Below are 243,793 nucleotides of genomic sequence, written 5' to 3'. Positions count from 1 at the left end.
TTCTGTCATACATCAACATGAATCGATTATAGGTATGTCTCCTCCCTCTTGAACCTCCCTCCTCCCCCCGCAACCCCGTTCCACCCCTCTAGGTTGAGCTCCAGGTTGAGCTCCTTGCATCATACAGGAACTTTCCGCTGGCTGTCTGTTTTGCATATGGTAACATATGTGTTTTAATGCTACTCTCTCAATTTGTCCCACCCTCTCCTTCCCCTGTTGTGTCCGTAAGTCTGTTCTCTATGTCTGAGCCTCTATTCCTGCCCTGTAGATAGGTTCTTCAGTACCATGTTTCTAGATTCCGTGTATGTGCATTAATATATACTTGTCTCTTTCTGACTTACTTCAATCTGTAAGGCTTTAGGTCCATCCACCTCACTAGAACTGACTCAAATTCATTCCTTTTTATGGCTGAGTAATAGTCCACTGTGTATATGTATCACAGCTTCTTTATCCCTTCATCTGTCAGTGGGCATCTAGGTTGCTTCCATGTCCTGGCTATCATAGCTAGTGCTGCAATGAACATTGGGGTACATGTGTCTTTTTCAATTATGGTTTCCTCAGGGTATGTGCCCAGTAGTGGGATTATGGTAGTTTTATTCCTAGTTTTTAAAGAAATCTCCATACTGTTCTCCATAGTGTCTGTATCAATTTACATTTCCACCAACAGGGCAAGAGAGTTCCCTTTTCTCCACATCCTCTCTAGCATATTTACATTTCACAACATGTAAAATTCTAATTAAATCTTCAGAGGAAAAAAATACATAAATATAAGGCTATTTTCTCTCCATACCCCACAGACAGTCTTACACGCATGCTCCTTTTTAAAATGTTCTTAAATTCTTTTATTTCATGTATTTATATACCTTACTTGTGGATTTATATTCCATTTTGTTCCACATAGCCATTTTAAAACTACTTAACCTAATTTCATTCTCACTGACATTTCCCCCATCCATTCTCAAGTTTATTTAAAATGTATCTTTCTATACTATGCACACAAACTTACCACCTACGCTCCTTGAAGTGTGTGTACTGTACTTGAAGGTTCTCACCTTCAGACAAGGTCACATCTGACATTGATTTATCAAAAAGCAGTTGAAAGGAAAGAGCTTGGTCTTTTAGGTCAGAGAATCCCAGTGTTCCTTTTATCTTGCTTTTCTGTCTCAGGAAGTGTTTTGACCTTAAGCAGCACCTTATAAAGAGCAAGGACTTTAAATGTAATGCTAGAGGTAAGTTAGTTCAAAGGTTCTTCAAATGCTCCTGGAGGTTACCTTTGTTACATGTAATGTCACATAAGCAAAAAATACTCAGAAAGAGGAACAGCCACATTTCAATTTTTATTTGTGGACGTTGGGTTGCTTTTTAACCACAGGTTATTCCCATGACTTTCTCAAATCCATTGCTGAAGGACAAACCATGGGCATCTTTGCATTGGTACAAACTAAAACCTTTCACCACCTGATAGGAAGAGGAATGTAACTACTTTTTCTGCAGTTTCTGTGTGAAATGATGCAGTTTCCAGTGAACGGGCAAACTAAAAACACGTCCCCAGGTTGCAAAGAGTAAAGATTGTAGACATCAGGCACTGGAGCTTTTCCCAGAAGACACGTCCTTTGGCAGGCATTTTTGCTAAATTATGAGGCTGAAACTATTGGCACAAGAAACATCATTCTGTGATTGGCTAATATAATACAACAAAACAATGATTTCAACTTGAACCACTATGAACATCCATACAGTGGTCAAGGGAGTTCTTCCTTCAGTTTCAACGTGGTCCTGGTCGTGAACTGATGTTTCCAGGTACGTCAGGGGCACTCAGGGCAAGCATCTCGTTCACAGTGCACGGGTCTCCTCCTCCAGAGGCAGGGTGGTCCTAGATCAGCCTCTCTGCTGCAGGGGCGTCCATCACGCTCCACATCTCCACACGAGAGCCGTCCTTTTCCTGACGGCTCGGGCTGTAGGAGCCCTGGGTTGCCCTTTTGTTGGAGGCGAGAACAGAAGCCACCACTGCCAGAAAGAGGATCAGCAACAAGGCTAATGTCACTGAACCGATGGCGGTGAAGACGTCCGACAGCAAGTCATCTGCCAACTGTGAGGATGGAGATAATTGTGACGTGAGTTACAGAGCAAAGGAGAATGGCCAGGACAAGCAACTATTCTGGAATGAAAGTCAAGCAGAGCACAGGTACCACCTTGTGCCCAAGAAAGACTAGATACGGAGGGACATTCAGGGCTTCTTATTCCCAGAGCATGAGAATGGGACCATGTCTCTAGTGGTTAAGGTCTGGAGTCAGGAAGTGAGGCACAACATCTACTGAGTTTACCGTGTGTCTTAGTCTCAGTGACTGAGATCATTCATCTGACATCAAGGCCAAAGGATGAACCCACACATAGCCATGCACGCATGCTCAGTCACTCAGTCTTGTCTGACTCTTTGCTACGTCATGGACGGTAGCCCTCCAGACTCCTCTGTCCATGGGATTTCCCAGGCAAGGAGACTGGAGTGCGTTGCCATTTCCTCCTCCAGGAGATCTTCCCGACTCAGGGATCAAAGCTGTGTCTGCTGGGTCTCCTGCATTGCAGGCAGATTCTTTACCCCTGCAGCACCTGGGAAGCCCAACCCACAGTGTGATTGTAAAATCGTTTCCAACCATAGGATCCGGCTGCTCACAGTCTTTTGACTCCCGTGCAAGAAGTTCTGATTCTGCACTGAAAGAATGGTTGTTTTACAGCCTTTCTCAGGAAATGAAGCAAATTAAATCAGTTGGGCCTCATGGGAAAGATCCAAGACAAAGGATGGGCTGCAAGGCTCTGGTTTGCACACTCACCACTTTGATTTGGATTTGATGTGACAACTGAACGGTTGTGAACACACTCGTGCTCCGTGTGGAGCCAGACCTCACGAAACAGGAAACTGGAGGAAGAGCCCCTCTTGGAGGAGCTGGGTCCGGGACTCTCGAGGGCGGGCCTTGGACAGAGGGGTGTCTCTGATGCTGACCGCAACGTGTTTGCCAAGCACTTTTTGTCGTTGGGTAAAAGACACTGATCGGGTTGCACAGAAATATTAAAGACAAGACACAGTTGCTATTTGAATTTTTAACGGGCTTGCAAAGAAATATTTCTGTCAGGGTCAACAAAGCAGAAGTAGACCACCTTCTCGTTTAGCTTTCCCTAGGACCCATCCCCTGTTCCCTAACCGAGTTACTATTATAAACGTAATCTCTGTTACTCTAATATCCTAGGGAATCTGCAACACTTTGGCTTCCCTTTGTGCGTGCGTGTGTGCGTGTGTGTGTGTGTTGTTGTTCTTCACTGTGCTTTGGTTTAAATCATTATACGGTCAATATATTCCTATGATACTGTATCTCTTCATAACACTGTCTTGTATTCACTATGTCTTGTATTCACTTGTTCAAATGTGGTTCATTAGTTTCTTCAATCAACAATATTTATTGACTGTCTGCTATAAACATTGAACTGAGCTAGGAAATACAAATCAAAGGTAAGCCAAAATTTGATATCTGGAGCTGAGATTGTGGACATGGGCAAATGGAGGACACACACACGCACACACACACAGATAATCATATCTTAAACACGTGTTACGGTAACGTCATACATGATCTACACGGGGTGTAGGTAGAGTAACAGTGGAGGGATGCCTGTGATGACCTTTTGAAGGATAAATGAGCATTCAAATATTTCCCTGAGGAGGTGCTCAGCACATGAGGACGTGAACCGCAGTGAAGGCGTGGTGTGCCCCCTCCCTGACTTTACTTCACTGTGAAAGATGAAGGGGAACTCCCTCGATGCCTCGGGGTGCGACCCGGGAGCCGACCTACATACCTAAGATTGCAATTCCGAGCTCCAGATAAAGCGGGGGCTGAAACAGCTGGCCTAACCAAATCAGATAAGATTCTCACTAAACTCTGGAGGGGAGCTGAGGGCGTCGGGGTTTGAAACCACCTCTGGGAGGCCCTTTGCTTTTGAATTCCCATGGTGGAAAGGCCTTATTAGCTCTGCTATTCTTCAGCTGGGCTTAAAATACACAGCCCCGGAATGGATCCTTTGATAATGGAAACTGCTGGGATACAGGAACCGACAAGGCCGCCAAGTGCGGACCGTCCTGGAAAGCAGCGGGAGTGCCAGGCCAGGCCTGTTTCGGTGGGTTGTGCTTCTAATGCTGAGCTTTTGAATAACCTTTCTCAGAAAAGACAGATTCCAAGCTAACTAAAACTTTCATGTAAAATTACTTTTTACACGGCTTATGCCGCAACCTGTACTGTTATGCTAACGTCCTGTTTATGAAATGTACACCCTCTTTATGAAATGTATGAAATGTACATCTTTATATGAAATGTACATTTTATATGTGATCAAATTAAACGGTGACGAGCTGAACTTCCTATCTGCAGAATAAAATAAATCAGTGTTTCATTTTTTTCCCCTGTAGAAGATTCGTTCTGAATCCCTGACTGGTTGTGGCTGAATGAGACCCAAGGAAGGGTGCACGCTGGCGTTCTGAGAGAAACGGCCAAAACTTCCTTTGAACCGTCTCGCCTGGGGCTAGGCTGAAACACACTGGAAACATCAGAAGCTTTTTCCCTGCAATTCCCAAAGAGGAATTCTAACTGTGATTCTTCTGAGGGGAGGCTGCAAACAGAATGTGCTCGCTAAACAAGCAGAAGTGGGTTTGAATCCGGTTTTGCCACTGTATCCTCCGCGCGTCTCTGCTGTCTGCCCGCCCCGCCTGTGAAGCAGGGGCGACAGCTGTGTGTCTGAGACTCGCTCCGTGGCATAGAAAACATCCAGGTGTGCAGAGCTTCTCCGAGGGCAGGCCCAGAAGGGAGCTCAGTCCCGTGGTCACCCGTTTCTCACTCCCCAGACTGAACCTTCCCGGCTGATCACCCAGGTCCTGCCTGGGTGCCGGATCACCCATCAGATGCCTCCCACTCTGGTGCCGTGTCAGGATGCAGTGCCCAGCCTAGGAGCCGGGGTGGTGGGGGGCGGGCACTGCCCTGGAGCTGGCCAGGGCCCGAGCCGTCTGGCCAGTGGGGCCCACCGCCCCCTGGCTAGCTGAGTGCTGGACAGTTCATCTGACTCTGGAAACACAGGATGAACTGGCTTGTCTGGAAAGGAAGAGCAACAAGACCCCTTGTGTCCTCAGCCCCAGAATCCGCCTGGCACAGTATTTAGGGCCAACACAGAAAACTGTGAAAACTACAAACACAGCGGGCGGAGCTGGAAAAACGGGACATTTTTAGAGACTTGACCTCCTATTTCCAGGAAAGGTGGTGAGGATGTAGAGCTCTGACCTGAAGCGAGGAAATTCTAGGACCAAGGTTGGGGTTACCCACCTAGGTGCAAGTTCTTCTCAAGTACGTCTGTGGTTGAAAAAAGTAGAAATGATGGGACTTAGAAATTGGCTCCTGAGAAACACTAGGGGAGAGTGAACTCCCCAAATCCTTCTTAGAATTCAGTCTATATGTCAGTTGTGTGGAAATATGTGGAAACAGTTGAAAATGAAGAGTAAAAATATTCAGATGTGCAGTTGCTTATGGGTCATATTCCAGCTTCCTTGTCTGAGTTTCTGAAATGTGTGTGTGTGTGTGTGTGTAGTGTTACACAAGTATATAATGATACATCAGGTGCTATTATGACTGTTATTAATTAATGGGAAAAACACTTTAAGGATGTTATGTTTTTTACAAAGCCAGTTATAATATTTACCTTCCATCTATGTATCTAAAGTGAAACAACGAAATCTAATTCTCACAGTTCAAATTTTTTTAAAAAATGAAGAGAGAGTGCAGTCCTTGTAAATTACTGTTGTAACAAGTAGGTCTTCTATTTGGTGGATTGTAAAACCCTCCCACACAGACCTGGGTCCTTGAACTATCTCTTATCAGTGAATTGCTAGAAACAGCCGTTTCCATAGTAATATTGAATATGTGCCAGAACTCTGTTTTTAAAATGAATATTGCTGCAGTGGCCAATTTTCAACCACAAATACACTGTCCACTTTACAGTTATAAGGGCAGGGGGAACAGGGGACCAAGGGGCCGAAAGAGGGGCCTGGGCAGTGTCCAGCCCCAGGGAGTGGACCACCCAGCAGGGCTCCAGTCACCTCGTAGAAGGCTCAGGACTGGGGAGGGTGGCGGCCACGCGGTGGGGGGACCCCCTCCAGGCAGCCCCCGGCCACTGGCTCCAGGGGACTCTCGGAGGCACCTGAGCTGAAGCCCAAGGGCATCTTCTCCTTGGCACCCCCATCTTCATCCACTGCTTCTCCCAGAAAACACACAGGCTGTCTGAGGAATCAATAGTCTTTCAAACCAATTCTCACCAAGTAATTACAGTCCCTCACACCTCCATGGGGTGGGGTGGGGCGGCCTCTTGACAGCCTGGGACAGACACACAGAGCTACATGAGGAGGTTCAGGGCACCACTGCCCTGGGGGAGCTGCCCTGGGGAACTTCAGACGTGACTTCCACATCAGGCCCTGTTGAAGATGCTGGGATAGCTCCTGTGGAAGTTTGGTGTGGGTTCACGGCTGACAGGGGGCTTCCCAGATGGCGTTGGTGGTAAAGAACATGCCTGCCGAGGCAGGAGACAGAAGAGATGCAAGTTCAGTCCCTGGGTGGAGAAGATCCCCTTGGAGGAGGGCACGGCAACCCACTCCAGTATCCTTGTCTGGAGAATCCCAGGGACAGAGAAGCCTGGCTGGCTACAGTCCACAGGGTCACAAAGAGTCGGACACGACTGAGCGTCTAAGCACAGCACAGCACAGCACATCCTTATGCTGAGCTGAGGGGTGCTACAGTCGTCCTAAAGGGACACAGTAATTCCTGCCTTCAGCAAACGGTCCTTGAACACAACCTCTGAGTGAGCCCAGCGGCACCTAGAGTTTGGTGGGGAGCCGGCAGGCCCCGCCCCGTCCATCCAGGACTGGGTCTGGAATCCTCCTGATGTCCCACAGGCTCATTCCGGTGAGGACGCCAGGTTTTCTGCAGAAGGACTGATGCAGCTAGGAGTCTGGAGACCTTTGCTTTCACATTTCTCTCTCCTTGAGCAGGTGGTCTCAGTGATATAATTGTTTTCCTTGGAACGCAAGGCCTAGTGAATAAAACTTCTCTCTCTCTTCGCCTCATACAAGAACCAAATCCCAGTGGCCCCAACTCGGGTTTCATGATGTTGCTGCAAACTTGCTGTGTGCAGATAATCGCAGCCCTTTCTTGGGTCGGGGAAAGGGGTCACCAGATGCTGTAGGCAAGGAAACGTCTAGCTGGTAGGTGGGGATCGTCGCTTCCTGTCGCCTGCGCTGGTCACCCTCGTTGACTGCTGCCAGCCTCATCTCTCCCTGGCACGTCGTGCCCCGTGACACCTACACAGGTCAGGAGTGTCTGTCCTCCAAGTGTGGAAGCTCCATCAAGGGGCAGCCCCACCCTTCTGCCTCCCAGCACCTGGACTGGCCTGGGTACCCCCAGGGACCCCATGGCGAGTACCACTGGGCATAAGGGTTTGCCCAGCACACAGAGCTCCCCTCCCAGGATTCCTGCAGGGGGACACCCTCAGCCTGCGTCCAGCGGAGGATGAGGCGGCTGCTCTCTGACTCTGCTGAAGGGCAGGCGCACCTCGGAGGGGCTGCGGGCAGACCCGAGGGGGCAGATGGGGAACCACGTGGTCAAGGGGTGAAGGGGCCATGAAGACACTTGCTGACTCTTCCTTTTTGCAGAATCAACCACAAACAACTCGTCTGCTTCCAGCTTCTCCTGTCCCTGGAGCCCATCAGGCGGAGCTACTAAGCCCAGCCACCACAACTACTGAGCTGTGCTCTGGAGTCTGTGTTCCATGATGAGAGCAGCCACCGCAATGAGACACCCTCACACCGCGAGGAAGAGGAGCCTCCGCTCCTTGCAACTGGAGGAAGCCCACGTGCAACAGCGAAGACCCAGCCCAGCCAAAAATAAATAAATAAATGTTTTTTATAAACCTCTTATTTTTTTTTTTATTTGCTTCCATTTCCTGGTCAAGGTCATCATCAGCTGCGGCCTCACTAGCACCTTGCTCTCCAGCAAAGTGACCTTCTTGACCAGCCCTTTTGTGAATAGGAACCTCCTCCCCGACCCCTTCTGCAGACCCCTCCTCTATTCAGAGCACGCTTGGGCTTGGCTGCCCTCTGCATTGCCCCTGAGGACCCTTCGTGATCCCCCTCCTGGGGTCTGTGTCTCTGTCAGCAGAGCCCGGGGCTTCAGCAGCGATGAGACGACCTGTGACCCCACCTGCCCGGCATGACCTGCCCCAGGCACTTGAACGTGCTGCCCTGATCATGAAGGGTTAGGCCCCTTCCACCCCCCCACCCCCGCCCCCCGCCCCTCAGAACTGCAAGGATAGGAATCCGTTTCCTCTGGAACTTTCCAACAGGCAAAGTGCAGGCTTTGCACAGACTGGCCGATCAATTGTTCCCGACTCACCCACTTGAAGTGTTCATGGCTCTATTTCACGCGTCGATTCCATCCTTTCCAGTGGTGGGAAGACTTCTTTACAGCCAGGAGCTCGGCTGGTGGGGACCTGCGTGCACGCAGCTGTTCCTGCGCTCATTCACGCACTCCTGTGTGGTAACTGAACGCTTTCCCCGTCTCCGGCAGTTCACTGGGTCCTGGATCCTGTGTGGTTACTGAACGCTTTCCCCGTCTCCGGCAGTTCACTGGGTCCTGGATCCTGTGTGGTTACTGAACGCTTTCCCCGTCTCCGGCAGTTCACTGGGTCCTGGATCCTGTGTGGTTACTGAACGCTTTCCCCGTCTCAGGCAGTTCACTGGGTCCTGGATCCTGTGTGGTTACTGAACGCTTTCCCCGTCTCAGGCAGTTCACTGGGTCCTGGACACACAGAACCCAAAGGTGCGGGTGCTGTCTTGCTAGAGCTGACCGTGGAGTGATGGTCCTGGGCGGGGGCGGCTACACAGATCACCGCAGTTCACGTGAGGGGGGCTCTGGTGGAGGCCAGCACCAAGGAAAGGGAAAAGGGGGACAAAGTGGACTTCCTGACATCTCCCAGTTTTCTTAAGGGGGGCTGCGAGGAGAGCAAGGTAAGGAAAGGCGCTGAAAGCAGAAGGAAAGAGAGATCCTTCGAGAGAGGGGGAGCAGGTGGCAGCCTCTCCAGCTTGCCTGGGAGGCTGGTGGGGAGCGTGCTTCTTGCTTCTGTAGAGCCCCGCGTGAGAGAAGCAGCAGTCACGTGGCAGGAAGATGTCACCCAGCCTGGGTGTGGAACCCAACCCGAGTCTGCTCCAGGAAGCTTCTCTCCCCTCCCTCAGCGAAGCGGAAGCCAGAATCTCAAGAGCAATTTCTATATATTCTCTGTGGGTTTTTTCCCAGCACGCCTGACCTACACCTCTTATCAGAATGGCATCAGACTCGCATGCCAGGAGTCCTCTACTGACCAGGGTTTTGTAGGACCCAGAAGGACTTAAATTTCTTTCTACCCTTTCTTTTTTGCTATGGTGTATAGATTTTTAGAAGGTGACTGATAAGTATGCCAGTTGATTTTACACAGCATTTCAAAAGCAAGAGAATATCCAGCAAACAAGTTAAAAGGGCCTGGGGACTTTTGAGATTAATTGATACTAAAATGACAACTAACATCTAAATGCAATGGACTGTATCCTGAATCAAAGTAAATAAATAAATCTAAAGGACAACTGGGGCCAATTAGAGAAATCTGAACATGGGTAGTATATGAGATGGTCAATTTCATGAACACTTACTAGTATATGGGCTTCTCAGATGGCGCAGTGGTAAAGAATCCACCTGCCAATGCAGGAGACTCAAGAGATTCGGGTTCAACCCCTGTGTCAGGAAGATACGCTGGAGGAAGAAATGGCAACCCACTCCAGTGTTTTTGCCTAAAAAGTTCCATGGACTGAGGAGCCTGGCGGGCTACATCCCATGGGGTCGCAAAGAGTCAGACACGACTGAGCGACAGAGCACTCACATTAGCATGCAGTTCCAGCTGTTGCTGCTGCTGCTAAGTCGCTTCCGTCGTGTCCGACTCTGTGCGACCTCATAGACGGCAGCCCACCAGGCTCCCCTGTCCCTGGGATTCTCCAGGCAAGAACACTGGAGTGGGTTGTCATTTCCTTCTCCAATGCAGTAAAGTGAAAAGTGAAAAGTGAAAGTGAAGTCGCTCAGTCGTGTCGGACTCTTAGAGACCCTGTGGATTGCAGCAGAAGGAAGTCCTATTTCTTTGGAGACATTTGCTGAAATATTTAGTGGCAAACATAGGGTCACAAAGAGTTGGACATGACTGAAATGACTTAGCATGCAAGCAAAATGTTATAACTTCTGCACCCTACATTCTAAAGAAGGGGCAAAAACATACGTATCCAGAGGTAAGAAAGGGAACAAAATACTAAAAAAGTTGCTGTAACTGGGTGAAGGGCATGCATGTGTTCACTGCATTATTATTTTTTTTTCTGATTTTCTTTAACTTTCATTTCCCACCCCCCCAAATCATGGAAAAGTAATGTTTTAAAAAATGATGGTTCAGATCAGATCAGATAAGTCGCTCAGTTGTGTCTGACTCTTTGTGACCCCATGAATCGCAGCACGCCAGGCCTCCCTGTCCATTACCAACTCCCAGAGTTCACTCAAACTCACATCCATCGAGTCAGTGATGCCATCCAGCCTTCTCATCCTCTGTCGTCCCCTTCTCCTCCTGCCCCCAATCCCTCCCAGCATCAGAGTCTTTGCCAATGAGTCAACTCTTCGCATGAGGTGGCCAAAGTTTCAGCTTTAGCATCATTCCTTCCAAAGAAATCCCAGGGCTGATCTCCTTCAGAATGGACTGGTTGGATCTCCTTGCAGTCCAAGGGACTCTCAAGAGTCTTCTCCAGCACCACACTTCAAAAGCATCAATTCTTTGGTGCTCAGCCTTCTTCACAGTCCAACTCTCACATCCACACATAACCACAGGAAAAACCATAGCCTTGACTAGACGAACCTTTGTTGGCAAAGTAATGTCTCTGCTTTTGAATATGCTATCTAGGTTGGTCATAACTTTCCTTCCAAGGAATAAGCGTCTTTTAATTTCATGGCTGCAGTCACCATCTGTAGTTATTTTGGAGCCCAGAAAAATAAAGTCTGACACTGTTTCCACTGTTTCCCCATCTATTTCCCATGAAGTGATGGGACCGGATGCCATGATCTTTGTTTTCTGAATGTTGAGCTTTAAGCCAACTTATTCACTCTCCACTTTTGCCTTCGTCAAGAGGCTTTTTAGTTCCTCTTCACTTTCTGCCATAAGGGTGGTGTCATCTGCATATCTGAGGTTATTGATATTTCTCCCAGCAATCTTGATTCCAGCTTGTATTTCTTCCAGTCCAGCATTTCTCATAATGTACTCTGCATATAAGTTAAATAAACAGGGTGACAATATACAGCCTTGACATACTCCTTTTCCTATTTGGAACCAGTCTGTTGTTCCATGTCCAGTTCTAACTGTTGCTTCCTGACCTGCATACAAATTTCTCAAGAGGCAGATCAGGTGGTCTGGTATTCCCATCTCTTTCAGAATTTTCCACAGTTTATTGTGATCCACACAAAGGCTTTGGCATAGTCAATAAAGCAGAAATAGATGTTTTTCTGGAATTCTCTTGCTTTTTCCATGATCCAGCGGATGTTGGCAATTTGATCTCTGGTTCCTCTGCCTTTTCTAAAACCAGTTTGAACATCAGGAAGTTCACGGTTCACATATTGCTGAAGCCTGGCTTGGAGAATTTTGAGCATTACTTTACTAGCGTGTGAGATGAGTGCAATTGTGCGGTAGTTTGAGCAGTCCTTGGCATTGCCTTTCTTTGGGATTGGAATGAAAACTGACCTTTTCCAGTCCTGTGGCCACTGCTGAGTTTTCCAAACTTGCTGGCACATTGAGGGCAGCACTTTCACAGCATCATCTTTCAGGATTTGGAATAGCTCAACTGGAATTCCATCACCTCTACTAGCTTTGTTCATAGTGATGCTTTCTAAGGCCCACTTGACTTCACATTCCAGGATGTCTGGCTCTAGGTCAGTGATCACACCAGCGTGATTATCTGGGTTGTGAAGATCTTTTTTGTACAGTTCTTCTGTGTATTCTTGCCATCTCTTCTTAATATCTTCTGCTTCTGTTAGGTCCATACCATTTCTGTCCTTTATCGAGCCCATCTTTGCATGAAATGTTCCTTTGGTATCTCTGATTTTCTTAAAGAGATCTCTAGTTCTTCCCATTCTGTTGTTTTCCTCTATTTCTTTGCATTGATCGCTGAAGAAGGCTTTCTTATCTCTTCTTGCTATTCTTTGGAACTCTGCATTCAGATGTTTATATCGTTCCTTTTCTCCTTTGCTTTTTGCTTCTCTTCTTTTCACAGCTATTTGTAAGGCCTCCCCAGACAGCCATTTTGCTTTTTTGCATTTCTTTTCCATGGGGATGGTCTTGATCCCTGTCTCCTGTACAATGTCACAAACCTCATTCCATAGTTCATCAGGCACTCTATCTATCTGATCTAGGCCCTTAAATCTATTTCTCACTTCCACTGTATAATCATAAGGGATTTGATTTAGGTCATACCTGAATGGTCTATTGGTTTTGCCTACTTTCTTCAATTTAAGTCTGAATTTGGCAATAAGGAGTTCATGGTCTGAGCCACAGTCAGCTCCTGGTTATGGTGAAAGTAATTCCCCTAAACCCCCAGTTTCCAGATCTTGCTTCTTTCACTGTTTGTTCCTCTGCTACTTCAGGTCTTGTGATTTCTCTCTCTGCTATAATTTTACTGCCCAGTAAATCTTGTTCCCGTCAATGGTTTTATCTCCCCTGCCAGACACTGAGACATTAATGGATCACATCACACACCCAGTTTCATCACGGAATTGGCCTTAACCACCCCCTGCCGGAACCTAACACGGTGCCAGGCACATGGTAGGCGTTCATGGTCTTTCTCACCATCTCCTGGCACCATCCTTCTTGACCTGAAAGCTGTTGTTGTTGTTCTAAGTCATGTTTGACTCTTTACGACCCCATGGACCGCAGCATACCAGGCTTCCCTGTCCTCCACTATCTCGCAGAGTTTGCTCAGGTACATGTCCATGGAGTCGGTGATGCTATCTAAAAGCTATACCTTGGCCCTTTCCTCACTCAGATTATGTCCTTCTTACCAACTTTCCTCAGTTGGTGAAAAGCTGCTATTGATTCATTCTCACATTAGGCAGGAAAAGAGAGTGCTGAATCCCCTACATGCTTATGGCTTATCACATGTCCTTTCTTTTTCGCCAGAGGTAATCTAGTCTATGTCACCATATTTATTGCCCGAAAATCAAAACCAGTTGCTAGAGTAATGAAGGTCTATTGGTTTGTGTCGGCTTAATCCATGTCAGGGGGGCTTTAGGGGCGTATAAGGATAATTTGACCAGCAAAAGGAAAGCCATAAAAATGATCAAAAAGCTAACAGATATGCTGAGAACACCAAGCTTATTTTGCTGAGGATTTATGGCCAACTTATCAGAAAACTATTTGGTCCAAGTCGACATTCAAATCGCTCCCTCTGTAATTCAGCAAAGATTCCAGCCTCCGGAAAAAAAAAAAAAAAAAAAAAGCAGCCTCTATAATGAGATACCCTGGAAACCCCTAACTTGCAGCACATGGAGTTTAATTTTCAACAGTTGTGAGATGGCAGTAAACCCAGCTTTGGAATAACCGGCTCCACTGATGCCTCAGACCTGCAATAAATTAATGGAGTGCGGAGACGGACTGCCACGCCTCCTCTGACATACCCACATCCGCATTTATTCATCAAATGGAGCTTAAATGTCCGACCTCCCTCAGATGGCACTGGAGCCAGGGCCTGCGGGGTCCCGGCAGAAGTGGGTGCCAAGTCACTGGGCTCTGCCACACGAGGTCAGCTGTGCCCCGGGCCCAGCCCTGGAGGCTGTATTTTATTGACCAGACTCTAGTTGGCTTCCCCTTGTGTAGGTGATAAAGAGTGGCATCAAGTCACCCGTGTGAAACACATCACTTTAACTCTGACAGCTTGTCATTGAAGGCCTTGTTTATATAATCTATTGTGCCATTTACTCTATTCTTATTTTAAAAAACAAACATAGAAATAAAAACCCTGCCTTCCAGTGTTTCGTGGATGGATGTCCTGTACCTTCTCTTAAATAATCTCAGAAGTAGCTATTTCTATTGTCACTGTCAGTTTACATCAACTGATCAGACTTTCAGTTTCAGAGTTGGCCTCGCAGAAGATGAAAGCTGGATTGTGTGCTTTAATGAGAAGTCTTTCAGGGCATAGCTTCTCCCTTCGAAATTGTTTGAGAATTGCTATGTCTAAACAGGTAAGAAGCCTGCCATGCTGAGGTTGGCCAGATCTGAAGCAAGCATTCTTAAATCTGTGAGCTTGTTGCCACTTAAAACACCAGGGTGTCTTACCACTAACCTCAAGAAACAAGAAAAAAGTCAAATAAATAACCTAACTCTACACCTAAAGCAACTAGAAAAGGAAGAAATGAAGAACCCCAGGGTTAGTAGAAGGAAGGAAATCTTAAAAATTAGAGCAGAAATAAATGTAAAAGAAACAAAGGAGACCATAGCAAAAATCAACAAAACCAAAAGCTGGTCCTTTGAAAGGATAAATAAAATTGACAAACCATTAGCCAGACTCATCAAGAAACAAAGGGAGAAAAATCAAATCAATAAAATTAGAAATGAAAATGGAGAGATCACAACAGACAACACAGAAATACAAAGGATCATAAGAGACTACTATCAACAATTATATGCCAATAAAATGGACAACATGGAAGAAATGGACAAATTCTTAGAAAAGTACAACTTTCCAAAACTGAACCAGGAAGAAATAGAAAATCTTAACAGACCCATCACAAGCACGGAAATTGAAACTGTAATCAAAAATATTCCAGCAAACAAAAGCCCAGGTCCAGATGGCTTCACAGCTGAATTCTACCAAAAATTTAGAGAAGAGCTAACACCTATCCTGCTCAAACTCTTCTGGAAAGTTGCAGAGGAAGGTAAACTTCCAAACTCATTCTATGAGGCCACCATCACCCTAATACCAAAACCTGACAAAGATCCCACAAAAAAAGAAAACTACAGGCCAATATCACTGATGAACATAGATGCAAAAATCCTTAACAAAATTCTAGCAACCAGAATCCAGCAACACATTAAAAAGATCATACACCATGACCAAGTGGGCTTTATCCCAGGGATGCAAGGATTCTTCAATATCCGCAAATCAATCAATGTAATACACCACATTAACAAATTGAAAAATAAAAACCATATGATTATCTCAATAGATGCAGAGAAAGCCTTTGACAAAATTCAACACCCATTTATGATAAAAACTCTCCAGAAAGCAGGAATAGAAGGAACATACCTCAACATAATAAAAGCTATATATGACAAACCCACAGCAAACATTATCCTCAATGGTGAAAAATTGAAAGCATTTCCTCTAAAGTCAGGAACAAGACAAGGGTGCCCACTTTCACCATTACTATTCAACATAGTTTTGGAAGTTTTGGCCACAGCAATCAGAGCAGAAAAAGAAATAAAAGGAATCCAAATTGGAAAAGAAGAAGTAAAACTCTCACTATTTGCAGATGACATGATCCTCTACATAGAAAACCCTAAAGACTCCACCAGAAAATTACTAGAACTAATCAATGACTATAGTAAAGTTGCAGGATATAAAATCAACACACAGAAATCCCTTGCATTCCTATACATTAATAATGAGAAAACAGAAAGAGAAATTAAGGAAACAATTCCATTCACCATTGTAATGGAAAGAATAAAATACTTAGGAATATATCTACCTAAAGAAACTAAAGACCTATATATAGAAAACTATAAAACACTGGTGAAAGAAATCAAAGAGGACACTAATAGATGGAGAAATATACCATGTTCATGGATTGGAAGAATCAATATAGTGAAAATGAGTATACTACCCAAAGCAATCTATAGATTCAATGCAATCCCTATCAAGCTACCAACAGTATTCTTCACAGAGCTAGAACAAATAATTTCACAATTTGTATGGAAATACAAAAAACCTCGAATAGCCAAAGCGATCTTGAGAAAGAAGAATGGAACTGGAGGAATCAACCTACCTGACTTCAGGCTCTACTACAAAGCCACAGTTATCAAGACAGTATGGTACTGGCACAAAGACAGAAATATAGATCAATGGAACAAAATAGAAAGCCCAGAGATAAATCCACGCACATATGGACACCTTATCTTTGACAAAGGAGGCAAGAATATACAATGGATTAAAGACAATCTCTTTAACAAGTGGTGCTGGGAAAACTGGTCAACCACTTGTAAAAGAATGAAACTAGAACACTTTCTAACACTATACACAAAAATAAACTCAAAATGGATTAAAGATCTAAACATAAGACCAGAAACTATAAAACTCCTAGAGGAGAACATAGGCAAAACACTCTCTGACATACATCACAGCAGGATCCTCTATGACCCACCTCCCAGAATATCAGAAATAAAAGCAAAAATAAACAAATGGGACCTAATTAACCTTAAAAGCTTCTGCACATTAAAGGAAACTATCAGCAAGGTGAAAAGACAGCCTTCAGAATGGGAGAAAATAATAGCAAATGAAGCAACTGACAAACAACTAATCTCAAAAATATACAAGCAACTCCTCCAGCTCAACTCCAGAAAAATAAATGACCCAATCAAAAAATGGGCCAAAGAACTAAATAGACATTTCTCCAAAGAAGACATACAGATGGCTAACAAACACATGAAAAGATGCTCGACATCACTCATTATCAGAGAAATGCAAATCAAGACCACTATGAGGTACCATTTCACACCAGTCAGAATGGCTGTGATCCAAAAGTCTACAAATAATAAATGTTGGAGAGGGTGTGGAGGAAAGGGAACCCTCTTACACTGTTGGTGGGAATGCAAACTAGTACAGCCACTATGGAGAACAGTGTGGAGATTCCTTAAAAAACTGGAAATAGAACTGCCTTATGATCCAGCAATCCCACTGCTGGGCATACACACCGAGGAAACCAGAAGGGAAAGAGACACGTGTACCCCAATGTTCATCGCAGCACTGTTTATAATAGCCAGGACATGGAAACAACCTAGATGTCCATCAGCAGACGAATGGATAAGAAAGCTGTGGTACATATACACAATGGAGTATTACTCAGCCATTAAAAAGAATACATTTGAATCAGTTCTAATGAGGTGGATGAAACTGGAGCCTATTATACAGAGTGAAGTAAGCCAGAAGGAAAAACACCAATACAGTATACTAATGCATATATATGGATTTAGAAAGATGATAACAATAACCCTGTGTACGAGACAGCAAAAGTGACGCTGATGTATGGAACAGTCTTATGGACTCTGTGGGAGAGGGAGAGGGTGGGAAGATTTGGGAGAATGGCATTGAAACATGTAAAATACCATGTATGAAACGAGATGCCAGTCCAGGTTCAATGCATGATACTGGATGCTTGGGGCTAGTGCACTGGGACGACCCAGAGGGAGGGTATGGGGAGGGAGGAGGGAGGAGGGTTCAGGATGGGGAGCACATGTATACCTGTGATGGATTCATTTTGATATTTGGCAAAACTAATACAATTATGTAAAGTTTAAAAATAAAATAAAATAAAAAAAAAAACAACAACAAAAAATAAAATAAATTCGATTATATTTAAAAAAAAAAAAACAAAACACCAGGGTGTCTTACCACCAGCAAAGATAGAAATCTTCATATTGGGAAGGCTGGTTCAAGTAGTATTTAGTTTCAGAACACAGAGTTCTTTCAGAAGTCAAGCATTCAGATTCCAAATAAGCCTTTTGGTAAAGTTCTATAGGTTTTACTGTTGGCACAATTAAAACACAAACATGAACACAAGAATCTTATGTCTGATGTTGCTAATAGTCTACCTGCTGCTGCTGCTAAGTTGCTTCAGTCGTGTCCAACTCTGTGCGACCCCATAGACGGCAGCCCATCAGGCTCCCCCGTCCCTGGGATTCTCCAGGCAAGAACACTGGAGTGGGTTGCCATTTCCTTCTCCAATGCATGAAAGTGAAAAGTGAAAGTGAAGTTGCTCAGTCATGTCTGACTCTTAGCAACCCCATGGACTGTAGCCCACCAGGCTCCTCAGTCCATCAGATTCTCCTATCTGGGGATAATGATCTGTTTACATTAGTATTGAGGCATGGACAGTTTTCCTTCTTGGAGAGACAAAAATAAAGTCTAATAGCATTTAACTCTTAGTCTAAAAACCCTGGCTTCCTCGGTGGCTCAGTGGTAAAGAATCGACCTGTCAATGCAAGAGACCCAAGTTTGATCCCTGAGTTGGGAAGATCCCCTGGAGTAGGGCATGGCAACCCACTCTAGTATCATTGCCTGGGGAATACCATGGACAGAGGAATCTGGCGGACTATAGTCCATGAGGTCACAGTCAGACATGAGTGAGCAACTAAACAATAACTAAAACCGTGCTGAACTACAGCACCCTATCTCTACGTACTAATATAGTATAGAATTTAAGAGCCCAGTATAAAATGAGATCAGACTCTAGCTGTGATGGTTACTTTACATTTTTGAAGCTCTAAGTGTCTGGACACCTGATGCAAAGAGCCAACTCATTGGAAAAGACCCTGATGCTGGGCAAGATTGAAAGCAGGAGGAAAAGGGGGTGGCAGAGGACAAGGTGGTTAGATAGCATCACCGACTCAATGGACATGAGTTTGAGCAAACTTCAGGAGATGGTGAAGGACAGGGAAGCCTGGCGTGCTGCAGTCCATGGGGTCACAAAGGGGTGGACACGACTGAGCAACTGAACAACAGCAGCAAAGTGTCTGGACACAGTAATTATGGTGTTCGGCCAGCCTGCGCCACCTTTTGAAAGAACGATCGAGGAGACCCTTGCCTGAGAAGCTCTCTGCCTTCCCTACAGAGGGCTCAAAGGACAGGTCACGCCCTCCCCTCCTGTGGCCACTGACTAATTTCTAGTGATGTTTTAATAAAATGGAGATCAGGTTCTCTGCTGCCTACCCAGTTCAGAGACCTTTTAAAGAAGAAATAAGATAACCCAGCTAATTTATTTAATTCCATTCTGGTTTAATAATTTGCTGTTAATATTCTAAGAGTGTAAAGCTTTTCTCTGTATTGTCTTTGCTGATCACTGTACTGTCTCATATTCTATGTCATATTGAAATTTTAATTATTTACATTCATTTCCACCCGCCCTGAAGTTTAGAGTAATTGCCCAAAGAATATCCCCCTTACTAACTTAAATAATCTGAAACATACGGAAATCTTGTTTGCTAAACCCCCAAAGAGACTGAGAACTGAGAATTCGGACTGTAAACTAAGCCTCTTCAGTCTCCTTGCTTCTTTTTCCCAGACCCTAGACTAACACTCCTCTCCCTTCCTGTAAAGACTATTTCCCTTGAGTCTATAACTTTTCTGTTCCACCACCATTTAGATGACTTGTCCTCAGGGACGTGGCTCTGTTAAGAGCCCCAGGAAGCAAGCCGTGATTAGTCGCCAGGCTTGCGAAATCCTCCCCCGTTCTGTTTACGAGGACGGCTGCCAACCCTCCAAAGGCTGGCTCCGCACCCGTGTTCTTTTCAGGGTCACTCTGCTTGCAGAGCGCAGATTAAACACGCAGCCTCGGGACTCTCGTTGCTGTGAGGAGAAACATTTACATTCCACTGACAGCACAGGGTGTAAAAGGAAGCCATCTGCTCTGATTTAATGACTTCAGGAGTAACTACGACTCCGAGACGAGAAAAAGTCACAGCACGGCTCACCTCAGCCCAGGGCTCTTCTGTGAGGCAGACCTGGGGAGGAATCGCCTCCCTGTTAGGAGGCATTTTCATCCTGAGAGGTTCTCAGAGGTTGGCCCTCTACCCAATGGTTTCATTGTTCTCTTTTATTAATGGTTCTTTGCTACAGTTTTGTAGGGCTCTTTCCCTGGTCTTAGGAACCTGGAATAAATCTACTATTTCTAACATAAAGGTGACAAGCAGGTTGTTGATTATTTGTGCATTCCACCCAGGCAATTCATCTGTTCGATATCCAGTCCATTTTCTACAATGAGATCAGCTGTAAAATATTGATACTTCGGAACGAAAAGGTGGGGTGTGTGTGCTCAGTCCTCAGTCACATCTGACTCTTTGCGACCCTATGGACTGTAGCGGGCCAGGCTCCTCTGTCCATGGGATTCTCCAGCAAGAATACTGGAGTGGGGTGCCATTTCCTTCTCCAGCTAAAAGGTGGTGAACAGGGGAAAAAAGGAAAAGTAATTAAAACCTGAGGATTTAATATGTCCCTGGCCTCTGCCATGCCATCTCAGTTTAATCTTCATGATTGTCTAAGGATACAGAGATTGTTGCCCTAATTAAAAGATCTTTTAAGCAATTTGTCCCAAGTAATGAATTGCTTAAGCAGCAGATCTGGTATCCAAATCATCCGGGTTTGTTCACTTATACACAGATGCATCCTGGGTAGAGCACTAGGTAGATATAACCCTAAGTTTACCCTGAATTTCAACCAAGTTCCCCTTATTCGACATATTTACCCACTGAGAGATGAGTAATAATAGTTATTTTATATTCAGATCTCTTGCTATGGACAGTGTTTACATAATCAGCAGTGCTTCTGTTTACCGGTGTTGCTCTAATTTTTTAGGACTTTGCACAACAAAATGCTGCTGCTGCTGCTGCTAAGTTTCTCCAGTCGTGTCTGACTCTGCGCGACCCCAGAGACGGCAGCCCACCAGGCTCCCCAGTCCCTGGGATTCTCCAGGCAAGAACACTGGAGTGGGTTGCCATTTCCTTCTCCAATGCATGAAAGTGAAAAGTGAAAGTGAAGACACTCAGTCGTGTCTGACTCTTAGTGACCCCATGGACTGCAGACTACCAGGCTCCTCCGTCCATGGGATTTTCCAGGCAAGAGTACTGGAGTGGGGTGCCATTGCCTTCTCCAGCACGACAGAATAAGCTCCGACAAAAGTAGGCTGATGGGTGGAAGCGTTTTTTTCTGTGAGTTCTAGGCAGGTGCCTGGCACACAGCAGCTATCTGGGAGCAAAGCTGTCTCTCTAAACAGTGCCTGCATAGATGCTGAAAAATTCAGCAGAACAAAGAAAGGGACCCCTAATTCACAACTTTCAGTCCTATGCTTTTAACAGCCCAGCATGTCTACCAAGAAACAAAGCAACGCAGGAAAATCTCCCAGGGTTGTTGCTTGTATGAAACAGCCCTTGTGCTACCCTCTGGTTTTAACACAATGTTATCAGGCAATGATTAAGAAGGTAGCTGTTTCCTCGCTTTGCAGTGTCAGAAAACAAGGTATCAAGCCAACAACTGCCTTTGGAGGTGCAGCACTCAGATCGCAGCCAGGTATCGCTTCCAAGTGTAAATATTAACAGCAAAGGAGAGGAGGCGATCTCCTCTGGCTCTGGGCTGCCTGAGCTCAGCAGATTAACGTGACACTCCGGCCTGATTTGCTGAGATGCAGATAATTGAGCTTCTTGTTAACGAGTTTCCATGTATTTTTTTTTTTAACTCCATCAGCAGGTTCTTGAATCAATGCCTGGATTAGGTTTGACTAACATCAGCACAATTGACTCTGATGGAAAGTTTAAAATTTGTAATTAAAAATTGCACGTCCATTTACTAGTTTCCAAGTAAAAGGAGTTAAGCCTTCTGGAAGCATTTATACCTAGTTTGCCAGAACATATTATTTCTTCTGCCTCTGCTTGAATGAAGGAGTCCGTGATGTTTTTAGGATGCTTGACTGAAAGAGTCTGTGATGTTTTAAGACACTGGGTAATGCTTAGGGGCAAGTGGAAGGAGGCCTCTCACGTTTCACCCACTGCCAAAGGATTTAAGGTCTTCATAGTTTGGGTGAATGACAGAGTGGTTTTCATACTCCTTTTGAGATGCTGGTAAAGAATCTGCCTGCAATGCAGGAGACGTGGGTTCAACCCCTGGGTTGGGAAGATCCCCTGGAGAAGGGCATGGTGACCCACTCCAGTATTCTTGCCTGGAGAATCCTATGGGCAGAGGAGCCTGGAGGGCTACAGTCCACAGTGCCGCAAAGAGTCGGACACGACTGAGTGACTAACATTTTTGAGACACTAAGTTTCAAAACTATTACATAGGAGCTCTTATTTTCTTGTAGATTTTTAAAAAATGGCCTCAGCATTGTTTACATGAAAACATGCTTGCATCCTTTTCTCTATATAAAGTATATAAGCATGATTTACAGTTCCTGTATTCAATAAATGCCAGCTGATGAGGATGGTGATCCCAGAGTCCCTCAAATGCACTTAAGCTGTCTCACTGCAATGGCATACCCATAAAAATCTGACACAAAATGTGTCCAGATATGTCTCTTTGCAGCTCCATGGACTGTAGCCCTCCAGGCTCCTCTGTCCATGGGATTCTCCAGGCAAGAATACTGGAGTGGGTTCCCATTTCCTCCTCCAGGGGATCTTCCCAATTCACGGATGGAACCAGAGTCTCCTACATCCCCTGTGCTGGCAGGCAGATTCTGCAGCACTGAGCCACCTGGGAAGCTTGTCCTACAGCGCCATGTACAAAATCAAGGATGGCAGCACTGCCCATCCTTGCCCAACATTGCCCAAATGTTATAAAGTCTACCTGCTTTTGTTTGTAAGAACATACTCTGAATTTGTGTGGCAAAAATTCTAATCAGCATATTCTTGGCTATGGAATCCTATTCATCACACACTAATGTCTTAATGTGTGGTTTCAAGATCTATACTCTTCTATATTTAGAAAGCTGTATTCAAACAGAATATAGCATCTTCTTCTTTTCTGTCAACTTCAAAGTTCATAACACATTGTATTTGCTCAAATTCTTTCTGGCTGAGTCGACAAATTAGATAGCACTGTAAAACAAATGCAGAAGCGAACTCGACAGATGACGGGTAGTGCCTGATCTATCCAGGTGACACTCGGCTTACTTCTCAGGAAGAGAGCATGGCCTGGTTGGTCTGTGCATCAAGACTGACCTGGACCTCACTTTGAACTCGGAGAACTCAGCAGGAGCTGGTCATTGTGACTGCGATCCAGGACCACTGGGATGTGGACAGTTCAGTTCAGTCGCTCAGTCACGTCCAACTCTTTGCCACCCATGGACTGCAGCACGCCAGGCTTCCCTGTCCATCACCAACTCCCGAAGCTTGCTCAAAGTTATGTCCGTGGAGTTGGTGATGCCATCCAACCATCTCATCCTCTGTCGCTCCCTTCTCCTCCCGCCTTCAATCTCTGCCAGCATCTGGGTCTTTTCCAATGAGTCGGCTCTTTACATCAGGTGGCTAAAGCATTGGAGCTTCAGCTTCAGCATCAGTCCTTCCAACGAAGAGTCAGGGTTGATTTCCTTCAGGGTGGGCTGGTTTGATGAGGACATCAGTGAGCAAATCCTGAAAACGGAACTGGACCAAGGATGGTGCTCTTGTCAAATCCGCTTCAGCCCACAGGGCTGCGTGAGTCAACACACAGGACCTCCCCCAATAATTTACTTGAACAGGGAGCCACTCAAATGCTTTGCCCTCTGGAAAGGCACATGCCTGTGTGATGCTCACAAAGGGCCTCCCAGGCTCCTTGCATCCCAGAACGCCTTTGTACAAAGGCGCTCGTGGCAGGAGCCCGCCCCCTGCCGGCCAAGCACTGACCGTTACTGTCCCAAGGCAGAAGATAAATGGCACACGAGGACACAGAGCCTGCACCTCCTGAGCTCAGCCCGCGAGGTGACCGGGAGCTGAAAGTCATCACTTAGGGCTCCGCAAATGCAGTGTTAAATGGGATGCTTACATTGGTCACTACGATTCAAGAGCATCTATTTTGGTAATTTAAGTGGTGATTTAATGTGCATCCGTGCGTGCTAAGTTTCTTTAGTCATGTCTCACTCTTTGCAACCCATAGGCTATAGCCCGCCAGGCTCCTCTCTCCATGGGATTCTCCAGGCAAGATGCTTATATTGGTTACTATAATTCAAGGACATTTATTTTGGTAATTTAAGTAGCGATGGAATTATCTCAACTCAAACATATAGGACCATTACCCTCAGGAAGCTGCAAATTAGAATAATTTACATACTGTCCGCTGTGAATATCTTTAGCATTCACAGGACCTAATGGTAAAAACAAATAGGTTATTCTGGATTCCATGGGGGCCCCAGAGCAGATACTACAATCTTTGTTTACAAGATTTACATTTTTCATATTCTCCCTGGAAATGTTCAAAAAATTCCAGAGTTACCTGGATATCGTCTGTCTCGTGAAAAACTTGCATTTCTGTAAGTTATATATGTCCATGTGCGTGTGCTAAGTCGCTCAGTCGTGTCCGACTCTTTGTGACCCCATGGACTGTAGCCCTTCAGGCTCCTCTGTCCATGGGATTCTCCAGGCAAGAATACTGGAGAGGGTCTATATATAATGATGTCTGTTTCAAACCGCTATTTTATAATTAAGAAACGCTAATATCTCTAAACTGTTCAGGTAGGGTAGTCTGAAAAACAATCTCCAGGTGTTGTGTTTATAAATTAGGACACTGAAACCCAAGACAGTGTTTTGAAGGAAAACCAGTGATGAGTCTGAGTAAATCATTTAACTGTTTGGGCCTTAGTTTTTGCATCTGTCAAGTGTCAGTAACCTTCCTACTGATATTAGGATTAAATGAGGTACTGCTCATGGCACACCTGTGGTCATCAAGATAGCTCAACATCAGAGAAGGCCCAGATCTTGGTGAAAGAGATACGAGAGGGCTCTGGTCAGCAGGCACCTGAGCCAGTGGGCTGCCCATGTCCCGAACTGGTAACTCTCCCTGGCAGTTAATGGTCCTCTTTCAGAAACTCCAGGCTTCCCTTGCTCTGAAAACAAATTACACTAACCAAAGAAACGCTCGAACCACCTCTATCTTGGGGCTTCCCTGGTGGCTCACATGGTAAAGAGTCCATCTGCAACACACAAGACCTGGGTTTGATCCCTGGGTCAGGAAGATCCCCTGGAGAAGGGAAAGGCAAACCACTCCAGTATTCTTGCCTGGAGAATCCCATGGACAGAGAAGCCTGGCGGGCCATAGCCCATGGGCTCACAAAGAGTCGGGCATGACGGAGAGATGGGAATACCAGACCACCTTACCTGCCTCTTGAGAAACGTGTATGCAGGTCAGGAAGCAACAGTTAGAACTGGACATGGAACAACAGACTGGTTCCAAATAGGAAAAGGAGTACGTCAAGGCTGTATATTGTCACCCTGCTTATTTAACTTATTATGCAGAGTACATCATGAGAAATGCTGGGCTGGAGGAAGCACAAGCTGGAATCAAGATTGCTGGGAGAAATATCAATAACCTCAGATATGCAGATGACACCACCCTTATGGCAGAAAGTGAAGAAGAATTAACGAGCCTCTTGATGAAAGTGAAAGAGGAGGGTGAAAACATTGGCTTAAAGCTCAACATTCAGAAAACTAAGATCATGGCATCCAGTCCCATCACTTCATGGCAAATAGATGGGGAAATAGTGGAAACAGTGGCTGACTTTATTTTTCTGGGCTCCAAAATCACTGCAGATGGTGACTGCAGCCATGAAATTAAAAGATGCTTACTCCTTGGAAGGAAAGTTATGACCAACCTAGACAGCATATTAAAAAGCAGAGACATTACTTTGTCAACAAAGGTCCATCTAGTCAAGGCTATGGTTCTTCCAGTAGTCATGTATGGATATGAGAGTTGGACTATAAAGCAAGCTGAGCACCGAAGAACTGATGCTTTTGAACTGTGATGTTGGAGAAGACTCTTGAAAGTCCCTTGGATGGCAAGGAGATCCAACCAGTCCATCCTAAAGGAGATCAGTCCTGGGTGTTCATTGGTAGGACTGATTTTGAAGCCGAAACTCCAATACTTTGGCCACCTGATGCGAAGAGCTGACTCATTTGAAAAGACCCTGATGCTGGGAAAGATTGAGGCAGGAGGAGAAGGGGACGACAGAGGATGAGATGGTTGGATGGCATCACCGACTCAACAGACATGGGTTTGGGTGGACTGCAGGAGTTGGTGATGGACAGGGAGGCCTGGCGTGCTGTGGTTCTTGGGGTTGCGAAGAGTTGGACATGACTGGGCAACTCAACTGAACTGAAACTGAGCAACTAACACTTTTCATCTTCATCTTGGTCTATTTTATAATGATTTGCATAACTGGGACATTTTAAAAAGTGAGCAAATGCCTTTCTAATTTTACATACTTCAAGATGATGAATGATAGCTTTATTAGTCTATTGCCTCAAAGAATCTTTTTCGTGGTGCTGATCCAGGGAATTTGCTCAGTTTTTAGAGAAGGGAGACTTAATCTGATTAAACTTGAACCTCCTCAGACCAAAACATGCCTTCAGTCATTTGAGAAAAAAGGGGGAGAGCATCACAGGCCTGAAAAATCCTCAATTAATGAAAAAGAACTTTAGAAAGATTCAAATGAAGGGGTTTTTTTTTTGGCGGGGGGGGGGAGATGCTTAAAGCAAAACTTAGTAACCCAGAACTATGCCTAGAGACATCTTTAATTAGCAGAAATCAGAAATCAGGTTAAAGAATATGTGCCTTTAATAAGTTAGAGAAAAACCAACTCCCCAACCAGGCCTATTCAACAAAATGTCCTGCCCAAACAGCATAATTTAAAGAAAAAAAAAAAACAAGAATATCTAGAACAAGGAGCAAATTGTATTAGTTTGAGTTCCAATAGGAAAGAAGAAGTCTGAGAATATCACTAAGGTGTTTCCATCAGTCAAATACAACCATCATTAAAGAAAGGTGCTACTGGTTTTGGTGGGAGGGAACCCTTTAATCAGAGTGAGGGGCAGCCCGTGGGAAATCACAACCTATTGAAAATAATTTAGAGGACGGCATGGTGCCAGCCCAAATTGGGTTATTATGAAATGACTCTTTCCTGCTCCGGCTGGGTTTCAGACAGAAGCTGGACGATCTAATCTGTAATCTAGCCCTCGCTTGAATTTATCCGATTTTACACCCCACCACTTCCAGCATTCTTCGGCATCCTGGCCAGGGCTGGTCCCTCTTTGTACCTCATATTGTCCAAATTCGGTTCCCACCATCACATCTTTACTCCTGACCTTTCTTCTCTCTTGAACGCTCTCCCGTTTTCTGTTCTGCAAATAATCTTCCTCATGTTTTATGGCCTAGTCGAATTCCCATAACCTCCTTGAAAACTCCCCCTCTTGGAATAACTCGCTGTGACCAAACTTCTGTAATTCATCCTGTGCTTTCACTCAGCCCCATAAATCAGGGGCTGTTTTCCATATGTCTTGTGGCTTCTCTTTCTCTTCCAGAACCAGATTGCTGTTTTATTGACATTCTCGGAGTAGGGATTATGCATCTCCCTGATTCCCTGTCCCCCTCCTTCCCTCCCTGTGTCCTGTCCACTCTCAGACACGGGGCAGAAACGCCTGTTTGACGCTATGGTCACCTCCTTGACTCTCAGCGGGCAGGGACAGCAGCCACTCAGCCATTTTCGGCCTCAAGGTGGGACTTGTGAAAGGACAGGACTCTGGGCTTCCTGCTGGGAGGCCCAGCCGGTCAGCTCAGCCCACGGGAGCAGTCTTGGAAGACAGAGGTGGCTCAGAGGCAGGGTGACCTAGCGGGGAGGAGAAGCTGGTGGACGGCTTACCCCTCAGGCTCAGCTGAACTCGGAAAGCGGGGAACAAGTGGAAATCTCTTCGAGAGGCTTTTCTTACAACCAGTGCTGTGAAAAAATGATAAGCCTTGGTCGTGCTAATGGTGTTCTTGGGGCAAATACAGGCCATTTCATCCATGTCCGTGGTCTCCTGGGGCAGCCGTCAGGCACCCTTCCCCTTGAGAACAGCTCTAACTTTGCTGGGTCCTCCTGGTCTCCTGGAACCGCCTGAATTTCATCAGCACCTTTTCCTCTTTCACTGCTTGGGGCTCCTCAACAATCTGTCCACTGTTTATCATCTTGTAGGGTCAGTGCCATAAATCTCCTTGCCTCTCTCAGACCTCTAACCCTCCTCCCATGACCCCGAAGGAACTCGATGCTCTTACACTTGGTCTTCAGGGTTCCTTTCTCAGACTCTTGCAAATATCAAGATGCCATTACACAAACGCCTTACCATCGAGGCCAGGTGTAATTATGAACGCATTGCAGCACATCTCACTGAAGAACTCAGTGAAAACCTGGGATTCCGAGCTCTCTGCTAATAGCACACAACTTTACTTGTGACAATTTCTTCTATGAGAACCAATTTATTCAGCCCTTTGGCAACAAACAATCAAACAAAACAAAAAAGACGTCTGGGGAAAATGTGCTTTTTGTGTTGTTAAGAAAATTCCTGCTCATTCTGTAAGACCTGGGTCAATGATCTTCTGGGAGAAACTTTCCCTGCCCTCCCCTCCTCTGTGCAAACCACGTGCCACCCACCATTCCTTTGTCCATCCATTCATCCCTTCAGTAAGGACTGAAGCACCAGCTCTGACAGGCAGGGCAGCCAGGCCCAGACCTTACAGAGTTAAACAGCCTTCCAGGAGCTCACGGGCCGGAGGACTCGGCGGACACATCAAGCTGTCTGCACCGCTGCTCCCACATATGTGGGGCACAAGCCCCAGAGCCTGAACACGGGTCTTGCACCTTCCGAACTGGATCTGCTTGAGAAAGGCACTTAACCTCGGACTTTGTGTTCTCATCAGTAACATGGGAAAATTAATATCATCTAAGTCTTGGGACATTTGTGACAAATAATAAAGATAATGTGTGAGAGGACCTTAGGCATAGTGGCTGGCTCCCAGGAAGGACTCTATAATTAATAACCTTCATCAGTGTTATCATTATATGTTACAACGGAGGTGTATTTGGGAAGATGTGGGAGCTTGAAGGCCCCCTAGTGTTGATGGGGGAAGGCAGAAAAGAAAGGAAGGCTTCAGTGGCAACTTTGAGAATATTCATACTGGACCTGGCAAAGAAGGATAAAATGAGAATTCAAAGAGCAAAGAATTACATTTTCTTTAAAATGTCTTTTTTCAAAGTTGCAACTGTGGTCAGCTTGTTCTGGGTTTAGAAGAGGTGAAGGCATGGATTTTAACAATTCAACACACTCATATTTGAAGAGAAGAGAACTTAAACTCCTCTCCAGAATCATTGGTTTTGAGGGGCCCTGTCCATCCTGCTGTAAATGGAATGCTTTCCTAAAAGCAAGTGAGTGAGTGAAGTTGCTCAGTCATGTTCAACTCTTTGCAACTCCATGGACTGTAGCCTACCAGGCTCCTCAGTCCATGGAATTTTCCAGGCAAGAGTACTGGAGTGGGTTGCCATTGACTTCTCCAGGTGATCTTCCTGACCCAGGGATCGTACCTGGGTCTCCTGAATTGCAGGCAGACACTTTACCGTCTGAGCCACCAGGGAAGCCTCCTAAAAGCAAAGAGGAAGTCAAATTAGATACATACTGGAGGGCTGCCCTGAGGCTGTCCCCGGGTGTCCACGTGACTAAGTTACAAGTGAGCGCCCATGTCTCTGTGAAGCTAAGCTTCCTCTGGGAAAATGGTTCAGGAAAGAGCCAATTTATATCAAATTTCACTTCAACATGAATAATAGGGTTTCTGTGCATTTGGTTCTTGGATGGAAATAATGTTCCTCTGTGGGAGAATGTGGGCTTCCCCAGTGGCTCAATGGTAAATAATCTGCTGGCAATTCAGGAGATGTGGGAGACTCAGGTTTGATCCCTGGCTCAGGAACACCCCCTGGAGGAGACCATGGCACACACTCCAGCAATCTTGTCTGGGAAATCCCATGGACAGAGGAGCCTGGACAGACACCAGGCTACAGTCCATGGGGTCGCAAAGAGTCAGATTCAACTGAAGTGACTGAGCACAGTGGAAAGCGTGGATCATTGATCCTCAAGATCCTACCATCACCAAAGAGGTTACTAATGACCAAGATTAGACTTTTTCATTCTGTGAATTTGGTAGGAAAACTGGACAGATTTTCGGTACATAATATGTGCCATCATTTATATCTTAATAACTGTGGGACAGGCTTCACACACACACACATACACACGGTGCTCAAAGTTAGAAAACGCCACTCTGAACTCATCTTAAAAACACTTCATTCGTTATATCAGTAGGTTCTTTAATATTCATTACCTACTATACATGATATATATAATGCTGCCTATTGAAAACCTCAAAGGAATATATGAGCTTTAAAAAAAATGTTTTCTTAAGGTTTTTTTTCAGCTTCCTAGGTGGCACAGTTGGTAAAGAACTTGCCTGTCAATGCAGGAGACTCAAGAGATGGGGTTCAATCCCTGGGTTGGGAAAGTCCCCTGGAGGAGGAAATGGCAACCCACTCCAATATTCTTGCCTGGAGAATCCCATGGAAAGAGGAGCCTGGTGGGCTACAGTCCATGGGGTTGCACAGAGTTGTACATGACTGAGCATGCATGGAACTAGAGTTATTTCACTCATTCATCAAAAATTAATACGTAATTTACCACTTCGAATAACAAGTATATGGATATCTCAAATCTCCTTCATAACACAGTCTTGCTATTCATAGGATTATCAAAAAATGTTAGGGGAATTGAGTGAAAATAACATTATTCAGAGTTTTATGTGCAACTAAAGTCAGGCAGACAATAAAATGATCATATTCCAAATGATTAAATATGTTTCATTGCAAATAGCCTATTTGTTTTCAGAGGAGCTATATTTAGTATGTTACTTCTTTCCTCTATACAATTAGTTTCCAACAGATTTCCATACTACACGAAACAATCTGTGACTCAGTGATTACAATGTGAGAAGAAGATAAGACCCATGATATCTTTTGTCCTTTTAGAAGGAAAGAATTCTTTCTATTTCTATCAAGCTTCAGTCAGTCAGTCAGTTCAGTCGCTTAGTCATGTCTGACTCCTTGGGACCCCATGAACCACAGCATGCCAGGCACCCCTGTCCAACACCATCTCCTGGAGTTCACTCAAACTCACGTCCATCAAGTCGGTGATGCCATCCAGCCATCTCATCCTCTGTCGTCCCCTTCTCCTCTTGTCCCCGATCCCTCCCAGCATCAGAGTCTTTGCCAATGAGTCAACTCTTCGCATGAGGTGGCCAAAGTACTGGAGTTTCAGCTTCAGCATCATTCCTTCCAAAGAAATCCCAGGGCTGATCTCATTTAGAATGAACTGGTTGGATCTCCTTGCAGTCCAAGGGACTCTCAAGAGTCTTCTCCAACACCACAGTTCAAAAGCATCAATTCTTCGGCGCTCAGCCTTCTTCACAGTCCAACTCTCACATCCATACATGACCACTGGAAAAACCATAGCCTTGACTAAACAGACCTTTGTTGGCAAAGTAATATCTCTGCTTTTCATTATGCTATCTAGGTTGGTCATAACTTTTCTTCCAAGGAGTAGGCGTCTTTTAATTTCATGGCTGCAGTCACCATCTGCAGTGATTCTGGAGCCCCAAAAGATAAAGTCTGACACTGTTTCCACTGTTTCCCCATCTATTTCCCATGAAGTGATGGGACCAGATGCCATGATCTTCATTTTCTGAATGTTGAACTTTAAGCCAACTTTTTCCCTCTCCATTTTCACTTTCATCAAGAGGCTTTTGAGTTCCTCTTCACTTTCTGCCATAAGGATGGTGTCATCTGCATATCTGAGGTTATTGATATTTCTCCCAGCAATCTTGATTCCAGCTTGTGCTTCTTCCAGTCCAACGTTTCTCATGATGTACTCTGCATATAAGTTAAATAAGCAGGGTGACAATATACAGCCTTGACGTACTCCTTTTCCTATTTGGAACCAGTCTGTTGCTTAGGAAAATAATATTCATGTAATACATATATGAATCAGGAAAGTTTCAAGTAGAAAAATGTTAAAAACCAGTACCAATTTCAAGTCAGTTTTCTTGATATTTAAATTTGTTCAAATATAAAATCCCCAAAGTGTGCCCAGTTTTCTACATTTACTTTCACAAAAAAGATCAGCAATGGATTCAATGAGCTGCACACTTTTTTCCCAAACCCAGTGTAAGTCAGTCAAGAAGAAGGTCCATATAAGAATCTATACATTCAATTCTTGAAAAAAATTGGGAGAAACTAAATTCATGTTATGTTCAACTAGACAACATCATGATATTCACTTGCATACTAACTCTTTTGTTTCATTAATCACGACTCTATTTTTAATAGATGAACCAATGTTAAAAGTTCTTGAGTAAAAACCAACAGGAATAACAAGAAAATAATCGTTAACATGGTGTGATCAGCTTCATTATTCATCTTGAGTCTTTTGTTAAGTTAACTGGATTGTAACACAGAGACTTGCTTTCTAAAATGATCTGTGAGGACTTTCCAGTGGTTGAAAATTGCCTGGTGATGCAGGGAGTGCAGGTTCAATTCCTGCTCAGGGAACTAAGATCCCACATGCCGAGCAGCTACTAAGCCTGTGCCCCACAACTAGAGTCCATGCACCTCAGCAAGAGATCTCACAAAAAGCCAAGAAGATCCCATGTGCAATAACAACAACTTAGTCCAGAGAATGAAGGCAATCCTGCTATTTGCAACAGTGTGGATGGACTTTGAGGGCGTTGTTGCTGTTGTTGTTGTTCAGTCGCTCAGTCGTGTCCTACTCTCTGAGACCCCATGGACTGCAGCACACCAGGCTCCCTTTCCTTCACTGTCTCCCAGAGTTGCTCAAATTCACGTCCATTGAGTCAGTGACGCCATCCAACCATCTCATCCTCTGTCATCCCCTTCTCCTCCCACCTTCAATCTTTCCCAGCATCAGGGTCTTTTCCAATGAGTCAGTTCTTCACATCAGGTGGCCAAAGTATTGGAGTTCCAGCTTCATCACCAGTCCTTCCAATGAATACTCAGGACTGATTTCCTTTAGGATGGACTGGTTGGATCTCCTTGCAGTCCAAGGGACTCTCAAGAGTCTTCTCTAATGCCACAGTTCAAAAGGATCGATTCTTCATCATTTAACCTTCTTTATGGTCCAACTCTCATATCCGTACATAACTACTGGAAAAACAAAAGCTTTGACTATGCAGATCTTTGTCAGTAAAGTGATGTCTCTCCTTTTAAAAATGCTATCTAGGTTTGTCACAGCTTTTCCTTCCAAGGAGCAAGCATAGTGTGTGGCTGCAGTCACCGTCTGCAGTGATTTTGGAGCCCAAGAAAGTAAAATCTGTCACTGCTTCTACTTCTGCCTTAAAGATCAGGTGAAAATGCCCCTCTTCTGTCCTCCTGTAGAGCTGGCAGTGAGTTCCATCCTAACACTGACCCAGGAATTCTTCTCCCCTGCCAATCTGCATCCTCAATGAGACCCTCAGCTTGTGGGCATGTGCTTCATCTAATCCACTGTTGAATTCTCTAGTCCACAGCACAGTACATAGAAAGTCTTTATCAGCATTTGTTGAATAAATCAAAAAATAAAGTTGAGAAATGAAGTAGTCCATATTACTAATGATTTTGGTGGTTGAGAATAATTTTCATAGTTTCTTCACTGATATTCTTCCTAAATCACTAAACTCAAATTTTATGTATCACCATTCCCAGAAAAGACTCCATTTAAATTTTGTAAAATTAAAGCTGAACAACTTCTGCTGTAATACTCAGATATGGCAAAGGGATCTTTAAACATAATTCAGTGAAGAATTAGGAAGGTGAGAGATATTGGTTGCCCTTACAGTGAAAAATATGTATTTATGAAAGGCTTATCACAATCCCTGGTACTGAGAAGTTTCTCTGAAGTGTTAAATTCGTCTTTCTGTGCTGTCAAAACACTGATTTCTCCAAACCTCCCTATTTTCTCAATTTTCCCTGTTCTCCAAAAAGAAGGGTGATAAAAACCACATCCACACACAGGAGGAAATGGCATGGCCCAAAATAGACACATAGCCTTGTTTAGTTCAAATGCTGAACCTTAAAAACGAGCAAAATGAAGCATTTCTAACTCAACCACTAAGGTTATGTTTCAGAGGCAGGGTCTAGAGGAGCCTGTGTAGATTTCTGTCACTCAGGTGAGATGGCCCCTTCTCAAGAGCCAGGTTAACTGGGGACACTGCACGTCCCCAGTAGGAACAATTAAGGATGTCATCAACTTGAGAATCCCAACTAGAGGAATATCTGGACATAGGGGGAATGTACGTGGAACTCTGACCTAGACGGGCACAGGTGTCTACCTGCAGGAACACGTCTGGGGGAAGAGACCACATTCACGGAGATCAGCACAGGTTCTTCTGTGTTTGCCGCGCGTGTGTGTGTGTGTGTGTGTGTGTGTGTGTACCTGCGCATGCACCAGACTTGTGACCATCTTAGCCTGCAAGACACAGTCAAGGCAAATGAAGACAGATATCACAAGATGAGGAGTAGAGACACAGAAACAATGGTTTTATTTTTCCGTGCAAATGTGCAAAAGCTGTAGTCACACACAATGCAACTGAAAACACAGAAGAAGACAGAGAAGAGGACAGGGTTTTAGGTCAGATATGACAAGACTGGGGAAATGGAAAAGCAGCTGACAATTACAGCGACGACAGAGGCACTAGAATTGTATGGAGAAAGAAATGGTGAGTGACTCAGAAATATATCTGGAAGGAAACGTGTTATATTTGGAATGACCTGTAAGTACATAATTACACATACGCCCAGGAGGGAGCAGATGTGAAAACTGTATGTGTGGTCTTCGGCTATAATCAATTTTATGGTTACTTCAGATAATTTGGGAAAGCAAATATTGATAGGAAGGGTTTCTCCAGGTCTCTTGTCAGGAAATCTAACTTTGCAGCAGATCAGCTGAGATGGTGGGTTAGCACATGCTGTCTGGGGGTGAGGGGGTGGGGAGTAGAAAGGAAAGAAAACTTCAACATGAGTTTCTCCAGTTTAGTGCCTGCCAGCACTCCACAGCACAGAAATTTGCTGCATAAAATCCTCTATAACTATTGAAAAATGAGACTGAGTTTACTTCCTTTGCTTTTATAGTACACTAATTGTAGTTTTGATGTCATGCTATATTTAAATTTAGCTTGTAATTTCCACAGGAAAACAATTTTCTTAACAAAAAAAAAAAAAGAAGGAACTAAATGAGTATTGGATACCACCCAATGGATAAAACACCCTCACATTTTCCAACCAGGGCAACTCTTAAAGACACAAATGCATTTACAAAATGATATTTGGCGGACCTTTGTTATTATAGTTGCTTTCCGAATTAATTCATAAGATCAACCTATTTTCCCTTTAAATGAACACTAATCATGGCTCCTTGGGAAGGTATGTCCACACTCATACACTTAGCATAAATGACGGCAAGTCAGCGGAAGCAATAAAAATACTAGTAAATAAAGTTACTTTCTAATTAATATATTATATACTGTACAAAAGCTAAGCAAGAATATATATTAATCTTTGCATACCTTATTAATTTACTTGGTAAATACATCACTTCATGTACTTATTAAAAAATCATAGTGCCAAATATATTTTGATTATAATATAGGTCTATGGGATCGCACAGAGTCGGACACAACCGACGTGACTTAGCAGCAGCAGTATGTTTTCTCTTCAGAAATATAGTGAGAGGATAAATTTACTTGCAAATTTTAGAAAAATAGGCCTCCAGGAAATTCAAGTTTTATAAATTCTATTTTTAGTATATACCTATAGAATAGCATTTCTCTTTTTAAAATATGTATTGAAAAGCAATTGTGATTAGTTCATTTGATAGGAAAGTCAATAAGCTCATAAATTTATAAGCAATTAACAAAAAGTTATTTGTATAGAAAGTATTGCAGGAAAAAAAGAAACGGAAAAAAGTTTTATCTGTCATTTTTTCTGAGGAAGAAAGGTTTTATGGAATTATAAATTACACTGGTAAGGAGTAACTTGAGAACTGATACCAATTATAACAGAAAAGTTTCCTTCTACATTTGGAGGGACTTCATGGGATTCTCCACTTTATACATATTTTTAACTTACCGGAGAACTGGCAACACAGCATAGATGGATAAAAATTTTTTAAAAAATCTAATTTTCAAACTGTTGTGTCCTGAATAATATATGGGAATGAAAGGACAAGACTGACTGAGGATGAGGGTGAGGGAGGCTGACTTACTCCGTAAAGGTGCCCATGAGAGCGGGTGTGGGAGAAAGCACTCTCTCACCACAAGGGTCCTTCAGATACAGATGCGCTTAGAATGATGGCATATTTGTACTCAATATTCTCGACAAGGAGACGTTTCTGCTTGTATTGAGAACAATATTGCTTTGCATTTGGAGCCAAAATAAGTAAATATTTGCTACACTTGTAAAGTGCTTTGCAATATGCTTAAAATAGGCCTTGAATTTAGTTTTCAAGATGATTAAATTTCAAGGCATATCCTCAAAGTCGTGGTTTCAGGTTTGGGAGCGCTCAGACGCAGTCAGTAATCGTCCTGGTCTCCCCACTCGACCATGGGCTCATCATTCAGGCGCAGGATGAGGTAGGACAGGAGCTGGAAGAGGTTCTGCCAGAGCAGCAGCGAGACGTAGAAGGAGAGGCCGCTTACGTCCAGCTCGCAGCGCGGTCCGGCGAAGGCCAGCGCGCACACGCACCGGAACCCGTTCAGCAGGTCGTGACACCGGCCGCCGTGCAGGCAGGGGTCGGACGCGCACTCGTCGATGTCCTTGTCACACCTTCAAGACAGAAACAGCAGAGACCGGGCCCCGGCTCAGTACACGGGCCGTGACACGAACAGGGAGGGAGAGCTTCGGCCTCACCCACCCAGACCAGCGCAGTGGGACCGGCCAATCCCCACGCCCTTCCTGCGAGCCCGACAGCTGGGAGGCAGCCCTCCAAATGCCTTTCACGGATTTTGGTTTTAATGAAAATAATGTGCGCACACACACACACACACTGTTAATTAGAATGAGAAAACTGGTGCAGATCTTTAGAAACTAAAGCAAAACGGAGCCATGCATGAGTCAATTTCAGTTTCCCTCTCAAGAGTTAGTGTGGCTGCCACCTTGTAAAAAGTTCGGTTTATTGGGGTACATGGGAACCAAGAGAGGGAGCTGTGTTTTTTCAGCTCAGCGTCTACAGAGCAGACCTCCCTGGGGCTGTGAGGGTTCTAAAGCGTCAGTGTGCCAGGCGCGGGGGAAGCCCGTGAGAAGCAGAAGAAGGTATTCGGTGTATTCCGGGGGCTTTGGGATTATTTTCCTTGGGAATTCCATTTTACACACACAATATATATATATATATATATATATATATATATATATATACACACACACACACACACACTATATATATATATATATATATAAAATGCATGAGTGCTAAACAGTCATGTCCAACTTTTTGCGACCCTGTGGACCATAGCCCACCAGGCTCCTCTCTCCATGGGACTCTCCAGGCAAGAATACTGGAGTGGGTTGCCATGCCCTCCTCCTCCAAGGGACCTTTCCCACCCAGGGATCGAACCTGCGTCTCTTGCATCTCCTGCATTGCAGGCAGGATCTTTACCACTCATTCATTTGGCTGCACCAGATCCCAGCTGTGGCACGTGGCTTCTTCGCTGTGGCTAGCGGGATCCTTAGTTGCCGCCGGTGAACTCCTAGCTGCAGCACATGGGATCTAGTTCCCTGACCAGGGATCCAACCCCAGGCGCCCTGCATTGGGAGTACGGAGTCCTAGTGACTGGACCACCAGGGAAGTCCTGGAGATTCCATTTTTAACAAAAAGCCAAAGTAGATAATCAGAAGATTGCACTTGCTAATAAATTGGTTTCATAGCTAGGTTGTAATCTTTCCAAGTCCAGGTAGAACGACTTTCAAAAGCCAAAATTTTCCAAAAACAAGTGATGCCAATTCTAAGGTAACTGAAACTTTCCTCTTCCCTGGAGCACTGTCACTTTTCACCCGATTTCCATCCACCGAAATTGCTTTTCTGTGCATTCACTGATTAACTCCCCAGTCCCTTATTGAGTAGATATTGAGCACATGCCACATGCTAAAACCTCTACTGGGCCTGGGGATAGAGCGGTAACTGAGGCACCTCTCTGACTTTGGGAAATTCATACAAAATCATAGCTTCAAGAGTCTCTGCAGAGCAGCTCATAGAGGTGAAGTTCACGCCAAGCAGTTTTTCATTCCCCACCTCTGAAGAGGTAAGCATGTGCGCCTGGGTCATCCACTAATCCCCAGGCTCAAGAAATGAAGAGAGGAGGCGGTGGGTGGGGCAGGGCCTCCCCAAGGCATACAGGAAAAAAGATTTCGTCCCAGAAAAACAGCTCCTTATCCCGCTGGATACCAAGCATAGCTGGGACATTCTGTTTCCTTGCTTTGGCTCAGGCTCCCGGGCTCGAGGAGGCCTCTCTGGTTGGAGCAGAGCAGAGCTCGACGGCCGGAGGGAGCCTGCCAAGTCCTCCCTGCCCTGGGTGGGCCGGAGCATTCAGAGCATCCACCACGCACAGCCTGCCGGGGTGACGGCACAGAGCTGGAGGTCAAACCCCACGGCAGAGGAGGCGGTCTGTTAGGTGACAGCTTTCCAACGTCTCTGGGCTTCGTGGGAGCCTCACCTCCTGGTCCTTGGGAGGCTGCCCAGTGCTTTCCGCTTTTCCCCTAGTTATTCTTTCTCCATTGCTTATCTACTTCTCTTTCGAACTGAACAGCACACAGTATACACACAACGATCATTATAAACATTATTGGAGCTTTCGTTAGAAGTGATTAATGGGCAGGGAATTAAAAAAAATAAATCCATTGCCATCTAGTGAAATAACTAAAGACAGAGAAGGACTTTGAAAGCATGGAATCCATGGAACACCTGGGGACTATTTTAGAAATTCATTTTCAGTGGAGAAGTTTATCTCGGTGAAATGATTCCTGGGAGAAGAAGGAGAACGTTGAGCTTGCTTTTCTTACCATATTTGAAATCAACAATTTGGAGGTTAAATGTCAGATACTCTTTTTTTTAAAAAAAACAAATAATGTTGGAGGAAAGGGAGACATTTACTATCAACAGGCACAACGTGCAGGCAGCAGAGAAAAATAATCCAAGGCTTTGGATGAGGTCTGTGCTGTCGTCATTAAACATCAGTTAATCAACAGAATAATAACAGTGAGCACTAAACTGTGCCATCGAGGCAGAAAGGAACCAGCACTTAAATACACAGTTAAAGCATTGTTCAAAGTTCTGGACAAGAAAATCTTTGCAGTATTTTGGAGATGGAATCTGAGGCCAACCGAATGGTCTCTGGGTTCATAATATTATTATGGTGCATGCGTGGAAAAAACCGGTGCCATGAAAAGCAGAATGTGGCTTGAGGTAACATCCCCTCCATATACACAGATTCTCTGACTGCCCGTGCCGCTTAGAGCCAGCCACTGAGAGCAGACCAAGAAAGCAAGGACCAGCCTTGTCACTGAACGCTGGAGGGAGAAATGCAGGTGTGGCCACCCTGCCTGCTGTTTGCCAACATGGCCAAAGAGCTGTGTCTGTAAGAGCTGTGTCTGTGTGGTGCCCGAAGCACTAGCTGAAAAAGAGAAATTCCAGTTAATCCAAACTGCAGTTGTCACGGGGCAAAAACGCACCCATTATTTCACTAACTGCTCTTCTGGGGAAAGTTAATTCGGTCAAAATCGTTTTGTCCAAGGTGCTGGATTGATCTACTTTGTTCAACGGAGGAAGCCTGATCCGAGAACAGTTTATCTAGCCCTGGACGGTGTAAGAGATGGAGGAGGACTCTTTCCCTTTTCTTTTAGTTGTTGCAAGTAAAGATTTGGTCATATGTTTATGCCAGAAACACCCTGGAGATGGGCAGAGGCTCTGAAGGTAGCCTGACCTGGCTGCAGGACAATCTGAATCAACAGCTGACCTCTCCCTTAACCTCTCAGCTTCAGTTTACACAAATGCAGAAGGGATATAAAGACAATTAGAGACAGTATTTGTAGGGTGCCTGGCAGAGCGCTAGACAAATGGCCAAGTGTTTGCTCTCTGCTGTTACAGTGCGTCTTGTAGAGTCTCGGTTTGGCACCATTCTGGGGACACTGACCCCTCGGGAATCTGACGAAAGCTACCGGGTGTGCACTTTTCAGGGGGCACTAGTGGGTAAAGATCCCGCCCGCCAAGGCAGGAGACGTAAGAAACGCAGGTTGGATCCCCGTGTCAGGGACATATCCTTGAGTAGGAAATCGCCGTCCACTCCAGTATTCTTGCCTGGAGAATCCCATGGACAGGAGGAGCCTGGCAGGCTACAGTCTGTGGGGTTGCACAGAGTCAGATGTGACTGAAGTGGCTTAGCACACACACCTGCACATCTTTGCCCTTGAACTCACCTCAGCAAGTCACATGCATATACAAACATGCCTGCATTTTCAGCAAGTCATAGATTGAAAGCAGTAATCAATTCCACGTCAACAATCCCAGCATTAGGTGCAGAGGAGACAGAGGGTTTCTCTGGGAACAGTGGAGTCATCTGGATAAGGTATGTATACTTTTTGTGTTCTAGGTAAGTCCACGGGGCAGTCTTTAAGGTATATTTTTTTTTACCTCAACAACACCCACATTTGCATCATGTGTTAGAGTTAGTGGGAGAGAAACATGAATCCAGAGTATTTCTAAGAAAGAAAAATATCACATTTCACATTTTTCAGAGACATATTTCCCTAGTTAAAGTCTTGGCTCATAAAGTGTCCTTGACTTTGACCTCAAGGGTAATTTTTCTTTTTTATTTTGACTCTGGCCAGACCTATACTAAAGCACAGATTTTCCTCTGGGAACTGAGACGAGAAAGCGGACAAGAAACACACTTCGCATCGTCTCACTGTTGTCCGGCCCGGAAGGGCCTCCTGTAAAGCTCTGCTGCGACTCACCGTTCCCCCGTAAAACCTGGCCCGCAGGCACATTTCATTTCTCCCTGGAACGCCGTGCAGTTGCCCCCGTTGAAGCAAGTGAGGTTGGCCTTCTCATTCCCACAGACGGTGGAGGGTAATCGGAGGTATCTAGGGAGAAAAAAGCAACAGTCACTGCGGTTCATCTTGTTCATTCCGTTCAAGAACACTTTTTTAGAAAAGTCCGTGTATCTTGTCCTTGCCAAACTAATGAGGTGCTCAGGCCGACTGAGCTACAGACGCTTAACTGTGCTGTTTTGTACACCGATCACTCTTCGGTCCACAGGTCCTGCTGGAGGGCGCTGTAAGGAGCGTGGCTATCCATCTTCCATTTCTACCCAGTGCTCATTCATGAGATAAGATCTGTGCCGGGGGGTTGGCAATAAATTTAGTGTAGAAACTCGCTATGGCTAGATTAGCTGCTGCTTGGCTAATAAATCACATCAGGCCACAGGAAAATTGCATCTCTATAATCGTCAGGAAAGAAAGGCCAGGACTGTAGTACCCAAGCATTCGTGTGATTTCTCCGCTGCCTCTCACAGCCAAACTCCGGTTGCCCCGCCAACACTTGCTGCCCTCATCCAATAATTCATGACTTAGCAGAAGGCAAGCCAAATGCTGTCCAGGAGGTTTGTATATAGCACTCAGTGGAAAGTACATGTGAATTCAGAGTGTGGCTCTTTTGTTTAATAACACAACTTTATATATTAAGGAATGCCTATAAAAGCCAGTACAAATTGTTAGATGCTAAGCAGAACTTTACTACCAGGTAAAATCCAGGGCTGTGACGGGGCTGGTTAAAAAGACTTTAAAGTGCTTAGGTCCTTAACTACACTGTGCGTGTTGTGCATTCAATCAGATAAATAGTTAATATTCAAGAAAGATAAAATGAGTTTTATTTTGTTCTGCTCAGCAGACTGCAGCTAATATGGAGAAAGCAGTGTATGTAGTAAGTATGTCTCTTCCCACAAGAGCTAATCAATTTGCCTTTAAAAAGAAAATATCATAAGGATTTTTCAAAAGAGCCAAAAATGTCAACCAGCTTTGGAAGAGGTCAATTAGCAATGCAAATAGGAAGCTTTGTATACGTCTTAACGTTTAATAAACAATTTTTGAATCTCGTTAAAAAGTACTTTTGAATCAAAACTTTACTCTTTGAAAACTTGGCTTTGATGAATTAGGCAGAAAAAAACACTGGAGCACTGGTTCCTAGGCATATATGTGTCTTTTACTTTTCCAAAGTCACCACAGCAGTACTATTAATTTTGATCCTGAATGTCTCTTGCTGTTAAGCATTCAGTTTACCTGTTGACAAATGAGTAGGTTAACTTATGAAAAGTCATGTTTTATTGGAATGTCAGTACTCAGCAGTCAACCTTGTGTCTTGCCTTCATAGGCTCTGAACAACAATATTATGGAGACAAAAATACATCTCCTTGTAGCTGTGACTACGTGTGTGTCTACCAGGAGATTTATCCAGTGAAGGCACCACCTCTGAACTACTATAATGTCTCCAGGCTGCCAGCCCACTCCGGGCATTCTTGTCAACATCCTGGAAACTATTACTTGCTGGAAATAATAGTCTCATGTTCCTACGTGCGTGCTTAGTCACTTCAGTTGTGTCTGACTCTTCATGACCCCGTGGACTGTAGCCCTCCAGGCTCCTCTGTCTATGGGATTCTCCAGGCAAGAATACTGGAGTGGGTTGCCATGCCCTTCTCCAGGGGGTCTTCCCAGCCCAGGGATCAAACCCACATCTCTCATGTCTCCTGCATTGGCAGGCGAATTCTTTACCACTGAGCCGAAGCCTACATACATATATATTACATGTACATATTTATGTATATAATTGTATTGTCCTTTGACATTTTGATTTTTATCTTACTGGTTCCCTCATTAATTCATGACAAAGTCATCAAAACATGCTCATTCTGAGAGTCATGAATTCCCATTTTGAAAACTATACTTTAACATAGGCTTTTCAGAATTTTGTAAAGTTGACCTGCCTGAAGTGACCCAGGGCATTCTTTCAGGGGTAGGAGTCATGCTTCCTCCTGCAAAACCAGAATTCAGCTCTTGTATTGGTTGTCACTGTATTTATTTCCTGCGGCCTTAAGGCTCGGACTCCAGGGCCTATAGTTCCCGAGACATACTCTGACTGAGGTGACTGAGAAGACATTTTGTTTGAAGTATGTGGTCCAAATCCTGTAGAAAGTGCTGGCAGATGCGATCCTGTCTGCACGGGACTGAACTGTCATGGCCGTGACCATGAGCCCCTGCTCAGCACAGCGTACTGAGTGTACCTGTGCACGTGAGCACACCTCCAGACACGCTTTATGTGGATGTAATGCTCACCTGGCCGCTCAGAAGATAAAGAATCTGCCTGCAACGAGGAGACGCGGGTTCGATCTCTGGGTCGGGAAGACCCCCTGGAGAAGGGAATGACTAACCCGCTCCAGTATTCTTGCGCGGGAAATCCCATGGACGGAGGAGCCCAGCGGGCGACAGTTCACGGGGTCGCAGAGTTGGACGCGATTAACGCTTAATGCTCACCTGCAGAACCTTCCCGTGAAATTTCCGGGACAGCGGCAAGAGTAGCCGTTGGCGTCACTCACGCAGGTGGCCCCGTTTGCACACTGGTGATGCTGGCAGTGGTCCACCTCCGACTCGCAGTTCACACCGGTGAAGCCAGGCTCACACCTGCAGTGATAGGCTGTCCCGCCGGGGGCGGAGCAGTTGCCGTGGATACAGGGGCTTGAAAGGCATTCATCCACGTGGAGCTCGCAGTGCGGCCCCGACCGCCCCGCGGGACAGGTGCAGCGGTGGGAGCTGTAGGTGTCCTCACAGCGTCCTCCGTGCAGGCAGGGCCCGGAGCGGCAGGCGTCGAGCTGCAGGCAGCCCGTCTCCACCGGAGGCCCGGAGACTTTGAGAAACCGCTCCTCCTGAGGTCTGTTCATCAAGCCACGGACGTTTTCAAAGTAAGAGAGATAGAGGCCGCTGATTGCTATCGTGCTTAGACACCCTCGCAGGGCCCGCGTGCTGTCGCTAGCTCGGTCACCCACATAGACGTCTGTGTCATCCTTCAGGAAGCTGAGGCTCCCAGCAGCGACTGCGCTGGTCACAGGAGGCGTTTGTCCGTCTACCTCCATCTGCCACCTGGAGGCCTGGGCCCCCGGGTCTGTCATGGAGATGGTCACCTGGTACCACACGCCGTCGCTCACGGGCTGCAGACTCGTCAGACTCAGCGTGTAAAAGCTGTTGCCGCTTCGCAGTTGAAATAACAATCGGGAATCCTGAATGTGAATACGAAGGAATTCAGGCTCCTTCTCTGCGTGCAGTATGATCGCGTGGGCATCCCTCGTTCTGAAACCGAAGGTGACGTTGGTGAGCTCTCTGGTGATGTTCCCGTTGCTCCTGAATATTATCTCACGGCTTTGTCCATTAAAAACAGCATTTGCGATACCTAAAGAGAGAAGGCAGTGTCAGTCAGCAACTTGACTAAACCTGTAACATTTGCTTCAGTTCAGTTGCTCAGCTGTGTCCGACTCTTTGTGACCCCATGGACTGCAGCATGCCAGGCTTCCCTGTCTATCACCAACTCCTGAAGCTTGCTCAAACTCTTTTGCTTAATTACCTTTATTAACATGAATGATCAAGACATTATTACCATCATGTATTGATTGATATGGGATAGGCACTCTGTTAGTTGTCTTTATATTACTTTTAATACAAAGTTCTTAAATACAGGTTTATTATTAATATCATTTCTATTTTATAGAATAAGAAATTGAGATTCATAGAAGTTAAGTAATTTTTTAGTGGTCAAATGGCTAACAGTTAATGAAGACAGTGTCAAACCTGGATGGTCTGACACCAAAACCCGAATCATATATTTCTTTTCCATTGAAAGGGACTTCCCTTGTGGCTCAGATGGTAAAGCATCTGCCTCCAATGCAGGAGACATAAGTAGACACGAATTTGATCCCTGGGTCGGGAAGTTCCCCTGGAGAAGGAAATGACAACCCACTCCAGTATTCTTGCCTGGAAAATCCCATGGACGGAGGAGCCCAGTAGGCTATAGTCCATAGGGTCACAAAGAGTTGGACACACTGAGCGACTTCAGTCGAATATCATTTCTATTTTATAGAATAAGAAATTGAGATTCATAGAAGTTAAGTAATTTTTTCGTGGTCAAATGGCTAATAGTTAATGAAGACAGTGTCAAACCTGGATGGTCTGACACCAAAACCCAAATCATATATTTCTTTTCCATTGAAACGCTAATACATTCCAATATTATTTTACTTTGGTTCCCACCAATAAAGCATTGATTACCCATTTTATACATCAAGAAACTAAGCACAAAGCAGTCTCAAGTCTAGCTATGGTTACACAGTAAATTAACAGTGAAGACTGGCTTCTGAGTTAGCCGACTGTGTGCTCAGTCATGTCGGACTCTTTGCAACCCTATGGGCTGTAGCCCCCTGGGCTCCTCTGTCCCTTGAATTTTCCAGGCAGGGATACTGGAGGGGCTGCTCTTTACTTCTCCAGGGGATCTTCCTGACCCAGAGATCTCACCCACATCTCTTGTGTCTCCTGTACTGGCAGGCAGATTCTTTACCACTAGTACCACCTGGGAAGCTGACCATGAGACACTTAAAAGTAGCAGTCTAAATGACTAATTTACTATCTGCAAACTCCAATTAAGTGTCCAGTTACCAATCTGTGCCTAAGAGTAGTATTCTGTGAAATGGGCAAAATCATACAACCATACCATCTGCTCCACTGCATGGCATGTATACACGATCACATATGACCATAGCACTTTGGAGCAATCTTATTGGGTTTTTCTATTGAAGTATTTTATCTCTTAAGTCAGTTTATGATCTCCTTTAATACATTCTTGAGAAAACAAGAGAAAGAAGAACTGCTTCAGCTTTCCACCTAACCTATAAACCTGGCAAATTTGGATCCACTCTGCTTTCTATTCTGTTATAATAGACTATTGTTGAGTTGCTCAGTTAAGTCCAACTCTTTGTGACCCCATGAACTGCAGCACACCAGGCTTCCCTGTCCTTCACCATCTCCCAGAGCTTGTTCAAACTCATGTCCATTGAGTCAGTGATGCCATCCAACCATCTCGTCCTCTGTCATCCCGTTCTCCTCCTGCCCTCAATCTTTCCCAGCATCAGGGGCTTTTCCTAGGAGTCAGCTCTTCCTATCAGGTGGCCCAAGTACTGGAGCTTGTATGGATGCATTGGATGTATGTGGATGTTATAATGGATGCATCGCCCTTCTTCTCATCTGCATAATAACAGAAAATACATCTACTGTTCTCTGCCCCTGGCTCCTGACCCGAGGCTCCAAAAATCCTGGTGAATTCCTAAATGATGAGAGCATGGCACTGGGAGCATGTGTGTTGTAATGAGACAACTCTGCCTGGGTTCCTGAATGGAGCCTGGCTGCAGGCTGGTCATCAGGAAGACTGAGCCACGACTAGAAGCTTGAAACTCTCAGCCCCAGCCCATCCTCTAGAGAAGGACGAGGTTGGAAAATGGGGTTAATAATTAGTCATGCCTACATAAAGAAGCCTCCACAAAACCCCGAAAGTATGGCATTTAGAGAGGTTCCAAGCTGTTCAACACAGGTACACTGGGACGGCCACGCACCCCATCTCCTCGGGACAGAAGCTCCTACACTGGGGACCCTCCCAGGCCTCGCCCTGTGTATCTCCTCATCCAGATGTCCATCTGGGGCCTTTGCAGATCTTTCAATAACCTGGTAAGCCAGTAAGTGTTTCCCCGAGTTCTGTGAGCTGCTCTTGCAAATTAACTGAACCGAGGTGGGGATAGCGGGAATCTCAGATTTACAGCTGATTGCTCAGAAGCACGAGTGACAACCTGGACTTGTGGTTGGCATCGGAAACGGGGTGGGGGTCTTCTAGCAGGACCAAGCCCTCGGCCCGTGAGACCTCACACTACGTCCGGATGGCATCGGAAACGGGGTGGGGGTCTTCTAGCAGGACCAAGACCTTGGTCCGTGAGACCTCACACTATGTCCGGATGGCATCGGAAACGGGGTGGGGGTCTTCTAGCAGGACCAAGCCCTCGGCCCGTGAGACCTCACACTATGTCTGGATAGACAGAGTCAGAGTTGCACTGAACTGTGATAACTTGAGGACACCCAGCTGGTGCTGCAGAATTGCCTGGTCAGGGGGAACCTGCACACATCAGGCGTCAGAAATGTTCTCAGTGGGGTCCTAGTGTCAAAGTCAAGGGGAATCACACAGGAGGGGGACCGCTGGGCTTTCCCTAATCGGGTGGGAAGCTGTAGGTTTTCCTGCACACACCCAAGCTCAGCTCTCACAGCCATGCCTCGGGTCCCCTTCATCTCCACCTTCTTCATGGAACCTCCCCCTGTACTGCATCATCATTTTCCCTCCCCTTCCTTCATTTCCCAGCAGTGCACAAATAGGCTGCAATTGCACATGAAAACCTGAGTCCTACCCTGACTTCCACCTACCCTCTTGCATTTTTATTTCTCTAGTTCCTTCTCTGGCAAAGCTTTTTCCGAATAGTTTTATATTCACCTTGTCTCCACTTTCTCATCTCCCATTTTGCTTTTTAACATCTTCCACTGAGACTTTGGTTCCCGTCACGTCACTGAAACCACTCTTGTCAAGGTCACGGAGGCATCAGCATGACCCGATCCAACAGGCAACTCTCTATGCTCATTGTCTTCCAGCTTTCAGTAGAAATGAACCTCACAGCACTGTCTTTTGCTCACATGTGCAGCACCACACCCAACCTCGAACACTTCATATACAGACTCTTCCAGCTATTCCTCAGTGTTCTGGTTTCTACTGCTCTGCAGAGCAACGTACCAACCATTCCTGAGCCTGAGACCCCACTGCTTACCATCACGTCTAGAAAGATGCCCCAAGTCCCACACACGGCGGACAGAATTTTCTGTGGCCCAGCCCCTGACCGACTCTCCAGTGCCATTTCCGGCCATTCTTCCTCATTCACGTGCTACAGCCACAAAAGCTTCCTGCTGTTTCTTGAAGACAACGCGCTTGTTCACAAAGCGTGTCTTTTACCCTTGCTGTTACTTAGACAGGATATTGGCCCCTGCTGGTCCCACACCCACCTCTTTCTCAACATAATGTGTGCTCAAATGTCACCTCCTCTGAGAGGGTTTCCCAGCCTACCCAAGTGTTTCCGTCCCAAATCCACTCTCCTTTCAATTATTCTGCTTGATTTTCTCCATAGCATCTTCTAACTATTTGAAATTGTTAAATTTTCTTTAACAATCCAATTAAAAATAAACAAAATAAAAAATATAATAATGTAATAGTGGTGAAAGTGTTAGTTGCTCAGTCATGTCTGACTCTGTGCGACCCTCTGGACTGTAGCCCACCAGGCTCCTCTGTCCATGGGATTCTCCAGGCCAGAATACTGGAGTGTGTTGCCATGCCCTACTCCAGGGGGTCTTCCCAACCCAGGGATCAAACCTGGGTCTCCCGCATTATGGGCAGACTTTTTATATAATATATAAAATATACATTTTATATAATAATATATAAAATGCTCATATTTTATATATAATACATAATAATAATAAAATAAGTAAAAAGTTTCCTACTTGTTCCTGGTCTTTCCTCACTAGAACGTGAACTTTTACGAGATCTTGGACATTCTCTGTCTAGGTTCTCACTAAGCCTTGTGCCTGGAACACTGCCTGGTATACAGTAGGTGCTCAGTAAATATTATTAAATGAATAATATATGAAAGTAACTCAGTCCTTAATTCCGAAAAGTGAGATAATGATTAGAAACCTCAGCATGAGTAAATTCAAGTGGATTATTTGACGGGATTAACATTGCTCTTGATTTTATTGCTTTTGACTGTGGTGGATCTTTTTTTTTTTTTTCCCCAGCCAGGTTGCAATTAGTGAGGAAAAGAGCAAGAAGTGTCTCATTACATGCTTTAACATGTAACATGTTAACATACAGGTTAACATGACAAACCTCATTATTCCTCCAGCTCCTGAAGGAAGGGTGGCGTGTCATGCTGCGTAACTCGTCTCACGGACATGCTGACCGTGCAGAAGTCACTCCTTGTTGTCTGAGTTAGAACCGCCGTGCAGGTACTATTTATACTCTGCCCTTCCTTCAGGGAACTTTATCATAATAAACACGTCTCTATCTAAGGTGGGTTGTAATTTTTAAGTCTCTCTTTTTTGATAGGACACACAGATAGAAACAATTAGGTACTAAAGGCGAATTTGGGTAGTTACTCTAGCAGCACTATCTTCTCAGCACATCTCACTCAAAAAACATACCATATGGTCACGAGATCACATACAACAGAGAGAAAGTGATCTAGGGGTGATATCTGTTGGATAGGAAAAGTTCCCCCTCCTACTGATTTCCCTCCCCCCCTCCTTTATTAAGATAGATCATATGTCAAAAATGTTTATGAGACTCTGTGAAAGGTCAGAGGCAAACTTTCTCCTCTCTCCGCAGAGGCAACACCTAGCAATGAAGAGCCCTCCATGCCTTTCCGAGGTGTCCAAATCCTTCACGTGAAGACAGAGGCAACAACACTCACCCGGGGTGTGGTTCTCACACCGCCACTGTTTTTAGAAACCCTTTTCTTGTTTCCCTATGAAGGCATTCAGAATGATTTAAACCCTTTTGTAGAACATAACTGGGACAAACAACTTTAGTACTTCCATCAAAAGAGTAATAATGAAATGAATAAGTAGTAAACTATTTTAAGCAAGCAATTCAGAGTGTCGAGCAAGGCAAAAGGTGGCATTAAAATTCTGCGTCATATCTGAGGCCTGACCTCATTCTTTATGCAAATTCATCATGCTTTATTCATGTGTGTAGCATGCGTTCATGTGCGTGTGTGCTAAGTCGCTTCAGTCGTGTCCCACTCTGTGCAACCCCATGGACTGTAGCCCACCAGGCTCCTCTGTCTATGGGGTTCTCGAGGCAAGAATACTGGCGTGGGTTGCCATGCCCTCCTCCGGGGATCTTTCCACCCCAGCGACTGAACCTGGGCCTCTTATGTCTCATTGGCACATGGGTTCTTTCCCACTAGCGCCCCCTGGAAAGCCCCACGTGTAGCGCATTATTTCTTAAATCTGAAACATGAGGGTATGTGTATTCTCCAAGAAAAGCTCCCCAAGTATATACACAATGCAATACATTTCACACATCACCCGATAAGTTGATATATCATCTTAAAATACATAAACATCAAAAGTAAATATAAACTTGTCCTCAGTCACTTTGAGGCTCAGTTGTTGTTAACAGGCCTGAGGGCCATCTACCCTCTAGCTCCAGACTACTATTTTAGTTCATTGTTTTACAAGGTATTTTATATATTTTTAAACTTGTGTGCAGGCAATGTGCTTTAAGTCTAGAGCAGTTAAGTGAAACTATTGAGTTAAATTGAAGAAAACAGATATTCATTAAACAAGTATTTGCTGACAGCCTCCCATGTGTTTGGCAGTATTCTAAATGCTAGGAGTAAAGTAGAAACCAGAGAGAATGCCTCCTTCTCTTTCGAAGCGTATATTCCACTGAGGAAAAGATGACGAGCAAGTGAACAAATACCTATAAAACGAAACACCCAAGGATGATAAGAGCCACGAAGAAAAATGAAGCCGCAGAAGGGGGCGTTTGGGTAGGAAAGGGGATGAAGAGAAGAGGCAGCCTGTGGAGCTGTGGGCTGGGAAGGTTCAGGGTAGAGGTGGTGGTGGGGGGAGCCTGACTGATGGGGTGAAGGCAAGAACACTGGACAGTAAGACGTGAGGAGCACGTGGAGGCCAGCTCCCGGAGGGGTTCTCCCACCAGGAAAGGGGGGAACATGGGAGGCAGTTGGTGGGGATGGCGGGGGGCAGGGATCATCCCCCAAGGGAATCAGGGGAAATAGTTTGTGACGAGGATTTGACAGTATGTTTATATGCTGGTGGGAGAACTGATGATGCTGCTGGCGGGCGAGAGAAAAATTTCAGAAGCAAAATCACTGAACGAGGCAAAGAGACGAGAGTTGAGTCCAAACGTGAAGGGTGGCTACAGACTGAACTGCGCATTATCTCAAGTAAAAGAAAAGGCAGACCATGATCACTGTGTCGCCAGCACGTAGACATGTCAGAATTGTGAGGAGAGCATTCAGCTTGCTGACACTTGGGAAACTGCTGAGTGGTGCTGCATTTGGGCAGGAGAACTGCTCCGACTGAGGGAAATACTCACTGCACACAGGAACTGAGTGCTTAACGTGTTCGGCTGTCTACACACAAGGTTGTACAACAATCACACACACACACACAGATTTATCTGCTCTTCCAGCAGACGTTTTATCCTTGTTTTACAGAGGAGGCCTTAGATTATGGAGGCAGGTGAGCCACTGGAGGCCTCATAGCTAACCGATGGCAACAGGCTCACTCTGGTGCTTTTGCTCTGCATAATCAGCAAGGAGGAAAGAAAAGCCAAATATCAGCCTTATCTTTCTCTAGAAATCAGCCTTACACGATCCAGGATGTAGGTCTGGAGTTGCTATGGCCACCATCTCCCCACCCCCCCGAAACCCAGGGGCGGGATATGTCATGAGGTTACCCTGGTTGACTACACTCGTGTTAGGCTGGTTACACCACCCCTCATGCTGGGGGAAGCAACCACAAGCTTCTCTGCTGAGCTGGGTGTATCTGTGCTCTTCTTCTGGGCCGACTCATCGACCAACTGAAACGCCCAACTGGACTGGATGGTGAGAAGTTAAACTGCACCTACATTCGAAGCCTCGAGGCAGCCGCAGGCACTGAGCGCCGGGAGGACACGGGCCGAGTTCACACCAGCGCAGCTCCTGGCAGGCCTTCCCGGCTGTGTTCGCAGGGCAGGAGCAGGAGAAGTCGTCCCACAGCGGGTAGCAGATGCCTCCGTGGTGACAGGGGTTGGGCTGAGTAGACAGTAAATCACAGGTGTAAGGAGCTCTGGCAGCTAAATGCGGAAAGGAGCCAAGCGAGACCCCGAATCTGTTCATGTTAACTTCCTACTTATTTACGTATCGAACATTTTTATATCTGTTGGCTGGTAAGTAGAATAAAACTTACTGCTACCATCAAAAGGAAAAGGGAAATAAATAAAAATATATAATATTGATCTCCTGTAGCACAAGGGAGATTTTCAAAGGTGTAATAATAGTCTCTATAATTTACAAATTACCAAACACTTTCAATGACACTAATGATCTTTTGAGTTAGAGACTTTACCTCTCGTTTCTCCTGGTGAGGAAACTGAGGTCCCTTTCATTGTCCAAGATCCTGTGTGTGCTTTTGTGCCTGCTTCAGTTGTGTCTGACGCTTTGCCACCCCATGAACTGGAGCCCACCATGCTCCTCTGTCTATGGGGTTCTCCAGGCAAGAATGCTGGAGTGGGTTGCCATGCCCTCCTCCAGGGTATCTTCCCATCCCAGGGATTGAACCTGGGTCTCTTATGTCTCCTGCATTGGCAGGTGGGTTCTTTACCAGGGAGCCACCTGGGAAGCCCTTCCAAGATCCTATCAAAAGCCAAACGGTGAAGCTGGTACTTAGATCCTCTGGGTCCCCATAGAGCGACACCTCTGCCCTCCAGGAGCCCCACCTCTGAATCAGAAACATACTGTTATCATCTGAGTCCTCACAAGGTTGCTCACAAAGTAATCAAAACAGAAGCACTGACAAAGGAATCTCTGAGAGCTCCATCTGCACTTATGTCCATCACTCTATTAACATGTCATCTGGGGACTTCCCTGGTCCCTGGTGGTCCAGTGGTCAAGACTTCAACTTCTAAAACATGTGGTGTGGGTTCAATCCCTGGTCAGGGGATCAAGATTCCACATGCCTTGAGGCCAAGAAACCAGAGTATAAAACAGAAGCAATATTGTAACAAATTCAATAAAGACTTTAAAAATGGCCCACGTCAAAAACAATCTTAAGAGACATTAAGGAGAGGGTGGGATGATTTGAGAGAATAGCACTGAAGCATACATATCACCATATGTAAAACAGTGACAGCTGGATGCATGACGCAGGGAACCCAAAGCTGGTGCTCTGGGACAGCCTGGAGGGGCGGGAGGGGTGGGGTGGGAAGGGGTTCAGGAGGGAGGGGACACAGCGAGGACAGGGTCCGTGTGAGTAATCCTACCTCACACAGGTTGTCTCCGGGGCAGCCTTGGGTCACATTGACAAGAACGGCACTGTGGGCTGCGCTGCTCGTTGGATTTGGGAAGAATTCCAGGTTCTCGTTGTTTAGCCTCATATCTTGGATACAGCCTTTGAAGAATCCACCACTAACCTCAGTCTCTCGCCTGTCAGGCAGTCCACCAACGTAGAGGACATCTCCTCTTTGGAGTTTCCACGTAGGAGCAGAAAGAAATCCTAGATTTTGTGACGACTGATACAGTTCAATTTTATTTGGCTTGATTTTCAAAGATACCAAGCGGACATTTCCGTCGCTGAGAACAAATGTTACTAGTAATTTGGGAGAACCTGGAGTCAGCATCGCTAGCCTGCCATGCTCTAGCCAGACACGGAGGTACTGGTAAGTGCCGTTTCCTAGAGCTAGGAGCAAGCCGGTCGGATGGCGTGTTCGAACAAACATGGAGAGTGTGAGGTCCTCTTCGTAATCCTTGTTGAGATGAAAAACAGCATATCCAGGAGAGTCATCTTGGCCAAATCTGCCTGCCACATACTCTTTAATATCAAGACAGAGGAGGAAAAACCAAGAAGAAACATCTTAAGATTCACAAGTAAAAAAGCAGCAAAAGATTATATATATATATATATACACACACACACACACACACACACACACACACATATATATATTGCAATGCATATATGTTGTTGTTTCTTCACTCAGTCGTGTTCAACTCCTTTGCAACACCGTGGACTGTAGCCCGCCAGGTTCCTCTGTCCATGGGATTTCTCAGGCAGGCAAGAATACTGGAGTGGGTTATCTTTTCTTTCTCCAGGGGATCTTCATGACACAGGGATCGAACCCATATTTCCTGCATTGTCTGGTGGATTCTTTGCCACTGAGCCACCAGGGACACCCATAATGAATACACACACACACACACACACACACACACACACACACACAAATACAGCCATATTTTTTAAAGTTCATGACAGATTTATTCAATAGAATGACAATTTAACCTGACTTTCTGAACTTGTGGGTTTACTTTATTCTGAAAATTAGATTTCAGTGTATAGTTTATAGTTGAGGTCCACCGATCACAAGGAGGAAGAGAAGATTTCTGCACTGATGAAACTCCACGCCTCCTCCTCACTGCCCTGAAGAGGTGGGACTAAAAGAAGGGAGACCAGACAGTACCCTGCTCCAGCTCGGCTCTGAGAAGTCTGGGGGGCAAGAGCTCTTCCTCCAGGACATGTAAGCAGGCTATTTGAGCAATCATTGTCTTTGCTATATGGGGAGCATCCTCAAGCAAGTGGCATTAAACCTAATTATTCCTTGCAAAGGACGGAAATCAAGAATTAGATTGGCAAATCCTCACTTGGGAAGATAGCCCTGACAATAATAGGAGATGAGGCAGTTGAACAAAGGAAGAGGAGGACTCTTCCTCCTGTCGTCCTTGGTGGGTAAAGAAAGGCGCGGAGCTCACAGAAGTTGGACTCAATCCAAAAGCTGAGTTTTGAACTCACCCAACATTTCCTGTGGACAGAGAGGTTTCTAATGCACGGACGTGGCGACACTATGGATGTGCCTCACCACAAGAAAACCCTTGAGGAGCATGAAAATGAATGGACGCGGACCTTCAGAAGCATCGATGATACAGTAGAAACAAAAGTTTTCGTACTCCTAAAGCTTATGTTCCAGCTGGGCAGAGGTGATGCCGTATGTCAGGTGGTGACAGGTTCTTCAGTATAAAATAAGTCAAGCAGACAACGGGATTAGAGAGAGCTGGGGGTGGGAGTGGAGCCAGCATTTTAAATGGAATCGTCAGGGAAGAGCTCTGAGAAGGTACTATTTGAGCAAAACCCCAAAGAAAGGAGAGATATTATTGCAGAAATACAGGAAAGAAATGACACTGGCTTGGATCAGTGGTCATGGTGGAGATGGGGAGAAGTGATCAGATTCTGGAAATGTTTTGGTAGGACCAACAGGATCTTCTGGGGCAAGTTCATCTCCAAGGTGTTTGGTCTAAGTAACTAGAAGCATTGAATCTCCATTTGCAGAGATGGAGGAGAAAACAGGAGGAATGGGTTTGGGTTGGAGGGAATGGGATTCCATATTAAATTTAAGATGTCCTATTAGATATCCAGGTGGAAGTGTCTAGTCAGCAGTTAGATACAGAGGTTCAGGGAAGACATTTGGCGCGAGCCATAGTAATTTTGGATTTTCCAGTGTACACATGGCTTTTAAAGCCATGAGACTAGATGTGATCACCAAGAACATGAATCTAGAGAGAGAAGAGGTCCAAGAACTGAGCCCTTAAGCATCAGACATGTGGACGTAAAGGAGCCGATAAATGAATACTGCTGCTACTGCTGCTAAGTCACTTCAGTCGTGTCCAACTCCGTGCGACCCCATAGATGGCAGCCCACCAGGCTCCCCCGTCCCTGGGATTCTCCAGGCAAGAACACTGGAGTGGGTTGCCATTTCCTTCTCCAATGCATGAAAGTGAAAAGTTAAAGTGAAATCGCTCAGTCATGTCCGACTCTTAGTGACCCCATGGACTGCAGCCTCCCAGGGTCCTCCATCCATGGGATTTTCCAGGCAAGAGTACTGGAGTGGGGTGCCATTGCCTTCTCTGGATAAATTAATAAGATAGAAAGAAAACCCAGAGAGTGATACCCCCAAGCCTAGGGAAGGAAGGGTTTTCAGGAGGAAAGTAAAAGAAAAGTAAAGCGAAAGTGAAAGCCACTCAGTCATGTCTGACTCTTTGCGACCCCATGGACTATACAGTCCAGGAATTCTCCAGGCCAGAATACTAGAGTGGGTAGCCTTTCCAATCTCCAGGGGATCTTTCTAACCCAGGGATTGAACCCAGGTCTCCCACATTGCAGGTGGATTCTTTCTCAGCTGAGCCACCAGGGAAGCCCAAGAATACTGGAGTGGGTAGCCTATCCCTTCTCCAGCCAATCTCCCTATAACAGGAGTTGAACCGGGGGTCTCCTGCATTGTAGGTGGATTCTTTACTAGCTGAGCCACCAGGGAAGCCTTTCAGGAAGAGGGGGTATTCAACTGTGGTAATGGTTGCTGAGCAGTCAAGGCAGGTGAGGACTGAAACTTGACTGCTGGATTTGGCAACCTGGAAATCACTGATGCACTAGACAAGGGCATCACCTTAAAGATATTGCCATCTTCAAGTCTTCGCATCCCCATCCTACCAGGAAAATGGCATATTCTACCACCTTTAAATGATGTCATATGGTTCCATTAAAGCTTGAACAAAGGTGAGACATATTTTAGTTTAGCTGAACTACAGTGAAACTTGCTCCGGCAACCACTGTGTCTGAAGACCTCCTGCATAAAAGGCTTCATTTTCAAAATTTCACCTCGATTTCTTACAGGATCATTACAGCTGGAATCTGCATTTGGAGACCACCCGCTCCAGTGAGCTACAGGTGGCTTTCAAAGCGCGCCGTTAGATGTAACAGTCCGTTTGAAGAGGCTAACATCTCTGAACACACAGCAGCGCTTTCATGTGAGATAAAATGTTTAATAAGGAAAGCTGGCTCTTGAAGTTCCCGAGGTTTGGGAAAATGCACAGAATCGCTCAGCTCAGGGGTGGTCCCCGCTGGTCATCCTGGGACGCCTACGGCATCACTTTGTGGATCCAGATTAAAAGCACAGAACACAGAGCGGTTGCTTTCTCTCAGAAGCTTGACTCTTCAGCAGTCCTGTTCTCTTCAGAAGTCACAAGCACATAGTCAGAGCACGTGATTCAGTACATGATTTTAGAAGCACCTGACGCCACACGTGACTCGTCTGGGGACACGGGAAGAATGATTCTCGTATGTGTTGTTGACGTGTCCTAGAGAGGGGTGACAAATACGGCTGAAAAGTAACTTCAAGTCTTAATGATTGATGGACTGCAACAAGGAGAAATGTATTGAGAATAAATAAAAGCCACTTGGGTCTAAACGCCCTTCACTGGTTTAGGGTGGAAGAAGCAGAACTCTGCAACACCATCAGTGAGAACAGCTCAAAGTGAGCCTATCACAGAATGCGGCTGCCCAAAGGTCAATGTGGTCTTAGGCTGCAGAATAGAAGAACGTTCTCCAGAATGAGAAGGTCACAGTTCCATGGCACTCTGCATTCTCCGACTCATCTAGGAGCCAGATAAGCACATTTATTCCCAAGCAAGCAAGCAGCCGACGGAGGGGCTGAAAACGAGCCCCTGAGGAAAGCACTGGAAGAACCTGGGTGTGTTCAGCATGATAGGCATGATGGCCTCGACAGTACAAGACTTGTCTCCAAATATTTGAGTTCTCATGGAGAACACATGTAAGCAAGATTGTCATTGGCTTCAAGAGTTACAGTGCAGCCAATGAATGGAAGGGGAGGTCATCCTACATTATTTCAGGACCAAGAAACAACTTTTAGGGGATTTCTGGGAAGATGGAGGATGAAAGGGTTCTCACACCTGGCGGTGTATAAGCAGAATTCTGGGCCACTACACTTGGCATGCACAGCTGTAAGAAACTCAGTCATGGAGTGAAGGACATCCTATGCCTAAGAAGCTCTAATTCCAAGAGGGTAAGAGTCTCAAAGTTTAGGTGTATAACTGAAGATAAAACATATGTCAATTGCCTCTGTTAATGAAACATCCTCTAGAAGGAATGAGATCAGTGACACGTTATACTGAACAGTATCTTGGAAGCTCCCCGTTCCTGGACACAGCAAGGATGACAAGATAACACTGATAAGGAGCATTAAAAAATGATGCCAAAGGAATCATGTCCATGCTTCTAAGTGTCTAAGCGTAGACACTTGCAGACAAGTTTTGAGAAAATTTTCTCTGAACTCTTCTTATTGTGAGACACTTGATTATTTTTAAATGATCAGCTTTACAATACAGGAAGCCCCTCTGTCTTCCCTGTGTATTCAGCCAGCTAAATTCTCCCTCCAGTCTGTCTGTTCCTTGCAATGGGTACCATGTTTGGGAAACACTGAGCTGGGATCAAGACCTGGGTGAAGTTCCCCTTGTACTTTTTAGCACATCTCCCTGCTCCTGAACGTCTGTGCACAATGACAGAAAGGTTCCACGTTGCCCCATGTAGCTTGCAAGCATCTTCTGCGATGGAATAAACTCCCCAGCAGACATTCCTCAATGATGACAGCAAATACAGGGCATTTTGGGGCTTCCCAGGTTGCACTAGTAGTGAAGAATCTGCCTTCCAATGTAGGAGACTTAAGAGATGCGGGTTTGATCCCTGGGTCGGGAAGGTCCCCTAGAGGAGGGCATGGCAACCCACTCTGGTGTTCTTGCCTGGAGAATCCCATGGACAGAAGAGCCTTGTGGGCTACAGTCCATGGGGTCACAAAGAGTGAGACACGACTGAGCGGCAGAAAGCACACAAGGATGCTTTGGATTTATGACTAAGAGGTGATATCCGAAATATAACTTTTCTTAAACTTATACCAAGAATTTCAGAAAGAGAAGACTTTACAGAATTTACTCCCTAAAGAGACATCTTCTGAAGCTTTTTCATGAGGATTAACCAGTTTCAAATAGTGAAGGGGTGGGGGCAGCAGGGTGGGGGAGAAGGAACTTGGAGGAAGACAGGGGACAGGTACCCAACTCAGGAACTGGGTTTCAAGACTGTGAGTTTTCCAAGTTGGAAAAAAATAAAGCAAACCAGAACCCACGAGACTGGCATCTCTTGAATCTATTTACCAGGACAGTTAGCATCACTGCAGTCAGTAGTAACCTCGTGGGTCACTGCACTTGGAAGCTGGTCAAAATGACTCAGCATCTGTTTGTTATTTTGTATATGTAGGAAAAATATTGCCTTGGGTCAATTAGATTTTTCTTCAAAAACTGAACATTGCTGCAGTATAATTTCTCCCTTTCTCCTTTAAAAAAAATCTCAAAACAACTTGCCATTCCATTTAAAATATTACTTAGAGCTAGTAGATGCCAGACCTCATTGTCAAGCAGGTCCGTGATTTGTAATGAATATTGTGGTCAGGGGGAGACCCATGAATAGTGTCTAATAATTCTCAGCCCTTCATACATGGAGTAGGGTATACACCAAGGCTGGTTTCAATTTCACTTCATATAAAGCACAGAAGACTATTTACCAGATGTCGTCCCTTTTCAAATAACTCTCAAATCTTGGGGTGAATTACAGCTCACTTCAAAGCAGTCTGTTGCAATTACCTTTCCGACATTTTCAGTGCAAAAGAATCATAATAAAAAGAAACAGGTATATATTGATCACTATCAACAGCGATCTTTGGAACGATGTCGGAAGTAAGGCCTTTGAAGTGCATTTCAAACTCATCTGCTAGAGAAATTACATCAATTAGTTTATGGCATCTACCCAGTTTCCATGTTGTTACTTTTTAAAAATATTTTCTTTCTTGGACACGTAAGTAGAATACCTGTTTTCTCCAATGCAACTCTTAAAAATACACCTTTGAATAAAATTGGTGGTTTATAAAAGTGCTAAACTGAGGCACGATTTTGGAGCAAGTGTGAACTGCATAGAAAGGAGGGCAAGAAAGTAACTGTTTCTTAGGAAAGAAACTCCTACTACGCACGAGCCACTGAGCTATATGCACGAGCCATTGAGCTAGGACTTGGTATTGACTAGTTTCATGGCCTATTCTTCAAAAAGCCTGCTTCCCTTTCAAGTAAAATATACAATGAATTTCTGATACACCACAAATGATAAGATTGTAGCAGCATTTTGTAAACACCAAGAAGGAAACCCGCTTGGATGGGAGCTGTGGGCTTAGTTTTCGCTTCTCTGCCTGGCTGAAACCCTGGCGTGGGACGCATTCACTGAGATGGAAGTAGTGCACACCCCCAGCCTCTTCTGTTTCCCGTCGGCGGGCAGCCAGCAGCAGCGTCCTTTGGGGTCATCACCGCCAGCAGCAGCCTGGCCATTAGGCCCCCGGCCCCCCCCAGCCCCCAGCCCCCTCACCTCCGTGACAGCTGCGGCCGCGGTAGGGCCTGTAGCACTCACACTGGTGACCGAGCCACAGGTTGAGGCAGCGTCCTCTGTTGCGACAAGGCTGGCTCTCACACCAGTCCTTTCTGGCGCAGCCTGCCTTGACGTTCAGAGACTGGTCAGATGAGACGTTCTCTGCGGTGATGGCATTCGAGTCCAGGTGCACGTCTTGGAGGCAGCCTACGAGCGAAGGTGCGGATGGTATCCTATAGACGTTAAGCAGAGCATCACCACTGTGGGCTCTTCCTTCTGGCAAACCCCCCAAAAAGGAGTTCTGGAGAGCACACGCTGATGACCCATCACTTTCAAATGGAGAAGGAGCCCTAGCAACGCATGTCCCCATGCAAGAGTCATCGCGCAGGGCCAGGGTCACAGCCTCTGCAAACGTCGCCTCCACCGTGTGCCACCCTCCGTCGCTGGTGTCGTGGGGGATGAGCAGGACCACCTTCGGCCGATCGCTGACTTGAACGGTCAAGTGGACGAAGCCAGCCAGCACCTCCAGCATCACAAACGCGTCCCAGTCACCCCGGAAGAGCAGCAGGGCCGCCGGCTGGACGGTCTGGAACCTGAGGGCTACGGTACAGCCTGAGTCCTGGGCCAGAGCTGAGCCACTTGAGACCCACAGGAAGCCACTGCCCAAAAAGGACAGCGTGGTGACGGTTCCACACCGTGACCCGGTGTAGCCAGGGGGGCACAGGCAGTTGAATCCGTGCTGGCCGTCGTGGACGTGGGGGACGCACGTCCCGTTGTTTAGACACGGATGATCAGCACAGCCCAGGAGAATATCAGAGCAGTCCCTGCCTCCAAAGAAGACTCCAGAATGGGGATCAAATGGGCAGTGGCAAGTGTAACCCTCAGGCGAGTTCTCACAAGTGCCCCCGTTGCGGCAAGGGCTGGACGAGCACTCGTCCACGTCCTCTTCACAGTGGACTCCTGTTCAAGGACAGAGAACAGACCTGAGTTACATACAGTCAGATCGAACACAGACACCTCACATCATCCTCATGTGGAATCTTGCGGAGGGGCAGACGGGCTCAGGTTTAGGGCTGTAACAGAGAGAAGTGTGAATCATGATCGAGGGTATGATCATTCTGCCTGTGAGTTGCGTGGAAGTGCCGTCACAGCAAGCCTGGAATTCTTCCTCTAGAAATCGGCTCCTTGCCATGTAGAGTGGCTGACTCAAATTATCACCGACAGACACATATGTGACACTGAATTTTTTTTAAAGAGAGAGACTGCTATTGGGATCAAATCTAGACACAAACTATTTGTTTGGGGACTTAATTCCCAGATATGGTTTATGCCACCATGGGCTGCTAATTTCACTCTGTTCTACTTGGGAACAGCAATCTGCCTTCTCCATTTTTGGCAACTCCCCATAATCCCTAGCAGCTTCCCCGGTGGCTCAGATGGTAAAGAATCTGCCTGCCAATGCAGGAGATGCGAGTTTGATCCCTGGGTCAGGAAGGTGCCCTGGAGGAGGGCATGGCAACCCACTCCAGTATTGTTGCCTGGGAAATCCCATGGACAGAGGAGCCTAGCCAGCTACAATCCACAGGCTCGCAAAGAGCTGGACACGACTCAGCAACTAAAGAACAAGAACATAATCCCTAGACCAACAGACAGTGCAGACGCCTCTCTCTGCAGAGGCTTCTGAGGAGAATAGAGGATCCCCTCTCCTGCTCACCAGGATTCTAACATAAACTGTGAAAACTATCCAACAACAAGCCCTGGGTTCTAGCTTCTTCACTTTCTTTAACTCTTCTTCCTGACTCTCAAGTCAAAAAAATTTTGATACCTAATTAGAGAACTCATAGAATTCATTTAATCCAAGTAACAAAAAGAAACATAACACTTTGTGAGATTGATGGTTGCGGCTTTTTACAGAAGTTCAAATGCACAAATGCTGCTAACAGAAACTGACATGTGTGTAGCACTTACACAGTTTTGCCAACACCGTGACCCACATTGTGCGTCTGTACTTACTGAAAGGTCCAGCTAAGGTAGTGAGCAGGTTACATTTACTTTTTGTGTCTAGGTCTTCTGACCTACAAAACAGGGTTAATAATAGTACCTGCAGCATAGTTCAGTTCAGTTCAGTTGCTCAGTCGTGTCCGACTCTTTGCAACCCCATGAATCGCAGCACGCCAGGCCTCTTGTCCATCACCAACACCCGGAGTTCACTCAGACTCACGTCCATCAAGTCAGTGATGCCATCCAGCCATCTCATCCTCTGTCGTCCCCTTCTCCTCCTGCCCCCAATCCCTCCCAGCATCAGAGTCTTTGCCAATGAGTCAACTCTTCACATGAGGTAGCCAAAGTACTGGAGTTTCAGCTTCAGCATCAGTCCTTCCAAAGAAATCCCAGGGCTGATCTCCTTCAGAATAGACTGGTTGGATCTCCTTGCAGTCCAAGGGACTCTCAAGAGTCTTCTCCAACACCACAGTTCAAAAGCATCAATTCTTCAGCACTCAGCCTTCTTCACAGTCCAACTCTCACATCCACACATGACCACTGGAAAAACCATAGCCTTGACTAGATGGACCTTTGTTGGCAAAGTAATATCTCTGCTTTTCATTATGCTATCTAGGTTTGTCATAACTTTCCTTCCAAGGAGTAAGCGTCTTTTAATTTCATGGCTGCAGTCACCATCTGCAGTGATTTTGGAGCCCCCCCAAAATAAAGTCTGACACTGTTTCCACTGTTTCCCCATCTATTTGCCATGAAGTGATGGGACCGGATGCCATGATCTTCGTTTTCTGAATGTTGAGCTTTAAGCCAAATTTTTCACTCTCCACTTTCACTTTCATCAAGAGGCTTTTGAGTTCCTCTTCACTTTCTGCCATGAGGGTAGTGTCATCTGCATATCTGAGGTTATTGATATTTCTTCCAGCAATCTTGATTTCAGCTTGTGTTTCTTCCAGTCCAGCGTTTCTCATGATGTACTCTGCATATAAGTTAAATAAGCAGGGTGACAATATACAGCCTTGATGAACTCCTTTTCCTATTTGGAACCAGTCTGTTGTTCCATGTCCAGTTCTAACTGTTGCTTCCTAACCTTCATACAAATTTCATGAACAGTAGGAAAAGGCAAAATGATAGGATACTGAAAGAGGAACTCCCCAGGTCAGTAGGTGCCCAATATGCTACTGGAGATCAGTGGAGAAATAACTCCAGAAAGCATGAAGGGATGGAGCCAAAGCAAAAACAATACCCAGCTGTGGATGTGACTGGTGATAGAAGCAAGATCCGATGCTGTAAAGAGCAATATTACATAGGAACCTGAAATGTCAGGTCCATGAATCAAGGCAAATTGGAAGCGGTCAAACAAGAGATGGCAAGAATGAATGTCGACATTCTAGGAATCAGCAAACTGAAATGGACTGGAATGGGTGAATTTAACTCAGATGACCATTATATCTACTACTGTGGGCAGGAATCCCTCAGAAGAAATGGAGTGGCCATCATGATCAACAAGAGAGTCCGAAATGCAGTACTTGGATGCAATCTCAAACATGACAGAATGATCTCTGTTCGTTTCCAAGGCAAACCATTCAACATCACAGTAATCCAAGTCTATGCCCCAACCAGTAACGCTGAAGAAGCTGAAGTTGAAAGGTTCTATGAAGACCTACAAGACCTTTTAGAACTAACACCCAAAAAAGATGTCCTTTTCATTATAGGGGACTGGAATGCCAAAGTAGGAAGTCAAGAAACACCTGGAGTAACAGGCAAATTTGGCCTTGGAATACGGAATGAAGCAGGGCAAAGATTAATAGAGTTTTGCCAAGAAAATGCACTGGTCATAACAAACACCCACTTCCAACAACACAAGAGAAGACTCTATACATGGACATCATCAGATGGTCAACACCGAAATCAGATTGATTATATTCTTTGCAGCCGAAGATGGAGAAGCTCTATACAGTCAGCAGAAGACCAGGAGCTGACTGTGGCTCAGATCATGAACTCCTTATTGTCAAATTCAGAGATAAGTTGAAGAAAGTAGAGAAAACCAATAGACCATACAGGTATGACCTAAATCAAATCCCTTATGATCATACAGTGGAAGTGAGAAATAGATTTAAGGGACTAGATCTGATAGATAGAGTGCCTGATGAACTATGGAATGAGGTTCGTGACATTGGACAGGAGACAGGGATCAAGACCATCCCCATGGAAAAGAAATGCAGAAAAGCAAAATGGCTGTCTGGGGAGGCCTTACAAATAGCTGTGAAAAGAAGAGAAGTGAAAAGCAAAGGAGCAAAGGAAAGATATAAGCATCTGAATGCAGAGTTCCAAAGAACAGCAAGAAGAAATAAGAAAGCCTTCTTCAGCGATCAATGCAAAGAAATAGAGGAAAACAACAGAATGGGAAAGACTAGAGATCTCTTCAAGAAAATTAGAGACACCAAGGGAACATTTCATGCAAAGATGGGCTCAATAAAGGACAGAAATGGTATGGACCTAACAGAAGCAGAAGATATTAAGAAGAGATGGCAAGAATATACAGAAGAACTATACAAAGAAGATCTTCACGCCCCAGATAATCACAATGGTGTGATCACTGACCTAGAGCCAGACATCATGGAATGTGAAGTCAAGTGGGCCTTAGAAAGCATCACTACGAACAAAGCTAGTGGAGGTGATGGAATTCCAGTTGAGCTATTCCAAATCCTGAAAGATGATGCTGTGAAAGTGCTGCACTCAATATGCCAGCAAATTTGGAAAACTCAGCAGTGGCCATAGGACTGGAAAAGGTCAGTTTTCATTCCAATCCTAAAGAAAGGCAATGCCAAAGAATGCTCAAACTACTGCACAATTGCACTCATCTCACAAGCTAGTAAAGTAAAGCTCAAAATTCTCCAAGCCAGGCTTCAGCAATATGTGAACCGTGAACTTCCTGGTGTTCAAGCTGGTTTTAGAAAAGGCAGAGGAACCAGAGATCAAATTGCCAACATCTGCTGGATCATGGAAAAAGCAAGAGAGTTCCAGAAAAACATCTATTTCTCATTTATTGACTATGCCAAAGCCTTTGACTGTGTGGATCACAATAAACTGTGGAAAATTCTGAAAGAGATGGGAATACCAGACCTGCAGCACAGGGCTTTTTAAAGATTGAGTTAAGACACATCGGATGCTCATAGCATTGCTTGATATATAAATAACTACTCCATAAGTATTGGCTGTAATTAAAACATAGTAACAAAAGGAATTATTCTCTCATGCCAAAATCAAGTAGCACTATCATCATTGAGAGAAATTACTTAGAAAGTGTAGGCATATGGAGTGACTGACAAATTGTACAACTCTCCGTAATGAGAGATTTACTGGGACAGCATGTTAGGCTGGAGTCTCAGTCCTCATGAGAGAAGGAAACTGTTCTATTCGACAGTGCATGTCTAAACCACAGCACGATGCCTGCCTGGCGCTTGGAAATTAATTTTTTAATGAATTGATTAACGATGACCATTGTAAGCTGACTAAAATGTTCATACTGAACTTATACTGATCTAATCCAAAGCCCAAAGTGCTCTTTTTGTGTCTATTTTCAGGTAAATTTACCCGAAGTACCATATGTTTAGACCCTCGACTGAACCCTACTGTACTTACATCTCACTCTACTTGGATTGCTTTCATACAAGTTTGTTAATCCAAAAGTACTTCAAGCTCCATGAAAAGAGGGAGCATATCACAATCTTAGAGTCTCCAACAGTCCCTGCACAGGGCTGAGCAGGTATGTGTTAAAAAGAAACTGGATGAGTAGACAAAGTAAAATGAAATCAAACGGATTTGTTCGTTATAATAATGAATCATCCTAGATTTCCTCTTCTTGGGCTCTAAAATCCCTGCAGATGGTGACTGCAGCCATGAAATCAAGGCGATTGCTTCTTGGCAGGAAAACTATGACAAGCCTAGACAGCATATTAAAATACAAAGACATCACTTTGCCAACAAAGGTCCATGATAGTCAAGGCCATGGTCTTTCCAGTAGTCATGTATGGATGTCAGAGCTGGACCAGAAAGAAAGCAGAACACTGAAGAACTGATGCTTTTGCGTTGCGATGCTGGAGAAGACTCTTGAGAGTCCTTCAATAGCAAGGAGATCAAAGACGCCAACCCTAAAGGAAATTAACCCTGAATATTCATTGGAAGGACTGATGCTGAAGCTGAAGCTGTAATACTTTGGCCACCTGATGCAAAGAGCTGGCTCACTGGAAAGGACCCTGATGCTGGGAAAGATTGAGGGCAGGAGAAGGGGGTGGCAGAGAATGAGATGGTTGGATGGCATCATCGATTTGATGGACAAAATCTTGGACAAACTCTTGGAGATAGTGAAGGACAAGGAATCCTGGAATGCTGCAGTCCATGGGGTCACAAAGAGTCAATCATAACTTGGTGACTGAACAATCAAAAAATAATCATCCTTATAGGTAATAGAGAGCTGACATAGGAATTACAGACTATATTCTAAAGGAGAGTTCTAATGCAAGTTTCATTTAATTGAACTTACAACAAGTTCTTCTAAAACTTTTTTAGAAGATATTTTACTTAGATTTGATTTTCATAGGATTTTAAGCACAGAAAAAATTAATCTGCAAGCATTTAATTAAGAGGAATACTGAACAACTCGAGTTATAATCAAAGTGAAACACCTTGTCCCCACCCATTGTGCTTTTCAACATGTTTAATGGAGTAGGGGGTAAAAGCTTGGATAAAATCTCCAGCAGACTCCAAGTCTTTTCTGCAGAGCCTTGAGTAATAATAGTCTTAAGGGCATATTTTAAACACCGATGCTAAATAGTCATAAGAACCATCAAGTTTTAGTACATTTCAGAATTGAATCTTCTTTCTCTGCCAGGTGGACTTCAGGCTGCCTTGGAAATGACTTAAGGAGCTCCCCCTTCTTTTTCCCTCCACTCTGCCCCCCTACCCTTCTAGACTTCTGCCTTGAGTGTCAGAAGGGTTCAGAAGGTATTCCCTGCGGGTGCTGGTGGTGGATGCTCCACGCTCCCTGAGACTGGCGGGTGCTTCAGGGGGACTTATTCTGGGGGCTCTTTCCTGGGTCCTTGGTCTCCGTTGCTCCAGTGAAGACCCCAGAGAGCTGCCAGCAGGCCTTGCTCTCAAGTTGCCCCTCCACCAGCCCCTTCCCCATGGATTTCCTGAGGTTTGCTCCACTTCACCAACTCGGTCTGTCCGTTGTCATTCCTGAAACTTCTAAGAGGGACCAGGACCCGTTTCACACTGGCCACTGGCTGCCACCCCTCCCGTGATTCCCCAAGAACCCCAGGTCCATGGGCTCTGCTTCACAAGTGGAGGGGAAGCAGGTCGCTGCCCAGCCCAGCCCAGCAGCATCCCCCTCGGCCTCCTCTCCTTCTCCTGCGGCCCCAGGCATGCCCTTTCACCTCTAGGTTCCTCAGGTAGGTGGAGAATCTAGGCTAAGTTGCCGCTCCTGCTCTTCCCACAAATTATGTGAGACTGCAGTCTCCTTGGAGCCACTCTGGCGGGTTGTAGTGAGAATGTAACCCCCAGCCTGGCACGTGAGGGCTGGGCTCCAGCTTGGCATAGCAGCCAGTTTCTCCAGAGAAATCTCTGCACAAACTCGCTCCTTCAGGCTGCCTCCTGGGAGCTTTCATAGAACTTTGAAATGAGCCTAAGTCTGTCATCTGTCTTGATTTTGACATTCTGTACTATAGTCTCTCAAAACTCACGCTGGTTCCTGAAGCGACCGTATTTTGACCCATTGTGATGTGCTGGGCTAAGTCACTCCTACTCTGAGGAGTGACAGGCTGCTAAGTTGTGTCCTGCTCTTTGCAAGGCTAAGACTGTAGCCCAGCAGGCTCCTCCATCCATGGGATTCTTCAGACAAGAACACTGGAGTGGGCTTCCATGCCCTCCTCCAGGGGATCTTCCCAACCCAGGGATCAAACCCAAGTCTCTTATGTCTCCTGCATTGGCAGATGGGTGCTTTACCGCTAGTGACACCTGGGAAGTCTTTTTTGACCCCTTAGTTGAAGTTTTAATTTACCATTTTCTTAAATGTATAAGATACCTATTCTGAGCCTCACAGAGGATTGTGAGAGACACAAAGCAGAGGACACAGGCCAGGCCTCAATATGCTTAGGGCATGACGGAATAAGAAAACTTGTGTTTATGCAAATACAGAAAATGCATTGCGTATAGCAGGTTCTCAAAGAATGTATGGATAATAAGTGAGGATCAAACTAGGGGGACACTTGAGAAGATTTAGCTACCGCACAATTGCACTCATCTCACACGCTACTAAAGTAATGCTCAAAATTCTCCAAGCCAGGCTTCAGCAATATGTGAACTGTGAACCTCCAGATGTTCAAGCTGATTTTAGAAAAGGCAGAAGAACCAGAGATCAAATTGCCAACATCCGCTGGATCATGGAAAAAGCAAGAGAGTTACAGAAAAACATCTATTTCCGCTTTATTGACTATGCCAAAGCCTTTGACTGTGTGGATCACAATAAACTGTGGAAAATTCTGAAAGAGATGGGAATCCAGACCACCTGAATTGCCTCTTAAGAAATCTATATGCAGGTCAGGAAGCAACAGTTAGAACTGGACATGGAACAACAGACTGGTTCCAAATAGGAAAAGGAGTTCATCAAGGCTGTATATTGTCACCCTGCTTATTTAACTTATATGCAGAGTACATCACGAGAAACGCTGGGCTGGAAGAAGCACAAGCTGGAATCAAGTTTGCTGGAAGAAATACCAATAACCTCAGATATGCAGATGACACCACCCTTATGGCAGACAGTGAAGAGGAACTCTTCACAAAGAGTTGGACACGACTGAGCGACTGAACTGAACTGAGCCAAGACAGACTTTATTTTCTTGGGTTCCAAAGTCACTGTAGATGGTGACTGCAGCCATAAAATTAAAAGATACTTCCTCCTTGGGAAAAAAGCTATGACAAACCTAGACAGGGTATTAAAAAGCAGAGACATCACTTTACTAACAAAGGTCCATATAGTCAAAGCTATGGTTTTCCCAGGAGTCATGTGCAGATGTGAGAGTTGGACCATAAAGAAGAGTGAACACCAAAGAATTGATGCTTTTGAATTGTGGTGATGGAAGAGATTCTTGAGAGTCCCTTGGACTGCAAGGAGATCAAACCTGTCAGTCCTAAAGGAAATCAACCCTGAATATTCATTGGGAGGACTAATGCTGAAATTGAAGCTCCAATACTTTGGCCACCTGATGCAAAGAGTCAACTCATTGGAAAAGACCCAGATGCTGAGGAAGCTTGAGGGCAGGAGGAGAAGGGGGGCGGGGGCGACAGAGGATGAGAAGGTTGGATGGCATCATCGACTCAATGAACATAAATTTAAGCAAACTCCAGGAGACAGTGAAGGTCAGGGAAGCCTGGGGTGCTGTAGTCCACAGGGTTGGAAAGAGTTGAACACGACTGAGTGACTGACCAACAAGCCAGGTTTTAAGGAAAAAGCATTGAATGAGAGATTGTTGTAAATCTTTAGTTGTGTAAACTAAAAATTTTAAATCAAATCAATCAATAAATATTGACTACATATCTACTGCATATAAAAACACTGTGGATAACATGGAATAAAAACTGACGCCCATCCTCACTAGTTTAATGGAAAAATAAGACAAATGTGTGAAAAATTAAATGAAAGTGTATATTAAGACAACATTAGAGATAACACTAAACAGGGTATAATGGGTTCTAAGTGAATCGTATGAACAACGGCTGCTCTGGAGAGACAGCGATCTTCAGGATGGGCTCGATTGGGAAGATTTTGTAGGTAGAATTTAAGACAGGTTTTCAAGTATGGATCAGATTGGCAAAGACACATGCACACTTAGCTGAATCAACAAAAACTGTTCCCTGGAAAACCATTAGACATTTAGAGGTGACAGTGCGCTTGGCAATCTAGTTGGCATGGAGGATTTATGCAGGAAAAGCAAGTTAGAAAGATTAAATGTAGCCAGATTGGAGAAGGTCTGGCATTGAGGGTGTTTTGTTTCAATTAATTAATTAATTTTTGGAAGGCAATGGGGATTAAGCTGGTAGTTGTTGAATGGAAAGCAGAGCTGCTTTCGCCTAAGGACCCATCCCACGGGATCTGTACCAGATGAAATGGGAAGAAACCAGAGACAGGAAGATGCGAGGCAGCTGTGAGGATCATCCACACCTAAGGTTAGGAGGGCCTGGAATCAGACACTTACTTCATCATCATTACGGTCTCCTTTCATTTATCTTTGGTCAGCAAATAAGTACAGAGAGTGATATTTCTTTATGGTTGCTTACTGCATTTTATCTTGCAACTCCTAAAATTTATAGATTTAATCTTTCACAAAATAACTACCAATCACTTGATTATTAGTATGTGTTTCCTTTAAATATAAACAAGAAATACTGTTAATAAAATAGTAAAGAAAAAAGAGTAGAATGTGACATGATTTTTTTTCAAATTTCACAATGTATGACACTTGCACTCTGCTGCAACAGAACATATAAAATGTACTATTATATAAAATATATTAAAAGATAATAAAGTAGATGATATTAAAAAAAAAAAAAAACTAGTTTTAGATTTTACTACCATCATGGGGAAAAAAGTCTAGTCTAGGTCAATAGGTCTGAAGAAAGGTCAATATTTAGGTCAATAGTCTGAAGAAAGTAAGAAGAATTAGATATTAAAAGTAGAAAGGTAATTTATGCTTTCACTTTGCTTAAAATCTATTCTATTGACATCTCCAACATAAAATAAGGTTAGATATATTTATTTCACGAACTTAGAAAATTAAAATGGGAAGAGAGACTGAAGCTTCTTTTCTTGGCTATTTGACTAGCTTGGCAAAGAAAGTCTGCTGTCAATCAAGATAAAAGGATTAAGGAATATTTGTGGGATTATCTGTGTCATTCAGTCTTCTTAATGGGTATTTTAGTTGACAATGAGTTGGTTATTTAGGTCCTTCTATTTATAGAACGAGGTGGATTGCTTAAAGCTGTTATGTTGTTTATATGAAGTCTATTCATTTAATTCAAAAAGGTCACTTCCTTTTATTTTTCTAAAATTCTTTTATTTGAAGATCTGATTCTATGATAAGATTGTATTTAAAAAATAATCAAGATAGGGAAAATTCATATTATCTGGAAAACCCCATATTTCCTGCTGCTGCTGCTGCTAAATCACCTCAGTCGTGTCCGACTCTGTGCGACTCCATAGAGGGCAGCCCACCAGGCTCCCCCGTCCCTGGGATTCTCCAGGCCATAACACTGGAGTGGGTTGCCATTTCCTTCTCCAATGCATGAAAGTGAAAAGTGAAAGTGAAGTCGCTCAGTCGTGCTGGACTCTTAGCGACCCCATGGACTGCAGCCTACCAGGCTCCTCCGTCCATGGGATTTTCCAGGCAAGAGTACTGGAGTGGGGTGCCATTGCCTTCTCCATCCCATATTTACATAAGAATAAATTACATTCATGGATAAAAAGGACATAGACTTTATGTTTAATATAAATATCATGAACTGTTAAATGACCCTTTGCTATATTCCCACTTAGAAAATCATAGCTAATGAAATATCTAATAGAAAATTATTTCTACAAAAACTTATATACAAGTAAGTTTCATCTTTCTTTATTTTAAATGACTCAGGTGTTTTCTTTATTTTAATAAATAGAAATCAAGAAAAAATTAAAGTCCAAGGACTCGTTGCGTAAACATTGCCTGTACTCATGACTTTCTGTTACTCAAAACTCATCATTTTCAGTTGATAGTCATCTCTAATATAGCATCAACACCAGTTGCTAAATAACCATCTTGAACACTGTAACAATGATACCAATCACCTATACAAGTATTAAGAAAAGCATGAGTTACCTATGAGCATTGCCATTAAAATGTGAAAACCTTGGGTCCTGGCTCCAAACATTTTCCTGTAGAAAAGGGGATATCCATCCAAACACCTACTAGGTTGACACGACCAGTTTCTGATGCTTTTCTACCATTTTCCAAAAGTGTGTCACCTTCTTCCTTCAGGCAGAGGCTGTGGGACTTGGTCTGGGTGCCGGATCAGTGGGGCTTAGTGTAAGACCCATTTGCGCTGCTTACCAAGCAGACTTGTTACAGCCTTAGTCTCTCCTTAGTCCTGGCGCCTCCCCCTTCTAAGTCCCAAGAGCAAATGTTAACAGGAACACGGCCACCTCTGTCACAGAAGGAGGCGTTTGGGCTTGACAGACAGACTGGAATTTTTGGTAACTTCTATCATGGACCATTAGAGATCGATTTTATTTTTTCTTCACAACAATGAAAATGGTTTCTGTTTTCATTTTTCCCCTATTTTGCTTTCGAACCGCAGTTAGGAAATTTATGGCAGCTTTGAATCTATTGAATGTCCATGCAGGGCACTGGCAAAGAGAAACTAAGGAGACAGCGGGGGTTTTCATCCACAGATTGTGGCCAGTTATTTGTGTGATGCTCCCAGGCTTCAATTCCACTTCTCTGTGAAAAAAAAAAAAAAATGACTATGCTCTGTTCGTCTTAAATATAATGGCATTTGATGCTGTGCAATAGGACAATTTGAATAGGTGAGGTGTTTGGGACATACTTGAGGAGCTGGTGCTTGACGGTTTTGTTTTGCTCTTTTTTTAACAGACCTGAGGATCTGCAGAGGTTTCACTCGGGCAAAACAGGCAGAGACCTCACCAAGCGGCACCGAACTGCCTCGGGGCCTGAAATCCTTACCACTGGAGCAATGTCTGTAGGCTGAGGTCTGGTCTCTTAGAAGGCTTGAAAAGATGAAAATATTACCTGAGAAGGGTGGTAGCTGTGTCATGAGGCAGGATCAGTGCCTTCTCATGGGTCAGTATATAAGCCTCAACATCTGCCAGGGGGCTTCTCCGGTGACTCGTCAGTGCAGGAGACAGGCCTTCAATGCCTGCTCTGGGAGGTTCCCACGTGCCACGGAGCGACAAAGTCCGCGTGCCACAACTACTGAGCCTGTGCTCCAGAGCCCGGGAGCCGCCACCCCCGAGGCCTCGCGCCTGGAGTCTGCTCTCCGCAAGAGAGAAGCCGCTGCGATGAGAAGCCCACAGGCCACTAGAGGGTAGCCCCACCCCTTGCCACAGCCAGAGAAAAGCCTGCAGAGCCGCAAAGACCCGGCAAAGCCAAAAACAAATTTAAAAAGTTATTTTTTAAAAGTCTGCCGTGGATCTGAGTCAGAGAGGCTGTGATGGAAACCAGGTGATAAGGAAAAAGTCATTGCAATAGTATGTTCCTCCACTCACTGATTATTTCTTCACCCTTTTAACTGTGCTGGATGAATGAACATCACTCATTATTCACTCATCCTTTTAACAGGTGCTGGAAATAGGATGTGAGCAAAAGGAGCCTTGGCTCTGCTTCACGGGAGGGAACATGGGTTACCCAGGTTTACAGCCCTGGGGAAGGCTGGGCAGATGGGGGTCTCGGGGACCATAGGACCAAGTCAGCCCGTGGGGGCTAGAGGAGAGGGTGCGGTGCAGGGGAGAAGCAACATGTTCAGAGTTCTGACCAATGGATCAGCTCAGAGAGAAGTTTCTAGCGACCATCAGGGAGCCAGAATAATGAAATAGAATAAACAAAGAGTAGGAGCCTTGAAAACTGATTTTCAAAAGCCAACTTTGATATTTTCTAGGCTATGAGAACTCGGCAGGCTTCCCAGGTGGCGCCGTGGTAAAGACTCACCTGCCAATGCAGGAGACACAGTGATGGGTCTGATCTGTGACTCAGGAAGATCCCCTGGAGAAGAAATGGCAACCTGCTCCAGCATTGTTGCCTGGAGAATCCCGTGGACAGAGGAGCCTGGTGGGCTGCAGGCCACGGGGTCGCAAAAGAGTTGAACGCGACTGAGCATGCACATGCATGCACGCAGGGGAGCTCAGGGGAACTCAGGCGAGTAGCTATTTTTTAAGCTAACACTAATGTATGAAGTGGACATAATAAAGCCTAATAAGCAGTTATTTCTGTGTGAGCAAAATGAGAACTATAAATGCTTGGGGCATAGTAATATTTCAAAAGAACTTCAATAATTTGTGTGTGTGTGTAATGGATAAGTAAACTTGAATATAAATGACTAGAACTAAAATGTAGAAGGCACGCTGACCAAATCTGCAGGCAACGTGAACTTGTTCAGGATAAGGACTCCTCTGAACCAGAAATGACGGGCCAACCCAACAGTTGTTTCCCCTGCACGTCTCGCCCCCTTCCTTACGGCCAGAGCTCACCTCCACCATAATGGATGCCGATGACAGACTCTCACATCCTCCTTGATAGCTGGGCCACGGGCACGTGACCTAGTCCCAGGCAACGGAACCTGAGGAGGCTCTGCTAGGGGGCCTCTGCAAAGGGCTTTCCTTCCTAACATGAAAAGATACGCGGCCGTCCTCTGATATTGTCTTGTAGATATGTCCTGCGGCTGTCACAGTGGAAGATACTATCTAGGGCAACGGAAATGATAATCCTTCTGAAACTCCAGATTTCTAATGCTTTTAATCCTTTCAGTTCAGTTCAGCCGCTCAGTCATGTCCAACTCTTTGCAGTCCCGTGGACGGCAGCACACCAGGCTTCCCTGTCCATCACCAACTCCTGGAGCTTGCTCAAACTCATGTCCATCGAGTCAGGGATGCCATCCCCGACCATCTTATCCTCTGTGGTCCCTTTCTCTTCCCACCTTCAATCTTTCCCAGCATCAGGGTTTTTTCCAACGAGTCAGTTCTTCGCATCAGCGGGCCAAAGTATTGGAGCTTGAGCTTCAACATCAGTCCTTCCAATGAATATTCAAGACTGATTTCCTTTAGAATGGACTGGTTGGATCTCCTTGCAGTCCAAGGGACTCTCAAGAGTCTTCTCCAACACCACAGTTCAAAAGCATCAATTCTTCAGCCCTTAGCTTTCTTCACAGTCCAACTCTCACATCCATACATGACTACTGGAAAAACCATAGACGGACCTTTGTTGACAAAGTAATGTCTCTGCTTTTTAATATGCTGTCTAGGTTGGTCATAGCTGTTCTTCCAAGGAGCAAGTGTCTTTTAATTTCATGGCTGCAGTCACCATCTGCAGTGATTTTGGAGCCCAAGAATATAAAGTCTGTCCCTGTTTCCATTGTCTCCCCATCTATTTGCATGAAGTGATGGGAACAGATGCCATGATCTTAGTTTTCTGAATGTTGAGCTTTAAGCCAACTTTTTCACTCTCCTCTTTCACTTTCATCAAGAGGCTCTTTAGTTCTTCACTTTCTGCCATAAGGGTGGTGTCATCTGTATATCTGAGGTGATTGATATTTCTCCCGGCAAACTTGATTCCAGCTTGTGCTTCATCCAGCCCGGCATTTCAGCTGATGTACTCTGTATGTAAGTTAAATAAGCATGGTGACAATATACAGCCTTGATGAACTCCCTTCCTCATTTGGAACCAGTCTGTTGTTCCATGTCAGTTCTAACTGTTGCTTCTTAACTGGCATACAGATTTCTCAGGAGGCAGGTCAGGTGGTCTGGTATTTCCAACTCTTTCAGAATTTTCCACAGTTTGTTGTGATCCACACAGTCAAAGGTTTTGGCATAGTCAATAAAGCAGAAGTAGATGTTTTTCTGAAACTCTCTTGCTTTTTCGATGATCCAGCGAATGTTGGCAATTTGATCTCTGGTTCCTCTGTCTTTTCTAAATCCAGCTTGAACATCTGGAAGTTCATGGTTCATGTACTGTTGAAGCCTTGAAGAATTTTGAGCATTACTTTACTAGCATGTGAGATGAGTGTAAGTGTGCAGTAGTTTGAACATTCTTCGGCATTGCCTTTCTTTGGGATTGGAAAGAAAACTGACCTTTTCCAGTCCTGTGGCCATGGCTGAGTTTTCCAAATTTGCTGGCATGTTAAGTGCAGCACTTTCAAAGCATTATCTTTTAGGATATGAAATAGCTCAACTGGAATTCCATCACCTCCACTAGCTTTGTTTGTAGTGATGCTTCCTAAGGCCCACTTGACTTTGCATTCCAGGATGTCTGGCTCTAGGTGAGTGGGTAGCCTTTCCCTTCTCCAGGGAATCTTCCCAACTCAGGGATCAAATCCAGGTCTCCCGCATTGCAGATGTGTTCTTTACCAGCTGAGCCACTAGGGAAGCCCTTGAATCCTTTAATAGGAATTGCTATAAGAAGTACACTTCATAAGGAAATCTATAAATCAATTCTTTGAAACCATGTTGTTAGAGAAATTCTTGAAAAAAATAGGGAAGTTTAACCCAGAGAAAAGCAGGTACTAGGGAACATCAGAAGGTCTGCAAGGAGCTGGAAGTCCAGCCTGTAAAACTGTCTTTTTTGTTTGGTGCTACCACGGAAAAGTGGCACCAACAGTAAGGTGCCCTAGGATGCTGTATTTATGCTCACTATGCAGAATCTCATGGACATCGATGCTGAGGTTCATAGAATCAGTTGTCTTGAAATACAGGAAGTTTCCTGACCTTGAAGATGTGCACATTTAGAAAGGATCACCATGCAGGGTGAATGCTACAAAGAAAATTAAAGAAAAGATGGGTTATAGAGTCCAGTGACCCTATAATCTTCCAGCCCCGAGATTCTATCATCATTTAGAAGTAAAAGAGGTGTTGTATGCATCACTGCTAAGTAAATAATATAAGAAGAGATTTCATCAGCAGAGCATGCTGAATACAATAAACTTAACATCTTCATAACCTTGTCACGGTTTTTAGAATATGTTTAAAAGGAAAGAGTAGTAGATTCCTTAGAAGGTTTCTACCAGAATCAGTGAGATAGTTATTCTGAGTCTATAGGTCCAGCTTCTACTGGGGGCTTATCCAACACTGTTTATCTTGCCAAAACCTCCTACCTCCATTTTTACTTGCTTAAGAGAACAATTAAGATTTTAAAAATATATATCCATAATTTATTCTATGTTGATTATAGTTAAATTACAGTTTTCCAGAGGTCACCAGAAGCAATCTCAACCAGCCAGAACATAATCATGAAGATATATTCTAAAAGTGTCTATGTTTAAAAAACAGAGATTGCAAAGTTAACTATATCCTCAGACCCTTGTTCACCAGTTATTATTATTTTGTGTTAGTTGCTCAGTCATGTCTGACTCTTTGCGACCACATGAACTATAGCCGACCAGGCTCCTCTGTCTGTGGGATTCTCCAGGCAAGAATACTGGAGTAGATTGCCAAGCCCTTCTCCAGGGGGTCTACCCGACCCAGGGATCAAACCCGTGTCTCTTACATCTCCTGCGTTGGCAGGTGGGTTCTTTACCACTAGCGCCATTATTTTAGACACAATTATTATTTTATACACACACCTTCTGATGTGCCCAGTACCTGCTTTTCTCTGGGTTAAACTTCTTTACTTTTTTCAATACCTGGATTACCTGGTATCCAGAAAGAGAAAAGAGGACTGTACCATATATATTTTCAGCATCAAGAAATAATATTTGAGAGCTGGACAGTGAGCTTGAGTAGATGGATTCTAAGAACTGTGAAGGGTCCCAGCTATGTGGATAGTTTACAATTCCCACAATGACAGAGTGTGCTGCTGCTGTCATTTCAGAAATGATGGAAGTGACTCCTGGCGGGTGCGACCGGGGCCCCCGTCTGCATGACTCCTGAGATGAGCCTATTCCTTCTCTTCTAAATCAACTTGCTTCCAAGGACAACACTGCAATGATACGGCATAAAATAATATGTGAAAGTAAACCAGTCAGGAAATATTAAAAATAGGAGCAAAATCAATATCTATTTTAAGTCTGCACTCCATAGGACAATGACATTCAATAAACCAATAACATAAGTCATCAATAGAATGCATAAGTGCATGCAACCTTTTCCACCCAGAAATGCAAAAGAGTGTAGTATATTTCTGAAATATTTTAACACAAAATGGTGAAAAGAAAACATATTTTCCCACAAGAATCATACAAATGTTTTACCCCCAACCTTAGTGACATCAAAAAAGCTGGATGTTATCGCTGGTGATTATCTTTTTTATTAAGATGTGTATGTGTACAGCATTGAGCACGGGGCTGTTTCTTCACCATCCATTTTCCTTTGATCTATTTCATTATTGCACTAAAGTTTGATTCAAGAGATACATACACACACTCTCTAGATGTGACATTTGTTCAGAACCGTACAGCCACTCAGATAAAAATACTGAGCCCAGAGGAAGATTCGATTCAGTCCATGTGTGAAGAGTATGGGGAGATCTTCAAATGGAAGACGAAATAGCTGCACAAAAGCTTTGCATTTCAGGCCTATGATGCACTTGATTTTTGCACTTCAAAAGTCCCACTTTGAAGCCCGGTGGGATGGGGGGAGTGATTTTTAGTTATTTTATGGATTACCAAGTAGAAAATGGAGCATTGCACACGTTCACTCCTGTTGTCTTTACTTTGAAAAGTAATTTCAGAGAAACTCAATCCAGTTCGACCGGAGCTCTCCTAATTGGCTCCGATCAGTAAATCATCAGAGACGACGCTGCCCTTGCTGAGTCCCTCTCCCCGCTTCTTGTCAAAAGCGCGTGATCAAACACCCGGTTATGGGGAATTACAGAAACCTGACCTGTGCTGGGCTCTACATGCTGCTCTTCCAGTGATGTTTGCCTTCTGTCTGCCATGGCGGGAAGTGCCTTTCCTTTCGCTGGGAGTGACAATCGTCCTCTCACAGGTTCATTAATATTTGGTTCTGCAGGGCCACCAAGTAATGTCCGAGGCTGAGGAAATGACTGAGCTGACGTTCAGGGCCCTCGACAATCTGGCTTCTATTTACCATCCCCTCCACCCCACCCCCAAGCCCAGCATTCCTTTCCACTGCCCACTACAGAAAGGGTCTGTACATGTGACACGGAGAAGGCAATGGCACCCCCTTCAGTACTCTTGCCTGGAAAATCCCATGGACGGAGGAGCCTGGTAGGCTGCAGTCCATGGGGTCACTAAGGGTCGGACACAACTGAGCGACTTTACTTTCACTTTTCACTTTCATGCATTGGAGAAGGAAATGGCAACCCACTCCAGTGTTCTTGCCTGGAGAATCCCAGGGATGGCAGAGCCTGATGGGCTGCTGTCTATGGGGTCGCACAGAGTCGGACACGACTACAGCAACTTAGCAGCAGCAGCAGCAGTACATGTGACAGTGTGGATGAACCTGGAGGACAATATGCTGAGCAAAATAAGCCAGCAGCAGAAAGACAATGGGGCTTCTCAGGTGGCACCAGTGGAAAAGAACCCGCCTGCCAATGCAGGAGACGTACGAGGAGGCGTGGTTCCAGCCCTGAGTCAGGAAGATCTCCTGGAGGAGGGCGTGGTAACCCCCTCCAGTGCTCTTCCTGGAGAATCCCATAGACAGAGGAGCCTGGTGGGCTACAATCCACGCGGTCGCAGAGTCAGACACGCCTGAGTGACTTAGCACACACAGAAAGACAAATGCGGCAAATCTCACTTACGTGTAGAACCTAGAATAATCAAATTCACGGAAGCAAAGAGCAGAGAGTGGGGGCTGGCAGGGACAGGAGCGAGGCAGAAATTGAAGGTTATCAGGACAGAGCTTCAGTTATGCAAAGGGAACAAGTTCTAGAAACCTACTGTGCGGCAGAGTGTCGATAGTCACACTGTATTTTGTATGTAAAATCTGCTAATAGCAGATCTTATGTTCAATGCTTTAACAAAATTTTTAAAAATTTTAAGAGGTTAGATCTCATGTTAAATGTTCTTACTACAATAAAAAACGTAAATAGTAAATACATGAAGACATCTAAAATGGCTAAAGCTGTGTTCAAAAGCAAGTCATTGAGCATAATGATTTATTCCTGATTTAATTTATAACTAAAAGATAAAAATAGAATCTCATAAAACAAAAAGCGAGTCATAAAAATACAGGAAAAATAACTGCTGTTCAAATTTTAAGTTTTGGAAGTAGGAAATAATAGAGGAACAGAAGTGGTGAATACGGGAGGAAAAAGCATAATACACAGCAGAAGTGAAAGATTTAAGACCATTTAAGACCCATAGGTGTTTATCTCCACAGAGGGAAGAAGATAAATGACACAGCAGATTTACTCAAGAAAAAAATTTTAAATTAACAGCAAATACAAATATATTGTAAAACAAATAGAAAAGATGTACAAAAGAATACCATTTATAATACACAGTAATACATTTGAAAACAAGCGGGCATAATTTTCTGGGAAGTAAAAATGATCAAACAACTAAAGGAAGAATAGAAGGAGATAACAGCTAGGAGAAATAGTTCAAGAGCTTTTTACCACAAAAGGCTTAGGCACTAAACAGTTTTTATAAAGTAATAATAACCCTGATGCTAGACAATATCCTACAAAAAGATGGAAAGGTATTCAAAGCACGATATTTTCCTATCATAAAATCAACATCTAACTGTTAGATTATCCCCCCCAAAAAAGCATGCAAACCAACCTTATTCATGCATATTGATACAATAGTACTATTGTGAATAAGATAACCCCCAATTTTTTTTTAATTAAAAAGAATTTTTTTTCAAACACTACTTTTAAGATATGATCAAAGCTAACATCATTATAATTAGCCATATTGATGGACTGCAAGGAGATCGAACCAATCAGTCCTAAAGGAAATCATTGGAAGGACTGAATGTTCATTAGAAGGACTGATGCTGAAACTGAAGCTCCAACACTTTGGCCACCTGATGTGAAGAGCTGACTCATTGTAAAAGACCCTGGTGCTGGGAGGGATTGAAGGCAGGAGAGAAGGGGACAACAGATGAGATGGTTAGATGGAATCACCGACTCAATGGACATGAGTTTGAGCAAGATTGGGGAGTTGGTGATGGACAGGGAGGCCTGGCTTGCTACCGTCCATGGGGTCACAAAGAGTCAGACACGACTGAGCCACTGAACTGAATGCAAGTGTCTGTCCATGGATAACTGGACAGACACATGTACTAATATATAACACAACAGAATACTATTTAACCTTTAAATGGGAAAGAACTCTGACAGCCTGCTGATGTTTGAACCTTGTCTGCATTATGCTAAGTGAATCAAGCCAGTCACAAGAGAAATACTGAATAATTTGAATTGTGTGAGCTTTCTAGATTAGTCAAATGCATAAAGACAGAAAGTAGAATGCTGGTTTCCAGGACTTGGGGACGGGGGCCCTAGGGGAGTTGCTTAATGGGTGTATAATTTTAATTTTGCAAGATGAAAAGCGTTCCAAAGATTGGGTATACAATAATGTGAATGTACTTAATATTACTGAACTGTACACTTAAAAATGGCTAAGAAGATACGTTTTGTTATGTGTATCTTATCACAATTAAAAACAAAAGTAATAAAAGATAAGAATGAGGGAAACTTTTAAAAAAAGTTTACTGAAGGATGCAACTCAAACTTCTGTTCACTCCTGAAATACAGATACAATTCAATACTAGAAAATCTGCCAATAGTTTACATTAATAGGTATAATAACAAAAACCATGATTCTTTTAACAGGTGATAAACATCAGTTCAATAAAATCCAACGCCATTTCTACAAAATAAGATGCTGTCAGAATAGTGAGATGGAGGCATCCAAGATCAACATGGTAAGCATCTCTCTCTTTCACCAGATACGCGTGGAACGGTAAGACTAAGGTAAAATCAGGAGCCCAACGTGAGTTAGCACTCAGTTGTAATTAATTACACATGGAGTACTTGCAAGCTAAGTGAGTTCAGTCATGTCTGACTCTTTTCGATTCCATGGGCTGTAGCCCCCCAGACTCCTCTGTCCATGGACAAGAGTTCTGCCATGGGTTGCTGTGCCCTCCTCCAGGGAATCTTCCTGACCCGGGGATCTGCCTGTGCCTCTTGTGTCTCCTGCATTGGCAGGCGTGTTCTTCATCACTAGAGCCACCTGGGAAGCCCAACCACACACTCTTCAGTTCAGTCGCTCAGTCGTGTACAGCTCTTTTCGACCCATGGATTGCAGCGCTCCAGGCTTCCCTGTCCACCATCAGCTCCCAGAGGCTGCTCAAACTCACGTCCACCAGGTTAGTTCATGTAAACCCATAATTACATTTAAAATATACCTTTTGAGATTTGTCATCGATTTGGTCATTTTAATAAGAGATGAGAAAAACTGTAGGTATTGAAAAGAAGAGTTATTTGCAAACAAAATAAAACTGCGTCACTCTACTGGGCCCTGAGCATTAGCTCGGTTCATCCTTTTGGGGAAAAAAAGTGAAAGTGTTAGTCATTCAGTCGTGTCCGATTCTTTGTGACTCCATGAAGTACCGGAAATGTTTATGTATGGGAAACTGAGCCTCAGAAAGGTTAAGTTCACACAGTTCTCACTGGAATCTCTGCCCATAGAAACCTCAGAGTTACTTTGCTTCTTTCATTCCCCTGTTTGACGTGAACTCCGGCATCTCTGATTTACCAGAGCAGAGATTCAGTCTACCTGAATTATGTTTTGAGGAAATACTTGTGAGGAGAGAGAAAGACGAGGGAAAAGTAGAAGAAATGTACCAAACATTTCTGAAAGAGGGGTTAGGACTGTTTTCAGGTTTCCTCATTCTTTTCGGTATTTTCCAAAATTTTCTACAATGATCATATTCTACTTTGCTTTGATTTAGAAAATATAACAGACATATTTCAGAAAGCAAATACGTCTTCGCTAAAGCATCCAAGTCTCTGGGAGCCAAAATTTTTTTTAAATAACTTAAATCAGGGCTGAGTGAATATTTGAGTGAGAAACTGCGTACATCAAGGTGAGGCTAAAAGGTGCTCTTATGTGTTTGCATGGTTTACGGTTTATTCTGGAAGAAAAAAGCAAGACAGGGTTTGTAAGGCCACTAGAGATGCAGGAGTCCCGTAAGGTGCTTAATGTTTCTGTTTTTAAGATGTACCCTAGTTTATTTTATCACTGTTAAATGCTCTTTCATAATACTTCCGGTTTCCCTTGGCGGCTCCTGTGTTCAAAATCTCTGACCCGCTTTGACAACACCAGCTATGAAGGGTGCAGCGCCATCTAGTGGTACCTCCCGCTAACTGCAGAACCACTGATTTCCTTCATTAGTTCACTGACTCACAGGATACAAATGGTGGCTTGAGTGTAAGATACTTTGCTAAACCTTTTGTTTTCATTGATTTGATTCTCACACATGGTAGACTTCTAACCTGCCTCTAAGATCCCCATTCCTGGCATCTATACTCTCATGTAATCTCTTTCCCTTGAGTCTGAGTTGGAACCGGTGACTTGCTTCTAAATACTAGAATATGGCAGAGGTGATGGGATTCACTTCCATGATTATGTTGAAAAGACTGTGACTTCCAAGATGACTTGCTCTGTTGATGACTTTGATCAAATTGCCATTGTTAGAAAGCTGACCATCAGTGAGAACTGAGACCATCAGTGAGAACTGAGACCCTCGGTCCAACCTCCCTCAAGGAATGGACTCCAGCTGACAACTCCATGAGTGGGTTGGAAGTAGATTATATCCCAGTTGATTTCTGCTGGATTCTATGTTATCTATTTTATGTCCTTTCTTTTTGCTTTGGGTTTAATTAGCTTCTTTTTCCGGTGTCTTAGAAGCTTAGATTGTTATTTGAGATTTTTCAAACTTCCTACTGTAAGCAAGTAATGATATAAATTAGGAATGGGCAAACTTTTTCTTTGTGATCCATATGCCCTCTTGTGCGTGCATGCTGAGTCGCTTCAGTTGTGGCCTACTCTTTGCGACCCCCTGGACTATAGCCTGCCAGGCTCCTCTGTCCATGGGATTCTCCAGGCAAGAATACCGGAGTGGGTTGCCATCTTCTCCTCCAGGAGCTCTTCCAGACCCATGTTTCTCATGTCTCCTGCATTGGCAGGCAGATTCCTTACCATTTGCGCCACTTGGGAGGCCCTTCTTACAACCACTCAACTCTGCAGTGGAAGACGATAAATTTACAGAAGATTTCCAAGAAAACTTCATTTATAAAAACAGGCAGTGGTATGAATTTCATTGCTACAGTTTTCTAACTTTGCTATCAATTTCTGAGATTAAGTTTTAATATTATAAAGATGTCACAGAAAGGCTGAAAGTCCACTAAAATTCCTCTCTTTTCTCCTTTGTAGGTAACATCTCTTTTCTTTGCCTGACCACAAGATTTTCTCTTTCTGTTTAGTTTTCAGCAGTTTGAAAATGATGTATCTAGGAGTCTGTGTGTGTGTGTGTGTGTGTGTGTGTGTGTGTGTGTGATTTCTTCCTAGGTTTCCCTGAGATTCTTTAATTCTTTAATCTTGGGATTTAGTATCTTTATTATTATTTTTAGAGAATTTTTAGCCACTTTCTTTTAAAATATTTTGTTTGTTCCATCTCCTTTCTTGCTTTTGCATCAATTATAGGAATGTTAAACTGATATTGTCCCAAAGCTCCCATATATACTGTCTTTTTTTCCCTTCAATTTTCACTCTATTTTCTGTTTATGTTATTTTGAATAATTTCTCTTTACTTACCTTCAAGTTCACTGACTCTTTCCTCAATAGTGTTGAGTTTACTGAGGAGGTTGTAGGCAAAACTCTTCCTTTCTGATGTCGTATTTTTTTAAAAATGCATTCCAGTTATATGCGATGCTTATTGGAATTTCCATCTCATGGCTGAAATTAGCAATCTGTGTATTATCCCTATTTTCCATTAGGCCTTTCAACACGCTGACCAAAGTCATCCGAAAGCCCTGCCCGCTGCTCCCAGCGTCTGTGTCACCCTCAGGTCTTCTGCTCTTCCAGTACGGAAGTCATCTCTCTGTGCTCCTGCCTTCCTGGTGATGAGCTGTTGCTTGTCAGGTGCTGGCTAGACTGGTGCTGGGGGCAGGAGCCTTCTCTGTTGTCCTGGGGGAGCCTCAGTCTTGGGTAGAGTCTGAGTCTTAGATCTTGGGATTGGGGCTTTTTAGGGCTCCTGTCCCTCCTTCCCCCGGCAGCTGAATCCCGCCTCGTGTCCGCCGCTGATCCTGTGCAGGACAGTTTCAGTCTCTTCCTGTGGTGGGAGGTCTCCCATGGTGTTGGTATTTGGTACTGGCCACAGGATTCTCTCCTTCCTCTCCTATAAGATAAGAAGGTTTACTTCTGCTCTTTGCTGTGCCCTGGAAGGACCAGATTTGCTGTCTCTTCCCCTGTGGCTCAGGAATTCACTCCATAAGAGAGAGGCTGAGGGTAGAGCTTTGCTCCTTTTCCTGCAGTGGAGACTGACCTCTTCCTGCAGCCTGAACCCAGAAAGAAGGCAGCTCTCTGGTCTGTGGCCCTGCTTCCAGTGGGGCTTTATTTCAAGATAATCTCTTCTGTTAATTTTTATATTCCTTTGGTGAATAATATGGGTTTCTCTGGTGGCTCAGAGGTAAGGAATCTGCCTGCAATTCAGGAGATGTGGGTTCAATCTCTGGGTCAGGAAGATCCCCTGGAGGAGGGCATGGCAACCTACTCCAGTATTCTTGCTTGGAAAAATCCCATAGATGGCAGAACCTAGTGGGCTACAGTCCATGGGGTCACAAGGGAATCCAACATAATTTAGCAACTAAACAACAACAAGTAATAATATGCAATCTCCTAAACAACTCAAAGTACGCACATGAGGTGGGAAAATATTTCTGACTTATGAAACATTTGTTTCCTGCCTCCATTTACAGAAATTTTCAGAGTTTCAACTAGTTTCAGATATAACATACATTACTTGGGGTCAGAAGAAACACTTCTAGAAAGTTATTTCACTTCATTATCACTTGGAACAACGTTGAAGCATATCAAGTTTATGAGATGATTTTCATTGCTGGAGTTGGGAGAGTAATTTGTTTTTCAGTCATGTCTCTGCTGCATTTGCTCTGTAGACAACCTCTGGTGGTTCTGTTCAGATTCAACCTTCATGTGGAAACTGTAACTTCAGGCAAGTTACTTACGGTCTGAGGCCCAACCCTCCTTCTCTCGACAAGGCTGATAATAATAACTGCACCCCAGGGTTAGGATGAAAACTGAATGGTGTAAACAATACTCCTCGGCCGGCTCGTGAGTCAGCTGTTTATTTCTCTGGTTGCCTTAGGAACTAACTAAGGCATGAAACAGAGATACGACTTGGAGAAATCCCATCTCACTGGAGCACAGCCTATGCTCTTGTGATGGAAAATGGGATTTCTGTGCATGGTTTAGACAACCTACCGAATTAAAATGTTATCACCACCTTTGGAGAAATAGAGATGGACAGCTAATCCTGTCACTGACCAGAAATGGTGCCTTGAAACTGACTTCAATAAAAACTGAATCAACAGGATTCCTTGACACAAGAAGTAAATTGAAGGTTAAAGTCATTAGGATTTTTTAAATAAACTAAGTTATAATTCATAATTATAGAAATTCATGTATAATTCTTTTTATTAATTGGTACAAAACAAGTAATTTCATAATATCTATACATATAAATGCAGTTATATATATAAATTCTAGTATGTATACCTAAAACTTCCTAAATTTTATGGGAATTTTTTAAAAGGCTGACTATATACTATTTATATACACAGTAAGATTTAAAAATTGGTCTTGAGACTATTGTAGTTTTAAACGAAAAAAGAAAAACTATTTCAAAAGCACCTTTTCTTACTATATATTCACTTCACTTTATTCTGTTTTCCTAATGCTTATTTAAATGCATTTTGTAGAGGTAAGCATTTTGGAAAAAATAAAGTAAAAGAACAGACCAAAGTGACTTACTATTCATAAAAATTCCATTCTTACTAATGGAAACAGAGTTTGTAAAGGGCCAGGGTTGTAATAATATGTCATAACGCAAACATCTGAGATTTCATTGGCTGAAACATGATCTGGAGTAAAAGTTTGAACCATTTGGGTAATATTTTTTTGTAAAAGTTTGATTACTTAAATCCGTTAAAGCCTAAGACCTTTTCAGTAAAATAATAGTTTTTTCCACGCCCCCGCCCCCCGCCCCCTCCACAATGGTTTTACCTCTTAAGTAATGAATTTTTCTCCTTTGAAAAAATGACCACTTTCTAAGCGATCAGGAGTGCTGACAGTACCTGGTGTATTCATCTAGATCTGCCAGGGGAAATCGAAACCAGCTCAGCTATTTAACCGCACGTGTTAGCTCCTGAGTCCCCGCGGCCCCCCTCCGCCTGCTCTGCTACTGCTGGATCTTCACCTGCAGGCCTCTCCCCAGCACTTCGTGAGGGCTGGGCTCCTGAAGCTAGTCGTTCAGCAGCAGCAAACCCAGCTCTAAGAAACGGTAGTTTGTATTAGTTCCCACGACTGCGTCTAGAAAGGCAGATGAAACATGGAGCAAACAATTCTACTTTTCGCTGTGTGTTCACTCCTGTGTCTCTTTTGCGTGTGCTTTTTAATTTCAATCTACTTTTAAACCTGTGTTGTTAACACTATGGGGAAAAGTTGATCTAGAGTCTTAATTATATTTACGTTGTGAGAGACACACTCAACGTACTCAGCCAGTATGTGTTTGGAAGCAACTACAGAGTATATAAATTTATGCTCAGTTGGTAAAGAATCCACCTGCAATGCAGGAGACCCCGGTTCGATTCCTGGGTTGGGAAGATCCCCTGGAGAAGGGACTGGCTACCCACTCCAGCATTCTGGCCTGGAGAATTCCATGGACTGTATAGTCCATGGGGTAACAAAGAGTCGGACATGACTGAGCAACTTTCACTTTTCACTTTCAGGGCAGCAGGCAACGCCACCCCCTTTCCCCCCCATTATTCCACCAGGCTCCAAGTTTAAAGACAACCTGCATTTGTAACCTGATTCCCTACTTGGTTACAGGGGTGGCAGCTCAGAAAATGAAATTCCCAGCTCTTCAGCTCCACTTGCTCGTTTCCAACAGGACTTAATTTCCTCACGAGGGCAGTCTTGCTGGTCCACTGAGATCTGTCGAAATTTTATCCAGTTGCACATCTTATATTTGATCCGTGGTATTTTTTAAAGTTATATTTTATTACAGTTTCTCTGTAGTCATATTGCTTCATTTAAGCGAGGCTTTAGAGCTCTGTTGTTCTACGTTCCATGTTTTATGAAACAGTACTTTCACAAAAACAATCCATCCCCTTCTCCTTTTCAGTCTTTGGGTTCTTTCTTGGCATTCGACAGTATGGCCGCAGAGATTGGAAAACGGGCATCCAGTAATAGCACCAGGAGAAATAACTATTATACCTGACTAAGAGGAGCTAACATTCCAAGAGTCACTAGGAAATGTATTTATTTCCATTTGGACTATTTTCCCCCCAAATTTAATATATGCCTTTTCCAATCTAGCCAACTCCCAAGTTGGTCTGATTTTCACATTGTGCTTAAGCAATGATTCTGTTATTTTTAATGCACCCTCTTTATTTTCTGGTAGAAAGGGTGGCAATATGGAAATTATGGAAGTAAATTATTTGTGTTTCATCATAGCTCCAGTCCCTCTAGTGTAGCGTTAGTCACTCAGTCGTGTCCAACTCTTTGTGACACCATGGACTGTAGCATGCCAAGCTCCTCTGTCCATGGAATTCTCCAGGCAAGAAGACTGGAGTGGGTAGCCATTCCTTTCTCCAGGGGATCTTCCCAACCCAGTGATCCCAGGTCTCCTGCATTGAAGGCAGGTTCTTTACCATCTGAGGCACTAGGGAAGCTCAGCACCAGTTCCGAACCATCTGCAATTATGATCCAGTTATCCTGCTGGTTTTCTCGTCCTGTGATGCAGTCTCTGTGGTCTTAGCTAGAATAAAGTAAGAGGAGCTAGTTTTCTCACTTGCAAGTGGGAAAATGATATACATATATATTTTTTTAATATAAAAACCAAAATATATTTTATATTCAAATTATATATATATACATATATACATACATATATATAATATATAATTGTACATAAGTGATTTTGGTTGTTTTGCCTTGTCATTAGAGAGAAAAATTGGAACTTCAGGTGTGGAACAAGAGTAGAAGGTGGCCTCAGGTGTTGGCCACACCATCCTTGTCCCTTCCAAAGCTGCTCTGATATCTGAGCTCCCTTCTCCCTGGGATGTGGGCCCCACAGAATGCTGATCCTATTGTTGTTCAGGTGCTCAGTCGTGTCTGACTCTTTGTGACCCCGTGGACTGTGGCACACCAGGCTTCCCTGACCGTCACTATCTCCCAGAGTTTGCTCAAATTCATGTCCATTATTTGATGATGCCACCTAACCATCTCATCCTCTGTCACCCCCTTCTTCTCCTGCCCTCAATCTTTCCTGGCATCAGGGCCTTTTCCAATGAGTCGGCTCTTCACATCAGGTGGCCAAAGGATTGGAGCTTCAGCTTCAGCATCAGTCCTTCCAATGAATATTCAGGACTGATTTTCTTTAGGATTGACTGGTTTGATCTCCTTGCAGTTTAAAGGACTCTCAAGAGTCTTCTCTAGCACCACAATTTGAAAGCATCAGTTCTTCAGTGTTCAGCCTTCTTTATGGTCCATCTCTCACATCCATCTGTACAGGACTACTAGAAAGATCACAGCTTTGACTAGACAGATCTTTGTCAGCAAAGTGATGTCTCTGGTTTTTAACATGCTGTCTAAGTTTGTCATAGCTTTCCCTCCAAGAAGCAAGCATCTTTTAATTGTGTGGCTGAAGTTACCATCTGCAGTGATTTTGAAGCCCAAGAAAATAAAATCTGTCACTGCGTCCACTTTTTCCCCTGCTACTTGCCATAAAGTGATGGGACCAAAGTAAGGATCTTAGTTTTTTGAATATGAGTTTTCAGCCAGCTTTTTCACTCTACTCTTTCACCTGTATCAGCCTTCAAAGCCCTCCATGGCCTCACCCCTAGTTTCTTGTAGCTTCTTGAATACATCCCTGGGAATAAAAGGTGCCTTTAGGTGTCTTTGCAGGGAGACCCCCAAGTTTCAGCTGCAAATTCTATAAGCAGAGAGATGCCCCATCACACTCAGCCCTGGACCCTCTCAGATACTGACTTTATCCAAGATTGAATGTGACTTGTCATCCTGGTGTTTATTACTGTGGAAAGGTCTTTCCCTTCCTTCTTGACATTTTTCTTAATTCTTGCTTGTTGCACCCACAATCTGACCCATTAGCAACTCTTAGAAAGCCTGTACATCCTGGCAGTACACTTCTGGGAACTGGTTACATTCAACAGCCATGAATAAGAACGTCAGCAGCTTGGTTGTGCAAAACCCAAGAGTGGAATTAATTATAAAGTTTTGGGACACAACTATCAGAAGCAAAGATGCCTGCTGGTCTGTGGAGTTATATATGGAGCTCACTTTGCTTGTTAACAGAAAACAACGAGCAACTTCAAGCATCCTTTTCCATTTGAACTCTTTCCAATGCAATCATCTTCCATTACAGTGACAACTTCACAGCAGAAACTTGGTTTGCTTTTCTGTACTCTTCGAAATGATACCATTAAACAACTCTTCTGAAGGGATCAGAAGAAATCACGAGAAATTTATGAGACTCTGTGCGACTGTAGACCCTCTGCCCCTCCATCAGAGTTGGGTGAACCTGGCCTGCAGGATCAATAGTTATCATAGCAGGTGGACAGGCCAACAAGGCAAATGATTTCATAAGGTTTCTTTCCTGAGGAGACCACACTAAAAACAAATCTGTTTTCACTCCAACAACCTCTAAGGGAGTTTCAGAATGTTAGCTGTTTGATGAATACCACTATCGAGAGAGACTGGGAGGCTTCTAATAAGCCATAAAAGGAATTGTGTTTCTGGTCTCTAGGTGAATTCTCTTGCTTGTTCTAATTGCAATCGGCATGTAATCGCTCCTGCTGTCTGCTCAGAAACCAGTCCGGCCTTCAACTCTTGCCTGGGGAAATAGTTTCTTGGGAAAGTACTTTGACAATTCCTAGGAATTAAAAAGATTTTTTTTTGCTCCAGTATATATGAATCTGCAAAGGATAAGAAACTATGCCTGCATAAGCTTATTGTTGAGTCCTGTCAGCATATTCTTAAAGGCCTTGGGCTAGAAAATACTTTTAATAGGAAGTGTCTTTATCTGAAAAGACACCAAAAATCAAGAAGAGACTCTTCAGTTGTTATTTTTGTGAGAAAGGAAGGGAATTTAAATATTTTAATTAAGCTGTTTTTTTTTCCCCCCAGCTTTATTGAGATTTAAACGATATCTCCTCTCTACCACTCAGTGCTCCTGGGAGCTGACTGTGGCTCAAATCATGAACTCCTTATTGCCAAATTCAGACTTAAATTGAAGAAAGTAGGGAAAACCACTAGACCATTCAGGTATGACCTAAATCAAATCCCTAATGATTATACAGTAGAAGTGAGAAATAGATTTAAGGGACTAGATCTGATAGGCACAGTGCCTGAAGAACTATGGACAGAGGGAGATTCAAGACATTGTACAGGAGACAGGGAGCAAGACCATCCCCAAGAAAAGGAAATGCAAAAAAGCAAAATGGCTGTCTGAGGAGGCCTTACAAATAGCTGTGAAAAGAAGAGAAGTGAAAAGCAAAGGAGAAAAGGACAGATATACCCATTTGAATGCAGAGTTCCAAAGAATAACAAGGAGAAATAAGAAAGCTTTCCTCAGTGATCAGTGCAAATAGAGGAAAACAACAGAATGGGAAAAACTAGAGATCTCTTCAAGAAAATTAGAGATACCAAGGGAACATTTCATGCAAAGATGGGCTCGATAAAGGACAGAAATGGTATGGACCTAACAGAAGGAGAAGATATTCAGAAGAGGTGGCAAGAATACACTGAAGAACTGTACAAAAAAGATCTTCACAACCCAGATAATCACTATGGTGTGATCACTCACCTAGAACCAGACATCCTTAAATGTGAAGTCAAGTGGGCCTTAGGGAGCATCACTACGAACAAAGCTAGTGGAGGTGATGGAATTCCAGTTGAGCTATTTCAAATCCTGAAAGATGATGCTGTGAAAGTGCTGCACTCAATATGCCAGCAAATTTGGAAAACTCAGCAGTGGCCACAGGACTGGAAAAGGTCAGTTTTCATTCCAGTCCCAAAGAAAGGCAATGCCAAAGAATGCTCAAACTACCACACAATTGCACTCATCTCACACGCTAGTAAAGTAATGTCCAAAATTCTCCAAGCCAGGCTTCAGCAATACGTGAACCGTGAACTTCCAGATGTTCAAGCTGGTTTTAGAAAAGGCAGAGGAACCAGAGATCAAATTGCCAACATCCACTGGATCATCGAAAAAGCAAGAGAGTTCCAGAAAAACATCTATTTCTGCTTTATTGACTATGCCAAAGCCTTTGACTGTGTGGATCACAATAAACTGTGGAAAATTCTGAAAGAGATGGAAATACCAGACCACCTGACCTGCCTCTTGAGAAATTTGTATGCAGATCAGGAAGCAACAGTTAGAACTGGACATGGAACAACAGACTGGCTCCAAATAGGAAAAGGAGTATGTCAAGGCTTCATATTGTCACCCTGCTTATTTAACTTCTATGCGGAGTACATCATGAGAAATGCTGGGCTGGGAGAAGCACAAGCTGGAATCAAGATTGCGGGGAGAAATATCAATAACCTCAGATATGCAGATGACACCACCCTTACGGCAGAAAGTGAAGAAGAACTAAAGAGCCTCTTGATGAAAGTGAAAGGCAAGAGTGAAAAAGTTGGCTTAAAGCTCAACATTCAGAAAACAAATATCATGGCATCCAACCCCATCACTTCATGGCAAATAGATGGAGAAACGGTGGAAACAGTGGCAGACTTTATTTTGGGGGGCTCCAAAACCACTGCAGATGGTGACTGCAGCCATGAAATTAAAAGACACTTACTCCTTAGAAGAAAAGTTATGACCAACCTAGACAGCATATTAAAAAGCAATTACTTTGCCAACAAAGATCTGTCTAGTCAAGGCTATGGTTTTTCTAGTAGTCATGTATGGATGTGAGAGTTGGACTATAAAGAAAGCTGAGAGCGGAAGAATTGGTGCTTTTGAACTGTGGTGTTGGAGAAGACTCTTTAGAATCCCTTGGAGTGCAAGGAGATCCAATCAGTCCATCCTTAAGGAAATCAGTCCTGAATATTCATTGGAAGGACTGTTGTTGAAGCTGAAACTCCAAGACTTGGGCCACCTGATGCGAAGAGCTGACTCATTAGAAAAGACCCTGAAGCTGGAAAAGGTTGAGGGTAGGAGAGAAGGGGATGACAGAGAATGAGATGGTTGGATGGCATCACTGACTCAGTGGACATGAGTTTGAGCAAGGTCGGGGAGTTGGTGATGGACAGGGAGGCTGGCGTGCTGCAGTCCATGGGGTGGCAAAGAGTCAGACATGACTGAGCAGCTGAACTGAACTGAAATGATATACAAGGTTGTGTAGGTCTAAGGTGTACAAAGTGATGACCTGATTTTTGTATATACTGGGGAATGGTCACCACAAGAAGGTTAGTTAACACTTCTAACACCTCGCATACTCGTGTGTGTGTTTGGGTATGGTGAGAACTTTTAAGATTGACCCTTCCAAAAACTTTAGTCTTTCCTGGTGGCTCAGTGGTAAAAAAAAATCTGCCTGCTGATGCAGGGAACGTGGGTTTGATACCTGTAGAAGGAAATAACAGTAACCACTCCAGGATTCTTGCCTGGGAAATCCCAGGGACAGAGGAGCCTGGTGCACTCCAGACCATCGGGGTCACAGAGCCGGATGTGATTTTCACTTTCATTTTCTTTCATTTCATAACATCATGGTTAATATTAATGAATACATATTATTGCTGTCAACATATTAATACATTCTATTAACACTAATATTATATATATATATATTGCTGTCAACATATTAATACATTCTATTAACATTAATATTATATATAGAGTATGCATTATTATAGCATAATGTATTCTAATATACTTTTATTATTACTATTAAAAATAACCTGTTGAAACTGGCACCCTGAAGAGTTGGAGTGATATGAGAAAAAAGACTCAAGAAAGAAGAGAAACCTGAAAACTTATTTCCTATTTCATAATTTTATGTCTCACATTATATACATATACTTTTCTGATAGAATATCAAAGAGAATTACAGAGCGCAGTTTCCAAAAAACCCTCATTTATCTATTTACATTTTTAAAAAGACATTTTTTTGGAAAAAGCAATCCTCCACTGCTTGTTTATTTAAATTACAATTTGGGAATCATTAACACAACTTTAATAATGATAACGCATAACTGATAATGTACAACCTGTACATCTAATTCAACAAATTCACAACAGCAGTTCATCGCAGAGGGTAGAATTTGTGATACGGGGGGTGGGGGAAGAAAAAGGTCTGCAATAGCAACATTTCAGAGGAAAATTCCCATTTTAGAAACCTGAATTAATGAGCTTAGCTGACTAAATCACAGCCCTCCCTCCCTGCAAACTCCTCAGACAGAAAATCCTTCAAAGGTTTCTGCTGATCCTCTGAAGTGCAGACCAAGTCCCGTTTTATTACAAGTCTCTCCTCCTTTGATGAAGGAGATTAGCTTTCCTTTTACTTTTTTCTATCCAAGAATCTTTACCAGAGAGAAAAGACAACTGACTGAGACAGGTGGTGCCCACACCTCTCCAAGGCAGAGACTGCTGCACACGGCAGAGGCACAATATCAATATGCAAATGAGGCCATTCACATCCCCATTACCTGCAAATGCTGAACAATTAAGCGTGAAATGCTTTGGGGGGATAATTTAGGTAAAACTGCATTTATGCGCTGCAAGTACCACAGCGTAGTCTGTGCTCATTTGACCATTTTATTGTTCCGTTTTGAGGACTTCAAGGAAGCTCCGGAGGCCTGGGGGACTCATGAATGTTAACTGACTTCACGAAAAGGCTACACCTACAGAATGTGGAAAATACATTTAAGATGCAACTCCCCTCTCAAGACAATATGCTCTGAACTTGGAATCATGGCAAGGGTCCTAAACTGAGATGCCCACTCACACCAGGTGGCCATCTGCAGTGGCAGGGCTGTTTCCAGGGCCAGCTCCTGATGCCAGGACTTTGCATTTCCCCTTGCAGGGCAGAGCACGGCCCACCTGGGAGTGCTTGGCGCCTGCTGGTCTGGGCCTGGGTCCTCTGTGCCCTGTGCCTTCCGTGTGACCCTGGAAGATGAGTTACTGAACCTCTCTAGGCCTTAACTTCCTAATTTGTGAAATTTGAATGATGACAAAGATAGGAGTTTTGAGAAGAGAAAAAAAATGAACTCGAGCTTTGTAGCAGCTGAGATAAAAGAGAAATCACGACATCTGAAGTCCCTTTCTGAAGTCACGATGTCCCACAGAAGGTTCAACTTCGAAATCTAAAATTTCTTAGAAGTGTCTTTGTATAAGGGACAATTTGACAAAGACATGCAACCATTTAGCAAGGAGTAACTTAACTAGCAGTTCTGTTGAAAAAGTAGAATTTCTACGTGCCTGCGATCATTACTCGGTCCTCAGGGCCAACCCTAGGCACCTGGTCCTGGAATGGTATTTGCAAGAAGCAGAAAAGGAAGCGGGTAGCTGATTCAGATGCATCTGTCAGTGGTTATCTGACAATTCAGAGACAAGGCTTAGAAAAGCTCAAGGAAAGAACCATCACTATGATCTCTATTTTACCTTTCCCAAATGTCAGCAATTTTAGTTGCGGTTCATATGGATACTCATGGTGAGATAGGTATCTTATGTGTTGACTGAAAGCAGGTCCACTCTGCACAAACCAAGGAGGTGTGAGGCTGGGGGAGGGGTAAGCAGTGAGAGGGAGAAGAACACAGGGGTGGGGGCCGAGAATTCTCAGAAGGTAACTTGGGGCCCATTCAAGTCCTTGAACAACTCTGAAACAGCTCCAGAATTCTGCACCAAAAAGAGTGGACAAATAACTTTAGCCTGAGAGATTTTTCAGGGAGGTCATCGATTTTCTACTCCAGCTATGAAAGAACGTAAATCTGACTCCTGCAGGACCACAGCCTGGGAGGTCAAGGAAGCTTAAAAAGCACAAAAGTTTCCTGAAATAAGTTCTGTGTGCACCTTTATTTCCTTCTTCCCTCCCTAGAAGGTAATTTGCACAAAGGCAGAGATTATAGTTGGTTTCGTGTTTCCAGGACGTGCAACAGTAGCTGGCACAGAGTCTGCTCTTAATAACTATTTGTCAAGTGCAGGATCATAACTGTTGTTGTACATCCAGATACATACATGTGTGATAGTTTATTCAGTGACAGTTCTGGCTTGGGCCTAGTTTTTGTTTTGCAGCTTCTGCTGGATATAACTGATAAACAGGTTCCTTTGACACTTAAAGCAGGCTGCTTTATAACACAGATGGTCCTCTGGAAAATGCCTTTCCACCTTAGAATGATTATTGTAGCATCTTCTCTGAGATTTGCTTTCTTATGCCAATGAATAAGTAAATTATTAAATGAATTAATTAATTTGCAATGTCTTTCATGCAAGCTAAGTCACTTCAGTCATGTCTGACTCTTTGCCACCCCATGGACTGTAGCCCACCAGGCTCCTCTGTCCAAGGGATTCTCCAGGCAAGAATACTGGAGTGGGTTGCCATGCCCTCCTCCAGGGGATTTTCCTGACCCAGGGATCAAATTTGTGTCTACTTATGTCTCCTGCATTGGAGGCAGATTTTTTACCACTGACGCCGCCTGGGAAGCCCTTGCGATGTCTATGTATCACTAAAAGCAGTGTGACGCTGTCAGTGATTTCATTCACTTGTCAACCAGAGTCTATCACATGCTTCACCAGTCATCAAGTCTGCATCAGGCGCAGTGCTGGGCATTTGAAAGGAAATAGGGGGTCTCACTGTCACTGTCCTCAAGGGAGACACATGATGATAGAAACTAGGTACACTGGGCTTTCTCTGCACCAGGAAGTGTTCTAGGCCTTCTGCACATATTAACTCATAAGTGAGCAACTAGACAGACACGTAGACTGCTTTGTCTTCACGCTGAGGAAGTCTGGCCCCACGGTCCACGCTTCTGATCACCATCACAGTTTCGTTTCACTCGGCTTGGTAAAGAAATGCCTAGCGCAGGGCCAGGCATGTCATATGTATTTGAAAATTACACACTGAGCCAAACTTCTTACAGCCTAAAGGAGGACAGGCCATTTGGAAAGCCTCAAACCCATCCATGGTGACGAGTTTACTCCCTGAAGCCCATAAATTATTCAGCTGCCTCACATTAAAGAGTACAGAACACTTTTAAGGAGTTCAAGCATCTCACTGCTTGGTATGCACTTGATTTTGCCAATCAGTGTGTAAATTTCCAAAATTTTTCACGAGAGTAAAGAGGTTGTGGACAGTTCTTACGTTAATTTAAGGCAGGAATGATGCTCATTATTGCTACTGTAATGAGTTATGCTGTCATCTGACAAATTGAAGGTTATATGCATCACCTCTTGTGTCTTTAATGATTTTCTATAGATCTGTGGTTTGACCAAATCAATTATACACATTATAGCCAGAGAATTCATTACAAAGGACAAAATTAATTATGTTTATTGAGGGAGCCCTTTTAGTCACACATACACAAATGAAATTGATGTCCTAACTCTCCACGGAGAAAACTTTCGTAAGATATCACTGCAAGGCCCTAGAGAAATAATTATTTTGTGCATCTGAAAGAATATATTTATTTTCTTAGCATGCTTGCTATGATCTAAATTTGCTTGTGAAATATGTAGTACACGGGGATTCAGCAGACAGTCTGAGTGAGCCAAGGAGAGTCATAACCTAGTCTCCTGTCAGGGCTTCCCTGGGGGCTCAGTGGTAAAGAATCCACCCGCCAATGCAAGAGATGCAAGTCTGACCCCTGGTTGGGAAGATCCGCTGGAGTAGGAAATAGCAACCCACTCCAGTACTCTTGCCTGGGAAATCCCATGGACAGAGGAGCCTGACAGACTACAGTCCATGGGGTCGCAAAGAGTTGGACCCAGCTCAGTGACTCAACAACAACAACATTTTCCTCTCATGTCTCTATTATAAAATATTCCTTAAAGTCACTGAAAAATTCTCTTATGACACAATGACCACTGCCTGAACAGGCTACGGGGAGAGGAAACTCAGAATGGGGGACCCAAGTAACAGAAGTGGCTGAAGGTGCTGGTGAGGTACTGCTTAAAGGAAGAGTCTTGAAGCTGATAGTAATTAACCATCTGTCGGGATCTAAGAGGAGGAATTTGAACGGGAAAGGCTGTCATATGAGATAATGGGGTTGAGAAGAGACATATATCCTCTGTGGAAACAGGGAGGCACGGAGGAATCTCTGCTTTTTTCTGCTGCTGTGGGAGGCATGATTGGATGCTGAAATCTCTCACCCACAAGGACAGTTCAGCAAGACGAGATGTGCCAGGCACACAGCGTGCTGCCTCCTGGACCCCTCCATCCCGCTGGGCTGCTTTGCACAGCCTGCTGTGGTGGTGACGTGTTCAGCCGGCATAGATCAAAGTGCCCAAGCGCCAACTGCGAGAATTCAAAGGCAAAGACGGCCTCAGATGATCTGGAAGGTGTCTTGGTGCAAAGCTTCCCAGTATTTTAATTTCTCGTAGTGTTTTGCCTTTGGGGCTTTGCAGAATTTAACTGTGGTTGAAGTTAAGTGCGCAGCTGGGTGCTTGCTTCTATCATTTTTCCTAATGAATGCACTACGAGAAATTGGATTATCTTACTTGGATTCTCTCACCGATTTGTCTAAGCTGTTTAAATCTTTTCACTGGAACAAATTCTCTGAGCTTCCTCCTGCTTCTGTGGGGGAATAAGAGATACAAGGATGCCCTTTTCTGCCAGATAAATCTAGCTACTTAAGTGAAAGACCACAGCTGGATGGCTGCCCCAAGAAATAGTAGAAAAGTGGGTTAAGAGAAGAAATATAGGGTCTTATTAACATTTCAAGGGCGATTGAGACAGGCAAGAGATAATGAATGGTACTGGAGTTTGGCCAGGTCAATGGTGTTAAAACTCATTCAAAGAAATAGATAAATTTGAGGCCCTGGCCTTTGTTTAACCTCCCATCCAAAAAATGATTCTCCTTTGCCAAAACTTTTGATGATATTTTAGAATATTTGTTTAATAGATAACTCAAAAGGAATGCTGCCTTCAGTTTAATCACCTTAGGCTCTGCAGAACCCAGGTGTGAAGTAGAAAGTTAGACAGCTTCTATCTTTATTTGTCTTTTTCTTCCTACTTACTAAATAACTGACGAAGTAACATGCTAAAACATTTAAATCACAAAATGAAGTAGCCACATATGGAAGAATGTTAAAGAAACAAAGTTCTACATCATGAAAAGATGCAGAAAAATGAAATCTTAATTCTACTGCTGACCACTGGGTGTGGAGTTATAGAAAGAAAAAGTTTTACAGTCATCATCTAGGCAGCGTCTTTGTGTTAAAATAAAATTATGTTCAGTTCAGTTCAGTCGCTCAGTCAGATCCAACTCTTTGCGACCCCTTGAATCACAGCACACCAGGCCTCCCTGTCCATCACCAACTCCCGGAGTTCACTCAAACTCACGTCTATCAAGTCGGTGATGCCATCCAACCATCCCATCCTCTGTCGTCCCCTTCTCCTCCTGCCCCCAATCCCTCCCAGCATCAGAGTCTTTTCCAATGAGTCAGCTCTTCACATGAGGTGGCCAAAGTACTGGAGTTTCAGCCTCAGTATCAGTCCTTCCAATGAACATCCAGGACTTATCTCCTTCAGAATGGACTGGTTGGATCTCCTTGCAGTCCAAGGGACTCTCAAGAGTCTTCTCCAACACCACAGTTCAAAAGCATCAGTTCTTCGGTGCTCAGCTTTCTTCACATAGTTTCAATAAAAATGGACATAAAAATTTCACTATGCAGCAGAACTGGGCCAAAAATGGGATTAGATATACACTATCAAATGAAACTTATTCTTTTGAAACTTATTCTAACCTCTAGCAAGATGTCAGTGGATAGAATTCTTAATGTAGAATAAAATATTTTATAAATATGGGAAACAAAAATCTCATCCTACTATTCTACGAAATTGAAAAGTCATTTTAAAGGGTATTCGAAATATCATCTTTATTATTAGAAAATGGAATGCCATTGTGCACATTTATAATTGCCTTGTGCTACTGCTATGATGCTGATCATTAGTTCATTTTTACATACATTTTTAGAGTTGGAAAGAATCAAAGAAGTCATCCAGTTCAACCAACCACTCAGTGAAGGACCTCATCCTTCCCACCCAGGAGCGACTCCAATCCCGTGGACCCTTTCTTCTTCCTGAGATGCTTGTGCCATTTGTAAGAGGGTTTTAATTGCTTGAAAGTCATTCCTTTGATTGAACTGAATTTTGCCTTTGTTGCTACCTATGCTGATTCTAGCCGCCTCCTTCAAAAGAAAGTAGCATATATTTAATCATTATCTTGACCTGGATTCTGGATACATGAGTATGCTCCCTGTACAACAAACTTATGAAGCTATAAATGTGTGACATGTGCACTTTTCTGCATGTGTGTTATACTTTGATAAAATGTTTACAAGATGCAAAAACAAAAAAAGGAAGAGGAATAATGGTATCTGGATTAGTGTGGTTCTTTAGGATAAGGTAAACTATAATTTTGGGAGGAAGCCTTCTAAAGAAAACCCATGAAGAAGAGAATTTATATATGTGTGTGTGTGTGTGTGTGTGTGTGTGTGTGTGTGTGTGTGTGTGTGTGTGTACAGCTATAGCAGCAGAGTATCTGTGATATCTATGAAATGTTTCATTCAGACTTTCCTTGTCAGGGTCAGACCACCATGAGAGGAATTGAAAATTAGCCTGAAATAACTTCCTTACACAACTTCATCTCAGAGCCATTAAAAATGAGTCTAGTTCCTCTTCTGTCAAGAAAGGTTGACAGAGTTTTGGATTAGGGAATCCAAAATTTTAATGAATTTATTAAGAACTATTAAAATAAGAGAGAAAAAGCGAGAGATGAGCAAAAGCAAGACAGAGAGAGAGAGAGATTAAGAATGAAGAAAGATGGCAGTAAACCAGGCTACCCTACACAGTAAAACAGCTGTGAACGCTCTTGAGACAGAAGAACAGAACTGGAGGCATCAGGCTCCCTGATTTCAAACCATCCGACAAAGCTACAGCATCAAAACGAGTGGTGCTGGCACAGAAACAGACACAGCCATCAGTGGAACAGAATAGAGAGCCTAGAAATAAATGCGCACATTTATGGTGAATTGATCTAAGGAGGCAAGAATGTACCATGAGAAAAGACAACCTCTTCCGTAAATTGTGTTGGGAAAACTGAACAGCTAATGAAACTGCACCACTTTCTCATACCATACACAAGAGTAAAATGGATTAAAAATGTAAATGTAAGACCTGGAACCATAAAACTAGAAGAAAACACTGGGAGTAAGCTCCTTGACATCAGCCTTATCAACCTTAAAAAATATTTTTGGCGCTATGTCTCCTCAAGCAAAGGTCACAAACGCAAAAATAAACAAATGGAACTACATCTAAATAAAAAACTTTTCACGCAAAGAAACCATCAACTAAATGCAGAGGCTACTACTGATAGGGAAAAGGTATTTACAAATAATATGTGACGAGGCATTGATACCCAAAATGTACAAAGAACTCACACCACTGAACACCAAAATATAAGTAAATAAAAATGGGAAGAAGATCTGAACAGACATTTTTCTAAAGAGATACAGATGGCCTAAAGGCACGATAAAAGATGCTCAACATCACTAAACATCAAGGAAATGCAAATCAAACCCAAACTGAGCTATCACCCAAACCTGTCAGAGTGGCTGTCATCAGAAAGACAGCAAGTACCAGTGTTGGTGAGGGCAGAGAAAAGGGGATTCTCCCGAGATGCTGCTGCAACCACCGAGGTGTGGAGGCTGCTCTAAAAATCTATCCAGCAAAACTTTCCCAAAAAGTCCCTCAGAACACAACTTCAAAAAGATATATGCACCCCTATGTTCATAGCAGCACTATTTACAATAGCCAAGAAATGGAAGCAACCTCAGTATCCATCGACTGACAAATAGATAAAGAAGATTTGTAATATACAAAGAACTATTATTCAGCCACAAAAAATGACATTTTTAGTGGCATTTTGAGACATTTGTGGCAATATGGATAAATCTAAAAGGTATTATGCTAAGTAGAATAAGTTAGAGAAGACAAATACTGCATGATCTCATTTATTAGTGGAATCTAAAAAAACAAAACAAAATGAAAACAGACGTATAGACACAGAGAACAAATGGATAACTGCCAAAATCAAAAGGCAAGGTGTGGGGGTGGCTCAGGGCTGGGCAAAACATGTGAAGGGGATTAAGAGGTGCACATCTCCAGTTATATAATAGATAAGTCACAGGGATAATAGACACAGCATAAAAAAATATGGTCAATAACTACTTTGACGGGGGACAGATGGTTACCAGAGTTATTGTGGTGGTCATTTCATAATGTATGCAAAAGTCAAATCATTAAGCAGTACATCTGAAATCAACATAATATTGTACATAAACTATATTTCAAGAAAAAGATGGTATGATTTTTTTAAAAAAGCTATTGTAACTACCTGGAAAAATTCAATTAATAAGTTGATCTTGATCTAAAGTTTGAATCCAATTTAAATAAAAAGTTGACTTTGTGGAGAGCTAGCAATTTTACTTGGATAGGTTTAAGAAATTTTAAACAATGGCTATCATCTGCATGATTGTATGATACTTGGAAAGGATTGAAGACTTCATGTGTCAGAAAGGGCCTACCCATACACAGCTTTACCCTATCCCCTTCCCCTTCCCCTACAGTTAGGAAGATAAATCAGGAAACTCAAATTGGAAAAAGCAACTGCAATACTGCTTTAGTTCAGGTGTAGAGCAAAGTGATCCAGTTATACCTGTACATGTATCTATTACCTGTAAATCTTTAAATTATTGATAAGAAGTTGGAACTGAGGAACTTAAAGATAGGATGTTAAGATATTCGAATCTCCTGAAAAGTAAAGATCGATCAAAAATAGAGAGAACACATTTTTCAGATTATGAAATGTCAACTGACCTGGGACATTTAATTTATCAAAATTGGCCTAGACCGACCGTATTTGGGACAATTGTGGGTTTCAGTTAATTATATTTAACTTAGAAGAATGAAACACTCTTCCTAAGATTCACTAATGCTTCTAGCTGCCAAGGGCAAAACTTCCCCTGACGTGGGGTTGATAAACTATACATGCCCCCGAGTCCTGAGATTTGGCTGAAGCCTCAGTCGAGGGATTTCAGCATTTTTATTTTCAGCAAGGGGATAGGCCCTGTACTAGGTGGGCTTCCCAGGTGGCGCTAGCGGCAGAGAACCTGGCTGCCAACGAAGGAGGCATGAGAGGTGCAAGTTCCATCCCTGGGTTGGGAAGAGCCCCTGGAGGAGGAAATGGCAACCCACACCAGGATTCTTGCCTGGAGAAGCCCATGTGCTGGGGACCAGCCCCGGGTGATCCAGGGTATTTGAAGGAGAGACGGCATAGGCGAGGATCAGGAAACAATTGCTTAATTAAATGTTAATTAAGGATATAAAGAGTAATAGAATGAGGATAGCTCAGTGAGGAAATTCAGTGGACAAAAGAGGCTGAATAATTCAGCCAGAAGGTAAGAGAAAGAACGACATGGTGAGACCAAGTTTCGGTGAACAAGGCCCACACTTTATTTTCCAAAGTAGTTTTTATACCTTAAGTTATGCATAGAGGATAATGGGGGAAGGGGTAGAGTCATGCAGCAAGCCAGGCTTTCTTCCTGCAAACTTATCATATGCAAAAGCTTAGGTGATTTGCATCATCTTCTGGCCCAGAGGCCTGTTAACATTTTAAGACCTTTTCTTCAGAAAACTTATTTTTCTCTAAAGGTGATTAGTCAGGAGCCACCCTCCAAAAGCATTAGATAAAGTTGCATTCCTACAGAGCAAAGGTGTGGTGGGCTATAACAAGAAAAAGAATTAACTCAAGGGTCCCAGGTTACAAACATTAAAGCTACTACTTACACCAATTATATTAATCAATACACTGCCAGGGACACAGCAGGTAAGGGATATGGAAACTTAGCAGCAAACATTGGCCCAAGAACCCATGGACAGAGAAGCCTGGTGTGCTTCGGTCCGTAGGGTCACAAAGAGCTGGACACAACGGAAGTGGCTGAGCACACGCGCACTCACAGCACCAGGTCCCAGCCCTAGTAACCAACAACATGTTCAGTGTCTTTCACGGTGGACGATTCTAGTCGGGCCTGGGAGTGGAAAAGGGAAAAATAAACAGAAGAGGGTGTGCACACATGCTTACAATCAGATAGCAATAAACAAGATGAAGAAATTAAGGTAAGGAAATAGAGTATGTATATGTATGTGAAGATCCCCTGGAGAAACGAAAGGCTACCCACTCCGGTATTCTGGCCTAGAGAATTCCATGGACTGTATAATCCACGGAGTCGCAGAGTCGGACACACCTGAGTGACTTTCACTTTTCACTTTCATATGTATGTGTTGGGACAGAGAGAGAGGAGCATCTTATTTAGAGAGGTCCAGAAATCTCTCTCTGGGGAAGTGACATTTGAACAAAGACCTAAAAGAGGTAAATGGGGAGCTGTGCAAAGACTTGGAATCTTTCAGGGAAAGGTAAAGGAAATGCAGAGCCTTCAAGGCAGGAATAAGTTTGGCCTAATCAATATCAAGAACCCAGTGTAGCTAAATAAAGAGTGAGAAGTCTACAGAGCAAGTCCAAGGCCAGGTCATGTAAGGGGTTGTAAAAAGTGTCAAGGAGCCATTAAAATGTGTGAGTGGATGATTTTTATGATCAGGTGGACATTAAAAGTTTCAGGGGGATCTGATTTAGGGATTCAAGGAAGAAGCACCCAAAAAAGCTAGAAGACTGTCACAGTGGTCAAAGTGAGACACGTTAAGTGTCTTGGAGAAGCATAGGAACAGTAGAGATGATAAGACTTGGTCATGCTTGGGATATATTTTGAAAGAGAAACCTATGAAACTTGTAGATGAACTGAATGTGAGATTAAAGAAAGAGAAAAATCAAATATGACTTTTCACCTTTTGGCCAAACTAGGTGAATATGTTATTAACATCACTGAGATGGAGAAGGAAGAATATCTTTGTTATTATCATTCTGGTGGCTGCTCATTGCTTGTTGGGTTTGCTTTAGTTAGTTTTTTGTTTTTTTTTTTTAATTTTGGAATTCATGAAGAGGGGAAAATAACAGGTTTAATTTGGTATATACTATCTTTAAAAATCATTTTAGTTATCTAAGTGTAAAAGTTAAAGGAAGATTATGAGTCTGGGCAAGAGATAAAATTTTGACAACATATACATTTATATAACATTTAAAGTCAAGAAAGTATGTGAAATTTCCTAGACAGTGAGTGTGAACGGAAAAAAGATATCTAAGGACAGCCTTAGAGATTAGAAAATAGAGGACACACTAGCAATAGAAAGACAGCGAGCAGGAAGAACAGGCGGCAGACGTCAAAAAAAGAAATTGTATCCAGAAAATGAAAGAGAGCAGCTATAAAATGGCACCGAGAAGTCAAGCAAGATGAGGACAAAAAACTAAGCTTTGACTTAGTGAAATGGTTGATTTGGCAAAACTGTTGATGAGGAAGTTTCCTCTGAAGCAGTAGGAACAGTCTGATCGGACAGAGTTAACAGCTAGTGAGAGAGTAGGTTAAGAGTAGACGTCTCTTTGGAGAAGGCTGATATAGAGAAGTGGGGTGATACCTGGAGGGTGTCAGGCATTCTGGAGACCATGTCTTTCCCAGATGGAGGATAGTCAAGTTGATGATGACTTAGAATAGAAGGGACATCAATGTGGAGAAGGAAATGGCAACCCACTCCAGTGTTCTTGCCCGGAGAATCCCAGGGACGGGGGAGCCGGTGGGCTGCCGTCTATGGGGTTGCACAGAGTTGGACACGACTGAAATGACTTGCAGCAGCAGCAGCAGCAACAGCAGCAGGACATCAGTGATGTAAGATTTGGAAGAAATAATTGCTAAAGGCAAGTCCCTGAGTCATTGAGAAGGAACATACAGGAACACCTGTATGGAACATACAGGTAGAGAGCCTTGAGTGGGAGCACTGTAATGGGGGCGGGGGGCGGAATGCCAAACATGGGCAGATGCTGGGAAGTGGTGAGTTTCGAGTAACAGGCAAACAGGTCAGCGGCAGAGATTCAGTCTGCCCTGGGGACTGAGCACCACTGCACGTTCTTGATGTGTAAACCAAGAATGCAGGACCCAAGCATTCTTCTCCTGGGTCAATACTTAGGGTTGAGTGTTGCAGCAAGCAGCTTTGAAGAATGAGATGACATCTCCCTTTAGGACAAAAATCAGCCTGGCTTACTGCCGATGGTGTGGGTCTCCTGCTTCCCTGTCTCACTCACCGGCCCACACCATCCTTCCTAAAGTTGAGCAGCAGGGGTAGCATTGAAATAAACAGCCCTGCTGGGTGCCAGCTCTCTCTCAGGCGGGAGGAGGAAGGGGTGTCGTCCTGGCAACAGAGCAACAAGCAGCACAGCTCCAGCCAAGGGGCAACGTGTCTGTGCTGCTGAGTCAAGAAGAACTGGAAGCTGACATAGATTCTGTCAACAGAGAGGACCTGGCTATTCGTCACAGGGTTTCAGATAGATGAAATGTTATAGGTTGGTTCGGGTGAGTCACAAACCGTCACGTGAAACTGAAATCGAATGATGCGAAACCACACTGGCTGGTGAGGACCTGCTGTCTCCCTCCACGGCCCTGGGTGCCTCCCTCCCTCTGCCCCATGACCTCAGTGCCTTGAAGGACAAACACCCCCACCCACACAGGACCTCGAGTCACCACCTCACCCAGAGGCGGAGCTGCTCTTGCCTGGTGAGACCCCTTTGACAGGGCAGAGCGCAGAGGGTAGAAACGGAGGGGCCTCCTGGTCCAGGGGCTCAGCAGCCATCAGGAGATCCAGGGGAGGAAGGAACTCTGACACTTGGGCTGCATCTCTGGGGTGAGGACCCAGTGGGGTGAACAGGTTTCGGGCAACCCTCCCCGCTCTGCCTCAAGAGCAAACCTGCCCCTGCCCAGCCCGCCTGCCCTCCAGTTGGGACCTGTGTGGTTTTTTGGTGGCTGTTGGCTTTATTCCTAACTCACCACGGCTTCCCTGATAGCTCAGCTGGTAAAGAATCTGCCTGCAATGCAGGAGACCCTGGTTCAATTCCTGGGTCGGGAAGATCCGCGGGAGAAGGGATAGGCTACCCAGGCCAGTGTTGTTGGGCTTCGCTGGTGGCTCAGCTGGTAAAGAATCCACCTGCAGTGCAGACCTGGGTTCGATCCCTGAGTTGGGAATATCCCCTGGAGAAGGGAAAGGCTACCCACCCCAGTATTCTTGCCTGGAGAATCCCATGGACAGAGGAGCCTGGCGGGTTACAGTCCATGGGGTTGCAGAGTCGGACACGACTGAAGTGACTTAGCACACATGAATGCACATGGCAGGTATCCCTTTGGGGGCGAAAACACTTTATTTCCCATTCAATTACCTTGACTATAACTGCTTACTCAGTGGGGCCCTCTGCCCACAGACACCAGGATCCTCTGATGCTTGGGGCTGATGGTGTTTCTGGGAAAGCATCGGTCATCCAGTCCCAGCAACTACAGAAGGCTGACTGAGGTACGGACTGGTCAGCACAGTGACCTCATGGGAGCTGGTCCTCCTTGCCTTGGACAATCAATATTCTAAGGACCAGGCATTTTGTTTTCATTACTACCTCTTGGGCTACACTTAATGATCTGCTACTTGGAAGACCACAGGCTGGCCAGTTATAGATGCTCCTATTTAGGGCCTTGAATCATGGAGAGAAATTTCAACCACCAATGAGACAGCTTGGTCCAATCACACGGATCACCAAGGGAAGGGCCCACGATGTCTAATGAGACTGAATCAAAATGCTCATCAAGCCTGAACCACTCAGGTCACTGTTACCACTGTCTGGATCCATTCTCACACCAGACGAAAGAATAGGTTCAACCCCTGTGGAAGACACAATTGTGAGCTGGAAGGACCACTGCATGGCAGAGTCTGACTCCTGCCAAAATAGGTCCAGTGGTTCTGCAGTGAAGGAGACCACATTTCACAGAGGAGCATCTTCCCTGTCTCCTCCTACAAAACTGACCACTGGCTCTCTGACCCTCCTTGGGGACTGATGTTGGCACCTTGTCACTTAGACATTTTCAGGTTACGCTGTGGCTGTTCCAGTCTGGTCAGCTGACTCTTATTTTCAGCTTTCCAGAACATCTGCAATCTTACAGAAGCTTTTTTTTTTTTTTTTTGTAGAGGCACCCAATAAGGGACAGCTAGTCAACATCAACAATGGACATTCCACACTTCTTCATTCTCTGATAAGGCTGCTTACACCACTGAGAAGTGATATAGACTTTTTAAAAGTTTCATCGACATTATTTAAGTTACAGGTATAGAGCATAGCGATTCACAATATTTAAGGGTTATACTCCCTTTTTAGTTGTTATAAAACATTGACTTCATTCCCTGTGTTGTAAATATATCCTTGTACTTTATTTCATACCTAATCGTTTGACCTATTTATCCCCTATCCCTGTATTTCCCCTTCTGTCTCCCCACTGGTAAGCAGTCCTTTGTTCTCTGTATCTGTGGGTCTGTTTCTTTTTTGTTATATCCATTAGTTTGCTGTATTGTATGGATCCCACGTATAAGTGAATCCATACAGTGTTTGCCTTTCTCTGACTTATTTCACTTAGCATCACACCCTCTAAGGCCATCCATGTTGCTACAAATGGCAAAATTTCCTTCTTCTGTTATAGCTGAGCAGTAGTCCACCGAGTGTGTGTGTGTGTGTGTGTGTGTGTGTGTAGCCATTCGTCTGTGTTGATGGACACTTAGGTTGCTTCCATATCTTGGAAATTGTGAACAATCCTGCTATAAACATCGGGGTGCACATACCTTTTCAAACTAGACCTTTTGTCTTTTTTTCAGATACATGCCCAGGAGTGTAACTGCAAACCAACCCCAAATGATTTCTGACTTTATCTCCGTCACCTCTTCCTGGTCCACACACCTTATTAAGGCAGTTTGGGCATGAAAATATTAATCCCTTGTAGGCTACCTCTTGGGTAATGATCAAGATCAAAGAGGTGAGGGGTTATATAAACCTAGTTTGAAAATTCATGATTCTGCCTTTACCATTAATGCACCTGAAGCGTCTTTATTTCCCCTAATGACCAGCTTGTTTTGTACCCACTCTGAGTGGAGCTCCCCCACCCCAAAGGAGATGCTAAGGGACTCAAACTGAATTCTGATTCTTTTCCTGAAATAACATTGTGCTAGATCATAATGACAATGATGCTGGTTGAAAATACTGCCACAGATTCCTCCTATAGTACTAGCCTGCTTGCACCATATTGGAAAGTATAGTGGGCCTCTGCAGATTTTTTAAAATGACCTTTTCCTATTTACATCCAACCCCATTCCCTGCAAGGAAATCAAGCCAGTTAATTCTCAAGGAAGTCAGCCCTAAATATTCTTTGGAAGGACTGGTGCTGATGCTTTCACCACCTGATGTGAAGAGCTGACTCACTGGAAAAGACCCTGATGCTGGGAAAGATTGAAGACAGAAGGAGAAGGGGACGGCAGAGGATGAGATGGTTGGATGGCATCCCTGACTTGATGGACAGGAGTTTGAGGAAGCTCAGAGAATTATCCTGTCCATCACCAATTCTGGTGTGCTGCAGTCCATGGGGTCACAAAGAGCTGGACACGACTGAGTGATTGAACCTGACTGAACTGAACTGAACCACTCCCCGAAAGATGTTGTATGTAGATGGTTGGAGACAAGGTAGAGTTACAGCTCCTGGGGATACACTCCAGTCTTGGGGCCATGGAGGGAGAACCACCACCCCAGCATCTGAGGACCAAACACTTCAGACCCCAGGAGGTTCGGGGATGGGCACTCTGAGCTCACTATGCTTGTCCCTTGGACTCAGTACCATTAGCTGGCCAAACAATCAAGGTGTTTGATTGGTTGTTGAGTCTAGCAGGTCAAGGTGAATCTAGCAGCAGATGCAGCTGGCCATTTAACTTGCTACTGGGTTCGTCATCCTGTCTATATGCTGTAAAAACAGAAAAGCTCCTTGGACACAGCCAGCTGGTCCTAAACTATTCTGCATGCCTGACACCACCAAAGGCAGGTCCTGAACCCACCCCCTCTCAACCCTGTATCTGTATAGACAAAGGAATGCATGCATAGGTGCTTGGTCATGGCCGACTCTTCGAAGCCTTGTGGACTATAGCCCACCAGGCTCCTCTGTCCATGGAATTCTCCAGGCAGGAGTACTGGAGTGGGTTGCCACTTTCTCCTCCAGGGAATCTTCTTGACTCAAGGATCGAATCTGCATCTCCTATGTCTCCTGCATTGGTGGGTAAGGTCTTTACCACTGAGTCACCAGGGAAGGACCCCTACAATCTTGTTTTGATCTTAATGGCAAAAATTCACATGCCTCTCCTGATGCCCAAGAAGCTCTGGACTGTCCTATACAGTAGTCGAGGCTGAAACTATTCAGTGATGCTCTCCAATGTACCAGTTAGCTAAACTACTGTAGCAATGATCTAAAACAAGTTTAACAACAAATTCCAAACCAGAGAGAACTGTGGTCCTTGATATTATGGATTCGTATGTGGGAGAATGTCTGTCCTTTGGGGGCAAGTGTTACTCATCTACTGCCCCTGTAAAAACATCAAAGATCTGCAAAGTCTAAACTCTTTGTGTGGGTCACTGACTGGCTTTGGACTACATCTTGACTGAAATAAGGCCCATTGATGACTTTAGGATTTATTCCCAGTTTGCTGAGTCCTGGACCTTGAGGAGTGGAATTGAAGTCAATACTGCCAATTGACCTCATCCTGTTTCCCAGAGTCCTGATGATAATATCCTTAACCAAATGCTAAATGAGGGAACTAGATCAGATTTGACCCCAGTCAGATCAATCAAGTTGGCTAGTGGAGTGGCATATTCAGCCAAAACTTTGCACTCACCCTTGAAAGTATCAGACCATGGGAGGGATTCCTGGACCTTGTGCATCCTTGCAGGCCTGGCTGGGAAAGCCAAGAATGAAAGGCTCTGACTTCCCTTCACCCAGGCCATTTCTCAGGATTTGATGGCAGGAAGCAACTCTGAGGATAAAGTCATGGAAAATCTCCCTCTAGGACAAAGAACAGGCTTCACACTGCTTGCTATAGAAACTGAATTGTCAACTCCGTGTTCCTGATTTGCACCTGTGTAATTCTCACCTGGGCCCACAGTGTGTCAACCCTGCAAGGACTGAGTGCAAGAGAAAACAGTGTGAACACTGTCCATGCCAACTGCTGTGTGTGCCTTTCTCCCATTACTCAAAACTCTTATGTCTTCTGCCAGCATCCACAAAGCAGTAACACGCTAAATTATGAGCTACCTTACAAGTAGGATAAAATCAAATCTCAGATCCAACAATAGATTTAGTTGAGGGAAGATGAGGTGGTTCTTCTCTGAATGAAATTAGACACCTGATAATCAATGGAGGGTAACAACGAGGGAGGAGTTAATCGAAGTTTGGAGAAAGAGAAAGTATAAAAAGGTCATCTTGGGAAGTAGAACTCTGAAAGGAGTATTGTCTAAGGGCTAGGAGTCTCCTCAAAATTTTTGGTCATAGATTTAAAGCAATATTCATGAGTTAAGTGTTTGAGTTGTGAGTTTTTCTCCAACCAAGCTCAAATTGCTTGTAGGAGTGGAGAAGATGAAGTGTGAAGTTTAATTACCAGTGTACTTTTGCCAGGTAAGTACAATGGAGAGAGACAGGATCAGGGGAGCTGAGGTTACCCGAAAGGAAATAGTTGTAGGGTTAGACCATGAAGTCTTAGCTGAGACAGAAGGTGAGGCAATGAGTAGAAAATTGGTTGGAACAATTGACGAGGTGCGGTGAAAAAGTGTTGGCATGTAAATGAACTGGAAGAGTGGAGGCTGTAGTCAGAAAGCAGAAGAATGGAAAGTGAGGTTTTCCATGAGTTACTGGTGACAACAAGGTCTAGATCATGACCACAGAAGTGGATGGAAGTAGCCAGGCAGCAGTCAGAGTCATTTGGAAATAAGGAGGTCGAACAACTGGGAAATGATGCTTGCAGGGGTATTCTATACGGGTGTCTCCAAGAATGAGGAGAGGAGTGAGATAGTAAACTTTTCAATGGCTGATGGAAAGGTACAGGGGATGAGAGGAAAACCACAATAAGAAGAGGCCGCATGTAGGTGGCATCATCCTGCATTGCAGGCAGATTCCTCACCATCTGAGACATCGGACACCAGCCCGTATATGAAGACACATTCTTTCAAATGAGTGGGGTTTTGAATGAAAAGGAAGGAACAATTGCCTAGAGGTAGAAATAAAGTGGAAAGGATGTTAAGTTGACTTTGGGAACCAGTCAAAGATGGGATTTTGGAGAAGAATAAAAAACCACCACCATTTTCAAGGATTGCAGAAAAATAGCATTCTGAGAATATAGCTAGATTGTAGCTAAAGCATGTAGGTGAAAGAAATGTTTGAAAAGGAGATTATGGCGGGAGGTTGCTGGGTCATAGGGTAGCTCTATTTCAAGTTTTTTAAGGAACGTCTATACTGTTGTCCACAGTGGCAGTATCAGCTTATATCCCCACCAATAGTGTAAAAGGGTCCTCTCCTCTCCACACCCTCTCCAGCATTTACTGGTTGTAGACTTTTGATAATGGCCATTCTGACCATGTGAGGTGATACCTCACTGTAGTTTGGATCTGCATTTCTCTAATAATTGATTCATTGGAAAAGACTCTGATGCTGGGAGGGATTGGGGGCAGGAGTAGAAGGGGACGACAGAGGATGACATGGCTGGATGGCATCACTGACTCGATGGACGTGAGTCTGATTGAACTCCAGGAGTTGGTGATGGACAGGGAGGCCTGGCGTGCTGCGATTCATGGGGTCACAAAGAGTAGGACACAACTGAGCAACTGAACTGAACTGAACTGAACTGAATAATGCTGAAGCTGAAACTCCAGTACTTTGGCCACCTCATGTGAAGAGCTGACTCATTGGAAAAGACTCTGATGCTGGGAGGGATTGGAGGCAGGAGGAAAAGGGGACGACAGAGGATGAGACAGCTGGATGGCATCACCAACTCGATAGATACGGGTTTGGGTAGACTCCAGGAGTTGGTGATGGACAGGGAGGCCTGGCGTGCTGCGATTCATGGGGTCACAAAGAGTCAGACATGACTGAGCGACTGAACTGAACTCAACTGAACTGAATAATTAGTGAAGCTGTGCATCTTCTCATGTGCTTTTTAGCCTTTTAGCATGTGCTTTACTTTTTCAGTATGACTTCTCTGGAAAAATCTCTATTTAGATCTTCAGCTCATTTTTTAATCATTTGTTTTAATATTGAGCTTTAAGAACTCAATATTATATATACAACATGAGTTTGTGTATTTTGGAGATTAATCCCTTATCTGTTACTTTATTTGCAAATATTTTCTTCCATTCTGAGAGTGTCTTTTGTTTTGTTTATTGTTTCCTTTGTTGTGTAAACTCTTTTAAGTTTAGTTAGGTGCTTTTTGCTTGTTTTTATTTTCATTACTCTAAGAGACAGCTCAAAATTACGTCAAAGAGTGTTCTGCCTATATTTTCCTCTAAAAGTTTCATAGTATCTGGCCTTACATTTAGGTCTTTAGTCCATTTTTAATTTATCTTTGTGTATGGTATTAGGGAGTGTTCTAATTTCACTCTTTTCCACGTAGCTGTCCAGTTCCCAATACCACTTATTGAAGAGATTGTCTTCTCTCCATTGTATACTCCCGCCTCCTTCGTAGTAGATTAGGTGACCATAGTTGCACGGGTTTATCTCTGGACTTTAATCCTGCTCCATCAATCTAAATTTCCGTTTTTGTGCCATTATCATACTGTTTTTATTACTGTCGCTCCGTAGTATAGTCTGAAATCAGAGCCTGATTCCTCCAACTCCATTTTTCTTTCTCAATATCTCTTTGTCTATGTATGGCCTTCTGTGTTTCCATACAAACTGTAAAATTTTTTGTTCTCATTCTGTGAAAAATGCCATTGGCAATTTGATAGGGATTGCACTGAATCTATAGATTGCTTTGGGTAGTAGAGTCATTTTCACAGTATTGGTTCTTCCAGTCCAAGAGCATGGTACGTCTTTCCATATGTTTGTGTCATCTTTTATTTCTTTCATAAGTACCTTACAATTTTCTGAGTATAGGTCTTTTGCCTCCTTGGACAGGTTTATTCCTGAGCATTTTATTCTTTTTGATGTATACCTGAAACTAATTCAACCTTGTAAATCAACTATATTCTAAAAAAAAAAATTTTTTTTTAATGAACAACAAAAAAGAAGAAACAGACTCATAGACATAGAAATCGGAGAAGGCAATGGCACCCCACTCCAGTACTCTTGCCTGGAAAATCCCATGGACGGAGGAGCCTGGTAGGCTGAAGTCCATGGGGTCGCAAAGAGTTGGACACGACTGAGCGACTTGACTTTCACTTTCCACTTTCCATTTTCATGCATTGGAGAAGGAAATGGCAACCCACTCCAGTGTTCTTGCCTGGAGAATCCCAGGGACGGGGGAGCCTGGTGGGCTGCCATCTATGGGGTCACACAGGGTCGGACACAACTGAAGTGACTTAGCAACAGCAGCAGCAGACATAGAAATCAAGCTTATGATTACCAAAGGGATAGATTTGGTAATCTATCCAAAAAGAGATAAATTAGAAATTTGGGATTGTCAGATACAAATCTGCTATCCATAAAATAAATAAGCAGCAGATTTACTGTAAAGCACAGGGAACTGTATTCAATGTCTTATAATAACCTATAATGGAAAATAATCTGAAATACACGTGTGTATATAGGTATACACACACACACACATGTATATACACATCCCAGAATCACTTCACTGTACACCTGAAACTAGCATGACCCTGTAAGTCAATTACACTACAAAAGAAAAATAAAAAGGAGGTAAGGAGAGCGATAATGGAGTTTATAATAAATGTTGAGACCTTTAGCATATAGGAGGTAGGTCAGAAGAGGGTGGGAATCAGGTGAAATTAGGCAAAGTACAGAGCGTTTTGGCTTCAGAGACCAGGGCTCGCCTGGCCTGGGTGAAAGCACCCGGGGTGCTGGATGCCTATGAGTGCCGAGGTAAGCGGACTTGCAAGTCATGTGCGGAGCTTTAAACAAACTTACAGCCAACGCTGACTCCAGCCTTTCCAGGAGTATTTGCTCAGTGACTGAGGAGGGAGAGGCGGAAGAGGGCTACTGCGGAAGGAGGGCTGGTTTTCACCAAGAGCAGGTATCATAGAACCTTTTACTGTAAAAACAGACCTAACTCCTTAGTAAACTTGGTTGATCTAAGGTTCTAATGCTGTCCTGGGACCTGAGCTGCTCAGGGCTGGAGTAAAGCTCCAGACAAATGTGTGTGTGTGTACGTGGTTAGGGAGGGGTGCCTGACGGAGGAAAAGGTGCTTCTGAAGTATCTTCCACGTGCCTGTCGAGAGACAGCCTCTCAATACAGAACGCAGCAGTGGCCTTTGGTAAAAGAGCTGCAGTCTTTGATGAGGTCGGGGGAGGTCACTAATACTGTTCTTTCTTAACACTGTTGTTGCTGTTCAGTTGCTAAGTTACGTCTGACTCCTTGAGACCCCATGGAAGGCAGCACACCAGGCTTCCCTGCCCTTCCCCATCTCCTGGAGTTTGTTCAAACTCATGTCCATTGAGTCGATGATGCCAGCCACCCATGTCATCCTCTGTCACCCCCTTCTCCTCTTAAGATTAGCATGCTTAAAGAAACGCTGGGGGAACCTGAGCAGCAGGGAATGAATGAATAGCTGTCCTCACCAGCAGCAAACCAACTGCTGCCAGGCCGTGTGCAGGCGTGCAGTGCGGACTCCCATAAGCCCAGCTCCTAGTATCTTCGACCTCGTCTCTGAACATCCACTTCTAGTTCTTGCTCTAACAACACCTGGCTATTATTGGGGAGTGTTACTTCCCTTACAGGTCTTATGGCCCACATCTCTCACACAAAAATAGAATCCAAGTTGCACCAGTGGCATGACAATGTGGATTATGGAGAATTTAATTATGAACTTCAAGGTGAAGGATTTGCCATGGTTTTATTCTTCTGTTTTAGAAAGCTTTCTTTTCCTAATACATGTTGGCCAGAATACTTGGAGAAGTGACATCTATCTGCTGATTATCCATTTGAGAGCTTTCCTTAGCTTGTTTCACGTTATGTCAACAAAATAATGCTAACCTAATAAAGCAGCCACGGGCTTCCCAGGTGGTGAAGAATCCACCGACAAATGCAGGAGGCGCAGGTTGGATCCCTGGGTGGTGAAGGTCATCTGAAGAAGAAAATGGCAATCTACTCCAGTATTCTCGCCATGGAAATCCCATGGACAAGGAGCCTGGTGGGCTACAAAGTCCATGGAGTCACAAAAGAATTGGACACAACTGAACGACTAAACAATGATGACAGTAAAGCAATAAAGCCACAGCCCGAGAAGCTGTTATTATCTCTCTCTGTCCTCAGGGTCTCACAGATGCGGCCATCTCTGTATCTGGCCTGAATTCGACCGTCTAAATCATGACCGTTAATTTTCCCTACAAGATACCTTCGTAGAGAGTAGGTAGTAAGCATAATGAAGATGATTTTAAAATCAATGGATATGTAAGTGGTGACACAGCTTTCCTAACTGTTAGAGCTGAGACAGCTAAATCAAGAGCAGTACATGCAGAACTGTGCTCATACCTGTACTAAGGAGGGCTTTGTTTATAGATGTTAAAATTCATAGTAAAAGTAAAGGTAAGTGAACTGGATGAATCTATTGAAAATATTAATAAACACTTCATTAAGTAAATAAGGATAAAAGCAAGCTTTTCTCTTCTAGGGTTACAGCTTTACATGTGCATCTAATAGCTGTTCAAGTTATTTAGGACTTACAGTCTCAAACTTGTAATTATTAAGGGGGGAAGTGCACCTCTAAGAACAGCGAGCCTGAAACAACAAAGGAACGAACTCTGGGCGATTTCTCAGTGGGCAGGAGCTGCTGATGGCCCCATATGCTTGCTTCATCGCTTCACGAATATAGGAAGCTTTCTGTGTTACACGTTCAGCCCTACGTGTCTATTTTAGTTGGATTTGGGTAGGATGACAGGATTTAACTTTTAAGGAGAAGTGAACACTGCATTTTTAGCAACACTGTGTTAGAGGCGGATGAACCTGATCACGAGGGGCCCCATGTGCAGCCACTCTGCCAGGTGGCTCTCATCGGGGTGTTCATTGTTGAGAACCCCACTATTTTTGCCTGAGGTTTGAAGCCAGGACTTTGCAGGATTCCCTGCTGCACGGCTCAGTTCTTCCCATGCACAGAGCAGATGGGTGAGGCAGAAGAAGAGCCCCACCTCGGAGGCAGCAAGGAAGCATTCCAGAGACCAGCGACGGAGGAAACGCTAATTGGAGGTGGCGAGTGAAAGTTAGAGCTGAAAATTGGACTTGGCTTATGAGCAGTTGGGAAACTTGTTAGAGGTTTTATCACCACATTTTGATAAACAGAAACAAAATGTTCACATTAAAAACATGAGTCAATTGTTTCCAATTTAGCTTAGAACACGGTGCTTCAAGGGTAAGCACGGGGTCACAACATCCTTTCTTAATGTTTAGAAGTAACACGATCATTTGTATTAAAATACTACCAAGTCATCTGCATTCTTGGAATTTCCACTAACTTCTATCTGACATAAATAGCAGACATAGGTCTTCTTCCCTGATTTCTCTGGCTGCACCTTTTTATGGCTTCATTGTGGCAATTACTGTATTGTCTTATATTCTTGTGCCTCTTTTTCCTCCTGCTCTTTCACTTTCTTTTGGGAGGAGACCACGTATTTTCATCATTATATCCCTAGAACTGAGTCTAGTGCCCCAAAGTCAAAAGTTAAAACATGACAGAAAGAAGCAGCCAACATTCCTTCTAGCAGCGGTCAAGGATGGTCATACAAAATAAAGATAATTTATAGTTTTGGACTAAACTGAACAGTGTTTTTCAACAACAGGCCTGCCCCAATTATAGATTGATTTAGTTTACCATTAAAATTATCTATGTGGGTTTAAGTAAACAGACTTTATATCAAGTCTTTATCCACCATTCTCATTACAAGTTGAGCATTGCCGCTAGAGGCACTAAATGGCTATGGTGGTATGTGAGGAAATTTTGCCAAAGAATATGATTAATGGTTTTGAGATAATTAGGGAAGAGGAAAGACTCTGCCTGCAATGCAGGAGATCCAGGTTCAATCCCTGGGTCAGGAAGATTCCCTGGAGAAGGAGATAGCTACCTACTCCAGTATGCTTGCCTGGAGAATCCCAGGGACAGAGGCGCCTGGCGGGTTATAGTCCATTGGGTCGCACAGAGTCAGACACGACTGACGACTAAGCGCCAAGCACGCCCCTTTTGCCTGTGCCTTCTCTATTTCCCATTCCCATGGCTTGGAGCTCTCTTTATTTCTGTCTCTCTGGGAATCTCAGTTAATTTCTACTCTGATATATTTCACTTTTTTCATTATAGAAAGTTAGAAATTGCATTAAATATGCAACCACAACTATTTTCAACGTGGGACGTAACTGTACATGGAGTAAACAGCAAGAGATACATCCTTAATTATAATTGTAAAACCGGAAAAAGCTTGTAGCTATATTTAACAACTCTGATGGTTTCTTTGAATGGAGGTCTGTCATTAAACGTATTATTCACAATTACACTTTTCATCATGATGGAAATTTATTTTAATCTAACAAGTGATAGAACTGCAAACGTGTATAGCTTGCAAAAAGTAAACTGTGTCATTTATATCATCAGTTCAGTTCAGTTCAGTTCAGTCGCTCAGTCGTGTCCGACTCTTTGCGACCCCATGAATCGCAGCACGCCAGGCCTCCCTGTCCATCACCAACTCCTGGAGTTCACTCAGACTCACGCCCATCGAGTCGGTGATGCCATCCAGCCATCTCATCCTCTGTCGTCCCCTTCTCCTCCTGCCCCCAATCCCTCCCAGCATCAGAGTCTTTTCCAGTGAGTCAACTCTTCACATGTGGTGGCCAAAGTACTGGAGTTTCAGCTTCAGCATCATTCCCTCCAAAGAAATCCCAGGGCTGATCTCTTTCAGAATGGACTGGTTGGATCTCCTTGCAGTCCAAGGGACTCTCAAGAGTCTTCTCCAACACCACAGTTCAAAAGCATCAATTCTTCAGCACTCAGCCTTCTTCACAGTCCAACTCTCACATCCATACATGACCACAGGAAAAACCATAGCCTTGACTAGCCTTTGTTGGCAAAGTAATGTCTCTGCTTTTGAATATGCTATCTAGGTTGGTCATAACTTTCCTTCCAAGGAGTAAGCGTCTTTTAATTTCATGGCTGCAGTCACCATCTGCAGTGATTTTGGAGCCCAGAAAAATAAAGTCTGACACTGTTTCCACTGTTTCCCCATCTATTTCCCATGAAGTGATGGGAGCAGATGCCGTGATCTTCATTTTCTGAATGTTGAGCTTTAAGCCAACTTTTTCACTCTCCACTTTCACTTTCATCAAGAGGCTTTTGAGTTCCTCTTCACTTTCTGCCATGAGGGTGGTGTCATCTGCATATCTGAGGTTATTGATATTTCTCCCGGCAATCTTGATTTCAGCTTGTGTTTCTTCCAGTCCAGCGTTTCTCATGATGTATTCTGCATATAAGTTAAATAGGCAGGGTGATACATATACAGCCTTGACGTACTCCTTTTCCTTTTTGGAACCAGTCTGTTGTTCCATGTCCAGTTCTAACTGTTGATTCCTGACCTGCATACAGATATATCATCAGCAGAGATCAATGGGAGCCCCATTGGCACCGGATGTACCAAGCAGACCAAAATAACACTGCCATGACTCTGAAATTTAACTGGGCATTGGGCTTGCAGAGCCCACCGAAGTAGACTATGACCTGTTTGTCAAAACGAAAAAGCTGACTGCCTGATAAAGTTTTAAAAATTCAAATAAGACTAATAGTTTCCTAACATAATGTCCAAAATGTCCTAGATACAATTGAGAAATCACCCATCATACCAAGAATCAGGAAAACCACAACTTGAGTGAGAAAAGAAAGTGAACTGATGTCATCAACTCAATCTGAGCTGAATCATATTTTTAAACTGACAAAGATTTAAAGTACCATCATAAAATGATTTAATAAGCAATTACAAATTCTCTTGAGTAAAAGGAAAAATAGACAATATCAGCAAAGAATTAGATGATAAAATATGGAAATTATAAAACTGGAAAATAAAATAGGAGAAACAATCAGTTCTCTGGATGGGCACAATAGTGGAGAGGAGATGAAAGACAATAAAATCTGTGAATTTTAAGGACAGATCAATAAAATTTACCCATTCTAAACAAAAAAGAGGGAAAAATTAACAGAACTCAGGAATCTGTGGAAAAATAGGAAAAGACACAAAGTTTACATTATCAGAGTTGCAGGAGAAGAAAAAGAGACTAGGGCTGAAAGAGCAATAAAAGAAAAACTTGGCTAAAGACATCCTAAATTTGGCAAAAGACATAAATCCACACATTTGAAAAGTTGAGTGAATTTCAAATTGGAAAAAAAAATAGATGCAGAGATACATTCATAAATAAAATTCTGAAAATGAAAGATAGAGTTGAAGGTGTTATCACTCCATACTTTTTCTCTGCAAGGAGTCAGAGAAAAGATGCGCTACCTACAGGGGACCATGAATTTCAATGAGAGTGGATTTCTTACTTGAAAAATAGAGTGCAGAAGGAAGAGATGTATATTTTTTCAAATGCTTAAAGAAAAGAATTGTCAACCATGACTTCTATATTCAACAAACTGTCTTTCAGGAATAAATGGGCAATAAAGACTTTCTCAAATAAAAACTAAAAGAATTGTCACTAACACACCAACTCTTAAACAAAAGCTAAAGGAAGTTCTTTGAACAGGACGGAACCAGTAGCATAAGAATCTTGAGGCAAAAGGCAGAAAGAAAGAACAATGGAGAGGGCAGGTAAACAGAACAGAACACCCTCCTTTTCATAAACTTTCTAAATTATATGGAATGACTAAAATAAGATTTAGGATACCATCTTATCCTCAAGACAATGATACTTTAAAGCGGGGAAGATAAAGAGACCTAAATGGAAAAAGAGCTTTACTCTGCTTCACCCAAAATTGTAAAATGTTAATACCAATAGGCTATGAATTACATGTGTACATTGTAATAGGCAGAAGAACCATATTGTGCATATGAAAAAATACACAATACATCCAAAATACTAGAACTAAATCAAGATGAAAACCTTAAAAAATGGTCAAGTATCCCATAGAAAGGTAAGAAAAGAGAAACAAAGAAATCAAAGAGAAAACAAATAATAAAATGGCAGAGTTTACCCCAACCACATCAATAATTACGTACAGATAGTCTAAATATATCAACTAAAAAGCAGAGATTGACAAACAGTTTTTAAAAAGCATGATGCAATAATATGCTTTTTTATTATGACATTTAAAAGAAACTCACTTCAAATTAAACAACGAAGAGTTGAAAGTATAAGGATGGAAAAAGGCATATTGTATAAACATTAATATTTTTAAAAGGCAGGAGCATGATTGTTCATGTATAAAATATGAAAGAACTGGAAAAAAAAATCCTAGAACTAATAAATGATTATAGCACAGTATCTGAGCACAAGGTTAATATATAAAAGTCAAAAGTCAATTGCTTTCCTACATAACAGTAGTGAACACATGGAACTTGAAATTAACAACACAGTACCATTTATAGGGGCACTCCAAAAATGAAATACTTAGGTATATATCTAAAAAAATATGTATAAGATACATTTAACAAATTATGTATAAGACTGATAAGAGTCAGCCTACAAAGGGGCTTCCCAGGTGGCTCAGTGGTAAGGAATCTGCCTGCTAATGCAGGCGAGGAGAGCTTGATCCCTGGGTTGGGAAGATCCTCTGGAGAAGGGAAATGGCAACCCACTCCAGTGTTCTTGCCTGGGAAATGTCATGGACAGGGAAGCCTGGCAGGCTATAGTCTGTGGGGTCGCAAAGAATCAGATAGGACTGAGTGACTAAACATGCATGTGACCCTGAATCACCATCTGAAGGACAACTGATTCTGAGAACCCTCTTTGGAAGTCACATGAGTGGAAAATGAGCAATTTCATGAAGCCATACTTGGGGCAGCCCAGGACTTCTTAACTCATGAAGTCATTCTCAGCTGCTCCTCAAAAATCAAGGCCAACACACTTTCCTGGGGCATTTTATTGCCTCTCTTGTTCGGATCCGCAAATACATTGGTCAGCCATGTTCTTTCATCTGATGAGGCAACATTAGCAGAGGCCTCTGACTTTGATAGACCTCCTTGTAACCTTACACCCAAGAAAAAACATTTATAACTCCCTTACCTTGTTTCAAGAGGAACTTACAGTGGTTAACAAAATCACTTACACTACACCAAGATCATACAATTCAGAAAATACAAGAAAATAAGGTAACTAAGAAAAGAAACAGAACAAGAAGTTGTTCGGTAAGAAACAGAACAGGAAATTTAAATAATCCCAGGGGTGGGGTAAATACAGAAATGTATTATAGAAAAACCTATATGCTTGTAGAACCCACATTTACCTATAAGATTTCCAACATCTTATATTGTTGGGAAATGTGATGTATTGCAAGATTTAGTTCATGCTTTTTTTCATTTATCAAGATTTATTTGCACACCTTTTACTAAGAGGAAAAGCATGCAAGCTAGAAGCTGTTCAGGAAGAACTATCCTGCTCCTGACATTGACACTGGCGAGACTTTTATCCTACATGTTTTCACAGAAGGGACAGTGAATCGGGACATTCTCTACAGCAACTTTATAGCAAACACTGCCAAGAATCAAAGGTCATTGCACATAGAAACCAAGACATTAAAAGGGAATACTAAGTGTAAATAGACCCATCCCCTTATTTTTCTTATTCCTTATTTACTTTTCTCAGAAACCCCCAACAGCAGCTGAAATATTGCCCTCAGATGTCACTGGATCTATTGAGAGAGAAATAAGGTAGAAATCTAGGTTGCAATTAGTTTTCTCAGTGGTATCTATGCAACTGTAGGTAACTGCTGCTGCTGCTGCTAAGTCGCTTCAGTCGTGTCCGACTCTGTGCAACCCCATAGATGGCAGCCCACCAGGCTCCCCCGTTCCTGGGATTCTCAAGGCAAGAACACTGGAGTGGGTTCCCATGGCCTTCTCCAGGTAATTGCTACTCATCATCAAACATAGGACTGTTTCCAAACTTCTGAAAAGTTTCAGAAACGGGAACAGACAAAAACACAACTGTTCATGCAAATCTCCACTGGGTTTAGAGTAAGGATATTATAGAATAAGACAGAGTCCTTTAAATTTGATAACGGGGAACAACTTTCTCTATAGAATAGTTGATTACTTGAGACTAGATCATTGTTCTCAGTGTAAACATAAATACGCTAACTTCTTAAGCAAATTTGAATAACATAAAATGTAACATCATTATAAAATTTAATGACACAAAAATTCTAAAATTTTCTGTCTCTAAGGTGAAGAGCTTGAGTTGACTTCTAATTCCCCAGGATAAAGTATACAAGCATTTCCCCTTTCGTACGCCTCTTCCACCCCTGTTTTTAACATTTTCCCCATGATTTGAGGAATTACCATAGGTGAAATGAGGTATTTTCCAGGCCCACAAGGGGGACCCTTTGCACCAGGGCACAGAGGTTACACAGCACCGCTCTCTGGGTGAATGCATGACCTGCTGGCAAACGCTAGAAAGGCGAAGTGTCTCTCCACCGCCGGGCCTTACCTGTGAGTCCGGGTGGACAGATGCAGACGTAACGGGAGGCTTCGGGGCGGCGGGATGCAGACAGCAGCTGGGCCAGGCGCTCACGCCCCATCTCCGAGGACAGCTCCACGCACCGCCCGCCGGCCTGGCAGGGGCCGCTCTCGCATCCATCGAGGTCGGTCTCACACTGCGCGCCCGTGTATCCTGCAGGATAAACGGCCAGAGAGGCTGCGGGCTCAGAGCTCCTCAGCCACGGAGCACGCGCCTGACTGGGGGCTGGCCACCGCGTGGCGCCAGGTAACAGGCGCTGGGCCCCTCTTGAGGAGCCGGCAAGGGGATCTGATAAAGGGGGCTTCCGCGAACGTTAAGAGCAACAGTGGAGTCACTTCCATAGTACCACCAGATTCTTAGCAAAGACGGATGAAGAAGGGGCTTCAGGATCATCTTGACTTAACCTGGAAGTTTTAACTAAACTCCAATTCTTCAAACATTCCAACTGTTTGAATGCTAAGCAAGAAAAAAAAAGATATATTTTTCCAGAGTATAGATGTAAAGTCAGCAGACTGCAGGTGGGTGCTTGTGATAAAGAACTTGCCTGCCAAAACAGGAGATGTAAAAGAAGTGGGTTCAATCCCTGGGTTGGGAAGATCCCCTGGAGGAGGAGATGGCAACCCACTCCAGGATCCTTGCCTGGAGAATCCCAGGGGCAGAGGAGCCTGGCAGGCTCAGCACTTCAGAGTCAGACAGGACTGAAGCAACTTAGCACATACCACACACTCAGCAGAGAGCACGTAGCCAAGCCTAAATTCTTCTCTTAAACCTCGAAGCAGAGGTAAATGATTTCCTTACACACCATGAGACAGAAGAAAAAACTATTTTGTACTTGAATGGATTTAGCTGGGTCATTTTACTAGGGACAAGAATAAAAACAATAAAACATGAAGCATTTAGTATTTAATAAAATATTTGGATATTAAATATAAAAGAAAGTCCCTGCCAGAACTATTTTCTGTGGTTTTACCCACATATGCACCTGTTAAAACCACATGTGTGTCTGTTTATTGTGTGTGTTAACGTAACGGCACTGTACTGACCGCGCGCATCCTTCAGTACGGCCTGGCGTCTTTACTCCCGGGCACAGTCTGTCCATGTCAGAAATATAGAGCTAACTCATCATTTTCAACTATTGCCAAGTAGTCCATAACACAGATGTGTATAATTTGACCATTCCATTCCCTTAGCGGGTTTATATACATTTTTGCTATTACAATATTGCATTGAATAACATCATATATGCGGCTTGTGCAAATGTCTGAGCGCAACACTGAGGTCTATGCTAGGAGTGGGATTTCTGGGTTATAGGTTACGGGCATTTCAAATTTTAATAGATCCTGGTAACGACCTCTAGAGAAACTGTAGAGGTTGTTACGTGTCTACTGGCACAGGATAAGAGTGTGTGTGGTCCAGACCCTTGTCAACACTTGCCACACCAAGCAAAAATTTTTACCAGTTGGCTAGATAAAAAATCATACCTTATCATTGTTTGCTTTACATTTTCCCCAGATATTATTGATCTTAATATTTTTGAATTTTTTAATCATTTCATATCTTTTTCTATTAGGTTGTTCTTCTTACCGATTTCAACTATTTACATACTGTGTGTAGTGCTAGCCCAAAAATGTAAAGCTAGTTAAGTGCTAACATAATGCTGAGGAGTGTGTCCAGGATCACACCAGCTGTTTTGTGAGATGATGAAAGAGATGTTCGAAGTTCCTATAGGAACACAACCTGACTTATAATACAAATGACTTCACCTACAGATCTTTGCAATGTCACTTAACTGCTGAGAAATATGTTCTTAAAGTAAAATTGCAGTCCAAAGTGGTAAAGGTTATAAATCCAATCATGGTCTTTCTTTACTTTGAAACCATTCAAAGGCTTCACTTTTCACACATAATAAAGTTCAAAATCCTTAACCTGGCCAGCCCTTTATTATCTGGCCCCATTCCCAAACCTGTTCCTGTCCCTAGAATGCTTGCTGTCCCAGGGCCTTTAGAATACCATTCCCTCCCCTAGAAAACCCTCCTCCACGACTGTGCTTGCATAACTCTTATGTATTCAGACTCGATCTTTTATTACTTTCTCAGAATGTCATTTCCTCATGGACAGATCTAAATAAGAACCTTTTTCTCTCACATACCCAATTCTTTCCTTTCATTGTCTTACAAAGATTGGTCTTATGTGCTTATTTTTAGAGGTATCTTTTAAAATTCATTTATGCATATAGTTTTCACTTGATTGCTCAGACAGTAAAGAATCTACCTGCAATGCAGGAGGCTCGGGTTCCAGCCCTGGGTCAGGAAGATCCCCTGAAGAAGGGAATGACAACCCACTCTGGTATTCTTGCCTGGAAATCCCACGGACAGAGGAGCCTGGTGGGCTGCAGTCCACGGGGTCGCAGAAGGGCTGGACATGACTGAGCGACTGAACAGATGACATAGCTTATTCACTTATTTATGTAGCTGTCTCCCTCAACAGACTGTGAGCTCCATAAAAGCAGAGACTGTGTTTTTTAATTCACATGCTAGGACTGAGCATCACCTGAGTACTAGGCCTTCAGTCAACTCCTGGATGAGATTCAAACAGAACTAATCAACAATTTAGATGATAATCCTCGCTTAGCAAATAAACTAGAAAGTTGATGAACTCTTAATGAGCAAATAATGAGAACATGATATGAATGCTCATCTTGTAATTTTAATAAAAACCTATATGGGGTCCCATGTCAAGTCATAACCGCAACACAAACTCTGCTGCTTGTTCGTATAATACTTTTGTCATGTTTGACTCCTGGGGTCTTCATCAACCTTCTCAAGAAGAAACTGAGAGTTGAAAAGGAAACTGGAAGCTCATGTCAGATGAGGGTCCCACAGTGCTTTGTTATGACCCTCCCCACCCCTAGAACCCTTAGTCTCTTAAGCCTGAATGTTTACTTTTTAAGCGTTTTTATTTCATACTTAAGGATCTACACATATTCACTAAATAATGGTTTTTATAAACATCTTGTGCTACAGTTGACTTACTGAAGTTCTATTTTCAATTTTCTTTTCATTCTAAGTTTGAAGACTTATGCACAGCCCAGGTTAGGAAGTAATTTAGTACTTTCATAAATCCTTTTTTGCTTTCTGGCTCATGCATTGTCTTTATTTTTATCCTGAACATTAGGAAGGTTCTGATTTATGGTATTACGGGTCCCGTCCCTACCACTGTGCCCTGTGGGGATTCTGTTTGCTGTTCCTTTTAACCAGATGTATAAATAGATTCTTTCAGTCAAGGCTACATTCAATAGTTCTAACAAGTTTTCCTATAAAACTCTGTACAAAGAAACAATATGATGCTGAGTCAAGGCCCCAGGGTTCTTAAATTACATGTTTTAAGAAAAAAAACAAAAACAAGAATCTTCTCTGGGTAATAGGAAAACTTTTAAGATGAGCATTTAAGGTAACTGACACTTGTGATTAATTACCCCTGAAACGAGGACCCTGGGCAATTACAGCGCTGTATTCTTGTCATCGCGCTCAGTGGCAGGCATCTCATGATCCAAAGGAATGGTCTACGATTCTTAGATATAGAGTAGCTTGTGGCGTTAAACCTTCTCTTTACATATAACTGTGAGAACTGGGTACAAAGACATTGTGAGTTTTCTCTCTAGGCAAAATCGACATCCATCCAGTGACCCAAGAGAGAAACTCGGAAGCAGAACTGTCCTAAACTGGCTCTCCCTTCCCAATCCCCACGTCCTTCCCACCTCCTAAAGGACTCCCGTGGCCGTCCATACGCTCACATCCACCCTCGCCACTGGCATCTTTGTTCCGGTCCGTGACTTAGCTCTTATTTAAATCACTGCAGAAGTGTCACGGGATTCCCTGCGATTAGCCTTATTTCTCTCCATCATTCTTCCCCTGAAGTGCCAGGGAGCTCTTCGTAAATTAACAGGTCAGACTGCCCCACGGTTTGCAGGGTGGACATCATGATTTGGCTTCAGCCTCATCTTGCTCCTCAGCCCACCCCTCTAACCCCAGCCCTGCATAGCCCAGCATTTTCCCTCCAGGCTCCACAGTTGGACGGGCTCTTTTCTCTGTGCTCCTGCTGCCCTTTCGTCTTTCCCTTTTCTTTTTTCCTCTCTTCTATCTTTAAACAAGCAACGAGCTACCACCTGCCGGCCTTAGGGTCTAGCGTGGCCCATCTCCTAATTCCAGGGTGTCGGGTTGACATTTATCGACTTGCTGTGGTCTAGGCTGAGCTGGGAGCTCCTTCACTCCACAATGACACTATGTGGAGTACAATGACACAAAGTCCACTCAATGAGCTGGACTTCACTCCACAATGACACCATGAGGCGGATATTATTATCATCTCTGCTTTATCTGTCAATGAGGAAACCGAGAATCAGAGCAGAGACGTGGCCAGAGTCACACAGCTCATGGGTACATTTCTGGGATGTGCTTAGTGGTCTTTCAAGTTTTCTAAAATGCTGCCTCCTCAGGCCGTTGCTAAACATTTTCTCCCCTTCTTCCCTTTTATGGAATTTATTAGAGAATCTTGTGAAAGTGTTAGTTGCTCAGTCATGTCTAACTCTTTGCAACCCCATGGACTGTAGCCTGCTAGGCTCCTCTGTCCATGGAATTGTCCAGGCAAGAATCCTGGAGTGAGTTGTCATTCCCTTCTCCAGGGGACCTTCTCGACCCAGGGATCGAACCCGGGTCTCATGCATTGTAGGCAAATTCTTTACTGTCTGAGCCACCCAAAATTGTACTGTACACAGTTTTTTCACACTGTATTCCTGCTAGAATTTAAGCTCCTTGGAAGGAGGAACTGTGTCTTTGTGATCCCCTAATCCTTCATATTGGAGAAGGAAATGGCAACCCACTCCACTGTTCTTGCCTGGAGAATCCCAGGGATGTGGGAGCCTGGTGGGCTGCCGTCTGTGGGGTCACACAGAGTCGGACACGACTGAAGCAACTTAGCAGCAGCAGCGGCAATCCTTCATATATATAGTTGGCAGTGAAATCTTTGGGGCTCATACTGATCTTTTTTAGGCAGTTCTCCTTTGCTGCCTGACTCCATTACAAACCCTTCAGAACAGCAGGACCCAACTTTTTTGGAACCAGAGACTGCTTTCATGGAAGACAATTTTTCCGTGAACTGGACAGGGGTGAGGAGGTGGTTTCGGGATGATTCGAGCACATTACATTTAGTGTACACTTTATTTCTATTATTATTACATCAGCTCACCTCAAATCATCAGGCATTAGATCCCAGAGGTTGGGGGCCCCTATTTTAGAGCACAGAAACCATCTGTCATATACAATTTTCACCTCCTGGTGTAGAACCTGGAATGTAGTAATAATTGTTGCCTTTTTTTTTTTTTTTGAGTACTTAATACATGCCAGGTTCCATTTTTATAATTTTACCCCTCACAACAATACTATAAATAGCTTTTGTATCCTTTATTTGTGGATGAGAAATGTAAGAATTAAGGGGTAATTCGCCCTAGTTTACTCAGTTAACAAATGGTGGACTCGTCCTGCTCCCAAGCTGTCCACTCCACCCCCTGCTTCTGGACTGAGGTCCTGTTCAGACTGTTGACTGAGTGTTGAGGGTTGGCTGATGACAAGAACGTGGAATAACACGTTTTGGAAAAAAATTCAGTGTTGGAGGTGACTTGTTGATTCAAGTGTTACAAATTGTTTCCTAGTGACAAGGACCAATGGCCAAAGGAAAACAAATACGTCCTCTTCATTATCTGGAAGTGGGGAGACACATGAGGTACACAGAGCTCTGAGCCACAGGCGAATCCCCAACTTCCTTTTATACTTTTAAGTTTATCTGGTTTTTACCAAAGCATGTAAAATGTTCCTCAGGCAATGAGATGCCTTTTGATCAGAAGCTGCTATTGACTGGACTGACCCCAGTCTTCATGCCTCCCCGCAACTTACAGGGCCTCCCTTTCCTTAGATGATGACATGAGTGGGGAGGTGGGGTACGTGGTCAGTAAGCTTAGATTTTAAATAATCGCAAGCTTATCGGTTGTTTTCCAATGGCTCAAGAAAGAAGAGAGGAGAAATGCACTTTCATTTCTAGCAATAAAATCCTAGTAAGAGGTTGAAGTATGTCAAGCAGGTTATTTTTTGCCAAAATTAACATCAATATTTACGAGTGGCTTGTTGATTCAAGTGTCACATACTCTTTCCCATCACCTCTACGCTCAAGTCCAATTATCTTTTAAAGTGCTATTTTAAATTAGGGTTTATGTATATGTAACTTATATTGTCTTTTACATTATAAAAGGTGAACAGAATACTTACATTTCTGAAAAATCATTCTATACTCTCTATGGGGACAATCAGCCATCACACTGATTGACTCCATGAATTACAACACAAGCACTTAGGATTTTAACGGAGTTTCATGGGTTTTAATATGTTCTAGGTGCCAAAGAAAACATCTTGGAGGACAAGGAAGCATCTTCCAGTGAATTTTACTCCACAAAAACCATGCTGAAATCAACCCTTCCATTGATTATTTTTTTCCTCTGCATTTCTTCTAGAAGATTCTGATGATTGGACACCTTGGTAATCTAGTTCAGATAATGTGTAGTGTAGCAATAGATATGTTTGAGCACCGAAGAACACGATTAAATCAAACAAAGATAACTAGAAGAAAGAGTTGGTTTTAAACCTCCAGCAACAATTTCCTTTTGCCATAAGCTATTTGTTTCTATTCTACGCAAAAGAAAAACAAAAAACCAGTGGAAGGAGTCCTGTCACTCACCGGGCTGGCAGCGGCAGGTGTAGCGGTCAGCACTGTCCTCGCAGATGGCGTTGTTGTGACAGGGCTCTGACCAACACGGGGGCAGCAGGGTCTCACAGCGTGTCCCTGTGAACCCACTACCTGCGCAGGTACAGCTGTACCTGGGGAGCACAATGAAGTCGGGACATCAGCCCTTGCTCATGGGGGACGACGTATCCTTGTCCTATCTCTGCACCTGTCCATCAGCGTGGGCTTAATACCTACCAGAAGCATATGCTTGCAGGCTTCGAGAGATGATCCCTCAAGGTTTTAGTGAAAGCAAGTCTGTTAAGGACAGCTAAGGAGACTTGCTTATCCCACACAAATGTTTTAAGGAGAGCCAAGGAGCCCCTGGAGAGCTAAGGAGACTTACCCCAAGCAAGTGTTCAGTCAAAATTACTTGAAAACCATGATTGTTTATACTTCTGTTTCCTCACCCATAAATTGAAGGTAATAGTACCTTTGTCACAGAGTCGTTGGGATAATTAAATGTGTATATGAAGAATGAGCATAGCATGCCAAAGGGCAGAAAATACTGAATAAAATTACTGAATTGTATGAAATAGAGTAGTTAATATTTGTGAGGCGGCAGAGAATGATTTATACCATCAAGGCACTTTTTTATATAAAGAATCCAGTAATAAGGTCCCTAGTGAAATAATAAATTATGGAAAAAAGGAAAGCTTCTCATTATATAAATTGTGACTTATGTTTCCTTATTTCTAGATTACAAGAATATTTTGGTCGTGTTATTTATAATGATTCGTCGATTGAATGGGATTATCTGACAGACCTAAAATACGAATCTGACCGGGAGAGTTGTTCACTCTATGTCACTTTATATGGCCTCTCCTTGAGGATCCAGTATTGAAAAATCATGGGCTTACACACCCAGCTTAGATAAAATAAGTGTCTAGGGGGAGGACACCTATGATTTAATAAAGAGTAACAGTCCTGTTCACCCTGGCTATATGTCTGTTTACCACCAATGCAGACATTAAGATTTCACTAAGGAAAATGAAATACTAGCAAATATAAGTGACTATAATTTTTATACATAATTTTCCTAGCTAGAAATCCTCTATTCACTATTTCATTTCTTTGATTAAAAAAATGCCTACTGCAAATCTCAATACCATGTGTGAGACCTTGAAGACCAGAGCCCTGAGGTCAAGCCTGGCTAGCGCACCTCAGTTCACAGACTCAGTCTCATTTACATCTTCCTTTGTCTGCAGGAACCTTCCAGGGGGCATAGTTTTTGCCTTTCCCACAAATCTCATAGCAAATGCGTTAATTATTTTGGTGGGAAAACAAAGTCAGGTCATATTTGCTGAACTTGAGATGATCTCAAAATTCAGGTATTTTGAGAGAGCTCTGGATACAGTAGAAAAAGTATTCACAGCACGTACTCTGGTGAAAGAGGAAAGCTAGCAGGAAGCAGGTTTAGCCTTGTTCTGTTTGTTTCCAAAGGCATCAAAGGGCTTCCCAGGTGGCACTAGTGGGAAAGAACCCTCCTGCCAATGCAACAGACAAAAGAGACATGGGTTCGGTCCCTGGGTCAGGAAGATCCCCTGGAGGAGGGCACGGCAACTCGCTCCAGTATTCTTGCCTGGAGAATCCCATGGACAGAGGAACCTGACAGGCTATACAGTCCACAGTTTCACAGAGTTGGACATGACTGAAGCTACTTAGCACGCACACAGGCAGGTATCAAAAGCATTGTGTGACTTCTGTCCTGACGCCTCCTGGAAACAGTGAGGCCTGGCTGGAAGAGCCTCCTCTTTCCCGGAGCACTTGTGTGGGAACTGCTGCTCTGTCTGATCTGTCTGCCCATGTGTTTCCCAGTTACCAGTCTCCAGGTGTGAAGATTCTCACCACTGGAGAACGAAGTGGGTGTAACTGAAAATCACAGGCAAAGCCTGGATCACGCTCAGAGTTTACCAAAGAGGTGTTCCACCACCTTGTTCTGCTTAAAATCTGTTGTTTTCCTGGATATATTTGAAGCACATAAGACTTTTATTGCTCCCCCTTTTGAGTCTGACTCATTTTGAAATTCAGATGTGGGATAAATTATATCTTATTATTAAATAAAATTGGATTCTAATCCTCCTTTGCAAAGAATTAACTGTATGAACCTGTGGGGGTCCCCTGACTTCTCCAAACTTTAGACTCCTTGTTGTCGAGGGGGAGTTTTAAGGCCCACCTTGCCTTCCACTGAGCTGCCGGAGGATCTGTGAACACACCGCCAAGTGCTAAGCAGTTAAAACTCAAGTGTTTGATAACTCAATGCCTGTGCTTTAACTGCTAGAAAGTTCTTCCAAAAAATATTTTATATGAATTCAACTACCGTCATCCAAATTTATTATATGCCTTATATTAAGGTGCGATTTATTGTTTGGTTTTGTTTTTGCTGAGAAGTCAGTGTTAGACTCTAATTTGGAACATCACTCTGCTGGCTCAAAAGTACTCACCTAATTCCCTAAACAACTAGAAATTCAAGACATAATTAATTTAATATCACTGCCCTTGCCAACACTGTTTAGATAAAATTCCTAAAGGATTTCTTTTTCACCACTTGATTTATATGCTTGTCATTTCATAAGTACAATCTTACATTCACATACAGAATAACTCCAGCTTTGTTTTCGCATCTACCATGGATAGGGAAGGTAGATTCCCCTTTGTTTCTTCGATGTGGAAGACTGGCACTTTTCTATAACAGAAGAAATTCTAAACTGTTACAAGAATGACTTGGAAAATGCTCTCTCTTGAGACAGAGGCCCTCCAAAGGATGCATTTTTTAATAAAGCGTGACTGCTACAACCTTGAATCACTTGAAGCATAAAAAGCACTCTGAAAACGTTAAGCTGGGGTTGTGAGATCTCCAGATTCGCCAGAGGTGGTGCAGTAGCTCCTGGCCAGTGAGTACTTTCTTGGGAGAAAGCGTACCTGTTGGCTCCGTCCATGCACAGCCCGCCATGGAGACACGGCGCACTGGCACACTCGTCTGTGTTGAGCTCACAGTGGTCGCCCAGGAATCCCGGGGCACAGTCACAGAAGTAGGCCCCCGCAGCGTCCCGGCAAGTGGCACCATTGAGGCAGGGCTGGGACCAACACTCATCAACTTCCAGTTCACAGTTTACACCTTTATGCAAAAGTCGGCACGGGAAGAAAAAAAAAGGAAAAGTTTTAGCGAAGTGTTAATATTTTCGCTCTTTGGCAATGCTTTGTTTGCCAAAGCTCTTGTCAAATGTGATGTTGCCCAAAATAATTTTCCTCCTTAATTGTAATTGATATTAACTTTCTGGCAGGCTTGCGGGAAGTTCACAAAGCAGAGCAGCTGTCACTTACAAAAAACCATCGCCTGCAACAGCTTGTGGCTTTTTAGTCCGTGGAAACAAATCATTTTTAGAACAAAGTAATTGTTTACTGTACTTTTGTTGGAAGCCTGAAAGGGACTGGCCAATGTCTTTAAATTATTTTTAAACACTTAGTTTAATTAGGCATCACATTGTTCAGTGGATAAAAGCTCAGACTCCAAAGCCAAATGGCCTGGATTGGAATCTTGTCACAGCCTCTTTTAGTTGTGTGACCTTGGGAAAGTTGCTTGACCTTTCCTAATCTCAGTTTCTTAACCTGAAAAATGGGACCAACAGTTGTAATTACCCCACAGGATACTTATTACAATTCCAATGCGTTCTAAAGTGCCTAACGTAATACCTAGAGTATACTACACATTTGCTAGAGAAAAAGTACTTTCTCTTTCCACAAATATTTATTTATTGTACAATGTGCAATTATTTCCCTAGTATCCTTTTTGCATAGAAATATTTACATTTTCTATACCACTGTAAAATGTTGCTTTTAAATAGAAAATCCATTTGTGACTTAAACTCAACGTATTTAGTGCTATTATTAAAAGCTACTTCATTTTAAGGTAAAATTACATTTTAAAAAATCTGTATTTTCCCCCTCCCCAAATAGTAGGTGAAGATTATTTTCTAAGCAAGCTAAGTTTAAGATTTACAAAAGTAGTCACACTGAGATTACAAAGTATTCTACTGAATCTGTCTAAATAATATTTGATGGTGCATTCATGGTTAGTCATGTCCAACTCTTTGTGACCCCATAGACTGTAGCTTGCCAGGCTCCTCTGTCCATGAAATTCTCCAGGCAAGAATATTGAAGTGGGTTGCCATTTCCTACCCTGGAGGATCTTCCTGACCCAGGGATTCAACCTGTGTCTCTTACATCTCGGCATTAGCAGGCAGGTTCTTACCGTTAGTGCCACCTGGGAAGCTGAAATAGTATTTGATACACAATAATCAAATGTGCATATAGGTTTTAAAAGATACAGAAGGGAGCTATCTATATTTGCTCATCTTTATTCCTGGGCCTATTCCCTAGGATAACAAATTGTGAATTAAAATTATAGAGGAATTTCTCAAGAACTCAGAGGTTTTTAGTAGTTATTCAATTGTCTGTCCTCTTTTCTGACAGAAAATGAAATAGGCTATTCCAGCACCACCTGCCATTTACAGCTGTGACTAGACTCTACAAATGCCAACCCAAAAAGAGACGCCAGCATGTTAACTTTGAATGGTTTTTGAGAAGAAAAAGAATTTAAATTTTACATCAGTAAAAATGGAAAGTTGTGGAATAGTATCTGTTGTAGGTAAGTGGCTTGCCATTTTTTTCACACTTTAAACTTTTTATTTTATATCAGAATATAGCCAATTAACACTGTTGTGAAAGTTTCAGGTGGACGGCAAAGGGATTCAGCCATACATATACACATATCCATTCTCCCCCAAAGCCCCCTCCCATGCAGGCTACCACATGACATTGAGCGGAGTTCCCTGTGCTACACAGTAGGTCCCTGTTGGCTATCCATTTTAAATATAGCAGTGTGGACATGACCTTCCCAAAGTCCCTGCTGCTGCCGCTGCTGCTAAGTCGCTTCAGTCGTGTCCGACTCTGTGCGACCCCACAGACGGCAGCCAACCAGGCTCTGCCGTCCCTGGGATTCTCCAGGCAAGAACACTGGAGTGGGTTGCCATTTCCTTCTCCATGCGTGAAAGTGAAAAGTGAAAGTGAAGTCGCTCAGTCGTGTCCGACTCTTATCGACCCCATGGACTGCAGCCTACCAGGCTCCTCCATCCATGGGATTTTCCAGGCGAAAGTACTGGAGTGGGGTGCCATTGCCTTCTCCCCTAAAGTCCCTAAGTATCTCTATTTGAGGCCTGGCTATTTCTCACCCGGCCTGCAAATAGGAATTTCTCTGTCAGTTTTATTTGGCATTAGTAAGGTCGGTGGCTCAGTGGTAAAGAACTCGTATGCCAATGCAGGAGATGCAGGTTCAACCCCTGGGTGGGGAGATCCCCCAGAGGGGGAAATGACAACCCACTCAATTATTCTTACCTGGAGAATCCAATGCACAGAGAAGCCTGATGGGTTACAGTCCAAGAGCTCGCAAAGAGTTGAACAGGACTGAGCAACTGAACTCAAGGTGAAGGGAAAGACCCCTGAACTGACCAGTAGACACCGGTGTTCTCGTTCTATCTCTGAAGCAGTTTTTCAGCAATGCTTTGGTATCTTTATTTCTGCCATGTAAAATAATACAATAACAGATACATTTTTTATTTTTTAAGAATATATGAGGTGGATGAAACTGGAGCCTATTATACAGAGTGAAGTAAGCCAGAAAGAAAAACACCAATACAGTATATTAACGCATATATATGGAATTTAGAAAGATGGTAACGATAACCCGGTATGCAGCAAAAGCAACAGCAAAAGAGACACAGATGCATAGAACAGTCTTTTGGACTCTGTGGGAGAGGGTGAGGGTCGGATGATTTGGGGGAATGGCATTAAAACATGTATAATATCATATAAGAAATGAATCGCCAGTCCAGGTTCAATACAGGATACAGGATGCTTGGGGCTGGTGCACTGGGATGACCCAGAGGGATGGTATGGGGAGGGAGGTGAGAGGGGGTTCAGGATGGGAACACGTGTACACCCATGGCAGATGCATGTTGATGTGTGGCAGAACCAATACAATATTGTAAAGTAACTAGCCTCCAATTAAAATAAATTTAAATTTAAAAAAATCTAAGCTAAAGTAAAAAAAAAAGAATATATGAAAGATATAAATGATCAATTCTTTTAGAAATGTTTCATATAATTATTTTTTAAATATTTGTTATTCAGTTGCTAAGTCATGTCTGACTCTTTGTGACCCCATGGACTGCAGCATGCTGGCTTCCCTGTCCTTCACCATCTCCCAGAGTTCACTCAAACTCATGTCCACCTAGTTAGTGATGCCATCTGACCATCTCATCCTCTGTCGTCCCCTTCTTCTCCTGCCCTCCATTCTTCCCAGCATCAGGGTCTTTTCCAGTAAGTCAGCTTTTCTGAAATCAGGTAGCCAAAGTATTGGAGCTTCAGCTTCAGCATCAGTCCTTCCAATGAATATTCAGTGTTGATGTCTTTTAGGATTGATTGATGTCCTTTAGAAGGCAATGGCACCCCACTCCAGTACTCTCGCCTGGAAAATCCCATGGATGGAGGAGCCTGGTAGGCTGCAGTCCACGGGGTCCCTAAGAGTTGGAAACGACTGAGCGACTTCACTTTCACTTTTCACTTTCATGCATTGGAGAGGAAAATGGCAACCCACTCCAGTGTTCTTGCCTGGAGAATCCCAGGGACGGCAGAGCCTGGTGGGCGGCTGTCTATGGGGTCGCACAGAGTCGGACATGACTGAAGTGACTTAGCAGCAGCAGCAGCAGCAGGATTTGATTTCCTTATTGTTAAAGGGCTCTCAAGAGTCTTCTCCAGCACAATTCAAAAGCATCAATTCTTCAGCACTCAACCTTCTTTATGGTTCGACTCTCACATCCTAATAGCTTTGGATTACATCTTTTGGTATTTTAGTCATCTATATTTACTAAACACCATTAACATATAAAGCCAAATAAGTGGTTTAAAACTTGTTAACACTTTCCTAAACTTTATTTCATAATGTGAATAAAATTCATATACCTATCTGTTATACACTCAGGTTACTTCCTATTGCTTAAGAAATAAGATAAATAAATTAGAAACCATTATTGTAGACACTGCAGCTCCATTTATAACAATGTCATTCAAATACTTTAGCTCTCAAGTGATCCTGATGCATGCGTAAGAACGTGTTTCAAAAGCTTAAATTCAATTTCAGTACAAACAACTATTTGCTTTGGATTTATTTGATATGTCTTATCATTGTTAATATTACTTAACAATGTGATTCTTATCACAGCTTTTCAGAGGTACTGTTATGGGGAAAAAAGGAAAAAGTGATTTGGTCTACATCTGAGTGATACCAAAACAGCTGGATGAAAAGTGATGAGCGCAGTCATCCAGATGTTTTTGTATTTCCAGATGCTTGGCTCCATAGATGAGACATCTGGAAAACTATGATCTTCAGTTTTCATTTGGATGTTTACTGTTCTCACGCATACAGCCATCAAGTATAGAGAGCGAATTGACCTTCAAAAACACACCCGAACAGTGCCGTCCAGTCTGCCTGGAGGCATTCACTTCGTAAACAGCGTCACTGAGTATGGGGCCGGGTCATTGTAACCCTATGTAGCGACAGAAACTGATTGCAGCTACTGAGTAGCCCTTCTGTGGCTAATTGTCTAAGAAAAGGAAAATTCATAACGTTAAATTCTTTCACAAAAACACCTCCAGGAGCTGAACCGATCTGTTGGAATTGGTTTATAGTTCTGTGAATTCCATGGACGGGTATAGTCCATGGGGTCACAAAGAGTCAGACACGACTGAGTGCCTTTCACTTTCACTTTTTTTTTCTTTTTTCTGTATGAAAGAAAAGTAGAAAGGTTGGGATAAAAACACAAATAAAAGGAACTCTGCGTCAACAGAAAAATGTACAGGACAGGAAAAAACCCTCTGATTTATTAGGTTCGGGGACGCACTGTAACTTACACAGCGACATCGCTACGTGTACGCGGACGACTAAGGTTACGTCACGGATTCCTGACAGTCACCGGTAGTTCCGCTCTGAACTGCGTGACTTCCATTAGCTGTCAAAGACAGTTCAGACATTCTCTCACAACCAGATATTTTTAAAGACATAAATTCAAAGAAGGACTGAAATCACATGCATTTAGGGGAGGACAGGGAGACCTGGCGTGCTGCAGCCCATGGGGTCGCAGAGCCGGCCATGACGGAGCGGCTGCGCCGCGGTAACAGAAAAGGAAAAGGATGAGAGATTTCCATGCTGACGCACTGGCTTTGGTGGAGAAGCGACGTTCCTGGCAAATAGTCTAAAGATGCTCCCTTCCTCCTTCTATAATTAATTTAAAGCAAAAAAGCCCTCCATCTCCTCCTGGTTCTGGCGATGCTTTCGGTGGGTTCTCCTTTAGTCTCTTCAAAGGCTTCTGGACTTGATTGTCTCTTTCCTTCTCAAGTCCTCCTCCTCCCCTCTTCTTGCTTACTTGCTACATCAATTTCCCCCCCCCCCCTTTCCCTTATATGGAAAGGTCATATTCCCTGGACGGAGGAGAGTTCACTTCAGAGAGATCTCACTTCATAGCCCTAAGGCCAACAGAAGGGCCAGCGCTGCTCCTGCCTCTGCCCGACCTCGCCGGATACCTTGTGAAAAGACATCCTTGCCTGGTGGGGGGTGAGGGGTGGGGAGGCGGTCTTGTTAGAACCCAAGGAAAGTGACGTCCAAACTTCAAGTGCAGAGAGTGTCAGTCCAAGGGCACTGGGAAGTCTGCTGTCTGCGCAGCGCTGTGGTCACCCCTTCCCAAGACCACCTGCCCTGCAACAGAGAGACACTGGGACACACGTGCCCTCAGATTCCCTTCTCCATGCAGTTCCCGGTTTGAGTTTGCTGATGAGAGGCACTTAGGGATTCGGGAGGTGGGAGAGAAGCCAGGACTCACGGGGGCAGGTGGGCTTCCCAGCAGCTCCCCGGAGAGCCTGGAGACCACTCGTTCCTACGGCTGCAGAATGGAGTGTCTGGGAACTTCCCAGAGATCCTTCAGAGCTGCAGCACCTTCTGGGGAGCTTTCAAGAACCCCCACTTCAGTGCTTTGGTGAAGATCTTTCCCAGGAATTTCTGTGACTCCCCCTGCCCCAGCCATCTGACAAGCAGGACCAGTCTTCTGGAATTCATGGCATGTGACCTTTGCTGTCAGTCAGGGCCTTGCACCTAGAAGGGCCCTGTATGAGTTTGCCAGGGCTTCCTGGGAGGCTCAGATGGTAAAGAATCTGCCTGCAGTGCAGGAGACCTGGGTTCCACCTCTGGGTTGGGAAGATCCCCTGGAGAAGGGAATAGCAACCCACTCCAGTATTCTGGCCTGGACAGAGGCCATGGACAGGAGCTTGAGCAAACTCTGGGAGATGGTGAAGGACGGGGAAGCCCGATGTGCTGCAGTCTATGGACTTGCAGAGTTGGAGACGACTGAGCGGCTGAACAACAACAAACTACTGGAAATCAAGTGGCTTAAACAGCGGAAATCTGTTGTCTCACAGTTTCCAAGTCTGAGACGGAGATGTGGTCAGGACTGGCTGGCTCTTTGCAGGGGTGTGAGGAAGACTCTACTCCAGGCCTCCACCCTGCTTCTGGGGCTTGGCTGCCAGTCTCTGACATTCTTTGGTTTATGGAACCATCACCACAATCCCTGTCCTCATCTAGGAATTAAGGGCTTACAAATTGTATTGCCTGTTCTGCATACAAGCCTTTAATTCCTGTATAAACTCCTCATATCTGAAATACATCGAATGAATTTTTTTCCTAACCAAATCCCTATTGATATGCAGACCTAGGACAGAAAATATTGGAGGAGCACATTCAAACAAGCAGAACTCTTCAGGGTTTGGTCCAACCTTCAGATTAAAGGAGAGAAACTGAGGGTCAAAGATACAGCAGAAATGCAGGTTGAGGAGAACCCCAGACTTCTCACCCTCATCCTCGGTGACCTGGGGATTGGATGGGACCCCAGACACATGCTGGGACCCAGGAAAGAGGTTATGAGTGTCCTGTTTTTCCTTTTAGAACTCTGAAGACATATGAGGCCACCGTAATTCCCAGGCTGCCACACCACAGAATGCGCAAACAGAGAAAACTACACGAAACCTGAATATATGGAGGTGAATGATTTTATGGAGAATGCTTATGCAAGCCTGAAAAACTGCCGATGCTTTTTCTGGTAAGCGAAATAATCACTGCTTTCTAACACTGGGTGAGAGAATTATACAAATGTCCCTGTGGCTCTCTCTTTCCTTCTCTCCCCCTTTCCTCTGCCGCTCATCTCAGGCGAGTAGAGGAACGTGGGTTTGCGGGCAGACGGCCCAGGACTGCACGCACTCTCCACCTCTGAGTGAGGCTGCACACAGCTAACGCTCAGGGTAGGGCAGGGACGGTCCAGTCATTTGTTCTTTCCAGTGTTCCTGCCTTGATTTCTCCAAGTAGGTAGAATTTTTAAAGATTTTGAAAAGTAATTGGAAGCAAAGATAAATTTGCCAGGGAATCTGGGATAGCTTCCAACTCAGTTAAATACAGATGTGATGCTGAGAGAACAGGAGCTAGAAACTGGAAAAGCATGAAGTAGTCACTGTATTAAATATGATTTTAAAAATCTACAAGTGACATGTAAATACCTGCTGAACAATACTAGGGGCTTCCCAGGTGGCACCGCCTGCCAATGGAGGAGACATGGGTTTGATCCCTGAGTTGGGAAGATCCCCTGGAGTAGGAAATGGCAACCTACTTCAGTATTCTTGCCTGGAAAAATCCCATGGACAGAAAAGCCTGGTGGGCTGCCGTCCATGGGGTTATAGAGAGTCAGACACACCTGAGCACACGTGCGTGCACCAAGAACAATACTAAATGCATAACTACAGTCAGCTAATATCAGAGGTGGCACAACAGCCCTTAAGTCAGGATAAAAGAAAGCAGGCAATGGGGATTCCCAGGTCTGGAAAGTTGCAAAATACTAATTGCAGGTCAAGGGCAAGAAAGTTAAGGAAAGAGGCTCATCATTAAAACAGCTCCCCGGGAAGCCCAGTCTTCCCCGGTGGCCCTAGAGGTGAGGAACCCACCTGCCAATGCCCACCTGCCAATTCCCACTTGCCAATGCCCACCTGCCAATGCCCACCTGCCAATGCAGGAGATGTAAGAGACACAGATTCGATCTCTGGGTCAGGTAGATCCCCTGGAGGAGGGCATGGAAGCCCACTCCGGTATTCTTGCCTGGAGAATCCCATGGACAGAGGGGCCTGGTGGGCTACAGTCCATGGGGGTCACAAAGAGTCAGACACGACTGAGCGACTGAGCACCGCACAGCACAGCTTGGCATAAATCCCAGGCTGGTTGGGGAGACATCAAGACAAGGAAAGAGTGACGGATGGCACAAATGCAGAGAGGCCCGGAGACGGAGATTCTGCTAGAGCTGAAGTAAGATTTCAATAGAAGCAAGGAAACAGAAGTTTCAGTTCAGTTCAATTCAATCACTCAGTCATGTCCGACTCTTTGAGACCCCATGAATTGCAGCATGCCAGGCCTCCCTGTCCATCACCAACTCCCAGAGTTCACTCAAACTCACGTCCATCAAGTCGGTGATGCCATCCAGCCATCTCATCCTCTGTCATCCCCTTCTCCTCCTGCCCCAATCCCTCCCAGCATCAGGGTCTTTTCCAATGTGTCAACTCTTCGCATAAGGTGGCCAAAGTACTGGAGTTTCAGCTTTAGCATCATTCCCTCCAAAGAACACCCAGGGCTGATCTCCTTTAGAATGGACTGGTTGGATCTCCTTGCAGTCCAAGGGACTCCCAAGAGTCTTCTCCAACACCACAGTTCAAAACCATCAATTCTTTGGTGCTCAGCTTTCTTCACAGTCCAACTCTCACATCCATACATGACCACTGGAAAAACCATAGCCTTGACTAGATGGACCTTTGTTGGCAAAGTAATGTCTCTGCTTTTTAATATGCTATCTAGGTTGGTCATAACTTTCCTTCCAATGAGTAAGCGTTTTTTAATTTCCTGGCTGCAGTCACCATCTGCAGTGATTTTGGAGCCATTTCGTTGTGAGAATTTGGGTGGTAAAACCTTTTGAACAAGGGCAGGCTCTGACCTGAAGTTGTGTTGTGGTATGGTTATAGTGGAATAGAGATAGGGGTCACCGAAAAGAAGAAGCTCAAGAAATTCTAAAAGCCTGGTCCATAAAATTCTGCAATAGCTGCTAATTGGATTTAGATAAACCAAAAACTTACTCTGGTACCAAAATATCTTTGTAATATTTCCAAGTTCTTTTACCATGACAATTATATCACCCCTCTACGTTCTAGTCCTATGAAACCATTTGCTTTTTCTCAAACCCACTAGGTCCCTCTACCCTCACTCAAGTTTAGACACACTGCTCTCTTCCCTCTTCTGGAAAATTCTTTCCCGCCTATCTACCCGACGAAGTCATCCTTTAAGGCTTCTGTTAAATGTCCCATCCTTAGTGAAGTCTTGCTCATTTTCCTTACTCTTTCCAGCCTCCTGGGTTCCACAGACCGTCCACTGTTATATTTTACTTGTTACTTGCTTATATCCCACAACTGCTTTGAAGACAAAGATCCTTGCCTGTTATTAATGGTAACAGCTGGCATTCACTGAGTTTATTTCACACCAGATACTGTGCTAAGCTTTTCATGTGCATGATCTGATTTTGTTTGTCAAAAAATTATCCGTGAGGTACTACTATGATGCTCATTTTATTAAGGATGAAACTGCAGCCCAGAGAAGTTAAGAATTTAAACAAGATCAAAAAGCTACAAAGTGGCAGAGTCAGGATTAGGAAAGGAACAGCTTACGAGGAAGACAAGAGAGTCATGAACTAAATGACGGTCTTCCAGGAGCAGTGGGCTGAGAAAGTCAACTTCCCTCTTGGCCCCGAGACTCAAGGAGAGAGGAAGGAACCCTTTAATAAGGGCTGTGTGGGAAGTGCTTTCACCCAAAAAATGCCAAGTTCTAGCAAAGGCCAACAAATTAAAGGTGCATTGGAAAAAAATAAAAAATGTTTTACTTATTTGCATTTGAGAAAAGACTATGGGGGCACGTGACCATTCTCAGGGAAACCAGGAAGCAGGTTTTCCCTTTAACATCTTCTCAGAAACTCTTCGATTTTGATCTGTAACTTGAGCCAGATTGCCCTTCTGAATCCAACCATCTCCAGGATGTCTCACCAACTATCTCACAGGCATCATTCAGCAATTCCAAATATCAACTCTCTCTCCTCCGTCCACCCTCTCTTCCACCCCTGCCGGAGAATAGGGTTATCATCCAGGTCACTCAAGCCAGTTTTCCAGGAATTACCACGATCTTCCTCGTTATTTCCCATGCCCTAATTAGCCGTCAAATCCCATCATTCCTCCCCTAGAAATGGATGTAAGGTGCCATCCGCATCGCTGTAAACTTGCCCAGACCCTGTTCACCATCTCTCATCCTGTCTGACTGCTGGCTTCTCTCTTCCAAATCTCTCTCTACATTTCTTTTCTAGGAGTGATCTTTATAAAAGACAGATCTGCTTTTACCATTGTCCATGTTAATTTTTAAAAATAGTTTCTTCCTTGTTTCCAGGAAAAAGCATGTTGTCTTGGAATGCTACAGAAGCTTCTAAAAGATATGGACACTGTTGGAGCCACCTGCAAGGATGGTCTCGCAGCCCACCATCTCTCACACCTCTCGACTGCACACAGCTGTTCTCCTTCCTTGTAAAACCCGCTGCTCACCCAATATACTCAATAACTAACAGGGCTCTGTGCACAATTTGCTCTTGAGTAAGAATCATGTATGCCATTCCTGGGTTCTGAAGGAGTGATGTACAGTACATCAGTTACAACAGCCATCAGAGCGTATCTGCAGCCAGTATCGGCGCAGAGGCACAGAGCACACGTTTCCATTACAACAGTGGGTTTACGATAGAGGCCTGGGTTTCTCCGTGTCGCTTATAATCTTTCAACCTCCTGAAGCAATGAAAAGTCTGTGTGACTTCCTGCTCTGATTCAAAGTGTCAAGCTACCATAATAACAGTTAACAAGATATTATGAGAGATTAAGGGCTTCCCAGGTGGCGCTAGTGGTAAAGAGCCCACCTGCCAATGCAGGAGACATAAAGAGATACACGTTCAATCCTTGGGTCAGGAAGATCCCCTGGAGGAGGGCATGGTAACCCACTCCAGTATTATTGCCTGGAGAATCCCTTGGACAGAGGAGCCTGGTGGGCTACAGCGCATAGGATGGCAAAGAGTCGGACACAACTGAAGCAACTTAACACACACAAACGTGAGAAATTAGAATTGGGATTTTATTTTCAATGGGAGCATTTTGAATTTTTATCCAATAAGATTTCTGGCTTGTGCATTTAGACACACCTTTTCTAAGGATACCAAAATGTATTAACACACTTTCTAAAAAAGCATTTGCTTAATGCAGACTTTACAAGCTTAAGACTCGTCTCTGAAAGACAATTGAGTTTCATCAGTTTGGAGACTGCTCTGTGCCACCTCACATTTTTAACTTCTAGAAGCCACCACGGACAATAAGCAGTGCCTTGGTGTTGTGTATTATTTTAGTTGCAGAGGTTTTCATTCTTATCTTATATGAAACCAAAGTCATTATCAGTAATGAATTTAACCCTGATAAAACATGAAAATAGATGTATTCTTTTATTATTTTAATCATATTTACTTATTACATATTATTATTATGTATTATTATCTGTTGCTGTTGTCAGTTGTTAAGTCATGTCCGACTCTTTGTGACCCCATGGACTGCAGCATGCCAGGCTTCCCTGTCCTTCCGTATCTCCTGGAGTTTGTCTATTGAGTCCATGACACCATCCAACCATCTCACCCAGTCACCCCCTTCTCCTCCTGCCCTCAATCTTTCCTGGCATCAGAGTCTCTTCCACTGAGTTGGCTCTTTGCATCAGGTGGCCAAAGTATTGGAGCTTCAGCTTTAGCATCAGTCCTTCTAATGAATATTCAGGGCTGATTTCCTTTAGGATTGACTGGTTGGATCTCCTTGTAGTCCAAGGGACTCTCAAGAGTCTTCTCCAGCACCACAGTTCAAAAGCATCAATTCTTTGGCACTCAGCTTTCTTAATGATCCAACTTTCACATCCATACAAATAACTACCAGAAAAACAATAAAGTGGTGTCTCTGCTTTTTAATATGCTGCCTAGGCTTGTCACAGCTTTTCTTCCAAGGAGCAAGCATCTTTTAATTTCATGGCTGCAGTTTCTGTCCACAGTGGTTTTGGAGTCCAAGAAAATAAAGTCTACTACTGTTTCCACTGTTTCCCCATCTATTTGCCATGAAGTGATGGGACCAGATGCCATGATCTGCCATGATCTTAGCTTTTTGAATGTTGTGTTTCAAGCCAGCTTTTTCACTCTTTCATTTTCATCAAAAGACTCTTTAGTTCCTCACTTTCCACCGTTAGGGTGGTGTCATCTGCATATCTGAGGTTACTGATATTTCTCCTGGCAATCTTGATTCCAGCTTGTGCTTCATCCAGCCCAGCATTTTGCATGATGTACTCTGCATAGAAGTTAAATAAACAGGTGAGAATATACAAATTTGACGTACTCCTTTCCCAATTTTGAACCAGTCCATTGTTCCATGTTCGGTTCTAACTGTTGCTTCTTGACCTGCATACAGGTTTCTCAGGAGACAGGTAAGCTGGTCTGGTATTCCCACCTCTTCAAGAATTTTCCAGAATTTTTTGTGACCCACACAGTCAAAGGCTTTATGGGTAATCAGTGATGCCAACATTATACATTTCAGCCTTCTGTAATGATAATCTTGTAATTGTAACAATTATCTTTCTTGATAATTGTTATTCCTGAGTATTGAAATAATATTAACAAATCCTTAATTCCTTTATTTTATGATATAGCAGTTTCAGAAATTAAATTCTTGCCTAGACACATCATAGTATTCCAGTTTAAACTCATAGAGGCTTGGGCCTACCGCCTCAGTTAACCAATTCCTGAGTAGGATTCTAATCTATTCAAAATGAAAGCAGTTCAAATATAATGCAAAAGGCATTGGTCAGGGTTGTGTAAACAGCTTTGGTAGCAGCAGCAATACTGAAGATGTTAAAATAGTGAAGCCAGCACACACACAGCCTTAAATATTTTATGGAAATACTGTCCCTAAATCATTTCATTCTCACCAAGACCCTGACATTAGGTGTTAACATGATGCTTATTTGTTAAAGTGAGGAAATGGAAACTCAGGACTCTCATTGTTTACCGTCATCACGCTGCTGGAGAAGGTCCAAGCTCGGCCTGGAATCCTGTGTCCCATTCCCCACGTTGCACACTGGCACCCGTATGGCTGCACCCTCCTCTCTCAGACCCGTGCACCTGTGCACAGCTGCAAGGCACTGAGAGGAGAGCCAGAGAGGGCAGGCGTTCAGGACGGAGCACGCCGTCCACACTGCCAGCTGGACCACAGGCCAACCAGCAGCAAACAGGACGGGAGAGACACCACCTCTTTCCAAAACGCCGCCGCAGCCCTCCCCCTTGTTCTCAGCTCACTGTGACTCACACAAAAACAATAATAAATGCAGCCAGAGTACAAGAGTCTCAGCTCCATATCCTGGAGCTGGTGCACCCTGCTCTGCTCACGGACCACTTCTTCTCCAGAGTGTTCCCTGACTCTGAGTGGCATCTTTCTTCCTGCTTCCCCAGCACTCTGTTCAGAGAGAGACTGTAATTTTTGTTCACACGCTTTCTCCCTGAATAGGCTGTGAGCATTTTGTCAGGCATAAATTCTGTCTTAGCCATCTTTAGGTCTCCATGGTCTGGCACAGTGTCCAGTGCTTGCAAAACTGTGATGAATATTTTCTGAGCAAATAGCATTTGTTACTTTGTGCTCTCATTCAACAAACATTTGTCAACAGCAAGAAACTGCATTTCTCATGAAAACTATTTCAAATGGTTCTGTTCCTGAGCAAAGCCCTGAGCAGTATTTAACTGCCTTTGCATGACCCCACCAAAAATTCGTCAATTTCACAATTAAGAGCGTATAGGAAAACTACCATTTTCCTTTGATAAAATAAAGATATAGGCTGTGAAATTCAGAATTTCTCTTTAGGCTGTTACACATTATTTGCCTTTGGAATTTGAAAGATAATTCTTATGGGTGTATTATATGGTGAGTAAAATTTGAGGTATCTAGGTAGGTACTCCAGAATCAATACTTAAGTGTTCTTTAAACTGGTGCCTCATATATTTATATAAATATGGACTATCTATGAAAATTATTCCTGGTAATGGATATAAGTTCATTAAGTTTCATGTCTTAATTTTGCAAATAGGATTACACTTTCAACAAAAAACTTTCAATAGTAATGGTAATAAAAATATTTTCCATGAAATAAGATAATATTTTACATAATACTTTTATGTTCCCCAAATTATTTTCATGACCATTCAATCACACATTTGATTCACCATAGCTTCAAAGTGATTTACCTGAACAAAAATACATTAAGAACAGATGGAACATCAAGCCTAGGTGAGAATCTCCACATTGACTGAAATTCAAATTATGCTTTTGATAAATGCCACTGTAATGGCAGTGTCAGAGCTGGCTACCTTTTGAGGACTATTGGAAAAAGCTTAGAGAAGAACATGAAGAATTATCAAAAAAAAAAAGAGAGAGAGAGAGAAGGTCTTATAGTCTTATAGATTTTAAGTAAGTAGCATCTATATCATGTGATGTGGAGAAGTAGAGTAAGTTTCAGGTGTGCAGAAAGAAGCTGCATGATAACACGGTTTATCCGCCAGCCTCTAAGGGGGCCTTCCCTGTGGCTACAACTATTGTGAAGGGCAGACCCGTGCTGAATAATCTGGATTTCCCACCAGAGGGCAGAAGAGAGCAGGCCAGGGAACGCGTGCTCTCTCTTGTTTGCATCATTCATGACCCTTCAGTGTTCATTTCTGTCCTAAAATTTAAAGGAAACAAGGTGGTGGTGTTAAAATGTGATACTTCTCTTTCACTCTTTCCTCTTAAATAATAGTCCACTTGCTTGGATTATTATATCACCCTTCACTGGCACTCTAATCCTACCCTAACCTCTCCCTTCAGTGTATCCTCAGCACACGGAGCAGAGCGATTTTGTTAAAATGCAAGTCGAACATTTTTAGTCGTCTGCTCAAAACTCTGCAACAAGTTTGGGATTAACAGATGCTCAAAACTACATATAAAAGAGAAAAACAACCGAGACCTACTATATACAACAGGGAACTATATTCACTATCTTCTAACCACCTATAATGAATGGAAAAGAATCGGAAAATGATCCATCCAAAAGACGGATCACTTTGCTATACACCTGAAACTAACATAATAGTGTAAATTATACTTTGACACAAATTAAAAAAAACTCCAAAGTCACTCACTAATGATTGAATGAACTCAAATATTTATTTTTACCCATATCATTTATCTGGAACTTTTTCTAGTAAAAAAAAAATTACTATATACATGCATATACATATGCAGTACATATAAAAATAAATATATAAGTGTGTGTGTGTTAGCTGTGTCCAACTCTTTGCAACCCCATGGACTATAGCCCGCCAGGCTCCTCAGTCCATGGGATTCTGCAGGCAAGAATACTGGAGTGGGTAGCCATTTCCTTCTCCAGGGGATCTCCCCAACTCAGGGATCAAACCCGGGTCTCCCACATTGCAGGCCAATTCTTTACTGTGTGAGTCACTAGGGAAGCCCTATATAAAAAATAAAATATAAATATATACAAATGCATGTATAACTACTTTGGGTTGATCCTTGTCTTACAGGCTTTGCAAAATAAGAATCAAAGATGTCATGTGACAACCCATTTAACTGTTTACATCAGTGTTCTCTCAAAGTGTGGTCCCCAAACCAGCAGCAGCAGCACCACGTAGGGGCTTGTTATAAATGCATGCTCTTAGACCTCACCTCGGATCTATTGAGCTGGAAGCTGTATTTTATTAAACTCTCCAGGTGAGTCTGTTACATGCTAAGATTTGAGAACCACTGAAACAGATTACAAATTCATTAAGCTGGAAATGGCAATTGAATATTTAATGCATTCTCATTTTCATATTAGAGATTTCAAGTTTTTTGTGGGTAAAATAAGTTTGAAAATATTCTGGCTGTGATAATATCAGCAAGTCTTCTTCCTAATGATGTGAACACCTGTTCTTCCCTTACCTGCGTTTAGTCCCTCATCCAGACTGGTCCTAATGTCTTACACTTGGTATTGCAATGCTTTCTAACTAGTCTCCATGTACTAACTAGTCTCCATGTATTAACTAATCTCCACATACTAAGACATTTTCTTGAATAAAAAAATAAATTTTCATACATTTTTGTTTGTGAAATGAGATGCATCTTACAATCAATAAATACATTTATTACAGTGCTTTTTCTTATTTCCCCAAAGATTATTTTTATATCAAAGGTCTATTTCACTTGAGGAACCAAGATATTTTCCTATACTGCTTCGCTTCATCATGCATCCAACTGGCATTCCCCCTGCCCTCTCATTGCTCTATTTATCTCATACTGCAGGCATTTTTAACATGAAAAAAGTTTATTAGTCAACCGGGCTAATTCTAAGGAAGATGTCAATTTCAGAATGATCCACTGCAAACACTTGAACTAAGAGCATGTCACTAAGGTAAGGCTGTTAAGGTGGCCCCTACTCCAGTCAGACTGGTGTCCCCGTAAGAAGAGGGACGAGGACACAGAGGTGCACAGAGGAAAGACCACAAGAGGCATTTCACATTTGGGATACATCCTTGACATCTTTTATGCCAAATTTAGACCACTTAAAGGAAACCTTACAATTCAATTAAAATGTAAAAGTAAAAAAAAAAAAACATATACACTGTAAAACATAATTTTTCAAGCTATGTTTTTGCAATTATAAGGCTGTTGTAGAAAACTAATTTATATGGCTGAAACATTTGCCTTTATGTCTGTTCCTTTCAGTCACCATTCATGATATTGTACTAGGAGCAGGAAACAGGAGATAGTATCTTAATACGCTATAGTGGTTTTCCAATGTGACTTTATAAACGGATGCAATCCCAAAAGCAGTCCTATAAAAATTTACTTCTCATTTTTATTCAAACACTAATAGAATTGATTTTGATGGTGAGCACACTGTAGTGTATACAAAAGTGGAAATATAATGCTGTGTGCCTGAAACATGTAGTGTTATAAGTCAGTTACCTCAATAAAAAATTAAAAATTTTAATAATTGAAATTCAATTGCTGTAACTCAAAAGAATGGACATGATAATATGGAATATGAACAAAGGGTTTTTCATGAGGTAGTACTGTTTTATGAGCTACTTTAGTATGCCTGTAATTTTTAGCATATTAGATAATTTAAAGATACTGAACAAAATAATTTTCCATGGGACACGTGTTCTACCATCGTAAAGTATGCATAAAGTAATAGAGAAAGTAAAATCTAGTTTAATATCTATTTACACCAGTTTTGTTACTAGGAAGAGTACCCAGAAACAAGGAAGAATTAATTAGAACAATTCACTAACAGTTTATTATTTCACCATGATTCACTGTGCTGAGTACTCCTCTTTTTAATTCACTAACTTAGTATAATAAATACTCCCAAAGTATTGATGAATTGAAGAATAAACAGAAAACATGACATCTGTTCTTTCAGAACTAACACTTTAGTGGGAGGAGACAAAAACACAGATAATCTGAAGAAGAGAACAGAATACAGGGAGTTCTTTAATAGAGACGCAAACTACTATGGAAGTAATAACTAATCATAGTTACTTGGTGGCTCCGATGGTGAAGAATACACCTGCAGTGTGGAGACCCAGGTGCACCCCTGGGTGGGGAAGACCCCCTGCAGAAGGGCACTGCAGTATTCCTGTGTTTCCCTGGTGGCTCAGATGAAAAAGAATCAGCCTGCAATGCAGGAGAACTGGGTTCAATCCCTGGGTGGGGAAGATCTCCTGGAGAAGGAAATGGCAACCCACTCCAGTATTCTTGCCTGGAGAATCCCACGGACAGAGGAACCTGGTGGGCTACAGTCCACGGGGTCACAAAGAGTTGGACAGGATTGAGTGACTGAGCAGGCAGGAGCCTTATAATGAATGAGCTACTTGTTACTCTGTTACTAAATCAACATCAGCAGAAACTTTGTGAATAGATATATGGGTTTATTATTTGCTGTTTCCATGAGATTCAGCAAGAAGTGGCTTTTTAAAATAATAAAATCATGACTTATCTCAAAGGCCATTCTCAGTCAGCCTTGCTATCCTTGGTGTGTTTATCACACTCCGACATCCTGTGTCCATCCGTGGCCAGCCCCCACCAGGCCGCCCCACGCCCCTGGGAGGAAGGGCGTCTGCTCTGATGGGGAGACTGGACTGCCTTGACCCCGAAGCCCAGGTCCCAGACGCCCTTTAAGTCTAGACTGCATCTACAATAACAACAGCGACAAACGCTCAAGCTGGGTGGATTTTGAGTAGTTTAGGAGGCCCCCTATCTGCTGATGAGCTCCTGTCAAGGCCATGTTCAGAAGCAGTTGGATGGGCCATTCAAGGTCTCTTCTGCTTCCATCACATTAAGCAGAGGGCTAGGTTCCCCGCCCCGGACTGGACCCCCACTTACCAGAGAACCCGCGCGGGCAGAGGCAGGTGTACCGTCCGATCTCGTTGAGGCACGTGGCCGCGTTCCGGCAGGGCTCCGACACACACTCGTCCACTTCCACGTCGCAGTGCCGGCCTTGATAGCCGGGGACACAGAAGCAGGAGTAGCCGTTGCCTCTGTCCTGGCACACGGCGCCGTGCAGGCAGGGGCTGGACGCGCACTCGTCGAGGTCCAGCTCGCAGAACCTTCCCGCGTAGCCAGCGGGGCAGACGCACACAGGGGGCCCGGGGTCCTGGTGGCAGACGCCCCCGTGCAGGCAGGAGCGGGGCCCGCAGGGGCCAGCGGCGGTGTCGCAGCCGGCCCCGCTGTGCCCGGGAGGACATCTGCACCGAGAGCGCCTCTCCCCCGGGACGTGGGCGCACGTGGCGTGTCCAGGACAGGGGCTGGAGAGGCAGGGGTCCTCCTCCTCCCCACAGTCTTTGTCCCCGTGAACGGCTGTGTCTGAACAACGGCAACTCTTGTCTTTTGAGAAATCCTTGCACGTAGAATTCTTTTGGCAAGAATCGGAGAGGCACTTGGTGTCATTTTTATTGCAAAAGGAACCTACAAGGAAAAACATCAGATGAAGCATGCAAACAAATGGTGGATGATAAAATTAAAGAACATCCTTACTTCCACTCTTCATGCACCTCAAATGAACTCATTAAGAGAATGCAAACTTGACTGCATTCTAGCGATGAATTTGTTAAATTATGTCTAATAACGAGCTCTGTCATAATGATGATTTGTCATTTTTTTTCATATAGCTGCTAGTAAGAAACAAAAATGACTGGCTTCAGATTCTTTGCTTCTCTTGCATTTTCCTTTTCTCAGGTAGAAGTGCTGTTGAGGGATGGGGTGGATTGTTAAATTGCCCCATAATCCCTAAATTTTGAAATTCACATTCTCTCATGGAGGAATTTGGGTGTATCCTGGGAGATGAGATACAAAATTGTCTCTGAATATACTGTCTAACTGAAACTAATATTTGAATGAACACAATACTTTGGCTTATGACTGCTTTATTACAATCATCATGTGTGGTCTAAAAAGAAAAGCATAGAAGAATGAAAATATAAAATTAAACACCAACTATTTGCTGAAGGTTTACTCTGTGTACCAAGCACGTCAGGTGTTTCCATATATTATTCATAATCGTCCCAGCAACAAATATTATGTGCATCGTACAGATGACAGGCTAAGTCCCACCGAAAGGAAGCAGATGTAAAGTGTATGGACTTCCAAATTTCTGAAAGCTTCTCTGTTCTAGGGAAACATTTTTGAAATTCTCATTGGAATGATGACCAGCAAGAAAGCAATACTTCTGTGATTTTTTCCCCAAATTCACTGGATATCTACATGTGTATAATTTTCCCCTGAATCTACACATATTATGATCACAGCATTGTTATCTTCTTAATTATGTATATTGAGAAGCTGTTTGATTTGGCAACTCAACCACATCAGATCACAAAACACTATCTTTTGTGTATGGATTTATCTAGTACACCATTCTCTTATTTTTACTTCCAGTTTCACAATATTCCTAATATAACAGTGGGTAATGGTCTAGGCTTATAATTTTAAAAATTATGAAATGAATAGTCTGCTCTTAGGAGACATAAATCAACTACTGTCAGAAGAAAGTAGCATGAAAACTTTGAGAAATATGTAAAAGTGGTAAATCTCTTCCCGCAAAAGGAGAATTGGTTCTCTTTAATGTGGTCTGGTCACCAAGAGTGTGATGGGAAGATGGAAAGCTAGCGATTGACTGGTTCATCACACAAGAGTGAGGGTTTTCACAGTTCTCTTGCTTGGAGTCTTTCTGGCAGCTGAAAGTTCCCCTCCAGTGCCTGTGCACAGAAGGTTAACATATGCTTATGTGTTATCAGGAGGGTTGATCTGAGAGCAGACCTTTTCTAGTCCCTGTGGAAAAACTCAACCAATCATCCTTTTCCCATAGTTGTTTTTTTTCAAGCACTGGCTTTCCAATCACATCGTCAAATGTATGACTGGCTTCTAGCTGTTCATGTCTTAGCTACAATGTCACTTTCTGAGAAAAGCTTTCTCTGAACCCCTTTTCTAAACCTTTATCATGTTTTACTTTCTCATATATATGTGAAGTGTGCTTATTTCTCTGTGCACATGTTTGTTTTCTGTTTTCCTCACTGCAGTTCTAGCTCCACTAAGGAAAGGGGAAGACCTTGTCTCTGGTGTTTTCTGGGTTTGTTACATTACCTGTCATACAGTATCTGCTCAGTGCATACCTACTGGAATAGAGCGGAGAGATGTCACAACAGAACATGGGAGGAAGGGTGCTGTGTGATCACAGGGTCCAGGGCAAGCCTGCCAGGAAAGCCTCACTGGAGAAAAGGCACTGGAGATGTCTTTTAATTAATTAACAATTGGATGACAGTTGGTTTGCAATGCTGTGTTGGCTTTTGCTGTGCAATAATGTGAATCAACCATGGTGGTGGTGGTGGTTTAGTCACTAAGCCGTGTCCGACTCTTGAGACCCCATGGACTATAGCCTGCCAGATTCCTCTGTCCGTGGGATTCTCTAGGCAAGAATACTGGAGTGGGTTGCCATAAGTATACATATATCTGAGATGTCTTTTTAAATGAATGCAAGTGAAGGAATGGCATTATTTTCAGAAGAAAAAAAGAAAAAGCATGAGAGGTATGGGCATTGCTCTGCCAATCGTATGAAAAGCATGAAAGTATGGGAAGGCAGAGGTCTGAGAAGGGGTCAGAAGGCAGAGGATAGGGAGGAAAATAAAGAGATATTCAAAAGTTCTAACATGTATAGTACTTAGAGTTCCTGTGTCCAAACTAAAAAAAAAAAGGAGAAATAAATATCGCAACTCTGCTCTCTGAACTCTCACCGTCCTAGGCATATGATGAAATTACGTTTTCAATCTTGCTTTGTTTTGTTGCATTTTGTTAGTGGTAATAATGATGGTTTTCCCCTTCCTTCAGAAATCAGGTATCTTGGAATAACAGTGGAAAGTAAGAGAGGAAAAAAGTGAAAGTGAACTGTAGCATAGTTCCTAAGAGATACTTGGAAGAGGTACAGTATTATTTACAGGCATACTGTGATAAGTCAAAGATGCATATTGTAAACTCTAGGGCAAGCATTAGCAAATTGTAGCCTGTGAGTCAAATCTGACCTGCCATCTGTCTTATAAATAAAGTTTAATTGGAGCACAAAAAAATCAAGTATCTTGGAACTTCCCTGGTAGTCCAGCGGTTAAAACAGCCTTCTAATGCAGAGGGTGTGGGTTCAATCCCTGGTCAGGGAGCTGAGATCCCACATGCTTCACAACCAAAAAACATTAAAAAAAAAAAAAAGAAAAACAGAAGCAATATTGTAACAAATTCAATAAAGACTTTAAAAATGGTCCACATCAAAAAAAAAAGTCTAAAAATGAAGTATTTTCATTTAAGCCATTAATTGAAGCATTTGTATAGAAAAACACATAGCAAAAGGAAATTAGCATTTATATCTTAGGCCCTTATGGTGCAATTTTAAAAGTAAACTTCTAACAGCATTTGTGCAAAGCATTTTACAGATGGAAAACTGAGTTTTATAGGGAATGAGCTATTTTTACAGGGTCATAGAGAAGGGGGATTTGAACCTCTGATTTGTCTGATTCCAAAGTTCATTTCTTTTTCCTGCATTATTTTAGAAGTTAGGATCCTTCTGGGTAGAGTTTCCTACTTAACCATGGTGATATCTACCTAAGTGTTTCCTTCTGCTGCTTCTAAACCCCATGAAAAGCCTAGTGAAAGTGTTAGTTGCTCAGCTGTGTCTGATTCTTCGCAGCCCCGTGGACCCTGCCAGGCTCCTCTGTCCATGGAAACTTCCAGGCAAGAATACTGGAGTGGGTTGTCATTCCCTTCTCCAGGGGATCTTCTCGACCCAGGGATTGAACCCAGGTTTCCTGCCCTGCATGCAGATTCTTTACCATCTGGGCCATCAGGAAAGCCTGTATGGCTTAAAACAGTATGGCGACTCAATGGAGAAGGAAATAGCAACCCACTCCAGTGTTCTTGCCTGGAAGTTTCCCTGGACAGAGGAGCCTGGCGGGCTACAGTCCATGGGGTCTCAAAGAGTTGGACAGGACTGAGTACGTGCATAGCTGCTCACCCACTCAAATGACTAAATGACAAAGATTGACAATACCAAGTGCTAATGGGCACCTGGAGAAAACAAAACTCTCCTTCATGCCCCCTTTATTATAACTGATCTTTCTTGTCTATGTATTAATAATTGTATTCATCTTTCAAATAATGAGCTTTGATTTTGTAGAGTTTGTCTATACTTTCTTGGTTTCTTGGTTTTCTGTCCTACAGATTTCTACTTTTACCTTCCCCCCCCCCCTAATTTTACTTTCTTTTTAACTTGCTATTTACTTTTTTGGATTTCTTCTAATTTATTAATAAGATAATTTTTTCTTTAAAAATACAGCTTTGCTGTGTTTCTCACAATTGCTTTTTATTATATTAAAATGTTTTCTAATTTCCATTGTGAGTTATTCTTTGCCATATTAAAAATCTGTAAGAATTAATTAGATCAAGTTTGTTAACTGTGTTATTTAGATCTTCTATAGCATTATTCACTGTTTTCTACTTATTCTCTCTGCTGAGGTTGATGCATTAAAACCTCCCATAGTGATTAGATATTGGGCTTCCCTGGTGCCTCAGCTGGTAAACAATCCGCCTGCAACGCAGGAGACCTGAGTTCAATGTCTAGGTTGGGAAGATCCCTTGGAGAAGGGAAAGGCTACCCACTCCAGTATTGTGGCCTGGAGAATTCCATGGACTGTATAGGCCATGGGGTTGCGAAGAGTCGGATACGACTGAGTGACTTTAACTTTCTTTCCATTTTCATAGTGACTATAAATTCTCTCTATTTCTCCTTTTCGTTCTGACAATTTTCAATTTATATTCTGAAGCAATGTTCTTATGTTCATAGAAATTCAGAATAGTTACATCGTGCTGTTGGTTTGATCCCAATATATTTTCAAAAAATCCTCTTTTGTCTTCAGAAAGGCATCGTAACTTAAAAGACTACTTTGCTGTATCAGTTACTTATCACATACATTGCCGGTGGAAATTCAAAATAGTGTAGGAACTTTGAAAAACATATTTGAAGTGTCTTATAAAATGGTCATATTACCATATGACCCAGCAATCCCACACCTAGGCATTTCCCCCAAGAGAAATGAAATCATAACGCCCATACAAAAAATTGTTTGAAAAAGAAAACAATTTTATTCATAATGACCAACACCGGAAAGAGCTAAATGTTCATCAACTGGTAAATAAATTTTAATATATCATATATTGGACCACTACTCAGCAAATTACTGATCCACAGAACAACATGAAGGAATCTCCAGAGTATTATGCGAAGTGAAAGAAGCCAGACCAAAGACTGCATGCTGCATGATTCCACTTTCCTGATGTTCTAGAGAAGGAGTAATTATATCACTGGACACAGTTCAGTGGTCACTGGGGAACGGAACTGGTGAAGGGCCTTAATGCAGAGGATCATAAAGAAATATTCATGGACATATTCTATATCATGAGTGTGCTTCTAGTTACTAATCGTATGCATTTGCCACTTAAAAGTGGTGAGTTTTCTCATACTGTATGTAAATTATACCTCAATAAATCAGACCCACCCCGAATCGTAAAATAATACAGAAAGGAATAAATCACCATAAACTTCCAAGAGCCAGGACAGAGGTTGAGGGAGTAGACAGCCATAAATACACATATACACTGGAAGCTGGACTACAGGGGGTGAGAAGTACTAGACTTAGGAAGCCAAAGAGAGCTGACACCAAGCCAAAAGCGGGAGAGCCCCAGAACCAGCTGATGCCACAGAACCCCCAACAGGTTCAGGAATTACACGTGTCACGCACTTCTGAAATGATCATGCAAGTGGAGCTGAGAAAAGGAAGGTTGTTTGGGAAACTGGTTGAGAGCAGTTAGATGCTCTTGTTCTCTCTCTCACCCTAGGAAACTGCAGGTGTTTCCCCCACGAAGGCAGATTCAGAGGCACGGGTGATGTGGGTGGGGCTGAATCTGGTTTGTGGAAGAATTAAGTGGGTGTCTATGCAGAATTCTGAGACACCCCCCAGCCTCATTTTCAATTCATTTCTAACAATGCCAGGAGCCAGATGTATACTCCAAGCAGGAAAGGGAATTATTTCTCTTGACAAGCCTGAGTGAAAATACTTTCAGATACTGATGCGGAATGTTACCTATTGAAATGACCCAGTTGGACCACTCTAGAATAAATCCTAAGAAGCTGTAAAGCCTAGCACATAAAGAAAGATCTTTCAAACAGCTTTAATAAGAACCACTATATGGAATGTACGTAAGCATATAGGGCATGCATACGTGCTCAGTAGAGAGTTATTTTTTAATTATACTTTAAATTATACTTCAATTATACTCTAAAAAACAATGATAAATGAGTGTTTTTGATTCTATTAATCAGCTTAAGAAACAATAGTACTTCCTTCTTATGTATGAACAGATTGCATGAGATTTTCAGACATTTGAGGAAAATCTCCAACTAAGATCAAACACAAAGACAAAAACACACATTGTTTTAAAGAAATGTAACTTGGAAGAGGCAGAGACAGTGTAGGCAGATAAGCAAAATTTATGTAAACTTGAGAATTACTATTTTCAAAGAGTCGTAAAGGATATAGCTGCAGTGAAATGAGTAGAAGGGTTATAAAAATAAACTTCCAGAAAACAAGAAATTAAAAATGTGAGTCTCAGACATGTAAAAATTCAGCTGAGTGATTGAAAGTTGGGAAGAATCTCCCCCACCTCACCCCCACAAAAGAGTTTTACCAAGAGACTGGAAACAGGAGGTAGAAGAAAAAGGGACCTAGAGGAACAGTCAAGGAGGAATTTCAAAATGAGACACCAGAGAAAACGGGGAGGACATGAGGGGTCAAGGAAAAGAGGAGGACGGAGCTTAAAGTTATGTCAGGATATGCAGAATTCCAAGCGATCGTGCGAGCAGCTAAAACCGAAGAATAAAGCCTAGCCTATTATTTTAAAACATACAAATGAAAACTACAAGAAATATCTAGAAGAGTTTCAAGTAGTTGCTTCCAGTTGCATGCTGAGAGTGAGAAGCTGGAATTGAAGGGGAGGTGGTAAGAAGTGTATTGTTGTCCCCTTATAACCCTTAGTGATTTTTAAAGTGTGGCTGAATAAATGTAATAAAAATATTTTTCAAAGCCAAACAGGAACAGTTATAACACAGACGCACACACACACTCATTGGCCTGCTTACCTGCACACTCTGAGTTCTGTTTCCCATGCTGCTGCAGGACCAGATGGTCCATCAAGCACATCCCTTTACTGGGTCTTCTCTGGGGGTCACGTTGTCATTGGCACCATTTGCTGCCTGGGTGTATGGGTTGCCCTAGGTGAGATGCAAATAGGCCCTCTTAGAAATGCAGCCTGTGTGTGTGTGTGTGTGTGTGCGCACTCAGTCTCTCAGTCATGTCTGACTCTCCACGACCCCATGGACTGTAGCTCACCAGGCTCCTTGGTCCATGGGATTCTCTAGGCAAGAATCCTGGAGTGAGTTGCCACTTCCTCCTTCACGGGATCTTCCCGACCCAGGGATCGAACCCAAATCTCCTGCATTGGCAGCTGGGTTCTTTACCAATGAGCTACCTGAGAAGCCCACAGACTGTGACCTAAGCATTGTTTTTTTTTTTTTAAGATTTTTTAATGTGGACCATTTTTAAAGTCTTTATTGAACTTGTTACAATATTGCTTCTGTTATACAGTTTTTGTTTTTTTGACCACAAGGCATGTGGGATCTTGGCTCCCCGGCCAGTGGTTGAACCCGTACCTCCTGTATTGGAAGGCAAAATTTTAACCACTGGACCTCTTAATATGAAAGGCAAAGTCTTAACCACTAGCCTAGGCGTTATTAATTGACTGTACTAAACTGACTGTACTGACTGTACTAAACAAGCAAAGAGCATAGCCTGTCAAAAAGAAAATAAGTTTTTTCAAATATACAAAGGAACTGCAATTTACTGCCTTAGTAAAAACAACAAATTAAATAGCCAACTAAGAAAATGAAAGCGGAATATGTAGAGACAAATGATGGGAGTGTCACGATGTAAGGGTTATGATTGTTCTACTTTTGTACACCTGAATTGGAAAAGAATCCATCGTGTATACATTACGCCAGTGTACCACGTACACTGTGTGTACACTCAGTGAACAATGAAATAATTCTCATAATGATAATACCTTTAGAACAAGAGTGAAATGGACACACACAGGAAAACTTTGCAGGAGGAGGATGCTGTTCCCAACCTTCATGTGAGCCTTGGTCACCGTGTGAAAACCTTACTGCACGTGAAGTGTCACGGCTATCCTCAGACCACTTTAGAGGCTGCGCAGCTGTTTTCTTGCAGTAAAGTTTGCCATCTACTGGATATTGTAAGAAGTTCCAGAATAATGGAGTTCGGACTTTTCCTTTTTTCTTAAGTGCGGCAGAACTCCTCCAAGGAAGATGCCGTGAGCAATCCCAACACACAGAACTGCAGCGAGGAGCAGCTCAGTGTGAGGAAGGGAGGAGACCTCAAGCCCAGCCACTCAGCCCCCAGACTTTCTGGGGACACCTGCGGGGAGCCCAAGGGGCTGAAGAGCAATCTGAAATCGCTGTTCAGGGGAAAAGGAACTGTTTCGGAGAGTTTCTGTAATTCTTTTGTATTTGCTATTTTGGTATTGCTAGGGCTAAAATAAATGTATATATTTTAATACAAATATACATTTATATAAGTATATATGCAAACATATGTATATTTGCTAAGAAATAAAAAGTAACTTGACCAGTTTTAAAGACTATACGCACACAAACATTAGTATTTACTTATGTGTGGGTATTTTTACTTTCTAATAATTTGATTTATTTGGAAAACAGCCATATGGGTAATTTAGCTTAGTTATAAGAATATATTTATTTGGGTACCACAAGGTGATTTCAGGGAAAAGCATTTTAACATCTCTAAGATTACTCAGCATGTGTGCATGCTAAGTCGCTTTAGTTGTGTCCGACTCGGTGACCCTAGACTGTAGCCCGCCAGGCTCCTCTATCCATGGGATTCTCCAGGCAAGAATACTGAAGTGGGTTGCCATGCCCTCCTCCATGGGATCTTCCCAATTTATTCCTTTGTCCTTGATGGTTTTAATACACCTATCTCTGAAACAGAAATGTAATTCTCAGATTTAAAAATCATCAGTCAAGAATCTAAAAATTTTATCAACTTTTTATTAGCAATGTTTTTGGCAGTGTTTAGACTGGCTGACCATAGTAGATGAGCCAGTGTGTGTGTGTGTGTGTGTGTTGGATGACAAGCAAAGCCTGTGAAGTGAGACACGCTCTGTCGGGCCTGGCTCTGGCATGCACAGCCTCTGTTTCCTCAGCTACAGAGAAGGAGAAACAGTAGAATCCACTTCTTAGGGTTTTTGTGATAACTAAAGTCACTAGATTTAATGCTTGGCAGACACACAGTAAATGGTCAGTAAATGTTAGCTCTTATTGTTACATAAGATGCTTAGAGATTGTTTGGGAAAAAGTTACTGGATTAATAGAAAATGGAGCAATAACAACCAAAAAAGTGTCATTTACTAACACAGTGTCACTGCAGGGGTTTTATTTGAGGAAACTTAACAGAGACCCGGAGAAAGCAATGGCAACCCACTCCAGTACTCTTTCCTGGAGAATCCCAGGGACAGCGGAGCCTGGTAGGCTGCCATCTATGGGGTCGCACAGAGTCGGACACGACAGCAGCAGCAGCAGCAGCAGCAACAGAGACCGGAGAAGGAAATGGCAGCCCACTCCAATACTCTTGCCTGGAAAATCCCAGGGACGGAGGAGCCTAGCGGGCTGCAGTCCATGGGGTCGCGAAGAGTCGGATATGACTGAGCGACTTCACTTTCTTTCTTTCTATAGTTCCTTTTGGAGAAGGAAATGGCAACCCACTCCAGTGTTCTTGCCTGGACAATCCCATGCACGGAGGGGCCTGGTGGGGTTGCACAGAGTCGGACACAATTAAGCAACTAACATACACACACAACAGAGACCCAAGTGCACATGTACACAGCGAGAGTACCAATGGGCTGGTCCAACACGCAAAGACACCTTTCCCATCAAGTACATGACATACATGCAACATTATGTATAAAGGAGGTAACCAATGAGGCCAAACACTCAGTGCTCTGTGGGGGCCTAAATGGGAAGGAAATCCAAACAAGAGAATATCTATCTATATATTCAGAGAGAGAGAGAGAGAGATGATTTACCTCACTATACAGCAGAAAATAACACACGTTGTGAAAAACTACACTCCAATAAAAATTAAACAAAGTACCTGGACTCGGTCAGGATCAAACTGAGATGAATGAGGTTTAGACTGAGAAAATAACCTGCTCTCACACAAGAACATCTTCACTATCTCACTGTACATTTCGAGTGCCATTTAAATTTGGGGCTCAGAGAAATGCTCGCAAATTGAGAGCTGTGATGAGGGTTTTCTGTTCAGAGGATCTGCTTTTTTGTTCCCAGTGCCTATTCTGTGAGTTTTCATAGTCAAAGCCAAGATCGTACCTTAAAGATGTCCCTTCTTGTATAAACTCGGCCTGTGTACAAGTCCACCTGCATTTATTTGTAGGGGTAACAACTGACCCTTGTTTCTGTTTTTTATTTAAAGGCTCTCTTATTACAGCTCTTCTTGGTCTTTTCCTAGGATTTCCTAACTGAACTCCCCCCATTAGCACTCTCATTTTTGAGGTGAGTCCTCATTTTCATTTACTCTAAGAATCGAGTCTGTTAGCAGAAGGGAAGGAAGGAAGGTAGGAGGGACTAGTGTTATTACTCATATCTGGGTTAAATTAGCAGACCAAAATAGGCCTCACCTTTAAGGAGGGCGCTCACGTGCACTCCCACAATTACACACCAAGTGTCCTCTGCTCACTGCCCTGCAGCAGATACTTCACTGCGTTTTCTCCTCAAGCCACTGAGACCTGGCCGGGGCCCGGGGAAAGTGCTGCCTGGGATGGGAGTAAGGGCGTGCCGGCTGCGACAGGCGCTTCTTTAACACACTAAGGGACAGGCTTTGCCGCCGCTACTGCTGTTCAGTCCCCAAGTCATGTCCGACCCTTTGCAACTCCATGGATGGCAGCACGCCAGGCCTCCCTTTAAAGATACAGGCACAGGCTTTAAAGATATATTATTTCTACTTTTAATGTACATTTAACCTAATTTCACCTAAATAAAAATGAAAGATGAATTGAGGAATTGTGAACATAAGTTCAATTTTCCCAGCAACATCTACTGAATAGTTTCTGATACCCTGTCATGTCAAAGATCTTTTCTTAAGAAGAATAAGTAAACATTTGTTAGTGAATTGCTTTCATTTGTACTTTTGTTTTTATTAAAATAACAACAAAGTCTACTGTCTTTATAGAGACATTTTGCTTATATCCTTGGTATTTTTAGAAGTTAATATAGATTTCTATATTAAACCAGATCTCAAAAGCCACTGTTGATTTCTATAATTGGAACAAACATTGACTTGATAAAGAGGACTTAATTCAGCTGATGCTGGGAAAGACTGAAGGCAAGAAGAGAAGGGTATGACAGAGGATGAGATGGTTGGATGGGATGAGTTTGAGCAAGCTCCAGGAGTTGGTGATGGACAGGGAAGCCTGGCGTGCTGCAGTCCATGGGGTGGCAAAGAGTCAGATATGACTGAGCAACTGAACTGAACTCAGCTGTCAAAAGAAAACATTTTTATTCAGATTTTATTGTCTCTTCCTTATTCAGAAATATGGTAAATTGGATGGACCCTGTCATTTTGGTGAACCATCTAACAATTTCAGTCATGTTGCTGTGGTTTAGCTGCTCAGTCCTATCTGACTCTTGCAACCCCATGGACTGTAGCCCACCAGGTTCCTCTGTCCATGGGATTCTCCAGGCAAGAATACTGGAGTGGGTTGCCATTTCCTTCCCCAGGGGATCTTCCCCACCCAGGGATCGAACCCCTGTCTCCTGCACTGTAGGCAGGTTCTCTACTGCTGAGCCACCAGGGGAGCTCATTTTAATAACAGTTTGTATTTCAAATAGCAAATATTTGGGATTTGGGGGTTTCAAATTATCCACAATAACTTGCCTTTAGAATGAAATAGGTTATAAACAATGCTAGAGACAGAGGAGAAATTTCCAGATCAAAGAATTCCACATCAGGGAAGGGGCTGGTTGAATTTTCTTGAGCCTGGCTTTCTGCAGAGACTGAACTTTAATTCCAGGGTTGGGACTACGGTGGGGGGTGGGGAAGGGACGTGGCAGGAGATGCATTTTTATTAGGGAAGTAGCCAAAATGGCCCACACGTGGTGGGTAATCAATAGGAATCTTGAATAATGGATGAATGAGCAAGAAAACCTGGATTCCCGTTTAAGCCTGGCTGTGAAGCTCTCACTCTCACCTCTTTTGATAAAATCAAGTGGAGCAAATCAGAGGGTAAATTGCTCACTTTGATATACATGATGAGAGGATCACACGGGACAGTTCAAGAAGTAGATGCGCCCTTTAAGACGTTTCTTTTCTCTGCATTCCTGTAGCCTCTAAAAAATTAGGCATTCTCTCCTACCTAGCTATCTCTATAGACAGGTTTTAAATTCTAAATTGAGGCAAATTGACTGTAATGGCAAGAGCACAATTGTGTGGTAAGACAGACAGAGGTTTAAATTTTGGTTCTGCTGTTTCCCATACCTGTGGTCTTAGAATGCGTGTCATTAGCCTGCCTCCTCATTTCTGAGGGAGACAGACCCGCAGAGCAAGGGCTTTGGAACCTGGGTTTAAATCCTGACCCTGCCACTTACAGACAGTATGAGTTGTATTAAGACACTTAACACCTCTGTGCCTTAGCTCTCATTTTTATAAAAGTGATGCCCACCCCACAGTTTTATTGGTGATATTTAGTTAATACACATAAAATGCCCAGCAGTACTTGTAAGAGCGAGAGTGTTGTCAGCCAATTCATATTGTTGTTATTATCATGAGAGGTAAAAAGGATAACATACATAAAGTTCTTTATAAAAATTATAATAAAGTAATTATCTACTCAGTATTATTTGTTTTTCCTTTCAATGCAGAGTTCAAAGCATAGATGCCTTGGTCCCCTTCTACTGACAAGCACAGTGCCACCACATGGCGAGTGCCTGGTAAGTGCTTGCATGCTTAATAAATGAATCAGTGCAAGGAAAATGAGAGTGTATGTCTATCCTGGAAAGAGTTGTTAGTTTCTGAGTTCTGGGAAGTACAAGTGTACTGTCATCACACATCCCTGAGAACCTTTCCTTGCGATCAGGAGGGACCCAACCCACCAACTGCAAATTTAGCGCCCTTAGCTCACGGGCAGACTCTGCAGCATGACTCCCTGCTGAGCAGACTGCGCTAGAGCTCGCTGGCGTCACCTGCATCTCACCTGCTCTAGAGTGTCCGTGGACTCACCAAGGACTTTTCCCACAAAGATATTTTAAATCCCTTGGGTATGGGTGCCATCTTGCTAGGTGCCTTTTACGTACGATTTCCGATCGTTAACATTGGCACACGTGAGATCGGGGCCTGCTTCTCCAAAGCTTCCTTTTGCTCTCAAAGCTTCCCCGTGAGAACAGAAGCCTCTGGGTCCTCATCTACACAGCCTACACACCTGAGCACAGGTCTGGATGGGGTCAGCGTGAGGGACCAATGGATCACACACGCGAACCCCAGAGAAGGGGCCCTGCCCTTTGTCATCCTTAAACATAACTAAAGAATGAAACTGTGAAGGTCATTTTTACTAAGTGTCAATCACTGACGATTGCAATGAGAATCTAATTGTGTCCCTTTGACATTAAAATCATCTAAAGCTAATCAGGCCTGGACACTCTGACCTTATTATAATCCATGTACACTTTAATAAGGATAGGCTTGTAAATGACCCCTTTTATTTAAAGGGATACTTACATTTTACTAGGTCCTTGCCTCTAGTGAATTGAAATTCCACAGTAAAGCTAAAAATGTTCTAAATGAAGAGAAAAATAAAAGTTATTTTTTCCCCACTCCTTCAGTTCAGTTCAGTAGCTCAGTTGTGTCCGGCTCTTTGTGACCCCATGAACCACAGCACGCCAGGCCTCTCTGTCCATCACCAACTCCTGGAGTTTACCCAAACCCATGTCCATCGAGTTGGTGATGCCATCCAGCCATCTCATCCTCTGTTGTCCCCTTCTCTTCCTGCCCTCAATCTTTCCCAGCATCAGGGTCTTTTCAAATGAGTTAGCTCTTCGCATCAGGTGGCTAAAGTATTGGAGTTCCAGCTTACCACTATTTTCTGTTATTTTCTGTTACCACTATTGTGTCTGTTGATCAACAGACATCAGATCAGATCAGATCAGATCAGTCGCTCAGTTGTGTCTGACACAAACCCATGTCCATCGAGTTGGTGATACCATCCAGCCATCTCATCCTCTGTCGTCCCCTTCTCCTCTTGCCCCCAATCCCTCCCAGCATCAGAGTCTTTTCCAATGAGTCAACTCTTTGCATGAGGTGGCCAAAGTACTGGAGTTTCAGCTTTAGCATCATTCCTTCCAAAGAAATCCCAGGGCTGATCTCCTTCAGAATGGACTGGTTGGATATCCTTGCAGTCCAAGGGACTCTCAAGAGTCTTCTCCAACACCACAGTTCAAAAGCATCAATTCTTCGGCGCTCAGCCTTCTTCACAGTCCAACTCTCACATCCATACATGACCACAGGAAAAACCATAGCCTTGTTGGCAAAGTAATGTCTCTGCTTTTGAATATGCTATCTAGGTTGGTCATAACTTTCCTTCCAAGGAGTAAGCGTCTCTTAATTTCATGGCTACAGTCACCATCTGTAGTGATTTTGGAGCCCAGAAAAATAAAGTCTGACACTGTTTCCACTGTTTCCCCATCTATTTCCCATGAAGTGATGGGACCGGATGCCATGATCTTTGTTTTCTGAATGTTGAGCTTTTAGCCAACTTTTTCACTCTCCACTTTCACTTTCATCATGAGGCTTTTTAGTTCCTCTTCACTTTCTGCCATAAGGGTGGTGTCAACAGACATAATCTCAATATTAATTATAAAACCATCCTGCAGAATCATTTAGCTACATGGCTACTCTTGTTCTAAAATGATACCTGAAAGTTTTATTATTTTCCACTAGATTTTTATCAGATTTTAAAGTAATTATGTTATACAGAAGTAAAGGTTAAAGAAAACTGGTAAAATAAGTGAAAGCAGACTTTCAAATTTTAGCTCATTCTGCTGTACCCAAAATAGTATGGACAATATAAGAATGAAAAAAATTAGGATAAACTAGTGTTTCAGTTTTACTATTGATATTACCAAAATGCCTCCAATACCTGGGTTCCTAGGGATAAATATCTCATTAATTCCTACACAAAAAATATGGGGTTGGAGGTATTATAGCTATTTTATAAGGAGGGAATTGAGATTCAAGGATGTTCAATAAATTCTCCAAAGTTATGCAGCTAATATGTGTTCGATTACGATGCCAAAAAGACTTTAAACATTTATTTGAAAAAATTCAAATAAAAAGTGAATCATAAAAAAGAAGTACTGAAGCAGTGTCGAGACCAGCATTCCCACACTTCGTCACTTATCTAAACCACAGGATCTCATGAACTTGTGGACTTTCTGAGTCAGCATTTCTAGTGAGCTCCCAGGGGTGCCGATGCTGAGGGTCCAGACCACACTTTAAATACCAGGCCTCTCTCCCTGCCTTGTCTAACAGAGGTATGAAGTGGGTGGGCCACATATGTAACGTTAAGTCTTCTAGTGAAAAATATAATTTAAATTATAACTAAGAGGTAAAAATAAGCAGGCACAATTAACTTTAATAATATATTATGCTTAACCACATATAACTAAAACTATCATTCCAATATGTAATTAGGGTTAAAAATTAATGAGATATTTACATCTCTTTTCATCCTAAGTTGTTGAAATCCTACATGCACTCTACACTGAGTGCATCACAGCCCTAGATAGCAACAGTTTAAGTGCTCAGAGCCACATGTGACTCGGGCTACTAGGTTGAATAGTGGAGATCTCAATGGTTTTCCCATGCTGCTGCTGCTGCTGCTAAGTCGCTTCGGTCGTGTCCGACTCTGTGCGACCCCATAGACAGCAGCCCACCAGGCCCCACCATCCCTGGGATTCTCCAGGCAAGAACACTGGAGTGGGTTGCCATTTCCTCCTCCAATGCATGAAAGTGAAAAGTGAAAGTGAAGTTGCCCAGTCGTGCCCGACTCTTAGCGACCCCATAGACTGCAGCCTACTAGGCTCCTCCATCCATGGGATTTTCCAAGCAAGAGTACTGGAGTGTGTTGCCATTGCCTTCTCCGGGTTTTCTCATAATTTTGCACAAAGAACTAATGTCTAGAAAAATTACATTTGGTTATGAGTAAGACATTCATCTTCTAGTATTTAAATTGTCTTCTTTTATGGCATGATTATAGTACTAGGCATCATATAGTACTGTGTGTGTGCTCGGTCATGTTGATTCTTTGCAACCCCATGGACTATATATAGCCCACCAGGCTCCTCTGTCCACAGAATTTTCCAGGCTAGAACATTGGAGTGGGTTGCCATTTCCTCCTTGAGATATAGTACTAGGCATGAATAAAGATGCTTCAAGGTACTTTCTTAGAGCTTATTTATTACAATGTATATTCAAATTGTGCACATCCTTAGAAGCCTATGTTCCCATGAATCATTCCCAGATCTTTGCGTCCTTGTTGATCTCCTGGCCTGAGCCGGCACAGAACTGATCACTGTTAAGACATCACACTTATTTATGTTGTTCCTGAATTGTTCTGTTTCACAAATGGTGACTTGTCTCCCCAGTTAGCAAAGGAACTCTTTAAGTTCAGGAAACAACATTCCCCACCTCAGTCTGTCTGTACACAGGCTCTGTGTATTCAGCAGTGACCCCACTTGGAACCCTAGCTCCTGCATGGTGCAGTAAGTACATGCTGCTGGCTTTGCTGATTGATAGGTTTTCCCCAGGGGAAATCTGTCCTGCTCACTTTAAGGCTCACCGCACTTGGACAGAGAGAATGGTTTTCTAGTCTGGTCACTGCAGGTCGTTAGCCAGATTTGGGGAAAACCCAGGTTACTGTGGTTACTTGATAACTTGGAAACAATGGTGAATACATTTCATTTTCTTTTTATCCAGCTGAAAGCCGTGTGACACCGAGTGCAGCGAGTACAATGCCCTTGTGCCTTTGGTGTGGGCAAGATTCTGGTGGCCTGCTGCCCAGGGCGCCCTGGCACCCACTGTTCTAGCAGGCCCCAGTGCACTCAGACCCGCCCCAGCTCCCCGGCACACCCTGTAACACACATGGACCATGGGTCTCCATCTCCCAGGACCCATCTGGCAAACTCTACCCCTGAAGGCTGTGGCGAGTGTGCACGGGATGAAGGCTGAGCCTTCCTTGCTGAGTACAGAACATCGGGAAAACGAGAGAAAACTAGAGGGAGATGCGTGGTTGCTGACGTTCTTCTGCAAGTTGAAAGAGAATGTCTCGTATTTGAATTGGCAGCGTAACTGAATAGAAAATAATGAAAGTCTAAGGCTAGCTCTACTGTGGAAATGACACAGAAGGGAGCTTCATGAGCAGACACAAGACGCCATACTGTAGGAAGGCATGGCTGTACCTTTGCACTTAAAGTGTTGTGGAGGTGGGTGGGTGGATAGGAAAAGAAGGATGAACTCAAGCAAATAATTAATTCCTAATAAATTAAGTAAATTAATATTTTGCATAGTAATAGAAAACATTTTACTTGATATAAATTAGGTTTTTAAGTAAATCCCATGTATTATTCATCATTGCATATACCACCCATTTCCAACATAGACTCAATAATCGGTAATTCATAACTGAACTGAAACAAGCAAGCTTAATCCCTATGTCCCGAAATGTAACTAATTGTTTTTTCTAAGCCTGGTAGGCTACGGTCCCTGGGGTCACAAAGAGTCAGACGTGACTTAGCAACTAAAACACCACTACCAGGATTACTGTATTTTTTTTTTCTCTTGAAAAGTTGTCTGCAGCCCACCACCATCTATTACTATGCCTGCATCATATACCCGGTTATACTCCCACTGACCTTTCACTTAGAAGGAGCTCCTGAACGACACACGTGTATGAAATGGGAGCCTTCGTCGTGTTAGTTGCTCAGCCGTGTCCCAACTCTTGCGACCTCATGGACTGTAGGCCACCAGGCTCCTCTGTCCATGGGATTCTCCAGGCAAGAATACTGGAGTGCGCTGCCATTCCCTTCTCCAGGGGATATTTTCCTGACCCAGGGATCAAACCCAGGTCTCCCACATTGCAGGCAGTTTCTTTACCATCTGAGCCACCAGGGAAGCCCAAATGGGTGCCTTCATTCTTTTCTACATCATTTTTTTTAACTGTGCTAAAACAATAAATTCAGAACAAATCCAGTAAACTTACCTAGTATAACATGCAGTAAACTGTAAGTCAAATGGAAACAATGCCTAATTTGAAGCACACTGAAGGGCATAGCAAAGGATGAGAACTCAGCTTCATTAGCTGGAGCAGAAGGATGACCTCCTGTCAGTGAGCCTGGCAGGTATCATCACGCTGTGCCCCAGGCTTCCCCAAAGCACAGCCTTTTAGTGACCTGTGAGAGAGCGGATAGATGCTACCGCAATACAATGAAAGAAGCCACTTTACAGACTATTCCAATTTCATGATGGAGAGATAGAATAAGGATACAATCAATAATTTTCTGAAATGAAGGAGGCTAAGATCCTATCAGCTAAAGCCAGGTCTCTAGAGAACAATAAAATGCTTAAGCTTTACAAAATAAAAGCAATTTTAGTTTATTTACAAATTAAAAGGCTTCCGTCAAATAAGCCAATTAATATTTATCTTCCAAGGGGATGCTAATCCTATGGTATAAAAGGGGTTAAGAGACCCTGAAAGAATCTGTTTACCTCGGGTCTATTTCTAAAGCACCCTATCATGTTGTTATAGAAACTACTCCGGGCTGAAAATCTCCCTCTATGATTATTGCTATAGAAACCACCAGACGGCCAGAAGCCAGTTTTTCACCCATTAGCCATCACTCCCCTACCCTCCTCCAAGACGGTTTTGCTTCTAAATGCTTCTGAGTTGCTAGAAACAGAGGGAAAAAAAGGGTAAACAAGTTTGGTGGGAAAGAAAAGACACAGAGAGAGAAAGGAGGGCACGTTACAAGCACTAAAGAGACCCGGGGTATTTCAGTTTTCCTTTACAGAGAAAAGAAGGATAATTAGACAAGCAAACAAGCCTTTAAACTGGTGACTGAATCGCCTCATGACCATCTGTTCAGATTAAAAGTGAGCAATAAAGAAAGTGCTATTCTCATATTTTTAAAGCCATCGTTGGGCATTTTCAAGAATTTCCCAGTAGAATGTGTGTCTATGTCTGACATTTTTTCCTATTTAACTCAGATTAACACTAGAATGTGTGTCTATGTCTGATGTTTTCCTATCTAACTCAGATTAAATATAAAAAGCAATTTTCCAGGCCTTCCCTGGCAGCCCAGCGCTTAGGACCTGGGTGCTCCACCGCCATGGCCCAGACCCAGACCCTGGCTGGGGAATGAGATTGTGCCAGCTGCAGAGCACGGCCAGGGGTATAAACATACTTAAAACTTAAACAGATATGTAAATAAACAGGTAAAACAAATAAAGAAAAGGCAATTTTCTTATGATAGTTTCATATAAGATATTGCTAAGTTCTAGTATGGTGTCATAGTGAAAAACTCATGCTTTGATAACCATAATCTAATTCATTTCCTTCCTCCCAAGGTTGTAATCAGTTTTTAAGTTCTCATATGATTTTAAAGTTTTGGCACTGTTTTGTGTAAAAATGGCCTACATACATTAAACCAGACAACAGAATTTTTTTTTTACTTCCTTTATCATACCTCAGACTTTATCTTTTCATACTGAATTGCCTTGTCTGTTAATAAATAACAAATTTGCTTGGACTTTATGGCTTTTAGTTTTAAAATTTCAGCAGACACATACATAAACCTGACACTGAAATAACTCAGAATCAGATTTTTTGACACAAGGATGATGGTTTAAATGTTTAAAAACTGTCACCCCCATGAAGAGCTTAGAGATATCAAGGGTTGGAGGAGTTTGCTGGCAAGACAGCAGAGCAGGACATGAGCTCACATCTTCTTACAAAAACATCTAGGTCAAAACTAACTGCTGAACAATCATTGACCAAAAAAATGCTGGACCCTACCAAAAAAGATACCCCACATCCAAAGACAAAGAGGAAGCCATGGGACGGTAGGAGGGGTGCAATCACAACAAAATCAAATCCCACACCCGCCAGGTGCGTGACCCACAGAAAGGAATATCATTGTACCACAGATTCTCCCACAGAAGTGGAAGTCCTGAGCCCTGTGTCAGGCTTCCCAGACTGGGAGTCAGACAATGGGAGGTGTCCCCAGAGAATCCGGCTCTGAAGGCAAGAGAGGTTTGAGTACACGAATGCCACACGACTGGAGGAAACAGACCTGGTGTGTACCAGGGCCCAGAGAAAAGATCAGCAACCTCATAAGAGACTGGTCCAGACCTGCTTGCTAGTCCTGAGGGTCTCCTGTAGAGCTGGAGGTGGCTGAGGCTCACTGTGGGAACAAAGACACTGGCAGCAGCAGTTCTGGCAAGTACTCACTGGTGTGAGCCTTCCTGGAGGCCTCCTACTAGCCCAACCCAGGGGCCTGCAGGCTCCACAGCTGGGCTCCCTAAAGCCAAAGCACCAACAGGATAGGAGAGCTGGACCATAAAGAAAGTTGAGGACCAAAGAATTGATGCTTCCAAAATGTGGCGCTGGAGAAGACTCTTGAGAGTCCCTTGGACTGCAAGGAGATCAAATCAGTCAATTCTAAAGGAAATCAACCCTGAATATTCATTGTAAACACTGATGCCCAGATATGCAGATGACACCACCTTTATGATATAAAGTGAAGAGGAACTAAAGAGCCTCTTGATGAAAGTGAAAGAGGAGAGTGAACAAGTTGGCTTAAAACTCAACATTCAAAAACTGAAGATCAAGGCGTCCGGTCCCATTGCTTCAGGGCAAATAGATGGAGAAACAATGGAAACAGTGACAGACTTTATTTCCTTGGGCTCCAAAATCACTGCAGATGGTGACTGCAGCTAGGAAATTAAAAGATGCTTGCTCCTTGGAAGAAAAGCTATGAGCAAACCTAGAAAGCATATTAAAAAGCAGAGACATTACTTTGCCAACAAAGGTCTATATAATCAAAGCTATGGTTTTTCCTGCAGTCATGTATGGATGTGAGAATTGGACCATGAAGAATGCTGATTACCAAAGAACTGATGCTTTTGAACTGTGATATTGGAGAAGACTCTTGAGAGTCGCTTGGACTGCAAGCAGATCCCACCAGTCAATCCTAAAGGAAATCAGTCCTGAATATTCATTGTAAGGTCTGACGCTGAAGCTGAAGCTCCAGTACTTTGGCTCTCTGATATGAAGAGCCAACTCACTGGAAATGACCATGATGCTGGGAAAGATTGAGGGCAAAAGGAGAAGGGGGCAACAGAGAATGCAATGGCTAGATAGCATCACCCACTCAACGGATGTGAATTTGCGCAAACTCCGGGAAACGGTGTAGGACAGGGAAGACGGCATGCTGCAGTCCACGGGGATGCAGACATTCAGACATGACTTAGCGGCTGGACAACACCAACAACCTCAGAGCTGCTTCTGCTCCAACCCCGGAACATTTACATCTTTCTTATTCTGGAATTATGATTATTTAGAGGACTACTGTTGCTGCTGTTGTTGACATGATAACATGTCATTCCTTCAGAAGAAACCTCCCAGAATTTGTGTCAGTTTATATCAATATTTTGTCAGTAAAGAATGTATTTGGCTTCATTCTATAAAAGCACAAAAGTTGTTCTTATAGACATAATTCATCTGTTTTACAAGATCTCTTTTCTGAGATTTTTAATAGTTTTGAAATTTGATCTGAATTTATAGATATATTGGATCCTAACTTTCCATTGATATATATATATACACACACAATATTTCTTATAATTGCATTTTCTTTTCTTTCACTAATTTTAGCTGTGTTATTTTATGAATCTATCACCTTCTTGAAATTGGACCAGACAAAATATTGTGGAAAAGGGTTCATGTACTGGATATATTAGAGACAGTGAAAAATACATGAATAATATTAAATGTTGCCATGTGTAATTTTTGGAGAAACAGTATAAAAGTACTTTCTTTTCTTTTATTTGAATGGATAATGGCCTCTGTTCTGTAGCCATGGTCTGTTTTTCCTGCCCTAATGGTGTTTTATGAGTGAAATAGTATGCTTATTTGGTTTCAATGGTGGTTTTTTGTGTGTCTTACTGAATAACAGGGAGAAGGCAATGGCACCCCACTCCAGTACTCTTGCCTGGAAAATCCCATGGATAGAGGATCCTGGTAGGCTGCAGTCCATGGGGTCGCTAAGTTGGACTTAACTGAGCAACTTCACTTTCACTTTTCGCTTTCAAGCATTGGAGAAGGAAATGACAACCCACTCCAGTGTTCTTGCCTGGAGAATCCCAGGGACGGGGGAGCCTGGTGGGCTGCCGTCTATGGGGTTGCAGAGTTGAACACAACTAAATCGACTTAGCAATTGAATAACAACTAATAGCAACTGTTAGTATGTATTGATAGTTATCCTTCCATTCTAAGGTTTATTTTCATATTTTTAAATATTTCCTATTTTCAGGAATGTTCAATTTTTTTCCATTTTATTTAGTGTGGAGCAGTTTGCCTAAGTTATATTATTTATGAGAAATCTAGAGCATGATAATTTAGCGTCATTTACAGAAAAGAAAGAAGAATATTTGAGAAAACCCTTATCTTTTACTCAGACTTGATGACTTTTAATTTAAGAGAATTTCACTGGTCCAGTGCCTGACTCTGCTCCCTAAACAGGGACCTAGCTTCGCTCCCTGGTCAGGGAACTAGATCCCACAAGCCACAACTAAGAATTCACATGTTGCAAATAAAGATCCCGCATGTCACAATAAGACCCAGCACAGCCAAATAAGTGAAGATTAAAACAAAAAGAAAGAAAGAAAGAAAATATCACTGGGAAAGAAGCTCCATTATGGCAGAATTGACAACAAAATCTCTTTAAGTTTTCCAATCATAACAGCAACTTTATCTAAAATAACACCAAGTGTTTAAAGATTTGGGATTGCCTGGTGGCTCAGATGGGAAAGAGTCTGCCTGCAATGCAGGACACCCAAGTTCAATCCCTGGGTTGGGAAAATCCCCTGGAGAAGGGAATGGCCACCCACTCCAGTATTCTTGCCTGGAGAATCCCACGGATGAAGGAGCCTCATGGGCTACAGTCCATGTGTTCACAAAGAGTCAGACATGACTGACTGAGTGACTTCACCTTTTTTTTTTTTCTAAACAACCATTTGTACTTATTTTTATATGATGTCATAATCTGTCACTGAAACTGATGTAAGAGATTAAGATACTTTGGTAATCCAGTTACTGTGTTCAGACACAATGCTGACCTCTTACAACTAACTATATATCCTAAACATACAAAGAACCAAAAAACCACCTCAAGAATGTTTGTTTCATAACCGTTTGAGAAGAAATAAAGGCACATTTGTTCCTTGTCAGAAATCAGCCAAGGCACTCCACTGGGTATCATGTGATTCTATCATTTTGTAGATATTTACCAAGTTAAACAACTAATAATCAAAGGTTGGATAGTACAGAGTGTTAAAACCTTAACTCTGCATTTGAACTCCTGCCTCAGCACAGGGTCCTGGGTGTGATCCCTGAGCCTTCTGCTCGTTTGCAGATGAAAAAATGGAAAGTGTACATTCCTTAATGAAATAACAAGTGAGCAGGCAGAGTGTTCCTCCAATTCATGATTTCCCTGCTAGAAAGACTCAGTATTTAATACCTAAAACTAATAGAATGTGTGTATCTTTCATTAGAGACTGTGATACTTATTTTAAACAATATTTTTAATCCAACAATGTACAGAAACAGCCTCAAATGAAGTGCCGATTGTAACTGGTGGAGAGTCATACATCGATACTTGAAAGCACATGGTGTGTCCGCAAGGAGGCTGTGCCTCTGAGATGCTGTCGGCTGTAACAGGGAACTCTTGGTTAAGAGCCACAGTAATTGTGATGGTTTAAGCATTTTACATTCTAGGAATGAAGTTTAACTTGGATTCTAGAAAACTGGCTGGGACGTTTGGGTTGATGTGAAATGCAACTTTTTCCATTTAAAATATTACATAGTAAACATTTTCACTCTCAATGTTTGATTCTCAGGAATGAATTACTGGTATTAAGCAGGCAACGTTTCTCCCCCACCTTTTTTCTTTGCTAAAGCACATTTGAGTTGCATTTTAGTAACTTATAAGAAAAAGAATCCTAACTACTATTTCATTAGTGTCTTATTTTTATGGACTCAGACATTTTTGCCTTGCTTAAGAAAACCTTTTTCTTTCCAAGATTATTAAAAAAAAATTGTCTCTTATATGTCATTCAAATCTTTTACAGCTTTCAATATTCTTGGTAATAGAAATCTGAAATTATGTCAAAATAAAAATATTAAAGTGAAGAAACTATTTTTAGCTTAGCTCTTCAGGTTTAGAGTTTTAATTTTCGGAAGTTTATTTCTAGGCACGGTGGAAGAAGGCCAGTGCTCTGGATGAGATTGCTGTCCCGCAAGTATTCATTCCTCTCCTCACCTCGAGGAACATATACTGCCCCACTCCCCGGATGTCGGGTTTGGTGGTATGACTTGCTTTGACCAAAGGGGCATCAACAGATATTAATATATTGCAGAAGCACATTATACTTCCTACCACCCCACGTGGCCTTATACATTTGCACTGAGTTTTTGTTAAAACAAGAGTCATTATATAATTAGTGTACTTATGCAAACACGGTTCTCAGGTGAACGCTCTAGTGATTCTAAGGTTCACATAGAGCACTCTAACTATGTATCCATTAGTATATATTTTCCACTTTATTCACTGAGTTTTCTGTATATCTAACTCTAACTGATCTAGGAGCTTTGTGGCAGAACTCTAAAGTTCCTCTCAATATGGTAAAAACACATTTTAAAAAATTTATAAATCCATTAGATGAGCTGCTCAACAGGCTAATTATATGGCTGGTAGGCTGAGATTTCCCTTCGAGTTATCTTGGGAATTCCTTTTCCCTGGGGCCTGTGGTCTGGCACCAAAGCAGCAGTCCAGGGTCCAACAGCTTCCAGGAGGAGACACCCCCAGCCTCCAACTTAGTAAAGGACAGAGGATTTAGGTACCACCACCTCCTACTAAGGTCTGGTGATGGGGAAGGAAACGGGAAGAGAATATTTTCTCTTTAACTCCCAAATGCTCAGATTTTCTTTTATGTTTTCTATTCTGAAAATTGCCAAACCAGCAGGGCTTTGGTCATTCCTTGAGGCAACAAGGAGAGTCACCAGAGAGGTTCTTTCCTTGAAAAAATTTTAATTTTTTTTCAGTTTAATTTTTTTTTTTTTACTTTACAATATTGTATTGGTTTTGCCATACATTGACATGAATCTACCATGGGTGTGCATGTGTTCCCCATCCTGAACCCCCCTCCCACCTCCCTCCCCATCCTCTCCCTCTGAGTCATCCCAGTGCTATACGACCCAGCAATCCCACTGCTGGGCATACACACCGAGGAAACCAGAACTGAAAGAGACACATGTACCCCAATGTTCATCGCAGCACTGCTTACAATCACCAGGACATGGAAGCAACCTAGATGTCCATCAGCAGACAAATGGATAAGAAAGCTGTGGTACATATACACAATGGAATATTACTCAGCCATTAAAAAGAATACATCTGAATCAGTTCTAGTGAGGTGGATGAAACTGGAGCCTATTATAGAGTGAACTAAGCCAGAAAGAAAAACACCAATACAGTATACTAACGCATATGTATGGAATTTAGAAAGATGGTAACGATAACCCTGTATGCGAGACAGCAAAAGAGACACAGATGTATAGAACAGTCTTTTGGACTCTGTGGGAGAGGGTGAGGGTGGGATGATATGGGAGAATGGCATTGAAACATGTAAATTATCATATGTGAAACGAATCACCAGTCCAGGTTCGATGCATGATACAGGGTGCTTGGGGCTGGTGCACTGGGATGACTCATTAAAAGAAATTTCAATTATTTTGTTTTCAACTGTGAGATGACTTATTATAACCCCATACTGCGGGGCAAACTCTGTGAGCAGGGAAATGTACCAATCAAATACATATAAACACCATACCATGGGACAGACGCTGCCTGCCCCAAATGAAAAAATTAAAAGATGAAAGCTGTGTACAAAAAACCACTCATTGAACCTACTCTCATTTTATCACCCAGTGAGCAAGTGTGGATTGTTTTCAGTTTCCCTTTTTTAAATACGTTGTTAGACCAGCAGACGTCCAGTTGCTAGAAGTGCTGTATACTATATTCAAGAATCTACAGTAAAGCAAGTGTGCTTGTATTACATTAATTCTATCATGCTCTGTGTTCTAAACTTCCTGAATCCTTACAGTGAAGAAATAAATTTCTCTAAATACTTGGATTCCAGCGCTATTCTTTTGGAGGTAGAAAAGCAAATGGCAGAAGCAGAGGAGAAAATATTGCAAAATCCATTAAACAGAAGACCTTATGCCAGCCTAGACACCAACTAGGAAATTTCGTGTGTGTGTCAGGAAGACACAACAGGATGTTCAAAGATCTTCATGGAAGTCCAAACTACTCTAAGAATGAACTCTGAAGTGTGAGTGACACTGGAACAGAACTATCTGTCCTATTGCTCTTTGTTCATCAGTGAATATACATTTGCACACTGCACACACATATACACACATATATTTTTACACATTTACATATTCAGACATTTTTGGATTTTTAGGTTTATATTTTTTCCATCTTTATAAAAGCACTTGGTATATTGTGAAATGCAAAACATACACGAGGAATTCTTTTTCTTAATCACTATCATCACAATAGTTAACATGTATTGAGAATTTGATACATCAGGAATTTTTTAATTTAGACCCCATAACACAGTTAAGAGATAAACCTCATTCTTCTCCCTATTGTACAAAGAAACACATCAAGCATTATTGCTAGCATCATAGTAAAAACAACATGAGCAACAATAGATAACTTTGGTTGAGTCTGAATTGTTTGCCAAGTTTTCCAAGCACCTTATATAAATCAGCTCATTAGCTAATTAGATTAGCTTCACAGTAATTTTACGATTTAGAACTGATTATTATTGCCATAATAAAACAGCCTTTAAGTAACTTGCAAAAGCTTATGTAGCTAGTAAGTAGAAAGGCCAGGTAGAGAGAGGGTCAGGAGTGCTCCCCAGGTGATTGGGCTAAGTTGGGATGAGACAGAGCCTGAGGAGGCCATGGGACTCCAGCAAACTGCACCTTAGAGCTCTAGTCGTTGTTGGTATTGCTTATTCAGAAAGTCGTGTCCTCCTCATTTTGCAACCCCATGGACTGTAGCCTGCCAGGCTCCTCTGTCCATGGGATTTTCAGGCAAGAACACCGGAGTGGGTTGTCGTTTCCTTCTCCGGGGGATCTTCCCAACCCAGGGATTGAACCTGCGCCTCTTGCCACATCTCCTGCATTGGCAGGCAGGTTCTTTACCACCAAGCCACACAACCAAAGCTCTGTCACCATGAAATTAACGAGTCACCCACTCCTCCACTAGTGTAAGTTGTCTAGCCATCAACGACAGTTTATGGATATTTCTGTTCACTTTCAAATTTTAAAATAATTAAACAAAAAAAAATCAGCATTTATAGAGTACCAGCTGTGGTCTGGGCTTCTCTCTGCCATTTTAGTTCCTGCCGTTAATGTTATTTGTGTGCATTTTCTCTCATCTTTTAGACTCAGGGCCGCAGTGGTAGGAACCATGGCATCTTTTCCTTTGCATCCCCAGGGCCTTGCGTGCTGTTTGGCACACGTTATTTTGTTAACAAATATCCATTAAACTAACTGAGTTGCCCATGTAAAGCCCCTTAATCCTGTCCATCTTGTAAAGCAGCTTTTATTATCCTCATTCACACTTGTGAAAACTGGTGACTGGGGAAGTCATCTGCTGAAGGTTTCTGCCGCTTTAGAAAAAGGTCTGAAACTTGACCCTGGCAATCCTGATGGTGGCTCTAAAGCTCTCACTGCCTCCCAGCTCTACAGGCACTTACTAAGTCCTCTGAATGCTTGTGTAAAATACTGTAGGTAAAGTGCAAGGCAAACAAAACACGCTTAATAAATGTTGTACCGGTCTCTAGGTAGCACATGCATTCAAAAGAAATTATAATGGAAGAAATAAAAGTGAATGGACTTTAATTTTATACCTAAGAGTTATTTTCACAGTTACAACTGGGGGACCTGTCTGGCTACACAGATCAAGCTTCTTCTCCAGCATCCTGCTAAGGGCACGACTGACGGCGTGAAGTGAGTGGAACACAGAACGTTCTGCCTGGTTGCGGTGGCTGTTTCTGTCTGCCCTGCTTTAGAAAAAGGCCCTGTGAGCTTTCATTAGGAGTGAAAATGACTGGATGCCAAGGAAGCCCAGAGGGAGCCCGCCCTGTGCTTGACTTTGGATGTTCACATCGTTACTTTCTGTACCATTTTCTTTCTGCTACAAATGCATTTTCAGCAATGAAGTGATTTCTCTTTCATCTTTGATCCTCAGCCCCGGAGTCTTCTGTGCCCAAATCCTGCCCCTGGCAGAGTCTCTTCCCACTGTCTCACTGTTCCACACAGCACCCACCCAAACCTAACCCACCACCCACCACCTGTGCCAGGCTCTTCGCCTGCAACCCTCTGTGCAACCCCATGAACGGCAGCCCACCAGGCTCCCCCATCCCTGGGATTCTCAAGGCAAGAACACTGGAGTGGGTTGCCATTTCCTTTTCCAGAAGCTCTCCTCTAGGGTTTAGAAAAACCCAAAATCTCAGACGGGGAATCTCTGCCCAGTTGCCATTCTTGATAGTTCATAACATGTTCCTTTGTTTTCTCCTAGTTCCTCCTGATTGTTGGTTGGAATATTTTCACAACTTCCGTCCTTTGACCATTTAACTTCCTTCAGCCCCCTGGGAGTTCTGCATCCTGGACTTCACACCAGCATGCATCTCCTTGTTTAGCGCTGTCCAGAGACTCAGGGCAGGAGGCCTCCTCTGAACCTTGACCTTCTGGGTGCCCATCTTGGTTGCTTCCTGAGTCAGCGAGGCTTCTCTACTCATGTTCCCCAAGGTTGCTCATTATCAGACACTCTTCACAGCTATTGAGGTTGACTCCTGGACTCCTTTTTTTGCCTCTAATCCTCTTTGGTTTCACTCCCTAAAATTCAGTAACAAAGATATTCCTAGAATTGAGTCTGAAAATGCTGGAGGATCACTCCGTTGATTAGTTTGGTTTTTTAATTAGATTCCCAAAATCAGTTTCCAAAATGAACAGTTCATCACCTGCATTAGAAAGATTTTTCTTTAAAATACAAACATGGCAATTTGGGTGGGGAGGAACATTCACAAGGATTGCAGGTGTTTGAATGTCCAGTTCAAGAAAGCTGTGAAGTATTCAGGTGCAGTTAAGACTGATAATCAAGGACTCTAAGGAGCTGACTGTAAAAGTCAGATAATTCTTCAGGTGCTATAATAGTTTATCCAAGGTAAAAATTATAAAAGGACTCTAGTGAAAACTTGTAGATTATAAAGATCATTCATGGAACTATTATTCCCACCACATTATAACATTTATATGCCCATACCTGTATAAAATACCTTGTCAACATCCTAACCTCCAAAAATCATTTTAGAAAACACACTTAGTCACACATTTTTAAATCTACTTCAGATGTTTTAATCCACTGTATTTGTTACACAAAGCTTTTAAACACATATATCCACTCTTCATTTTTAATAGCAACCCCACAGTTATCCTCTGACTTACTGATTCATTAACAAACATGTTTACACACTTGACTCTCGTACTCAGAACCAATGAGTAGATAATGATTGGGTGGTATTTAAATTACAGCACATATAGACGCCACAGAGAGAAGCTGAAATGATTTAAGAAAATAACCATAAAAATTAGAGACTGTGCAGCAGAAACCACACGAGGAAAGTACCCCTGTGAAGACAGTAGGCTCAAAGAACATCAGAGCAGAAAGCAAGTACGGGCACTGTATTAGGGCTCACGACACGACTGAGCAACTTCACTTTCACTTTTCCCTTTCATGCACTGGAGGAGGAAATGGCAACCCACTCCAGTGTTCTTGCCTGGAGAATCCCAGGGACGGAGGAGCCTGGTGGGCTGCCGTCTATGGGGTCGCACAGAGTCGGACACGACTGAGTGACTTAGCATAGCATAGCATAGAGCATATGAGGCTTCCCTGGTGGACCGCTGTGAAGACAGTAGACTCAAAGAACATCAGAGCAGAAAGCAAGTACGGGCACTGTATTAGGGTTCAGTATAGAGCATATGAGGCTTCCCTGGTGGCTCAGAATGTAAAAGCATCTGCCTACAGTGCAGGAGACCCGGGTTTGATCACTGGGTTGGGATATATAGAACATATAAAGCAAAATATTTTAAGTATAAACAGACTTAATATATGCAATTAGATGCAAACACCACCATTGGAAGGGCTGAAGAGTGGGCTTCAGGTGGGCTTAAAACGACTTCCAGAACACTACAGAACTACCCTGAGACGGCCACTGGCACTGCCGAGTGCAGAACACAGGGCCGTAACTCTGAGCCGGGGGTCAGGGCTTCCTGCTGTCACCGCCACTATCGCCACAGGCTTTGCCACAACTGCCCCTTGACACCTTGACAAGGTGGTGGGCGATGGAATGCTACCCTGGCCTTGTGGCTGGGCAAGCCTGTACACACAGCCCCAAAGAGGAAGAGGGCTCACTTCTGCTTTCCAAGTGCTTTTAATTGGTGGAAGCTAATTCATGCATAGAAACTCCTTCCCCACCTGCAAGGAAACTGAGAAAATGTAGATTTCAGCTTTCCAGCACCCACAAAGCAGAAAGGACAGAGAAGGACAGTGGGGTGAAGGACGAGTGAGTCAGGCCACAGCATCTACAGAGGTCACCTGTGTGCATTCCTCCAAATTACAGACGATAAATATGAGGATCATAGAGGTTAAGCCTGAACATGGTGTGGCCAATCACACAATTTCTTTTATTGACTAAATCCAGTGTTCTTTTTTAACTATACCCCACTGCCATTCACAAATCAATGTCTCCCATGTGGTTAAATGTTTAATGTCACTTAAAATTAGCATTGATATATATTTTTTAATTGTGGTCAACTAAAAGAGCAGGCATCAAATTGAATTTGAATTATTTTAAAGTAATTATTAAAGAATTATTAAATTATTAAGAATTATTAAATGATATATTATATTCAATATAATTCAAAAGGGTATATGAAATTCCACTTTCAAGATCTGTACTGAAAAGATTTTGGGACTCTTTTTTTCTGTTAGGAGTAATAACTCTTTTGCCTCAGAGTAAAAATAAACAGAAAAATAAATTGACCAAAAATAAATGACCTAATCATTTGGATTTGGGCTTCGTTTTAACAACAACAAACAAATGATAATGAGAAAATTGGATGCTGGAGACCAAGACACACAAAATGCTTTTATTCAGCGAAACTTTATGGGAAGTGGGACATTTGGAAGTGTGTATGATTTAAGTAAGCCTTGAGAATGGATCTTTAACCATCAGGAAGAACTTGATACCCCTTCCCACTTGACTCCTGTAGCCCAAAGGAGTTGTTTAATTTCACAAGTGTTTGGTTCTTCTAATTTTAATTTGCTGTTGCTTCTAACCCTAACAGATTATAGTTCAAGATGAACTAAAGAGGCTCTTGTGTGCAGTGTTGATATTCCCCTACACCTGTCCCGAGATGTCTTGCATTCTTTCCGCCTGGCCTCCAATCTCACCCTGGATTTCCTATTCTTCCTTCCATCCTTAATCAGTCGGGACCAGCAGATTCGCCTTCACTCTTGACACACTTGGTCACTTTTTTACCCTCCTTTTATGTGTTTTAGACCCTTTTTAGGCCTTTATATTGGTTACTTTTGGGTTAATTATGAGCTTTATAACTATAACCTAGACAGCATATTAAAAAGCAGAGAAATTACTTTGTCAACAAAGGTCCATGTAGTTAAAGCTATGGTTTTTTCCAATAGTATGTATGGATGTGAGAGTTGGACCATAAAGAAAGCTGAGCACCAAAGAATTGATGCTTTTGAACTGTGGTGTTGAAGACTCCTGAGAGCCCCTTGGACAGCTCTCAAACCAGTCAATCCTAAAGGAAATCAACCATGAATACTCATTGGAAGGACTGATTCTGAAGCTGAAGCTCCAACTCTTTGCCAACCTGATGTGAAGAGCTGACTCATTGGAAAAGACCCTGATGCTGGTAAAGATTGAAGGCAGGAGGAGAAGGGGACAACAGAGGATGAGATGGTTGGATGGCATCACCGACTCAATGGGCATGAGTTTGAGTAAGCTCCGGGAGATGGCAAAGGACAGGGAGGCCTGGCGTGCTGCAGTCCATGGGGTCTCAAAGAGTTGGGCGTGACTGAGTGACCGAACAACAACTAGATCATGGTTTAGTCTATGGAGTTTGGCTCTTTTCATTCAATATTAGATTTTTAAGATTCATGCATGTAGTTTCATTAGCAGTTGCTCATTCATTTTCAATATTCTCTAATCTGTTGCATAAACATATCATAGTTTACTTATTCACTATCTTGTCAAGACAGATTCCCGCCCCCCCCCCCCAGGTTTTTACCATGAGGAACAACACTGTATGAACGTTTTTGTACAGATTTCCTATCACATATATGCATTGAATATTTTTCCTCCAGCTTGCAGGAGTGGAATTACTAGGACTTAGAGAATATTTGTGGTCAAATTTGTAAAATAATGTCACACTGCTTTCTAGGGTTTCTGTGCAAACTTACACTTCTCTTCATAACATGTAAGGGTTGTCCTTGTGTCATCCCACAGTCCCACCTAGATGTCTTTGTAAAATTTACTAATTCTTACCCATCTAGAAGCAAAATGGTAATTTTTGTGAACTTAACTTGCATTTCCCTGAGTATTAGCGAGATCGACTGTATTTTCTTCTGTTTTTAGCCATCCACGGTACCTCTTCTGTCAAACAACTCTTCACATCTTTTACCCATTTTATTACTGGGTTGACTATCATTTTCTTATTGATTTATAGAAGTGCTTTACATAATAATTTTTGGTTGACTATATAACCTGCAAGTTTCTTCTAGTTTGCTGATTGCTTTTCACATTCTTTGTTGTATTTTTGATAATTATAGTTTTTAATTTAATGTAGTTGAATTTAATCCTTAATTTACTTTACAATTATAGCTTTTAGTCTTTAAAAATTTATTCCTACACTGAGGTAAGAAAATATTCTTTCGCTTTTTTTTAGAGCTAAAAATATTGGTTTTCAAATTTAATTATGTATCTGGAGCTGCTTTTTGTGTATGAATGAGACACAAATCAAATCCAAGCCTTCCATGTGAATAAATAATCAGGCAATTCCATTTAAACACAGTTTATTCTATTCCCAGTGCTGGCAAGACTGCTTCTGTCATGTACTGCTTTTCATCTCCATATGGATCTTTCTGAGCCTCTGCTCTATTTATTCACACCCTGAGCCGATTTTACACTTTCTCAGTTGTAGTATAATAATAAGTTTTGCTGTATTATCTGCTATATTATCTGGCAGCTCTCTTTCCTCAGCTTGAGGATTATAAGTCTTATTTTCCATTCAACTGCTCCATTCTAACTCAACTTCACAAACACGAGACTCCCCTTGTCATTACTCACCCCTGCAGTCCCCATCCAACACTTCTCCTCCTGCCATATCTGCACCTTGGCCAGAAAGTTGGTGGAAGAACTGGGCACACAATTGACCAAACCAGAATCCTGGTCATCACTGACTCCTCTCTGTTACTCAGCCCACTCGATGATTCAACAGATCTTGTAGACCCGCACTCATATCACATCTGGTATTCTCTTAGTCTGGAAAGGGACAGTTAGGACCTTATGAGCAACATTAAAGAAATTGTTTGAAGGGAGGTAAGTACAGTTTGAATATTAAGACTGTTGGACAAGGTCCAAAGAGAGGACAGAACTGAGACCGTGGAAAGTAATCAGTGAGGTTTTAGGTGCCCCAGTGTTCAGAGTAGAGAATCAAACCACAGGATTCAGTGACCCAATCATAGAGAAAATCGATGTAACAAGATTGGAAAATCCAAATACTGAGGATACCAGCTCAGACAGAACCAAATTCTGCTGTTAGGAATGGAGAGGAAAGAAGGAAAGTCAGTCAAGGGGGAGACTTGGTTATTGGGAGAAATTGGTCCTGAAATCCAGTGCTTAAAGGTCAGATAAGTGGGGCCTCAAAATTAAACCACTTTGCTTAGTCCCTGAGGTCTATCTTTTCCTCTTATCTGGAGACTTCAGAATCTGTGGCAAGACAGCTTTGACAGAATAAAATATAAAAGCAATTCGGCGATCTCATTGGATAACAAAAGCATAAACTAAAATTTACTGATGGCTATGTGCCAAGCATTTTTTGGCACCATTCTAAATCATTCCCTCTTATGATGCCATTAAACTTCATAAACACAGTAAACAACTTAATATAAGTATCATTGTTATTCTCAGATGAAGAAACTGAGGCTTAGGAAAGTAATTTTCTCAAACTAAACACCTGGAAAGGGATGGAGACAAGGAGTAGCCCCAGCATTCTGGCTCAAAACCTGCTGCAATTACCTTCTATGAAAAGTGCGCCTTGTCATAGACAACAGACTTGCGGACACAGCAGGGGAAGGAGAGGGGTGAGACGAACTGAGAGAGTAGCGCTGACATATGTACACTCTCATGTTTCAAATAGACGGCTGGTGGGAAGCTGCTGTATAACACAGGGAGCTCAAACCGGTACTCTTCGATGACCTAAGGGAAGGCTGGGGCAGTGGGAGGAAGATTCTAGAGGGAAGGGATATACATATACTTCTGGCTGATTCCTGTTATTGTACAGCAGAAACCAACACAACACTGTAAAGCAATTATCCTCCAAATTAAACATAATTTTTTTAAAAAAAAGTGTGTCTTTTTACTCTAGCTATGGATGTTATTCATGCTGCCAGTTAGCATGTGGAGAAACAATCCAAGAAGATTAAGAAATTTGTATGTTATAGTTGACTCATTGGAAAAGACCCTGATGCTGGGAGGGATTGGGGGCAGGAGGAGAAGGGGATGACAGAGGATGAGATGGCTGGATGGCATCACCAACTCTATGGACACGAGTTTGAATGAACTCCGGGAGTTGGTGATGGACAGGGAGGCCTGGCGTGCTGTGATTCATGGGGTTGCAAAGAGTCGGACATGACTGAGCGACAGAACTGAACTGAACTGAACTGAACTGATGTTGTAGTTTAAGCATTTCTAGAACTCAGATTCCCCAGTCAGGTGTTCATACTCTTAAAACCCCATTCTCCCACATATGTATGGAGGACTATATCTTATCTGAGAGAAAATAAAAAATCTCAAGAGTTTAAGTGCCATCTTTCTTAGAGCCAGCAGAAACAAAAGGAAACTCCCGTCCAGCTGTGCGATGCCACACTTCACAGTAAGGCTGGCTTTGTCTTTATGAAACACAGTATTTATTAGGATCATCCTAGGTACATCCAGACTCAAGCAGAAATAAGATTAGACCTCAGACATATGTTCCACTTAACAGAAAATCTAATTCACAATTTTGATCTACCCAACAGATATTCCCATTAACAAATCTTAATGCTGGGGATGGAAGAAGGGAGGGTGACTAAAACAAAGCTGCTGAAATACAGAGCAGCTATTCCATGTTTTCAGGGCCAAGATATGGGGGCTTGGAACTGAGCCATTGTAAAGAACGATGGACCGCAGGCGTCCTGGGTGGTTCAGACAGTATAGCGTCCACCTGCAATGTTGGAGACCTAGGTTTGAGCCCTGGGTCGGGAAGATCCCCTGGAGAAGGGAATGGCTGGATAATTCCACGTACAGTCCCTGGGGTCACAAAGAGTTAGACACGACTGAGTGACTAATACTTCCACTTTTCACACAATGGACAGCAGTTAACATGATGAAGCACAAACTCAGCGAGACTGCAAAGTCCTGGAGCACCTGGTCTCATGATTTAGCTCAAAAATTCCGTGTCCTCTGACATTTCTGTCCTATAACAAGATACTCCCCTGTGCTCCCTTGACCCCAGCTTCAGTTACTCTTGCCTCTGGCTTTCCCAAGCTGCTCTCAGTCTTCCCTGCTTTGTGTCTGATCCTTGCTCTTGACTTCCTCATGGGACTTAACACATTTCCTTGGCTTCCTGCTTCAGTCCTGTAGGAGTCAGACGTTCAGAACCCAAGTGACACCATCCAGGGCCACCTTCACTCAAGTCTTGGGCTCACTGGAGACCAAAACAGTATCCACAGATACTGAGAAAAGGACTGAAATCAACACTCTTACACCCCACCAGTAGGTTAAAAGAGGTTTGTGGTTTTGCAAGAATTCAGAGTATATCACTCATGCCATTTTGGAAAAAATTACTCCTTTGGATGGTAAAGCGTCTGCCTGCAATGCAAGAAACCTGGGTTTGATCCCTGGGTTGAGAGGACCCCTAGAGGGGAAATGGCAACCCACTCCAGTACTCTTGCCTGGAAAATCCCACAGATGGAGGAGTCTGGTAGGCTACAGTCCATGGGGTCACAAAGAGTTGGACACGACTTCACTTTCACTTTCTGCCCAAATATTCCAGTAAAACAATCTTAGTTCTCACAAATAAGAGAACTTACACACAAATGTCCCAGAAGAAGACAGATAGGAAAGACTGGTATGTAATAAAACATGTGTATAGATACAATATTGTGCATTATATATACATTTATGTAATATAAAAGTTAATGAATAAGGCAAGTTGTCTGGAAATGTCCTCTTGTTAGCACTACTACTGCTGCTAAGTTGCTTCAGTCGTGTCAGACTCTGTGCGACCCCATAGACGGCAGCCCACCAGGCTCCCGTCCCTGGGATCCTCCAGGCAAGAACACTGGAGTGGGTTGCCATTTCCTTCTCCAATGCATGAAAGGGAAAAGTGAAAGTGAAGTCGCTCACTCGTGTCCGACTCTAGCGACCCCATGGACTGCAGCCTACCAGGCTCCTCCATCCATGGGATTTTCCAGGCAAGAGTACTGGAGTGGGATGCCATTGGCATGCTAACCAAAAACTCTGGGAACAGAAAAGACCAATACAGATATTAAATCTCTAATTCTGCTCTTACTATAGAAAGACTATAGCATGAATATCCAATAATGTCATAAATTTTTGATGACTGAATTGATATAAAAGTCAATTGAATGAAATTTTATCATGCAATTTGAGGCTATTTTGAACGTGAGATATTTATAATAATCAAGTACATTAATTTGAAAAGATATACAGCCAAATAATATTGGAAAGTTAAGGAAATATCAAGATATTAAATCCCCTAATGTAATTACAAGGCTTCCCAGGTGGTGCTAGTGGTAAAGAACCCACCTGCCAATGCAGATGTAAGAGATGCCCGTTTGAACTCCTGGAGAAGGGAATGTTGACCCACTCCAGTATTCCTGCCTGGAGAATTCCATGGACAGAGGAGCCTGGCAGGCTACAGTCCATAGGGTTGCAAAGAGTAAGACATGACTGAAGTAACTTCGTACACACACTCAATGTAATTACAAGTTAGACTAAACTGCTTAGAAAATGTCTTGTAGCCCACAGTGATAAGGAAAGTAAAATTCAATCATTATAATGGAAAGAAAAGACATATATGTCTACCATCTTACATATTTCAATTTTTCCATTATGAATATCCCTTTCAAATGTTTTTAAAGAGTATATTGTTCAAGAAATTATTTTGCATGGATATTTAAATATTACTGATTAAGGTTTATGATAGTGAGTCATTCTGGTTCCTGAATTTATTGCTTTTACTTAGGCCCTACTAAATGCAAACTTACAGAAGTTCCCAGTTTTGAATATCCTGTGAGAATGCCATATATATATATATATATATATATATATATATATAAAGAGATGATTAATGTTCACTTCAGACTTTTAAAAAAATCAGATAGTGCTTTTTAAATTGTGAGGACAACACTAAAAGAATAGAAACAAAATAATATTTTCAAATCAGAAGGTGGGGATGAGGGAGGAATAAATAAAACTGCATCAACCCAAAATAGTGCACAAATGGAGGGGGATAAAAATGAGACTGAGAAAACATGGTAAACAGAAAGCACAAAATAAGATGACATAAACAAGCCCAAATATAATAATAATTACAGTACATATAAATGAAACCAAATCATCACTTGGATGATAGAAAGTTTCAAATTAAAATGAACACAAAATTTAACTATAGTTTGTGTGCAAGAAATTAATCTAAAGCATGGTGGAGCAGAGTGAAGCAGAAGAAAGAGCCTTCAGCTAAACTCATGTAATACTATGCATGCCTACTGGTCATCATCATGTATCACTGTTTCATGTCTACACTTCAAAAAACAAAGAAACATATACTCTCACCTTAAAGAAAGAAATTGTTCCTCCTATAAAAGCTAAGCTTGTCTAGATTCCTGACACAAAGAAAGTATAAATGAATAGATGTTTGTTGTCATGGAGTTGATTTGTTATGCAACAACAGGGAACCACCTCATTCAAAGATCCTGGAATTGGAAATGCTATGAATGATGAGAATATGAATGAAGAGTGTTCTGGTGTTTTCTTTAAAGGAGGAAAAATTTCATTCTATTAGCCTGTTGGCTAAGATCAAGTGTAGTATGTAGTATAAGGAAATGACAATCTACTCCAGTATTCTTGCCTGAAAAATTTCATGGACAGAGGATTCTGTCTACAGTCTACTCTGGCTACAGTCCATGGAGTCACAAAGAGTCAGACACGACTGAATGGCTGAGCACAGAGCACACATGTGGTTTTTATTTTTTGGTGTTTAGACAAGGAACAGTGAGTCATGTTGATGGCCAGTAGACATGCACATTATTACGTAAGTTTTGCTGAACAACAATATTTGAAAACCTTTTCAATATTTAGTCAAATTCTCCCTTTTTAAGCACTCAAGGGAGAAGTCACAGTTCTTTGTAATCTAATCTCAAAGTGACATCTCATCGCTTTTGTGTTCTTTTATTCCTTAGGAAATAGGTTCAGTCCACGCTCAAGAAGAAGGGATTTCACAAGAATGAGTACTGTTGGGGGGATCGCTGCGGGCCATCTTAAGGATGCCTACCAGCCAGTTGATGGTCATTTCTCTCTCATCTAGATCCCTTGATGTTGTAGCACAGGTCACTGATGCTCTGTTTTGGTGTGGTTTTGCTTGTTTTGCTTTGTTTTCTTTTTAAATCCTCTTTCTCTGTGTTTAATTTTGGATAGCTTCTGTGGCCTCATCACTAATTTTTCCTTCAATGTCTAATTTGCCACTAATCCCACCTGTTAGGTAGTTAGAATAGGAAACAGGAGTCCAGAATGGCAGTGGCTAAAAGACAAGGAAGGGAAAAGCCCGCAAAAATAGAACAAAGGAAGGTCTGAGGACCTGAAAGAGGACCTCAAATAGAACAAACAGCACTCCTGGCTAGCCCAATTTACATAGGGCAGGCCCAGGGAGAGGAAATATATTAAAAGAGGAGCCAAAGGGCCAGAGGTCTCTCTCTCTCCCCTGTGTGCTGGAGTGCTCTTCTCTTTGCGTCTTTGGGTCAACATGCCCTCATGCCTCGAGGATGGATTTTCTTGCTATTTTCTAAATAAAATAGAGCTGTAACACAGAGCTGTAACACTGATTTGTCTAAGAGCTATAACACAGTCTGTTTGTGACCTGAGAGCTATAACACGGTCTGTCCAAGACCCGAGAGCTGTGACGCGCTGAGGGCTTTAATGTCCATCACTCCAAATCTTTGTTGTGATGAGACAGAACCGAGGAGCATACACTCGCCTGACATATCCATGGTATCTCATATGTTCTTGTTTTAATCTAAGTTTGACTTAAATCTTTTCTTATATTGCCCATATTTCTACTTAACTTCTTGAACATCTGAAATACACTAGTAATAACCATTTTAATGTTCTTATCTGCTAAGATCTGTGTCATCTGTGTCAGTTTATGATCATTTTTGATTGACTGGGATCTTACTTTCCTGTTTCTTTGCATGCCTCTTTTATTTGTCAACTTTACCCTGATAGGTGCTGATTATTTTTGTCGTCTTATAAATATTTTTGGACTTTGTCCTGGGATGCAGTTATCTGGAAATAGTTTAATCCTTTCCGGTTTGCGTTTAAGATTTGTTGTGCAGAACAAGAGTAGGCTGAATCCAGAGTTAATTATTTACCACTGCAAGATCCTTCTGTTTACTCCATGCCCCATCAATCATGAGGTTATCTAGTCTGGCAGGTCATAGTAGTCCTTTGCTGAGTGCTGGGTGCTATTATCTTCCATCATTTCAGGTCATATTCTTTCCTGGGTCTTAAGTAGTTTCCTCGCATGCACAAGTGGATTAGAACTCACCTGAATATGCAAGAGGAAGCCTCTCCAGGTCTCTGGTCCTCTGTCTCTGGGCAGCAATCTCTTCTCAGGAACTTTGTACTGAGAATTCTTTCTAGCAGAGTCTCCTCAAACATTCAGCTTTGCCCCTCAGTTCAGTGATTCACTGGGCTCAGCTTGGGTCTCCCCACCCAATGCTGTTTCCTGGAAATTCTCTCAAGGTCATAAGCTCAATAAATCATAGGGCTCATCTTGCTTGTTTCTCACTGCTTAGGGATTACTGTCCTTTGTTACCTGATGGCCCATGTCTTAAAAACCCTTGTTTCATACATTTGGTCAAGTTTTTAATTGCTTCAGACAAAAGGGTAATTCTGTCCTTGTTATTCCATCTTGCACAGAAGTGGGAGTGCCCTTCAGAATATAACTTTTATTTATTTTTAAATTAAAATATGTATTTATTTATATTGATGTAATTTTGGTTTATAACACTATATAAGTTTCATGTGAACATTATATTTTTGGCTTCTATATACACCACAGTATGCATGCACGTGTACTAAGTCGCTCCAGTCGTGTTTGACTTTTAGCAACACCATGGACTGTAGTTCGCCAGGCTCCTCTGACCATGGGATTCTCCAGGCAAGAATACTGGAGTGGGTTGTCATGCCTTCCTCTAATTGATCTTCCCAACCCAGGGATCAAACCTGCATCTCGTGTTTCCTGCATTGGCAGGTGAGTTCTTTACCACTAGTGCCACCAGAGTATACTTATCAAGAAAAACTGTTTCCATCCATCACTGCACAGTTGACCTCCTTCAACCATTTTTCCCTCCCTCCATCCCTCTTCCTCTCTGGTAACTACTGCTCTTTTATCTATGTGATTTGTTAACTTATTTATTCCTCATATGTGGGAAATCATATGGTACTTGACTTTCTCTGTAGGACTTATTTCACTTAGAATAATACTGTTGGGGGTCCATCCATGTTGTCACAAGATTGCATATCTTTTTGTGGACTATACAGTGGAAGTGAGAAATAGATTTAAGGGACTAGATCTGACAGACAGAGTGCCTGATGAACTATGGACAGAGGTTCGTGACATTGTACAGGAGACAGGGATCAAGACCACCCCCAAGAAAAAGAAATGCAAAAAAGCAAAATGGCTGTCTGAGGAGGCCTTACAAATAGCTGTGAAAAGAAGATAAGCAAAAAACAAAGGAGAAAAGGAAAGATACAAGCATCTGAATGCAGAGTTCCAAAGAACAGCAAGGAGAGATAAGAAAGCCTTCCTCAGTGAGCAATGCAAAGAAATAGAGGAAAACAACAGAAAGGGAAACACTAGATATCTCTTCAAAAAATCAGAGATACCAAGGAAACATTTCATGCAAAGATGGGCACTATAAAGGACAGAAATGGTATGGGCCTCACAGAAGCAGAAGATATTAAGAGGTGGCAAGAATACACAGAAGAACTATACATAAAAGATCTTCATGACCCAGACAATCACAATGATGTGATCACTCACCTAGAGCCAGACATCCTGGAATGTGAAGTCAAGTGGGTCTTAAGACGCATCACTGTGAACAAAGCTAGTGGAGGTGATAGAATTCCAGTTGAGCTATTCCAAATCCTAAAATATGATGCTGTGAAAGTGCTGCACTCAATATGCCAGCAAATTTGGAAAACTCAGCAGTGGCCACAGGACTGGAAAAGGTCAGTTTTCATTCCAATCCCAAAGAAAGGCAATGCCAAAGAATGCTCAAACTACCGCACAATTGCACTCATTTCACACGCTAGCAAAGTAATGCTCAAAATTCTCCAAGTCAGGCTTCAGCAATACGTGAAACATGAATTTTCAGATGTTGAAGCTAGATTTAGAAAAGGCAGAGGAACCAGAGATCAAATTTCCAACATGTGCTGGATCACTGAAAAAGCAAGACAGTTTCAGAAAACCATTTATTTCTGCTTTATTGACTATGCTAAACCCTTTGACTGTGTGGATCACAATAAACTGTGGAAAATTCTGAAAGAGGTGGGAATACCAGACCACCTGACCTGCCTCTTGAGAAATCTGTATGCAGGTCAGGAAGCAACAGTTAGAACTGGACATGGAACAACAGACTGGTTCCAAATAGGAAAAGGAGTACGTCAAGGCTGTATATTGTCACCCTGCTTATTTAACTTATATGCAGAGTACATCATGAGAAATGCTGGGCTGGATACAGCATGAGCTGGAATCAAGATTGCAGAGAGAAATATCAATAACGTCAGATATGCAGATGACACCACCCTTATGGAAGAAAGTGAAGAAGAACTAAAAAGCCTCTTGGTGAAAGTGAAAGAGGAGAGTGAAAAAGTTGGCTTAAAGCTCAACATTCAGAAAACTAAAATCATAGCATGTGGTCCCATCACTGCATGGCAAATAGATGGGGAAAGAGTGGCAGACTTTGTTTTGGGGGGCTCCAAAATCACTGAAGATGGTGACTGCAGCCATGAAATTAAAAGACGCTTACTCCTTGGAAGGGAAGTTATGACCAACCTAGACAGCATATTAAAAAGCAGAGACAATACTTTGTCAATAAAGGTCCGTCTAGTCAAGGCTATGGTTTTTCCTGTGGTCATGTATGGATGTGAGAGTTGGACTATAAAGAAAGCTGAGTGTGGAAGAATTGATGCTTTTGAACTGTGGTGTTGGAGAAGACTCTTGAGAGTCCCTTGGACTGTAAGGAGATCCAACCAGTCCATCCTAAAGGAGATCAGTCCTGGGTGTTCATTGGAAGGACTGATGTTGAAGCTGAAACTCCTGATGTGAAGAGCTGACTCATTTGAAAAGACCCTGATGCTGGGAAAGATTGAGGGCAGGAGGAGAAGGGGACGACAAAGATGAGATGGTTGGATGGCTTCACCAACTCAATGGACATGAGTTTGGGTAAACTCCAGGAGTTGGTGATGGACAGGGATGCCTGGCATGCTGTGGTTCATGGGGTCGCAAAGAGTTGGACACGACTGAGCAACTGAACTGAACTGAATACTCCATTGTGAATATGTATGTGTGTGTATTGTATATCTCACATCTTCTTTATCCATTCATCCATTCATCACTAGGCACTTGGGTTGTCTCCATATCTTGGCTATTGTAAATAAGGCTGTGGTTAACACAGTGGTGTACATACCTTTTTGAATCCATGTTTTATTAGTCTTCAAATAAATACCCCGAACTAGAATAGCTGGCTCATATGGTCATATATCTGAAAAGGGGTTAATATGCAAAATATACAAAGAACTCACCCAAGTCAACATCAGAAAAACCAACCACCCAATTTAAAAATGAGCAGAGGACCTAAGAGACACTTTACCAAAGAAGACATACAGTGGCCAGCAGGCACAGGAAAAGATGCTCATCATCACTAATCGTCAGGGAAATGCAAGTCAAAACCACAATGAAATACCACCTCACACCCATCACAATGGCTGTATCAAAAGGGTAAGAAATAACAAGTACTATGAGCATGTGGAGAAAAGGAAACCCTCCTACACTGTTGGTGAGACTGTAAGTTGGTACAACCACTATGGGAAACAGTATGGAGATTCCTCGAAAAGTTAAGAATATAACCTTTAAATGCAACGTAATCTTTAAATGTAATAAATTTCTGAACTTTGCACTTTTTTACTGAAGTTTAACTGATTTACAATTTTATATTAGTTGTACAACATCGTGATTCAACAGTTTCATACATTATGAAATGATCACCATAATAAATCTAGTTACCATCTGTCTCCATACAAAGTTATTACAATGTTATTGACTATATTCTCCTGTTGTATATTATATCCCCATGGCTATATTCTCCTGTTGTATATTACATCCCCATGGCGTATTTATAGCTGGAAGTTTGTATCTCTTAATCTGCCCCTCTTATTTGTTTTTATCCAAGTTTGCGTAACTGAAAAGGAAGGCAATTCCTGGTGGATCATTTGTATTTCTTTCTCCTTCATGAGTAGAGTAAAAACAGAATTTCCAGACAAGACAGATAAATTGAGTATAAGTGAACTTTGCCTTGTTACTGCCTCCAGCATCTTTCTTTAGCATCTCTCTTCCTCACAGTGGAAAGTCAGTAACCTCATGCTGCACTGGGGTCATTCAGGGTCCCCACTATAGAGGTCACGATAGTGCAAATCTTTCCCAAGCTCTCCACAGGTGATCTGCTTTAGGTCTTGCTGCTTCAAGTCTCTCAGAGAAGACAATGGCAACCCACTCCAGTACTCTTGCCTGGAAAATCCCATGGATGGAGGAGCCTGGTGGGCTACAGTCCATGGGGTCGCTAAGAGTCGGACACGACTGAGTGACTTCACTTTCATGCATTGGAGAAGGAAATGGCAACCCACTCCAGTGTTCTTGCCTGGAGAATCCCAGGGACGGGGGAGCCTGGTTGGGCTGCCGTCTATGGGGTCGCACAGAGTCGGACACAACTGAAGCGACTTAGCAGCAGCAGCAGCAGCAGCTTCAAGTCTCTAAGAAACAAAGTAAATATATGTTGATTTTTTCATTATCTTTTCACAAATTAACCTTCTGGAGAGTCTAAATTAACAAAAGCAACAAACAATGAGGAGGAATGTCAGATACCACAGCAAGTTATTTGGAGAAGATATTGGTTTGGTTGCGTGCATGCTAAGTCACTTCAGTCGTGTCCGACTCTTTGTGACCCTATAAACTGTAGCCCAGCAGGCTCCTCTGTCCATGGGGTTCTCCAGGCAAGAATACGGGACAGTAGGTCAAAGTCACTCTATATGTCAAAGGACTGGGACGACCTTTGTTAAATTTTCCCAACTTAGGGTTTACCAAATTCAGCCTCTTTGTTGTCAAGTTCTGCCTTTCTTTCTTAACTCCTATATATTCTTTGATCTAGAAATCTATTTGACCTGTCAAATATCACATATTCAGTGACCTCTGAATATGTGATACAATGTGAATTCTTAGAATTACAAAAGCATATAAATATTATACAATAAATGAATCTATCAACTCAAGTTTAATTTGAGAATTCTGATATTTATGAACTTTAATTTGTGAACGTCCATTACTCGATAAAGTAGAAAATTAACAGAATTCCAGTTTTTTTTTTTACCCATGAACCAGAGACAAAATGAGCCTGTGAAATAGTTAAATATTCATTTTTTCTGATGACCATATGGTTTTGGTTTTAATTACAGACATAAGCAAAAATTTTATAAAATGCAAAAAAAAAATGAGAACTGTGTGAGTGACTTATAAAATCACGGGGTTGGGTGATGCATTAGGAAGGCATTCGCAGCACCCAGGGGTCCTCAGGTACCAAGAACCTGTGATCACACTGAAGACTAACTCTAGCAAAACACTGTGACTTTATCGTGCTGGCTAAGACGTCCAGGGGAATCACACAGGCCCAGGGAAACTTGTCAAAAAGAGATTCTTTCCTAATTCACTGAAAGTGAAAGTGCTGGTCGCTTAGTCTCATGTCTGACTCTTTGTGATCCCATGGACTGTAGCCTGACAGGCTCCTCTCTTCTTGGGATTTCCCAGGCAAGAATAGTTGGCTAGGTTGCCATTCCATTCTCCAGGAGAAGATCCAAACCCAGGGATTGAACCTGGATTTGTTGCACTGCAGACAGATTCTTTACTTTCTGAGCTGCCAGGGAAGCCCCAGTTCAGAGACTAAACAAAATTAAATTAGTAATTCCTGAAAGTTAAGATTTATTGAGACAGTTTTAATTTTATGTAGATGATTCTTTTCATTATTTAATTAGCAGGTGTATTTCCCGGGCATGTTTATCTGGTGAAAATGGGAGGAGCTTTGTCTCCTGTCTCATGCACTGCTTCTCAAAACTTCTGGCTTGTGATCATCAATCCTTATTTCCACCACTTTGGCCTCAGCAAAGAAGAAAACATAAGTCACAATATACTGTTAATAGCTCAATTCCACTATTATCACCATTATTCACCATTCTACTCCTCGAGCTTAGAAAGTTTGGAGAGACAGAGGCTTTGAAATGCAGTAACACAGATGAGCTCAACTTGAGACTGACATTCTTATTCCTAGTCCTTTGCACATCCCACGGAGAGGAACGTTTCACTGGCTATTTTTTCTCTGGAGGTCGTGGCCTCTGTCAAGTTGACCGATCTCTCTCCCCATCCTCCATTTCTTTCTGAATTCTACCTTGTTTATTCTCTGACTCCCAAACGCATGGTCATTTATCATTAAAAGCAGTTTAGCTGTCATTTCCTTGCACAATCTTCAAAGAAGCCATGCCCTTGGACGAGGTGGAGCCTCACCTTTCTACCCCCGCCAAGCAGTTATCCCAACTACCTTCCAGGTCACTTCCCAACCAGAGGGACTGCCGTGCTGATCAGAATTGTCCTTCTCAGGTTAACAACCATCTCCCACTTCAGAAGCCTGCACCCCTGACCTATTTCAGCAACCAACTCTCAAGACCACAACTTGTCACCATCCCTCACTCCCACTACATGGAATTGTTCAGTGACATGGTAATCATTGACCTGCAGCACAACATGTTTTCAAAGACAGACTAGGTTTAAATTTTAACTAGAAGTGAAAGGATTGTGACAGAGCATAGGGTGAACCTCTAAGTTCAGCAATGATCATTTCAAAAATCCATCAAGGAAGAAAAGATATTCCAACCGAGCAGTGGGTTTCCTTGTTCTCTTTTAAAAACAACTAGAGTATTATAATGAACACTTGATTCATGCACTTTTGAAAGACATATCCAATGATTCTAAGATTTTTCCATGCTTACTATGAGTCTGTGTAAGACAGGCCTGAAGATCCGACCTTTAGTCTTGCAAAGCAGCAAATGATGAATAGTTAGAAATTTACCTAACTCAGAGGCAAGATAACTGAGAATTCTGTGTACCAGAGTGAGCACTTACACTCATCATGAAGGCTGCTTAATGAGTAACTTGGAGCTAATGGAACAGAGCTGTCCTGGAGAATGGGGGCAGTTTATGTTAACGAGGGGAGATGTGACCAGCCAAGTACATGCATCAGTTCAGTCCAGTTCAGTTCAGTCACTCAGTCATGATCGACTCTTTGAAACCCCATGAACTGCAGCATGTCAGGCCTCCCTGTCCATCACCAATTCCCGGAGTTTACTCAAACTCATGTCCATTTAGTCAGTGATGCCATCCAACCATCTTATCCTCTGCCATCCCCTTATCCTCCCACCTTCAATCTTTCCCAGCATCAGGGTCTTTTCAAATGAGTCAGTTCTTCGAGTCAGGGGGCCAAAGTATTGGAGCTTCAGCTTCAGCATCTGTCCTTCCAATGAATAATTAGAACTGATCTCTTTTAGGATGGACTGGTTGGATCTCCTTGCTGTCCAAGGGACTCTCAAGAGTCTTCTCCAACACCACAGTTCAAAAGCATCAATTCTTCTGCACTCAGCTTTCTTTATAGTCCAACTCTCACGTCCATACATGACTACTGGAAAAACCATAGTCTTGACTAGATGGACCTGTGTTGGCAAAGTAATGTCTCTGCTTTTTATTATGGTGTGCTGTCTAGGTTGGTCATAGCTTTTCTTCCAAGGAGTAGTAAAGTTAAGTCGCTCAGTCGTGTTCGACCCCATGGACTGTAGCCCATTAGGCTCCTCCATCCATGGAATTTTCCAGGCAAGAGTACTGGAGTGGGTTGCCATTTCCTTCTCCAGGGATCTTCCCGACCCAGGGATGGGACCTAGGTCTCCCACATTGCAGGCAGACACTTTACCATCTGAGCCACCAGGGAAGCCCCAAGGAGTAAGCATCTTTTAATTTCATGGCTGCAGTCAACATCTGCAGTGATTGTGGACCCCCCAAAAATAAAGTCTCTCACTGTTTCCATTGTTTCCCCATCTCTTTGTCATGAAGTGATGGGGCCAGATGCCATGATCTTAGTCTTCTGAATGTTGACTTTTAACCCAACATTTTCACTCTCCTCTTTCACTTTCATCAAAAGGCTTTTTAGTTCTTTTTCACTTTCTGCCATAAGGGTGGTGTCATCTGCATATCTGAGGTTATTGGTATTTCTCTTGGCAATCTTGTTTCCAGCTTATGCTTCATCAAGCCCAGCATTTCTCAAGATGTACTCCGCATATAGGTTAAATAAGCAGGGTGACAACACACAGCTTTGACATACTCCTTTCCTGATTTGGAACCAGTCTGTTGTTCCACACACAGTTCTAACTATTGCTTCCTGATCTGAATACAGATTTCTCAGGATGCAGGTCAGGTGGTCTGGTATTCCCATCTCTTGAAGAATTTTTCACAGTTTATTGTAACCCACACAATCAAAGGCTTTGGCCTAGTTAATAAAGCAGAAGTAGATATTTTTCTGGAATGCTCTTGTTTTCTTGATGATCCACCTGATGTTGACAATTTGATCTCTGGTTCTCTGCCTTTTCTAAATCCAGCTTGAACATCTGGAAGTTCATGGTTCACATACTGTTGAAGCCTGGCTTGCAGAATTTTGAGCATTACTTTGCTAGCATCTGAGATGAGTGCAACTGTGCAGTAGTTTGAGCATTCTTTGGCATTGCCTTTCTTTGGGATTAGAATGAAAACTGTCCTTTTCCAGTTCTGTGTCCACTGCTGAGTTTTCCAAATTTGCTGGCATATTGAGTGCAGCACTTTCATAGCATCATCTTTTAGGATTTGAAATAGCTCAACTGGAATTCCATCACCTCCACTAACTTTGCTTGTAGTGATGCTTCCTAAGGCCTACCTGACTTCACACTCAAGGATGTCTGGCTCTAGTTGAATGATCACACCATCATGGTTATCTGGGTCATGAAGATCTTTTTTATATAGTTCTGTGTATTCTTGCCACCTCTTAATATCTTCTGCTTCTGTGAGGCCCATACCATTTCTGTCTTTTATAGTGCCCATCTTTGCATGACATATTCCCTTAGTAATTCTAACTTTCTTGAAGAGATCTCTAGTCTTTCCCATTCTATTATTTTCCTCTATTTCTTTGCATTTATTACTGAGGAATGCTTTCTTATCTCTCCTTCCTATTCTTCGGAACTTTGCATTTATATGGGTATATCTTTCCTTTTCTCCTTTGCCTTTAGCATCTCTTCTTTTCTCAGCTATTTGTAAGGCCTCCTCAGACAACCTTTTTGTCTTTTTGCATTTCTTTTTCTTGGGGATGGTCTTGATCCCTGCCTCCTGTGCGATATCACGAACCTCCGTAGTTCTTCAGGCACTCTGTCTATCAGATCTAATCCCTTGAATTTATTTCTCACTTCCACTGTATAATTGTAAGGGATTTGATTTAGGTCATACCTGAAAGGTCCAGGGGTTTCCCCTACTTTCTTCAATTTACGTCTGAATTTGGCAATAAGGAGTTCATGATCTGAGCCACAGTCAGCTTCCAGTCTTGTTTTTTCTGACTGTATAGAGCTTCTCCATTTTTGGCTGCAAAGAATAAATCAACTTGATTTCGATACTGACCATCTGGTGATGTCCACTTGTAGAGTCTTCTCTTATGTTGTTGGAAGACGGTGTTTGTTATGACCAGTGCATTCGCTTGGCAAAACTCTGTTAGCCTTTGCCCTGCTTCATTCTGTACTCCAAGGCCAAATTTGCCTGTTACTCCAGGTATCTCTTGACTTCCTACTTTTGCATTACAGTCCCCTATGATGAAAAGGACATCTTTTTTTGGTGTTTGTTCTAGAAGTTCTTGTAGGTCTTCATAGAATGGTTCAACTTCAGCTTCTCTGGCATTAGTGATTGGGGCATAAACTTGGATAACTGTGATATGAATGGCTTGCCTTGGAAACCAACAGAGATCATTCTGTCATTTTTGAGACTGCACCCAAGCACTGCATTTTAGACTCTTTTGTTGACTATGAGGGCTACTCCATTTCTTCTAAAGGATTCTTAGAACAATGTGTAAACAGTCTATATATATATATCTACACCATTAATGTAGATTTGCCTAGAGAACAATGATCTTTTCCATGGTCAATATCTTGCTCGTATTAACTACTTAATAAATATTTGTTGAAATGTTTGTCAATGTCAGCAAATTTTTAATATTCATCCTTAATGGTGGCTCGGTGATAAAGAATCTGCCTGCAATGCAGGAGACATGGGTTCAATCCCTGGGTCAGGAAGATCCCCCAGGGAAGGAAATGGTCATCTATTCCAGTATTCTTGGTTGGAAAATCCCAAGAACAGAAAAGCCTGGTGGGCTACAGTCATGGGGTTGCAAAAGAGTCAGACATGATTTAGCGGCTAAACAACAACAACAGTTATTAAAATAAATTTGTTTAGAGATTGCCCTCTGGAAGTTGGTAACAAAGGAAAAGTGAAACAGACCACACTATTTGTTTTAAATATTCTCTGCTTTAATATATCCTGAGTCCAATAACATCAGGCTTAGTCATATGACCTGCCTTGATGAATTAAATATGACCCAGAGTGACAGGTCATGTATGTGCTTAAGCTGTGACGTGGTTCTAGCCCGACTCTTTCCCTCTGCTGTAAAAACACCAGTTCTAAAAAGGGACTCCCTTTCTGGCCTGTGCCCAGATGAGGACACATGAAGCAGAGCTTCAGTGAGCCTGCCCCAAGACATGATGAGGAACAAAATAGAAACTTTTGTGGTTGTAAACTGATGTTGAGTTTGACCATTACAATATAATCTAACGAAAGCTGCCTCATATAGGGTGAGGCTACTAAAAAACACTTGGTATATATTTCTGTATTTGTGCCAGTATCATACTGTTTTGATTATCGTCTGAAGTCAGGGAATCTGATTCCTCCAGCTCTTTTCCAAAGACCCCAATTTGTGTTTCTGTACAAATTGTAAAATTTTTTGTTCAAATTCTGTGGAAAATGCTACAAAACAGGATAGAAAGTTCAGGGAGAAACCGACACACCTATGGTCGCCTAACCGACGACAAAGCAAAGACAGTCTCTTCAATAAGTGGTGCTGGGACAACTGGACAGCTGCATGAAAAGAGGGAAATCACTACATTCTCTAACACCAAACACAAAAACAAACTCAAAATGGATTAAAGGCCTAAACATACGACTGGATACTAAAAAATTCTCAGAGGAAAACATAGGCAGAATACTGACAAATCACAAGATCTTTTTTGATCTATCTCCAAGAGCGATTAAAATAAAAACAAAAATAAACAAATGGGACCTAATGAAACTTAAAAGCTTTCCCACAGCAAAGGAAATCATTAACAAAAGGAACAACTCATAGAATGGGAGAAAATATTTGCAAATGAGGTGACTGACATAGCATTAATCCCCCAAATACAGGAACAATTTATGCAGCCCCATATTAAAAAAAAAACAAACCTCCAAACAGCCCAATCAATAAATTGGCAGAATATCTAAACAGACATTTCTCTGAAGAAGACATATAGTTGGCCAAGAAGCACATTAAAAGATGCTCAAAATCACTAATTATTAGAGAAATGTAAATCAAAACTTCACTGGTATAAATGTAAGTTAAAACTTCCGAATTGCAGGCAGATTCTTTACTGACTCCATGAGAGACCTGGGTTCGATCCCCGGTTTGGGAAGATTACCTGGAGGAGGACAAGGCAATCACTCCAGGATTCTTGCCTGGAGAATCCCATGGACAGACAAGCCTGGTGGGCTGCAGTCCATGGGGTCACAAAGAGTGGGGCACGACTGAGCGACTAAAAACACACAAATCAAAACTACAATGAGGTGTCACTTCACATCAAATGGCCATCATCAAACAAATTTATAAACAATAAATGCTGGAGAGGGTGTGGAGAGAAGAGAACCCTCCTACACTGTAAGTGGGAATGTTAATTGACACAGCCATGATGGAGGACAGTATGGACATTCCTTTAAAAACTAAAAACAGAGCTACCGTATGATACAGGAATCCCATTCCTGGGCATGTCCACAGAAAACCATGATTCAAAAGGACACATGGACCCCGGTGTTCATTTTAGAACCATTTACAATAGCCAAGACATGGAAGCAACCTAAATATCCATTGACAGATGAATGGATAAAGAAGATGTGGTACATATATACAGTGGAATATTACTCAGCCACAACAAAAAGTGTAATAATGCCATTTATAGCAACATGAATAGACCTAGAGATTGTCATACTGAGTGAAGTAAGTCTGACAGAGAAAGACACATATCAATGATATTGCTTATAGGTGGAATATTTAAAGAATGCTACAAATGAACCTATTTACATAAAATAGAAATTGAGTCACAAATGTAGAAAAAAAAAATCTTATGGATGCCAAGGGGAGAAAGATGGGGAGAGATAAATTTGGGGTTGGGGTTGACATATACATACTACTATATATGAAAGATAACTAATAAGAACATACTACATAGCACAGGGAATTTTATTCCATACTCTGTAATTACCTATGTGGGAACAGAATCTAAAAAAGAGTGGATAATGTATAGGTATAACTGATTCCCATTGCTGTACAGCAGAAACTAACAACATTGTAAATCATCTGTACTCCAATAAAAAATAATAATAAAAAAAATAAAAACACTATTGATCCAAGCCTATGATTCCATTACTTAGAATAATCATGGAATCAAAAAATGTAGATCTCACAGGAATCTGGTAATTATATAATCAGCCCCCTCATTCTACAAATGAGAAATCAGAGAGTGTAAATGGTGCATTTACGGATGTACAATTAACCAACGTTGGCCAGGGCCCAAATTTGAACATCCTGACTCTACTTATTTAAAAATTGATGCTGAATATATAAATATTTGTTCTTCAACTACATTAAAAGAAAGGATCACTAAAATTATAGACAGGTACGAAATCAGAATAATGAATTCCTTGTATAAAAAAGTTATTGCTGCTAACTCACAACTGGTTTTCCAATAGCGCTGCTTTATCTGCTAAGTGCTATTTCTGTTTTCTCTCTTTGTGTTCAAAGCAACAAATTTGAGGCCAGCTGATTAGACTGACCAGTACTTGTATCCACTTGGTCTCCGTGGGAAGCAGACAGAATCATACAGATCGGACCACAAACCCATCCTCATTAGCACTCTGCTCTCACCAAGTTGCCTAATTTTAAGAATCAAAGAATTTTGGATTCAGAGAAAAGAATCATTCATTTGGCAATTATCAGGATAATTACGTGAAGAACCAAAAAGACCACAGGAAGGTTAATCTAGGTTACATATGAGTGAGTCTCATTTCTGCAGATATTAGTCATGGGGGTGGATAGCAGTTGAAACTATAAACAATTTTAATTTGGAAAACTTTTAAAGGCAAAATGGATACTCACTTATCTAGCACTCATTAAAAAATAACACAACCCTGATTTGTAGTGTTTGCCAATTTCTCTGATGCCAGTTACTGCCACCATTGCTCATTGGAGCCAACAGTTTAATAACTCTCTTGCAAAATCCCTGAGTGTTTGCCTCTTGGCTTTCGTGAGTTGGTAGGAGGTTTGGAATCTGACAGACCTGGGATTAAACCTCAGTTGTCACTTTGTAGTTGCCTTTTAAGTATATCACATAAGCTATCATGATCTCAGGTGTCTTAACGATAGCTACTTTTTAGGACTTGAGGTATGGATAACAAACCCATGATACTTCTTCTACTTGGCTCTCGTCTTGCTTAATCTGCTCCAGCAACATCGCTCGCCTCATGATGCCTCAAAAACTCTGGGCACGCCCCTCCCATGGGACTAAGAGCTGCTGTTTTATTTGCCAAAATGGTTTCCACCCACATAGCTTCATGGCTCACTTGCTCTGTTGCTTTTCTCCAAAGCACTATTGCCAGCTTAAAGTTACATACTGTACTTGTGTTTTTTCTGTCTCAACCCATTTAAATATAAACACATTAGCAAGGATTGTGGTCTTCTTGCTCACAACTATAAAATGAGCAGTAGCAAACATATAGACATTAAATACCTGTTGAATAAAGGAGTCAATGAAGAAATGATTGAATAGTGAACATTTAAATATTTATCATCCTAACCAACCACGGTCTGGCTAGACAAAACTATGGTTTTTCCAGTATGGATGTGAGAGTTGGAACATAAAGAAAGAGAGAGTTGGAACATAAAGAAAGCTGAGCACCAAAGAACTGATCCAACCAGTCCATCCTAAAGGAAATCAGTCCTGAATATTCATTAGAAGGACTGATGCTGAAGCTGAAACTTCAATACTTTGGCCACCTAAGGGGAAGAACTGACTCATTGGAAAAGACCCTGATGCTGGGAGGGATTGGGGGCAGGAGGATAAGGGGGTGACAGAGGATGAGATGGTTGGATGGCATCACCAACTCAATGGACATGAGTTTGAGCAAGCTCTGGGAGTTGGTGATGGACAGGGAAGCCTGGCATGCTGCAGTCCATGGGGTCGCAAGGAGTGGGACACGACTGAGCAACTGAACTGAACTCAACTCAACTGAATCATCCTGTTCTCTGGTGTCCCAGACGGTAAAGAATCCGCCTGCAATGCAGCAGACCTAGGTTCAATTTCTGGATTGGAAAGATCCCCTGGAGAAGGGAATGGTTACCAACTCCAGTATTCTTGCCTGGAGAATTCCATGGACTGAGGAGCCCAGTGGGGTCACAAAGAGTCAGACACGACTGAATGACTAACACACACCTCTCCAGGCTAGGGATAACTAGTCTTACCTTCATTTCCCTATAGAGCTAATACGCTTTTTGCTTCAGCTAAAACATTTCAGCTCTGGGTAGGCAAGCTCATTTCTACCGCTACGTCTTTTCTTATTTTTGGTCCCATCCTGTTATTATTCTAAGTACACTGGTTTGCGTTCTCCGTGCAGTAGAACTTTTCTGAGAACAAAGAGAAGGCTAGGGAATATATGACAACACGCCTAACACACTGCTGGAAAACTCTGGAGGAATCACTGCTTTTTATTAAATTGGGAAGAAAACTCTACAAGACTCATAAAGGGTGTTAACAGTATCAGCAAATAGGACCTGGTTCTAGATGACTGAGTCCATTCCTTCCTCAGATTTCACTGTTACAGCAAAATCATGAAGTCCTAACCCCTGGTGCTTGTGCCCTGTGCACTTTACAAGGTCTTTGGGAATGCACACGTGTTAAGATGTGGTCATTAGGATGGGCCCGAACCCAATGTGCCTGATGTTCTTGTAAGAGGGACAGAAGAGACACAGACAGACACAGGGCTCACACCGTGTAATCACAGAGGCGGAGCGTGGAGTGATGCAGCTGCGGAACAAGGAACGCCAGGGCTTGAAGATCACCACCACCAGACGCTGGGAAGAGGCACGGAAGGATTTGACCCAGAGTCTCGGAGGGAGCAGAGGCCCTGCTGACGCCCTGACTTGAGACTTCCAGCCTCTAGAACCAGGAGAGAATGGATTTCTGGTGACCCGCACCGTTTCTGGCACTTGGCTACAGCTTACATAGGAAACTAAGACCATAGCCCAAGATTGGAAGCAGCCAAGATGACCTCTAATAGGTGAATAAACAAAATGTGGTACATCAACATAATGGGATATTATCCAGGGATAAAAAGAAATGAGGTATTCAAGTCACAGAACATCATGGAGAAGCCTTCAATGAATACAGCTACTTGAAAGAAACTAGTCTGAAAAGGTTACACATTTTATGCTTCCAATTATATACCATCCTGTAAAAGACAAAACTATAGAGACAGTAAGATCCCCTGGAGAAGGGAATGGCAACCCACTCCTGTATTCTTGCCTAGAGAATCCCATGGACAGAGGAGCCTGGCAGGCTACAGTCCACGGGGTCACAAAGAATAGGACATGACTGAAGCAACTTAGCAGCCACGCACACAGGAACAATAAAATGATCAGAGACTGTCCAGAGGGTGAGAGCAGAAAGAGAGGGTTAGAAAGGGGACTTACAGAGTAGGGAAACTGTTCTGTATTATGTTGTAATAGAGCATTTTAAAAACCTAGAGAACTGTAGAGAAAGAAGAGTGAACTCTATTGTATACAAAGATCCCAGGAAGGAAAGTTGATCAGGACAGCAAAGAAATGCAGAAAACAATCACACAGAAGGTGCTGGGGGAAAAGGTGCTATCCAAAGGAAACACGCAGGGCTTCCCTGATGGCTCTGTTAGAAAGAATTTGCCTCTCAATGCAGGGGCCGAATGTGACTGCAGGTTCGATCCCCGGGTTGGGAAGAGCTCCTGGAGTAGGAAATGCCAACTCACTCCAGTATTCTTTCCTGGAAAATCCGATGGACAGAGGAGCCTGGTGGGCTATAGTCTATGATTACAAAGAGTTGGACACTACTGAGCACGCACACAGGGAAACAAGCGTCAAAATACAAACAGAAACCAACTCATTTTAAAGCAATTATCCTACAATTAACATGTTTTTTAAAAAAGAATAAAAACAAAAGGAAAGTCACATAAATAGTACATGCAAATTGATAAAGATATTTCAACAGGATTGTGGGTTGAAACTTTGACATTGGTAGTGTGTCCCTCAGTAGTGTCCAACTCTTTGTGACCCCATGGACTATTAACCCAGCAGGCTACTCTGTGCATGGGATTCTCCAGGCAAGAATACTGGAGTGGGTTGCCATTTCCTTCTCTAGGGGATCTTCCTGACCCAGGGATCAAACCTGGGTCTCCCACATTAGGAGGCAATTGAGCAAACTCAATTATTTCTTGATAACAGCCACCAGGGTTATTACGATTGAATACATCTGATCATATTTTATCTTTATAGATTCTATTTGCTCTGTATACTTCAGGTAGATTGAAAAGAAAGCATTCTTTAAAATGCTTTTTCCCTTCTCCAGGGGATCTTCCCCACCCAGGGATCAAACCCAGGTCTCCAACATTGCAGGCAGATTCTTTACCAACTGAGCTACTTCTTTAAAATAACAATTCAAATTCATCTACTTAATCATTGCTGATGGGTTCTAGAAGACAGGATGGCATCCCAAAGTCTTTGAAGTTATTCAAATAAATTTAATAATAGTTTTGTCAAAGTACATTTCTCTTATACACTGTTAAATATGACCACACTTTGAATACTGGTTAAAACAATTTTAAATTAAACTAGATGTTGAATCTACATTGACAATATTCAATTTAGATCCAAATGCATGAAAGACTCAAGAAAGATAGCTATAAATTACTTTCCTAAAGCACAGTAGCTCTAATATGGTAGTTTCCTTTCATGTGTCAAGGTCACAAAGAGAGTCATTTATAAGGTGCTGTCATTATTTAAAAGAGCCCCATGGACACTGTGAACCATATGAAAATCTCATGCCAATAAAGTTCTCCCTTGGGTTTCCCTGGTGGCTCAGTGGAAAACCATCTGCCTGCCAATGATAGAGACACGGGTTCGATCCCCAGTCCAGGGACGTCCCACACGCCACAGGGCAACTAAGCCCTTATGCCACGACTACTGAGTCTGCACTCTAGAGCCCCTGAGTTGCAACTACTGGTCTCAGGAGCACCTGAAAGCCTGTGCTCCACAACAAAAGAAGCCACCGCAATGAGAAATCTTCACACCGCAACTGGGCTTCCCTCGTGGCTCAGCTGGTAAAGAACCCGCCTGCCATGCGGGAGACCTAGGTTCGATCCTTGGGTAGGAAGATGCCCTGGAGAAGGGAAAGGCTATCCACTCCAGTATTCTGGTCTGCAGAATTTCATGGACTGTACCCAAGGGGTAACACACAAAGAGTTGGACACTACTGAGGGACTTTCACATCACTCAACTTCCCACTCACCACAACCAGAGAAAAAGCCTGCACAGCAACAGAGACCAGCGCAGCCAACAAGTAAATAAATAAAACTCTTAAAATTCTCTCTTAATACATCACAAGCAGAAAACTTCCTGATGGCTCATTGTGGGTTGCGGAATACCTGGGTTCGATCCCTGGGTTGGGAAGATCCCCTGGAGAAGGCAAAGGCTGCCTGCTCCAGCATTCTGGCCTGGACACGACTGAGTGACTTTCACTTTCACATTAAAATTCTCTCTTAACACATCAAAGCAGAAAACAATAGTTCTTCTTGAATTATTAAAATTCAATGTAGGTTATGTACAATAACCAGTTTTGTAAAACTACGGAACAGATAGGAAAACAATTGGCAGCGTGTAACCGCAAATTCATCACAGCTCTGAGTAAAGGGGAGTGTCTCTCTGCACAGAAGAGGAAGGGAATGTCCCTTCCTGAACTCCGCTCTGAGACTCCGCATGTCCATGTCCTCATCCAGAAGGAAATGGAATTGTAGGACAGTGCACGGTCAACAGAAACAGCACACCCTGGAAGGAGAGGGAGGCACCACTTTCATGAAAAAATTACAGTATGGAACCAAGGGTGACTCTTCCCTCTTCATTTAAAAGAATGTACTTCATTTTTCATTTCAAAAACTTTTTGTTAAAGTTCAAGAGTAAAAAAATATTGATTCAATAAATTCATATGATCCAAATAACCACAATTTTCTCTATGTTTTTATGATGTTCTGAGCAGTGTGCTAACCTACCTTCCCCCAGCACCGCCCCCAGCTCCCCACACTGCTGCTGCATTATCCTTCAAGAGAGTCAGTACACAAGCTAGGAGCACAGCAGCCAGAGTCAGGCCTCTCGGCCCTAGTCCCAGGCCCGGCATTCCTGGCACTGTGGCCTCAGAAAAGCAAATAACCTCTGTGTGTGCCACGGTTGCTTCAGCTGTAAGACAATTAATAAAAGGTTCTACTTGATAATGTGGTCATGTGTGTCATAAGGAAAAAACGCTCGTAAAGCTCATTGTACTTATATTTTTTCTCCTAAACAATCTCTTCGAGGAGAGAAAGAGACACTTATGTCTTACAACTCTGATTAAAGTTCTCAGGAAGATGTATTGCATACTGCAGAACTTGTGATCGCCTGTGTTTGAAACAGAGAGCTTGTTGACAATACATTCATGGGGACCCACCCAGACATATGAATTATCAGGGGCTGCACTTGAGAGGTGGCATCTTAAACATTCCAGGTCTCTGTTGTCTACCAAAGGCTGAGACACCCGGTGTAGCCTTCTGACTCTATACAATAGGGACGGTTATAATCATAGCTATCTTATGGGGGAGCTGGGAAGAATTAAATGAAGTATAGCACATATAAAATATTTAGCAAGGTCAGCAAATGTACTATTATTTATTAATATGGATGAAATGTAGGATTTGTCACATAAGCAGTCAGAGTGGAAAAGAAGGCTGAGGTTGTGAAAGTTTTCAAGTCGGGGGAAGAAAATGCCTAAACTAAGCATTAGGACCAAGAAGGCAGTGTCATCTCCTCTTGAAAGCAAATATATTAACACAGACTTTGAGAGTTTGCCTGCTTAAAAATTAAAGTGAGACTTCAAGTTTTTTTAACTAATAAAAGATGTTGTTTTAGAGAATGTATCAAGTAATTCCAAAGTATTTATTTAGAGTCTATCAATAAAATGGCCAATTCAGAGACAGAAAACAAATTATGTGCATGTCATTACAGCTACACAGCTGTGACACCCCTGAAAACAGAGAATGCACAGTAAAAGGTCGACACTCATCTCCTTAAAAGCTACGTGCAGCAAACACTAGGAATTATACCTAACTGGAATTAAAAGTTCTTTGCCATAAAAGGTACTATAAGGTCACCTCATTTTACGTTTTACCTGTCTTCGCATTTCTTTTGCTCCATTTCTCCCCCCGCCCCCCACTTCTCAACATAAAGCTTCTGTGTCTCGTTTCCCAGTGCATGGGGCCCACTCGAAGTTTCAAGGAGGATGAATAACTAAACAACTCTTTTCAATAAGTACTGCTGCTGCTGCTGCTGAGTCGCTTCAGTCATGCCCGACTCTGTGCGACCCCATAGACGGCAGCCCACCAGGCTCTGCCATCCCTGGGATTCTCCAGGCAAGGACACTGGAGTGGGTTGCCATTTCCTTCTCCAATGCATGAAAGTACACCTCTGGGCAAAAAACAACCCTGAGTGTGTGTGTATGTGTTGCAACTTTCCTGTTCATTTGGTTTTTCTCCACTCCCTTTGGCTGCCTCAGCTCATAGTGGGCTGCCGTCTATGGGGTCGCACAGAGTCGGACACGACTGAAGAGACGTAGCAGAAGCAGCAGCACTTATTGAAGAGAGTTGTTTTTCCACCCAGCCTTTGCTACACACTCAGCTGTAAGGCATATAAGTAACAATCTCACTGTAAACCATACCAGTAACAATCTCAGCTGTAAACCATACAAGTAAAATTCTCAACTGTAAGCCATACAAGTAACAATCTCACTGTAAGCCATACAAGTAACAATCTCACTGCAAGCCATACAAGTAAAATTCTCAACTGTAAGCCACACCAGTAACAATCTCACTGTAAGTCATACAAGTAACAATCTCAGCTGTAAACCAAAGTAACAACCTTGCTGTAAGCCACACCAGTAACAATCTCAGATGTAAACCATACAGGTAACAATCTCGCTGTAAGCCATACAAGTAACAATCTCAGCTGTAAGCCATATAAGTAACAATCTCGCTGGTACAGCCACAGCAGGTGACCCAGATTACAGAACACTGTGCTAATGCCAAGCTGTCTTGTTTAACAGCAGCTGCTCTATGCTTTGCCTTATTGATATTCAGATTCAGCAGACACAAATCACACGGCCCCTTTGAGGAGCATGCACTCTGCTTGCTTCCTTTTGAATGTTCAATAGCTACCGTCCTGCATAAACACACAGCTGAGGCCGTTGGTCTCCTCTGATTTTCCAGACTGCCATATATCTGACAAGACTATCCCAGAAAACATTACTCTTATTTTCATTTGGGGAAGTTGATGGACTATGATAGATAAAACAGAAGCACATACGATAGAAAGGAAGCCCATTCCTCTCTGGTAAGATAGATGCTTTGAACCATTATCCTTTGGGAAAAATTGAGGTTCTATCCCCTTCATCATAAGAGAAACTGTTGGAACACAAAGTTCTTTAAAAGAGGAGATACACAGCATTGGGGATAAAATGCTGTATAGCTTATGATTAAGTTCCTTTTAGACTATATCAAAGTGCCAAATTTATTCTATAAAAGTATAAACACAAAATAACCTCTCTATGTGCCCATTTCAATCTCGTGCTCACCATTCGAAGGGGTGAAAAAGAACATTATCTATATCTAAATACGTATTGGAAATCATAGAATCTGAAAACTGTTCACACTGGCTGGTCCCACTGATTCAACACGAGATGCTTGCTAACACCAAATCCTTTTTACTTTTTAAAAAAGCCTTGTATTTTGCAGAACGTGCAACACTACACACTATTCCCATGAAACATTTGTAAGTCAGGAAAAGTGCCAAAAGGTCAATAAATGGAAAAGACTTACTTTTTATGGAGATGAGCAGTGAGAGACTGAGGCAGAGGAGGAGACGGTGGTGAACTGTCCGTAGCGCCATGGTGTCCTGGAGGACATGCCCCGACCTGCTACTGGTGGGCTGGTCCCTGTCCAGCTCCAGCTCCCAGCCCTGCCTGACTCAGGGGGTGGCCAGCGTCTCAGAGTCTCACCTGAATGTTATCTCTGCCCCTTCCCCTCCAACAGCTCCCTCACCACAAGGACTCAGATTCCAAGAGCAGTTGTACTTCTTAGCATCTTACTTGCACAGGGGGATGGGGTGATTTTTCAAACCTGGTGCAGATTTTTTTCATGCTGGACTGGAGTCATCCCCCTCAAACCGTGTGTGCTAGTTTCCTTCCATGAACAACTCTGTCTCCCAAGGGCCTGTTGAATGGTGTCCTAAACCATTCTTAGCAGAGGGTTTAGTTTCTGATGACTGTCTTGGCACACAGTCGTTATGATCTGGCAACTGTTAAAGGATCACCTTATATTGCTGTATATTTACCTTCATCTTTAGAACACAATTCACAGACACATCAGCTTTTCATAAACATACTCTCACAACTCAGATTATTATCACTGATAAAATGGGCAGAGACCTAGAGATTATTTAGGAGCAGTTTTATCTCAGTTAGTAAAGAATCTGCCTGCAATGCAGGAGACCCCGATTCCTGGGTCGGGAAGATCCACTAGAGAAGGGATAGGCTATCCACTCCACTATTCTTGGGCTTCTCTTGTGGCTCAGCTGGTAAAGAATCTGCCTGCAATGCAGGAGACCTGGGTTCGATCCTGGGTTAGGAAGATCCCCTGGAGAAGGGAAGATTACCCAACTCCAGTATTCTGACCTGGAGAATTCCATGGGCTGTATAGTCCATGGGGTCACAAACAGTTGGACATGACTGAGCAACTTTCACTCAATCACTTTCTACAATAAACTTAGGGCCCACTTCTAATCCTGTTCATGCTATTTATATCTGCTGGGATTTCTTGAATTTTTGCTTTATCATAATGGTTGAATGCAAATATGTTTACTTACTTTTTATATACACTTATGCTATTTGGACTGCAAGGAGATCCAACCAGTCCATTCTAAAGGAGATCAGCCCTGGGTGTTCTTTGGAAGGAATGATGCTAAAGCTGAAACTCCAGTACTTTGGCCACCTCATGCGAAGAGTTGACTCATTGGAAAAGACTCTGATGCTGGGAGGGATTGGGGGACAGGAGGAGAAGGGGACGACAGAGGATGAGATGGCTGGATGGCATCACCGACTCGATGGACATGAGTTTGAGTGAATTCTGGGAGTTGGTGATGGACAGGGAGGCCTGGCGTGCTGCAATTCATAGGGTCGCAAAGAGTCGGACACGACTGAGCGACTGAACTGAACTGATGCTATTTCTTGTGACTCGTGTCCAGTCACATGCAACTCTGTGGACTGTAGCCCACCAGGCTCCTCTGTCCATGGGATTCTCCAAGAAAGAATACCAGAGTGGGTTGCCATTTCCTTCTCCAGGGGATCGTCCTGACCCAGGACGGAATGTGCCTCTCCTGCATTGGCAGGTGGATTCTCTACCATCGAGACATCTGGGAAGCCCATATACTTACGCTAAGTATTGCAATATTTTCCTTTAGGTTAAATCGTTCAAGTTCTTAAGACTGCGTTATCCTTGGACACTTGATGGAGACGTCTGCTAGTTTAAGTCAGATTCCTTACTCTCTAAGGTCAGTACTAGTACATGGTCAGATTCCTTCCTCTCTAAGGTCAGTACTAGTACATGGTCAGAGTCCTTCCTCTCTAAGGTCAGTACTAGTACATGGTCAGATTCCTTCCTCTCTAAGGTCAGTACTAGTACATGGTCAGAGTCCTTCCTCTCTAAGGTCAGTACTAGTACATGGTCAGATTCCTTCCTCTCTAAGGTCAGTACTAGTACATGGTCAGATTCCTTCCTCTCTAAGGTCAGTACTAGTACATGGTTTCAGTCCATTGTTAAAACTGTCTACTTGTTACACTTAAAATGCAAGTTACATTAGAAAAATTTTGTGTAAAACTTGAGGGCTCTGTCAAAAGCTTACATATTTTGAAGCCTCTATATTTCCTGCTTGTGTATCTAAACAGGGAATAGTATCTTGATAGCTTAATGGTTTCTACTAATATTATACGTTGACCCACTCCCAGTGGATTTTACTTTTTCTAGTGGGGCTTATCCATTTTAGCTATTTCTTTCTTACAGAGCTCATGATAGTTATTATTTTTTTAAAAATTTCCCCTACAATGCAAATAATTTAGTTTAGGCAATTTAACAAAGTAATTACAGATTAAAGAGGCAATATTAATCCTCTGTTCTAATCCCTGTATTTTATTAGGTAGAGAACAAAAATGCAGAGCAATTATACTGTCTGCCCAGAGTCATCTAGTGAGATATGGCAGTTAGGACTACAGTCTCCCCACTGATTTCTAGAACATTATTCCTTCAATAAGCCCTGTGGGTTCCATTTCCATCTTTATTCTTAGGCACTCCTTTATGCTTTTTGCAATGTGGACTCTGGGAAATCTTCCATCTGTCCTCAAATGGCCTCCAGGGAGAGGTGAACAGGCTGAGCACAGAGCATCTGGGGGCAGTAAAGATGCTCTGTGTGATAGTACAGTGATGGATACATGCCATTATACTCCTGTCCAAACCCATAGCCTGTACCTATAGCCTGTACAATACCAGGAGTGAGCGCTAAGCTAATAGACTGTGGGTGATTCTGATTTGTTGATACAGGTTTATTTTGGTAAAAAATGTACCATCTAGTGAGTTATGCTGAAATGGGGAGACTGTATGTGGGGATGCAGGGTATATACAGGAAGTCCCTGTGCCTTGCTCTCCATTCTACGGTAAGCCTAAAACTGTTCTAACAAATGCAATCATTTCTAAAAAGGGCTCCACCATGGATATCACGGACCTCAAGGCTAAGTGAGTGACAATGTATAAGACCACCTGATAGACTGGAGAGGAAGTGAAGGGCTCCAGGCATAGAATCTGATAGTACTAGAAAATATTCCATAAAGTTGTGTTATGAGTGTTACAACTAAAGAGAAAATTAGGGTTTTTCAAAAGACAAAACTATTAAAGATAACTACAGATGGTGACTGCAGCCATGAAATTAAAAGACGCTTACTCCTTGGAAGGAAAGTTATGACCAACCTAGATAGCATATTCAAAAGCAGAGACATTACTTTGCCAACAAAGGTTCGTCTAGTCAAGGCTATGGTTTTTCCTGTGGTCATGTATGGATGTGAGAGTTGGACTGTGAAGAAGGCTGAGCACCGAAGAATTGATGCTTTTGAACTGTGGTGTTGGAGAAGACTCTTGAGAGTCCCTTGGACTGCAAGGAGATCCAACCAGTCCATTCTGAAGGAGATCAGCCCTGGAATTTCTTTGGAAGGAATGATGCTGAAGCTGAAACTCCAGTACTTTGGCCACCTCATGCGAAGAGTTGACTCATTGGAAAAGACTCTGATGCTGGGAGGGATTGGGGGCAGGAGGAGAAGGGGACGACAGAGGATGACATGGCTGGATGGCATCACTGACTCGATGGACGTGAGTCTGAGTGAACTCTGGGAGTTGGTGATGGCCAGGGAGGCCTGGCGTGCTGCAATTCATGGGGTGGCAAAGAGTTGGACATGACTGAGCGACTGATCTGATCTGAAACAATTACATAAAGGATGTCTGACTATGCATCAGATTTGGGGCTAGTTAGGAAATCTTCACAAAATAAGTAATATTTAAGCTGAATTTTCAAGTATGATTACAACAAATAAACAGAGGGAAAGTAGTATTTTAAGGGCATTTCAGGAAAAGGGCATATGTATGGGAATAGAGGGAGAAGGCAATGGCACCCCACTCTAGTACTCTTGCCTGGAAAATCCCAGGGACGGGGGAGCCTAGTGGGCTGTCGTCTATGGGGTCGCACAGAGTCGGACACAACTGAAGCGACTTAGCAGCAGCAGCAGCATGGGAATAGAGGCATATAGTGTATGGGAAGATCTAGAAACTGAATATATTTTGACTTTGCAGAAATATGAGTGTGAACATGGCAACGTCAGTGCATAAAACTCAGTAAAATCAAGGTAGTTTAACTTCTAATATGAAGAAAAGAAACAATAGGTTTAAACATAGAATCAGCATAATGAGATTTGCATTTGGAAAGATAACTCCAGTGGTCATGTGGCAATGACTGGAAGAGGGCAGGTGAGAAGCATGGAAACCAGTGAAAAGGACATTGTCATAGCACACAAGAGAGCTGAGGGGGCCCAAACTGCATCAGACAGTGGAGATAGCAAATAAAAGAAAAAGAATAAAATCAGACAGATAACCAGACAATCTAAAGAGCCAGTCTAGAGACTATGGCTACAGAAAAGCTATAAATTTTCCAGGTAAACCAGACAGATCTAAAGTGCCAATGTTAGAGACTATGGCCCCAGAAAAGCTATAAATTTCCCAGCTTGGGCATTGGGATAATAGTAATGCACCCATAGAAATGAAGAATATAAACAAGGCTTCCAAACAAGCAGCAAACACTCTCTTCCAAGTCAAACACACTGAAATATATGCATTTGGACAAACAGTAGCTTTTGTAAAAATGTACAGGTGAGCTCTAAAAAGGAAGGGGAATGTCCATTTGGGACAGAAATCTCTTGGCTTCATGTGGGGGCCTGATTCCAACCCCCCCTCCCTCCACCATTGGCTATGGGATGCAAACTGGCAGCAGGACTCCTGCTCTTGAATGTGGATAGAGAGCTCCTGGTGAGAGACAGAACCCAGACCTGCCCCAGGGGTGAACCTACACCAGGGGGAGGTCTCAGCTGAAACTGAACATGTGGCGCAACGTTTTAAGCCAAAAATCTTATTAAAAATAAAAGGGAAAGAGAGAAGTACTGGTTCGTAAATAGGAAAATGGCACCGTGAGCAGAGCCGAATAGGAATCATTATGTGGGAAAGCTGAAACTCACAGTTCACACTGAGCCATGGAAGGCAGCCTCTACTGAAGATGACCTCACAGTCTGAAACCACAGATCAAACTAGAAGCCCGCTGCCATGAGAGACAGCAGACAAGACAAATAGGAACATTCACACTCAGAAGACTCAAAGAAAAGGGGAGCGAGCTATCAGAAGAGACTTTAAAATAACACGGTAAAATGTCTATTTAAAAGTTTTTAGAGAAAAAGAATGTGTGAGTTTCAAAAAACAAGACATCATAAAAAAATAATTACACATATTAGAAAGTGAGCCAAATATACATTCTAAAACTGAAAAATAGTCTTTGAAATAAAAAATTCAACTCACAGCTTAAATGGTAGAATGACACTATGCTCAGCTAAATAGATGGTCCTGAAGAACTCAGCCGTAATAGGGCAGTGTGAGATAAAGAGATGGTCCCAAGGAGTGAACACTGAAAAGATGTGGAAAGTTCTATTCCAGGAGAAAGAAGGAAGAAAATGAAATGGAGAGGATATAATTCCTGAGAACTTATGGTATATATTTTTCAAATATTAGAAAAAAATATGGCTCCTTGAATTTAGAAAAGCCCACTGATTCCCTACAAGATACTGTATTTAAAGTGTATAAAAAATGAGCAAAATGAAACAAAGTGAAGAAAATAAAATCTTAAAGGTCAATATTTGTCTTCAAAGTTAAAAAGTCTACAGTGGAATGACAGTAAGAAGTACTGAAGACTTTTCATCAATAAACTAGATGTCATAATCAAAGGAATATAAGAGAAGATGAAGGTGCGTAGATAGACATAATAAGTATGGTTTTAAAATATGTTCAGTTTGAGGTGCCTGTTCAGAGCCAAGAAGAGGATATGTGGTAGGATCTGGAAATACAACTGTGCAACTCAGGACAGCGGTTCTTTTTGGTGGAAAGGACAGGTACCATATTAACGTACAAACATCATTGAGTGCCTATTGGATACCAGACACCAGAATCAACATCAGGGTCACTGCCCTTATGAATCTAGGGAACAGATGCAATCTAGTGAGAAAAAATACTTCATCACTCAGTTAACTTGAGGTTTAAAGTTGAGTTAATAGTGTGCAAACAGCACTGGTTATCTTCAGCTGATTGCCTGCTCCGGATTGCAGATTCCTTCCTGGACACTGTGCTTGTGTGCTCGGTCGCTCAGTTGTGCCCGACTCTTTGCAACCCCGTGGACTGTAGCTGCCAGGCTCCTCTGTCCATGGGATTCTTCAGGCAAGAATACTGGAGTGAGTTGCCATTTCCTTCCCCAGGGGATCTTCCCCACCCAGGGATCAAACCTGCATCTCCTACATTGACTGGTGGATTCTTTACTTCTGATCTACCTGAGAAGCCCTCCTGGACACTAGCTCGTTTAAAACTCACAGAATCTCCACAAAGTATATGAAGTTATACCAATTTGACAAGTGAGTGATCCAGGTCAAATATGTAATAAGTGATTAAGCTCAGATCCAAACTTAGTTCTATTAACCTACTGTTCTTAATTCTTGTTATAACAGTATGTAATTATGTAAAGAATCTTTCATGAGTACCCATCTCACACTCTTCTCCAGAAATAACCATTGTTATTGTTTGTGAAGATTGTTTTATACCATTCTAGGCCACAGGTTGACAGATATATAGATTATTGATTGATTGATAGAAAAGTTATTAGGCTTCTTTTCATTTTTTTTGTTTAAATAATGATATTATAGCGTGTATATTATTATGCAACTTCCTCCTCTCATTCAACAATATGTCCTAGATATTTTTGCACATTATTAAATCTGTCTCACTCATACTTTTTTTTTTGGTCTGCAGAGGGTCTCACTCTTGGGTGCCTGTGCTGACCACACACTCAATCCCACCCCAGGCTCTCCTCTCTGGACACCCCCAGAGCCCTCAGCCTTATCACCAGGAGCCACAGGGCTTACAGGATCCAGCTGGTACCTAGATACAAGGGACTTCTCCAGCATCTGTGTGCACAGATCCACGCAGACCTGGAATCTCCTGCATCTCAACTAGCTCCAGACCAGGAGCAGCGGCTCCACCGCCAGCCTAAGCAGCCAGGGTCCACAAAGGACCAGGACCCGGCCAGGGAGGGGGCGGCAAGGAGAAGGTGGCATTCAGCTCTGCTCACACTTTTTAATGCCATAAGGCAGTCCACAGGATAGACGTACCATAGTTTAATTTTTTCATTTTCCAGGCATCAATGTTGTTCCCAATTTTCTCTATGCAAACAATAATAATAATCATTTTACACACTTTTTGTGCAAATGCACAAGAGTTTCTCTAGGGCAAAGGCTTAAAAGCAGTGATTTTAGATTTCAGAGTATCTTCATTTTTAAATTCAACAGATGCTTCACAAAATGAGGTGACCAACTTCAACTTTTCTCAGCTGTATGTGAAGATACTTATTTCTTTATATTTCCCCAACACTGACAACATCAAATGATAAAACATATATCTAAATCTCAGTGGGGAGGGGAGTGGCTATATGAAATAAGATTGGATATTTTTTGATAAATTTTGAAAGTGGTTATTAAGTATATGGAGTTTCATCATATCATGTATTCTAATTTTGTATAGATTTTTAAAATTCATAATCAAAACTTGAATTTTTAATTTTCATATCCTTCGTACTTAAAAAAACTGAGCATCTTTTGAACATTTGTGTTTTCTCTTCAGTGATTTGCCAACCCACATCTTGCTTGTTTTCCATTAACTTTCTTAAATTTTTATATATTTTGTTGATTTCTTTATAAAGTTGAGTGTTAATTCTTAGTCTGCTGTGTATTGAAAGTATTTCCTCCTTTTAGGTTTGTTTATAGTTTTTTCTTTATGAACTTTTACATTTTTATTTAAAAGTTTATCTGCCTTACATACATTTATTAATCTTATTTTTATGTCCTTTTGTTTTTATCTTATAGAAGAAAAGGCTACAAGATTACTGACATAGGATGTTACTGGTATCTTATTCCAATATTTATTTTAAATTTTAAAAATATTTATTAAATGCTTTTTTTATGTATTTATATAAAATCCAATTTTATGAATGTGGAACTTGTAAATCTAACTTTATTTCTAAATGGATCGCCAATAGTCAAAATAATTTCCTCTGTATTTCAAATTTGAAATCATGTATAAAATTCCCATCTGCACATGAACTTGTTTTGTTTCACTATCCTTATGTGTATTTCTTTGCCAATGAACTGAGTTAAAGTAAGTTTGGAATCTGGTACTGTCAGCATGCTGCAGTCCACAGTGTCACGAACAGCTGGACACGACTGGGCGACTGAACAACAACACGCACATTTACAGTGTAGAGAACCTGCCTGCTGACGCAGGAGACACACGTGACTCCGGTTCAGTCCCTGGGTCGGGGAGATCACCTGGAGTAGGGCATGGCAACCCACTCCAGTATTTTTGCCTGGAGAATCCCAGGGACAGAGAAGCCTAGTGGGCTACAGTCCATAGGGTTGCAAAGAGTCGGACACAATTGAAACCACTTAGCACTCACACATGCACGAACTTGGTAACAAACAAATGAATCCTAAAGAAAAACCTGCTGGCTTCACAAACTGTTAACAAAAGATCAAGATCAACAAGGATTAGTCACATGGCTAGATAAAAATATTTATGACTTTTTGTCTGAAATATTATTGACTTTAATCGTTTCGTTTAAGCTAATTCTGACTTAACAGCAATTTGATAAATTACATCTTTGTAAGCAAACTGAATAACTGATCTTTTCTTTCTACCTGATCCTCCCAGAATTTGGAAACTCTTAGTGAGTACTCTTATTTTTATAGCAATCAAACTATTTGCATAAGTTTGCATAAGAATCTGTTCTTCTTATAACAGGACACACCTGGAAACACTGACTTTGACTGGAATGTCATGTTTGAGACTATGCATAGAATCATATATGACCAGACAGTTTCAAAGAACTAAAGTGGACTTTATGGAGCCATAAATTCCCCTGGAAAAACACCCTGCTACCTTGCCTACAAGGTTCCCAGCAGCCTTACCAGGTAAATAAGGAAGGCCACTCCTGGTAGGTACAGGAATGTCAAAATACTTTGGGGACATTGAGAAGAGAGGAATTCACGCAAATCTATAGGTACTACAGGTGAATTTGATGGCAAGTCCTTGGCATTGCTTTCCTGGCCTTTACAGGCCTCTCAAAGTTTAATCTCAGGTTCCTGATGAGAAGTTCAGGGCATTCAATTTAAAAGAATCTATATGATTATATCATATAGATATATGTATAGATATATACAGGTCAGAGCCTGTCCAGAACTCGCACATGTTTCAGGGTGTTTATGGCCTCATTCTTTTGCTACTTACTGTTGCTGTCGGTTTGTACTGAATAAAAACACCTTCATGTAGGCTGTTGTATGAATTGGGGTCTGCTTTGAGCAGGCCTCAACTCTGGTTTGTCTCACAATGCATGCTTGTGTACCCTGGGTTTTTTATCTTTTCATAAAGAAGTGCCTCCTTTGAATTTAATAAAACTCACTGCAGAATAAAAAAAAAGAATCTATATGATTAATTATACTTATCTAAATAATCAGACCAAGTTTATTGAAACTGGACTTATTTTGCAAACAAATTAATCTTAATTTAGCTATAGTGGGTAGAAATGAGGGTAATTTTAGAGAGAAAAAAATCTCAGTGGATATTAAGTTCTGGTGTTGTTATTTTTCTTTGAGGTAATAAATACGTAGTAAATGCATTTCAGGCGGTATATAAACATGACACACAATGAGAACAGCTCTGGGAGGAGGACGGCTTTGCAAGGGAACAGTTCAAAGTTGGAGGTGAGCAGAAGCTTCCCATAAGGGATACAGGGTCCAAACCAGGGCGCTGAAGACTTTTAAGTATATCCATGTAATTTCCAGGTAACAATTATATTTTATAAGCTATTTTCCAATATATGAAGCATTTTATACTCTCAACTTCATAACAACTCAGATTAGAAAATATTATTGCACCATTTTATGGTTGAGAAAAGAGAGATTAAACAATACAAAGTAAAAAATCCCTGTCACTTATTTTCAAATCTTAAGAAGTCTGTACATCTACAATGAGTATTAATCTTTCTCTCACTATGCAGGAGTGTTGTAGTTTAAAGTGTTGGAATACATTTCAAAGAATAAGTGGGAGAAAAGAAACACTAGCAGGACTTAGTGACTGACTGAGAGTGAAGATTGTGGGAGAGGGAGGCATGAAGAATGATTCAGGTTTCTGGCCTTGCAAACTCGGATGTTTAATGAAGACGGTGGAGTCAAAGAAATGTAAAATTATTTTTTAGTTTAAAGGGCAGGCAATGTTGAAATTTAAAAGAATACCAAAAATGTTTTAAATTTACATATAAAACTCTTGCTAGGAAAAGCACACAAGGGCACACATATATGTGTGTGCACACACATACACACAGTAGGAAACAGATAGGATATAAATAAAGCACACAGCAGAACCTATGCTTTCACAAGCTTACATGGCAGATTGTCTGGTGCAACAGAGGAGCTAAGTAAGGGCTCATGCCCAGAGTTAGGGTGTTCCAAGTCACTCTGTTCAGAACAGAAATTCAGCCAGCAGCCATGAGGCACTGGACTAGACCACAATGGGGAGAATTCTGACATGATCTACTTAGGTAAAAAGCAGAGACATTACTTTGCCAACAAAGATCCATCTTGTCAAAGCTATGGTCTTTCCAGTAGTCATGTATGGATGTGAGAGTTGGGCTATAAAGAAAGCTGAACACCAAAGAATTGATGCTTTTGGACTGTGGTGTTGGAGAAGACTCTTGAAAGTCCCGTGGACTGCAGGGAGATCCAACCAGTCCATCCTAAAAGAAATCAGTCCAGAATATTCATTGGAAGGACTGATGTTGAAGCTGAAACTCCAGTACTTTGGCCACCTGATGCAAAGAACTAATTAGAAAAGACCCTGATGCTAGGAAAGATTGAAGGCAGGAGGAGAAGGGGATGACAGAGGATGAGATGGTTGGATGGCATTACCGACTCAATGGACATGAGTTTGAGCAAGCTCTGGGAGCTGGTGATGGACAGGGAAGCCTGGCATGCTGCAGTCCATGGGGTCACAAAGAGTCGGACACAATTGAGTAATTGTACTGAACTACTTAGGGTATTCAGGGCCCCAAACCCATGGACTCTGTTCAAAACAGGGACTCAGGCACAAAGTGGAAAAGGGAGACAAATCAGCAAGACCAGGCAGAAGCTCAAATGTGCTAAAAAGAGAGGAATTAAGGTGAAAGAATAAGCTTCACAGTCATATGAGAAAATGCTCTAAGGCAACAAGACTAACTCTTGTTCCCAACTTGTAATGCGTTGGCAGAAATGTCTGCAGCTCCTTGGGCCTGAGTCTGTATTTTCAAGTTCCCCAGTGAATAGCTGAGATGGCCAGAGCAAAGCAACTGACTGACAGGTGAAAGGATCCTTCAGTTCAGTTCAGTTCAGTCGCTCAGTCGTGTCCAATTCTTTGCGAATCCAGGCCCATTTGACGTGGGCACTTCCTTACAATTACATTGCTCATTTACAACCAGGCTCTGAACCGTGATGGGTAATGAGTCGGTAAATATTTTCCTTGGCTAGATCCTCATCTAAGAGCTTAGAATACATATGTTATAAGTAACAGGTAACCTAGAGGAAATTATTGGCAGAATACTTAATCCCTCAAAGGACAGATGAAAATTTAGGAGAACAGGTTGGAATAACCTGAGTAAAACCATGGTGATGCCTTGTCATGACAATAAGAACAGCTTAAGTTCATCAGGATAATACCTCTCACACAAATGAATTCTAATAATTTCCCCATTCTGTCAAAGTCAAGGAAGACAGAACCAGGTGCTCTACCAAACTGAAGCTGGGCAGTGCACCTGGATTTGCCATGTGGCACTACCAAGCTACCCCAAATGGAAAATTGACAACTTCTCCAGAGGAATTCAGGATGAGGATGCTGCTGTCAAATGAAGGGGAAATGGATGCAGGCCACCAAAAGAAGCAGATGCCCATTATAAACCTAAAGAGAAATAGTAATCAAGAAGCCAGGACAAGGCTGAGTATCCTTCAGTTCATTTCAGTTGCTCAGTCATGTCCGACTCTTTGCGACCCCATGAATCGCAGTACACCAGGCCTCCCTGTCCATCACCAACTCCTGGAGTTCACTCAGACTCATGTCCATCGAGTCAGTGATGCCATCCAGCCATCTCATGAGTATCCTCAAGAGCTTTTAAAACTACCACAAAATCCAACGAATAAATCCAGTACCTAGTCACACATGAAAAAAAATTACTCCCCATTGAAGAGACGGCCCATCACGAAATTGCTGGATATATTAAAATTTGTGTTACTGAGTTCTGCAAAGCTTAATTGAGAGATATTTTCTAGAATTGTGGAGAAAACACAAACATAAACTTGTGAAGTCACACAATAAGATAAGGGCAATTATTTAACTTATTGGCATATATGAACTTACTTTATTAAAATTCTATAATTGCCTTTAGAAATTATTTTATAATGATATATAAAGACATCTTTTTATTGTAATTGATTTATAATATTATTAGTTTCTGGTGTGCAGCCAAGTGATTCAGTGTATTTTGATTATACTGGAATATATGATTCAATATATATTTTTTAAATGATTTCCTGAGTTCAGGTTGCAGTCCTGATTCTAGTTAATCCAAGTTTCTGCTCAGAAATTAAAACAGATGAGGCCCTTTTGCTCCCTGTCTTCATTCAATTATCACCACCACAGAAAAGCAGAAATAGCAACAGAGCCTGGGAATTGAGTAGAAGAGACAGTATGAAAAAAAAAAATTCTATTCACATCATGAATCATTGTGACACTACTAAGAAAAGAACATGAGCGATTCTGACACGCTCACCACTGACATCAATATTAATTTCCAAAATCCTTAGTGGACTAAACCTTTCAGCACCCTACAGCATTTCTTTCTTCTATCCTGCTATAAATAGTGATTCCACAGACTTTTGTGTGCATTGCTCAGAAGAGAGGGAAAAGTCGTACAGAGGGAGTCACTCACTAAGCCCGGTCTTCAAGGGGCCTGGGTACCATCCCAGGTGAATAACTGTAAGGTTCCTGAGCCTGCAGAGTCTCCAGGAAGCTTTTTTTTTTTTTAAATCAAATATACGTGCTGCAGCTTTCTTCCCAATAATTATTTTTATATCTATAAATACATGTATTTATTGGGTTGGCCAAAAAGTTCATTCAGGTTTTTCTGTAACATCTCATGGAAAAACCCAAATGAACTTTTTGGCCAATCCAATGCTTCTCTATGGAGAAGAGAAGGGATATGTGAATGGGGAGGCGGAAGAGAACAGACTGGAAGTTCAGATCCAGAACTGGCCCATAGTTTGGATCCATAGCTGCCCAAACCTTTTTCACCGTTTGCATCCCTAGGACATTTGGAATGAGCTCTAAGATTATTTCTGCACCCAAGTGCTTAGGACTGAAAAAAATTCCCCAAATCTCAGATTTATAGTTGCAACCTCACTGGGCTTATCTACAAGTGGTAATAGAAGCTCTCAACACAAAGAGTTGTTAATTCTCTTAAAACTTGATAGTTTTAGAAAATGTAGTTATAGCCTTTAAAATTCAAATCCACTAAGAAAAAATCCAAAACAAATTAAGTTAAAGTTTTACTTTACCAAGTGGTTTTACTTTACCAAGTGAATCTCTGCTTTGCAAAAAGATACACCCCATATACTATTTTCCTTCCAAAACTGTTAGGTTTTTTCCCTTCCTTATAAAACACATTTCATGTGATATATGGCAGATGTGAGCACTCAAATCTAAATTCTTTTGTTGTATCATTCAAAATCATTTGTCAGTCCCAAGCATAAACCAGGTTTTGGAAAAACAAAGAAATTCATCCAATTACTTACATTAAGACCCTGTATTAAGACGAGTGTATACAACCATGAATACAATGAATTATAACATAATGAGATAAATATTTTAAAACATATCCAAAGTACTGTGAAAGTAGGAATGCAAAAGTGATTAATTCAGCCTGAAAATTCAGAGACAACTTCCTAGAAAGAGGTGCCATTTTAAGCTCAGAAGGGGTACTGAAAGGTATGTCTGGAAGAGAAGATGCTGCAGATTCTGTGACCTGGAATATGGTGCCAAGGAGTCTGGAGGGCCAATGAAGGATCATAAGTAAGGGAGAAATATAATCAGATGAGCAGTTTAAATTTAAGAATGATAATTCCAGCTGTGGCATGATGAATAAAGTGGAATCATCTGGATAAAAGGGACTGTGGGAATTTGAAGCAGGAAAAGGGGCAAGGGGACAAATTATGGTCTGTAGAGCAATTCTCAACAGCTGCCTATGTTTATGTCACCTACAAGCTAAGATGAGATTTTTACATTTTCAAATAGTTGAACATTTTTAACAGAATAATATCTAACATATAAAATGTAAAAAGTATATAAACTTCAAATTTCTGTGTCCATAAATAAAAGTTTTATTGGGGCACATACATGCTGTCTATGGCTGATTGCATTCACAGCACCATGCAGAACTGAGCATTTACAACACAGACTGTATGGTCCACAAAACCGAAACTATTTATGACCTAGCTTTTTACCGAAAAAAGTTTGCTAATGTCTGAACTCAGGTATGAACAAACTGGATGGCTAGGTCCAGTATGAGTTATATTCAGAAAGATTCTTCAACCAGCAGTAAATCATCATCACTGAAAAATATTTCTGTTTCTAGATATTAACCTAGCTCAAGTTCTGGGGACTGATAATAATCCAGAATAGAGAAAAAGATCACCATGAGAGAAAACCAGGTAAACTGGCAATAAGCAGATAATCTAAAACCCTCCTTTTTCCTAACACCACAATACCAATTGAAAAAGAAACGACCGTTAAAATACTGGAAACCTCCATATTACACTGAAGACTTAGGAAGGAAGCTAGGTCTAAGAGAAAAATTACAAGGAATTTTTAACAGAATGTTTTTAAGACAATGTTAAAAGAAGCCAGGGAGACTCGAACACACAACTTCCATTCCGGAGAAAGTAATCTTAATTGGCAGGAAATAATTAAAAGAGATATTTTGAGGAACAGAGATTAAAAGCACAGCCAGTCCTGTCTCTAACTCCGTTCTCTATAACTTCATTTACTAAATGTGTATTTAATGAGTACTGTGTTCCAGGCAATTACGTGACATTGTGCAAGCTTAACATCTCTGAACCTGTTTCTTTTTAAACAGATACTTACAGATCTGCTGTGAAAATCAAATAACAGCCAGTCCCAGCCCTCTGCAACAAGGATGACAACAAACACGTCTGTAGTGTTTCCTATGTGCTCAGCATTGTTCTAAGCACCTGATATATTCATGTATTTAAGTCCTCACAACAGCATTTTGCAGTTAAGGAAACCACAGGGAGTGAAGTTAAATAAATTATATGAGGTTCCACAGCTGTGAGTGCAGAGCTGTGACTGGAAACCAGATAGTCTGTACACAAGGTCTGTGTCTTCAACACTGGACTGTTTCTTCAGAGCTCAAATAAAGTATGAAGAGCAGCACAATGTCTGTTTCGATTGTTCAGTAAATGTGGTTATTTACATATTTTATGAATTTCTTTAATCACTGGTGCAGAGGTGAGGGCTACCAAGTGGACAGATTGGAGGATAGATGGAAATCACTCTGCTTGAAGACCTTTCTATCAGGGGCACTTAGAGAAGCTAATCAGGAGAATCAAGGGAAAGAAAAACCTGATCACACAGAAAATAACATGGCAGGAAGCACTTCTTACTAAGTGGGGGCTCTTCCCTGATGCGAAAAGCTGCCCTCACACAAAGGAGGTGCCCCTAACAGAGGTTGGTACAAAAGTCAGTTTGGGGCTTTCCCTAGTGGCTTGGTGGTAAAGAATCCACCTGCAATTCAGGAGACACGGGTTCGATCCCCGGTCCTGGAACATTCCACATGCCATGGAATAACTAAGCCCATGAGTCACAACCATCGGGCCTCTGCTCTAGAGCCCAGGAACCACAACCACTGAGCCCACACGCCTCAACTGCTGAAACCCGCACACCTAGAGTCTGTGCTGGGCAGCAAGAGAAGCCACCGCAAGAAGCCTGAGAAGCACAACCCATGAAGACCCAGCACAGCCAAAAACACATAACTAACTTAAAAAGTCCGTTCAACTAAGGAAAGCTAGTGTCCAGTAATGGAACATCACCAAACACAGGAATGAACAGAGAAAATCTTTCTCTGCCAGAACCACACAGCCCTGTCTCAATGCCCCTAATATTGCTGAACTGGTATAATTTACATTGACCAACCCTCCAAAATAAGATCTGAAAGGGGACAGTAACGGAATGTTCACAAAGCATCAAGTCAGGGAGTTTTATGGAAAATACTAGTTTCTCTTCTCATATTAAAAGATTAATAAAGAAAAAAGGAAGGAGTTTTGCCCTATCAGAAAGTGGGGAAAAGACCTAAACAGACATTTCTTCAAAGAAGACATACAGATGGCTAACAAACACATGAAAAGATGCTGAACATCGCTCATTATTAGAGAAATGCAAATCAAAACTATGATGATTTTTTTTCTCACACTGGTCAGAATGGCCATCATCAAAAAGTCTACAAACAATAAATGCTGGAGAGGGTGTGGAGAAAAGGGAATGCTCTTGCACTGTTGGTGGGAATGTAAATTGATACAGCCACTATGGAAGGTGGTATGGAGATTCCTTAAAAACTTGGAATAAAAACACCATATGACCCAGCAATCCCACTCCTAGGCAAACACTCTCAGGACCAAAATTGAAAAAGACACATGTATCCCCTTGTGCACTGCAGCACTATTTACAATAGCTAGCACATGGAAGCAACCTAGATGTCCACAGACAGATGAATGGATAAAGAAGTTGTAGTACAAATACACAATAGAATATTACTCAGCCATAAAAAGGAATGCATTTGAGTCAGTTTTAATGAGGTGGATGAACGTAGAACCTATTATACAGAGTGAAGTAAGTCAGAAGAAAAAGATAAATATAGTATTCTAATACATATATAGAGAATCTAAAAAAATGGTACTAAAGAATTTATTTACAGGGCAGCAATGGAAAATATGCAGAGTACATCATGAGAAATGCTGGGCTGGATGAAGCACAAGCTGGAATCAAGATTGCCAGGAGAAATATCAATAACCTCAGATATGCAGATGACACAGCCCTCATGGCAAAAAGTGAAGAGGAACTAAAAAGCCTTTTGATGAAAGTGAAAGAGGAGAGTGAAAAAGTTGGCTTAAAGCTCAACATTTGGAAAACGAAGATCATGGCATCTGGTCCCATCACTTCATGGGAAATAGATGGGGAAACAGTGGAAACAGTGTCAGACTTTATTTTGGGGGGCTCCAAAATCACTGCAGATGGTGACTGCAGCCATGAAATTAAAAGATGCTTACTCCTTGGAAGGAAAGTTATGACCAACCTAGATAGCATATTCAAAAGCAGAGACATTACTTTGCCAACAAAGGTTTGTCTAGTCAAGGCTATGGTTTTTCCTGTGGTCATGTATGGATGTGACAGTTGGACTGTGAAGAAAGCTGAGTGCCAAAGAATAGATGCTTTTGAACTGTGGTGTTGGAGAAGACTCTTGAGAGTCCCTTGGACTGCAAGGAGATCCAACCAGTCCATTCTAAAGGAGATCAGCCCTGGGATTTCTTTGGAAGGAATGATGCTGAAGCTGAAACTCCAGTACTTTGGCCACCTCATGCGAAGAGTTGACTCATTGGAAAAGACTCTGATGCTGGGAGGGATTGGGGGCAGGAGGAGAAGGGCATGACAGAGGATGAGATGGCTGGATGGTGTCACCGATTTGACGGATGTGAGTTTGAGTGAATTCCGGGAGTTGGTGATGGACAGGGAGGCCTGGTGTGATGTGATTCATGGGGTCGCAAGGAGTTGGACACGACTGAGCAACTGAACTGAACTGAACTAATGGAGAAACAGACATAAGGAATAGACATATGGACATGGGGAGAGGGGAAGAGAAGGGGAGATGCATGGAGAGAGTAACGTGGAAACTTACATTACCATATGCAAAATAGACAGCCAATGGGAATTTGCTGTATGGCTCAGGAAACTCAAACAGGGGCTCTGTATCAACTTAGAGAGGTGGTATGGGGAAGGAGGTGGGAGGGAGGTTCAAAAGGGAGGGGATATATGTATACCTATGGCTGATTCATGTTGAGGTTTGACAGAAAACAACAAAAATCTGTAAAGCAATTATCCTTCAATAAAAAATAAATTAAAAAGAAAGGAGCTATCAAGTCATGAAAAAACAGAGGAACCTTAAATGCATATTAGTGAACAAACATTTAGTGAACATAGGCAGTCTGAAAAGGCATAGCTGAAAAGGCTATGGTTGGCGTTTCCAACCATATGACATTCTAGAAGGGGCAAAAACTATAAAGATATTAAAAGCATCAGTAGTTTCCAGAGAAGAGGGATGAATAGGTGCAGTAAAGGATTTTCAAGTCAGTGAAATTTTCTGTGTGATACTGTAACACTCTTGGGCTTCCCCAGAGCGTCAGTGGTAAAGAATCCGCCGACAACGCAAGAGTTCGATCTTCGGGCTGGGAAGATCCCCTGGAGGAAGGCCCAGCAACCCACTCCTACTGAAGTGGGGGTCCATACTCCCATGGACTGAGGAGGCTGGTGGGCTACAGTTTATAGACAGCAAAGAGTTGGACACGGCTGAAGCGACTGAACACACACACACAGGCACTGTAATGCTACATGATATGCATTTCTCAAAACTGCAACACAAAGAGTGAACTCTGGTGCAAACTATTGACTTTAGTCATTAATACAGCAATACTGGCTCAACAACTGTAACAAACACCTAATACGGGAGAAACTGTGTTGGTGTGTATATAAGTGGGAGGGCTGGGATATACCTGTATTATCTGCTCAACTTTTCTGTACACCGAAAATTGCCCTAAAGATAAAATCTATTTTTTTAAACCTGGAAAATAAAAAAGGATGAATAAAGAAAGAAAAAAGGAAGGAGTTTTGCACTATCTTTAAATAGTGAACACACATTTATGATTACTATAATTAGTAAATATTAATTATGTAAAAGTATTCATTGTATTTATATGATCTCTAATAAGGAATCATGAAACATTAACTAATATTAGAGCCAATCCTCTGGGCTGCTTTTCCACCAGATTCCTAATTTTCTTTTATTTTCTGCTTGAGATTTCCTGTTCACTGTGGTTAAGAGCACAGAAACCTCTATCTAAAAATCTTTGCTCCAAGGACTATGAAAACCAGCATGCTAGAAATGCACCAAGCTGAGAAGAAACCCAGAAGTGGGTATTTGTTTGTCTCCAGAGATGGAAGTACAAAGTATTATACTTGTAGATACTGATCACAACTTGACATCTTAGCCATAAATATTTCCAGTGCCTCCAAAAACTCAGTACAGGGTACACACAGACAAGCTCATAGCTCATAGCTCATTCGCTGGGATTAACATTCACCAGCTACTTTTACCAGCTCCACCCTTGATGGGCTCTTCCAGTCTGGACTTTGCTGTTTAGAATGCCAGAGCATTGAGTCTGCTTTTCTCACCTTGATTGATCTCCCTGAATTTAGATCCTGGCTTTCTACCTGTTCCCCAAAATACCGGTCTTCTCTGACCTCACCGTTTCGACTGCCTACATCTATCACATCACTAGCTTTATTCTATCTGAAAAATCTTGTGATGCCCTTTCTGAAAGCTCCCAACACTCCAGAGTGCAGGAAATGACCTCGTACTCAGAACGTTGACCTTCATAAATACTACTCATTACTTTTAACAGTTTTTTTAACAGCACTATTTTCTACCACATTGTTAATTATCAGTCCATGTAAACTGGTAGTTTACATCGCTCTGATATCTGACCATATTTCTTGCTCTCCTTCACTCTGGAATGTTCAAAACTCTGTACAGGCACCATTCACAAAATAAATAACTCAGCCATGCATATACATGTATCCATTCTCTCCCAAATTCTCCTCCCATCTAGGCATGACATTGAGCAGAGTTCCATGTGCTGTACAGGAGGTCCTTGTTGGTTATCCATTTTAAATACAGCAGGGTATATCTTATCTTTCTTAATTCTGAAATTTGTAATTATAGTACCTATTTAAAAATTAGGTTAACGAAAAATTTCATGATCTATTCTGAGACACCAGCTTTATCTGTGGCCTTTAATCACATTTTGCTTTAAAAAAAATAACATTTTGTTTTAATCCTGTGTTTGTTGTTTAATTAATAATTGTCTTTAATGAAGGCATTTCAATCAATAATAAAGATACAAATTAACATTAAAATGTACCTAGCTGTGGGATCTCATGACTTGGCAAAGACATAGCCAATGCTAACTATACCATAATTTAATCCTTTACCTGCTGGTTTTCACCATTTACTTTAACATCAACTTCAGAAACATTAAAATGTAATGTAATAAAAATGTTACTATTATGAGAGAGAATTTTTAAGGCTTAGCCCAAGTCTCACCTCCAGGAGGCTCTCACCTGTTTCATTCAGCTCTTTTCTTTTGGTAGGCTTTTTTTTTTTTTTTTTAACTTAAAATATTTACTACACAATTTAGAGTTGGTTACAATAAGCACCAATTATCTAACACTTATCCTGACCCTGTATGTTAAGTAGTATTGCCCTACTTTATAGATAAGGAAACTAAGGCCCAGAGTCATTAATTTACAAAATTCAAAATCAGGTTTGTCTGACTCCAGAGCCTGGATGCTTTCCACTCAGGTATATTTTGTCTAGTTTCTAATTATTTCATTTGCTCATTTTGTAACAAATTAGCAGTAAGCTTTCTGCAGATGGGAAAATTGGTGGTACTTGGTTTTATACTTCACAGACCAAACCTGGGAACTTAATTATTCTTCATAAAATGTTTTTACATGATGAGGGCATATTTTATTGAAAATTGTGATGTTTGGAAAAAGAGCATTTTAATATAAATTTATAATTAAAATGTGCAAATATCTTTCCAGGCTTAAAACATGCAATTTTTTATTTCTACTAAGATGGTAACCTTTTGGTGTCATGTCACAAGATTTAAAAATGGCAACACTCACAAGAACGTATAACGTTTACAACTACCATGGAGTTAGCAGCAGCATATTCTCCTGGGCTTATAGGCTTAGCATTGACCAAAGCACCTATCGTGGTCAACTAGATTATTAGTATTTAAGGTGCAGATTTGTGTGATGATTGTTGTTCTCGGGTTCCAAAGTTTAAGCTGTTTTTCTTTAACACGCACACTTCCCCTGAGCATTCTGCATTTTACAGACCAAGCAAACTGATTCAGAGAAGATGCTGGCTACCCTCTGGAGAGCCCCTGAAAGCAATGGTGTGTGGCACAGCTCTGCTTACTTTTGATGAATTCCTCCATGAAGAACATGTTTTCTCTGCTTTGCCTGGGGTTGATACCACCAGGGAGCAATTCCACTGTCGCTGATGAATGCTAGCTAGGTCAGACCTTGTCAGTGCAAATGAAAGTCTCGTGATTAGTATTCTGTTCCTTCTTACTAATGAACCTTCTAATCAGGAAATCTGTCTGTACTTATCATCATCTTCTAACCGCTAAGTGCCCTTGAAAGGTTAGATAAGTGGGAAATAGTAACATTGGTTTGGGGTTTGGTTTTTTTTTTTTCCTTCTTGCAATATGCCTTTCAAAATTAATTTGGTGCTCGCTGTTTAGGACTCTCAGGATTAGAATGGATCAATCAACATTTCAACAGTGTCAACCTTGGTTATACAATTCCAATATGCAAATGGAAGTTACCAATACACAACAGTTGTCTATAAGCATCACTAGAAAATATTTTGGAAACATTCAAGTTTTGAGGGGACTATTCTGACAGTAGAAGAAGTATTTAAGACTATTTGTACCAGACTTTGCTAGAAAAACATTTAGTTGGAAACATTATGAGTGAAAAAGGTTTGGCACTAAAAAGATCAGATCAGATCAGATCAGATCAGTCGCTCAGTCATGTCCAACTCTTTGAGACCCCATGAATCGCAGCACGCCAGGCCTCCCTGGCCATGACCAACTCCCAGAGTTCACTCAGACTCACGTCCATCGAGTCAGTGATGCCATCCAGCCATCTCATCCTCTGTCGTCCCCTTCTCCTCCTGCCCCCAATCCCTCCCAGCATCAGAGTCTTTTCCAATGAGTCAACTCTTCGCATGAGGTGGCCAAAGTACTGGAGTTTCAGCTTTAGCATCATTCCCTCCAAAGAAATCCCAGGGCTGATCTCCTTCACAATGGACTGGTTGGATCTCCTTGCAGTCCAAGGGACTCTCAAGAGTCTTCTCCAACACCACAGTTCAAAAGCATCAATTCTTCGGTGCTCAGCCTTCTTCACAGTCCAATTCTCACATCCATACGTGACCACAGGAAAAACCATAGCCTGGACTAGACGAACCTTTGTTGACAAAGTAATGTCTCTGCTTTTCATTATGCTGTCTAGGTTGGTCATAACTTTCCTTCCAAGGAGTAAGCGTCTTTTAATTTCATGGCTGCAGTCACCATCTGTAGTGATTTTGGAGCCCAGAAAAATAAAGTCTGACACTGTTTCCACTGTTTCCCCATCTATTTCCCATGAAGTGGTGGGACCAGATGCCATGATCTTCATTTTCTCAATATTGAGCTTTAAGCCAACTTTTTCACTCTCCACTTTCACTTTCATCAAGAGGCTTTTTAGTTCCTCTTCACTTTCTGCCATAAGGGTGGTGTCATCTGCATATCTGAGGTTATTGATATTTCTCCCGGCAATCTTGATTCCAGCTTGTGTTTCTTCCAGCCCAGCATTTCTCATGATGTACTCTGCATATAAGTTAAATAAACAGGGTGACAATATACAGCCTTGACGAACTCCTTTTCCTATTTGGAACCAGTCTGTTGTTCCATGTCCAGTTCTAACTGTTGCTTCCTGACCTGCATACAAATTTCTCAAGAGGCAGATCAGACGGTCTGGTATTCCCATCTCTTGAAGAATTTTCCACAGTTTATTGTGATCCACATAGTCAAAGGCTTTGGCATAGTCAATAAAGCAGAAATAGTTTTTCTGGAACTCTCTTGCTTTTTCCATGATCCAGTGGATGTTGGCAATTTGATCTCTGGTTCCTCTGCCTTTTCTAAAACCAGCTTGAACATCAGGAAGTTCATGGTTCACATATTGCTGAAGCCTGGCTTGGAGAATTTTGAGCATTACTTTACTAGCGTGTGAGATGAGTGCAATTGTGCGGTAGTTTGAGCATTCTTTGGCATTGCCTTTCTTTGGGATTGGAATGAAAACTGACCTTTTCCAGTCCTGTGTCCACTGCTGAGTTTTCCAAATTTGCTGGCATATTGAGTGCAGCACTTTCACAGCATCATCTTTCAGGATTTGGAATAGCTCAACTGAATTCCATCACCTCCACTAGCTTTGTTCGTAGTGATGCTTTCTAAGGCCCACTTGACTTAACTAAAAAGAAACTTTTTTTTAAAAAGGGGGTGACCCTGAGGTCAATGTTTAAGGAAAAGTTAATATAACCTGGGTGGCTTTTGACTTAACCTCAAAAATGTATACATTCTTAACTGCACAAAGTTGTATTTATGATTGCTCCTGATTAGTTATGTATCTCATTAAAACCAAGACATCATCATTTGTAAGGTGCATCCTTCTTTTGGTGGCTCAGTGGTTAAAGAATCCACCTGCTGATGCAGAGGACATGGGTGGATTTGATCCCTGGATCAGAAAGATACTCTGGAGAAGGGAATGGCTACCCACTCTGGTATTCTTGCCTGGAGAATTCCATGGACAGAGGAGCCTGGCAGGCTACAGTCCATAGGGTCCCAAGTGTCGGACATGACTTAGCGAGTAAACAATCATTCTTTCAAATATCACTAAGAAGGAAAAATGCTGCCAATTAAACTACGACAAGGTATTGATTGCAAGTCACATTGGAGATGTTAAAATATAGAGGAAATACTTCTTAGAACCGTTGAAATAAATATCATACAATGATAAGTATATGAAAGATACGGATACTAAGAGCAGGAGTGCAGATAGCCTTCTGTCAAAGTATCTTCTTTCCTAACCAACATTTCGACCAAAGCTGCATTCACCAGGGCCTAAACCTGAAGAAGCCTACCTGAATTTACACAGCCTTAATTATTTTCATGTTGATTGAGCAGGTGTTCTACTCAGCTCTGTTGCTAAAGTTCTAATAACTCATTCTGTTATGTGATCCGGGGGTCAGCAAGCTTTTATAAAGGATGGGATAATAAATATTTTAGGGTTTTGAACTGTAACAGTCTCTGATGTAACTACTAAGCCCCAGTCACTGTAGCACAAAAGCAGCTGTGTAGAATTAAAACTTTATTTACAGACACTGAAAGTTGGACTTTCATATGGTTCTCATGTGTCATTAAATTTTATTCTTCTTTTGCTCTTTTTTCAATCACTTAACAATGTAAAAATGTTCTTGGGACCTCTTTCAGGAAAATGGAGTAGACATTTTTTCCTATTCCTTCTGCTAATTACAACTAAGAAACGTGTACATTATACATACAAAGCAAACATAAGGAGACTCTGAAAGACAGAAGAAACCAGCCTGGCTACTGGACTTCAGGCTCTACAAATGGGACTATGATAAGCTCTTTAGGTTTTGCAGGGGGGCTGGGGGGTTTGGCCCTGTATATCCCAGAGCTGAATCTGAAGAAGTTACAAACTCAAAAATGCTGATGGATGTAGACAAATAAAAGTTGAGCAAAAGCCTGCTCTCTTTAACCAAAGATTAGAAAAGAGGCAACATAGTAAGACAGACAAGTCACTACTAACCAGATGAACAGTTAAAGAAAGTACTATGAACAACTCTGTGCCCACCCATTTGGTAACTTAGATAAAATGGAATATTTCCTTTAGAGACAGAATATACAAAATCTACACAGAAAATAGTAAATTATCTGAATAGGCCTATATCTATTAAAGAAATTAAATTAATAATCTTCACACAATAATCTTCAAAATATAAAAGTGCTACACCCAGGCTGTTTTACTGGTAAATTCTACCAAACATTCAAGGAAAAAATGATACCAACTCTCCACAGCCTCTGCTAGAAAACAGAGACTACTTCCTAATTCATTCTATGAGGCCAACATTAAACTAATGCCTAAAACAGGTAATGGTATTAGAAGAAAGGAAAACTATAGATCAATATATCCCATGAACATAGATGCAAAAATCCTCAGTAAAATACTCACAAATTGAATCAAAAAAATATGTAAAAAGAATTATATACCATAACCAAATGGGATTGATTCCACACACGCAAGACTGGTTCAACATTTGAAAATCAATGTAATCTGCCACATTAAAAGGCTTAAAGAAAAAATCATATAGCATATCATTAGATGCAGAAAAGGCTATTGACAAAATTTAACTCCCACGCATGATATAAACACTTAGAAAAAATAGAGATTGAGGGAAACATCTTTAACTTGATAGAGTACGTCTACCCAAAACCCCACAGCTAACCCCTAATAATGGAACATGGAATGCTTTCACCAGAAGCTCAGGAGCAAATCAAGGATGTCCACCCTTACTTCTCTTTTCAACATAGTGCTGAAAGTGCTAGTCAGTGCAATAAAGCAATAAAAGAAAATAAAAGCCATACAGATCATACTTACACAATGGGTACAGAGCTACTTCTCAAGTAAATACCATAAAACATAAGGCTATAATCACACCACCTTACTTCTGTCTGTAACACGTTTGCACTAGAGCTCATAGGAGCAGAACTATGTGATAAGGTCAAGAATTCCAACCTGAACCAAAACTAGAACCGGAGGATAAGCCACAAGGGCATGGCTTCAGGATAAGCCTAACACAAAATAGAAAGAACATCCCCAAGTTTCACTCATGGCCCCCAGTCAAGTAACCAGAAAATGATTTAATTCAGAAAGTCTAGTCATTGATAAATGTTCATTTTTCTCAGAGTGATCTTTGGACTGTGCAGTGTTTGAGAAGAATAAATGATCCAGTATCCTGGTTCCTAAAATCCGTCTCCTTGTGAGATATTTCTTGTTTCTACCCTCTGGCTCTGTAACAAACTACTCTAGAACTTAGGTACTTAGAAAGCCGATCACTTATCTAGTTGTGAGTCTGAGGTCTGAACCACTCAGCTGTCTCTTCTGGCTTGCTCATGCCCCCACTGCACTCGGCTGGTGGTTTGGCTGGTGGGTAGGTGATTAAGAGAGCCTTAGTCATATGACCAGTATTTGGCATATTACCCATGGGAGCAGCGCAGGTCCCGGGCCGGCCTAGTGTCTGTTATCACAGCAGGCTAGCACAGGCTGAACCACAGGGTGCTCACAGGAGCAGCGGGAGAGCCGGCCACAGAGCGCTCCATACTTCAAGCCTCTGAAGAGCTGCCTTTGCTGGGCGATCAGCTCTTATTACCTCCACCAGATGCTGATGCCTCTCCCGCCTGCTTGCCCCTCAGCATGAGGAACCCAACGTGCCTGGGTGGCAGCTGTAGTGGAGAGTTGCATGAGTGCTCAGTCATGTCCACCTCTTTGTGACTTCACAGACTGTAGCCCACCAGGCTCCTGTATTCATGGAAAATTTTAAGTCAGTAATACCAGGGTGGGTTGCCACTCCGTTCTCCAGGGGAACTTCCGAACCAAGGAAATCAAACCCACGTTTCTTACATCTCCTGCATTGGCTGGTGGATTCTTTATCACTGAGCCACTTTGCAAGCCCATAGTGGGACCCAAATGCAATTATTTCCCCTTTGAAATGAGGTCCTATAACATGTTTCAGTGTCTCAAAGTTACAGGGACAGAAGGTACAAGTCCACCAACTGGGCCCCCATAAGGTGGGCAGGCTGGGTCACTCCTGCTTCCACTCTCGGTTCCCACATACTTGCCAATGGGGACACAGAGCCACATGTGCTCACTGATTTGCAACAAGCGCTACTTCCTGGAGGATGACGTTTGAATTGTTTATGAGCTGACTTCTTCAGTCCAGTTCAATCGCTCAGTCGTGTCCGACTGTTTGCTCCATGGACTGTAGCACGCCAGGCTTCCCTGTCCATCACCAACTCCCGGAGCTTGCTCAAGCTCATGTCCATCGAGTCAGTGATGCCATCCAGCCATCTCACCCTCTGTCGTCCCCTTCCCCTCCCGCCTTCAATCTTTCCCAGCATCAGGGTCTTTTCCAATGAGTCAGTTCCTCGTATCAGGTGGTCAAAGTATTGGAACTTCAGCTTTAGCATCAGTCCTTCCAATGAGTATTCATGACTGATTTCCTTTAGGATGGACTGGTTGGATCTCCTTGCAGTCCAAGGGACTCTCAAGAGTCTTCTCCCAATACCATAGTTCAAAAGCATCAATTCTTTGGTGCTCAGCTTTCTTTATGGTCCCTCTCACATCCAAACATGACTACTGGAAAAACCACAGCTTTGAGTAGACGGACCTTTGTTGGCAAAGTAAAGTCTCTGCTTTTTAATATGCTGTCTAGGTTGGTCATAGCTTTTCTTCCAAGGAGCAAGTGTCTAGCTTCATGACTGCAGTCACCATCTGCAGTGATTTTGGAGCTTTTGAAAGACGTTCCCATCTTTCTGTCCGGCCAGCAGCTGCTCAGTGAGATTATAACTAATATGACCTGTGGATTCCAAGGGCACATGCCCTCCCCTGCCCCACAGAAAGAAGCTATGTGGCCAACACTGGGCAAGTGAATGTCCTCACAGGTGTTTCAGTGCTATCCACCACTGCCATCAGTTCAGGCTTCCAGGAGCCACTTAAGTAGTTAAATAGGCCTTGATGAATGTGAGCCCAAGTTGTTAGGATCACAAATAGCTTTCATCCTTGTCCCCATGGTTTCTCCACCTTTGAAACCATTTTGCTAATGTAACAGGCTGACTGATGACAGCTGGGTGAGGCATTCTATCTGTTTAGTGTTTCTGCAATAGTGGATACTTTCAGACAGTCTTTTACATATATGTGGTTCTTTATTGTTGCATAACAAAGTCCTCCAACACTGGCAGCTTGAAACAACACACATTTGTCTGCATTAGCTCACACACAGGAGTCCAGAAACAGCTGCTTCTGGTTCCGGTCCTGAAGAGGCTGCAGTCAATTTGCCATCCAGGGTTGCAGTCTGGGGACTAACAGAACCACTTCCAGGCTTGCTCACCTCTGTTGGTGGGAGGCCTCTGTTCTCCGTCTCAGGGGGCTCTCCGGTCCCCTGTTCCTCATGATGTGGCGCCTGGCTTCCTTCAGAAGAAGGATACTAGGGAGGAGCAGGAAGCTATGGTGCCTTCTGCCAACTAGTCTCCAAAGCTGCTCATCATTACTTTCCCTTTATTCTATTCATTAGAAAGAAGCCTATCCCAAAGTCAAAAAGAGGAAAACTAGAATCTAACTCTTGAAGAAGAGTATCAGAGAATTTGGGGACACTTAAAACCATTACCACAAGTGGTACAAAGATCTTTAGACAGTGTGTCCACTCCCATAGGCCATCCACATGTCTATACCCCATCCCACTTCTTTGTGAAAGTCATTCAGGTTCTCTAAGAAGCAGACACAGAGATGGAGTTAGGAGAAATACTTATTTGTTGGAGGAGGCAGGTAACACAAGGTAAAGACAAATGGAGGAACAGAATTTGGCAGGGGATTGATCAAATCATGATG

At 42.6% G+C, this 243,793-nt stretch overlaps 1 protein-coding gene across 1 annotated transcript; it reads right to left on the bottom strand.

The window, feature by feature from the left end:
• Positions 1-1,324: 1,324 nt before the first annotated feature.
• Positions 1,325-215,347, bottom strand: CRB1 (crumbs cell polarity complex component 1). Its single transcript, XM_061383685.1, has 12 exons — positions 215,000-215,347; positions 152,756-153,337; positions 133,976-134,171; positions 131,009-131,148; positions 124,196-124,378; positions 60,165-61,124; positions 53,182-53,729; positions 51,790-51,955; positions 43,542-44,451; positions 40,971-41,099; positions 36,665-36,791; positions 1,325-2,089 (listed from the first exon to the last, which is right to left on the bottom strand). Exons 1-12 carry the CDS (start codon positions 215,067-215,069, stop codon positions 1,874-1,876), a joined length of 4,227 nt encoding a protein of 1,408 aa, XP_061239669.1. The 5' UTR covers positions 215,070-215,347; the 3' UTR covers positions 1,325-1,873.
• Positions 215,348-243,793: the final 28,446 nt, after the last annotated feature.

Source organism: Bos javanicus, chromosome 16 (genome assembly GCF_032452875.1).
Source record: "Bos javanicus breed banteng chromosome 16, ARS-OSU_banteng_1.0, whole genome shotgun sequence".
NCBI classification, from domain to species: Eukaryota; Metazoa; Chordata; class Mammalia; order Artiodactyla; family Bovidae; genus Bos; species Bos javanicus.
The sequence above is the reverse complement of the archived record's forward strand: the minus strand, read 5'-3'. Positions and strand labels throughout refer to the sequence as shown.

Coding starts and splice junctions, on each gene's coding strand:
- CRB1 (XM_061383685.1), bottom strand. CDS start 215,069: ATGGCGCTACGGACAGTTCACCACCGTCTCCTCCTCTGCCTCAGTCTC. Junction 44,452..51,789: donor GCTGCCTCGAGGCTTCGAAT/GTAGGTGCAGTT, acceptor TTCTCTCTTTAG/GTATCGCAAATGCTGTTTTT. Junction 36,792..40,970: donor CCAGGTTTTACGGGGGAACG/GTGAGTCGCAGC, acceptor TCTGTCTTGAAG/GTGTGACAAGGACATCGACG.